This window comes from Gambusia affinis, linkage group LG16 (genome assembly GCF_019740435.1).
Source record: "Gambusia affinis linkage group LG16, SWU_Gaff_1.0, whole genome shotgun sequence".
NCBI lineage: Eukaryota > Metazoa > Chordata > Actinopteri > Cyprinodontiformes > Poeciliidae > Gambusia > Gambusia affinis.
Genome location: NC_057883.1, coordinates 24,089,689 through 24,370,250, shown reverse-complemented (window position 1 = coordinate 24,370,250; position 280,562 = coordinate 24,089,689). Strand labels below are relative to the sequence as shown.

At 40.7% G+C, this 280,562-nt stretch overlaps 16 protein-coding genes and 1 long non-coding RNA gene across 42 annotated transcripts; 9 read left to right on the top strand and 8 right to left on the bottom strand.

The window, feature by feature from the left end:
* Window positions 1-5,912: 5,912 nt before the first annotated feature.
* asap2a (ArfGAP with SH3 domain, ankyrin repeat and PH domain 2a) lies at window positions 5,913-44,794 on the top strand. 2 transcript variants are annotated; one of them, XM_044141882.1, is made up of 28 exons: window positions 5,913-6,432; window positions 16,429-16,501; window positions 20,725-20,870; window positions 21,074-21,148; window positions 24,936-24,985; window positions 26,586-26,715; window positions 27,925-28,010; window positions 28,076-28,151; window positions 29,083-29,169; window positions 31,040-31,143; window positions 31,684-31,753; window positions 31,949-32,036; window positions 32,923-32,971; window positions 33,105-33,271; window positions 33,841-33,974; window positions 34,290-34,384; window positions 35,316-35,505; window positions 35,578-35,663; window positions 36,573-36,688; window positions 36,951-37,018; window positions 37,099-37,206; window positions 37,523-37,757; window positions 37,888-38,040; window positions 38,827-38,932; window positions 39,054-39,112; window positions 39,256-39,323; window positions 41,049-41,168; window positions 44,565-44,794. In XM_044141882.1, exons 1-28 carry the CDS (start codon window positions 6,307-6,309, stop codon window positions 44,637-44,639), a joined length of 2,940 nt encoding a protein of 979 aa, XP_043997817.1. In that variant the 5' UTR covers window positions 5,913-6,306; the 3' UTR covers window positions 44,640-44,794. The 2 variants fall into 2 exon arrangements, with proteins under 2 accessions (XP_043997817.1, XP_043997816.1); XM_044141881.1 differs by having other exon boundaries at window positions 41,043-41,168.
* A 2,363-nt stretch (window positions 44,795-47,157) lies between these two features.
* On the bottom strand, window positions 47,158-55,079 carry itgb1bp1 (integrin beta 1 binding protein 1). Of its 2 annotated transcripts, none has more exons than XM_044141880.1 (7): window positions 54,945-55,079; window positions 49,757-49,871; window positions 49,596-49,674; window positions 49,382-49,512; window positions 48,756-48,848; window positions 47,919-48,068; window positions 47,158-47,842 (listed from the first exon to the last, which is right to left on the bottom strand). In XM_044141880.1, the coding sequence occupies exons 2-7, from the start codon at window positions 49,826-49,828 to the stop codon at window positions 47,771-47,773; spliced, it is 597 nt and encodes a 198-aa protein (XP_043997815.1). In that variant the 5' UTR covers window positions 49,829-49,871; window positions 54,945-55,079; the 3' UTR covers window positions 47,158-47,770. The 2 variants fall into 2 exon arrangements, with proteins under 2 accessions (XP_043997815.1, XP_043997814.1); XM_044141879.1 differs by lacking the exon at window positions 54,945-55,079 and adding an exon at window positions 50,985-51,093.
* On the top strand, window positions 51,264-60,660 carry LOC122845602 (cleavage and polyadenylation specificity factor subunit 3). 3 transcript variants are annotated; one of them, XR_006373086.1, is made up of 19 exons: window positions 51,264-51,477; window positions 51,609-51,672; window positions 52,491-52,588; window positions 52,724-52,852; window positions 53,831-54,008; window positions 54,092-54,181; window positions 54,924-55,074; window positions 55,544-55,719; window positions 56,092-56,250; window positions 57,185-57,331; window positions 57,397-57,549; window positions 57,624-57,732; window positions 58,453-58,551; window positions 58,624-58,718; window positions 58,789-58,876; window positions 59,617-59,683; window positions 59,772-59,868; window positions 59,944-60,135; window positions 60,406-60,660. XR_006373086.1 is itself a non-coding variant. In XM_044141874.1 (18 exons), exons 1-18 carry the CDS (start codon window positions 51,407-51,409, stop codon window positions 60,043-60,045), a joined length of 2,073 nt encoding a protein of 690 aa, XP_043997809.1. In that variant the 5' UTR covers window positions 51,264-51,406; the 3' UTR covers window positions 60,046-60,660. The 3 variants fall into 3 exon arrangements, 2 of the variants coding, with proteins under 2 accessions (XP_043997809.1, XP_043997810.1); XM_044141874.1 differs by having other exon boundaries at window positions 59,944-60,660; XM_044141875.1 differs by lacking the exon at window positions 51,609-51,672 and having other exon boundaries at window positions 51,344-51,477; window positions 59,944-60,660.
* Window positions 60,661-60,796: 136 nt separating this feature from the next.
* LOC122845604 lies at window positions 60,797-63,667 on the bottom strand. Its single transcript, XM_044141878.1, has one exon. The coding sequence runs from the start codon at window positions 63,628-63,630 to the stop codon at window positions 62,614-62,616; it is 1,017 nt and encodes a 338-aa protein (XP_043997813.1). The 5' UTR covers window positions 63,631-63,667; the 3' UTR covers window positions 60,797-62,613.
* A 900-nt stretch (window positions 63,668-64,567) lies between these two features.
* si:dkey-13p1.4 (transmembrane protein 151B) lies at window positions 64,568-70,154 on the top strand. 2 transcript variants are annotated; one of them, XM_044141877.1, is made up of 2 exons: window positions 64,568-64,943; window positions 67,603-70,154. In XM_044141877.1, the coding sequence occupies exons 1-2, from the start codon at window positions 64,806-64,808 to the stop codon at window positions 69,070-69,072; spliced, it is 1,608 nt and encodes a 535-aa protein (XP_043997812.1). In that variant the 5' UTR covers window positions 64,568-64,805; the 3' UTR covers window positions 69,073-70,154. The 2 variants fall into 2 exon arrangements, with proteins under 2 accessions (XP_043997812.1, XP_043997811.1); XM_044141876.1 differs by having other exon boundaries at window positions 64,571-64,943; window positions 67,600-70,154.
* A 5,051-nt stretch (window positions 70,155-75,205) lies between these two features.
* On the top strand, window positions 75,206-120,298 carry luzp1 (leucine zipper protein 1). The gene is made up of 8 exons (XM_044141991.1): window positions 75,206-75,546; window positions 96,665-96,715; window positions 103,304-103,641; window positions 105,099-107,247; window positions 108,003-108,511; window positions 108,582-108,758; window positions 115,504-115,736; window positions 116,727-120,298. Exons 3-7 carry the CDS (start codon window positions 103,510-103,512, stop codon window positions 115,723-115,725), a joined length of 3,189 nt encoding a protein of 1,062 aa, XP_043997926.1. The 5' UTR covers window positions 75,206-75,546; window positions 96,665-96,715; window positions 103,304-103,509; the 3' UTR covers window positions 115,726-115,736; window positions 116,727-120,298.
* A 1,360-nt stretch (window positions 120,299-121,658) lies between these two features.
* On the bottom strand, window positions 121,659-137,518 carry kdm1a (lysine (K)-specific demethylase 1a). 4 transcript variants are annotated; one of them, XM_044141983.1, is made up of 22 exons: window positions 137,413-137,462; window positions 136,231-136,267; window positions 134,773-135,066; window positions 133,570-133,738; window positions 133,338-133,471; window positions 133,168-133,246; window positions 132,990-133,082; window positions 132,555-132,661; window positions 131,917-131,998; window positions 131,626-131,720; window positions 130,884-130,901; window positions 129,792-129,934; window positions 128,744-128,834; window positions 128,541-128,675; window positions 127,074-127,147; window positions 126,796-126,907; window positions 126,580-126,712; window positions 126,306-126,493; window positions 124,813-124,927; window positions 124,608-124,735; window positions 123,461-123,607; window positions 121,659-122,847 (listed from the first exon to the last, which is right to left on the bottom strand). In XM_044141983.1, exons 2-22 carry the CDS (start codon window positions 136,258-136,260, stop codon window positions 122,647-122,649), a joined length of 2,568 nt encoding a protein of 855 aa, XP_043997918.1. In that variant the 5' UTR covers window positions 136,261-136,267; window positions 137,413-137,462; the 3' UTR covers window positions 121,659-122,646. The 4 variants fall into 4 exon arrangements, with proteins under 4 accessions (XP_043997918.1, XP_043997919.1, XP_043997920.1 ...); XM_044141984.1 differs by having other exon boundaries at window positions 133,570-133,735; XM_044141985.1 differs by lacking the exon at window positions 136,231-136,267 and having other exon boundaries at window positions 137,413-137,518.
* Window positions 137,519-138,946: 1,428 nt separating this feature from the next.
* Window positions 138,947-143,559, top strand: tmem30b (transmembrane protein 30B). 3 transcript variants are annotated; one of them, XM_044141989.1, is made up of 8 exons: window positions 138,947-139,078; window positions 139,490-139,691; window positions 139,896-140,000; window positions 140,101-140,208; window positions 140,849-140,939; window positions 141,024-141,161; window positions 141,226-141,432; window positions 142,811-143,559. In XM_044141989.1, exons 2-8 carry the CDS (start codon window positions 139,500-139,502, stop codon window positions 142,987-142,989), a joined length of 1,020 nt encoding a protein of 339 aa, XP_043997924.1. In that variant the 5' UTR covers window positions 138,947-139,078; window positions 139,490-139,499; the 3' UTR covers window positions 142,990-143,559. The 3 variants fall into 3 exon arrangements, with proteins under 3 accessions (XP_043997924.1, XP_043997923.1, XP_043997925.1); XM_044141988.1 differs by having other exon boundaries at window positions 138,959-139,078; window positions 139,487-139,691; XM_044141990.1 differs by having other exon boundaries at window positions 138,964-138,991.
* A 1,023-nt stretch (window positions 143,560-144,582) lies between these two features.
* dync1h1 (dynein, cytoplasmic 1, heavy chain 1) lies at window positions 144,583-182,385 on the top strand. 2 transcript variants are annotated; one of them, XM_044143463.1, is made up of 78 exons: window positions 144,583-144,948; window positions 146,289-146,376; window positions 146,463-146,636; window positions 146,718-146,973; window positions 147,049-147,235; window positions 147,896-148,167; window positions 148,241-148,468; window positions 148,618-149,271; window positions 150,047-150,469; window positions 150,570-150,749; window positions 151,464-151,613; window positions 151,694-151,840; window positions 151,916-152,056; window positions 153,396-153,572; window positions 153,658-153,768; window positions 154,416-154,535; window positions 154,606-154,845; window positions 154,923-155,078; window positions 155,156-155,269; window positions 155,342-155,452; window positions 155,524-155,733; window positions 156,096-156,242; window positions 156,363-156,529; window positions 156,611-156,784; window positions 157,330-157,684; window positions 158,269-158,463; window positions 158,537-158,819; window positions 158,900-159,000; window positions 159,088-159,247; window positions 159,695-159,935; window positions 160,012-160,195; window positions 160,276-160,488; window positions 161,505-161,743; window positions 161,828-161,984; window positions 162,105-162,329; window positions 162,716-162,946; window positions 163,023-163,163; window positions 163,240-163,473; window positions 164,487-164,693; window positions 164,767-164,888; window positions 165,643-165,808; window positions 165,887-166,050; window positions 166,297-166,426; window positions 166,505-166,638; window positions 167,154-167,268; window positions 167,350-167,511; window positions 167,616-167,830; window positions 167,908-168,112; window positions 168,203-168,376; window positions 168,472-168,591; window positions 168,741-168,861; window positions 169,741-169,936; window positions 170,973-171,090; window positions 171,174-171,389; window positions 171,480-171,692; window positions 172,036-172,163; window positions 172,244-172,397; window positions 172,905-173,051; window positions 173,118-173,268; window positions 174,175-174,428; window positions 175,377-175,511; window positions 175,597-175,691; window positions 176,007-176,181; window positions 176,277-176,352; window positions 177,044-177,204; window positions 177,283-177,394; window positions 177,475-177,535; window positions 177,628-177,751; window positions 178,250-178,363; window positions 178,435-178,605; window positions 178,692-178,909; window positions 178,992-179,095; window positions 180,023-180,231; window positions 180,419-180,572; window positions 180,647-180,789; window positions 181,122-181,290; window positions 181,779-181,903; window positions 181,981-182,385. In XM_044143463.1, the coding sequence occupies exons 1-78, from the start codon at window positions 144,699-144,701 to the stop codon at window positions 182,107-182,109; spliced, it is 13,923 nt and encodes a 4,640-aa protein (XP_043999398.1). In that variant the 5' UTR covers window positions 144,583-144,698; the 3' UTR covers window positions 182,110-182,385. The 2 variants fall into 2 exon arrangements, with proteins under 2 accessions (XP_043999398.1, XP_043999397.1); XM_044143462.1 differs by lacking the exon at window positions 169,741-169,936 and adding an exon at window positions 169,465-169,660.
* Window positions 182,386-183,048: 663 nt separating this feature from the next.
* Window positions 183,049-187,206, bottom strand: LOC122846469. Of its 7 annotated transcripts, none has more exons than XM_044143474.1 (6): window positions 187,042-187,206; window positions 186,156-186,211; window positions 185,985-186,056; window positions 185,092-185,205; window positions 184,935-185,010; window positions 183,049-183,858 (listed from the first exon to the last, which is right to left on the bottom strand). In XM_044143474.1, exons 2-6 carry the CDS (start codon window positions 186,180-186,182, stop codon window positions 183,854-183,856), a joined length of 294 nt encoding a protein of 97 aa, XP_043999409.1. In that variant the 5' UTR covers window positions 186,183-186,211; window positions 187,042-187,206; the 3' UTR covers window positions 183,049-183,853. The 7 variants fall into 7 exon arrangements, with proteins under 7 accessions (XP_043999409.1, XP_043999406.1, XP_043999405.1 ...); XM_044143471.1 differs by having other exon boundaries at window positions 183,049-183,796; window positions 185,985-186,047; window positions 186,945-187,205; XM_044143470.1 differs by having other exon boundaries at window positions 183,049-183,796; window positions 185,985-186,047; window positions 187,042-187,205.
* A 1,045-nt stretch (window positions 187,207-188,251) lies between these two features.
* wdr20a (WD repeat domain 20a) lies at window positions 188,252-194,953 on the top strand. Of its 2 annotated transcripts, none has more exons than XM_044143466.1 (4): window positions 188,252-188,540; window positions 190,579-190,761; window positions 191,388-192,603; window positions 194,107-194,953. In XM_044143466.1, exons 1-4 carry the CDS (start codon window positions 188,277-188,279, stop codon window positions 194,190-194,192), a joined length of 1,749 nt encoding a protein of 582 aa, XP_043999401.1. In that variant the 5' UTR covers window positions 188,252-188,276; the 3' UTR covers window positions 194,193-194,953. The 2 variants fall into 2 exon arrangements, with proteins under 2 accessions (XP_043999401.1, XP_043999400.1); XM_044143465.1 differs by having other exon boundaries at window positions 191,388-192,713.
* Window positions 194,954-196,997: 2,044 nt separating this feature from the next.
* Window positions 196,998-204,749, bottom strand: LOC122846466 (MAPK/MAK/MRK overlapping kinase-like). 2 transcript variants are annotated; one of them, XM_044143460.1, is made up of 12 exons: window positions 204,314-204,749; window positions 202,886-203,000; window positions 201,494-201,583; window positions 201,356-201,426; window positions 201,203-201,281; window positions 201,047-201,095; window positions 200,316-200,494; window positions 200,024-200,125; window positions 199,053-199,226; window positions 198,388-198,538; window positions 198,129-198,314; window positions 196,998-197,270 (listed from the first exon to the last, which is right to left on the bottom strand). In XM_044143460.1, the coding sequence occupies exons 1-12, from the start codon at window positions 204,564-204,566 to the stop codon at window positions 197,193-197,195; spliced, it is 1,527 nt and encodes a 508-aa protein (XP_043999395.1). In that variant the 5' UTR covers window positions 204,567-204,749; the 3' UTR covers window positions 196,998-197,192. The 2 variants fall into 2 exon arrangements, with proteins under 2 accessions (XP_043999395.1, XP_043999396.1); XM_044143461.1 differs by lacking the exon at window positions 204,314-204,749 and adding an exon at window positions 203,929-204,269.
* Window positions 204,750-205,540: 791 nt separating this feature from the next.
* LOC122846464 (nuclear export mediator factor NEMF-like) lies at window positions 205,541-217,798 on the top strand. The gene is made up of 32 exons (XM_044143456.1): window positions 205,541-205,717; window positions 205,837-205,905; window positions 206,619-206,721; window positions 207,593-207,718; window positions 207,793-207,941; window positions 208,015-208,082; window positions 208,584-208,673; window positions 208,774-208,847; window positions 209,343-209,413; window positions 209,477-209,556; window positions 209,626-209,762; window positions 210,892-211,100; window positions 211,174-211,341; window positions 211,435-211,498; window positions 211,578-211,666; window positions 212,411-212,514; window positions 212,669-212,731; window positions 212,824-212,936; window positions 213,564-213,621; window positions 213,738-213,796; window positions 213,935-214,055; window positions 214,286-214,505; window positions 214,591-214,633; window positions 214,714-214,763; window positions 215,202-215,331; window positions 215,414-215,491; window positions 215,566-215,775; window positions 216,407-216,442; window positions 216,520-216,626; window positions 216,697-216,740; window positions 216,810-216,889; window positions 217,615-217,798. The coding sequence occupies exons 1-32, from the start codon at window positions 205,659-205,661 to the stop codon at window positions 217,690-217,692; spliced, it is 3,150 nt and encodes a 1,049-aa protein (XP_043999391.1). The 5' UTR covers window positions 205,541-205,658; the 3' UTR covers window positions 217,693-217,798.
* A 9-nt stretch (window positions 217,799-217,807) lies between these two features.
* klhdc2 (kelch domain containing 2) lies at window positions 217,808-224,875 on the bottom strand. Of its 2 annotated transcripts, none has more exons than XM_044143457.1 (14): window positions 224,587-224,875; window positions 223,061-223,408; window positions 222,898-222,977; window positions 222,693-222,810; window positions 222,183-222,295; window positions 222,017-222,101; window positions 221,834-221,917; window positions 221,450-221,530; window positions 221,150-221,208; window positions 220,558-220,664; window positions 220,404-220,476; window positions 220,238-220,325; window positions 220,109-220,161; window positions 217,808-219,308 (listed from the first exon to the last, which is right to left on the bottom strand). In XM_044143457.1, exons 2-14 carry the CDS (start codon window positions 223,394-223,396, stop codon window positions 219,185-219,187), a joined length of 1,401 nt encoding a protein of 466 aa, XP_043999392.1. In that variant the 5' UTR covers window positions 223,397-223,408; window positions 224,587-224,875; the 3' UTR covers window positions 217,808-219,184. The 2 variants fall into 2 exon arrangements, with proteins under 2 accessions (XP_043999392.1, XP_043999393.1); XM_044143458.1 differs by lacking the exon at window positions 224,587-224,875 and adding an exon at window positions 224,380-224,469.
* Window positions 224,876-224,890: 15 nt separating this feature from the next.
* Window positions 224,891-232,068, bottom strand: pole2 (polymerase (DNA directed), epsilon 2). Of its 2 annotated transcripts, none has more exons than XM_044143455.1 (19): window positions 231,924-232,068; window positions 230,624-230,724; window positions 230,475-230,550; window positions 229,625-229,702; window positions 229,454-229,547; window positions 229,298-229,372; window positions 229,135-229,218; window positions 228,967-229,023; window positions 228,833-228,881; window positions 228,137-228,209; window positions 227,893-228,065; window positions 227,731-227,820; window positions 227,118-227,172; window positions 226,973-227,032; window positions 226,824-226,901; window positions 226,634-226,742; window positions 225,603-225,779; window positions 225,455-225,522; window positions 224,891-225,379 (listed from the first exon to the last, which is right to left on the bottom strand). In XM_044143455.1, exons 1-19 carry the CDS (start codon window positions 231,992-231,994, stop codon window positions 225,361-225,363), a joined length of 1,587 nt encoding a protein of 528 aa, XP_043999390.1. In that variant the 5' UTR covers window positions 231,995-232,068; the 3' UTR covers window positions 224,891-225,360. The 2 variants fall into 2 exon arrangements, with proteins under 2 accessions (XP_043999390.1, XP_043999389.1); XM_044143454.1 differs by having other exon boundaries at window positions 224,915-225,379; window positions 225,652-225,779.
* Window positions 232,069-232,808: 740 nt separating this feature from the next.
* LOC122846462 (kelch domain-containing protein 1-like) lies at window positions 232,809-239,946 on the top strand. 5 transcript variants are annotated; one of them, XM_044143449.1, is made up of 14 exons: window positions 232,809-232,924; window positions 233,017-233,144; window positions 233,999-234,069; window positions 234,213-234,330; window positions 235,246-235,358; window positions 236,463-236,550; window positions 236,623-236,706; window positions 236,782-236,865; window positions 237,709-237,767; window positions 237,878-237,987; window positions 238,065-238,137; window positions 239,078-239,162; window positions 239,294-239,346; window positions 239,603-239,946. In XM_044143449.1, exons 2-14 carry the CDS (start codon window positions 233,037-233,039, stop codon window positions 239,745-239,747), a joined length of 1,191 nt encoding a protein of 396 aa, XP_043999384.1. In that variant the 5' UTR covers window positions 232,809-232,924; window positions 233,017-233,036; the 3' UTR covers window positions 239,748-239,946. The 5 variants fall into 5 exon arrangements, with proteins under 5 accessions (XP_043999384.1, XP_043999385.1, XP_043999387.1 ...); XM_044143450.1 differs by having other exon boundaries at window positions 232,815-232,924; window positions 233,025-233,144; XM_044143452.1 differs by having other exon boundaries at window positions 232,815-232,924; window positions 236,785-236,865.
* A 20,204-nt stretch (window positions 239,947-260,150) lies between these two features.
* On the bottom strand, window positions 260,151-279,068 carry LOC122846461. Its single transcript, XR_006373243.1, has 4 exons — window positions 278,787-279,068; window positions 274,936-275,062; window positions 273,882-273,971; window positions 260,151-260,918 (listed from the first exon to the last, which is right to left on the bottom strand). It is a non-coding gene; the product is annotated as an uncharacterized LOC122846461 (long non-coding RNA).
* Between the last annotated feature and the right edge of the window lie 1,494 nt (window positions 279,069-280,562).

Below are 280,562 nucleotides of genomic sequence, written 5' to 3'. Positions count from 1 at the left end.
TGAGTGTTGTATTTTTGCAACTTGAAATGAAGCTAATGCTAAATGGCGCCACAGGCATTACTGCTCGTTATGTTCCGACAAGAAAATAAAAGAAACATAAAACCAATCGGGGAAACATGTAACATTAGAATGATTTTCACTGTATTATATTTTTGTTATGTATAAACTTAAAAAAAAGGGGTTTGCATACAATGATATATTTTTTTTGTATACTTGCTATTAGTTAAATGTTATTTTTGTTATAAATGGGATCTATTACTCCTGTATACTTTTGAGACTTTAATAGTAAATTAAGTTCTATATATATGCAGGTTGGTTTTTTTTCCCCCTCCGAACCACATTCAACTTGGAATACTCCAGCTGCATACCACCACAGGCCTGGATTGGGATGTGCTGAGCTCCAGGTTTCAACCAAAGACCTGGAACTGCTGGAGTCGCTGCCTGCTTTCACACTGGATTAAGATAAGATTTTGGATCCAAAGAAATACATGGCCATTGAATTGACAAAGACTTGACTGACTGACTTAAATTTCAAATACTGAACTAAAGAAAGGAACTGAACAATAAGGAATCTGGACTAAAAGAAAACACACTACCTGATAAGGGTGGACACTTTATGTTTAAAGACAAATGTTACAACAATGTACTGTTTAATTTTGTATTAAATAGTCTGTTAAATTTCTTTGACATTAAGGTTGTTTGTGCTTATTATCCTCTTTTTTTGAACTTAGCAAGAAGACTAATTGTGAAATCTAAATTTCTCAACTTACCCGTTAGTAAGTTACACAAATTGGTTACAGACTGATCTGCAAAATTGCACAGAGGGAGTCTGTGAAGTTAAATTTTAAAATTTTATCACAAACTTTTAGTTATAGACTTTAACTAGGCCATTCTAATTTGTGAATTTAGATTTTTTTGCAGCTCCCGACGGACTTTCTTCAAGGATTTTTCTGAGTTGAGCTTCATTAACCCGTCTGTGACCACAGCATGATGCTGCCAACATCCCAGTTCAATACAATCACAGCACAATAAAACCAAGAATGTAGAAAATAAAGGAGGCATGAAGGGAAAATTATCAACACGGCGGAGTGAGAGGGATCTGAACAGAGGAGTTCAGATCCCTCTCAGGTGTATTTACACTTGGGGAGAGTGATTACTGGAAGCACAATCAATAAAATAATGGCCTTTGAAATTATTTTATTGACCAAATCATTTGCTGATCAGATTAAATAAAATTGAATTGTTTTAATGCCAAACTGTTACAGATGGAAGCGGTCTAAGATCGGATTCTGTGTTAGTCTGCGTTGGAAATGTTTCTGCAGCGGCCGAGTTTGATGGCCCCTCCTTTAACGTTCCCAGAGGGATCCAGAGACCCTGAACATGCAGCTCTCTTCTTTACGTTGGGATTCTGGATCGTTATTCCGGCCCAGTTCATCCTCACTGAGCCGTTAGGAACAGGTCCAGCCTGGGGATTTGCACCATGACAGCAGCGCCTCACCTTGGGAACCAAACAGGCTGCTTTGGATTCATGGAGAGGCAGAGCTGCTGATTCATCCTCCACCATGAACGGGCTGATCATAATAATAATGTTTTATTTTTTTGGTGCAAAATTAACCCAAACAATTTTGAACGAACCCAGAGACTTAAAGAAAACAAAAAGCAGATTAAACACAGTCCAGTTTTTCACTTTATGTCATATTGCAACTGCAAATCTTCATAATTGAATATATTTTAAATAAGAAAATCCAGTCAGGAGCTTCAAAAGACCTGCGGTGGGTGGAGGTTCATAACTGCTGTTTACATTTTGAAAACCACCTAACATTTTTTTTTCCTCTTCACAACCCTGTTCGATTTTGTGTTGGTAATTTCATAAAATCCCAATTAAATACACAGAAAATTTTGAAAAGTTTAAGGTTATGAACACTTTCGTAGAAATATTTGTAAAAGACAAAAAAGAAACTGAAGAAAGGATTCTCTTAATTATGGGTCCGTTTGAAGTATCTATATGAACGTACAGCGCAGGGCATTCTGGGTAAATGCAATCAAAACAACATGCTAGGCTAGCGGGAGAATTGGCTCGTGGTTTTTAGCCAAAGACGAAAGAGAAATCTTCCAACTGCTAAAATTTGACTTTAATCCTTTTCTGTTTACGTTTAGTGAAGAAGGAAGTTGCGCTCAGTGTCTTTTTCAGAGGTTTTTATGTCGTTCCCTTCAGTGGTTCTTGGTGTAGCGCCCCCACAGGCCAGGAGGGGAACAGGTTGCTACTTTTGGGCTAAAATCGAACAGTTTATTGAACCACTAGGTTGTAGACAGAACATAAACACTAAGTTAAGGAACCTTAATCTAAATGTACAAACAAAAAAACAACATAAATGATCTCATTCAGGATATGAAAGAATTATTTCTCTCCCTCAGAGCAGAGAGGAGTTTATTCTCTCTGGTGGGGATGTGAATGTTAAATTTAGCATGTTGGGTGAAAGCAGCCATGAAGGAGAGTCAGGTTGGGGCAAAGTGACGAGCAGCCTGTCAGGATTTAATGAGGAACAGCGGATAAATCCAGAACCAATCCTGTGATGGCTCATAATTACTCTAAAAGCCACTCATTCCCAGCGATGGTGGGGAAGCAGCAGCTTTTCACCAAAAATAAAAAATGTGATGCTTTTATATTACAGACCAATTTTTATTGGATGTCGTTCATCTGTCACTCAAAGTTTTCTACATATTTGTAATAGAAACACAGCTAATAAATGGACGCTATCACTGACGCAAACCACAAAGAAGACGACGACAGGAAGTAGTTGAAGGATGTTTTCATATAAACAAAGTTATTCACGTCTGATTTTAATTGTGTTTCTTTTTAAATAGAAACATGGCAATTGTGAAATTGTGTGTTTTTGATTTTATGACAAAGTTTTTCATACATTCTTAATGAAAATGCAGGTAGAGTGGAGGTGGAAAGGTGTGATGGGTTGTCATCTGCACAACACTGATCATTACTGCTGAATTTATGAAATATCTGATCAAGAAGCAGGAGATAATATCTATACTCTGGAGGACTGCAGAGAGATTTGAAGATTTAATGGAAAAAAATAGAACAAAGAACACCAGAAACAAGCAAAAAATACAAGGATCATGACTGGGGGAACAGGATCCGACAAGATTTAACAAGAGGAACCAGTGAGGAGGGATGAGATTGAATCCAATAAATCACCTCTATCTCTAATCAATAAATCAGGCAAATTTTCTATCACATTTTAGGTGTGAGGGGAGAAACAGAAAGGAGTTCTGTTCACGCCTCATTAAAACGTCTTCCTAAACATTTGTCACGTTTCTTTAGTTGAATATTCTCAGCTCCTGCCAGCTTCCTGTCTGCAACCAGCTATTGTTTAAACTTGTCTTACAGCCTTTAATATACAAGATGAGTTTCCAGCATCACACCGTCTAATTAGGACCCAGTTGGGCTAAAAATATGTCTTTCGACAAACTGCAAATTATTTCAAACAAAGAAATAATTTGTTCTGAATTACACAAGATGTTATGAGCGGAAAGCCAAAGTTTTCCCACCTGTTGCACAACTATGATGTCATCCTGTGCATTTAGGGAAAAAGTGACTCCCACTCAGACATCTGTGCTGTTAGTTGCTTTGACATGTTCCTGCAGACTCCAAAATGGCAACCCAGAGAAACCGTGTTGGACATTTGAGGCTCACACCCTGCAGCCCTGAGCCATCGTATCTGTTTGCAGCTTTTGTTCTGTGTTGTTTAGCAAATTAGCTCTGATTTAGCAGGAAACAGATTCCCAAGCGGAGCGTTGATTAACATGGAGGTTTTCGGTTTCACTAAATCATCTGGAGATGTTAAAAAACACGGCAGCCGTGACCAAAGCGCCTCCAAACAACTGCATGCCTGTGCTGCTGCATGAGGCCGCATGCAGCCTGCATGCAAACAAAGTGTACATTGAGCCGCTGAATGAGGCTTCTGTTCTGTTCAGCCAGGCAGCTGACATCTTGTGCTTTTTTTCAAGCAGCTTGCAACAAAATTTGAGTTGTAAAACACTAATAAATGAAGGGTTTGCTTTCTGCATATCTTGTAATTTAGTTTGCAGTGATTTTCACCTCCTGCAGCAGAATTAGTTGGAGTTTGTTGCTGCTCTGTCTGGATGGCAGATGTCCACACACAGCCTGTTTATTCCTTTTCATGAGTTAGCTGAAGTCGCCTACAAGCCTGTTGGGGTCAGCCTGGGTCTTTGGCTCCTCATTTAGCAGCTTGCCAGGAGACGCTGCAGAGCTGAAAGAATGTGTGAGCGCTGCCCAGTTCCTGATCTGAGGGTTTAGCTTCGCCTGCTGCTGCTGATGAGGATCCACCGTTTGGTTCCTGTTGCTGTCCAGATCAGACATTAATAAGCCTCAAAACATCAGGTTTTAAATTGCAGGGATCTTAAAGCATTTTTAAAATGTGAAAGTTTTCTTTTTTTGGAAAAAAATTAACTTCTAAATATATTTATTCACAGTTAAATCAATGATTCGGCCACAATAGACTAATTACTGATGTGTTTCTGTAATGAATCTTACTTTGGTAATTTCATTTTAATTATAAAATACAAACAATATGAATTGAGCCCTGGATCATCTTAAATCTGCCTGATTCACCCATTTCCACCTTAACAAAGACGAGGCCATAGACTGCGCAGTCTCAGTGCTGCCTTTAAGGGCTGTTGGAAATGTCAAAATCAGTGAAAATACTTAGCAAATTTGTTTTTGTTTTAATTAACAGAGATTTTTTTTATATGCAACCCCGTTAGATTAGAGCTGTTTTTTATAGCATGAAGTTAATAAGAAACAAACGGCCTCTTTATATTTATTATAACTTCAGCAACTGCTACATCAAGGGTGTTCAAAGTGGGGCTCAGGGGCCATTTATGGTCCTTGATTGGATTTTTTTGCAGATCCCAGTCACAATTCAAGAATAAATTAGGACAAAGTTATGACTTTTAATTCAAACTCGTGGACTGTTTTAAGCTGTTTTATTAGAACCTGGCTGAGTGCAACAAGCGTTTTAAAAAGAGTTACAACATCATTCCCTTTCCTTTTGGGGTCAATAAAGTATTTTTGAATTGAATTGAAGATCTTGTTTTTAATGTTGCATATGAAAAAACTGTTTTCCTTCTGCAGAAAACTTGTGAACTAGATTAAACTGCATTTCTGTCACAAAACCAACCAGTTCATGTATATAAATCCAAATATCAGTTCAAATACGTCTCTGTAAGCTAAATAAAATCTGAGTCTGATGAGGCTCGTTTGACTCAGATTTAAAATACATTGTAAGGATAACTTTTAAGCAGTTGTTGAATATTCTTCTTGTAACCCCACATTTCAGTATAAAATGTATTTTTATTAGTTTGATGTAATATTCTAATAGTAACTGTTATATTTTCATTCAATGTTATCAGTAAATCATGATTAACACAAATAAGGTCTTGAAAACACTAGTCTGAGTGGAATTACTCTATATGATGCATTTCACTGTGTTATATAATAGCTTTTTCTTAAATAATACATTAATTTATTGAACATTACTATACTTTTGAGTATGAGTAGATTTATAACGTGCATCCAGTTGTTTTGAAAATCCATTATATTGCATGGTGAGGCTGAATTACGTCATTACAATTTATACAGATGTTAGTTATTTTCTTATAATTTGTAAAAAAAAAAAAACCCAACTGTATTATACTTTGATTTATTGCAATTAAGTTTTACAAAGTACAGAAAACGTTCAATTTTAGTATTTTTGAGTCAAGTCTGATAATTTCCGAACAGTACTGGAAAGCATCATTTTTCCTGAATTCTGATTGGCTCTCCGTTTTCAGTTGCTGCTTCCCATTGGCTGGTGTGGCTTCATTGAGCGACCTCCTCTACCTTTGTCACTTTGCGCTCCCGTTGAATCGCCAGCTTGTTGTTCCTCGGAGTCCGGCGGAGGACAGAAGAAGTTAGCTCACCCAGTCCGGATATCTGCCCCCGTTTTGGTCGCTTTTCTTTCCCCTCCGAGCTCCAAGGATGAGCCGGTGAACTGGATGGGGAAAGAGTAGCCTGCTGGTCGGCTGACCTATCACCCTGCGGCGCGGCGCGGAGCTTCAGTGTCGGGAACAAACAGCGGGGAAAGGACGTAAATAAGCCCGGAGATGGTTCATTTTCCGCGGGGACCTTCGGTGACTTTACTGCTGCTGACGGCGGTTTAAAATTAGATTTTTTTTAAAAAACTGAACTGACAGGAAGGAGGTTAGATTAAATCGCTTTGTGGATTAACAATGCCGGACCAAATTACAGTTTCAGAGTTTGTCGCGGAGACAAATGAAGATTATAAATCTCCTACCGCCTCTATTTTCACCACCAGGATGTCCCACTGCAGGAACACCGTGGCTGCTCTGGAGGAGGTGGGTGATCATGCTGCGGTTTTTATTTTTATAGCTAAAACAAAATACAGGATTTCAGTATTTTTTTTACTCCCATTTACTCGGCTACCGCCTAAATATCAGTGACTTAATTAGTAAATATAGTCCACCTGAGCAGGTAAGATGCTCATACTGACTTTGGAGGAGCAGCATAGATCCACTGCTAAGGTGTAAGAATCTGTTTTAGTAGTCTATAAAGCAAATAAGTTAGCATTTCCCCAAAATGCTATGTGGTAGAAGTTTCTCTAAAATGCTGAATGTTTAGGCTACATGCTTCAGTCACCAGAAGGTCAAAACGTGCAGAAAACACGGATGAAGAAAGCTACAAACTGAACAGAAACATGCTGCAATCACAGAAAAAAATGCTGACAATAGCAAAAGCAGGAAACGTAAAACGCTGCAGAGTCCTCCAGACCTTTAGGGGGAGTCTGGAATTGGTAATATTCCCTACCTACGTAAATGTGCTGCTGTTTTTTTATTTTAATAGTAATTAATTATAACTCACCTTTTCTTTCTTTCTCAAACTCTTTGTAAAATCCCGACTTCTGGTCTTGTCCTATACGGTTTGGTTCTCGACTCCCCCTAGTGGTCTGGATGACTTTTGTTTAGTTTGCATCACATTTGGTCCATTTTGTTCTTTTGCGTCCAGCTCTGGTTGTTGCATTTGTTTTATTGGTTGCGTCATTTTTTTGTTTTCTGTTGCGTTTTGTCTTTGTGTGTATTGAAGTTTGAATACTTTATGTGTTTGTAGTGTATTTTCTGCACCTGTAACAGCCAACGCTGCCGCATGGTATGTGAATAACCCCACATACCATGCGACAGCATTATGTTGCCACATGGTATATGGCATCGTAGTGGCAGCATAATGCTGTGGGGATCCTTACAGATAGTGCTGGAATAAACCAGTTAGAGGATGCAGTAAACTGCACTGGGCTGGAGGATAACCGACAGAAACTTGCAGCCAGAAATAAAAAGGATAGTTTAGATCAGAGGTCTTCAACATGGGGGTTGCAAACCCTAGAAGGGTCGTGGATGTACGCTGGAGGGGTCATGAGATTTTTGAATATACTTTTTTTTAAATTTAAAGTTATACTTTAACATGAATCCAACATGTAATAAAATGTATTTCACTCAAAAATTCACATTCAGCAAGCAAAAAATCTGTTATGTTAAAATTCTACATTCACGTTAGTACGTGTGCTTGTTTTAGAAAATAGAAAACATTAAAGAATATATGTATTATTTATGTTTAATGCTGCCTCTTGCTGCTCTGTCATAAGCCTCCTTTGAGGTTTTTGGTTGTTTGGAGCCAAATTGTGACAAAGTTTCTCATCTGACTCGCATTATATTCGTTATTATTCAGAGACGGAGGCTCATCTTCAGCTCCCCTTCAGAGCCACACTCTTTAGCTTCTGGTCTTAGAGGAGCGTTTTGTGTTGAAACTGGCGGTTCATCAGGAGGAAGGACACTTCCGCTTCGGCCCCCTCCCTGCAGTTTCCCTACTTTGTGTACGGTGCGGCGCAGCCTCGCCCTGCTGCTCGGTAAAAATAGATTTTCCCACATGAGCGTCTCCCTGTGTTAGTGTGTCCCTGCTGCGCTGATTAGGGAGGATGCTGGAGCAGGAATGATGCAGGAAAAGAACAGTTTTTTCATTTCAACCTGATCCGCCGCACCTTTCAGAGGTTGTGGTTTTATTTTGACGCCTTTGTTTGATGATGCAGGCAGATTTACACCTGCTCACCGCGGCAGGTGTCTGTGTAAAACCGGCAGGAGGAATGTGTGTTTTTCCACTTATGAGTGAGGACATGACGCCCTTTGAGCAGCAGGCCAGCAGTAATTGGCGGCTGCGCGGCTGAATTGTTGGGTGGTGAATCTAATTCAGCAGCTTTGTTTTGGCGCTGCAGAGCTGCTGCTGTTCCTCAGCCTCAGGCAGCACAAGGCTCCATTGTTGGCACTGCAAACTTTGCTCTCTGACTAATTAACCAGCGCAGCCGACGGGAACACTTCCGCTTATTGTTAACGTCGTCAATACTCGGTTAATCCCAAACAAAGTGCATAACGTTGCTGTTTTTACTCGCAGATTCAGAGTTTCATGGATTCTGCTGTCTGGCAGCGTGAGGCGTTCAGGAACCGTCTGTTTAAATCTGACAACAAAGACTCCACACACGGCTGGACAATAAATCAATAACAGTATCTATTGGATAATACAATACATCTGATAGAATATTAAATAATGTCTCTGAAATCTGATCCAGAACCGCACTGCATTCTGGGAGATGTAGGCAGAGGAAAGGCGTTAGCCTCATGGCTAGCTAGCATTTTTCAAATCGTTTATCATTTATTGTGAATTTTTTTTATCATAATGAGAGTTTTGATTTGTTATAACAATTATAGTTTCTGTATCATTTCGCAGCATGAGTTGCATTTTAACCCGTTGAGATGTTTATATTTGTGAAGGAAGTCGTTTTCGATCGCCGGTGGTCTCAGTTTAAAAATGTTTAATCAGATTCAACGAGGTGCGAATCTGATAATCTGTCCTTCCAGATGGTGAGTTTGGGACAAATCTGCTACTTAATCCCGGTACCAAAGAGAACGGAGCCAGAACCAGAGAGGAGCGCTGCTTCTGGCTCAAGTCCCAATAAAACGGGATGATTATTGATTTATCCGCCAATAGGAAGAGTGTGACAAAACGATAAGACGTATGTTTGGAAGAGTCGAAGTGAGGCTGTGAATCCTGGCCTTGTACTTTATTAATTTTTTTTTTTTTTTTATGTGTCCTGGCCCTTAAAGAGACTTTGTTGCTGATTGTCTGAGTCTCAACTGCTTTGTTTTGGCGCTGCAGAGCTTTCACAAGTGGAGCGTTACGACTGCGGAGAGCATTAAATAAAGCTTTTATTAACTTGTCATTAGTATTATATACACTGTTACTACATTTAGCAACGTTTCAGACAAATCAGGCTTTTTGAAGACCAGTAATCCGCCAGAAAACAGCAATCGGTTCACTGCCAGTCCAGAGGTTTCTCTAGGAAAGGAGACTTTGTTTATTGTTCAACTTGTTGGTTTGGTTCTTGTTTCCAAAGTTCATTAATATAAATCACTAAAATGATTGTAATCTTCTCTCCTGGTGTTGGTTTTCCGTGTTAATGGGTTTTCCAGACAGCCTTTGAATGCATCGCCTCCAGGCCTTAATGGCTGTGCAGCCATTCTGCTCGAAACTTAAATGCATCGCTTAATTAGGCTGGTAGTTTTAAAGGGGCTGCTATCGCTCAGGCACTGTTTGTGCCAGAACCACAGCCATAAAAACCAGTTTATCCAGTAAGAGGATATGGAGCTTTGTGTCAGGACGCCCCCGCCCCTTTGTGCCGACTTTCTTCTGCTCGCGCTCAGAAATAAGAGCTTCTGGATCTCGTTTCTGGCTTCAGACCTTTTCAAAGCTGGAGCTTGTGGTGATAAACTTGTTGCAACCTGTAAGGTCACCAGACACACTTTATGATTTCTTCTCAGAAACACAGAATTAGTCTTCATATTTGGAAAAATAACATGTTTACGTCTTTATTTCAGTCTCTAATCAGTGCAATTCAAAGATTTTGTGCTGTACTTTCAAAATAACAACAAATTTTCAGATGACTCGGCTAATTTCCCTCCATCTAACGGAGAAAGTTTTCCACGGTATAAAGATTTGCCTCCTGCATGACAAAAATAGGAAAACCAATCAATGATCAATCAGATAAAATCTCATTGGCTTGTTTGGTTGAGTTCAGAACCAGTTTGGGGCCCAAAAACCACCGATTAATGTGAAATGCAGACTTTAAAAAAATAAACGTGTGTCATCGGCGTAAAGATGGAGTGATGCATCATCAATGCACTGAAAAAACACTGGAGCATTTTTTCAAAAAAAAAAAAAGCTATTTTAACAGTGAAGTTTTGTATTTATTGAACATTTAAAACTAAAATGGAGAACATAGAGCCATCGCCTGCATGACAAATATAATATTTAATATTGTTATATTTAGAAATGAAAACTCCAGTTATCATAGGATGTGAACTAAGACTGAGCTGGAAATCAGGAGAAATCATGATGTAGAAGTTTGAGAGTTGATTTCTGGACGGGATGTTTAAGCCTGAGCTGAAGGTGAACATGAAGCCGAATTGGTGTGTGTGTGTGAAGCGGGAGGCGGTGAACGACTCCGACCGACGACTCTGCTGCTGCAGAGTATTCCTGGTTATTCCTGGTTATTCCTGGTTGCTGGTTTGATGGCTGCAGCTTCAGTCAGGTTCCTCCTCCATCCTCTGGTCTCAGACCAGCAGAGGTTTTATCACCATGCTCCAACTGGAAACTTACCATCTGTTGAAACAAGATGAAATCTGATTTAATGTCCATCCAACCAGTGACTGCCACTGAACCGGTTCTTCTGGCAGGACGTTTGCTCTCCTCTCATAATGTTTGTCGTATTTGAAGTGCAGTGATTCATAGTCCGATGTGTTGAGGGCCTGAGGAGGCCTCCCAGGTGTGGTTGTGTTGGTTCAGTCTGGTTCTCTGAAGGCTGTGGCCGGGTCAGGAAGAGCAGCGGCTCGGTGTGGAGCAAAGGCCCTGAGGAAAGTTTTAACAAGCATTCAGACAGCAGGATTATCGGTGCAGAGACCATCCTCCTCCAACAGCCTCACAGAGGGATCAATGACCACATGGCCACATTGGCCCAAACCACCGACTGAGCGGCTTAATGCCTCTGATAATTGAAGTCGGATTAATGACAGGATCTTCTCTCCTGTCACTGTTTGCTGTAGGAGAAGTTTCTGTTTACATCAATATTGTGTATTAATTCAACAGGAGTTTCTTTAAAGGACTGCTAGTGATAAACAAGACCAATGGATCCACCTCCTAAAAAGTTTGGACCCCAATACAGAGCTTAGAGGAACACCTTTTAGGAATTTAGGAACCTGTTTAGGATTGTTTACATTCCTACCAGAAAATCTGTTGCTTTAATCCATTTCCAGTCCATTTGCCTTTAAAGTCCAGTTCGGTTGGTGATCTGTGAATGCCAATCGAACTCTGGTCCAATTTAAAACCTCGGTTTGGTTGAAGTGAACTCTGGTTCAGCATATGTGAATGCCCAGCTGCTCCAAAAGCAGGAAGTGGACTACAGCACAAGGCATTCTGGGTAAACACAAACACATTAGCCTAGCATTAGCAGCAGAAATGTCTCCTGGTCTTCAGCCAAAGACTAAAGAGAAATCCTCCAACACTAAAATCTGACGCCTCCATCTTGTTTCCATCTGGTGAAGAAGGAAGTTGCTCTCAGTGTCTTCAGAGGTTTTTGTGTGGTTTCCTTCAGTGGTTGTTGGTGCAGCGCCCCCACAGGCCAGGAGGGGAACAGGCTGGTTTGACTCAGAACCACAGCAGCTGGAGGTGGAGCAGATGGTGGAGTTCTGGGTCCAATAGAACCGGGTCGACCGGATCATCAGGAGGGAAAACGGCTCACAGGGGAACTCTCCTTCAGTTTGATCAAATCTTTTCCTGGCCTGAACTGATTTCCGTTTGTGGTCAGTGTCGTCTTCAGAGGTTTTTGTGTCGTTTCCTTCAGTGGTGTCGTCACACCTGCCTTTCTATTACCAGGCATTCCTGTGGATCTGTCGGGGTTAAAGGTCATGGTAGCATCTTAATCCATTTGCACCATCAGGACGTTTTTATATTGTTGACGCCAGTTGATAACCTTACGCTGATTCTGTTGTACGTTGGAGTATTGTCGTCTACGACAGTCCAGCCGAGAGGACAAACCCCTCAGAGGTCAAAGGTTGAACAGTGGAGTCATTGGGGGAAGATGAACACATAAAGCTCATCCGTCACTGTCCCTCCGGTCCAGATGATCAGAGACGACTCGTGTTGAGGTCTTTTGTTGCCCGGCGGGCCGGCCCTCTTCGTTAACGATCTCCTGCTCTGATTTGTAGTCTGCGTCGCTCCGTTTGGGTTTTCAGCTGTGCTGTCCAGCTGTCACTCTCACTCAGAGGAGACACTCAGCCCACATGTCAGAAACTGCTGAGAGGCTCTCAGGGGATTCGGATCTGCTGGCTTCTGAGTCCAAAAGGTCAGGTTCATCATACTTCAATTTAGAGGTGCAACAACGAGGCACATGAGAAGGTTCTGGCCATAAATGACAAAAAAAAATCTTACAGCCACTGTTCAAAGCTCACAGTTCAATCTAAAGAAAAAAAGTCCAAGTTATCACTTTCATATGAGGCTGTATTAGTGCCATTATAGATATTTTTTTAATAAGTTGTAAATTTCCACCAAAGTACTCAAAAAGTTTGGAGAGAAAAACTTGGAAATTTCTGAGCTTGAAATTGTTTGGAAAAAAAATCAGGATTAAAAAAAATTGAATACTTCTGAGCTTGAAAAGTCAAAAATCTGCTAGAAAAAAAAAGTGAAATTTTGAGACAAATGCCACAAAATTTCAAAGGTAAAAATTTTGACAAAAATTGATAATAAATAATCTTAAACAGCTAAAAAAATATAGCCAGTTTCAAATACACATAATGTGTTTTACATAAAAAAGGAATTAAAAAAATCCAAAGCTCAGTTTGACATCAACACTCTTTAGTGTGGACGTCGTTACTGCAGGAAGACACTTTCTATGTTTCAGTGCTTCGCTCGTCACTCTGGGAGGAAAATGTGAATGGAACGGGTCACATTTAGCAGAGATGAAAATAAAACGCAGCACTGCTTCCATTAATGAGCTGCATGCATGGTGACGCTATCAGATTCCTTCAGCCAGAACAAACACAATGCAGCGTTTTGCTTCAGTATTGGGTATAAAGTCTGTTCCTGTAACACTGAATCAGTCTCTCTAGTGCAGATTCTTCCAAATTTAGGCCTTTAGTTGTTTCCATAGCAGGAAGCCTTCATCAAAAGAAAACGTTTCCACTCCAGGCACGTCAGGTTTGATCTTCAGAGACCCTTTGAGAGCCTTCATGTTGCCTCAGTTCTGTGAAGCGACTTGATTCATGTCAGTTGAAGCTTTTTGAGCTGCTCAGTGGAGATCAGAGAGGCTTTTATGAAATGCAGACCCGTTTTAGTGCCTCTAAAGTTTAGCCTCAATCACATCGACGTGTGCATCTTTCATCGGGGGATTTCTACACAGTTGGCTGCAGAAACGCCATGCTGAATTTTTAGCGTCATTTTGTTGGTTTTCTTCTCCAAAAGCTGCAACCCTCATTTTAAAACTAGATTTTTTTTCAGCCTCTAGTTGGTTTGTAAGTTTTATTAAAAGCGTCAAAACGTAGGCAGACTTTAACAGGTTTTACATCAGGGCCCTGCGGTCTCCTTTACTTCTTGTTCTTCTGCAGAGCCGTGTTAAATGTTCTTCATAGAAACATCTTTCCAGGAACTTTGGAGGACAGAATCCTGCTGATCGACGGCGGTTTTACCAGCCTGTAAACTTTTAACAGGGCTCAGCAGTAAACATGGAGGTGGCTTCCTCTGACAGTTGATGTTGTCGCCTTATGCGACTCCTGGCAGCTGCTAGCCAACACTTTGGTCTGGATGCCGTGTAGCAGTGGCAGGAACATATCTGTTTATAGCAGAGCTAATTGTTAGCTTAGTGTGTAGCATATTTCCTAACTTTCAAAGCGTTTAGCACTATTGCCGACCTCTAAATTAAATTTTCCAGATAAATTCTAAGCGCTAATTAATTGGCTGTTTAATAAACTTTCAGTTGAATAAAGTTTTGCATCTGTGTTGAAGCTTCAGTTAAGATTTCATGTAGTTAAACGTTTACATTAATGCTCTTATTTTGAAGTGGATGAAGAACAGCAGTTCTGTTTCCTCTCCCCACATCCTCACTTATTTTTTTCCCCAATTACTTTTTTTCAAACAAAGAAAAATTCAGGAGCAAAATAAAACATGAACAGCAAAGAACAGGATATAAACAGAAATACATTTTCTAATCTATGACATTTCAATCATGTTAAATTTATACATGAGTTTGAATTAAATACTTTGAATTGAAGTTAGCAATTTTTGCATTAGCTTCCACTAAATACTGTGTTGGTGTGGCTCATTAGCGTTAGCATAACAAATGTATTTTATTAGCAGTTAGTACAAATAACTTTATAGTTAAAACTGCCCAGCACAGATTTTTCTTTGAAAACACAAACTGAAACCTGAACTGAATTGATTCAGAAGAAAAGGCCGAAGTTTCTAGACCTTCTTTACTTTTGGACTCCTGTCTTCTGTCTTCTGTCAGCCTGATGTGTTTCCATCCAGGCTGCTGGAGGAAAAACTGCAAACTCGGCCTCTGCTGGCCACCTTCTGTCCAAATATTGACTTTTCACACTCGGCACAGAGAAAAGTTGTGAATGAACGTCTTGAGAGCGCCGACCCAGATGCATTGGTCAGCACTCCAGGCATCAAAGCCTAAAATAAATGAATTTTAATGGCTGCTGCATAAAAATGGCCGCTTTTAATTTATACAAATATCAGGAAAAACAGCAAAGTTAAATGAGTTTCCATTACAACAGTCAGTCTGTCTTCATGCTGATTGACTGTTAGGGAAACATAAAGAAAAATCATTTTCTGGTCACAAACGAACATCTAGAGACGATGCTTTTGTTCCAGTCTGTTATTAAGACGTGTTTTCTATCTGCTTAATGTTAAATATTTGACATATTTTCAGTGAGTCAGACTCAAGGTTCACCTCCCTATGACGGAGAATTGGACCCAGACTGAAAAGATTACAGTACAAGAATAAAGTCGTAATATTACCCAAAGAAATCGGTGAATTATTGTTGTATCATTATGACTTGCTGTACGATTTTACTCTGGTATTTCTACATCAAAAGGCATGAAGCCTTTCTGTTCAAAGCTTTTAAATATTTAATGCTCTGTGTTTATCATCCAGTCTAAAAAATACATTTATTTATTACGCAGCATCTGGTCTCCTAGTACAACATATGGCCCAACATCCCACATGAGTCTGACTGTAAGTAAATCTGACGAGTTCACGCCGACTGTCTGCTGCCGCCACAGCAATCTGTCGCAGGGGAGCTTACAAGGTGAGCCAAGGTCGCTGCAGATGAAGGGACCAGACAGAACCGGCCCGTCTGCAGTGACGCCGCAGACAGAACCGGGCCTGGTTCTGCTTGGGTATTGGAAACGGCCGTGTGTGTGCTGGCCGGCGATGAGTCTCCTCCGGCGCAGACCTGCTGTCGTCAGCAGATAGTTAGCCGGTGAGAACAATGGAGCGGCTTCAGTGCCCCAGGAATGTGTTTCTTCCTCAGCGTCTGCAGAAAGAGGCTGTGAAGACAAACAGGCCTGGTGGCTCAGTGTCAACATTACTCTGCAAATTAGTTCCTGCTTTACTTAAGTTGTTTTAAGAGTACTATTAAAATCAGCCTGGCTCAGTATTGTTCTGTTATTTCAAGTTTTGTTTTAAGGTTTTATAGTTGGTGTTTAGATATTGTTAATGATCCACTGATCAATTTGAGTGATGTTTAGTATTTAGACGATGGTTCATATCCTGTCTGGAAACAAGTTTTAAATAAATTTTCTCCAACTATTATTTTAGTTTATTGACATTTATAAGTTAAAAAGTGAAAATAAAAACTGAAATCCAGAGAAAAACTCCTGAATGTTCAAATGTATAATAAACATAAAGACTGTAGAGAAGGATGGGCAGAGAGTGACTGACATTTCAGGATATGTGTGGCTGTCTGTGGTTGGTTCATCCATCCATCATCCAACTAACCCTACAAATCCATCCAACATCCCATAAAAACAGTGAAACATGGTGCTGGCAGCATCATGCTGTGGGGAAGTTGATAGGAGCTAAAAACAAAACTCGCTCTCCTTCCAGTCTGACTGAGGTGATGTGCAGCTCAAATAATGTTTATTTTGGTTGTAATGTGACATCATAGCAGGAAAAACCCAGCAGCTGATGACCTTTGACCCCCACTGAGTTCCTGTCTGTGCCTGTGTGTGTTCAGGCTCTGGATGTGGACCGCAGCGTTCTCTACAAAATGAAGAAGTCGGTGAAGGCCATCTACTCGTCCGGCCTGGGTGAGTCATCATGGCGATTCTCACTTCCTCCAGACGCAGACCGACCCGCTTCAGGGATTCAAACCCGAAACCTCAAAGACGGGTCGCTGCAGCGTCAGAACTTTCCTTCCGAGAGAGAGAGAGTGTGTGTGTGTGTGTGTGTGTGGGTGTGGGAGGGTGTGTGTTTGTTCTGGTCTCTCCCTCTGCAGGGTTCTGTTAGAAAACCCAAACAATTTGCTGAGCGGGTTTGTTTTTTCTGAACAGAGCGCGCTCAGTTCAGGCCACCGGGCCGGCAGTTTGATTCAGAGTCTGAATGAACAGTTGAGGGTTGGGGGGGCGTCATGGCAACCATGTTTGAAGGCGGCCATGTTCTCTCTTCACTGTACCTTTCAGGTTGAGTTGATGATCGCCGGGGAATCAGTGCTATCAGTGTTGATGGTCGAAAATGTGAAAAGTTTTCACTCCAACTGAGATCGTCTGGTAGAAACTGTCATGGCTGACAAAGCTGCTACTGGCCTGTTTCCAGTAGCATCAGAATATCCCAGTTCATCCTCTAAACTAACAGTAGAGAGATGTGTTGCCATGGCTGAAAAACGCATCACAATATCAGCATTTTATAGAATTATTATTTGTTTTTTGTCCCAAATATCTGAAATATTGGCAGACTGGTGGCCTGACCTTTCCTGTTTTATCCACAGATTTTACTGTTTTTAATTTTAAGCAGCTATGAGCCACAGCTGCAAAACCTGAAACTGCTGCTGCGCAACTTACTGACCAGTTTGTTGCTAGGTAACCAAAGAGTGAGTGAGTGAGTTGCTAGGCAACAACTTGCATTATCATGTCATTATCAAAATATTAGTTGAAAATGGTATTAAAGCAACAGTATTATCGTTTATTGCCCAGTATGATTTGATATTGAATAAAGTAATTAGGAATCATGTTCAGATCTTTGTATTGTAAAGATGGTTCATGTTTTCATGCGGTGCGGCTGAAACGCCGAGACGAGATGAAACCAGCCGATAAAATCGAAGTTCCTCCAAACAGAAACTGTCGTTTGGTTCTTTCAGTTTGACTTGCTGACGTGGATAATGACTGAGATTAATGCTGGAATGCAGCTGCTTGTGTCAGAGTGAAATTATTTCAGGAACGGAGAAGCTTTTCTGTTTAAGTAGTCATAAATCTCAACACAGGTCAATTTGGTTACACGTTGGCCTGCAATGATTTCATAAAATAATGTTTCTGTACGTTTTGCTGATGAAATTAAACTCAGTTGATGTTCGTAGCCCTTCTCAGATTTATGGGCAGCAACAGTTGCGTCTTTAAAGTCGTCGCTGACGTATTTCTGTGTTGAACTGCTTTTAAAAAGATTCAGAAAGATTTAATTATTGGATGTTTTTCCACCTCAAGCTGGGCGATATGGACTTAAAGTTTAGTACAATATTTTGTAGTACCGCTGTAATATGCAAAAAGTGAAAGTAAGAATAATTTATTACATGTTTTTTGGTGATGAGGTGACTGTTGCTCTGTGTCACAGCAATTATAGTCCCACAAACACAAACACTGCTCCTGAAAAACATTCCCATTTGTAACGCGCTTTTTTGGGGACACCAGTCACAGAAAGAAGTTTGATTTGTTTCTTTAAACTGCACCTGGTAACTTTATTTTTAAATGTATTACCTACTGATGCTGTTGAACAAACAGTGGAGAAATAGTAAAAGTATCAATAATGACAATAAGGACATCTTTGGAGGGTTTTAAATATCGTTGATTGGAATTTATCGTGACAGTGATGAATCAAATTTCTTATTATAATAACAAATTTATCACATTAAGTGATAAATAATACGACACAACATTTCCACCAATGGACTCTTTGGGCTTCCGTAGTTCAGAGATTTCAGTCCATCTTATTTTGCCACTTGTATTTAATTGAACTTCAAAGTCAGGTGATTGAAATAAAAGTACGTTTCTTAAATAAAAACATTTGTAATTTCCTTTTTAGAAAAGAGAGGGAGGAAAAACATAAAATTCACTCGGCTGTATTTCCAAAACCTAAAGATGAATAAAACACTGAAAGTGAACTTAATCTTTGCAGGATTTGACAGATAGAAACTTTATTCATGTTGTTTCTAAACTCAATCTCTGGAAACAAAAAGAAAAACTCTCTGTTGCACAGAGGATACAAATAAAGACACTGGTGGGAGCCTGACTGTAAATCTGAAACCCAGCAGGAATATTTGACCTTTTCATGAGGAATAATTATACTAAGAATATTTCAGGTTGTAAAAATAACAATTCAAGAGTCTGCAGGAGCTGAGTCAGTGATGAAAGCTTCTTCTCAAGAGGAAGAGCAGCAGAACAAAAAGATAAAGATGCTTAAATACTCCTGAAAGATTGTTGATACTTTTCTGCAACAAAAAGTCAGAACTGTGTTTGAATTCACTTCTGGATAGCAAACAATGTAAACTTACCAACTCACAGAAATCAGAGTTTCCCTTTAAAAGCTTCTGGTGAAAATTAATTTTGCGTTTGCAGCTTTTCTAAGCTGCACACAAATAGCTGCAGACATTTAAGTCTTTTCTTGTTTCGCTCATCTCTGCAGAGAAACAGCGTTAATCTGAGCTCACACATTGTTCTGTATGCGTCAGGGAGGAAGCAGGAGCCGGCCTGTTGTCCCACGATTAACGCAGTTAAGAAGCTGCAAAACAAACGCTTGGGACGTTGGATAATCCTTTGCAGACGCCTCAAAAGCTCTGTTTTGTTTTTCTTTCTCCTTTGCTGCTATGCAAACTGATAAAATATAAGTTGTGTGTGCAGTAGAAACAGGATTGTTGTTTAGCAGAAGTTAGAGACAGAACATGGGAGCTCTGGGTAAAATTTCTGCAACAAACTTTACTGTCTATGATGACTCAAAAACCTCTTGATACCAAAAACCCTTTAATCCAAAGCACGAATCTCAGATTCAGGCTTACATTTTTAGGATATTTATCTATTTATCTAAACAAATGAAGAGAAAATACAACTGATTTTAGTAACAAACTTTCCTCCGAGCTTCCAGAATAAAACAGGAGTCTATTTGAATAAAATTATGGTTCATGACTCTGAAATTGATCAAGGCCTTTGGTCAATGTGTGGTTATTGGCTGGAGAGCAACGTTTGGACCCTTCCTGTCCGCCCACAAACCGCAAACGACCCCGGTGGGCAGCAGTTTGAACACGTCTGATTTAATGAGAAGTTTAAATTTAACTGAAGCTCCAGAAGAGTGAAAGGAAAAGACTCCAGGTTTCAGAAACCAGCTGTGCTTCTGCTGAACTCGGCCAGAACCTCGGGGACTGAACGGTGCGGGCAGCGGAGGCGCCGCTAGCGGAAACGTTGCTTAGCTAATCCAAAACTAGCGATGAAGATTAGTTCCTCCAAATTCAATTCAGAAATGCTACACGTTGTTTAGCAAAAGCTAAACCAACATGATATCTAGTGAAAGCTAACTCTAATACGCTATATCAACACAGTATTTAGCAGAAGCTAAAGCTAAAGTACCACACCAACACGGCATTTATCTGGAGCTAATGCTAGATGCTCCACTAGCATGGTAATTAAAGGAGGCTAACGCTAAAACATTACACCAACATGGTCTTAATTCGGAGCATTAGCTCCAGGTTGCTATTTAGCGGACAGTAACATTAAAGCGCCGCAGCAATACAGTGTTTGGTGGAAACATATAAACATTGACTTCAATTCAGATGAAATCTGCTGTTGAAGACTACAACCCTTCAGCAATAATTTAATTTTGACATAAATAAATTATTTTTAATGAATTAAATATTATATTCTGCTCTTAGGTATTGTATTTTTATCAATATCTTGTTCTCTGTTCCTATGTGCTGCTTGTTTGAAATAGTTATTGGAATAAAAAGAACTTCAGGAAAGGAAATTGAACTGCTTCATTTTCAACCATTTCAAAATAAGAGCATAAATGTAAACGTCTAATAAAAAAAAAAAATTCCTGTCTATAACCAAAACTTAACCGATGTCAAACATTATTCAACTAAAAGTTTACAAAACAGAAAAGCAATTTATTGCTTTAATTTAAGGGAAGCTAAGTCCGCTAAATGTTTTCAAAGTTTGCAAAAATGTAGCTCCACTGCTAGCGGATTAGCCGTAGTTTGTCCACTGTACCTGTGGTGGATTATTGTGCAGTTTGATGACTGACCTTTGACCTGTTCCTGCATGCGTTTGTCTTCCAGCCCATGTGGAGAACGAGGAGCAGTACACTCAGGCGCTGGAGAAGTTTGGGGAAAACTGTGTGTGCCACGACGATCCCGACCTGGGCTCGGCCTTCCTCAAGTTCTCCGTCTTCACCAAGGAGCTGACGGCTCTCTTCAAAAACCTGGTGTGTGTGTGTGTGTGTGTGTGCTGACTAAAACATCTCAGGTCCAGCTGGATCCCAACACGTAAACCGTTCTCTCACAGAAATCCAGCCAAAGATTTGATCAGATTCTCATCTCTTCCTGAATTAAAACGAAAGTTTTACTGTTTTCAGTGGTTTGATTCCAGCAGTTGCTGTGTTTTAAAATTTCCTCCGTCTTCCTGCAGTTCCAGAACATGAACAACATCATCACCTTCCCCCTGGACAGCCTGCTGAAAGGAGACCTGAAGGGCGTCAAAGGGGTAAAGCTGCTGGTTACTGAAGGTCTTTATGAAACGTAGAACTTTATTCTAGAACCGCCCAGGTTCTGAAGAAACCAGAACGGGTTTGGAAATGAACCAGGAAGTGATGTCACACTTCTTCCTGTTGCTCCTTCAGGCTTTTGTTGTTGTTTTTCTGTTGTATCTTTTTCAAATAAATTATGAAATGAGGTTTTATCCTCGGCGTTCATGAAGTCTGAAACTCTGAACATTAAAAGTTTGGAGGTCAAGACGAGACAGGAAACTGGAAAACAATACGTAGGTTTCCTTTAGTTCAAAACAGCCGTCCAACCGTCTGTCCGTATTTAAAGTTCGGTTTCCATGGAAATATTGGTTGTTTTTTGCTCAGGAATCCTAATCTGTCCCATCAGGAACAAAAAGCCCAAATATGAATAATGATGCATTAGAAACTTTTAAGAAATGTGGGATTATGTTAAGTCATACATGAAAGTATTTACTTACGAAGAAAATAAACGTAACTTGGTAACTTGTGGATAACTCAACAGCTAAAACAATAGAAGTAAAAAGGAACCAAACGGTTTGAGAACTGGCGGCGCAGCTGAAGGATGTGAGGTTTATAACTGGATAAAATAACGTTAAAATAATCCAGACCTGTACAGAACTTGTCGGACCCGTCTGACAGTTTGGGGTGCCTGAGACGGAGATTAAGGTCCAGTAAGGAGCGATAATCTGAGCCAGACAGCCGAGTGTCCGGCAGTAATCCAATCACAGCTCGTTACCGTCTCTGACGGTCTGTGACCTTTCACCCCAGAGACACATGATTGGCTTTGGTTTCCACGAAGTTTGATGTGATTAAAGAAAGCGGTCTAACGAGCCGGTTGCCATGGATACACGTGTTGCCCTCATGACCTCGGCTGCTTTCCTCTCGCCCCGTGACTTTTTCCCGTCTGTCATTTCCTGTCTTTGTCTTCTTGTCTGTGTTTTAACTCCGCAGCTCTTTCCTTTCCCTGGAGTACGGCTCAGTTTCTGTAATTCTTCCCACTTATGTCTCATTACGCCTCAGATGATTCTTATTACCCGATCAGCACCCAATGAGCTGCTGGCTGCTTTATATTTGGAGACGCATCTCAAGAAATGAGCCAGGGGAAAAGAAGAAAACTCTGCCAGCCAGTAGTCGGTCAGTTATCCGGCCTCCTTTGGTCTGAGAAAGTGTCCAGACCTGCAGGACAGCATGATTAAGTGACTGTTAAAGTGGATGTTGTAAAACACTGAGGAAGTCTGCAGAGACAAATTAACTCAAGAACGAGACAAGGCAGCGCATTATGCAACCGTTACTCTTTTTGCTTCAGATTAAATTGATCTGTAATAAATATTAAAACCTTGCTGCCGAAGTTTGGACACTGGATATAAAGAAATATCCTTTTTATGGTGAAACCTTCAGATATGCTTTAGTTAATGTGGCTCAGATAAGAAAAAAATTAATTTGTCATTCTGCATTCACTGGACCTTGGAAATGGGAAGTTGCAGCCATTTACCATCAGCTATTAGGTACTAGTGGCTCTGAGATGCACAGAAGAACCTGCTAAGGGCAGATTTCTCATGAAGTCACTAAAAAATAAAACCCTTCTCCATCTTCTGCTTTCTGCTGGAAATCAGAAGGTTTTGGTGAAAAAAATGCTGAAAAGTAACCAGAACACGATGGTGGAAAGCTACAAACTTCGACTGCGTAGCAGGTGCACCGAAATCAAAACCAAGAGCAGCACCTCATGCTAATATTAGGTGACGTTAGCTTGCGCCATGAAACCACCAATTTACACTGAACACAGGTTGCTAACTTAATATTTAAAGCCAATATTGACCAAATCTTTGTGTAAGGGCTGGCTAAAGAATTTTGCTACAGAGGCAGATTGCTAACATTAGCTAGCTAGCTTTGCTAACGTTTCTTTATGCTTCTTTTCTAAGTGATGATCAAATTTTGACGCAGTCCACTGTTTTTGTCATGCATGTCGTTTTTGTAAATATACTCTTTCTGAATTTTTTTTGGTTAAATTGTGTTAAATTTAGTAGACATATTGTCCCACTCCTGAACCATCACTGCTCACTTTCTTGGAGCGCGAGCAACGGAGGGGCAGGGATGGGTGACTATCGGTAACAAAAACACGCAGGTAGCAGTGAGTTGCATTTTTTCTCTGTTTAGAATCAGTGCGTTTTACTCCCATTGAAAGCAGGGATGTTAAATAAATTGGACTTTATCCTGGTTACTTACAGAAGCTAATGCGAGGACAGGAAATGGAACTGCTGTGTAAATGGTCTTCCCCATTTCAAAATAAGAGCATGAATATGAACAAGTAAATTAGCCTCTTAGAATTTATCAAGACAAAATAATTAGCGGAAGTTACATCCGCTAAACATTTTCAGTATTAGCAAAATGCTAAACGGAAAGTTAGCTTAGCTATTTGCAGATTAGCTTAAGTGAAAATGAACATGTAGATGCTTCTCCAGACCCAAAATCACCCGTTTCTCAAACCTTACATTCAAATCCTGTAGAAAACCTGCAGACTGTGAGGACTGATGTTGATTTAATAGCTCTGAGGCGGCCAAGTTGACCCGTCCCACAGCGCTAACACACACATACACACACACACAGCTGTGTAGAAACATCTGGAAGGTTTACTGTGGATCGCTGTTCCTTCTCCATCCTGCAGTCACTGTCAGGAGGAAAGCCCTGGATGTCCTCTGCCCTGTTGGGAAGTTCTTTGCCCGGCACTCTCTGCCCTTTCCAGAAATATCTGTGTGGTATTTTTAGCCATTGTTGCCATTTTCCCCCTCTCTCTGGCTCTGACACTTCCTTCCGCTAAACCTTTCTCCTCTCTCAATCCCTCGCCGCCTCCCTTTCTTTCACCGTTTCCTTCTCAGCCCCGCTCTTTCACTGGGGGATCAGCTTTTGTCGTGTCTCTTTGTGCTCCTCTTGTTGAGTGGATGGGTGGGAGTGACACAGGAAGAGCCTGGATGCTAACAGGTTGAGGTCACCGGTCGCTCCACAGTTACAAACTCTCTCCTTAGAAAGCAGATCAAACATGAAAGATGAAAGTGGAGGCAGATAGTTTGCTGAATGAGGATTACTCTCCGATAAATCTTCATCAGCACTGAGGATGACTCAGAAAATACAGTTACAATTTTTTGTTTTCAGGATATTTTATTGTGAAGTGGTGAAGCCATCGTTACTGCAGAGTACCTCCAGCTGGATGCTGAAATCTTGCTCCAGATTCTCTGTTGGATTTAGATCTGGACTTTGACTAAGCCATTCTGACACATGACTGGGTGTTAATAAGTAATTAATTACATCATTTTAACTCGTTAAAAATGTAACCCAGTTGTTTGATTCTAATTAAAGTGTCCAAATTGTTTTAGCTATTCAAGCCTAAAATAGCATCTCAATGCTAAACACGTAGCCAATGCTAATGTTAGCATCCACAGTTCACCATCAATGATCAGGACTTCCTGAAATTTGAAAGATAAACTTTTCTCCAATTTGATGATTAAATAACTTAAATAAGATTAAAACTGAGCTCATTTGTTTCTGACTTCAATAATTTAGCAGCCAAAATTATTTTGATAATGTAAATTATTTTGTGGACTAAAATACGATGCAGTTAATTTGACTAAAATGTCTGATTGAATCCCAGCACTAATTTGCATATAAAACAATTAAACAGCTTCTACTTTTATCTCCTACTTCAGTATTTTGTGCTGTTTGGTGTTATTTACATCCGTTGAATTGTCTTTTATTTCCTGTTTCGTTTTGCAGGATCTGAAAAAGCCTTTCGACAAAGCCTGGAAGGACTACGAAACCAAAGTGTAAGAAAATCCATTTTTATGCGTCTAAGTAAGGGGCATCTTAATTTCCTTATTAATAAACTAACTATAGCTGTAACAATGTAAGTACATTTATGTAGTTTATATAAATATGTTTTGCCATTCTGAATGTCTGTCTCAACACGTCGTTGTTGCCGCGTGGAGAAACCAGGAGTATTTATGGCACTTTTATGTGTTTTGCAAGCAGCAAAGGACATTCTTTACTGAGAGGGTAACCCGTCTTCCTGTGATGCAGCTCGGCTTTGTGCTGACACAGAGGACATGGTGGTGTGAATGTTCCCGGCTGTCTCAGCTTATTATTTCACTCTACTCATGGGAAAACCGTCAGTAGAGGCCGGTTTCCTGCTTGTTTTTCTCCTCCGTCCGGGATCCTCGCCTCATTTTGTGTCTGCTTTAATAAGAACAGTTTTCTTATTCTGAGCCTTTTGCATCAGCTTGTTGTTTCAGTTGTTCCCGGTCACCAGCAGACATTAAATACACCGACCAGAAACCTGCTTTAAAATCCTGCTGCAGGACTTTTAAGGCTGTGAGGAAGTATTCACCATCCTTATAGATTTCAGATTATCCAAGAAATGTTTCTGAAATTTGAAAAAAAATTATGATTTCCTTCATAAAAGGAAATTCAAATGTGAATTTCTTTCAGAACCGTTTTTAAAATTTCTTGGATTTTCTCCAGTTGACGATCAGGAAACTGAGTTTATTGTTTTAAATAAAAATGTTGAGCCGTTGCATGGGACCGTCTCTTTTTCTGTTTGTTAAAAATCAGCCCTAAATGCTGTCTGATGAGCAACTCGGTGCTTAATTTAACTAATAAGTGAAATATTTTCTCTTAATTTGTCGAGGAAACGCTTTGAATTAGACCTTTCAAAATAAGATTTGTCCTTTTATTTTGTATTATTTGGAGTTAATTGGTTGGTTAACGACCCCGGGTTGTTCCTGAAACTGAAACCGGTTTTATTGATGCGTCTAATAATCCAGAGGTGTCCAAAGTGCGGCGCGGGGGCCGTTTGTGGCACTTGAAATGATTTTTTGTGGCCCCCAATTACAGTTCAAGAATGATGCATATTAGTTTATAAATTTTTAATCAGAGTACAATTTTCATTGCCATAATTTTCTTACAATGGAAAATGTTAATTACGACATGAATAACTTTTATAATTAGTGGAACCATATTTATCCAAATATTTTCTGTGAAAATCCGACTTTGCTGCACCAAATTACCTTTAATTTAATTCATCAAGCACGGAGAAATTTATCAAGTTTCTGAAAGAGTTTGACCCAAATTTTCTAAAAGAATTTATTAGTAAAACTAAAATAATTTGAAAACTAGATGCCTTTTATTTTAATGCAGTAAATGTGGCTGTAGATCAAACTTCTTAATTTTTTAAATAGTTTTTTAGTTTTTATTTTCTTGGCCTGTGATTATTTTTGACTCTGTAAACTGAGGGACAGATTGAGACTCGCCTCCAGCTGACGGCTTGAAGGGCTGATTTATTTTTTTTTTTTATTTACATTTTTTCCGCCATATTTTTCCGTTTCTGTTTGCGGTGCTTTGACCTGCGGCGGCGTTTCTTCCTGCCAGGACCAAAATCGAGAAGGAGAAGAAGGAGCACGCCCGGCAGCACGGGATGATCCGGACGGAGATCAGCGGGGCGGAAATAGCCGAGGAGATGGAGAAGGAGAGGCGCTTCTTCCAGCTGCAGATGTGCGAGGTCAGAATCCGCTTCAGCCTCCAAGATCACAAATATTTAAATATTTTTACATCATGTCACGGTACAGATGATTATCGTTTCCATCCCAACATCTTCTGAAAATATTTTAATATTCTCATCTGAACATGCAGCCAGAGATTAATTTTAATGGGAAAAACTAACCGACGTTTATGTTTGTTGTTCTGTTCAGAATGTTTCTGAAACGTTGAGCGTGAAGCCCAAACTATATTAACCAACTTCAGTAGAATCATTCAAATGCAACATATTTAAAAGCTGCACTGTGCAGCTTTTAAATTTATTTAATTTTCCTTTTGGAACAATAAAAGAGTTTTGAACTCTTATTTATTTGTTTTTTACAGCTTTGTTGAAACTGCCATTATGTGGCAACAGTTTGGTAAGAGAAGAAAAATCTAGAAACAACCAATCAGAGTCAGGAGGCAGATCTTAGCGCTGCCAATCACAATCTTGTGTGGCGCTGCCAGTTTTTTCCCGTCAGCAAAGCACGTTCTGAATGCTAAGGCTAGTTAGCAAAGCCACCAATGGCGACAGATGAGCGGTTTTCCTTTAACTGTAAGTTGCTTTTCTGCCATTAACACATTTAGCAACAAGTACATGAGGATGATTGACAGCACTAAAACCTGCCTCCTGGGTCTCACCGGCTGTTTTTGGTGCATGTCTCTGGACATCAGTAGCAGCTCAGAGGAGGTGAAGGTGGCCAGTCTTTTCACAGATTATCTGTCTCATAATGTTTTGACATGGGAGAGTTTTAACAAATATGTAAAAAAACATATTTTTTTATAAAAGTTACATTCTTTAACATTAATTTTGTTTTCACAAACTTGAACTAAAAATACATTCAGTTTAACTTTCCTTTGGTTTCTCTCTTTCTCCTTTTCCCGTCATCTCTGGTTTTACTGTATAGCCACACAGGCAGCCATTTTTGGTTTTTCAAAATAAAGTAATTTGTAATTGTACTTAAATCAAATTAAAAATCTGATTATGGTTGACATAAGTGCACAAATGTAGGCTGTATAAATGTATATATCATAAGGTTTCTATTGTTTTAACATTTACTTTGGTCCATGTAGAGGAAACTGTAGCGCTGCTTCACTTTGAGGGTTTTTCTTTGAAGCGTCTCTGGAAGATGAAAGTGACGAGTCTGAACTCCGCCTGACCCTCCACTCTGATCTGCATTCGATCTGTTTACAGTACCTCCTCAAAGTCAACGAGATCAAGATCAAGAAGGGGGTGGACCTGCTGCAGAACCTCATCAAGTACTTCCACGCACAGTGCAAGTAAGGTTCTGCAAACGGACCGTCCTGTGCAGCTCCGTCCCGGCGTTAACCCTTCTGCTGTGCAGTTTCTTTCAGGACGGCCTGAAAGCCGTGGAGAACCTGAAACCGTCGATAGAGAAACTGGCTACAGATCTGCACACGGTAAGAACCATTTTATCTGCACCACTTCTTTTGATTTAACTGTTCATTATGTTGGAAATCAAAATAAAGGTGATTGACAGCGCTAAGACCCGCCTCCTGGCTCTGATTGGTTGTTTCTAGCTAGCAGTGGGAGACGGCAGAGCAGCTTGATATTTTTCTGTCTTATATCAAACTGTCAAGATGTGACAACAGTTTCAATAAATATGTGAACATTTTTCAAAAAACATTTACATACTTCAACAGGTGAAACTCCAAATTACACAAATTTAAAAACAAAACAAATGTAAAATGCTGTAACCACAGAAAATAGGAGCAGAGGGGGAAACGCTGCAATTAGTAAAAACAGCAAGTATGAAACTCTGCAAACTCGCTGCACTAAACGGACGTCCTCCAGACCACCAGGGGGAGTCGACCAAAAAAAAAAAAACCACAAAATGGAGTAAAAGAAAAGGTTTGTTATACTTCCTTCCTTTGGTGGTCTGGAGGACTTCTGTTTGGTGGAGCGAGTTTGCAGCTTTTCATATTAGTGGTTGTTTTTCCCCTTTCTCGCAGAATTTTCTGTTGCATTTGTGTTTTGGAGTTTGTATCGTTTGCAGCTGTTTACTGTGAGTTTCCTCCCGTTTTCCTATTTAATCCCGTCCAAAATCTAGAGGAAAACAATCAGACAGACTGGACACAAACATTTCTATCTTTAACAGACTTTAATGGCTCCATTTTTGCTTTGATTACTTGACTCAGGAATGCAGTAGAAGTATAGAGGTGCAGTGTACTGCCACCTGCTGGTGGGAGTTGGCATCACTTGAACCCAATGTCTGTTTTTGAGGAAAATTTACAATGAACTCACATGAAAGCCACAACATGGATTGGGTTGTTTATGACTCCTGCGTTTTCTGTTCTGTGTTTGACGTCAGTTTTTCTTTTTGCGGGTCAGATCAAGCAGGCGCAGGATGAGGAGAGGAAGCAGCTGACTCAGCTGAGAGACGTCCTGAAAACGGCTCTGCAGGTGGAGCAGAAGGAGGTGAGACGCATAACAAGTAGTCAGGCTACAGCCACAAACCTTAACGTGTTTTACTCTGATTTCATGTCCAGCTGAACGTAGTGCAGTCCATCCAGTCTGACTGAGTTTGAGCTGATTTACAAAGAAAAACCAGGAAAACTGTCAGCCTGTATTTCTTCACACCTGGTGGAGAAAAAAGGACCTGCAGTTGTAATCTTGGTTTATAAAAAATAATTTATGCTCTACTGTATGTTGTTTTTTACATTTACTCCCAAGAAACACATTGATGTTTGTGGTAATCATTAAAAAGTGGAAATCTTCAACATCTTTAGTCAATTTTTTGACATTCATTGTTGTTTAATAACCTTTATATGTATATATGCAGAAATCTGACATATTTTAAAGTGAAAGAATGTAAAGTTTGTCCTTTTTCCTAAAAATGTTTCCTCTCTCCTGCTGCTGCCGTCACGGTTCATAAAACAAGGCGAGGAGAGTAAGTGGATTTGTTCCCATCTCTGTTTGTTACTTTAAGGCTCCAGTGGTGGGGAAAAAAAAAAACCTGCCTTTACTTTTTATTCTGTTGGTTTTGTGCTTTTTTTAACACTTTAAAAACTTTATTTAGTTTCTGTCGGTTAATTCTTTTCATGACAAAGTTAGACTGTTGTTTTTCTTGCAGGAACTTTATGTGTCTGCAGATAGTCAGACTTCAGTTCTTTCTCCGTCGTAAAGGAAATGACCTCATTCTTACAGAAATATTTTTTTTTCATCCCATTTTAGTGGTTTTTGTTTTGTTGTGCTATTATTAAATAGGAATAATCTAATTTGTGTCCATCTGTTGATGCAGATTATCTCATCTTTTTTTATTTCTTTTGTCTGGAAACTTGAACTTTAAACATGAATAGATTTTAGATTAGATCAGGTTTAGACCGATACCTTTTTGAGAACAACTGGCCTCCAGCTGCTGAATCTGTCATATTTGCTCCATCTGTTGCAGCCGCTGGCATGGAGAAAATTCCCCTTTTACAGGAACAAATGGCCTTAATTAGATACTGATTAATTTGGGAGCATCTGTCTAAAAGCTGGAGGAGGAAAGGAAATCCAGAAGAGGCCGTTGTGTCTGTTAACTTCACACCCAGATGCATCTGTGGAGCACAGTGAGAAGGTTGTCGGTTTGAATCCCCACCAAGAACCTTCTGGCCTCGATTCTTAATTCAAATTTAAAAAATGACCCAAAAAGGAAATTAAATGTTGTTGTAACTCATGTCCTCCAAAATAAATTAGTGTTTTTTTAAGTGAAAGTATTTGTTACTTCTACCAAACTGTTCAGTCAATTTACTGTTGTCACAAATTCTGCTGTTTAAGTTAAGAGTAAAAATGTTTTTCCCAAAAAATGGTTAAAAAACACAAAAGTATGATGCTTAAGTGAAGGTGATGCTGTGAGCAGGAAAGATTTCCAGTAGCAGTCAGTGTTGCAGTAGATTTGAAAAGGCCTCTGATTCAAGATATGCTGTAACTTTCTGACATTCAAACAGAAAAAGAGACGACATTTAACAATAATCAGTTATTTACCAGCACTGCTAATCCACTGTCTTTGCTTTTTCAACTCCTCTGGGATTTACGGTCGGTAGTTCAGGTGTTATCAGCTGCTCCCGGGTGTAAATACAACACCTCGTCACCATGGTTACGCATATTAATTATGAAAGTAAAAAAAAAAAGAGCAAAACTTATTCCTTAATCTGATAGAAAATATGATTTACACAAACTTTGAGGGTTTTTTTTTTTACCCAAAGTTCATCTAGAAAAATCGGCTGATTTAATTTGATTTAATTTATGCGTTTTTAGATTTCTCCTCCCCCCTGACGCGTCGTTTGTGCTGGCTGTGTTTTCCCAGGATTCCCAGGTGCGGCAGAGCGCGACGTACAGCCTGCACCAGCCGCAGGGCAACAAGGAGCACGGCACCGAGCGCAGCGGCTTCCTGTTCAAGAAGAGCGACGGGTGAGAGCCGACCTCCACGTCGCACCGCGTTTCTTCTGTTCATGTTAATAATTAATTCATCCATATGGGACCAAATATAAATTATTTGTAACCCAGAAAAGGTTTTTTCCATAGAATATGGCAGCTCAGATGGTGAGATTCAAGTATAGTCATGGAAAGTTAAGTGGAAGAAAGAAGTTGTAGTGATACAGGTTTAATTTTGCTTTAATGACCCTTTTAGCGCTGGGTTTGGTTTCTTATATGTTTATTTACAGTATTTATTATTATGAAGAGGAAAATGATAAGCAGAACCAACAGCAGAACCACAGGCTGATCAAGTTCCCGACACGCTGCACTGACAGCAGTTCAGGCTAAAGGAAAAATAGTTTTCTTCCTTTTTTGTTGTTGATGTTTTGAAACATAATTCTGTTGATTATAAGGATTGAAATACTGAACTGTTCTAATTTATTAAGATATAACTGCATATTTAAATGAACTTTTTAGCCTCTTTTTGGTTAATAATGAATCTGTTTGGCTTATGACTGAATCCTCTGTGTTCAGGTTGAGAAAAGTCTGGCAGAAGAGAAAATGCACGGCTAAAAACGGATACCTCACCATCTCACACGGCACAGTAAGTTCTGTCCTGACCTCTGACCCCGTCACCTGCAGGCCTGTAACGTATCCCAGCAACCCAGGGAGATCTCAGGCTTGTCCCCATGTTTGGACGCATCACAGGCGTCCGACTCGCAGCAGCTTATCAGATGTTTCCTTTGGCTGCGGCTGCATTCCATTAAACAGTCCCGCTCACTCGGCTCGTCTCTGCTAGGCTAACAGGCCGCCGGCGAAACTCAACCTGCTGACCTGCCAGGTGAAGCACAACCCTGAGGAGAAGAGGAGCTTCGACCTCATTTCACGTAGGTTTCATATCTTTGGCTTTTCTTTGTCAGCTGTGGCTTTTTGTTTTGTTTTTGACTTGAGTTCAGCTCTTATCAGCGTTTTTCCCACAGACTTTGGCCACTACTGTCACTGTGAAGAGTTGAGTTTTAGTTCAGCAGTAGCAGAAGTTCACACTTAGGATTTCTGATCCACGTGACGGAAAGCTAAGACATTGATGATAATGAGCTCAATAATTTTTACATTTTCATTCGTTGGGTTGGAAAACACGGAGATCCTGGTTTATTCACCCACAAGGTTCATTTATTTTACTGGATTTTATGTGAAAAATCAAAACCAATGATCCATAATGTGATGTAGAAAAAACATGACACATTTTTATTAAAACTCCATAAATGTGATAGTCATTTGTATTGATTATATGAAGATGTAAATTTCTTTATTTTTTAATTTTGATGACCAATGGCAAAGTGCTAAACATAAATATTAGTTTTGCTAACACTACATTCCTATACAAACATGGTACTTAGCAGAAGTTAATGCTAACCGCTATGCCAACATGGTATTTAGCAAAAGCTAATGCTAACGTGCTGTGCCAACACGGTACTTAGCAAAAGTTAATGCTAACGCTCTAATTTCTTTAATTAATTTAAATAAGGTAGATGTCTTCAAACTTAGCTGAAGCACTAATTGTAAAAATTAATCTGCGCTATTAGCACCTTAGTGGAAATGTGTCCACCACTGTTTAGTTGTAATGTGACAAAATGTAAAACAAATGAAGGAATGTGGCGTCTTCTGCATATTAGTGCAAGGTTTTGTTTAAAAAGGAATGGGTGTAGATAGCTTGACATCTAAACCAGAAATATTTGACTAAATTATATACGTTTCCTTTTGTTTTCGTTCTAGATGACCGAACGTATCATTTTCAAGCTGAGGACGAACAGGACTGTCAGATGTACGTACCTGTTCCCTCATTTCATCCTTTTTACCATCTTTCCCATCTTTCTATCTCAAAGCCAAACTCCTCGCCTTCTTCTTTTTCCCACTGAACTCTAAATCTTCTTTATTGTTTTGTCTCCTCGCTCCAGCTGGATCTCAGTTCTGCAGAACAGTAAGGAGGAGGCGTTAAATCAGGCGTTTAAAGGCGACCACCATGTTGGCGAGAACAACATCGTTCAGGAGCTGACGAAGGCGATCCTGGGGGAAGTGAAGAGGATGACGGGGAACGACGTTTGCTGCGACTGCGGAGCGCCCAGTGAGTCGCTAAGATCTACACAGAAACCCTCCCATCACTGAGGCTCTGCCGCTCAGCAGCATAATTATGCAAAAAATTAACAGCTTTGGACAAATCCACATTTATTGTTCATTTATAACAATACTCGTTTATACATCTGCTGCTCCTGGCAGTCTTGAGGAGAAACCAGTGTCAAAATAAACGAGTTAAAGTCCCGTGTCTAGAAAACTAAAGTGTCATCAGCAAATAATGAATGTGTAGGTTGTTTACACTGCATATGCAGAGAGAAACATAATGGGCCTAGCAGCTAACTGAAATAATTAGCTCCACTACAGATTAGCGGAAGTGCGGCCACCATTTTGTAGTTGATACGTGAATAAATGTAAACAAATGAAGGTGTGGGACTACTTTTACATTGTCATGTAAATGTCATGTAAAGGCTGTACAAACAGAAAGAAGATGCTGCTTGACATCAGGAGCTTTTATCACCATCCCAAGCTTCCAGCTTTTTCTGAGAAAACCTCAAAGTTTTCTCAGACGTTGCAGAAATCATGTCTCTGTTTAGATAATCTTTTGTTTTTGCTCCTCAGATCCGACGTGGCTGTCCACCAACCTGGGCGTCCTCACCTGCATTGAATGTTCAGGGATCCACAGGGAACTCGGAGTCCACTACTCTCGGATCCAGTCCCTCACTCTGGATGTCCTCAGCACCTCTGAGCTCTTGGTACAAATATTCTCCTTTGTTCTGTATCATTGATTTTTTTCTGTCTGTGTGGAAACAATGAGGTCAATAAGAGGCTTCAGCATCCTCAGCCTCACTCTTCCTCCCAAAATGAGGATAGCTGAGATTGTGTTGTTAAATCACGGTTTGGTGCAGAGATTTACAGCCTGAGGGACATCTGGGATTAAACGCTTCCAGCCAGGATGGCTTTAAGACGCCACAGTCAGACGCGGCTGGCTCCTCTGTCAGCGCTCAGGACAGGGGCGTGTCAGAAAAATGACTCGGTTGAATTTATCTGTGTGTGTTTTTGCTCCACAGCTGGCCAAGAACGTGGGGAATGCAGGCTTTAATGAAATCATGGAAGCTTGTTTAAATGCTGAAAATGTGGTGAAACCAAACCCAGCGAGTGACATGTAAGTCTACTCCACTAGCTCGGAGGAAGATACAGATTAAACGATAAATTTCACTTAATATTTAGAGTTGGGTATTAACTAGTTATATTTACTCAATTACATTTAGTAGAGTAACGTTTTTGAAAAAATTTACTTTTAGAAGTGTTTTTACTTGAGTAAAAGTAATGATATTTTGAAGTATTTTTACTCTTGAGTGAAATTTCTAGATTTTCTACCCACCGAATGAAAAACAAACATGTTTTAACCAAAATCTCACCAGACACGGAGCAAAGCTTGTGAAAAATAAAACCAAACAAAAAACCTGGCACCTGTTGGATTTTTCACATTTTGTTACATTTCACGGTAACAATGTGAAGAACCAGATTCAGGCGGGACAATCTGTCCCCAGAACAAATATCAGTTTTTCTCTTCACCAGTTTGTCCTTTGTGGAAGAAGAAAGACATACTGTGAAATATTAAAAATAATAAAATAAAAGCTGGTCAAAGATGAGAACACGTTTGTCCCAGGCCGACTGTCCTCAACCTCTGGTTCCAGAAGGAAGATTCCTCATCCCAATTAGCTGCTTTGCTCTCCTGGCAGAGGGAGAAATCACACATCAGAGTTTATGTAAAACGTTTAACTTTACGGGTGGAGAGAGAAACAAAAAAAAAATGTATGGAAAATCCAAAATGTTCTTATTTATTCGTAGGAATGACAACACATATAAACTGGTACAAACAATTATCTTTTTCAGATTGGTAACAAATAAACAAACCAAACAAAGCAGGTGTGAACAAATGTATAGTAATGAAAACCAGGTTTTTAAGATACTGATCTGTTATCATACCCAACTTTATATTCGTCTCTCGCAGTTTGTGACAAAATGTGAGTTGTTGGGGGCTGTGAACCTCGTTTTTGATGAGTAATTATGTCACTGCGTCTCTTCACCAGGCAGACGAGGAAAGACTTCATCACGTCCAAATACATCGAGAAGCGTTTTGCCAGGAAGAAGGGCGCCGACGCGGCGGCTCGGCTCCACACGCTGTGCGAGGCGGTGAAGGCACGAGACATCTTCTCCCTCATCCAGGTCTACGCCGAGGGGCTGGACCTCATGGAGCCGATACCGCTCGCCAACGGACATGTAACAGAACAAAGCTTCTCAGGTTTTCCTCCGCTTGTCCTCCATATTTCTAAAATGTTGGTTTCTCTTCAGGAACAGGGAGAGACGGCGCTTCATTTGGCCGTCAGGCTGGTAGACAGAACGTCTCTTCACATTGTCGACTTTCTCACTCAGAACAGGTAAACGGAGCGAAGACGACTCAGGAAAACAGAAAATGACGGATGTAACTTTTATAAAAAATGTTTTTTTATATATTTGACAGTTTGTGAGGCAGATAATCTGTGAAACGATCGATCTCCTTCACCTCCTCTCCGAGCTGCTATCACCATCTGAAAAAATGCACCAAAAACAACCAATCAGAATCAGGAGGCGGGACTTGGTGCTGTCAGTCATCCTCGTGTATATGCTGCTAAATGTGCTAATGGTGGAGAAATGACTCACTGTTGCACAAAAACTGTTTATCCAGCGCCATCGGTGGCTACGCTAACAAGCATTAGAATTTGACAGGCTTTGCTAGCTGCAGAGTGGCTGATTGTGATTGACAGCGCTAAAACCCGCCTCCTGTCTCTGATTGGTTGTTTCTAGTTAGCACTGAGAGAAGACAGAGGAGATAAATGTTTTTACAGATTATCTGTCTCAGTTTAGTTTACTTCAGACACACAATCTTCTCCAGTTTATGGGTGTAAAGTATGGGATTCGGGGGTCGTTTGCAGCCCTTGAAATTATTTTTGATTGGATGCCCCGTTAAAATTTTGCTAACAAAATGGAAATTAACTGATAACTAGCACATTTTCACTTTTTTTAAAATAAGGCTACAGTCCAAAGTCTTTTCTATGTTTTAGATGTGTTAGGATTTATAGATTTCATAAAAAAATTGTGCTTATTGAGCAGGTAAAACAAAATAGAAAAATTACATTAAACTCATGTTTTCATTTTAAATTCAAGAAATTTTGTGGCCCACAAGTAGTTTCAGTTTGCCAGATTTGACCCCAAAATGTTGCGGCTCCACTGTTTTAATGCAATAAGAAGATATTTTTCTAGGTTCTTAAATCATCCAGAGAGTAAAGTGTTTATTTTTTCCTATATAGTTTGAATTTGGACAAGCAGACGGCCAAAGGCAGCACAGCGCTGCACTACTGCTGCCTGACCGACAACAGCGAATGTCTGAAGCTGCTGCTGAGAGGAAAAGCCTCCATAGATATTGGTAAGTTCAGCATGTTGAATTTATTCAGAAAAGTCATTTCCTCATAATCAGGTTCCCATACAGAGAGCAAACCATGCCAGCCTTTTCCCTCACAACACTCATGTTTGTGCTCTGAAATCAACAAAACAGCCAGATAACAGATCCAGAGAAGCTGCTCGGTGTGGGAAACGGCTTAATTACACAGGAGAGAAAATGGGCAGCATGTTTGTCCTCGTCTGCAGCGGGAATAACACTCTACTACTGTTTTTATTTCCACTTTAAGCGAACGAAGCTGGCGAGACGCCGCTGGATATCGCCCGGAGGCTCAGACATGCTCAGTGTGAGGAGCTGGTGAGTATTGAAAACTGCCAGAGTCTCCATGATGCCTCAGACCTGCAGGAGCTATCAGCAAGCCATGTGTGTGTTTACAGCTCAACCAAGCTCTGGCAGGAAAATTCAACGCTCACGTCCACGTTGAGTACGAGTGGCGCCTGAAGCACGAGGACCTGGATGAGAGCGATGAGGATCTGGACGAGAAGGTGAGACAAACAGTGCGTTCCCTCATCCTGTCCACACCTGTTCACACTTAGCCACACCCCCAGTAATTTGGCTCCACCCACTGATGACATTTTTCAACATTTGTTGGGGGCGGGGCTAAGCTTTCACAAAGGGGTTAGTTACACTTTATAATAATTTTATATTTCAAAATTACAATCTAATCCTACAATTAAGATTTTTTCAAGTTCTAAAATTTTGAGATGCTGTGGAAATGAGTTTCCTGCTGGAACATCTGAGAATAAATTGCTGGTGTCACAATATTACGGATGCATAATCCTCCCTTCTAACCTCTTCCAGCCGAGCCCCCATCGGAGAGACGACCGTCCCGTCAGCTGTTACGCCCCCAGCAGTAACTCCCACCTGCAGTCCGGTCTGGGGCCCGCCGGCCGGGACGGAGCGGGCCTCAGCAAGGACAAGCACCGCCTCTTTATGCCCAGCCTGGTGAACAACGAGACTTACGGAACCATCCTGAACACCGGCTCCCCTCAGTCGGCCTCCACCTCTGCTCCGCCCCTGCCCCCAAGGAACCTGGGTAAGACCTTGTGTTGACAGAAACACGGGGCCGGGACGAGCCAGAAATATCTAGATTTCATTTGTGAGAATAAATGTGATCAAATAAAGTCCAAATAAGCATGAATTTCCTCCATGCCCATCTCTTTCAGCCCAGTTGTCCTCTGTGGGGGGAATCGGTCAATCTGCCACCTCTAGCACCTGGAAACCCGGTTCTTTAGACCTGGTCAGCCGGCAGCGGTCATCCTCAGACCCTCCCAACATGCACCCTCCTGTTCCCCCAGTGAGGCTCACTTCTACTGGAGGTATGAACCCAAGAGATGATGAGACCAAATTGTCATTATTTATTGTCCAATTTGTAACACAACAGACTCAACTCACCTCCAACAGTCCACACAATACAAAAACATTATAGGACAACAAAACATTATTTAAAAGAAATTACATCACATGTACTTGTCCTGTTGTTTTACAGACTACTTTTACCAAACAAAATATAAAGAATCCTTGTTGGTGATATGTTCAAGCGAGGCAATGATTGGAGATGTTAAAAATGACAATAAGACTATTGACATATAAAAAAACTTCCTGAGAAACTACATTTCATTACATCTGTTTAATTTTTTTATATTATCCCACATTTCAGTTTTGGAAAGTTTTAAACTCTGATGACATGCTAATGTTGGCATAACTATTATTGCATTTTAGAAAAATACAGTCATATTCAAGTACCTTTTGAAAAAAATAACCTTTAAAAAGGTGTTATTTTTCATTAAAAAAACTGATTTTTGTACCGGTACTAAAATCTTTTTTGTTTGTTTGATGTAATGTTCTAATCTGAAATGTCTTGTCACTAGCTGTGGATGGGAAACCAACACAATTAACCAGAGGTGAATAGAGTAGCCAAAAATTCGACTCAACTAAGATTATCACTACATCAACATGCTTTACTCAAGTGAAAGTAAAAAGTAGCCATCTAAGAAATTAAGAATAAGAAAGTATTTGGTAAAAGGGTACTTAAATTCTACTGTGTAATGTTATCTTCAAAAAGAGTCCATTATTCTAAAATCTTGTTCTGATGTGTGTTGCAGGTCTGGGTCCCGCCCCAGTAGCCAAGATGGAAGCCATGAGCATCCAGTCCAAGTCAGGTCAGGGTCCGCTGGGGACCCGGTCAGTGCCACCCAAATCCCCTGCTGGGTAAGAACAATAAGAAACGGTGGAGTCATGTAAACATCACGGCTCTAACATTAATGTAATAAATGTGCAGCAGTGCTGCTGGAATCCTCAATGGTAAACTGAACATTTATTTTACTTTCAGCAACGATAAAAGCTTTAGCCGAGGATTTCTGAATCAAAGTGAATCTGTAGAACGAGCAGGTGAGTAAATAAACAGGAAGGCATCCAGATAACAGAATGTAGCATGTCATACTGTCCATCTGCTGAAGGTTTTTCCACCTTCCCTTTGAAAGTATGGAAAGTTTTGCTGTTTGTGTGATGTAGTTTCCTGTTTCCTGTTCCAGCTAAGGAAGTGCCAGGATGCCCCCAGAACTCGGTTCCTCCGGCCCACGTATCAAGAAAAGCATATCCAGTAAGTCTTTCATTTGTCTTCATATTCATCCAGGTTGAATTTTGGTTAATTGTTTATTTTGTTCCACAGTGGGATTATATTTTCATTTCTTTTCTTTATTTGTGTTTTGTAATCTCTCTTCTTGTTGTTCCAGAGTTTATATTGACATCCTGTCCATTAAATCTGCTTCCTGTAGTCCACATGTGGCTTTTGACTAAGACTCTCCTCTCTCACTTTGGATAAAGAAGCTGTTTAAGCCCAGTTTCTAGAACATGCAAACATGGAATATCTGTTCCTCTTATTTTAGACAAAACAACCAAACTGATTAAAATGTCCCTAAATATCCCATCAGCAACAATTAGCTTGGATAATTAACACATTTACAGAGTTTGTTGTTCTAGCCACTTATTCTCAGGATTTGCAGCTGTTATTGTACAGGTTGAACAAAGTCATAGATTATCTTAACCTGTAAAAACAAATATTAAGAAATGTTTTTTTTCTTAGCTGCAAAGATAGGAAAGTTAATAAGCAAAGATTTTTTCTACTGATTACTTAGGAAGGTAGTCAGTTTTTTAATAATACTTTTACATACTCACCAGCTTCATTTCCTTTTTTAAACAAATAAAATGTTTCTTTTATTATTCATAAAATGAGGTGAATTATTTGTTTGCATTTTTTAATGTATTTATAGTATTGTATAAAAAGCCATAAGTAATTAACAATCTAGAGAATGTGACAATATTTTTTTTCCAATTGTCAGCAATTGATAACTAAAGTAATTGTTAGTTGCATCCCCAGTTTGAAGGTTTTCCTCTTGTTACTTTTATTTTAAACGGTAAGATGTGCACCTTTTGATGTATTGCACATGAATAATACGCTGCAGGATTAGTAACTGTTTACCTGACGATGGTTCAATATTTTAACCCAGGGGTGTCAAAGTCAAATGGACGGAGGGCCAAATAAAAGCTTTAGCTACAAGCCGAGGGCCGGACTGATCGAATGTTCATTGAAATTTTTTTAAATGACTATAGTCTAGTGAACCTAATTGAACCTACTGAAAACCTAACAAATATATTCCAATATGATCAGATAAATAAAGCAATATTTTCTTATGGCTCTGTCAGTAATCTTTAATTTTCAACAGACACAACTGAAATATTTTTAAAATATAATTGGATTGAAATACAATAAAATAAAGTGCAAAAATCTATCTAAATTTGCAGTACCGTAATTCCGCCACACGTAGCGCTAAGTGGGAAAATTCCAAGGGTTTCTGAAAGGGGAGACGTTGCACTTTCCAGCAAGTATCGGGTTAATACGGTAACTTCGCAGCTGCAGCTGCACAGAGTGTAATTAATCCGGGGGGCACTCGTTTAATAGACGGTATATTTCGGCAATAACTTGGTGGATATTGAAAGTTCCGGTTGTTATGGATACATGGGTAAGTACATCATCTCACAGAACATTTAAAGAACTACTTACAGTTCAAATAAGGAAGATATTTTTTTTCAGACGGGGTGCCGGCTTGCTGCGGTCTGCGGGCCGGTTCTAATAATAAATCAAGATCATCCCAGGGGCCGTAAAAAATCTTCTCGCGGGCCGGATGTGGCCCGCGGGCCTTGACTCTGACATATGTGTTTTAACCCCTACCTGAATTAAATCGCCAAGAGAAACGTCTGGGTAACCCTAGGAAATGGGCCTGAGGCTCAAATCAAACTTTGTCTGTTTTTGTTCTTGTTGTCTCAGAAGCAGAGACCAAAGCGGGTGAAGGCCATATACAACTGCATAGCTGACAACCCAGACGAGCTGACGTTTTCTGAGGGCGAGGTGATCGTGGTGGATGGAGAGGAGGACCAGGAGTGGTGGGTTAGTATCGTTCAAAACTGTTCCCATGAAATCTCAAAGCGTGGCCAGTCCATCTAACTCTCTCGGACCTCTTTAGAGCTGAAATCAGAAAGCTGACCTCATCCTAGCCAACACCACCCACACACTTTCCCAACCTCGTCCTGTTTTTCTGCCCGCTGATGCTGATTCCTCTGTTAGCGGGGTCCAGCTGCAGTCTGTTTTCATCTAAGCCATGGAAATGTGGCCAAATAGAAGTCTGTTTTCATCTAAGCCATGCAGATGTGACTGAATAGAAGCCCGTTTTCATCTGAGTCATGTATGGAGATGTGATTGCATTTAATCAATCTCCCTTTCTGTAAAACTTACAAAATTTGTGTCAAACGTTTGTGCTGATATTTCAAAGATATTAATAAATGTTTCCAGAGGTCATCATCAATATCTTCGAAGCAAAAGCAGCACAAATTGTTGCTGCATAAACCAGCATAAATATAGCTGAGTTGGCTGACACGAAATTTGTTTGATTTTATGGATTTAAGTGGGGGGTACTTGACCTCTGGTGACCTTTGGAAACTTTTTTTGTTAATATCTTTAAATGATACCAGCACAAACAAAAGATTTTGCTGCACTAAGGGAGTTGAGTTGATTAATGCTAAGGTTGTCTGAGTGAAGTTTCCCTCACCCACCTTCTTCAAATCAAATAAAATTATGGTATTGTCAATCAACTCCACTATGTTTGTGCAGCAATTTTGTGTGCTGCTTTTGCTTTGAAGGTATTGATGGTGATATTGAGGTAGACATTGCATTGCTCGGTAATCTGATTTGTTTCCTGACCTGTTTCTTTTATTTGTGAACGTTACCGGAGCAGAACATGTCCCAGCTTTTTATTTTCAGGTCTAGACAACTTTTAAAATGACTTACTTTCTTCTTTACCACCCCAGGTAATATGAAAGATGGAATCTCAGTAGTTGGACGTTTGATGTGATCTTGACCTGTGTGTTGTTTAGATGTTCACTTCGATTCAGTTCTGCTGCAGAAAATCCTGGTTTTAGTTGATTAGGATGTGGTTAATTAAAGGAAATGATCTGCTGTGCCTTACAAAAGTATTCACACTCATGCAACACATTTAGTCTTTTCAGAAATTGTTTTTTTTAGCAATTGGCATTGAAGACCTCTGATCTAAACTATTAATTGTAACTCTGGATACAGTTTTTTGCAGCATTAAACAGGTTTTCTTCCAGGTTTGTTGTGTATTTAGCTCCATCCATCTTCCCTTCCACTCTCACCAATCTGAAGGAAACCATTTCCCTCTCCATGTTGCAGCCATTTGACCTAATATTTGACCTTCTGGAAGCATGGCCACCAGGAAGTTTTTTTTCCCCTCAAGTTAAAATGTTACTGTCGTACTTAGTTTGTTAAAATGCTTTACATGCAATGCATCAGTCACTGAAAACCATTGATCTGTTCCTTCCGCGTCACTAATTTGTGTTTCTCTTGCACAGTAAAATGTGGTTGTGATGTAACCTGATGTGAATACGTTTGGAAAGGTTGAATTTAAAAGCTGCTTTGGTAGTCATGAAGAAAACTGTTACTTGTAGTTGGAAGTAGAAAATGATCTGATTTCCAAAAGGTTTATAGAAGTAAAACAACAAAAACTAAAGCAAACCCATTTTAAAGCAGGTAGAGTTGATGGTTGCTTTTTTTTCTGTCCAAAAGTCTCACAGAAATTAATTTAAAAAACAAAAACACTTTTAAAAAAAATGTAGCAATAAATTTGATGCAAAAAGAACAAATTATTTTCTTTTTATTATATACTTTTGGATTTCAGCTCGTCTTTTTTCCTTATGTATGTGTAGCCATTTATCACAACTTAGTCAGATGATTTTGTTTTAAATTAATTAGTTTTGGATCATCTGAGTGAAAATGGTTATTCATTAAAACCAACCAGTTGTGTCTGTGTGTGTGTTCAGCAGGGATCTAACATCCAGCCACATTTCTTGGCTGGTCTGGGAAAGATCTGTGAAAAGGCTTAAAATGAATGTATCTTTTATTGCAACACCATAACACTACACTGAGAAATATTAGCTATATCAATTAATCAATCAATCAATCAAATTTTATTAGTATAGCACATTTCAGCAGCAAGGCATTTCAAAGTGCTTTACATCATCTCAGACACAAAAACACAATGCAACATAGCATCAACAATCAAAATAGAACATTAAGTCAGATTCCATCAATAAATTTGCAATTGATTACGTTTCTAATAAAACTCTAAACAAGTGGGTTTTTAGTTGAGATTTAAAGGAAGTCAGTGTTTCAGCTGTTTTACAGTTTTATGGAAGTTTGTTCCAGATTTGTGGTGCATAGATGCTGAATGCTGCTTCTCCTCATTTGGTTCTGGTTCTGGGGATGCAGAGCAGAACCAGAACCAAAAGACCTGAGAGTTCTGGAAGGTTGATACAACAGCAGTAGATCTTTAATGTATTGTGGTGCTAAACCATTCAGTGATTTATAAACTAACAACAGTATTTTAAAGTCTGTTCTTTGAGCTACAGGGAGCCAGTGGAGGGACTTTAAAACTGGTGAGCATCACGAGTGAGCACCAAGAGCATCACGTCCAAACAGACTTCTCTCCAGAAACTGCAGTCAGTGTTGCACCAAAGGCCATTGTAAGCTGGAAAAACTTTGACCTTTCATGGTCCCCAACCAAATGGCTTCCATTAGCGTCTGGTTCTGATCTGGAAACCATGCTGTCACCCTGAACAACTTTATAACCCATCCATGGTCAGCAGCGGCCATCTTTACTGCCGTAAACAGAGCGCTGCTGTAAACTGTTGACACAGAAGTCTAATTGCGATTGGATTTAATTAATAGAAAGAACGACCATGCAGATAAAAAATAGGATATGAGCAAAAATTGTAATTAAGCATCAAGACCTGCTGTGTGAACACGGACCGTTAAAGTCCCAGTAGAGGTGAACAAACTCTGCTTACTTTGGTGACTGTGGGATTGAAAAACTTTGACCTTTCATGCTTCCCAACCAAATGGCTTCCATTTGCGTCTCAAGGTTTCTATGGACACCACAAGATGTCACACTTTGCTGCTGTTGATCTTTGAAGATCATCTTTCTCTGCTGGCTAGTGGCACATGGACTGTGTGCCACTAGAAAGTCAGGGATTGTTAGGGGACCAATCATTTATTGGCAATTATTCCTCAAAATTTAGATTTTTTTTCTAAATTTTCTGTGTGAGATAATGGTGCTGCAATAAAGAGGAAAACACTACTAGTGCTTTGTACATCTTCATAAATAATTGTGTGTTTTGTTTTAGATGGTCTAATTCAGTAAAAGCTGTTTATTTTTCCTCCATTTGATCTTCAGTTCTTTTCTAACCTTCTTTCTGTCTTTCTTCTGCACAGCTGGGCCACATTGAAGGAGATCCAATGAGAAGAGGCGCCTTCCCCGTCACATTTGTCCTCTTCATCACCGACTGACGGACCGCTCTGGTCCTCTGGAGGCGTCACAAGATGCTGCGTTAGTCGCCAGCCATCCGTCTGAGGACCCATGAGGTTCAGCTCCTCACTCAGAATCTAAAGAAAATGATGTTTTCTCTGAACAATCTTTGGCAATAAACAAAGTCTTTCTGCTACAAACCATGTTTTAACAAAATGAAGGTCCAATGAACAGTGTTTATTTTGTCTCTAGAGCCGCAGTGCCCAGAGAAATCAACTTTAACACCTCTAAATGTGAACTTAGACAACATGCTTACATTCCATACCTGTTCATGTAGATGCAGTGTTTGTAGATCTTTAGTGATGCTCCTGTGTGGAGGATTTTCCTAATACTGCTAAATTAACCTCAGAGTATTCTCCAAGCTGCAGCCAGCCGAGCTCCTCCTCCTCCATCCCAGTGCAGCTGGAAGAAAAAACACTTCCTGATTTTTGTGATGAATTTATGCTGATGCATCTCTCACACACACACACACACTTGTTTAATACCAAGTCCATCGGCTTGGGCTGGTATGAGATTCATAGTCAAATAGAAATGTATCGGAATGGTTAAACAGCTTTTATTTAAACAAAGTAATTATTACAGTTATAACAACATCTGTTCAGTAAAAGTGTGAAACAGAACCTTTCAGTTATCACATAGCTGGCAGTGTTGGGGGCGGTGAAGGGCTTGTTTTTCCCCTGCTTGTTTTTGCACAAGCAGGGGAAGCAATAGAAAACTCATTCTGGTTTCAGTTGACAAACTTTTTGTTTGTTTGTTTATGTTACCCACTGGTGGAATGGCACCCTGGGAGGAAAGTTGTATTGCCTATATTGCCTACAGCCACTGTTAGGTTATTCTACTGATGGGCTATGAACTCAGGTAGTAACCGCCCCAAACCAGATCTCTACGTTTAACCGCCCCAAGCCAGGTCTCTGCCAATAACCGCCCCATTCTTTTAGATCAGACAGCAACTCCTAGACAAACTGGTTGTTGCATTCTTGATAAATGATGAAGGTCTTTGGTTCTCATCTCATATGAAAAGAATGAGACGTTTGTGTTGGAGGTGATGAGTCGTTTGTGCAGAATGAACTGCAAGTTACAAGAAGAGATTTCAAACTGTTGGAATGTGAAATAAAGTGGGAGAACTGTTGCCTTTAGGACACTGTAACAGGCTGCTAACTTTAGTCTGCATCAAACCTGAGACCCTCGACACAACCAGCCAGGAAGGTCCTCACTGTTTGGGCTCATGAGATGTAGATGCTTTTAAAAATAGTGTAATTAACTTCATCGTAGTTGCAGAGCAACTTATTGTTCATATTGTCAATATTTAAGCATTTAACCTGAAATCGGAGCCTTCCATGGATTTGTGAATGACAAGAAGAGAATGTGTCTCTTCATTCAATGTAAGAACTCACTGGAGACGAGATGTAATCACCTATTAATGTAAATAGATTTGGGTTTTGTTTGAGTATTTAAGAGGTCAGCGCGGTTAATGTCTTCCAGTGAACTGCAGCCACAAGACAAACTGTCTGATCACCACTAACCTGACTCCCAACGTGCAAGGGAATGGGAAAAGTTCAACTGGAAAAATAAATTATGGAATAATGTCATAAAGCTTTGTGTCATTGTTTGGAGTTTTTAATTAACTCATTTACTCTGTAACTGCAACCAGTTTTTTCCCACCAAGCAGGCAAAAAGAAAAACACGTTTTCAAAGCTTTTAAATAATGCACCAATGGCTCCCTCTACTGGTGAGAATTTAAAAATGCACACATCACCTTCTCCCAAAATATGAACAGACAAATCCAGGCGGAGAGGGTTGAAAACATATGAAACCAATCAAAACCCCAATAAATACATCTGGAGTTATTTTTGTATTTTGAATTTACAATCCTAGAATAATAACTTTTTATTTGGGTTATACTGTACCAACACATAGTGGTGAGTAATTATGGAAAAGATAAATATTACATAGTTTTAAATATCTGAAAAGTGTTATTCCTTCACTCTGATAACCCTGAATAAAATCTGATGCAACTAATTGCCTTCAAATGTTACCCAGTTAGAAATTTACCTCTGTGTAAATACAATTATTCTAATTTGGCTTCAGATGTCGTGATGGATACTGTGCTAATTTGTTTTAGCATTTTTGCTAACGTTTAGCACAGTTAGCTTCCCATAAATTGCTTTTCTGGTTTTAGTTTAGCATTAGCGTTGTTTGATTAGTGCTTTAAGTTTAACACAGCTGACACACCCACTCCACAGGAAAACATGGTAGTAGCAGCATCATTCTGTGGGGTTGCTTTTGGTTAATTTGTATAGAGAATCTGAACAGTACAAATAAAGAAAACCGGTTTTACAAAGTGAATAACTTAGGATTGAGGTATGGTTCACCTTCCTGCAGTGTATGCTTGGCCTAGTCAAAGAAAGAACCTAAATCTAACTGAAGCTGGATGCTTCCCGTCCAATTTGAATGAACTTAAGATGATTTTAAAAATTAAAAATCACTCAGAATCCCACATAAGCACCACATCAAGTCATTTATTTTTTCTCACATTTTGAACAAAGTGAAACAAAACTTATCGTACAACATGAAGTCCAGAACTGTAAACATGCAAATAAAACCATCTGCAGACATAATCACTGCAATAAATGAAATAAAAACAAGGATTTGGTACCAAAAGTTTTTACCAGTTAAACAAAAAATCTAAAAAACAGGTTTTAAAAAGTGACTGACTACCAATACTGTCATGAGTAAAACACATGATCATCGTTTCCTCAGGCAGGAGCAACCTTTGGACTTGTACCCTGTTGTTTTGGTGCCGATTAATGTTTCCCATCTACTGCAGATGGCCTGGAGCATTTTGTACCATTTAAATTTATATTAAATCACTTTTTAGAAATGCTCCACTTTCTGGTGTTTAGTTTGAAAATATAAAAATAAACAGAAATACATTCAATGAGGGGGTAAATAAAACACTCACAGTAAATCCGCCGACCACGGGTTGGTTAAATATTTAAAACACTGAAAGGTGATCAGACGCAGCAGCCTGGATGCCTTCTGCTACAAAGCAGATGCATCCTGGGTAAGCTAATGTTACGCCGGCAGCTGATGGGTTAAAAGCGGAGCAGCGTCAGGGTTTGTTTGACGACAGGGCGCAGTCGAAAGAGGCCGACAGCACCTTGCAGATGTTCTGAGCTTGCTCCTGGTCAGACACAGACGGATCAGTTGACGATGAAAACAAACCCCCAGCAGGTGCGTTAATATTTAAAACCACTTACCGAGCTGCTGCACTGGTACACCCAGATGCTGCACTGCTGCTGCTTCGTGTCGGTGGTCTTCAGAGCCAGCAGGTTCTTCCCGGCGCCCAGGCCGTCGTCGTAGCACAGCATGCGAACGATCAGGTAGAGAGGATGTCGATGCAACACGTCCTGCCCAGAGGACACGACAAACACTGAATACATGGAGGGCTGAGGATTCGCTGATTTAGTTACTGATGATCATGATTAATCAATTAAGCATCTAACCATCGGCTAATTCACTTATTAATTAGTCGTGATTAAATAATTTATCAACTAATCGTCAGCTAACATTTGATTAGTCATTAATTGGTTAATTATCAGCTGAATTAGTTATTGATTAGTTGTGATTAATTGTTCAATTAATTCTCAGCTCTTTAATGATCAATTAATCAATTGATTTATCATCAAGTCTTTTAGTATTCGATTAATCGTCAAGTGATTACAGACTGAAAAACATGCCAATTCCTGAAACACTCAGCAGTAATTAAGTCAAAAATGTACAATACACACACACACACACACATATATATATATATATATATATATATATATATATATATATATATATATATATAATTGTGCATTTGAGTGGAAAACCTTCTGTGTCTGTAAATGTATTTACACCGAGCATTTTAGCTTCACCTGGTTCTCTGAAGAAAATCTCCCATTAAGCACCTTTTATTATCCAATTATTAATTGATTAATCCAATAATAGTAGAAAAAATAAAAAATATATTTGAAAATATGTTTTACCTTTGCATGTGAGAAAACGACACTGTTTTGTTTTTAAAACCAAATGGTTGCTGTGCTACTCACATACTGGTCTACTGACGCCACTTTGACCCCGTGCTTGGACACTCCCAGGACCATCTCCTCGTCTCCAGGAACAAACGGCAGTTTTCCATCTTGCTGTGAAGAAATGCAGAATATTTAGTTCTGACACCAAATATAACATGTTTGTTTTGCCCCATGTGGTTTCAACTTAATGATTTTTTCTAGCGGTGCACCGATCTATCAGCCAGCCGATTTATCTGTGCCGATTTCCTTGAGTTTGGGAGATCAGTGACTGACAGATACTAGTGAAGCTGATCTTATCTGCAGATCTTATCTACCTTGAAAAAGGTTTAAAAGCCAACCACTGTCATCTTCTCCTCTGCAGTGAGAGGTTTGACTGTAAGCTCCGCCCCCCACATCATGTCTGCATGTTTACAGGTAACAATAATCGCCCCACTGTTGCCAACTCAGCAACTTTCTTGCGACATTTAAGACGATAAAATGGTTTTGGCCAAAGTTGGAAAGGGCAGGTCAGGCTTTTTAAAGATCGGTAATCGGCCAGAAAATTGCAGTCGGTGCACCACTAATTTTGGCCCTGATGGTTAAACGTTTGCACGCCTCTGTTGTAACCCGTCGTCACTGAATTAAATGAAGTCTTGGTTTATTACCTGTGCAGCATCGATGTAACTGATGAGGTCCAGAGGCTCCTGGAGGGTTTTGCTCATCTCAAACTGCAGGTTCTCGATGGATCCGACGTATTTCACCCGGAACTCGGTGCATGTTTCCGACGCGTTGTTTCCTGCAGGGAATCAGCTCCAGTTAGCAGACAGAGAACAAAACCTGCGCCAGGTTTTAGCTCATCTTCATGGCGTTCCCTCTGACCTGAGCTCTTGTTCGAATCGGTGTCGAGGCTGGCGACGGTGCTGGACCTGGACAGTCCTCCTAAACTGGAGTCGACGGACTGTGGAGGGACAAAAAGCTGGGTTAAAATGGCACCGGGAGGTTCTGGTTCTGGCGTAATGGAGCGTGTCGTCTCTTCGTGCCTTGCTCTTGGTGCTGATCTCACTGCTCTGAGAGCTGCTGCTGCTGTGCCGCTTCTTCACTTTCCGAAACATCCTTCACCATGACGACCACATCGGAAGCCTCAGGCCCGCTGACCTGCATCGCCACAAAACAAACGGATCAACAGCAGAAATGTTGCGGTGTTCTACACCTTGGCCGTCAACAGGGGGCACTGTGAAAGGTTGTATTAGAAAAGGTGCAAAAATAAAAAAATGTCATCATAATCTTTTTTTAGTCTTGCATTTTTCTTCTAGGCCTGTCACAATAAATCAATTAATCGCACAATAAATTAAACCTGGATGCTAAAAATCTTCAGTGTGGTGCAACTAGCTTTTTCTTGAAGGATAATTTTATTTGTTGTTTTATTTATTTGTTTTGGATAATTAAAATGTCTTCCAGTTCCAGTGTTATAGTTTATTGATCTCTGAGAAAGTATTCTTCCATTATTGTGCCATTAAAATCAACAATACTATCGCAATACACTCTCGAACAATTTATCAGCAAAATTTGTGACAAGTTTTAAATAAATTGATGTATAAAGTAGTGCAAAATTAAAAATTATATATGTTTACAAGACAAAGAAATTAGAAACCTCAAACACCAAACTCAACTTTCTAAATACAAATTATTATTTGTGTAGGAAAACATCTAACTGCATCCTCCTGAATCTGCTGTGTAACACGGTGGAGGGAGAGTCATGATATGGGAATGTTTTTTCTTAAGACATGAAAACTGATTTCCACAGACATTTTCTGTTTAAGTTATTTTACTCTAAAGAACAGGTAGAGCTTTCAGTTTCTAGCTGTGCATCTTATTTAGAGGTTAAGTACAAAAGCACGCCACACTTTTTAGATTTTTCGGGGGTAAAATATATGAAAATTATGTATTACTTTCATTCTGCTTCCAAAGTCTGCACTACTTACTACACTGATGTCTGTGGCAGGACCAAACTACACGTTCGTATCACCTGATTTAGCGTCTGGAACCAGACAGAATGGACCGGTGGTGGATCAGAACCAGAACCAGAGCCAGAGCGGGTTTAAAACCAGCTCTAGGCTGCAGCTTCCTGCTGAAACCCGTTAAATTTCAGCAACATGTTTCTAAATGAAACTCCTCCCGGAGCAACACGTTTATTTACAGCTGGAGTTTTAACAGAACCGCAGAACCGAACCGGACCCTCTGCTCAGAACCGGGACAGTCATGGCTTACCTGTCCGAACCGCCAAACTTCAGATGTTTTTTTGGATATTTTTCTTCTTTCAACTAGTTTCCAGTTTTGACTCTTCGGTTCCTCTTTGAGCCGACACCCAAGCTGCCTTAAAGGGGACGCAACCAAACTAAAAATAATAATAACAAAAAAAACTAACAAAACATTTAATTGAATTGGTAAACTTTAAAATTACTGAATTTATATTAATGCGATGTTTTTACGCTAAGAAAATATTTCTAACAAGCTTAACTTCATTTTATACATGTAAACATGATGCCGACATTTTACGGAACTGTTTTCAAGAAAATGTTGTTTCCAGACGGACCCTGAGCCACACTGTTCATTTATTATTGCCCCAGTATTCCGATTTTATTTGTATTTTTATGTAATTTCACGTATTTAAGCCGTATAATTGAAGTGTAATGGCGTCGAAGCGAAAAGCAGACATGGTGGTCCCTGCTGAGGAAAGCGACCAGCTCCTCATCCGCCCTCTGTGAGTTAAAATTATTTCATTTGTATATTTCTGACGACCTGATTCAGTTTTCTTATCCTTTCCTAAATAAAATCGTTTTAAAATGTTATATTATGATGTTACATATTATTTGTTTTTTCGTCATGTTACAGTGGCGCTGGCCAGGAAGTTGGGAGATCTTGTATAATCCTGGAGTTCAAAGGCAGGAAAATTATGGTAATTAGGAGAAGCTGCTGGTTTTCTTTTTATTTATAATAACAAGCAAAGGAGATGCTAAGGAAAATTAAAAAGGTTATATGTACAGGTTAATTTAAAGTCGAGAAAATGACGCTTTATTTTAATTGTAATGTGATCTTATTCTATTTTCAGAACCATTTATAATCTGGAGCTTGATAGAAACATGTGTCTAGAAAATAATGTTTCATCAAAATCACGTTATTTCCCCGAGTCTTCCTCTAAGATCTGCTATTTATGAAGCATAACGTACATTTTTCTGTTTTCACATTCAGTGCTGCCCTCTACTGGTCAAAGATCCTCACTGTCCTGCATGTTTTTACTTTAATTCAGTTCAGATTTTTAAATATTTTATTAAAAAAGAAAATTAAATGTTGTAATAATTCAGATCATCCAGATATCTTCAGAGTCTTTGTTGAACCCCATTTAAGACGGTTTTATATAATCAAAACTGTAAAGCGCTATTTTGGTTGTCCTGTAAAAGTATTTAAAGGGACAGTATCATGTAAAATTCACTTTTGAGCTTTACATCATGTTGGAACATGTAATATTTAAATGTAATACATTATATATAATGTTATTCCCTCATTTAAACTTATGTCAAGTGTTGCCTTGATTGTTAATGTTTGAGAAATCATTTAATCTCCATGGCAACCATTCAGCAGAGCAAAACACCTGGTTGGACCTAGCTCCGCCTTCAAGGCATTAAATCTGAAGATGTGAAGATAATCTTCCTCCAGGCCTCATTGAGCACATGGCTGTGTTTAGATTACAAATAGAGGATTGTTTGTGTTTATCAGCTGGACTGCGGCATCCATCCGGGTTTAGAGGGAATGGACGCTCTTCCCTATATCGACCTGATCGACCCCGCAGAGATCGACCTCCTCCTCATCAGCCAGTGAGTCTTCCCTTCGCTTTTTTTACTTTCTCCACTATTTAACAGTAATAAACTCTTGACATTTCCCTCCACGTTTCACGCTGGTTGTAACCTCTAGGTTATAATCTCAAGTTCACACTCATGTCCTGTCATCAGTTTTCACTTGGATCACTGCGGCGCTCTGCCCTGGTTCCTCCAGAAAACCAGCTTCAAGGGGCGGACATTCATGACGCACGCCACCAAGGCCATCTACCGCTGGCTGCTGTCAGACTACGTCAAAGTCAGGTGGGAACAGCCACCCTATGGTAACATGTTACATTTCCGTGCAAAGGCATTCACCATGTTTGTACGTCTGCAGAGTTAAATTTTACCCGTTCTGGATTGGATGGAGACCATCTGTGAACATTTATTTTTCACGTCTTGCCACTGATTATCAGTTATATTCTGGTCCTCACTGGATTTTATGTGCTAGATTAACATAAACCAGTGGATAAAAGATGCACGGTGTTTATTTTTATAGAGAAAAATATGAACAGCTCATCCCAGTCTCAGATTTTCTGCAGCTGGTAGCAGATTTGGTTCCAGGATTGTCCTGGATTTAGTTCTGTTCATCTTCCCATCATCTCTGAAACTCCAGTGCTTTGTGTTGGATGTGTCCCAGTTGCTACCACAAATTTTCTGGTTAGCATTTAACATTTTTGCTAGTTTTGAAAACATTTAGCACAGTTAGCTTCCTTGAGATTAGTTTTTCCAGATAAATTCCAAAGCACTAATTCACGTTACTGTTTTGTAAACTTTCTGTTGAATAAAGTTTAACATCTATGTTGAAGTTTTGTTATCGAGTAGTAGACGGTTATGTTCATGCTCTTATTTTGAAATGCGTTCATCTCCTCACCGTCTCTCTTCTCTGCTCCTCCACCATAACTTTATTTAAAACAAGAAGCATACAGGAATACAGTAAAAAAACAAAAAAAACATAGACAATAAAGAACAAGATATAAACATAAATACAGTATATATGGACGTTATACAATATGTAAATTATGTCAAAATTAAATTGGTGTTTGAGGACTGCTGCCTTCTAGGGCAGAAATCATTTTAATTTAAGTTTGCATTTCAGCATTAGCATCTCCTAAATATTTTGTCGGTGTAACACTTAGGGTTAGTTTTTATGATTAATTCACAGCCAGTTGGACTCTGATTACCAGTATAATAGGACTTCTAAAGGCAACTACAAACTTTTTTAAATTGTTTTATTTGCAGTAACATCTCTGCAGATGACATGCTGTACACTGAGACCGACTTGGAGGACAGCATGGATAAAATAGAGACCATCAACTTCCATGAGGTGAAGGAAGTGGCTGGGATCAAGTTCTGGTGCTACCATGCTGGTCATGTGCTGGGAGCGGCCATGTTCATGATCGAAATAGCTGGAGTTAAAGTAAATGATCTACAGTCTGTGTGGAAATGCTGCTGTGAAACATTAGATATTTAAATTACAAGTTGCATTTTATCTCCTCAAAGCTGCTGTACACAGGAGACTTCTCCAGACAGGAAGACAGACATCTGATGGCAGCGGAGATCCCGAGTGTCAAACCTGACATCTTAATTATAGTATGACATCATCCCTGTTACATCATAATAATACTCCCAAGTTTGTTACAAATCAATCATTTGTATAGATTTGGTCTGTTTTTGCTTTTTTGTCACCCATTTTTCAGATTTCATATTAGATTAAATACAAACAACAAGTTTCAAATGGTGATTTAATTTATTAAAGTTGCAGTGTTTTACGAATTAATGTTTTTTACATATTTATTAAAACTGTCACTACATTGTGACAGATTGCTGCAATGGTTACTATAGCAATGCACCTCTAGGTCAAAAACAATCAGTCAGGAGGCGGGTCTCGGTGTTTTCAATCAGAGAACGGTTTACCGTTCCAGAAAAACTGTTTGTCCACCGTCATTGGTGGCCATGCTAACCAGCATGGTAGCTGTTGGCTACCAAAAATCATGGTAGCCAACAGCATACACAAGGTGATTGACAGCGCTAGAAAAAACAAAGTGGAGTTTTTGGAGAGGGCTAGTCAAAGTGTGGACTTCAATTTGATTTAGATGCAGTGACAGGAACAATTCTGCACAGCAGAAAGGATCAAAGTTAATCTGGACAACCTTTAAAATCTGTAATTAACGTTAACAATAAGTTCTTATGTTTACTTTTCCAGAGAGCAGCAGGTTAGTTTGGATAGATTTTTTGTTGTATTTACTTTTCTTTGAAATTAAAGTTGTTTGATGATCTGAAATATTGAAACGTCTCAAAAGCAGAAGCAGAGCGGTTTTGTCTCTACCTGCAGGAGTCGACCTACGGGACTCACATCCATGAGAAGAGGGAGGAGCGCGAGGCTCGCTTCTGCAACACGGTGCACGACATCGTCAACCGGGAGGGCCGCTGCTTGATTCCCGTGTTCGCCCTGGGACGGGCCCAGGAGCTGCTGCTCATCCTGGGTTAGGAATCCCCCCTGGCTGTTGCCTCGGCCCACTTTGCTTCATTCTGCAGAGTCAATCAGTTACACTGTAAAACATTTGAAGAAAATGAAGGTTCACCAACTAGAAAATTGTTTTAGTTTTAAAACAGAAATTGAAGGTCATTAAGTTAATATTGTCTAAACTTTGTTTTTTAAGGTCTGATAGTTTATTAATCTTGCAACATGAGTTGTTTAAAATTAATACTGTAATTTAAACCAAATACACACGTCTGTATTATTTTTGCTCACATTATCAGGTTAAAGCAACGACTCATTATAAGATAGAATAACTTAAGTTCTAGATTAAACTTGCATGAACAAAATGTCTGATGTAATAACTGAATTCTGCTGTGAAACATTTATTTTGAACAATTAATCTGAGTAAACATTGTCCTGAACTATTGATTACTATTGATTATGTTTGCATGTGTGTTTGTTTTGTTTCCTAGACGAATACTGGCAGAATCACCCAGAACTCCATGACATTCCCATCTATTACGCCTCATCTCTGGCCAAGAAGTGCATGGCTGTCTACCAGACCTACGTCAACGCAATGAACGACAAAATCCGCAAAGCAATCAACATCAACAACCCCTTTGTGTTCAAACACATCAGCAATCTGAAGGTAGGCGGTTCTTAGAAAGTCTTAAAATGTCTGCATGTATTCAATGTATTTTTTTGTTAGGCAAAAGTTTGAGTCGCAAATAGACATCTTCATTTTGTTTGGTGACTTGAGACAGTTGAGGCTACCACTAATTAGCTGCTAACATATCTGTGATAGCTAGCTAGCTTTTTTGTGCCTGTCATGGGTAAGTGCTATTTTATCGCCAGTTGGTTTGATGACGTTGGTACATTTCTGTAATGAAACAGAAACCATAAATTCCAACCATAATGTTTTTAAAAAGTTTTACATGTTAGTTGGTGGAGCCTGCAGACACTGTAGAGAAGGATTTGCTACTTCAGTGCTGTTTGTGATCCAGTTTCTGTCCGGTCCCAGAGCATGGACCACTTTGATGACATCGGCCCCAGCGTGGTGATGGCGTCGCCGGGTATGATGCAGAGCGGCCTCTCCAGGGAGCTGTTCGAGAGCTGGTGCACCGATAAGAGGAACGGCGTCATCATCGCTGGATACTGTGTAGAGGGAACGCTAGCTAAGGTAGGAAGCTAACTTCATTTATCACCTCTTCGAAAAGAGCTTTATTTAGGACTATGAGAGAGGGAAGGGAGCTAAATGTAAATGCACGTTGCACTTTTCAGATTCTCATTAATTATTTTTTCTTCCTCTTCTGTTCTTCTTTGTGATGGTTTGTCTCAAAAATCTGAATAAAATATAGTAAAGTTTGTGTTTATGTTTTTTTTTAATTCATAGTTCTGCACAGTGGTGCAGTTGTTACAGATACCTACCAAGATGGCTGCCATCTACAAAGTTCCCAGAAGTGTGATGTCACATGAGAACCACAAATACATAGTTCCTGGAACTTTGTGCCTGACAGCCATCTTGGTAGGCTGTTGCTATGTAGTTGCTGTAACAACAGTAAACAAGCCACAGGCTGAGAACTAGCTCTCACCTCGTTTCTATCCAACTTGTAAACAATACAAGTACATTCCAACTATTACTGGATTACAATTGTTGAGTTCTCTACCAATCTCTGTGTAATGCTATGATAAATAGCAGTGATATTTACTGTAGTACTTACTGCTGAACTGGTAAAGTTAGCTTAGCTAATGTAGCTTTTAGCTGGTAGCTAAGACTGCTCTACCCAGTCTTTGTGTTCACCAAGTGGTGAACTTTGTCATTGCAGGAGATCCACATCGTCTGACATGTTTCCATTCAAATGGGTCGATCCTGACAGCAGCCATTTTGTTCATATATATTTCTCTCGCACATTAGTCAAGAATGTTCACATATTTTCTTTTTGTTGAGCTTGATGCCATGGGTTCGCTATGCTTTGCGCTACGCTTGCCTACCAAGATGGCGGCCTATCGCCTCCAGTGGGATCTATGTGTCGAATCTATTCAATAATTCTATTCTGTGACATAAACTCAGTTTATTAACATTTAACAGACCTGTTTGCGTGTTTCCTCTGCAGCACATCATGTCAGAACCAGAGGAGATCACCACCATGTCTGGACAGAAGCTCCCACTCAAGATGTCAGTGGACTACATCTCCTTCTCCGCCCACACCGACTACCAGCAGACCAGCGAGTTCATCCGGGCCCTCAAGCCGCCTCATGTGGTGGGTTGGCAGGTAGAAACCACCTGCGCTCGTCCTTTTCTGACTCTGTGTGTGTTTGCTCTCAGATCCTGGTTCACGGGGAGCAGAACGAGATGGCCCGCCTGAAGGCAGCGCTGATCCGGGAGTACGAGGATAACGACCAGGTCCACATCGAAGTGCACAACCCTCGCAACACGGAGGCCGTCACTCTCAACTTCAGGGGAGAGAAGCTGGCCAAGGTTCTGGGTTTTCTTTGACCTGCTGCTTACTGATGTTTTTGCAGAACCTGTCAGACTGAAAGTTGTCCTCACAGGTGATGGGATCCCTGGCTGATAAGAAATGTGCTCAGGGTCAGAGGGTGTCTGGCATTCTCGTCAAGAAGAACTTCAATTACCACATCCTGAATCCATCCGACCTCTCAAGTAAGTTACTCACACTTATATGTTGTTGTATGAATGCATCATAAGTCTAAAATACAGTCAAAGTCCTTCTGCACCATTTTTAAATCAGTTTTTCCTTCCACTCAACTTTCCAACAATATGCCTGCATACAACACTCTGAGAACAACCCTTGTGCACCGTGTGCTTGTCATCACAATTAGATCCAGGATAAGAAATCTTTTAAAAATTCAAATAATGTTATGACATAAAAAGAATAAAGTTACAGTAGCATAAAATTATGAGGGGAAAAAATCAACTAAGCAAGTCTGTGATCGTTTCTTTGTTTTATTCTTATATTTTATTTTTGAATTATTATGACTTAATTTTTATTATTACTTTGTTTTCATATTATTACAACTTTATTTTTGTAATTCAGATTGTGATCACAGCCTGACCCCAATACTTTGTTTCAGAGAACTGGAGGAACAATATTCTTTTTGAAAAAATTTGCCTAAATCGAAATAATTCAGAGGTTTGGCATAAACCAAGTACAGCATTCCAGAAAACCATTTCTGATCCCAGCTGTGAAGCACGGTGGTGGCGGAGTCATGGTCGGCCTGGTCAACTCCTTAAATGTGTTAAAATTAAATGACAGCTGAAGCAGAACTGAACCCGGCCAGCCTAAAGACTAGCATTAAATCCATGACGGATGTGGAGACATTTCAGAAATGGAGAGTTGTTTCTATGGCAACGTGTCCACAGCGTACACAGAGCTGGCCATGAGCACGGTGAAGCAGAACCAGGCCATCCCGTTCACCGGGCCGTACTCGCTGCTCGTCTGCCACCTGAGGAACCTGACAGGTGAGCCTTTACCGTTCGGCCGGCGCTCCGCTGAGACGCTGCAGCTTCACCCGCCTTCGCCGTCTGTCTCAGGGGACGTGGAGGAGCTGGACGGCACCGAGAAGAAAACGCTGAAGATCTTCAAAAGCATCACTCTGGTCCACGAGGTCGGCATGGTGGTGCTGGAGGTGAGAGCGTCAGATCAGGTCAGATAAACAGAAGTTCTTTATTAATGACTGTTATTTTATTTTCTCTTAGTGGGTAGCCAATCCGCTGAACGACATGTATGCTGATGCCGTCACCACCGTGGTGCTGGAGGTTCAGTCCAACCCGAAGGCTCAGAAAGGTGAGTCAAACCGTCACTGTTCTGGTGGTGGCTCCTATTTATCTGTTTTAATGATTGAAAACAGATTAGATTTTACTTTAAAAATATAATTAAAATTGGGCCGTGCTCCGGTGGCGTAGAGGTTAGCGCGCCCCACGTTTGGAGGCCATCAGTCCTCGACGCGGGTTCGATTCCCGGACTCGACGACATTTGCCGCATGTCTTCCCCCCTCTCCTGTCAGCCTACTATGAAAAAAGGGACACTAGAGCCCACAAAAAGGACCCCCTGGTGGGAACGAATGAATGAATGAATGAATAAATAAAATTAAAATTTGGGATTTTAAAGCGATTATTAGAATCAATTTTTTTCATCTTCCCTCCCTGCCAGCCCCAGAGGGCATGAGCCGCTTCAGGTTGATTTAGACCTGAAAGCGATATGCCAACACAGTATTTAGTGTAAGCTAACAATAAAGTGATATGACACAGTATTTAGTTGAAGCTAGCAGTAATGGTCTTTACTAACACAGTATTTAGTGAAAGCTAATGCTAAAGCGCTACACTGATACAGTATTTAGTGAAAGCTAACTAAAGATTTGTTCCAACGTGGTATTTAGTGGAAGCTTCAGCTAAAATGTTATATCAACACAGTTCTTAAGGCGTAAACATGTTAAGAATTGTTGTTGCATTGCTGGTTATGAATGGTGGAAACATTAAATAACTGATGCTCTGAAATCATGGGTCCGTTTTGTGTTTCATGACCAGTCATGGAGACCCAGAGTACCACTATGGACATGGATGTCTTCCAAACCCGGTTAGAGGTCATGCTGCAGTGAGTGACACGTTAACTTTTGAATAGAAGACATTTTTAGGAAAAGCTGTTAGTCTTGAAGAGTGCATTGTCCCATCTCTGATTTCAGGGACATGTTTGGAGAGGACTGTGTGGACTTCAGCGATGGGAAAGTCATTTCTGTGACGGTGGACGGCCAGACGGTCCACATCAGCTTGGAGACGCGGGTGAGACGGCTGGTTGTTGGAAACAGAATGCTGCTTTTGCTGCAGGTTTAGCTAGCATCTGCTTTCACTCTGCAGTCGGTTTACTGCGAGGACGACGCGTCCGAGGACGACTCCCTCAGAGAGATGGTGGAGCTGGCCGTGCAGCGGCTCTACGACGCCCTGAACCCGGCCCTCTGAGAACCCGGCCCTCTGAGAACCCGGCCCTCTGAGAGGACGGGTCTCTGAGGACCCGGCCCTCTGAGAACCCGGCCCTCTGAGAACCCGGCCCTCTGAGGACCCGGCCCTCTGAGAACCCGGCCCTCTGAGAACCCGGCCCTCTGAGGACCCGGCCCTCTGAGAGGACGGGTCTCTGAGGACCCGGCCCCCTGAGGACCCGGCCCTCTGAGAGGACGGGTCTCTGAGAGGACGGGTCTCTGAGGACCCGGCCCCCTGAGGACCCGGCCCTCTGAGGACCCGGCCCTCTGAGAGGACGGGTCTCTGAGGACCCGGCCCCCTGAGGACCCGGCCCTCTGAGGACCCGGCCCTCTGAGAACGGGTCTCCAACCAGAAACTGGATCTTTTAACAGAACTACTCTAGAACAGGAGAATAAGCTTAATTTTTACGTTTTAGTTGATGTACAAGCACTTTAAGTTAACTGTATTTGTGTAGATCTGCTGTAGTTTTTGTTTCATCCTTACAAATATGCACTGATTTGACCTTCCTGTGTAAACATATTAATGGTACTAATGGTTGGTGTTTGTTGCATGTTAAAACATTTTTATTTAAAAGTTGATTAAAAAAATTTTGTGTTAGCCAGATTTGTATGTTTTCTGTCAAAAATTAACAACAGTAATTTGGGTTACTTACCCTGCAATAAAATTAAAAGATTAAAAGATTTTTACTATGTCAGCAAATGTCACTGTTTTAAACTGTTGAGGTTGGAAACTAAATATTTAGTCAACAAGCTAAAAAATGAGCTTCAAATTAAAGATATGGAATAATGCAAGATGGACAAAAAATGCATTTGTGTTCTTGTACTGAGAAATTGAAGGATTTCTAACTGTTTTGTATTTGCAAAAAAAAAAAAAAAAAAAAAACACAATTACAAAACTCTTATAGGTTTCTAAGGCACAAATACTTTTACACAGAATCCACCGTCGTAGAGCCGCCTGGATCCGTCGCCCAGCTGCTTAATGGAGTAAGTTGGTTAGGAGAGGCAAAGTCAAAGGCTCCAGAGCCGTTTGTGGATTATTTTATAATCTCTGGAACAATATAACGTTCAACATCTACAGTAAACATCAAAGGCACTTCCTTTAGAATAACAACCTGATCTTAGATCACTGGAGTTGTTTAAAAGTGCTTACAATGCTTTATCCGTTTCATAAATACTTAATAAAATTTACAAGCTTAAAGGATACATAACTTTATGAAAGTCAAAAACAGTTGAAATAAAATATCCAGTGGCTGTGAGTCGAATTATAAACTTCATGAGCAGAGAGAGAAATCAGGAATCCCAGCCACCAAACCTCCCAGAGTTAAACAGATTTAAATATCCATTAGGTGAAAAACATGATGTTCCTGAATCCAACATTTTTTCCACCAATGTGCAAAATAATAACAGATCATCTTACAATGATAAACGTTTTATGCACTAAAGAAATGAGGAGATAAATTAATATGTTCTTACATTACCGTTGTTTTAAAATTCCATCAACTAATATCTTTGTTGTTTTGTATTTGTGAAAGACAAACTTGAATCTTTCCTCCACAAAACTTTCTGTACCCTGACGATTTATAATCATTTATCAAGTCTAATGCAAGGATGTGTCTAAAATGTGTCTAAAATTGTTTTGGTTTGATCAGGTTTCACTTTCTGTCACATTTTATATAGTTCAAATGGACCAAATTAAACAAAAATGGGAGGAAATGCAGAAGTTTTCTGAAATATACACAAGATTACTGCATTTTGTGGAGATATATAAATTATATATCAGACATTCCAAACTAGCAAGTGAAAAATTTAGTAAATGATGAAACAGATACATTATGAACTCTTATCAAACCAAAATAATCAAAGCCTGGGTTTTGTAAGACTAAGAGTAGAATCATCCAGCTGTGGATGTGTCTGTCTGTCATTCTGTCATTCTGTTTGCAGTTTGTAACTTTTATATTTGTTTTATTTTTTGACTCATTTGTCGAAACTGTTTGTCATTACAGAATGGAATGAAGCAGATAATCTGTGGTTGTTTCTAGAAAGCAGAGGAACTCGATTGTTTTTTCCCAATCAGAGGAAGAAGGAGGGTCTTAATGCTGTCAATCATCCTCCATGTGGTGCTGCTCATTCCCTCTCCCCTTTCTCGCTATGATGGTGTCGTTTTTTCCTGATAGCAGAGCCTGCAGTGAATGCTAAAGCTGGAAAGTTAGCATGGCCACTGATGACGGCGGATAGTCGGTTTTCCTGTAACAGTAAGTCGTTTCTCCTCCATTGGCACATTGAGCAGCGAGTACATGAGATTAATGAGCAGCACTAAGACCCTCCTCCTGGCTCTGATTGGTTGTTTTTGGTTGGAGTGGTGCATTTTAGTAGATGGCAATATCAGTAGATCAATCTTTTCACAGATTATCTGTCTCATAACACACTGTCACAACATAGTAAAAGTTTTGACAAATATGATTAAATAATTATTTAAAAGTTACATATTGCAGCTTTTAAAGCACAAAACGAGCAGCAGCCTATTCGAGCTTATCCATCCACCAAACTTTCCTCACTTCCCTAAGCTAAATACAATCCCCACAGCCAACAGCAGCATCACACCAATTCCGAACTCCATCATGTTGTCAAATTTCGTGTCTTGGTAGCTGTCCTCCCTCTTCAGCCTCTCCTCCCTCCGGAGCCGGATGTCTCTCTGCCTCTGCAGCTGCTCTCCGTAGTGGGCCTTATAGAACTCATCGAAGTCATACAGCCTGTCTCTCAACTCTGCGCCCGTCACAGACCGCCTGCTCCCGGGCTGCTGCTCGGCTGAGCCCCCCGTGAAGACCCCGGCGGAGGGTTTGGTTCTGCCGCTGAGGTCCGACAGGCTCAGGAGCCCCAGATCGTACTTCTTCCGGAGGGCCTTGTTGCCCAGCACCGTGTAGGCCTCGCTGATCTCTGAAAAGCGGTCGGTGGCCTCCGCGCTGCCCGGGTTCCGGTCCGGATGGTAGGCGAAGGACTGCTTGTAGTAGGCGGTTTTGATCTGGGCTTTGGTGGCAGTGGGCGGGACTTCTAGGACATCGTAGTAGCCGGTTTTGGTTTTGTACAGCGGATCAGATCTGGATCCGTTTCCGCTGTAGCTTCTATTGAAAACAAACGGAAGAGATCCAGGAACCAGATGCAGACTTCGGCTCGGGGGAAAGAGGGACAAAGTCCTCCACAACTGCTCACATCTCCGATACGGAGGAACATTCCGCTTAGTGAATTCTGTCAGAGACCCATTTGAACATAAATCATTCTTATGTCCCAGAAAACAGCGTTTTTTAGGCGTGTCTCGCTTCTCCGGACCGGTTTCTGCTCCACCCGGCAGCGGGCTCAACTTTGTATAACCGTCCCGAGCAGCAGCTGCCCGCTCCGCTGCTCTTCCAGCTCCGTTCCGCTCACGGTTTTCATTGTCATCAAACGGAAACCCAGAGCCAGGGTGTACCGCCTTTGTTCCGAGTCGGATTCGGTTCTGCAGAAGGTAGAGTTTAGACATTTCAAGTCCAAATTCACACGCTCCCCTTCCCGCACAGTGCCTGACCTCCGCCATGTTTTCTGGAGGAGACCGGCTGAAAGAAGGGAGGAATTTCAACCACAGCGCCCCCGAGCGGTCAGGTGGAGAAACGTCAAACAAATTAATTACACCGAGCAAAACATTATGACCACTGACAGGTCATCTTTTTGATTATATGAATTTTAATTACATTGAAAGCAGTCAAAATTAATTTAATTCTTGATTAAGTATTACTACCACTTTCTTGCTCATTTTTAATGCATCCTATAGCATTATTAGAGTTAGGGATCGGGTCGTTGGGTAATTTAGGACAGTGGTTTTGAGCAAATTCACACATTTTAAAAAATTTGTAAAAAATTTCTAGCTGTATACGGTGTGCCATCAGCTGCAAGTACTGGACAATTTTTACAATCCAAAAATTTAGAGCCACAAATGAAAAATAAAGGACTATTCACTAGTAAAAGTGATGTTATTCTTTTAAAGAACAGTCATGTCATTTCTGTTTTTCTTTTTGATTATTTTAAAATAACAATAAACATACATTTGCAAAAAGATGATGGATATTTTTTTATGACTTGTTTTTATATCTATATTTATAATTATTCCTGGTCATTATGTTTATCAGTAAAAGTTATTAAAAGCCACTGTTGAAGTTCAGTGTCATCAGTAAAAGACAGAGCCCTACTTTTATAAAATTTCAAACACACTGAACTTCTTCACTTAAAGTGAGTTTTTTATTTTATTTTAATTTTTATTTTTAATTGACTGTTTGAAGTTATTCACACTTTTTAAAATCTTAATACGGTGGATGAAGATGACCAGTAAGAAAAGTGAGCTTTTATTGTGAAGTAGCAGCAGTATTACATTTTCTCAACCGGAAGTTTGTTTTGTTTTTCTTTGTTTTTTCTCAGAGCAGTGTTTCATATTTCTAACACCAGTTCTGGGTTTTATTGCGCTAATTTATGCGTCTTTTTATCGGACCGCGCCCTGCATCACCATGGTGAACCTCTGCTGTCTCTGCTGCGGTCAACTCCCGGCTGAACCCCGCCCCCCTCCGCCCCGCCAGCCAGGAGCACCGCGGGACTCCCGCACCGCACCGCACCGCAGCAGCAGCAGCAGCAGCAGCCGTCTGCTGGACCAGAATCTGATGCGGGACTCAGCGGGACCCGGAAGGAGGATGCAAACGGAGGGAAGAAGGTAAAACAGGATGCATGAGAGGACATGCAAAGCGCTGCAGCATGCTCTCCTCTGACCAGGACTCCGCGGAAGAGGCGCCCAGTGTTCTCAGTGCTGCTGAGGAAGAAGAGCAGGAGGAAGACTCACCTGCAGACAGCGATCTTCCAGAAGTGGTAGGCAGATGATTCCTGCTCTCCAGAAAAGTCTAGAATAACTATTTGCATGTCCAAATTAAAGTTCTTCGTTCCTCTCTGTGTTTTAAACATAGTTAAAAATCAACAATAAAGTTTAGATTTTGTAAAGTTAATCCAAACCCATCCATCCCTTATCTGTTATCTAGATTTAAAGCAATACTTTAACTGTACTATATTACTTTAACTGGACCGAATATTGACTTTAATCTGATTTACAATCTGTGGAAGGAGCTGAAGATTAGGGTGATGATAAAGCAGAGGTGTCAAACTCCAGTCCTCCAGTCGCTGTCCTGCAGTGTTTAGATGTGCTACAGGTACAAACTCTGGAATGAAACGGTTTAATGACCTCCTCCTGGTGTAGATCAGTTCTCCAGAGCCTTAATGACCTAATTATTGTATTCAGGTGGTGCAGCAGAGGCTCATCTAATTGCTGCAGGACAGATCTGTGGTCCTACAGGACTGGAGTTAGACACCTGTGTCAGAGACTGGAAGCTCATCTAAAGATAAATACTGAGAATACCAGAGGAAATATATTTTTAAAGTTGCTTAGCAATTAGAAGAAATTATCAAATGATTTCAAAAGATTTACCAACTAAATATGGAGAAGGGAGTAAATAATTGTCCACAAGCTGTATTTAGTTTTATTGTCTTTTTTAGTGACATTTCTTGCCAGAAATACATTTATTGGTTGAATAAAAATTATTAAATGCACCTTTAAAGACATTAACTTTTGAACATACAAAATAATGCAATTTGTGTAAAAAGTGCAGGAATTTTGAGGTTTTAAACTTGATGGTTACTGTGGTAACCAAACAATCAAACTAGTAGGATCATTGTTTGCACTTTTACTAAGTAAACTTATATATTCATATTAAACTTAAAATAATTTAATGTATTTTTGCTGAAGTAAACTTTGAGTAAACTTTAGCTTAGTTTAGCTTATGTTTTAAATAATTTAATGTGTCTCTGCTGAAATTTTAGAATGAAATTTATTTGTATTCTCTTTCTCAGTAAACAAATATAAAACCTTCCTGGTCTTCAGGCCTTACGCAGCAGGCTTAGTGCACTTATGACTTGGGCCGGCTCTGCACTCCATCACATATCGATGATTTACATTTTCCTCTCTTCTGAGTAATGACATCACTTTCTTGTGTATTTTAGGAGTTTCATTTTGAAGGTTTGTTTTTAATGTTTCACATTGTAGGAAAAATAAAAATTTTCACTCAAACATATTTCATCTTCTTCAACTTTTACACCAAAAACATCCAAATAAAGCTCATCCCTGTGTGTGAAGGTAAACGAGTTCTGGATGAACTTCAGTCGTTCCTTGAATGACTGACGCAGGAGCTGCAGGGTGTGACATCCCAGTGCAGCAGTGGATGGCTGCTTGTCACCATAAATCCTCTCACTGTGTCTCACCAGAGGCAGTCATGTGGACGAACGTCTCCAGAGAGGATAGTAGCTGCACAGAGGCAGCAGGAAACTCTGCTAACTTTAGTTTGGCTGCTGCATCTTCAGCTCTCACTGTTACTGATTAAACAGCCTGATGCCAAAGTCTCTGCTGAATGGGAAAGTCTCTACATTATTGCAAATGTGGCGCTTTGTGTTTCTGCTGGTTGAATTAAAAAGCAGATAAAGCAGAAAGATGTGAAACGGAGAGGGCATCCAGTTTAAACACACTAACAGCGCAGTGCCCTCAACCTTCATCACGTATGTTTTATGTAGCACTGCAACCAATAATTAGTTTAGTAATCAGTTATTATGACGATTAATCGATTTTAAAAAAATTCCTCTCTGCACGTTTTTTATTTAACCACTTAAGCTGATTTTACACAATATTAGAAAAACATCAAAAGATGCAAATAATTCAGTTACTTTTTCAAAAATGAGGTTCATCTTCTGACAGGACAACCACAATTTTCTTTTTTCTGTCAATTTTTAATTTTTCTTTAAATTCAGGATGTTATGAAAGATTTATGTTATGGAAAAGTGGTCGGCCATTTTAATAGAAGAGAAAATGCAGGTTTTTAAGAAAATGCCCACTTATTAATGAATCGATGAGATCAATCAACATTATATTAACTCATTAATCAAGAATAATTTGCATCCATATAATCAATTAAATGAAATTAACACATTAAAGTAGTTCAAATGGTCTAGTCAAAGTCCAGACCTAAAATGCAATGAAACATTTGTCAACTCTGGCTAAGTTTGAGTTTATTTTTACAATAAAATACAAACAAATAAACGCCACTGACCTTACAAAGCATCACTTAGTTCAGTTTCCTTCTGAAATCTGGACGTTGCAGCATTTATTTGAACAGATTTAACATCTATCTGCTTAAACCTTTTCAGATTCATCCCTGTTGGTTCCTGAGGTGCTCAATGCAGTAAAACTGTAAATCACCTTTGGGTTTTGTGTGTGAGAACAATTCACTAATGTTCTCCTTTGATTAGATTCTGCTGAACTTTCTTCGGTCTGATTTACTTTGAGCTGCACTGTAATTTACTGCTAGCTGGAGTCGTTTGCATTTCTGCTGCATGCCACGGATTCCTTGGCATGTTTACAGGCTTCATCGCTTTAAGTGCTTTTTCCTAATCCTGGCTCCCGTTTGTCTTCTCCCTGCCTCTGCAGCAGCGGCCAGTCCAGCAGTCCCTGGGCGCCTGCGTCTGCCGGGAGTCCCACTGGCGCTGCCTGCTGCTCTCCGTCCTCATGATCAGTTGCCTGGCTGCGCTGGCTTGGTGTCAGCTGACACGGGTCACCAAGATCAGCTTCACCTCCAACTTCCCCTCCACCCTGCGGGGCGGCGGACACTCCATGATCTACCACGACAGCCCGTGCTCGGACGGGTACGTCTACATCCCGCTGGCCTTCCTGTTGCTGCTCTACGGGTTGTATATGGTGGAGTGCTGGCACTGCTTGGCCCGGAACCAGCTGCAGTCCAAAGCGGACGTGGACAGCGTGTACGAGCGCGTGCTACGCATGCGACAGGCAAGGCCTAGCATATGGTGGAAGGCCATCAGCTACCACTTCGTCAGACGGACGAGGCAGGTGACAAGGTACCGCAATGGGGATGCCTATACCACCACGCAGGTGTACCACGAGCGGGTCAACACCCACGTGGCAGAAGGGGAGTTTGACTACACCCACTGTGGGATGAAAGACGTGTCGCGGGAACTTACGGGCCTGGAGGGTCACCCCACGACCCGCCTGCGCTTCACCAAGTGCTTCAGCTTCACGGAGGCCGGTCCAGAGAACGACTACCTCAACCAGAGGTCCCGGTTCTTCTCCGAAACAGAAGGTCTGGACGACTACATGGAAGCTCGGGAGGGAATGCAGCTGAGGAACGTGGACTTCCGGGACAACATGATTGCCTGCGTTGACCCGGACCGGATGCCGTGGTACACGTCTCGGGGGGCCTTCTGGTTGGCGGCACTGCTCATGCTCTCCTGGCCTCACAGAGTCTTCATTGAGTATCGAACGGCGTACGTCCATTACAGGGTGGAGAAGTTGTTTGGGTTGGAGTACATCTGCAGCAGTCCGTCCCCGCTAAACGAAGTTAGCTGCGGTATTCCCAGAGTGGACACCCTGGATAGCACGGAGATGGAGTGGCACATTCGCTGCAACCGCCAGCTCATCCCCAGCTACTCGGAGGCCATGCTCATCAGCGCCAACACCGCGACCTCCGCCTTCTCCACCCGCTTCTTGTTGGACCCCGGAGCGCCCCAGAACCGGGACGATGGTTCAGGAGGTAGGAGGAGGACGGTCGCCAGCTCCAGCTGCTCCTCAGGGTTCTCCTGCCACGGAGCGCTGCTGCTGTCCCGCCTCTCCTCCGACACGTCCCACGTGTCGCTGTGCCGCATGTACGGCTCCCGTCGCACCGTGGCTCCGTGGAGGAGCCGCAGCAGCAGCTTGTCGGACCCCTGCTGCCTGGACGAGCAGTGCTGCAGGTCCGACTCCAGCCAGCTGGCGCTCAGCGAAAGTCCGCCGACCTACAGGGACGCCCGATTCTTCCCAGCTCTCATCGTCCACTGGTCTGATTCCGGGGAGGACAGAAGGCGGTATTACATCAGGAGAGGGTCATCATGTGTGGAGACGGCGTTGTAGACAAACTGGAACCAAAAGTTAAAGTGTAACTAACTCCTTTGTGAAAGTTTAGCTTCGAAGCCATGAAGCCTCCCTTCATTTGGCGAGTCCAAATGAAGGGAGGAGCTGAGGGGGGATCTAAACGAGGGAAAGAATTGTTGACGACTTACTGACTTTGCCACTATATCTTATGTTTTAGAAACTTTAATGGTGACAACAAACTAGCTAAGTTTATACTAAACACTTGTCAACGTTCAAAAAACAAAGAAATCATCGCCGTCTACAGTCAAAGCAGAGAGGAGACCTATTTCAGTCTGAATCCACATTGGAAATGAATCAGACATGCGTGTTATTAGAAACACCACCGATCAATGGTCGCCGCAACCCCAGCCCCTGACTCGCCACCAGGGGGCGTATGTCTGACTGTGATAGTTTTATGGGTTTGTGCGACAATTGTTGGTTACAACAATTTTCCGATTGTTGTAACCAATAGGAAAATAGACTGCAGTAGCTGCTGTTGAACCCACGAGGGCAGCACTGAGACAGTTTTAAGGAAAAATATTGCAAAATTAAATACATTTTCACAAAAATGTCAGAAAAATTGCATAGAAACGTACAGATAGCACCCTTAAGGAGCAATCTGTACAGTTTATCAGCAACAAATAGCTGACTGGGGGGTTAGTTACTCTTTAAGGTGCTGGTTGTTGGATTTGCATCACTTTTACTGAGAAAAACCTGAAAACTAAGGCAAGAATTTCTATGCACACCAAATGCAACAAATTCTCTCCTCGTGCACAGAGAAATCCTCAGCATTGATAAAATCAGAACAATCCTGCAGAAAAACTTGTTGGAGGGTGTGAATACTTCTGTCAGCGATGGATCCTTGAAATGTTGCTACATTAACAGAGGAACAGCACTGAGCTGCATCCAACTGTGTTTGTTCTCCATGAAAATGTCTGCAGGCGCAGGAACCTCTCTTGTCCCGCTAATGTGTCACTCTGCATGATCCTCCTTTATCAGCATGACTCAGTTCAGTTCAACAGTTTGTAACTTTCTCTGTTCTGCAGACAAACTTAAGAAAATATTAAAAACACTCAAACAACTTTTATGCGTGTTGTTTTGACTTGTAAGGTTTCAGAGTGATTAATTTGATTTCTTATTAATTGTTGATCCTAAACTTAAAGGACACAGAAAAAAGACAATCTTAAGATGAGGAAGCTAAAGGTTTTATAACTGCTGACCTAAACGTCAGTGGAGATTTGCTAACAGGACTCAGAAGAAGACGAGTTCATGCAAGACGGATAAAGAACAGAAACCTAGTTAGTTTTTTTTTTTTAGTTTATCAGGAATAAAATCCCAAACAAAAGTTGTTGTTGTTTTTTTTTCAAAAGTTACTCAAGTAAATGAGTAAATCTGACTACTATAGTATCCACCTCTGCAGATGACATGTTAAAGACAGCCACACAATTCTTTTTCTGATGAAACGGAAATAATCAGTGTCAAAGGAAATGTATTTTAACTTTGTTTAGCTTTCATGTTTTGTTGATTTGAAGGACTGAAATGCAGGCAGGTGGCAGGTAAGAGAGCAGATTTCTAAAGCTCAGAACCACGTGAGCAGCAGAAGAGTCCGAGAGCAGCTAACAACAAAAAACAAGAAAAGACAAAGATCCATTTTAAGTTAAAGCACATTAAAATTATTTCATTAGTTTGACTCCAAATGTCAGATATAATGTTGAATCTTCAAACACAGTCGGGAATTTTTGTTTCGATTCTGAATTACAGGTGATAAAAAAGCAAAACGAAGTTTCTCAGAATTATTCCAACGAAAAGTATCTTAACTAGCTAAATATTTAGGCTAAAGCAAAAAATATTAAATCACTAAATATTTAGATACAAACTTTAGTTAACAAATATTTTGTGAGCAAGCAAACTATTTAGCTTCAAGTTAAAAATATTAGCTAAGCTAGCTAAATATTTACTTAGCTCTATTTAGCTTTTTCCAAATATTTAGCTAGCTCTGACCTAAATATCTGGCTAACATGCGATTTCACTTGTTGCTCAGCGGAAATCACAAAAGTTATATTAGCTAAATATGATTTAAAGTTTAACTTTAATATGATTGAGAACTAAATATTTCGTTTAAAACTGACATTTATAAATTAATGGATAACATGGTGAAAAGATAACTGAAAAAATTAACCCCCATTTTTTTTCGCAATATTGTACTAAATAACCCAAATTATTTTTGTTAATTTTTGAATGTGTAACTTCAATAGTATGAATGCGAATGCATGTCACATGTGCTTCAATATAGAGAGAGCTAGTCTCAAAATGACATTACAGCTGGCAGTAATATAAATCCTAATCCTTTCTGATTGTAATATTTCAGGAGATTATTTTACCTTCTGCCATGTTTTACCAGCAGAAGGGAAGTAACGCACCATGGCCACCAGGGGGAGGCAGAGACTCTGTTTTAATTTGCTCGTTGAGCACGCGGATAGTTTGATCCAAGCTGTTTGAATGCAGACATTTTCAACGTGAACTGCATGAACCACCTCTCTCCCTGCCTCCCCCTCCTGTGGTGAACGTTTAATTTCAGCTTCTATGTTCAAGTTCACGAAACAGCACATCCTCCACTCCCTGGTGCCTCAGTATAATTCCTGGATTAAGGTTAACGAGCCTCCCCAACCTTATTGCTGTTATTATGGCTTGGCAGTGGGACATGACAGCAGAGCCTTTTGGTGGTTGTGTGCCCTGCACAGCTGCCAGAAACGCTGCAGCCTTCCTGGGTATACAGGCTTCGGCACTGAAACGTTTTTTTCACAGGCGACTCATGGTTTGGGTGTGGATTGGAGGCATTCCTGTGTAAGTCGCAGAGATTTGTCTTGGTCATGAAATGGAGAGTAGCAAATGTGAGATGTGGTTTGGTGGAAAGCTCTGCGTAGGGTATGTGTTGCTTCTGAACATACTGCGCTCATCAGCCAGCATGGGCCGGGTTCTGGGTCCATGCTGCTGCTCTAGAGGTTCTGGGTCCATGCTGCTGCTCTAGAGGTTCTGGGTCCATGCTGCTGTTCCAGAGGTTCTGGATCCATGCTGCTGTTCCAGAGGTTCTGGATCCATGCTGCTGTTCCAGAGGTTCTGGGTCCATGCTGCTGTTCCAGAGGTTCTGGGTCCATGCTGCTGCTCCAGAGGTTCTGGATCCATGCTGCTGTTCCAGAGGTTCTGGGTCCATGCTGCTGTTCCAGAGGTTCTGGATCCATGCTGCTGTTCCAGAGGTTCTGGGTCCATGCTGCTGTTCCAGAGGTTCTGGATCCATGCTGCTGTTCCAGAGGTTCTGGATCCATGCTGCTGTTCCAGAGGTTCTGGGTCCATGGTGGATTTTATGTGATAGACCAAGGTGAAGCAGCGGATGGATGATGGATGATGGATGATGGATGATGGATGATGGATGATGGATGATGGATGATGGATGAATGCTATCCTACAGCATGATGCTGCCACCACCAGTTTGAGCTTTGCACATAGACCAATCGGGTCCAGCTGCTCAGCCTCATGGCCAGTAATTACTGTTTTATATTCAGAGAGGAATTATTTGAGATTATGGAAAACCGGTTATTTATTCTAAAGAATGAAACCAAATCCTCAAACTCTGCAGTAAAACCTCAGAGCAGCTTCCAGGAACTGAATGAGCCTGATGATGGTGTGCAGGTCCATGCAGGCGCTTGCTGAGGTTCTGCGTTCCTGTGAAGGGTTCAGGAATCCTCCAGGTGTGTGAAGCCGAGAGTTCAGCTTGTCTCATTAACACTTTTTTACAGCACACCTTCACCTCAGCTCAGCCCCGGGGCTGAGGCGCAGGCCGCTGGTATGGAGCTACATTAGGGCCAGAAAGCTTCTTCAAAAGAAAACAAAAAATCCATCCATCCATTTTCTGTTCACCCTAATGGGGTTGGGAGGGTTGCTGGTTCCTCTCCAGCTACGTTCTGGGCGAGAAGCGGGGTCACCCTGGACAGGTGGCCAGTCTGTCGCAGGGCAACACAGAGACACACAGGACACACAACCATACACACTCACACCTAGGGAGAATTTGGAGAGACCAAAACAAACAAACAAACAAAAACAACTTAAACTTAACAATGAAACTGAAAAATTTTCAAAACTACTTTTAACATTGAAGATTTTTTCAGTCTAAAGTTTTTTTCACTTTCAAATATTTCTTTTTAGTTTCAATGTTTTTGAATTTTTAAACCTTTTTTCAGCTTCACCTTTTTTTTTTTAGTTAAATTTTTTTTTGAGCTTCAAATCTTTCTTGTGTCAGTTTCTGATTTTTTCTTCTTCTTAACAAACTTTATGCTCCTAATGTAGCTCCAACGCTGCAGAACGGTGGGGAGAAAATGGGCGGCTGGGGAAACGTCTCTGCAGGCTGCAGGTCTGTCTCAGGGCAGATTTACGCAGGAATGCCCCCCTGCTGTGAGAACCAGAGAAGAAGACAGGCCGATGGTACAGGAGCTGACAGTCAGTCTCTGGGGACATTTGGTGTATTTTCAGATTAAAACATAACAATATGAAATATAAGAAGTCAGTTCTCTGAGATTTCTCAGTGATTTTAAGCTCGCTCCCTTCAAAGATGGCCGTTGGATAATCACATGTTTCCTGCCCCACATTTTGACCCAGCAGAGTTACATCTGTTTAAATACTGGCTGCAACCCACTGAGAGAGGAAGGCCAGGCTAATCCTCTTCTTCACTGAGGGACGGAAAGCAGGAAAGTTCCAAAAGGAGCCAGGGAGGCTCAAAACTCTGACTTTATCAGGACAGTAAGGAAAATGACAACAGTGATTTACAAGGAATAATGGATGGATGGATGGATGGATGGATGGATGGACGGACGGACGGACGGACGGATGGATGGATGGAAAATAGCTTCAATTTCTTATTCAAACCTGGAAAACATTCAATTAAATCCCAGCCTCTTTTCCAGGTTTTTCCAGGCTTTTCCAGGCTCTCTGGCTGCCCCTGAGCCTCGTGTTCCTGGCAGGTGGAGGATGTTTGGGTTTGGGAAGGATGTCGGACAGAAAGCGTCTCTTCCTGAACCAGCAGCTCTGGCGGTAAACACTGACCTTCACTTCCTGGTTCCTCCGGCTCTCTGCCAATCAGAGGATTCCCTTCGGTCAGCTCAGGGAATCAAACCGTCAACCCTCACCAGCCTCCCTTGCAGCTGTGCTGGCGTTGCTGAGTGGCATCAGTGTGTCTGAGCATGCCCGGTTTCGCCTTGGCCTCCTCTGTGATGTTCTGCTATCTCAGGAATGTTTTCTACCTGCAGAAGGTGATTTACGCCATGCAGTAACCACGGCAACCACATCAGAGGCTCATCTGCATAACAGATGATCTAATAATTTTAATCAGCTGATGATCTTTAGTACAACCAATAAATAGTTCGATGTTTTAGCATCACGTGTCATGATTATGAACATAAAACAGGGCAGAACCGAACCAGGAAACAGGATTTAAATCTGGGCAACTTTCAGCAACCTGGGGCAACTTTCAGCAACCTGGGGGAAACTTCAGCAACCTGGGGGAAACTTCAGCAACCTGGGGCAACTTTCAGCAACCTGGGGCAACTTTCAGCAACCTGGGGGAAACTTCAACTACCTGGGGCAACCTTCAGCAACCTGGGGCAACTTTCAGCAACCTGGGGGAAACTTCAGCAACCTGGGGGAAACTTCAACTACCTGGGGCAACCTTCAGCAACCTGGGGCAACTTTCAGCAACCTGGGGCAACTTTCAGCTTTAGCAATATGGGCCTCCGTTGGTGGTAAAAATATGTTCACGTGTCAAAATTTGGTGGAAAAAGTCCACTTTATGGAAGTGGAACATCCATCCATCCATCCATCCATCCATCCATCCATCCATCCATCCATCCATCCATCCATCCATCCATCCATCCATCCATCCATCCCTTCTTGTTTTCTTTCTCTAGTTGTTTTTCTAGGTTCCATATTTAAAATCTTCTCTAGACTTTCATTCCTTCATCGTTCTCCGTATGTGTGACGTCATATCCGTCCAGTGAAGTGCGCTAACTGTGTAAATGTGGATGTTTGTTGGACTGAGGCAGAGTAAAACCTGTAGGAACCCTGGCGGCCGCTCAGAGGCAGAGAGGGGCGGGCCGTCTGAGCCGGGGAAGGGCGTTCTCTCTGCGGTCAGGCCGGGCAGAGTCATCCCGAGGGGTGGATCCTCCGGCGGCAGAAAAGGAAAGCCCACCTTTTTTCATTGTTAAGGACGCGGTGGAATGTGATGGTTTGATCTCAAACGGACCAGGGAGGGGAAGAACCAGCGCGAAGGAGCGGGACTGAGGCAGAATAAACAGCCCCCTCCTCTTCCTTCGGTCCAGCCTGGGAAATATGTGGAGCAACTTGTCCCGGTTCGTGTCGGCTGCCGTCCGCCTGAACTTTGTGGATTAATCCGAGGTTCTTTTGTGACCCGGCGGGGGAGCCGTTCAGGTAAATCTGGGCCCGGAATGAAGCGTGTTTGTGAAGGGGAATGTGTGTTCGGGGTCCCGAGTTGGACCCAGTCAGTTGGGACTGCAGGGTCTGAACTGCGGCAAGTTTTCTAGCCTTCCTCCGCGTCTCCGACCTTCTCCTCCTCCTCCTCCTCCTTCTTCTTCTCCGCTCTGAAGGGAACCCATCCAGGTTTACAGAGGAAAGCCCAGGTGGCTGCGACATTTTATATCCCTACTACTTGCGACTACTTGCGGGATTCTGGTGTTTTTCTCCCGGTTTGATGCTTTTATTTCATGTTGACTTTAGTTAAACGTCAGCGCGACGTCACCGCGGGCCGCTGCATTTGATGTTGCTGGAAAGAAGCCCGTAATGAAGCGCAGCCTGCTGCTCGCTGCTGTTCTGCTGGCTGATGTTTGGCTTTTTCTGAGCCCAGTCAGAATGCTGTTGGACTGTTTCTGGGTTTCCCCGTCATCTGGGTCACCGGGGTGTTTTTGGAGATTCCTTTCAGTTCCTGAACTCCTGCTGAAATTAAGATTACAGTTACTTCCTTATCCAAAATGTCCCCATTTATTGTGTTTGTCATTTATCGAGATAGTCATGATGATCATTTTGATTTATTGTTTTCATGATAAATTTCAGTTAAAGTTTAAAAAACTGACTAAAATGTTCTTTTTACTATTGCTTTTGCCCAGGGTTTTCAGTCAATCAAAAATATGATTAAACAGAGTCTCTGTATACAGTTTACTGATTTAAATCACTCTTCTTTAAGTATGCACCATCCTGAAGAAGCTTAATTTGAATAGAAATTATTTTCAGGAGCAGCATTTGTTTGTTTCTGCCAGGCAGTTTACTTTAAAAAAGAAGCAATATTTGTTTTTTACCATATTTTTTTTTATCATTATCACAATAGTACTTCAAAATACTGTAATACTATTCCAAGTCTACTTAAAGGTACATGCCAGTTTTTTCTGTAAAGTCAACCAAACTTACATTAACTATGGACACGTGTGGAGCAAGATTCCAGTTTTTATTTTAATTTAGCTATTTTCTTATTTGTCAATGTAAATAAATCTGGTGACATCACACAAGGAATAAGTCAGCTGATTGGTTTATTCCAGTATGACCTTGTGTATTTTTCATAGTTTTCCTCCTTTATTTGTATGTTTTAATTAAGTTCCTCCAAAGTTGTTCACTTATACTGCAGAACAATGCATAGATTTCTGGTGAAACTTGCAGCTTTAGATGATTTTAGGTGTTTTTCCACCTGATAGTTGGGTAGACTGTTTCCTTCTTCAGGAAGCATAAACAAAAGTGGAGTGACATCAGATTTTAGCACTTGTAGGATTTTTCTTTTGTCTTTAGTAAAAGTAATTTCTCCTGCTACCACTTGATTAGCACGTTTGTTTTGGTTGTTTTTACCCAGAATGCCCGGTGCTGTAGTCTGCTTCCTGCTGTTGGAGCGGCCTCTGGTCCGCTTGGCGTTCACATATACCAGAGTTCACTTCAACCCAACCAATACTGAGGTTTGTAGGCGGTCCAGAGTTTGACTCTGCGTTCATACCTCTCTAACCGCACTAAAGTTGGATTAAACTAAAGTTAGCGCTATGCTAACCGCTTGGTCAGCATAGCAACCATTTGGTGTTGCTTTTAGATGTTCCTGGTGCTACTTGTTAGCTTCACCATGCATGCACCTGTAGTCTGCGACTCCAATCAACACAAAAATCAGGAAAAATAAATCCCCCAAATCTTCTTGTCAGAAGAGAAGATGATGATGATGATGATGAAGGAAAAGTGGTATGACAGCATGTCACCTGTAGGCGTGAAGGTGATGAGTTAATTTGTTTTGACTGGTGGGAATGAAAGAAACAACAATAAGATGGAAAAGTTTAAATTGAAATGTAGACAGATTTACCTGGTCATGATGATGATAATTACTGGACTTTCTGTTGCTTGATTCATCTTGGCTCACTGGTCAAACTGGTAACACACTAAAGATCCTTCAACTCAAATGTTTCAGATGAAATCTGTCAAAAGTTTCCCATCTGGCACAATATTTCAAATTTACAGGAATATTTGGTTTTATATTCATGTAACTGTCACACAGTAAATCCAGACAGATTTTTATGTCACGATAAACTAAAGCAAAAATATCTTATTTTCTCACCATCATAATGTTCAAGCCAAAATGTTTGTAATATTTATAATTTATGCTAAGCTGTATTATAAAACAAAATTTTTTTATTTTTTTCCCTTCCCTATTGTAAAATTTTTATCAGAAATTGAAAGGAGCTAATAATAATCAAAAATAATTAAAAGAAAAAACTCAAAGACCTGGTAATTACTGTCATCAAGAATTTATGTACAACTCTAATAGTTTAATTAAACTATTCATGTTAGATTTAAGCATTAATATATTTAATATTCACAAAATAAATATATTAAATTTTATGAATAAAAAATGAATAATATGAAGAAACTTGGAGAAACATTTCTTGTGGGTTAAAGGCTGGATATGGCAAGTAGGGCTGAAACTACCGATTATTTTAATAATTGATTATTTTGATGATTAATCTGTTTGGATGAAAAAATATCATATTGTACGGATTTTTCATTTTACTGCTTAAGATTTTTTGTACAAGATTAGAACTACATTAAAAGAGCCAAATGAATAAAATAAGAAAATAAAGATTAATTGCATAAAATAGAATAATTTCCTTTAGTGAATTTGAACCAGATGCATATTTATACACTTTTTGTCCAGTTTTGGTTTTAATACAGCCTTGCATGCTGCTTTTTGAGTCCAGATGTTCCAGTTGATGATTAATCAGTTATTGAATCAGTTGACGATTATTGTGCGCTAGTTGCTTTTCTTTAAATCAGGGAGGCGACGTGTCAGTTGTTGCCTTTTTGCAGTCAGTCACTTTTGCTTGCTGGTTAATCATTTAACCTGGGAGGATTAGACCTGACTCATCAGGTTAGAAGTTGATATTCAGAGTAAACACTGCGGAGCGTTTTCTGTTTGACTATCTGTTTGCGTTTTGCTCATATGAGATTGAAAGTGTCGTGATGCGTGGCCTGCAGAAACAAGGTGTCAGAGTCTGAACAGTACATGCCCTGGGCTGGAAGGCGGGCGCATGAAGGCGGGCGCATGCTGCAGCAGCTGCTGCAGCAGGAAGGCTGGTTGTAGTGGTTGGTGGAGGACTAATGTACCAGGTGGGGCTCGTAAAGAGCAGCACGAGGGAGGGACTGAGACGGAGGGGACCTGCCTTGACCTGTTTCAGACATGAAGGGAGACAAAAAATGGGGGAAAAAAATCCCTGATGACTTTTCAGTAAGGCTCGCCTCCCAGCCTGCTGCAGATTATGCCAGCCGCTTTCCTCTGGGCACGGGCCGCTGCATGGCAGCTAGTCGCGAGGGTGGATGTGGGAAAAGGCTTTTCTTTATTACAGCATTTGTGGGGGGAAATGGCAGCAGCTTTTTGGGAAAATCAAGAGTGAGATGCCTAATTTTCCCCGTGGTTACTCCAGGTTGGGTTTGGTTAAACTGACTGTAAGGAGGAATGATTTCCAGCACATGCTCTCCGGTATTACACAGCAGTATGATAACTGCAGCCACCACCTGTCTATGAAGAGACTTTAATGCCAATAAATTAAGAGATTTTAATCCAGGAGTTGCTACGTTCGTCCCATCTTCTCTTTTGATTGGTGTTGCCCTCCGCAGAGCGCCCTGTGGAACCGCCCACGCTGCTCTGGGTGAAACCAAAAACTAATCATTACGGGTGTCCAATAAGGGTCATTATCAGCCTAAGCTCTGGACCTGGGGATTACCGAGTGGCTGAATAACCGCTCTGGGGATTAAATTTAAAGATTGAGGCTTTCTGCCTGGGAGAATCAGACCGCTGGGAATGTCGGTGGTAAAGTTCCTGCCACTCTGCATGACGCTGCTGTCAGTGTGGCAGATGCATGTGAAATTTCAGAACATGGCTACCGGTTCCCCAGGGTTGGTAATAAGTGGGCAGGAAAAGTAATTTTGTTTAAAATCATTTAGAGCAGAAAGAACTTAAAGAACTTAAAGAGTTTCCTGCAGTGGAAATGAATAAAATGTGTTTTTTATGTCAAGGTCATTTTTTCTTAACTGCAACTCAACCTGCAGCCTTAAGAGCTCAGATTTGTAGATGTTTATTTCAGGAAGTTTGCTGTTACTAATTACTTTAGTAATCGATTATTGTCAATTAATTGGATAAAAAAATTGACGCATTCTGCAGATTTTTCATTTAACCACCTAAGCTTATTTAGCGCAATATTGGAAATGCAAATAGCCTATTTCCTTTTTTATATAAGAAAATAAACATTTTATTGTGTAAAATATAACAAAATTGCACTCCTTGAGTGATCAATTGATTATTTATAGATAATCTGTAGCTAAGACATCAACATGTGAAAAGACGAGCCAGCATATCGCAGGAACTTTTTGTTTTCATTAACTGATAAATAATTGAATAGAAAAAGATTTTTAATTACAGAGTTGGAACCAGGTGGATTTAAAATGGCCACTTCAGAAGTTCTGGGTGGAAAACATTTATATTTACAGGTTTTTCATCTTAAATGCAAAATGTTTTGCTTTTTTTGCACATTTTGACTCAATTACTTCATTTTTTCAGCAAATCTTCCTTTATATTCTGCAGCTACGGTTACTGCAGCTAGTTACGTCGTTTCTAATGGGATCTCAGTTAACACACTTTGCAGTCAATTTCAGTTTATTATTCAAGTGAAATAGTTTCTGTCTGAGGAACCTGAGCAGATTGCACCAAATCCTGGACCTGCAGCAATTCCTCACAGTGAGCGTCTGGTGATAAAGATTAAACCTTCAGAACCAGAACACGACCCAACCGCCACCAACTCTCCAATAAATTACAATATTAGTGTCTCCTCATAAAAGCTGACTGTTTCCAAGCCTTTATTTTTGTAAATTATGATTATTTTTCAGCATTTATCAGAGTTTTACATCAGACTAATTAAAACATTTTAACACAGAACTGTCAGCTTACAGGACCAGTTACCCGGTCCCGCTGTTACTGGAAAATAAGGGCAAAATAAACAAAACCTTTAAATTCATCCCTTGGATTAGGCCACGCCCACTTCCAGGTAGAAAAATGTCTGCCACACAGCGAAATACGCAACACTAGTTTTCCCATATTTCCCCAAAGGATCAACCTTGACTGCTTGTTACGTTTACTGATCATGTTAAAAAGAAATTGTTGTCAAAATTAACAAATTTGAAAGTTTTAATGGTGCCTGGTGGAGAAATTAATTGGACACAGTAAATCTTCTTAGTCAAATTATTAACCCTAAATACTGAGAGAGTTTAACCAGTTTCTAAAACATCCAACAGCTGGAAGTGTTACAGTATGGAGAAGTTTAAATATCACAAATATAAAGAAAACGTTTAATAAATGGCTTTATAAAGCAACAGAAAACTTCCAGAAACTTTCTAAAACACACAGTTGTTCCTCTTCCTCCATCAGACTGAGGGAGCCGAGCCATTTTATCAGGAGCTTCAAACTATAACTACTTAAAAAAACTTTTTACAGTCACTAAAATGCTAATTTATTGCTATTTTCACATTTTCATTTTGAAAGTGTAAAGTAAACTCACCCAGAGGACAGAGGACCCAAAATTGACTTGAAGTAAGAGACGTGATGCTTCAACATATTTTTATTGTAAAAGTAAAAAGGATCCGTCTGTTAAGTTACTCAAGAAAGAGCAAAAAAGTATTTGGTAGAAAGTCTGGTCAAGAACTGAATAACTTATCAAATTATCAATCATTTAATATTTCAAAATTACAGTGATTAATATAAGTAACAAAAAATAAAGAAAATGTTTCCAAATCAGTTTCTTTCAATAAAAAACTTTAAAAAAACTTGAACAATAACTGCAGGTGATCGTCAGTCTGGTGAATTTTTGGTTTGTTTTTCATTCAGTGGGTAGAAAATCTGGAAATTTAACTCAAGTAGGAATTAAAATAGCCTACTTCATAATAATTACTAAAGTAAATGTAATGAGTAAATGTAATTAATGTAACTCTACGTATCCCTGAATACTCCTGCTGTGTAAGCTGCAGTGAACATCCTGATTGGCTGCAATCGATACGTTGGCTGGATTTAGGACCGGATGGTGTCGGTGTTGGGGTTTATTAGCGGTCCAGTTTTTAGCCTCGGACCAAGAATAGCGCAGCGGAGGATGCAGAGCGATGTTACAAACTCGGACCTGCTTGAAATAGCAGCGATGAATCATGATGTTTCCCATGTAGCGTTGTGTAAAAGCCCACTCACGTCCTTTTATGAGTGCGTGTGTGTGTGTGTGTGTGTGTGTAGGCGTGTGTGTGTGCGTGTGTGTGTGTGTGTGTGTGCGTGTGTGTGTGTGTGTGTGTTTGTGCGTGTGTGGTGATAACGCAGTAAAGTGCGGAGCTGCATCCTGGACAGTTTGTGTTGACAGAGCGAAGGTGGCTGGACGCCAGAAAGATTCTGCTTGAGCAAAACGTTTCTCTGCAGGGAACCTGGAAAATAATTCATTACATTTCATTTGTCTGAGCATAAATTTTATTTTCTCATTGTCTTTCTGTAGCACGTTTTTGAATACTTTGCGTCAACATCCAGCTAAACGTTAGCCTAGCTACTATTAGCTGCTAGGTGGCGATAGCGGTTGCTGCATGTGAATTTTTGAGTTGTTTCTTCAAAACAGTTTTAAGTTCAAAGTCCAGCTTGAGGCGCCTCTGATAACATTGAGTCTTCTGGATTTGTTGGACAGTGAGATAAAAAGTAATCTCTCTTTCTCTCTAAACTAGAATCATGGATCCTTGTCTCTTAACACGGTTCTATTTGTAGTTGAAGAAAATGTTTTAATAACAATGGTATCCAAGAAAACCAGATCAGTCATGTACACTTTACTGTATAGCAGCGTCGCGTTACTATGGGCGCGTTAGCAGTGTCGTGTTAGCAGTGTCGCGTTAGCATGGACGCGTTAGCAGTGTCGTGTTAGCAGGGTCGCGTTAGCAGTGTCGTGTTAGCAGGGTCTCGTTAGCAGTGTCGTGTTAGCAGGGTCGCGTTAGCAGTGTCGTGTTAGCAGGGTCGCGTTAGCAGGGTCTCGTTAGCAGTGTCGTGTTAGCAGGGTCTCGTTAGCAGTGTCGTGTTAGCAGGGTCTCGTTAGCAGTGTCGTGTTAGCAGGGTCGCGTTAGCAGTGTCGTGTTAGCAGGGTCGTGTTAGCAGCGTCGCGTTACCATGGACGCGTTAGCAGTGTCGTGTTAGCAGGGTCGTGTTAGCAGTATCGTGTTAGCAGGGTCTCGTTAGCAGTGTCGTGTTAGCAGGGTCTCGTTAGCAGTGTTAGCAGGGTCGCGTTAGCAGTGTCGTGTTAGCAGGGTCTCGTTAGCAGTGTCGTGTTAGCAGGGTCTCGTTAGCAGTGTCGTGTTAGCAGGGTCGCGTTAGCATGGATGCGTTAGCAGTGTCGTGTTAGCAGGGTCGCGTTAGCATGGATGCGTTAGCAGTGTCGTGTTAGCAGCGTCGCGTTACCATGGGCGCGTTAGCAGTGTCGTGTTAGCAGGGTCGCGTTAGCATGGATGCGTTAGCAGTGTCGTGTTAGCAGGGTCTCGTTAGCAGTGTCGTGTTAGCAGGATCTCGTTAGCAGTGTCGTGTTAGCAGTGTCGTGTTAGCAGTGTCGTGTTAGCAGGGTCGTGTTAGCAGGGTCGTGTTAGCAGGGTCGTGTTAGCAGGGTCGTGTTAGCAGGGTCGTGTTAGCAGGGTCTCGTTAGCAGGGTCTCGTTAGCAGGGTCTCGTTAGCAGGGTCTCGTTAGCAGGGTCTCGTTAGCAGGGTCTCGTTAGCAGTGTCGTGTTAGCAGGGTCGCGTTAGCAGGGTCTCGTTAGCAGTGTCGTGTTAGCAGGGTCTCGTTAGCAGTGTCGTTTTAGCAGGGTCGCGTTAGCAGTGTCGTGTTAGCAGTGTCGCGTTAGCAGTGATGTTTGGGGTGAAATGCCATCAAACGTACAGAGGATTTCTGGAACCCCAAACGTTGAGGCCGCAGTTTTCACGGCGGCCGGTGATTGGCTGGTCGATGTTGATGAAAAGTTTGAACAAAGATGTTTTTTTAATCTTTTTTTTTATGTTTTTCCTCTAATTTGTCCCTTTTTGGCATTTCAGATCAGTTTTAGTAACTGATTATTTATGGAATAATAAGTCATCAGTTTTTTGTTAACTTTGCTGGAGTCGAGGGAAGAGTAATATTTTAATCACCATTCCTACTTACAACCAAATCGGTTGAAACGTTTTCTAATTATTTTACTTTGCATGGACGACATCTGAATATGAAAAAAACAATAATGACAAATTTTCAGCAAATTTTGAATAATTTTTTGTCCCTTTGCAACATCAGCTTTTAACAGCAATCAAGTATTTTTTCATGGCAATTTAATTTTAGCAGTCAGAAATGATTGTGGTAATCATGCAAACATTATTTCATCCATTGTCCAACCTTAACTGTAAAAGTTTTACTTTTCCCTCATTTCTTCCTTCTGTTTATCTTTATTTCAGTGCAGCAGCAGCAGCAAAGTGACAGATTTACACATGGAGTAACTCACAGTAATAAAAACAGATATAAAGGAGACAGAATGTGTTGTCTGTGCAGGTATTTCTACGTCTCGGGGCACTTTTGCTTGTTTTTGTTCCCGTCCAGGTAGATCTGTCATCAGATACCAGAGACTGGGCGTCCTTCTCTCACTGAGCTGTAACTAAAAGAACTTTCACATGACAGAGTGACGTTCACTCTCTCTCCGGTCATGTCAAAGCACGAACCTCTCTGCTTTTATACAAATGTTTGACTGATTTTAGTCTGTTGAAAGTTTTATGGAGTTCTTTGTTTTGTAACTGGATTTCTAAAACCACAATGCAGAACCTGTTTTATCTGATTTTTTTTATTTGTTATTTAAGAGCTGCATTAAATATTACCCATACTGCCTTCTGTTGTTTCTGCAGCAACACTAAAGACGTTGCATGCAGGGATTCTTTGGATTTATTATGTCTGACTGCATTTTGTCTCCTGTCTTCTGTAATAGTTTCTGCTCTGAAACGTTGCATAACTGTTTTCCAAATAAGCCAGCTTCCAAACCGACATATCTCCTCTTTACTGACCTGTGGAGGATTTGATTGGGCCACTGGGTAGTTATCAAACACGTTACATGAGCAGATGAATCAGGAATTGTTTTCACCAAATAATCTGTTCACTAACACAACAACTCTGAAGTTCAGTGCACTGCAGCATCCAGTGTATTTGATTTGAGTTCAGTGTGAAAGAAGGATGTAAATTAGAATACAGGTGAATAGTGGAAAGAAAATGTTTGGCAGGTGAAGCAAGTGTTAATATTTTCTCCTAAATAAAACATTTATAAGTTAGCTGATTAATTGACATTTTTGACTGTTCCATCATATTTGCACAGCTACAAAACATAGAATAGAAATCTCTTTTATTATCCCAAAGAATTTGTATTTAACCACAGCAAAGCTGCAAACATGAATGATGCAAACTCCAAAACAGACAAATACAAAAACCCGAATGAAACAGAGAAACTCTGCAAACAAAATCCTGCAACGACAGGAAATTAGAACAAAGGGTAAAAATCCACAAATACTAAAAACACCAAGTATGAAACGCTGCAAACTTGATAAAACATAAGTTTAAGTCCTCCAGGCCACCAGGGGGAGTTGACCAACAAATTGTCTGGGGCCAGACTCTCAGTAAAGATGGGATGTTGTGACTTAATAGGATGTCAAGAAGAAAGTTGGAGGAAAGAAGGAATAGCTGAATTATACTTCATGTCTTTTTGAAATGTGCCAAAAGCATCAGGATATTTATGTGGGTCATTCTACCGACTCTGTGACAGACTGGTGACCTGCCCAGGTGACCCCGCCTCTAGCTGGACTGGCACCAGCACCTCCTGACACCACTAGGGACAAGGGGGTTAGAAAATGGATGGATGGATAATACTACCGACTCCAGACTCCCCCTACTGGTCTGGAGGACTTCTGCTTCAGAGTTTGCAGCTTTTCTTATTTGCAGTGTTTTCCCTTTTTGCTTCTACTTTCTGTGGTTTTTCTGTTTTTGTGTTTTGGAGTTCCATTCATGTGTTCGCATTGCGTTTCACTGTTTGCTGCGTGTTTGCACCTGTCAGCCACCATAGGATTCAGATTATTTACGAGAAGCTGTAAAAACAGATGAGCGCTCACTGCAAGACTTATCTCCATGTTATGTAACACTCAGCTGTAGCATCCATCCAAACGTACTCCTCCTATCAGGATTTATTTGCACGCTTCCTGAAACCAGATGACCATCCTGCTGCTTGGCTTCCCAGAGTGTCTGGTGTCGGATTATAAGAACATGACAAAGACGTCGCAGCATCAGGTCCAGATATTGGTGGGTCATCTTCACTTTGCTTTGTTTAGTTGTTGAGCTTTAGAGGAAGCGGTTCCTGAGTGGAGTCACCTTCTGATCTGTGAAGCGTTTTAGTAAACCAAATGCGTCTAGATTTACCTCCTCCTTTCCCCCACAGTTTGCTGCAGACTGCTGAGAAGAATGTGCTAGTGACTGATAGTTGTTGTGATAATGTTTAATCAGGCCTCACATGGTTGGAGTTTGGACTGTATTGACCAACAATGTGGGTCACTCTGCTACAGTAGCCTTGTTGTTTGCACTGTCAGGTTCAACTGAATGAAAAGGGTTTAGTTCTGATCATTCAAAGGGCGTGCATCATCATGTTTGCAACCTTTCCGCTCTGCTCAGACTTGAAGTGCACCACAGTTATGTTCTTTTCCAGTTCGATGTTTGAAAACAGCAGCAGAAGGTTTGCGGTGGAGTGGTGATGTTATCTGGACAGCGGCTATCAGAGACGCAGTGATGGCAAAGTCTGCAGCCTGAGTGTGAGTTCATAGCGTGAGGATTTTTATGGTGAATTGTTCAGAGAGGAGGAGAAAGTCTGGAGAACTTTTATCTGAGAGCCTGGATACTTAACAAACCGGCACCAGGGAGCCGGAGAGGGCGATTATTTTTACCATGGTTCAGGATCCCATCGGCCGACGCACCAAAACTCCTCACGTGTGTTTTGGGATTTTTCACACGCAGAATTTAACAGTGATAACTTGGTTTATTTAGCATAAGAGGGAAAAAAGGGGATTAATTTTTTTTTTATTCAGATTTTCACCATGTTGTTCATTCATTCATTCATAAATGTCAGTTTCAAACTAAATATTTACTTAGTAAGCAAAAAGTTTAATTTGCAAATGTTTAGCTCCAAGCTAAGTATTTAGTTCAGAAACTAAATAAGCAAGTTAATATTTAGTTAGCAAACAAATTAATATTTATAAGTGTAAATAAATATTTAGCTTAGTTTGGAACCAAATATGTAGATAATTGATCCCAAGCTGTGTTTTTAATCTTATTTCCTGATGTTCAGCACTTTGTTTCAGCTGTTCCTGGTTTTTATAAATAAAGTTGATGATGAAGCTAATCATTTAGCTTTCTAATTAAATATGTAGTTTGAAACTGACATTCATAAATGAATGAATACCATGATGAAAATGTGACTTTTTTTTTCACTGTAATAAATTATTGCTGTAAATCTTTGACTGTGTATTTTTGCGAACTGCAGCCCATGAATTTGTCTGCTTCGCTCTCGTTGGCCTGTCAAAAATGGCTGCCAAGTTGACCCTGTGAAAAAAACAAAACAAAACATGGAAGAGGTGCAAAGGAAGCAGACTTCAAACGCCTGTGGGAGGAAGTGGAGGAAGGGAGCAACGTTTTAACGTTGCTTGTGAATTCCTGGGACACTTCATTTTCTCAAAGTGCTTTTTCTTCATTAACCGGCCCTGTGATTGTTATCTGGTCGTCCTGTCTCCTGGTCCTTCACCTCACTTAACAGAAGAACCCCCCCCACTCCGCCACTCCGCCCCGCCGCTCCTCCGCTCCAGGAGTATTTTTGGAACGTAATGAAAAGAGAAATCTGAACTGCTTAGCCTTAAAAGGCCTGTCTGGGTCAGCTGGGTGGAAACTTGCGGTATTAATGCCTGCACATTTTCTGTGTGAGTGGGTCATCTGTGATTTTCAGTGTGTGTGTTGATGCTGTGAGGAATTCCTCGGGTTGGGGGGAGATGGGTGGGCTCCATCTCCAGGAAGGGAGGGAAGGGGCATATTTGGCATATTTCAGGAGCCTTTTCCGTCTGGTTCACGGTGCGTTCTCGAAGCGTGGGCACAAGAAAGCCGAACATCTTCTGAAGGTGGTGCAGGCGGGACTCACCTCCATGGAGTCCTGACCCAAAAATCAACCCACCAGCCTGGTGAACAGTTATAAAAACGCTGCCTCACACCAGGGCAGAAACACACAGCTGTGACGCCCCCCCACCAAGTCAACCTCAGTAACGTCCATAAACGGCTACATGTTGACCCAAACTCCCTCATCCAGCACCGGGTTTGGACTGGACCTCTACTAGCCTGGCCTCTGTGGCTTTCCGGTCACTTCTACTTCGGTTTGAAGTATTAGACTCTGTTATTTGCTGTTGGTTGGCCTCAGGATGATGTGTTGGCAGTTCAGGGCCTGGCGGTTTGCTGAGGTCACTGCGAGGTTGTAGAGGAACGTTAAGACTTTGTGACTCTGAGAAATATCCTGCTAATAAGAGTTCAATGTGTTCATGAAGGGATGGAGATGTTCAGCAACAAAACTCAGAGATGCTGTGTTGAGTAAAGTTGACCCGGTTCTACTGGAACCAGAACTCCATCATCTGCTCCACCTCCAGCTGCTGTGGTTCTGAACCTGTTCCCCTCCTGGCCTGTGGGGGCGCTGCACCAAGAACCACTGAAGGAAACGACACAAAAACCTCTGAAGACACTGAGAGCAACTTCCTTCTTCACCAGATGGAAACAAGATGGAGGCGTCAGATTTTAGCGTTGGAGGATTTCTCTTTAGTCTTTCTGTTACTGGCGCTAAACTAGCATGTCTGTTTTGGTTGTTTTTACCCAGGATGCACTGCGCTGTAGTTCGCTTCCTGCTTTTGGAGGACCAGAGTTCACCCCAGCCTGGTTGAGTTCACTTTAACCTGCCTCCAGTTTGTTTGCCCGGAAGGTCTGGTTCATTTGGTGAGGTATGAACACTAACTGACCTCTGACCTCTGGTCCTTAAAACCTCGACCTGGATTTAAGTGAATTCTAGTTCAGTTTGAATTCATATGTGAACTCCAAGCAGACCAGAGACCGCTCCAAATGCAGGAAGTGGACTACAGCGCAGGGCATTCTGGGTAAATACAATCATAACAAACGTGCTAGCCTAGCGCTAGCAGGAGAAATGGCTCATGGTCTTTAGCCAAAGACAAAACAGAAATCGTCCAGCCGCTAAAATCTGAAGCCTCCATTTTTCTTTATGTTTCATGAAGAAGGAAGTTTCTCTGTGTCTTCAGAAGTTTCTGTGTCGTTTCTTTCAGTGGTTCTTGGTGGTCTGATGAACTGGAATAACCAGAGAACGACTGAAGACCGTCAGAGTTTGATTCTGAGTCTCTGTTCTTTGCTCGTGTTCAGATCTTCTCTGTGAACAGTTGGAGGAATTTACACAATGATTTTCACACGTTTTAGTTTCTTGTCCGCGGCTCGTTGAATAAAATTCCTCCTGCAGATTTTGTTCCCTGTGATCATAAAAACATTCATGTTCTCACAGAGAGGAATGCTGGTTCTCTCTCCTGTCCATGAGTTTCTCTCCCCTGTTTCTGTATTTTAGCGGGTTGGTCTGGACTCTGAAGCCATTCATATGTTAGGATAAGTTTTCAAGCCAAGAAAATATTTTCTCTTCCATATTTTTCTGCTCTTTCTTTCGTTTGCCTCCTGTTATCTCTCTGTGCTCCTAAAGGGCATCTGCAGACCGGGTTTCCAGGTTTCCTCTCGGTGCCAGGGTTACTTTTGGCGCTTCCTTTCCTGCTGATTATCTGACTGAACCAGCACAATGCTCCTGCGAGGTCATAAAAATAGACTCTGTGAAGCTGCTTTTACTTGCTGTCATGAAACATCTTGTCAGATTTTAAAGAAACTGCGTTTTTCTCGCGCGTTTTATGATTTTGCACAACATTAAAGTTATGGTTGTGTTGTGGAAAGATGTGGAGAAGTTTGGGAATCTGTTTCCTGAGTTTTGTGACGTTTAAAGTGCAACTAACCCCTATTTGAAAACATAGTCTCCCCTCAGACGTATTTTCAGAAATGTATCAAAAGTGGGTGGAGCCAAGAGCCACAGGGGGCGTGGCCACACGTGAGAATAAAGGGAAGGGGTTAATTGTTGCCAACTAAGCAACTTTTTTTGTTATTAAAGACTTTAATAGCGACGTGCAGCATCAGTCGCACTGAAATAAGCGAACAGCGAGCTATCAATAAGTTGCTAGAAATAAACTGAAATGATGCAAAAAAAGTATTTTTACTGCAGTTTTGCATAAAACACCAATTTTGATACAACTTTTAATTGAAAAGCTCAAGTTTTTTATTTCAAAAGGGTGTGATTCCATTAAGTAAACGTATGTTTGTATTTCCGATTTGTTCAGTTTCAGCCAATGAAAACACAGCTAGCAGTTGTTCGCCTGCAGTCAGAGCAGAAAGGAAACACACTCCACTCTGTGTTCACATTTTAAATAAACGCTACCGATCAATGCTAACGCTTGCAATTCCAAATCCTGACTCTCCACCAGGGGGCGTCTCTGAGTGAGATGGTTTTATCCCAAACATGGGGGCTAAACATGTTGGACCAATAGGAAAATCCAACTGCAGTAGCCACAGTTCAGCCCACAGAGGGCAGCACTGAGGAGCTTTTATGCTTATTTACATGGAAAAGCTACAATTGGCTCAGAAACAGAGCTAGTGCTGTTAAGACCCGATTTATTTGTCTTATCTAAGGGGTTAGCTACTCTACATAATAACGTTTTTTAATGTATTATTTAAATGATTAATCACTAAATGGCTGATTTTAGGCGTGAAGTCTGCATGTTTTTGTCTCTCTACCCTCCCTCCAGCGTCTCTTCGCCTCCGTCTGCAGAGCCACAAAAGGTAACCTTGGGACAGTTGCTGCAAGGAGGCGAGCGCTGAGAAAATCATAACCTGTGGACTCATGCAGACACTGAAGCCTCCACAGGAATCCCTTAAACACTCCTAAGTCACAGAGTGGCTCATTCATGCACAAACACAGCTGAATACCAGGCATATTTCATTATCTGGGCTGCAGACGCCTCTGTCTCTTTCTCTGCGTTTGTTTTCTCTGGATTTACCAAAACTTCATGTCGTCAGGTGGATTCAGTTTCATTTAGCTCTAAAGAGGGTTTTTAATTTATGCCCCTTCTCTGAGTTTTGCACCGTCTGACCCTTCAGGTAATTTGTTGGGAGTCTCTAAATGTTTGTCAGTTGTGAATAATCATTCTCACTTTAGAATAAGGTAGAACAATTTGGAAATGTTCCTTTAACGCCTTAGATTAATGGACAGCAACATTTGTTTCCACACCTGCATTGGCATTATTTTCTCCAACGCAGAAAATAACCAAAACTCCTGCTTTCATACAATCCACCATCTTTATTGATTGTTTGTCAATTAAATGTGTTTTATTAGCAGCACGAGAGTCATATTTTGTTTCTTATGACTGTTTTCGTTGGTTTAGTTGAGGCCAGACTGAAAACTTTATCATCCGGTTTTTGTAGAAAGAGAAAAACAATAAATTCATGCAAATTAAAATTATTCAGTTGTTTTAATTTATCATGTGATTAATTGATTTATTGCTTATTGCAACTGGTGTTGCTTTCTTTACCATCTGAATAAGGAAGAAAAGGTTTTAAGTTTTCTTGCTGTTTTTGTGGCGTCTTCCTCCTGACCAGTAAAGAACTATAATATCGAGTAGCAGAGCCGTCCCACACTCTGAAAACTTTCTCATCCCTGCATGACTCGGCGGTTCTCTCCCGTTTCCTCTGTAGGTGTGGATCTCAGAAGAATGTGGTTGAATTGCCATGCCGAGCATTGAGACATGGCTGCCTTAAAAGGAAACGGCAGCAGCCAATCGCTTCTGCTCTGCCAGCCAGGGAATGACTCCGTGCTGCATGGGCAGAGTCCGGCATGCTCACACAAAACAAGGAAGTGTGTGGGAACTGACGGCACAATGCACTGGTTATTAATTCTTTAATTAATTCCTAACCAGATTAATGTGGCTGCCGCGTCGCTGCTGTTTCTAATGTTTGAGCTTAGAAACAAAACAGGAAGCAGTTGCATCAGTTTCATCTTAAATGCTCAGGGTGAAAGTTGTATTATGTAAAAAGTGAGCAAAGAAACTGTTCTTGTCTTAAAAAAAAAACAACAAACACATTTCTTCTTCTCAAGCTGCTGGAAATGCAAAGATCTGAACTTTGTGGCCAATTTCTACAGTTTATGTAAAACTTAACCAACTAACTCTCATTCTAGACAGCTGGGATTTCCTCAACCTATTACTAAATCCCCCAAATAAACTGAAGATAAACTGTCTGAATTTGTAAATTTGTTTAATTCTGCTAAATTTTGTTTAAAAAGCGTCTCAGTGCTGCCCTCTGTGGGTTGAATGGTGGAACATGTTAGCTTTTTAAGTGCAGCTGCTGTGCTTTCTTTGACCTTGAAATACCTCACTGATGGTGAAAATGGCTGACAGTAGGTGTCCTTCCTCCAGGAACAACTTCCACACTGAAGAGTGTTGTTGTTGCTACAGCCTGTTAGCTCTGATAGGGTAAATCTCGGGGTGCACTGATCGATTGGGCCACTAGGGGCATGTGTGAGGTCAACAAACATAAACTTAGTGTTTCACAGGTATAAATGTTTCTCAGTAAAATTAGGAGTTTATTAGGGCTGCAAATATCGATTATCTCAGTAATTGATTAAGCTATTGATTTTTTTAATGATTAATTGGATAAAAGGCACGTTGTGTTCATCTTTTATGTAACTTAAACCTTTTTTATAAAATATCAGGAATACATAAAATAATTCAAATAAAGAGATAATTGAACAAATTTTTTTAAATTAAGAAAATAAACATTTTACTGTCTAAAATGCAGGATAGCACCATTCCTTTAGGAGTTTTGGCTGAAACATATTTACAGACAAAAATGTTTTCATCTTAAATTCCTGGTTTTGCTTAATAACAGCTCTTCATATGTTGTTTTTTTTGGTAAATTACCTTCTTTGAGCCTGAATACTTCAGTTAGCGGTTAATCAGTTACTAAATTGGTTGACGAGTAATTCGGTTATCGATTAATTGTGATTAATTGTTTCAGCTCCAGTCACAATCCCTCATAAATAGCATTGGCTGGTCAGGTTTGTTTTTAAAGATGGCCGTTTTCTGGTCGACCAGCAATCTGTGCACACTTTGGAGAGAACAATATGTTTAATTTTAAAATGTGTTTTTTGAGTTTCTGACCTCCAGGTCAGCAGTGAAAATCAAAGATCAGGCCATGTTTTCATTGGTTGACTCAGGTTTGCATAAGTTTCTCTCCTGTTCTAGTTTTTCTCGTGAAAATCCCTCATGCGACGTTTAGAGGGAGAGCCGACACGTGTTGCATCCCCAGGTTCTGCTGAGTCGTCCGCTGGGCCGTTGCTGCGCCGCGTGACGCAGCCGCTGAAGCCGTTCTGTGACATTGTTAGCTGTCAGTGGGGCTGAATAATGAGGAGCTGCTGGGAAACGGCCGGTAGCGTGTGAACGTCTCAGCGGCGCTTTGAAAAGCTGGGAGTCATTAAACATTAGGGCTGGTTCTGCAGGTTCACGGTGAAGTTCAGGAGCTGAATGGTTTTCCATCTGACGAGCTCAGAGGTGAAGGTTTGACCCCACCTTGCTGCGCTGCAGGAATGCAGCAGGAATGCAGATGAAGATTCAGACTCTGTTCCACTTTTCATCGCTCCTGCATCTTTTTATCCCTGAAATCCAAATGAAAAATTTTATTTCAGTCTTTTTTGTCTCTTGCTTTTCCTTGGTCTTCCTTTGTATTCTGTTCACTGTGTTTGATTTGGGCATTCCTTTCCCCCTGAGCAGACAAAACAACCACAGACCCCACTGAACACACACACACACGCACACACACACACACACACACACACACACACACACACACACGCACACGCGCTCTCTCTCCCCCTAATCACACACAGGAAATGGGCTCCCATGCAGGCTCGGCCCGCCTGCCTGCCTGCTGAAAGCCAGGATGGGCCTTAAGGCCATGAAATGTTCTCCAGAAAACAAACGTTCCCTCGCTGCTGCTTCTCCCTTCCAGTTCTCCTTCATCTGTCTGAAAACGTTCCTTCCTGCACGTTAAGGTTCGTTTTGTTGCAAAGATTTTCAGATTCCCTGTTGGTTCTTGTTCTGAAGAACTTTAAAATCGATGCAGAGTCCATCATCACTATCATAAACTGTTCACTAAATGCTACGTTGGGAATCGCTGCATCTTAACCCTCCTATCAAACCCGGTGATGGCAGCATCATGCTGTGAGGATGCTCTTCAGGAGGATGGAGCTAAATCCAGGAAATCCGTTTTGAGAAAACTTTTTACAGGCTGCAGATTGTAAGAATAGAATGACCTAGTCAAAGTAACAATCAGTCGGTGAGCATCGGTTCAATTTAAGAAAAAAGCATGGAACACATTTCAGATTGAATCTTTTTTTCCTCTAATTCACAGTTATTCTCTGCTTTTTGCGGTTTATGAATCCCAGTAAAAGGTGTTAAAGTTTGACTGGATCTGCTGCTGGGATGAAACGACTGGCGCCGAAATAAACAAAAACAATAACAACTGGAGGAAAAACTGTACCTGGAACTACGCTGTGCGTTTCTTCAACTAGAACATTATGAAATCATAGATTTACAATGATTTTCGTCTTTATGAATCTATTAATTAGCCTTTCAATCTAATATAAAATTGATTTAAAAATTTTTTTTCCCACACAAGCAGTTTACATCAGCGGTCGGAAAAAGTTTGTGACAAAACACTCAGTTGATTTTTTTGGAAATGTTATCTGTTGAGTCTCATCACATCACAATATTTTATTCTTTGTGAATTCTGCACCTAAAAATGAACCAAAATATGAAAAACTAAAACTACTAATAAAAACTAAATGAGAACGAGACTAAAGTTAATTAATAGAAACAAGCAAATGCACTCTAAAGACAAATTAAACCAAGTAAGACAAACAAAATGAAAACCTTGATTGCACCTAATCACTCTCACACACACACACACACACACACACTCGCATGTTTTGGTGCTCAGCAGAGTCTGGCGCTCGGCTGACGTTGGGATTGGCGTTGAGCGTGAGAAAGTGAAATGATTCAGCAAATCCTGATGTTGTGGGTCTGACTGAGCGCCGCCGCCGCCCTGCAGGAGCAGAAGAAGAAGAGAGGAAACGAGGCGCTGAGTGGCGGGAGGAGCTGCAAACCTGGAGCTTCACGTCTGTAACCGGATCGTCCCTCTGAGCGCGTCACCGACTGCAGCTGCAAACTTCACTGTTGTTGGTTAAAACTGGAGGTTTGCTCTTCCTCACGACTTACTGATGGATTATCTTAGATGAAGTACTGTAGACATTTATGTGCTTTGCTACAGATTTCGTCTGTTTTTGCCGTTTTTAAATAACTATCTTATTATTTATGAAACTGATCAATTCATCGTGTGATTAACGGATTTGCCTTTTAGCAATAAGTTATGGCAGCACTAATTTATCCAGATTAATTGAGATCCTGAACGTCCTTAAGCTGCCGGCTGTTGGTCCCATAACAAATTCTGCTTCAATTGTCTGAAGTTACTGAGAGAAACAATAATATTGTGGTTTTCAGACCAATTTAATGGCATAATAATAATAGAACACATTCTCACATATCAATAAAATTTTAATTCTTATAAACATTTTAACACTGGAACAGGATGACATTTTAAATATCCAAATTAAATAAACAAAACAACAGAAACAAGAAAAACAAAATGAGTTATGCAGACAAATTATCCAGACCGAAGACTTTATCACCCAGCTTTTGGTAGAAAAAGAGAAAAAAGACAAAAGTGACTTGATATTAATTTATTATGTGATTAATGGATTTGCCTTTTAGCAATAAGTTTGGCAATAATAATTTATCATCCAACAAAAACCTAGTTATCTATTTATGTCTATATTTGGTTGTTTATGTTGAATTTGTCGACCTCACAAATAAATAAAAAGAAAGAAAGTTGGTTCTTTATGACTTTTTGGCAGTGTTATAGTGAGACTCCTGGCCTAGTCAAATCCAGAATTTAACAGGTTTGTTGCTCAGGTTGGTTTGAGTAACTTTACCGTAATAAATCCTGGTTTGGAAGCTACGTTTCATTTTTCTTTCTGTTTTGACTGAAACATGGAGGAGCGTCAGGCTAAAGCTAACATCAGGCTAAAGCTAACATCAGGCTAAAGCTAACATCAGGCTAAAGCTAACATCAGGCTAAAACTAACATCAGGCTTAAGCTAACATCAGGCTAAAGCTAACGGTGGAAACACTGAATCGGTTCCTCCTCCCTCAGCCTTTAAATTCAGTCCAGACCTCCTGGATCTGGACTCGGCTTAACCAAACATATGGAACGCTACTGTCATGGAATGCTGCGAGTCGGCAGCGTTTCCTCCTCCTGTGTGTGTGTGTGTGTGTGTGTGTGTGTGTGTGTGTGTGTGTGTGTGTGTGTGTTTGTGTGTGTGTGTGTTGGAAGCAGACGAGAGCTTCTAGGATGTTGATGATGATTAAGATAATGTGTGTGTGTGTAAAAGTGCCTCTGCAGACGGCTGAATGGGGCCTTCTGTTGTGCTGGCCAAACATTGCCTGTCTGCTCACACATGAGTCCCATATCTGAGCCGTTAGCTCATCTTTAGCCAGTTAGCTTGACTGTGAACAATCTCCCCTACAGTGGCTGCATTGTCAGCCCTGCTGCAGCCTCGGCTCCTGCCAACTGCACCAGATGACATTGGTGAAAGATGGCATGAGTGTGTGTGTGTGTGTGTGTGTATCATGATGACCACTGCTCCTGTTTTACTAACCCCATGCCCTCTGTGTGTGTTCCTGCAGGATGGAGAGGTTCTGGACGGGAGTGTAGCGTCTTGAAGATGAATCGTTAAAGTAAGTCTGATTTCCTCTTTTCATCTCTTTTCAGAAAAAAAACAAAACATTCACACTCCTCAAAAATCTTTCACAATTTGTCACATTTCCACCACAAACGTGTCCAGATGTGGCATTTTAGACCAACGCAAACATGAGAGAACAATCTGCACCGTGAAGAGTCCAGCAGTTGCATTGGGGACAGGCTGGATTAGCAGCGCTAACTTTTCTCTTAGCGCTCTAAAGTTTTTGCTAACTTTGAAAAAGTTTTGCACACATCGTTTCCCCTGAGGTAATTTTTCTTGATTAATTGGCTGTTTTGTAAAATTTCAGTTGATTTAAAGTTTGAAATCAATGTTGACGTTTGTACATCAACTGTTAATCATTTGTAAAGTCGTTAGATGTTTATATTCTTGCTTTTATTTTGGAGGATAGGTAGGTGGTAAATGTCATGCTGTTGATGCTATGGGCGACGTACCGAATGTTACTGACACATGGTTGAATTTAGCACCTCAGCATTAGCAAACACAAAGTTTATATAAAGATTTAACGTTAGTTTTGACTAAATATAATCACCTTCCATTAAAAACTATTTTGGTATTTAGCTACGGTAGCCCAGATGGGATAAACTGACCTCTGAGCATCAGACCAGGGAGAGATGGAGAGTCGTATCGAGTCGCTTTACTCCTTTTTAACAAGTCGTAATCTGTCGGAGGAGAGGACTTTATGTCGCTACAACAAGGCATAAAAAAGTTTTACATCTTGGTTTCTGATGGTATTTTTTATTTTATCTTTCAAGTGAAATACAGGTAAACATTTGTACATTATAAAAAGGAGTACGGAACATGAATTCATATACTTGTCCATATGTTTATACATAACCACATGAGAATAAATTAATAAAACGGCAACAAAAAACAGAATCTCAGCTTTAAATGAGATCCGCCGCTACAGGAAAGTTTTACGTCTCATTAAAACAAAACTCGGCTCCTGAATTTATTTCCAAGCTGTTAAACGTTTCCATATAAGGCAAACACAAAATTCCCGAATGTTACAGGAAAGGGGGAGGGAAAGACATGCGGCAAATGTCGGTCGGGTCCGGGAATCGAACCCCCGACGGCCACATCGAGGATTCAAGGCCTCCAAACGTGGGTTGCGCTGTCCCCTACGCCACCAAAGAATCGTGGGGAATGAACAACTGGACAAAATAAATAATAATCAAAAATCAGACCTGAGCATAAAGACTTGCTGTGTTTTACCTTTTAAGATGAGATAAAACTTTATCGCCCTCTGAGGTGGAAATGTTCCTTCTGCTCTTCAAACATAAAATAAAACACATTTATACAGCCAGCCGTTTGCACATAAAACACTAGTTAGATTTTATTTATTGTCATTTATTTATGACTTTATGAATGCTGGGGAGTATTTTCAGTTTAAATTTTTTTATCTGGATTCATTATTTTGTGGCCACCAGATAAATGTAGATAAATCCAGATGTTTTATTATTTGTGGAACATCCTGCTAACCAACAGCAGGTTCGATCGGCTCTTTGAAGTGGAATGTGAGGCGTTTTGTCGTTTTCCTCCAGATCTTGGTGTATTCATGCAGGACTGTGAGAACTCGCCTGCATTTCCCCGTTTCACCTCCTGCTGGCTGCAGCAGCTCCTGTTTGCTGGTTTCACTCCCAGCTCCTCGGTGCTGCTGACTCTTACGAGTGTCGCCGTGTTTTCTCTTATCAGTGTGACGCGGTGACGCTCTCGCATTCCTCCAGGAGCAGCTCACTGTGTGACGCAGCCTCCTGGGTCGGGTCGGGTCGGGTCGGGTCGGGGTTTGGTGTCTGCTGGAGTGTTTGAGCAGCTGCCGGGAGTTTTAAATAGGTACGGAGGGCAGCGCGGCCCAGCCGCTCACGCCCTTTCACCGGGGTCACAGAGTTTGTGCTGTCAGCATTTCATGATCCCAAATTAAAGATTTACTTTAGTTTCATGAAGGCGCTTTGGGTTTTTATGAATCGAATCCAGACAGCTCTAAATTCAGTCAATAATCAAAACATCCACTGATGATTCGATTATTGATCATGTTTCCAGACAAAATTCTGTTTCATCATTCAGCAACCAAACTATTTATCAAAAATATCTGATGTGTGTCAGACAATGAGCAGTATATTATTTTATCCTTTATCTCCTTTCTTTTTTCTCCCCATTTGTTTCTTTTTTTTTTTAGTTTTTTAAAATATTTTTCATTTTTTCCTCTTACCAATTCCTTGCTGGATTTTGTTCCTTTTTCAGTTCCTAATTTTTCCTTTTTTATTTATTTCATTTTAAATAAAAAAAAATTAAATTTTCTTGTTTCTTTTTTTTTCCTTCTGATTCTTTACTTTCTTTCCTTCATTGCTTTTGTTTCATCCTTTTTTTCGGATCTTCCCATTTGTTCCTTTTGACCTACTGATTTTGATCGCAAGCTAAACAATTTAGCGTCAAACTAAATATTACTTTGTAAAGTAAATATTTTGCTTACTATTCAGACATTTAGTTTGAAACCTTGATATGAATAAAATGAACATGATGAAAATATGAAAATACTATTATTATCGATAATATCAATAACTTCTCCAAACTTTTTACCGTTGATGAACATCGGCCTCCCAGCTTCTGCTCAGTCGTCGCGGTGATGCGGTTCTCTTCCACGTTTTCCCCTGTAAAACAAAACTCTTCTTCTCCTGCAGACAATATTCAGCTCAACCTCCATTTCCCGTCATGTCGGCACCTTTTCAGTCAGAATCTGTGGGGAAAAGAATCACAGCTCTCCGTTCTTTATTGATCCTTTTTTGTACATTCAGTCGTATTTTTGCAGAAATGAAATCGTACCTTCCATGTTGACATTTTTCTAGACTGACAGAGTGCTAGAAACGGGAAAAAATCCAACATGACAGCACAGGAAACGGCAAACCGACCATTATAGGACTCCGGCTTTCTTTATCTTGGAAAACGGGTCGGTGCGGTCCAAACTTCAGGTCTCCCTCATCTTGTGGTTCCAGTGCTGCGCCAGCATCCATTCACACACATCAATACGTTTGCATAAATATTGTTCCTGTGGTCCGTTTCCTGTAAGGAGACCTGCTTTCTGATTGGACTGTTTATTATCGTGTTTATGAAGCAGAAGAGCCTCAAAACCAAGTTAACGTCAAGTGCATGAAGAGAGAGGGTCTTCTCCCCTGCTGCCCCTCATGAACAGAACAAAATGTACTAAAGGGGAACAGTCGGGCCCGAAGCCTTAATTATATGCTTTCTGCTGTATCCTTGGTTTGTGTGTGTGTGTGTGTGGGTTTGTTTCTAATACCTTGTGGGGACCATTCTCCTGACATATACCACGTTGTGGGGACCCAGTGGTCTTGTGGGGACCAAAGCCTGGGCCCCACAAGGGGAAACGCTGTTTTTGGGTCAGGGGTCAGATTTAGGACTAAGGTGTGAATTGAGTATTGGTTAGGGTTAGCGTTAGGTGTGTAAGGGTTAGGCTGTAGAAATGAATAAAGTACCCACAAAGATAGCCGCGCAAATGGGTGTGTGTGTGTGTTTGGGTTTTTGGGTTTTTAAGAAATTCTGTTGTGGTTGACAGAACCTTTCTGCTGAACTTCAGCCACATCTTGTAGATGTTTGACTTTTATTCTCAAATTAAAGGAAAACAGCAGAGACTCATAAACGGCATTAGATTCATCGACTTTATTCCCAGTGGAGGAAAGTGCTGCAGTCAAGTGGGATGAAAATTTAAATTTATGGCCCACATAAAAAGAAAAGCAGAACTTTACATCAAGCTCACAGTGATACACGGTGGTGGCAGCATGAGGCTGTAAGTGATTTGAGACTGCAGAGGAGGTTGATCTTCCATCACAACGACAATAAACGTACAGTAAGAGATGACAGAATGGCCTAGTTAAAGCCTTTTGAGAATATGTGTGAAGACGTGAAGTTTGGTGCTCATGCAAGCAGAAGTTTATTTAGTTCATTAAGTATTAAATATTTAGTTTTCCAGCTAAACATTTAGCTTGCTAGCTAAATGTTTATCCTCATACTAAATTAAAGCCAAGTTAAATCTTTAGCTAGTAAGCTATATATTTAGCTCTACACTAAATATTTAGTAAATATTTACCTTGCGCTGAATTTTATTTAGAAGGACCTCTGGAAAAAATTTTTATACCAATATAAATTCTTCAGATGATTTATGACTTCCTTCCCAATAAACCCTCCATAGCTGTTGGTCATAATATTATTTTTACTGAGTACTAACTCAGGTACACCGTTTTCCTCCTTTTAGTTTTCAGTGGCAGCGTTTTTACCCCAGCTTCATTCTGCAGCCCTGATCCGCTACGAAGAGCTGAAATATTTTCCACCACTGACCAAAATCTCTCTTTGATGGATTTATGAGAATCTCATGCTGTATTTTTAGTCTGCTGGACCGGGATCAGTCGTAGGGACGATCATGGATCCCAGCAACCGGTTGAGGAAAGTACGGAGCATTCCTCCGAAGCGAAGGTGTTTCTGGCTGCTTCCCTCCGTTCCTCCAGGACTTTATCTGCTGCATGTCAGCGTTACTGAACCAGCACAACCCGATGACATGTGTACGTTCAAAGCATATTTACTTCTAATAAGACTTTTAATGAGCTGCGGGGAGACAGCTTTGGGTTTCATCGCACCAAATAAAAGTATAGAAAGTGTATTATTCCATCTTAAAGGAGCTGTAATGACATGTCAAAGAGTTCTGCACACATGGTTCATATAGACGCAGATTTACGGCGAGACGTCAAAGGAAGCTGCGCAGATCCTCCTGTGTTGTGGTTTCAGGCTTCAGGATGGTGAAGCTGTAAAGCAGGAGGAAGAGGAGCCGTGGAGCCGGCCGTCGGGTTGGGAGGGGGGGAGACGAGCGATGATGAGCCCAGATGTGGCGTCCTCCAATCGGGTCGATACGGACCTTCTTTCTTCCTCTCTGGTCAACGTGAGAAGCTGATGGGGGGGAAGGGATGATGCTGCTACCTGAATCATTCATGAGACCCATGGTGACCCGTAGCAACCACTAACCCCGCCCCCTGACCGACAGGGCGGCCATATTGGTGGCAGTCATGACTTTCCTGGTGATCTGCTGGTTCTTAATGACGTCCTGAGGGAGCAGCAGCTGGGCGGTGGGTCGAGATGTGCTGCTGTCAGCAGGAAGAAGGGATCGATGTGGGACAACAGAGCTGCATCCGCACACACACACACACACACACGCACACACACACACACACGCACACACACACACACACACACACACACACACACACACACACGCACACACGCACACACACACACACACATGCACCCACACACACACACACACACACGCACCCACACACACACACACGCACACACACACACACACACATGCACACACACACACACACGCACCCACACACACACACACACCCACCCACACACACAACCTACTACAATGGATGAGCAAGGTGAAAGACAGGTTGGAGAAATTTCCTTGGTCTGTTTGGATGATTCCAACAGGTGAACGGTTTTATTTTCACGTTTCTTTACACCCGTAAATCTGACGCACAAGTGACATCAAACCCGCTGGAGGTTAATTTCTGCTTCTGCACTGATGTGATTGGATCTGAAAATACTTCTGTTGTGTTCAAGTTGTGCTAAAAGGAGTTAGCCAATGAAAGAAGCTTTTCAAGCCTAAATTAGCATCTCAGTGCTAAGCATGTAGCCGCTAATGCTAATGTCAGAGTTCACAGTCCATATTTCTAAAAAAAAACTTTGGAAAGATAAACTTTGCTTTAATCTGATGGTTGAAGAACCTAAATAAGATTAAAAACTATATAATTTTTTTCATATTTAATTATTTATTCAATAATTTAGTAGCAAAAAGGGTTTCTGATTTGAAAATTTTGCTAATGTTCAGTGTAAAAAGTAACTCTTGATATGAATTTAAGTAACTGACGCATTTGATTTTGATGGTAAAAATGTATGAAGCTGCATATTTTCCTACATATTTTTGCATTTCAAGGTGAAAACAACTGATTGTTTTCTAGTTTTTATAACAACTTCATAATAATATGAAATTATCAGACCGACTGTTCTATGAGAACATCCATGGAAAATGGGACATTTTACAACATTTTTAGGACTATTTTATGTGGCTTGGTGGGAAGAAATTGAAGGAAAAATACCCATAAAAGGACCATCTGTGATTTACTCGCTCAATGTAATGAAGTCCTGAACCACTGATGGCTTTAACTGCAGCGTTCTCTAAGGCAGCATTAATAATTCACAAACACATAAAGTTCACACTGAAATGAATAATAATAACAGTTGAATTTTTTATCCTCAGCTGTTTTATCTCTGCTCAGATGAACGAGCTGCTTGGCTAACTTGAAGGATGAAACAAACTTTTCCAGTTGAAAAATAAATCAAAATTATTTTGTTTTTAGTCTGTGTAAAATGGGGTGTAATCAGATACTCTTGACTCATTTCTTGCCGTCTTTCTTGCTACTTTTGGGAACAGCAACTGACATTGACAAATCATGGATGACTAATTAGTGTCATTTCCTGTCTTTCTCTCCTACAGATGACAAATTTGTCTGCTGAACACCATTTAAAGGCAATTTTGGAGACCTAAACAACCGCAACAAGTCAGGCTGACAAGAGGACCAGGAGAGCGCTTTGAGGTCCTGCTATCACTGCCACACAGATGTGGAAGTCCCAAAACGCTGCTATCAAATAACCCAGACGTCGAAAACAGAGATAAAAGAATTGGTTCTGAAGTTAGCAGCCATGTCGGATCATAAAGACATGACGCACCGCCACTTACGGCACAAGCTGCAGAGTCTGGGCAGGAGGCTGGACGAGCTGGAAGAAGCGACCAACAAGCTGCAGAAGTCGGAGGATGAGCTGCTTGACCTGCAGGTTGGTGGCGCTTCACGTCATGACTTTAAGAGTTTGGGTCGGGTTTTACAGCAATCAGAACCAGATTATTACAATAATTTCCTTTAATGTCAAGATGAATTTGTTTATGATAATTATTAGACCCTGAAATGGATCAGTTGCCTTCAGGATTAATTTTGGTGGATTATTAGTTTTTCTACTGTGTCAAATTAAAAACATTTTTTTTAAAAACTCCCAATCAAGACCCTAAGGATAAAAATGGTCTGTTTCCTCAAAACTGGCGTGAAAATATTATTCAAATATTGTTTTAACAAACTGTCAGCAAGACAGTTTGTCTTATATTCATAATACTACTAATAATAATTTTTGGGGATTTTATTTCTTCAAAAGTGAATTTTTTTCAGTTTGTCCGCGGTTTTATTTTTTTACACAAGAATAAATACTATTATTATCAATAATATCATTAATAATTCAATATTAATACTAACTCTAATATAACTATCATTATAGCCAATATTAATAGTCATATAATTCTTACATGTAATATTGCTGATGACAAAATATTGTAGAATATATCATAATTTAAATATTGCTAAAAGTATTAACATATAAATTATCATTTTTACTAAAATGTTAGTAATTAAATTATTATTAAAATATTGCTAAAACGTATTTATAATTTTATTACAAATATTGCTGATAAAATAATGCATATTATACATATTATTTAAATATTTATATTTAAATAATACATATTTAAATATTGCTGAAAATTGGCAATAACAATAATGTTATTTAAATATTATGAAAATATTGATGAATAAGTAAATATCATTAGTAAAAATATCACTGACAAATGATGCGATTATAAACAGTAATAATAGGAGTTTATTATTCCAATAATAAATTATTTGATTAAAACGATTATCATTAACTGTATTATTATTATGTTTGCGTTCGCATTTTATTATTATTTTTATCTCCCAAAGTCACTTAAGAAAATATTTAATTTCCATAAAATTGTGACGATGTGTGACATGTGACACACATATACACAACTTTTATCTCTACTATGCCAAAAAAAGTTCAATTTTGCTGAATTGGCAATAGTGGAGCCATCTAGTGGACAACCAAAAATATGAAACTTGTTCGCTAGTTGCCCAAAATGAAATCTGAGCTTAAAGGAATGCATTAGCTTTCAAGGTCAACGTGGGGCCAGAAATACTTTACAGTAAAACTTTTTGTCACTTGAATTAATAAATGTGCAATTTTTTATGTAGCTTACCTGTTGTAAGCTAACTTAACAACAAAATGAATATCCACTTACGAATTTGATCTCTAGTCTCCAAACCCAACCTGAAAATAACTCTTTTGCTAGTTCAATGTGTCTGAAATGGTTGATAAATGGTTGATGAAGACAGGGACAAATTGGAGATTTGTTTTAGGACAGAAATGATTAATGATTCCCTCCTCTGCAGGACAAGATCATCCAAGCCGAAGGCAGCAACTCATCCCTGCTGGGTGACGTGGAGGCGCTACGGAAACGTCTGCTGAAGATCCAGGGCAAGGATGAGGAGGTACGCAAAGCCGAGGACCTCTGCCGCACAGTCCGCGAGAAACTGGAAGAGGAGGAAAACCTCACCAAGGAGCTAAAGGGCGAGATCGAGCGTCTTCAGCGGAGGATGGCTGAACTGGAGAAACTAGAGGAAGCTTTTGGTAAAAGCAAGTCTGACTGCAGCCAACTGTGCCTGAGTCTCAACGAGGAGAAGAACCTGACCAAGAAGCTCTCCTCGGAGTTGGAGACGCTCAGAGCACGCTTGAAGGAAGTCGAAAGTTCCGAGACAAAGCTGGACAAGGCGGAGCAGGCGCTGGCGAAAGAGCTGGAGAAGCTCAAGGCCTTCACTCAGGCGTTTGTCAGCGAGCGGAAGAAGCTGCTGGATAAGCAAAGAGAGGATGAGAAGATCATTCAGAAGCTTTCAGAGGAAAGAAAAAGTCCGGATCGTTCAGACTTCATGAGCTCAAGAATTGAGGACGAACTTTCTTCCACCGCGCTCTTCACAAGTAAACTGGGAGGCAAGAAGAACCTTGACTACCTGAAGCTAGCAGATGAGAAGCTAGGCATCGTCAACAAGTCTGAGATTAAGAAGGGCTCGCAAGAGGAAGACAACAAAGTAAAGGAGCTGACTCAGGAAGTGGAGAAGCTGAAGAACCGCCTCAAGCAGATGGAGGTAGTTGAGGAGGATCTCAAGAACTCCCAGTTCAAGAACGGAGAGCTTCACGAGAAGTTTCAGGTGGAGCAAAGACGATCTCGCCAACTGAGCGAACAGGTGGAGCAGCTCCAGATGCAGCTGTGTGCAAAAGCTGGGATTGGGGGAAAAGGAATCGGGAATGTCGAAAAACACGGCAATGGAAACCCCGCGAAGATCCTGGAGAATGGCAAAGCTGAGAACGAGGAGGTGGCATCGATGAGCTTCAGGCAAGAGAAGCCCAAATTTAAAAGTTCTGCAGCGTTTCCAGAGCCAGCCTCTCCAAAGCACCGGATCCGGGAGCTTTCTCCTCAGCACAGGAGAGAAACCATGCTGAGGAGCAAAGGCGAGAGTTCCCCAAAGATGACGAGGCGACCTCTGAGTCCTGCTCTGAGGAACAGACGGACTCCCAAAACCACCACTGCTACCGTTTCTTCAGACAACGGAGTCACGTCTCGATTCCCTGAGGAACGCCCTAAAGGAGCCTCGCATACCTCTGAAGTTAAGAAGGCGTCCGTCCTGAGCCGCTACCCTCCAGCTGCTAATGAACCGAAGCCTCAGAGGACGCCGTTCAAGCAGACGGATGCGGAGGCGAAGAACAGAGAGAGGTTCTCTAAAGTGTACGGAGGCAGTGACACGGAGTCGAACAACTCCGACGCTGTGCCAGAGAGCGTTAGTGTGAACGTGTCTGCAGCGGAGAAGGAGGCGGTTTCCTCCTGTGATCAGGAACCAACAGACACCATTCAAGAGTCTTTGGTGTCCACAGCCAACGGGCCGTACACGGCCTACAGATCTCACGTCAGTCCGCTGCTGCCCAACGACCTCGGCTCAGACAGCCATTCATCTGCATCTGAGACTGAATCCACCGGCTCAAAACCCTCAGAAGTGGAACCTGTAGCTGAGACGATTAGCGCGTCGGTGAGCAGCAGGACGGCCAGCTCCGGGTACAACAGATACCCTCACGTCCACGACTCGCACTCGGAGGGCTCTTCCTCCAGGAGCTCCTTCGACGAGGAGTTGCTCAGCAGGGCGCAGCCAGCCGACGGAGGAGGCCGCCACACTCCCGTCCAGACGCCGTCTTCCATCGAGATCCAGAGAGTGTGCAGCCCCCGGGAGGCGCTGAGGTCAAAGGCCGTCATCAAGCCCGCGATTGTTGAGATCGACAGGAAGGAAGTCATGATTTCAGAGTCCTTGTCAACAAATGGCAAACCCAAGATCTCCACCAAGCCGATTGTGACCAGCAGCAGCAAAATGACCAGCAGCATCACCATCTACCCCAGTGACCCCAGTTCCTCCAGAACCAGCAGCCGCAGCAGCAGCTTATCCAGCGAGCCGACGCTGGTGAAGGAGCGCCACACGTCGACCAGCAACTTCGTCATAGGTAGGTGCAGAAAGTATGAGTGACATAATAACGATCATTTTTAATAACTGACTTTAATTCTTATTACAAAGTATTTTTATTTGTTTCATTAGCATAATTATTCCAAAAATGTAGTGTTATAATAATGTTATAAGTGGTTATTTATAGGCTTATTAGTCATTTTTATGATTAAATAATATCAATAAAAGTATTGTGTTTTATTCTTTCTTGTAATATATGTTGTTTATCAATATTATTATCCTTATTATTACTACTACTACTGCTAATAATAATAATAATAATAATAACAATAATAATAATAATAATAATGTATTGCAAATTTTTTATCTTATGCTAATTAACATTATATTAAGGTGATTCATTTATTACAATTCATTATTATGTTAAATAGTTTTTTTTCTTGATAATAGCATATTGATGTATTGATAACTTATTTGTCTTGAAGAATCTATTTTTGGTGTTGATAATCTTTTTGTATTTTAAAACTATTGGTCAATGTTAGTAAATGAGATTATTATTACTACTACTTATTGTACTTGTATATTAAATAGTATTTATTATGAAAAATAATATTAGTATTTTTTTATGTATCAAAGTATTAAGGATACACATTCATTTAAATATGTGTGATATAAAGTTTGTCGGTGTTCATTAGTTGAATCTGTTGTATGTCTTTGACAACAGAAATAAATGAGATCACAGATAATTTATTGTTAGTTATGGTTATTGTGTTGCGTGTCTCTGGTTCTTGCCAGGACCCAGCAGCGACCACCGCGGCAGCATTTCCGTCCCGTATGAGATTTCCATCCCTAAGAGTGAAATCGCTCTGCGGCCGTGCCAAGACCAGGACTGTGGCGACGACGAGCGGAGCGATGTGCCAACGAGGTCCAAACTCCACAGCGCCTCCAGGCTGGAGACCTCCAGCAGCTACGTGAGCCAGCAGCGCAGCGGCGGCGGCCGGCGCCGGTCCTCAGACTTCAACGACACCGAGTCGGGCTTCGAGAGCGGCAGTAGCACGGCGACGGTGACCAGCTGGAGAAGCCAGAATCAAACCGAGCTCTCCGCAGACGACGCATCATCAGACACGAAGAACGTGACCATGAGGAGCACCTGGAGAAACAAGGCGAGCAAGGCGCTGATGGACGTTGGGTCCAAAGACGAAGCAGAGACGGCGACAACATGGAGGGCATACCGGGCGACCACCTTTGACTCGGACGAAGCTGTGAACAACGCAGCGCCACTGAAAGGAATTAAACCAGCAGAGGTGAGAACGAGCCAGTCCGTCTGTACCCAGAATGCACAGCAACTGAGTAACCTCCTGCTGCCCGTCCCAGGTGTACATGCGGCGGTACAACAGCGTGACGAGCGCTAAGGAAGTGGAGGAACCGACGCTGCGCCGAGACCGGAGGTCCGAGTCTCCGGTTACGGAAGCAGGAATTCTGGGAAGGACCATTCCCCACGCACCAGTGACCTCCCAGTCCTGGAGCCGGTCGTATTCCCAGGCACCACTGGTAGGACAACAAGCATTCATATTAATTTGAAAATTATTGTTAAATTTCAACAAATTCTGCCTTCAAAGTAACATCCTCTATAGACTGAACTAATGAAGCAAATACCATTACCGTTCTGATCCCGTCTTACTTTTAGCCGATTTGAACTTGCATTCACACCAGCTTTGTCACATTAAAGTGGATTAGTTTGTCTAGAGTCCGGTTCGTTTGCGGAGGTGTGAATGCATAATTGAGCTCTGACACAGACCAAAACAACAAACTCTGGTCCACCTGCAGACCTCGGTCTGGGTTCTGTTGAAATGAACTCTGGTTCGGTTTGAATGTATACGTGAACGCCAAGCGGACCAGAGACCGCTCCAAAAGCGGGAAATGGACTATAGCACAGGGCATTCTGGGTAAATGCAACCAAAACAAACACTAGGTAGCCTAGCTCTAGCGGAAAAAATGGCTCATAGTCTTTAGCCAAAGACAAATAAAAATCCTCCAACCACTAAATTCTGACACCTCTCTATTTTTTCCCATTAGGTGAAGCTTATCATATAGATTAGCATTAATTTACTTTATGTATGATGCTAACAGAAGTATATATATATATATAAACCAAAATTAGCTAAAAAGCTAATGCTAGCTTAAATGCTAATAGTATCATATGGGCTAACATTAGCATACTCCATGTGATATTGAAGCCACGTCCTGTTAGCTAAAATTTGCTAACGTGCTAGTTAAAATGTTAGCAGTAACATATTGGCTGACATTAAACACAGAGAATTACATTTACTACATGTAGAATGCCAGCAGCAGTGCATTAACTAAAATTAGCTTGAAAGCTAATGCTAGCTAAAATATATTGTTACATTTTCAGCTGCTGCGGTTCTCTTGTCAAATGTTAGCCAATGGACTCAATTCAAAAATAGTTTATTAATCCAGAAGGAAAAGTGAATCCTGTAAATCATATCATCCCCGTTGTTTTAGATGCTTTGCAGAGTAACGATCTTTTCCAAGCACCTCAAGATGATTTTTAAATCGGCAATTATTTCCAAGAGCTGTTTCTCTCTAACATGTGACTGAAGTTCATCTCCAATCCGACGTGATTTTTTTTTTTTCTGGATCCGTCCAGGAGAAGCGGTTTGTGTTTTTCTTCCTCCATGTCAGAACCAGAACCCTGCGACTCCAGAAAGTTTCTGCAGGCTTCCCTCCTGCTGCCTCAGTGCACAAAGAGAGAAGGGTGGGGCTCAAAAGAAAGGAAGGAAGTAAAAAAAAACAGACACCAACTGTGGGAAAAGAAGGTTCAAAACCCTCAAGGAGAAGAAAAAATGGACCTTTGCAGTTTAAAAGTGCTATAAATTGACGGTGCCGTGCTGTTTTACACAAACATACCTCTGGATGTTTACAGGACTCCTGCAAAGGTTTGAGTTTGTGTTAAAACCCGCTGCTCATAGGTCAACAAGGTTAATTTGTCCTGATTTTCAAGGTTCTGCTTTGTTTTGCTGTTTATTGGAATCTAAAAACCAAGCAGAAGTGTCCAGAATCTCAGTTATGACACATGGAACCTGGAACCTCGTTTTAGGTTATAGTAAAATAATACAAGCTTTTACACTTTAAGATAAATGTAAATCTGGAAAGTGTGGTGTGCATTTGTTTTGTTGAAAGATGCTCAATTTGTTTATTTACAGAGACAATGCACATTATTAATAGTTTAAAAGGAGAAATGCATGGCACCAACAATGATAATATTAATAATAATTATTCCATTTTGATAATTCAGACGTCACTAAAATCAAGCAAACAAATTTATTTGCCTTTATTAAAAATGAGTGCAAACCTGCTTATTTAACAGCCTTATTTTTTGTCAAATGTGTAAAGATTTTAAAACTAGAACATGCTGTAATCTGATCCAGGTCTGGTTGTATTCGACCTGCAGTCTCCCCTCTGATTGGCTGACAGGAACGCTGTCAGCCAATCAGTTTGTATTTCTGTGGTGATTTGCTGAAACCCGCTGACCGCCTGCGCGGTGCAGCAGCCTGATGCCGGTCACTCCGTTTGGGCAGCAGCTTTGAGCAGAAGCACAGCGGTGGCGGGTGCTGAGGCGAAGCTTGGAGCGGATCTGGTTGGAGCGGATCTGGTTGTGGGGTTTGGACTTCAGCAACATGTCGGCGGTCTGAAGGAAATTCATTTGTTGTGTGAATAATGCCGTGACATGCAGCTGAGCTAACGTCCAGCTCATTGCTTCCTTCTTCTACGTTTGGTCTTAAGCTCTAAAAACGGCCGTCTGGAAGTCATACTCAGAGTTGGGTAGAAACTAGTTACATTTACTTGTGTAACTTCTTTAAGAAGTATCTCTACTCTTTCTTGGGTAAAATTTCTGGATTTTCTCCCGACTGAATGAAAAACAAAAAATATGTTGAAGTATTGCTACTCTTGAGTATAAATTTTGGGTTCTTTATAAATCTCTGCTCTTGCAGTTTCTCATTTATTATACAATAATCAAACTTTGTCACTAGGGCTGAAACGATTAATTGTGACTAATCAAAATAAAAAAAAATAAAAAAATCATAAACTGATTTAGTAATCAAATAATCATTGACAGAAAACAGACTTAAAACATGCAATTTGCTAAAACGACACAGTTACAGGAATGATTAAGTCAAAACTGAACATAAAATACAAACATTTTGCATTTAAGATGAAAATCTTTGTTTTAAAATCTGTTTTACCCAGAAATCTTCAAGTGGCAGTTTTAGCTTGACCTAGTTCAAATTCTGAAAAATAAGTTGTTTTAATATTACATCAAGCAGAAAGATTTGAGCTTTTCATGTTATTTAAAGTAACATTTTTACTTTAAAAACATGTTAAACTGCAGAATTGATCCGTCATGTGAGCTGCTGAGCCCAGAACACGATCAGCTGATCGTGGATCAATAATGTGTGATCAGTCAATCAGTCGGTCTGTAGGAGGCAGCGCAGGAGGACTGATCGCAGCTCAGCAGGGAATCTTACATCTGGATTAATATTGATTAATCTCCATCTTGGTGAAGAATTTTCCAGATTATTCAAAATGTTTAAATTTAATCTGATTATCAAAACAGACAGAAAAAGATTTATTCAGGATTTATTTCCTTATTTTATTTCCCAAATCTTTCTTGGATTTTTTTCTTCAGTTTTCTGTTGGCTTTCTGCCCTGAAAGACAAACCTTATCATTCATGGTGGATATTTGTTTCCATAAATAACTTGATAGTTTAGACATTTATTAAAGTTGCATCTGAAAGAAACTGTGGCATATTTGTGAAGTTAAGATTATTGTTCTAATGCAGTTTAAAAAATAATATTTACTGCTGATACCAGATATTATCCTGAATGAGTGTAGCCTCACTCTTCTGATGCACTTCTTCCTTCCACTCAACCTTCCCAACTCTGATGCCTGAACAGAACAGTCCACCTCAGTCAGGACTTGAATGTTTGGCCGACCTCAGATCCCAAAAACATCCTGATCCTCTGAACTGAAAGGCAGCAAAGCGGCGTGTGAGGTCTGACCGCCGGGACGCAGGTCAGAGCCGCCATGTTGGATGATCGGGGCAGGAAGACGGAGCAGAAGTCGCCTCAGTGTGACGTTTCACCCGCCGCGCGCTGAGGCTGATTTAAGAGTTTGGTTTGGCAGCGACGCACCATTCCTGAACACCGGTGTAGAGGAGGAGAACGGGCCGGTTAGAGCAGGGAGGAGGTTTATTTAACAGGAGCTCGCCTCCATTCAGGCTGAAGGAAACAAATTCAGCTCTGATAATGACGAGAGTTTCTGAGTCGGATTTGGTCAGAAAGTGAATGATTCTGCTAACAGCCTCAGATTTAACTGTGTTGCTGCTTTATTCACTTCTTTAATTTAATATTTATCTCCTTTAACTGCATCTGGTTTTATTTTCAACCAGCAGACAGAAGAGCCGATTCCCTAAAATATCAATGAAAGTGAATCTCTTAATGTTGACCTTAATAGACTTTTGGATCCGTCTGAACCTTTATCTCTGTGTTTCACTGGCAATATTTTCCCCTAACGTATAATTACAGTAATATTTTCACATTTCCTGTCAACATCTTCTAAATCAAAATAGGGCGGGCCAGCGCTGGACCGGAAACCCTGCTAATAGCATGTTGGCTAGTAGCAGGTTGGCTGATAGTATGTTGGCTAGTAGCATGTTGGCTGATAGTATGTTGGCTAGTAGCAGGTTGGCTGATAGTATGTTGACTAGTAGCATGTTGGCTGATAGTATGTTGGCTAGTAGCAGGTTGGCTGATAGTATGTTGGCTAGTAGCAGGTTGGCTGATAGTATGTTGGCTAGTAGCAGGTTGGCTGATAGTATGTTGGCTAGTAGCAGGTTGGCTGATAGTATGTTGGCTAGTAGCAGGTTGGCTGATAGTATGTTGGCTAGTAGCAGGTTGGCTGATAGTATGTTGGCTAGTAGCATGTTGGCTGATAGTATGTTGGCTAGTAGCATGTTGGCTGATACTATGTTGGCTAGTAGCAGGTTGGCTGATAGTATGTTGGCTAGTAGCAGGTTGGCTGATAGTATGTTGACTAGTAGCATGTTGGCTGATAGTATGTTGGCTAGTAGCATGTTGGCTGATACTATGTTGGCTAGTAGCAGGTTGGCTGATAGTATGTTGGCTAGTAGCATGTTGGCTGATAGTATGTTGGCTAGTAGCAGGTTGGCTGATAGTATGTTGACTAGTAGCATGTTGGCTGATAGTATGTTGGCTAGTAGCATGTTGGCTGATACTATGTTGGCTAGTAGCATGTTGGCTGATAGTATGTTGGCTAGTAGCATGTTGGCTGATACTATGTTGGCTAGTAGCAGGTTGGCTGATAGTATGTTGGCTAGTAGCAGGTTGGCTGATAGTATGTTGACTAGTAGCATGTTGGCTGATAGTATGTTGGCTAGTAGCATGTTGGCTGATACTATGTTGGCTAGTAGCAGGTTGGCTGATAGTATGTTGGCTAGTAGCATGTTGGCTGATAGTATGTTGGCTAGTAGCAGGTTGGCTGATAGTATGTTGACTAGTAGCATGTTGGCTGATAGTATGTTGGCTAGTAGCATGTTGGCTGATACTATGTTGGCTAGTAGCAGGTTGGCTGATAGTATGTTGGCTAGTAGCATGTTGGCTAACAGCGTTTTTTCTAAAATCAATTTAATTCAATTAGAAAATATTCAAGTCTTAGTTTTTATGTCATGATTGTTTTGGATTCCTGCCCCTGCTGAAGAAAAGCATCCCCACAGCATTATGCTGCCATCGCCATGTTAAACTGTATGGGTGTTGAAAAATGCTAGTTTTCCAACAGATAAGATCTGATTTCTGACAGCAGTTAGTTGCACTGGATTTTATTTAGAGGCTGAGTACGTGTGGATGCCACTTTTTATTTGTGAAAATGTTCCTTGAGCTCATTTTTCTTCTTCACAAATATAGAGAGAAAAAGGTAAAAAAATCTGCTAGAAAACAACTTGTAAACTTCTGAGTCTGACATAAACGGACTGAAGTTTGTGATGAAATGGTTGTAGAAACTTTTCCGGAGCACAGCTCGCCTGCAGGTTGTCAGATCAGCAGTTTTCTAAGAAGTTTTAGCAACTTTTGGTTACCAAAGAAGGAGAAAATACCCGTTTCCTCCCTCACCGTCTGGAGCAGGAAGTGACCACGCTGAGCACGCCGCTTCCAGCCGGTGACTTGCTTCCTGTCTGTTGCCATGGAGACCGGAAATGACCGGCCAGCGAGGCTCCGTTAGAGCCAATAGTTCAGAACTCGCTCCAAAACGGCGGCGGCAGCTTCAGCCCAACAAGTTTCACTAATTATGGTGCTTTTTTTAAAAGTTGAAATTACAGGAGCGAACTGCTGCAACTGCACCGTCATCTTCCTGCAGCGGGGTTACCGGGGTTACCGGGGTTACCGAGGTTACCGGGGCGACGAGCGGGAACGTGCTGAGGCTGCAGCCGCAAGCTAGTAACTTGGGCTTTATTTTCTAGTCAGCCCACCAAAATTATAAATCTCTCAGCTTGGGGTATGTTTGGGGTTTTTGGTTGGGAATTTTTCCCCTGGCAGACTTTCTGTGTCGCACACCAAGCAGCTTGTGTTTAATAACCACATATGAGAAACATCCCGACTGGAGGAGAAAATACGGATCTGTTTATGTTCCAATCCGCTTAAACAAAACCACACATTAAACTCGGATCTCTCCATGTTCTATACAGGCCATTTATGTTCCATAAACACGGAACGTCAGGGCCATTCATAGAAAACAGGAGAAAACTTTCTACAGAAACTCAGAAATTTCTGAGGCCCAAAAATATTTTAGAAAAGCTTTTTGAGATTAGTCCAAAAAAATCTAGAAAAAGAAAATTTCAGGATTTGAAGTGAAAAATTTCATAGAAAAAAAATATAAAACTTTTCTTTTTTAATCTCAGAAAAAAACAAAAAAAAAGCTAAAAATTTTTATTAGTTGCAGAAAAAAAATTCTAGAAAAAAAGTTTGAAATTTCTGACTTTCTAAGAGTAAAATTTTTGACTTTTGAAAGTCAGAAATCACTTTTTTCTAGAAATTTCTGAGTTTTATCTTGCAGATTTCTGACTTTAAAAGAAAATTTTTTGGTGGAGATTTCCTCCTCTTAATTCTGTTTCATTGCCCGTAAAACGCCGTCGTACCATTCTGCTTTAATGAACCCGGACCTTAAGTCTGGCTGCGTTTTGACCTCTGACCTCCTTCCTTCCAGGCTAAAGACGCCCCGGACCCGGCTCCGAACCCGTGCTGCAGCCCGGCCTCTTGGAGGCGCCACCCGCCACCCGGCGCCTCCTACGACCGGCTGGCCAAGGCGGGTGGCGCCTCGACCCGAGGAGGGGAACCGTGGCCCAGTCGAGGCCCGGCGACCCGGACGGATGGGAGAACCGGAGCAGGAAGCAGAACCTGGAGCCACTGTCAGTCGGAGGATCGCTAGGCTGGAAGCAGGTCAGACGGGATTTGCTTTAGATGGTTCAGAAATGTTGAATTTTTAAAAATGTTGCAGATAAAAGTTTGAAAAACTTTTTCACATTTCATCACTTTGAAGCTACAAACTGGATGAATGTTGTTTTATTGGTCAGATTTGATGGAGAAAATATATATTTATGAAACCGATCTGAACTTTGACTAGGCCATTCTGACACATCTCCTTTGAGGGGTCTTCAATGTTTTTACACTTTTAACAATCTGAACAGAAAATATATTTCTGACTGAAATACGTCATTTTATGCCTATTATTTTGTTATATGTTGGATTAATGTTAATTTGTATTTAAAGTCATAACTTGAAGTTTGAAAATAATTTAGAAAAAAAATCCAATCAGAAATTTCCTGACCCTACTGCAGTTCCTCTGCGTCCCCCTAGGGGCCACAACCCCCATGTTGGAGACCTCTGATGTAAATCATGATTGTTGGTCGTTTTTCTTCCTGGATTTAACTCCGTCCATCTTCCCATCAGCTCTGACCAATCAGATTGCTGAAGAAAAGTTTTTTTTCCCCCGCAGCATCAGTAGAGGGTCTGGATATAAATGCATGCCACACTTTTCAGATTTTATTCATGAATAGTTTAAAAACCATAAATTATTTTTATCTCCTCCTCTTTTAATTGTGCACCACATGATGTTTGTGGTTTTAAGGTGAATAAAAAGTGAAATATCTCAATGTGAGGCAGCTTCAGGTGAAGCTACAGAGAAAAACTCAGACTATTTAATTTCTGCATCATTAGATTTATATTTTTCTGTCATAATTTCCTCCAAACTACCGTTAAATTAATATCATTATCTTTATTTCAGGAGATTATTTTCTGGAAATTTACTCAAAATAAAACATTTTTTCCCATAATTGGCACCAAATGAGTTGAATTTTCTGCAAATACTTTCAGATAATTTTTAATCTAAAGCATTTTTAATCTGACGTTGCTGTATTTATTCCTCTGCAGCTCTCCGTTCAGCTCTGAGCCAGTTTTCCAGCAGCGATGCGATCCAGTCACCTGCGCCAAGTGAACTAAAGAAAACATCTGTTAGAGCAGCTGAGGCTCTGCTCCCCCCACCCCCCTCTGGATCAGCCTCTGCTTCCTCTTCTACTTCCTGTTGGATGTGTTATGATGTCATAATGTTTCCCCCTCTTCCTCCCACACTCTGCGCCGGATTGTCCTGCAGAACCAAACCATCTCCCTCCCCTGTGACCAAAAGCAGGAAATGAATTAATCCTGTTACTCCATCAGCCCCAACTCCTCTTCTTCTTCTTCTTCTTCTCATGCATAAAAACAACCTGGAGAGCGGCGAAGATTCCAGCAGCGCCGCATAATGGCTGCTGGCTGCATGGCTGTAAGCAGAAAAAGAAAAGCACTTGAAGGCTGCAACTCGGCATGCGACTCGGCATGTGCGCTGCTTAAAGGAACAGTCGGTAAAATTGGGATCATTTTATTGTTTTTTTTGGTTTATTTTTGTGTGATGCGCTTCCTGTTCCTTCTCGGGGTCAGGTGGGGAAAAACTCGCTGAAACGCGGTGAACATGTGGAGGGATGTTCTGCATGTTCCAACCGAACACCGGTTCTGGATTCAGACGGAAATAATCCGATTTATTAAACGAAGCGACACGTGTTCTCCATGAAATGAAACGCTGCAGCCCGATTGGTCCAGTTGAGAGGCCAGCCCGTTTCCACGACGACACTTTACGCTTTCTGTACCGATCATCCCGACTCAAACGTACCTGAATCAAACTGTCAGGATTCACATTTCCACACTGAAACATCTTAGTGCCATTAAAATAAGACAAAATTAACTGACAAGTAACTTCTGAGCATGAAATCTGTTTTTATTTGAATTAAATAATTCCTTAATATTTATGAAAATGTTCTAGTTCCACTGGCAGATTGTTTTATAAATAAGAAGACATTAAGTGAAATAATCTGCCTGTGAAACTGGATGGTCGCATGAATATTAATATTATTTAATTAAAATAAAAACATTTTTGTTGAGGAGAAGTTACTTGTAAGTTAATTTTATCTTATTTTAAGTGTACTAAGGTATTTGCACTAGGAAGTAGAAAAAATACTTGGTAAGATTTTGTTTGTTTTTTTTTTAGTGTAACTCTGTTGAAAGAAGGTCCTGCACTGCAAAAAGGCAAAATCACACAAACTATTTTAGTCGACTTTTTAGTGTAAATATTTTTGCTGCACTTGAAATAAGATGAAACTAACTTACAAGCAATGTTTCAGCAAGATGGTAAAGGCCTCTTTAAAGCAAGTAATTCCTTAATATTGATGAAAAAGTTCTGGATTTATTAGCAGATCATAAATATTTTCCTTGTTATGAGTTCATTTATTTACCAATGGAACTAGAACTTTTTCATTTATATTCAGGAATTATTTACTTAAAATAAGACAATATTTCTTTCTGAAAAGTTACTCTTAAGTTAATGTTGTCTTATTTCAAGTGTACTAAAATATTTGCAGTAGAAATTAGACAAAAATACCTGGTAAGATTTTGTGTTTTTGCAGTGTAACTTGTGTTGCCATGTTTTATTTGTGGCCGAGATGCTGACTTCACAGTCGAGCCATTCTAACGTTACATTTTTTTCCTGACATCCAGTCTTTTTCTGGTCCCTCTGTGTAAAGCAGCTCCTGGCGTGGCTGAAAGGTCAGAGGTCAGGGTCTAATCCTGTCTCTGTGTCTTGACTCAGGGCTTCTAAAAGCGAGAGGGAGACGTCGCCTCGGGTCGATTTAAACAGGCGAGCAGATCGAGTGTCTGGTGATCGTGCAAAGTTCCTCATCGTCTGTTTTGTCATTTTCATCTGAATTTATTTTAAAGGCTGTATGTAAATGTTTGAGCTTATAGGTGCATTTTGAACCTAAACTCAAACTTTTTCTATTCTTAAAATAACTTATTACAATTATTTCATTGAGCATTTTGTTTTTCACTGCAAAAATCCAAAATCAAAAGTATTTTTTTGTTTCTAGTGCAAATTGAACTAAGACAAAACTAAAAAGTAACTTTTCAGGAAAATATAGGAGATTTTAAATAAATAATTCCTTAATATTTATTTAAAAGTACTTATTTCACACTTTTCAAGACATTTTATGTGAAATATTACTGTTTTAAATCAAGATTAAAGAATTATTTTCTTGCTGAAAGGTTTTTTGTAAGTTAGTTTTCTCTTAATTCAAGTTTACTAAAATATTTGCATCAGAAATTAAAAATAGGTGGTAATATTTTAGTGTTTTTAAGGCCCAGTCGGATAATTTCAAACCCAAAATGAATCATTGTTTTCCTGCGGCTGGATGTGAACTTCTGTTCCTTTGGATCAGAACCCGGTTCTGGTCTCATGGTGACATTTTGCTGGGATGTTTTGAAGCTCCAGTTTGGGATTAAATCCTCTGAAGCTGCTGTTGTTTCGTGCCGGTTGTCAGGAAAGCGAGTCGGAGGTTTTTGTGCGCTGTCGTCAGGACATTTCGCTCCACTTTTCCGGAAGGAATCCGACAGAAACTCAACGTAACGGTCAGAAAAACTTCCTGCTTTTCCAGATGTGCTGTTTTTTTCTTTTACCATTGCTAAAAAACAAACAAACAAACAAAAACAGGGAAAACTGCTGCAGAATTACAGGAATCCTTATCATTTGTTTCTTTTTTGTTTTATTAAACTTTGTGCCAAAATCATTCCACAGTTTTTACGGTTTACATTTACCAACCCTCCATGCTGACGAATAATCTGTCTCCAAGATGCTGGATTAAAGGGGAGATGCTCACTCCGAGGGGTTTTCTATATCCGGTTTTGTTTCTTTGTTAAACAAAATGTTATTTTTGAGTCTATATTGGATAAATTTTATTTAAGGTGAAATGTGTAATTTTGTAAAGTGGGCCTTATTGTTGAACTATATTAAGTATTTGTCCATCTTGATTTTTTTTTTTTTAATCTTCGTCGTTGCTCTTACACTCCTGGAGAGTCCGTTTTGTGTTCTGGTTGTTAAACATGAGCGTTTTTCTCACAGGTTAGAGGAGAGAGGCTTTCTCTGTTTTTTGTTTTTTTATTATTAAAAATGAAAGTTGTTGCGTTTTTAACCAGATTAGAGCAGGTTGTTGATGTTAAAGTCGGACCGTTTGGTTCTCCAGCCTCAGATCTACTCTGCTTTCCCTCAGAAATTCAGGGTTTTTACATCTGACGAAAGCATTCAGATCCCTCCTCTCCTCACACATATATATGTATATAAATGTAAATTGCGAAATAATCTAACAAGAAATGAGAATTAAAGGATGATATTTTTAACTGGATCCCTCCTCTCTTCCTCTCAGTTTTAAACAAGACAAACTCTCTGAGTTATTACTGGATCTGAGTGGAGCCAGGTGGGCTGAATGAGGATGCTTTTTTATTTTTTACGCCTCTCAGCTTTAGATTTAAACAATGTGCATGTTTTAACCATACCGCACTCTGCATGTAGGCCTATTTAAAGCTGCCAACTGTACAGCAGACCATATGTATTCCAATAAAAATAAAAAACCGACCTGTTTCCAACACATCTGTGTTATGTTCACTTCTGTTTTTCTGCTTACTGTCGGGATCGGAGCGTTTATGCGTGTGTGTGTGTGTGTGTGTGATAGAGAGAGAGATAGGGAGGGAGGGAGAACAACAGCTGACGGCGTGCAGAATAAGCAAGCAGGCAAATTGTTCGGGTTCAAAGGGGGAAAGCCACAAGCTGCTGAGGAATGCCGAGTCAGCACATAACGCCGCTCTTAAAAGCAGCTACACCTCAATCTGCTGATCATCTCCTGCTCCCAGGGAACCCAGCCCAACCTGTTTCTGAACATCATGTTCCCAGGCTGTGCAGAAGTATTCACACCGACCGGAAACCAGACTTATTTACTGGGGTTTTATTCCAAAGCGGAAGGAAAATGATTCTCTGCAGAACCAGAACCAAACATGGAGAAGAAGCATCCAGCTTCTGTGATCCACTAATCCAGGGAAAAACTCCCAGAAAACTGCAAACCAGCAGAAACAGTTCCTTTAAATCAAAGCTAAAACCCCTCCTGTTTATCACTGCCTTCGGTTCATAACTGGAACATCTATCAATAGATTTGATTTTGATTATTTTATTTCATAATTTACTATATTGTTTTTATGATGTAAAACACTTTGAACTGCATTGCTGCTGAAATAAACTTGACCAAAATATTTAGCGTAAAGCTAAATATGTAACTCAGCACTAGCGACATATTTAACTTGTAAACAAAATATTTGGCAAACTCGGAGCTAAATAATAACCCCCATAAAAAACTTAATGAGCAAGCTAACTATTTAGCTAACATTTAACTATGACAGAGCTAAATACTTACACTTAATATTTAGCTCCAAAAATATTTAATGAGCAAGCCAACTTGAGTTCCAACCTATTTAGCTCTGGGCTAGCTAAATATTAACATGTGAACAATATTTCGTTAGTTCAAAGCTAAACTTAATTTAGCTCCACAAATATTTAACAAGCGAACCAAACTACTAGCTTGTGAACTAAATATTTAGTAAGATATTCAAAACTATTTAGCTTTATAAATATTTAATAAGCAAGCTAATTAGCTAAATATTTAGCTAGCGCAGAGCTATTTAATTAGCAAGCCAAATTTTTACGTTGCAAGCTTGCACCCAAAATTTTGGCTTGTTAATTAAATATTTTTGTTTGAAACTGACATCTACAAATGAATAACATAAAAATATGGCAAAAAATGAACACCCACTTTTTCTTTTGACAGGCTAGTAACCCAAATTTCTGCTTCATTTTCACCCAAAATGAAGCTTTACCTGATCATCAGAAAAATAAACTTAAAGCTGCGGCTCAGAAGAGACCACCAGTGTTTTTAGAAATTCTACAATACAACGCTTTAATGTTGGTCCTTTTTATTAAAAAAAACATTTAATATTTAAAGAAAAAAGTCTCAACAACAAATACGAAACTTAAACATGTAAAAGTTAGCAAAAATCTGATTTCTTTAAACAAAAGCACATTTCTTTTTAGCTCAGAGCCAAACTGACCCAAGATCCAGGTTGAAGGCAAACGGCTCCAACATGTTCTAGTGTAACAGAAGGAAAAGTCTTCAGTTTCAGTGCAGCTGGAAATTCCCTCACATTTTAGGTTCAGAGTTCAACTTGGAGACAAAAAACACTACATAGGGTCAAAAATGAATCATATTTACCTCAAGTAAACCCATTTCTCTGCTTTATTTATGATGAATTTTCTATAAATTGGGTTTCTTCAGGGTTCCTACAACACTTCTGAGCTTTTCCAGACTCCAAATATTGTATGATTTCCATTATTTTTATGAGATCTTATTGGGTTTTAATCAGTTTTCCATAAACACATTAAAAACATCACTGAAGTTGGCTTCTAGGTGTGTTATAAAGCACTATTCCACAGTTTAAAACCTGGAGTGAATTATCTTAACAGCAGGTCCTTTCCTTTAATTCAGTTTGTGATCAGTAACTTCTTTGCTTCCCAGAAGTTTGTTCTGGTTCTAAACTAAAGCTAGATCTTGGCTCTGGTGTAAAAATAAACTGAAATGTCCCTTCTTTTGGTTTTACAGTGAATGTGTTTCTGTCAGTAACTCAAAGCAAAAACTCAAAGTTTAAGTACTTTACACCATCTGAATGTGATGAATGAAAATGATCTTTTTTAGATAATGAGTCTTTTCCATTCTCATCCCGACTTGGAAAACCTATCAAATCAAATTTCAGACGGGTCCAAACTGCAGGAACCAAACAGAATCCCAGAATCCTGAATGAAATGAACCTCTGGAGCGATTTCACAGTCTTCATGTTCAGCCCAGCTGGGTTTTGTCGTAATGCTTGAGCTACGCTGCGCAGCGGCGGCGATGCCTCAGACGGCGGCGGCGGGCTGCGCCTGCTGAGGGTTGCTGGTGGCGGTGGGCGTGGCCTGTCGGGGCAGTGTGTACATGGCGCCCAGAAACTGGTCGGCGATGCGGCCGGCCTCGCGCAGGCCGCTCAGCAGGGCGCCGTGAACGGTGGCCGGGTAGTTTCTGATGGTGTGCTCACCGGCGAAGAAGAGCCGAGGGACGGGCTGAGGAGGGAAACGTTTACCAATTAAATCAATGAAGAATCAATGAATCAATAATACTTAATGTGACGATGTGCTGAGTTGGCAGTAGTGAGGTTATTAATCGAGCTCTTTGACAAAACCTGCTGGTTTATTAACATTTTTTATTAAACACCTGAGCCTTTATTTACAAACTAATAGAAAAATGCAAGTAAAAGATTTTATTCCTTTTTTAAAAGAAAAAAATATTTTATTGTTTCTAAAATGCAACATCATTCCTTTTCATCTAAAAGTGTATGAGAATATTTGTAGTTTTGGCTTAATTGTTTCTCTGAGTTAGTTTTTTTGAGTCTGTCTTGCTCCAGTTAATGATTAATCGATTACTGAAGATTATTTAAAAAAATCATTTAATCACAATTAATCGATTCAGTTCTGATAAAAATCCTAATAAATGTGACATTTTGTGGTTTTTACTTCGGAAAACGTGAGAACATAACATTGTTGAACATTGTTCACAGTAATTGGCATGGCAACCTCCCAACAGCTGGCAAACATCTGCTGGTTATTAACTGCTGGGATGCCACCCCTCCCTCTCCCAGTTCTCCCAGTACTCCCAGTAAGCCCCGCCCCCTCTCACCTGTGAGGCTCCTGGGATGGCCGGGCCGGGCGTGATGGGCTGAGCCATCAGGTCGTAGTCGTTACCCGAGGAACCGGCCGCCACGTACGAGTACGAGCCCCTGGCCCAGGGGTCGGCCCGCCACCGCGTCACCACCGTTTCCTTCGGCTGCCATGGCAACAGACAACAACAACAACAGTTTAAAGACTTTCCATGATGCAGGCAGCGGTGAACAGCTGGACGGGGAGCAGCTCCAGCCCTGGCCTTCATGCGCATTCCTTCCTCCCACTTGAAACCAGAAGCAAATGAGTCGTAATGACGGCGGTTTGGACCCAGCTCGGTCTGAGAGGCACGACCGCGGTTCTGGTTCTGAGGGTCCGTTCAGGAGCAAATTCCTCAGGAAATAAAGTCACAAATGAAAAGGAAGGAGAGAAAACTGAATGTTCTGCCTATGGAGGCATATAATATAGATTAAAAATAGAAAAAAGATGAAGATTTTTGGCATAAATTTACCAAAAAAAAGAAAAAGAAAAAAGTGGAAATTTTTGAGCTCCCAAAGTCCAAAAGTTAATGGAAAAAAAAAATATTTTTAGATTAATTACAAAAATTCTCCAGACAAAAAAACTTGGAATTTTTTTAGTTTTAAAAGTAAAACTCAACTAAAAGTTAAAAACATTTTAATAAAAAAAACTTAGTTTTCATATTAATATCAATATTCTAGAATTTGACATTTCTGACACTTCTGAGGTTGGAAAGTAGGAAATAAACTCAGAAATTTTGACATTAATTTGATAATTGTTTTCAAAAATAATCTGGAAATTTGTAAATTTCAAAGTCAAAGATTTCTTAGAAAAAACTAAAATTGTGAGAATAATCTCAGAAAATTTCTAGAAAAAAAAACTTGTAAAATTTGGAGTTTCAAAAGTTGAAACTAAATAAAATTTCAGAGGTTAATGTTTTTTTTGTTTAATTTCTTACACCTTTTTTGACTCAGAAATTGTCACATTTTTGTCTGGAAAAGTTTTGCGATTCATCTGAATCTTCTTGCAAATTTTCACTTTTCGAGCAAAAGGTTTTTTAGATTTCCTCAAACTCCTGAGTTTTTTGTCAGGAACGTAGCGCTTTTTTCCCCTCCGTGTAAAAGGCTCTAGACTGGCGGCGTATCTACCTGAGGCACGGCGCTGCTCCCAAATATCCCTTTGAGAATGGCGAGGCAGCGCCCCACGATGACGTCGTCACTGATGTTCTCCATGATGCCGGCCGCCTCTCCGGCCATCAGGGCCAGCAGGATGGGCGCTGCAGGAGGAGCGGTCGGTTTCAGGTGAACACAGAACGTCAGCAGCCTGCAGAGCGAGAACAAGATCTCATCTCACCTTTGTAGAGGTTCCAGAAGAGGAAGAGTTCGCCCCGGCTGGCGGTGGTGGAGCCGACGTGACCAAACAGGTTGACGCTCGGATCCCAGAAGACCCGGTCGAAGCACAGCACCACCTTCCAGCACAAACAAGCCACAAAACAACAAAAACTTCAATTAAAAAAAGGTTTATTTCTGCAGCACAGCGGAGAACAGCTCCCTCTGCTGGGGAAACCAGGAGCAAGCAGCTCAGATTGCATAATAATGCAGCATTCTCTGCTGCAGCAGCGATTGGTGCCGGAGCGGGAAAGACAGCAGTGATGCAGAACGAGCAGCAGAGTACGGATCTGCCTCAGAGCAGAACCAGAACCGGTCCTGCTCTACACTGGGCCCAGACTACGGAGGAAAACTGGGTTACTAGTTATTATTGCAGGATAAAGTTTCACTGAAAAAAAAGAACTCAAAAAACTTCACAACAATAACTCAGTCCTTTATTAATTTATCATACTTGATCGTATGTTAAAAACAACTTTATCAAGTTAAACTGGTGAATATCGGCTCCATCTTTTCTATTCTCATCCCTACTGGGGTCAAACTACTACAGAGCTTCAAAAAGAGCATTTTCCCTCAAATCGTTTATAAAAAGACACAGAGGGAAGTAGTTACATTGCTCATTAAATATTTAGAGAGCTAAATATTGCACATACAGTTTAACTTGCTGTTTCACATTCGATCTGTCCACCGTCTGGATACTTTAAATCAGTGGGCCCCAAACCTTTTAGTAGAGCGGACCAGTCATCCCCACAACATCCAGTTTAGTATTTTCAAAATAAAACCTCCTCATAGAGCGGACATATTTAATTATTTCTTGTGCGACCCGGTACCAATTGGTCCACGGCCCGGTGGTTGGGGACCACTGCTTTAAATCACTTCTTATAACTCATTTTTATTCTTTAGTTTTTCCATAAGGCCTGACTTTGTGATTTATTTGGCCTGTCTGTTTTAATTTGTGTTTTATTCTTACGTGTTTTATGAATACTGTGCAGCACTTTGGTGCAGCTAATAGCTGTTTTTAAAGTGCTTCAGAAATAAAATTGACATTGACAAATATTTAATTTCTAAACTATTTACTTTGAAGCTACATATTTTGTCAGCAATACAAAATATTGAGTTTCAAGCTAAACTCCTCAGCTCAGAGCTAGCTAACCATTTAGTTTGAAAAGCAAATATTAGTGAAATATTTATGGAGCTAAATGTTTTTTTAACTGAATATTTGGTTACGGTTTGTGTCACCTTTTAGAAATATTTACACAGAATTTGCAATATTTTCTCCAAATAGAAGTGAAGAAAATTAGCAGACAGATTGGGTGCCCCCTGCAGGTGGGAGTTGGCATCACATACGCCTGATGATTTTCACCATTTTTGCAGAAGATTAGCAATAAACTCACATTAATGCATCAGTGCAGATAAACCATGTGATTTTATGTGATTACATGGGCTGCTGAGACGTCTGACCTTGTTGAGGTTTCCAAAGCCCATCCTCTGAATGGCTGAGGTCTTCCACTCCGGCAGCGGCGGGACAAACTGGACGGCGGGCGGCTGCTGCTTCAGCACGCCCAGCGGCAGCGTGCACAGGACGGCGTCGCACTTGTATATGAAGGTCTGTGTGGTGGAGCGCGTGTTGACGGCGATGACCTCACATCCTGCAGCGAGACAAGATGGAAACCTCTGAATGCACATCTGGATGAAGTCTACTTCCTGCTTCGGTTTGTCGTGCGGCGGAACGTACCGGAGGCCGTGTATCGGACCTGCCGCACCGCCGTGTTCAGCTTGATGTCCAAACCTTCGGCCAGCGCCACGGGGACACACGAGTAGCCGTTCCGCACCGTCAGGTGGCTGCCGGTGAACTCGAAGTCGTCGTCCTGAGGAGGCGACACAGAGCAGAGTCACACACCGATCAAGTCCTGGGAACGCCAGAGAGCTGGCGGGTTGGACGTGTCGCTACCTGATCCCAGTGCTTCAGAGACAGGGTGGAGAGGGGAGTGGCGTTGGCAAACTCCAGGTTGGCAAAGTGCCAGTCTAGGATTTGCCGATCCCGGGATGAAAGGTAAACATCGCTGTGGGAAAGAAGGAGAAACACGATGTGGAGATGACTGCATTCCAGACCAACAACGCTGCTGCTAACATTACACAACTGATAAACTACAAAGTAAAAACATGAAGTTACAGGACTGACAAATGAAAAAGCTGAACCAGAGTGAGCAGAAGTGACAGGTGCTTCACCTGGGGGGGTTGGCCTCCAGCTCCTGAAGCTTCTCCTCCAGCTTCACCTGCATCTCTGCCAACTCATCGTACTCCTACACGACACAAACTCATTATTACTATTTAACACCAACAATATGAGGCTGATGCATCAAAACAGAAACTTTCCTGGTAGATATAAATACTAACACGCAGTATAAAAGCTGATAAACCAGTAGAGACATTCTGGCACACAGAGACAGTAAAGTCGTCTGTCAGGAAAGTATAAAAATCAACAATTTGCTCCTGCAGCTTTCGCCACGTTTCACCAATATTACATCTGAAACGTCTCCATTCATCTCTGGAAAATATCTGAAGCTTAAAGACCGGATGGACAACAACAAAACAACAATAAAAAGAGATTTTATAAAACACTACCAACTCATCATTGTTGATTTGAGACCATTTTTTTAGTAATATAATGGTAATAAAGGCATAATAATAATAATGCAAGAACATATTCTCAAAGATCAATAAACCTTACATTTGAATGAACTGCAACTGGAAGACATTTTAAATATTAAAAATAAATTAATAGAAACAACAAATAAAATTAATTCTGAAGTCTCTCTAAACAAAACTGACTGAAGACTTTTGTCTGAGAGACAAGAGGAAACAAATCAAAAGGAAATTATTACACTCTTTTTAATTCATCATACCATCCACTGATTTATTGCTATTGTGAGAAGCTTCCCACAGCATGATGCTGCCACCGCCATGCTTCACCTTGGGGATGGTGTGTACATGTTCTTTCACAGATACATATAAATGTTTCTTTGTTTTCATTCATAAAATAATCTTTTTCTCTCCTTCTGTCACTTTAAACATGTTTGAGTCGAGCTGCAGTTTGCAGAGCCGTGCCTGAAACTAGGTGAGGGTGTGTGGTGAGTCCACGCCTCAGAGCTTCACGTCATGCACAAACGGCTGACTCAACTCGTTTGTCCCTCCAGCGCCAACTGGCAGAACCGTCCAGAGGTCAGGACAAGCTGCAGCGGAGACGCGGACTGTGGGAGGAATCCCAGGAAAGAGCCGCGGTCTCATGGAGGGGTAATAAATCCACTCAGCTACACAGAGACTCCATCCGCCTCGCTCAGAAAGTGTAAACAGATCTGCAGACATGAGGGCCGGCGGAGTGCGATGCGAAGCCTTGAAGTGGTTTCAGTCTCTGGTTCAGATAGCAGCTGTGTTTAAACCACACAGAGAGCCGTGGTGGAGGTGATTTATCCGCACCAGAAATAAAACACCAACATTCCCTAATAATACATCCAAGCAGGAGCCTAAACCACTTAAAACGGCTCGTCTGGGTTCTTAGACAGCATGGCATTAACGTCCTCTGAGCCGTACATCCTGATCTGCTGGTTTCTGCTCCGATTCAGATACAAACTACCAACACAACCAGCTTTCCTCCTGCAGCGTCGGGGCATCTATCCACTGATCTCCTGGCGTTACCTTGCAGAGCGCCGTCAGGTCGCGGTGTTTGCTCTTCACCAGGAACTCGGCGGTGATGTCTCTGGGCGGCTTCACTTCGCTCGCCTCCTTATACTGTTGGTGGAGCTCCTTGACGCGCTCCTTAGTGGAAACCATCTGGGAGGAGAAACCAGGCGGTTAGATCAGACTGCAGAGCCGACGGATGCTAGCCGACGGATGCTAACCTTATTGAGGAGATCTCTCAGCTCTTCCTGAGTCTTAACGATCTTCTTCCAGTGTTCAATCTGCTCGTCTTTAACGTGTTTCTCCTGCAGCCTGCGCACACACACACACACACACACACACACACACACACACACACACACACACAGGGAGAGATATTTCACATACTTCTAAAAGTTCTTCATGTTTTTTGATTTTTTATCCACAAACTTTTGTATTTTTAATACATTTTTAGACTATATACAATTATTTCTACAAAAATATCTGAAAAGTGTGGAGTGCATTTATATTCTTTGTAGAACCAGGTTTTACTGCAATGCCAGGTGTTTTAGGATTCATCGTTGCCAACTCTGCACATCAGTGAACATCAGTGTTCAAGTCTTTCCACAGAATCAGCTAAACTTTGACTAGGCCATTCTAGACCATTCATATCCTTTGATCTAAACCAGTAGCGTCCAAATGTTTTTATCACATGGGTCAAAATTGTAAAGTCATAAATACTTTCAGGCTGAAGCAAAATGATTTAAAAAACAATTGAAAAATCACAAAGAATTTATAGAAATCAATTTTTTTGCGTCGGTAAAGAAGTAAGCACGCCGTAACTGAAATAGTTGATAATTTTTTGTAAGAATAGGATGAGAATCAAAAATGTAAAAGGATTCAGCAAATTTGACCAATAAAAAAAGAATGGCACCTAATTTGCAAATCTTTTTTGGCTCGTTTGGTGAGAAAAAGAAAAAAGAGGATTTGGATCCCTTTTTATATTTGGCAACATTTAATAAATCACTTAAAAGCAGATTTGGATGCACCACAGTCTGCTTTTGGAGGTAAAGTTACTAAAAGTGTGGTTATTAAAAGATGTATCCTTTGAACTACGTCAAACGTTTTCCACTATAAGATTTTAATCAGTTTGTAATTTGTAATCTCTTATTAAAAACAAATAAAGTCTCTGTGAGTGAGCTGCTCGTCCTTATTTCACTGTTTCAGCAGTAATGCACTAACACACGCTGCTCCATCCCAGTGCTCCCAGTATGTCTGTGTGGTCCTTACTGGATGACCACCTCCAGCGCCTGGCCCAGTGACACCGGCTTGTTGTTGAGGAAGTTGAAGTCCAGCTGGTGGCTGAGGTAGGAGGTCGCCTCCAGCAGCCGGTTGAACTCCTGCTCCACCATCTCGTCTTTTTCCTTTGGAACCTGAAAGAAAACACGAAGCAACACGACTCAGGATGCGAGCATCATTAAATCTGAAATATTTACACCTCAATCCTTTAAATCTGTTAGTGAAAGGTTTTCCACACTGACAGACGTCAGTTATTTTATTTCTTATCTGTTCTTCAGATCTCTTTGCCTACTTCCTGCTGTCAGACGGGCTCTAAGTGATTCTGCAGGTCAGGCAGTAATCAGCCCTGTTATGATAATAAATGTTTCTGGGTGATAAATTGTCCCAGAAATTATTTCAATAAATGATCGTTTTGTTGTTTTGAAACCATTTTTTAAGTAAACAGTAATCCAGGTTTGACCTCTCAAAGATCAACACACTTTAATTTGATAACACTGAAAACGGGAAGATGTTTTAAATGTCTAAAATAAATAAAATTACCAAAACCAATAAATAAAAACAGAAAAATGTTAAATTATCAAACTCAATTGAATTTATCATGCAATTAATTGAAGATGTGGATTAATTTAACAGCAAATTCTGTTTTTCCACACAGATGAGGTTCGTTTGTGTCGCTTCATTTAGGATTTACTCTTTATTTTTAATCTGAAATTAAAATATGTTTGACAAAACAGTAAACATCTGTTTTTCCAGAAAGCATCTGTAAACATCAATTATTCCCTTATCAGCATGCAGCGAGTCTCACTCCATGCTAGCAGAAAACAAGTTAAACACACAACGCTTCAGGTCGTTAAGCAGCTGGACCACTGAACTTCCCTAATGTCAGAGTTATCTGAGAGATGCCTCTTTATTTAAAGTCTTTATTTATACAAAAACATTTTGTCTGCAGAATCCTCAAATTAAAGCTGCTGCTCGTTTCTGGTCCTGCATGTTTGTGAAATGGCTGCATGACCAGCAGTTCAAATCTTCATAATTTAACAATTCAACATTATGATTAGATCATGTAAATAGAGATATACATACACTGGTGCACCGTTCACCCTTCAGCAGGACAAGAGGGAGGGAGAGAAAACAAAAACATGTTGAATTAAAAACATGAAACGTTCAGCTCAGACAAAGCAACAGGATCAGTTACACACGTTCAAACAAGTCCTGTTAAACGGAAAAATCACTGAAAAGTTCATTCCACCAAAAAGAGATGAAAACTACAATGATACTTAGCAGCTGATACATCTAAGCATTGCACTGGGAAGTTAAGTGGAAGGAAGAACTCCCATTTAACAACCTATATGGAGATATGATTTAATTTTGCAAAAGGAATTGGTGCCAATATCTGATTTAATCACCAGCTGGACTGGACAGGAAGCAGATAATCTATGGGACGGGGAAGAAGAGACGCCAGACGAGACGAAGGCCGCCGCTCCCTCAGCAGAGCGACAGGCGGGTCCAGCTGATGAAGTTCCTGGTGCCAAAGGAGCCCAGAACAAGTACTGAGTGCAGATCCTCCACTCTGCTCAGCAGGACCGCATTTCTCCATCAAAAATCATTTTTACTGGTTTAATATTCAAAGTTTGAGTTTTTACAACATTTAGGCCAGAATCATCATGAAAGCAATCAATACATTTGTATAAAACATCATTTTCACTTTTTAACTGAATTTCTAAATCGAAAAATTAACTTTTCACAGATTTTCTGTCTGGAAGAGTTGGGATTTTGGGGTAACATGCGTGCGGGGGGCAGCTTGTGACTGTGATGTCATACTCACAGCCTGGCCGTTGGCTTCATACAGAGGACACTTCTGCTTGATCTTAGCCAGCTCCATGTTAACCTGCTTACTGACCACCGCCATGGGATTTCCTCCTGATTAACACAACAAACTGTTACAAACAGTTCCCCCTGCTGGAGGATCCTGTAACTGCAGGGACGAGATGCAGTTACAGTAAAACAGAGATGTTAAAAAACTAATCGTTGGCATCGTTAAGGTTCTTAAGATCGACTCAGTGGAATCAAAAGGTTGAGAGAAGCAGGAAGTTTTCTGCTGTTCAGAGATTCTTACCCAGTCCGGTTACCACCATGGCTCCCAGGTCGGCTACATAGTTTCCCTTCCTGAATGTGGCGACTCTTCCTCCTACGCGGTCCTGCAAGCAAACAGTGTGAGAAAAAGATTAAACTGAAAGTCTGTTAAAATAATGTGGCTGCACAGCAATTTTCACAAAGGGCTTTGGATTCAAAACAGATGGAGATGACATTAATAGTTAATCTAATAAAGAAATTCAGAAAAATAAATCAAATAAAACAACTTGAAAAGGAAGCATATTTATTGAATGTGACTTTTTGTTACACAGTTTCGTTTATGGACTGTAACTTGACATGACGCAAGTCTGAGGCAGCAGTGTAGTAAGAAATACTGCCACCTGCAGGTGAGTGTTAACATTACATAAACCCAACGTTTGAACATTTTTGTCTGAAAAATTAGCCAAAAGAAAACTTACAATTATGCAGAAATGTGTTGATTTTGCATAACTTTATGCAAAAAACAGAAGTGCACACAACCGGACAGAAAACTATTTTACATTTCTAAAACTTGGACTTTATAGGTAGAATCTAAAACTGACAGTGTAAAATAAATAAAAATAATATCGTACAACAATAAATTTAAAAATAAGTGACTGGTTTAACTAATAAATGACCCACCCTGGCTTCCAGAACTGTAACATCCATCCCAAAACTCTGCAGCTGTCTGGCTGCAGCCAGGCCGGAAACGCCGCCGCCGATGATGATGACCTTCCCCGTCTTCTTCGCTGCATCGGAACCAGAGGTATGTTAAACTCTGAATCAGTTTGGATCTTCAGTGAGGTCAGTGTAGTGCATGATTATTGTCCAAGGAAAAAATAAATCAACCTTTTAAAGCAGCAACTGAATCTAAAACATAGACGTAGTTAGAAGTTAATAATTCTGATCAACTAGACAGATGAAGTGAAAATAAAAGGTGAATTTGTTCAGAGGGAGATTTTGCGACTACAGTAAAAACATGAGATTATTCCAAAGCTCTGTACTCAATAACAGCACTCATCATGTTGTTGGTAAATACATGTCGGATTTTAAAGTATCCGGGGGAAATGGACTCACTGGGTAAAGGCTTGACTCTCTTGTAAATGCCGAAGTTAATGAGGCCGTGCCTCTCTAAGTAGCTGTGAACTCTGTGAACCAAAACCGTATCGCCTGGGAAAAAGGAAACATCAAATATGAGATTTTCTTCTTGGATAAAAGAAAGAGAAATAAAAAATGTGTATTTCTGACGGCTTACTGTTGTACGGAGCTTCAAGCTGCTGAACAGTCGCCTCAAAGGTGAGCTGAATCTTCGGGTTGTCCAGCCACAGCTGGATCTGAGAGGGATCAACATGAGACAGGGATGCATGAAAGCTGCTGCTGCGTTTCTGACTGGAAGCAAAAGGACACGGGCTGGAGGCGACGTACGGTGCGGTTGCGGATGTACAGGAAGACCTTCTGCGTCTGCTGAGGGCCGCTGATGATGTCGGGGAAGCAGGCTGCTTCCTGGGACGTCATTCTGTCGTGAGGAAGGCGGCTCTGGAAAGCAGCTCCTTCCAGACCTAAAGACGACGCTGCGGTTCACTTTAATGCTGAAAACATTCCCACTAAATGTCTTCTGAGCTCAAACAGGACAGGCGAGTGTTTCCCTCAGACTCACCTGATGGTTCTTCAGGTTCGCTGTCGTTCTCCTCCTCAGGAGGCGGCGCTGGAGGAGGGATGACCTGCTTCCTCTCCTTCTCCGCCTTGGCGTTCCTCTCCTCCTCAGAGTAATACTCATCCTCGGACAAGTTGGCCAGGCTTTCGTCCATCTCGCGGTACTCCACCTGCAACAGTAGGCACAATAAAAGCATCATTAAAACCGGCATTCCAGATGGCCACCCCGGCCTTTACTCACTCTCCTGAAAAGAGCTGAGAGACAAAAAGAAAGGAAAGGAAAAATATAAAAAAATGATTTGAATCAGAAAGAAATATTTTTTAAACTGAAAATTATTTGAATTAAAAAAAATTATTTAAAACCTGAAACAAAATATTGAAACTGAAAAAAAAAAAAATTAAAACCTGAAAATTACTGGTTGAGCCGGAAAAAGCAAAACAAAACAGAGATTTGAACCAAAAAAAGATTTTTTGGAATAATAATAATAAAAAATTTTAAACTTTAAAAATGTTGAATCCAAATAAAACTATTGGAAGCAAAGATCCTTTTTAAACTAAAAATATCTGAACCTAAAAACTTATTTGAAATTTAAAACTGGAAAAAAATAAAATAAAATTGAAAAACAATCTTTTAAGCTTTCCGTGGAACAGACCGGCGACCGGTCCATGGAGAACCCGCCTCTCGCCCGAAACGTTGGCTGGAGATCGGCACCTCCTGACACCATTAGGGAAGAGGGTGCATAGAAAATGGATGGATCTTTTAAGCTGAAGAAATATTTGAAATTAAAGAAAATAATTTTTCAAAACAACAAAAATAGTGTTTGAAACTCAAAACCACAAGGATTTTTTGTCAGTTTTACAGATAAAAACTTTGCGCAGAAGCAGAAAACATTTTGATTAAAAAATAAAACATCGATGCGGTCAGGCCTTCTTCCCTCAGCCAGGGCGACAGGTCAAAGGTCAGATCTCATGATGTCAGGCTTGCCCAAAATACAGAAACAAAGGTTAAACTTTGAGTTGCCAAGGCGACGACAATGAAACCTAAAATGCTTAAAGCAGGGGCCTGAAGCTGCAGCCAACAGGGGTGGCGGGTCTGCTTCAACACACCTGGATAAAGAATCGGGTCATTAGCAGGAGTCATGACTGCATGTTCACAAGAAGATTTAATCTATCCATCTTTAGAACTTCAGAACCCTAAAATGTTTACTTTTGCTCGCTTCCGCCGACTCGTTCTGCGGACTTCAGCCGAGTCAGCGTCGGCGCCTGCAGGCCCTGACTGGTGGGGGTACGGGGGCCCTCCGGGCTCCCCGCTCGGGGACGACCTCTCCTTCTTCTTCGGGTCCAGCGGCCCAGCGGCCGAGGCGGACGGCCCGCTCTGGACATCGGCTCCCAGCGGCCGTTCGCCCCCCGCTGCTCCCACAAAAGATGAAGAGGAGGAGGACGAAGAGCCTGCTTCTGATTTCTTGCTAGACAGCATAATGGAAGACGATGGAGGCCTCTCCTGAACAACAGACGGATATGATTATATGGACACCCAGCAGCAACAATGACAAGGTAACTGTGAAAAAGACAATTAGAGTGAAATGAAAGAAATTTAAAAGTTTTAAAACGGCTTATATGAAAAATATTTCAAAAATATTTGATGAGAATGACAAAGTGTGAGTTGCAGGCAGAGAACAACAAAATAAGTACTTTTTCAGGGCATCTAAACATCGTAAATGTGCAGAAAATGATAATTTGCTACATTAAACAAAAATCTAATCTAATTCCAACCAACATCTCCCGCTATATTCAGACCCTGAGAATGAAAACATCAAATTTTCAGATGTCATCAAATCAGATTTTGACTTGATTTTAGACCAACGTTGTTCAGTGAAAAGAAAATAATTTATGGATTAAAATTTCTTATGAATAAAAACCTGGAAACAGTGGCCTGTGTTAGTATTCAGCATTACAGAAAGTATTTTTTATCACATTCTTCTGAATCTCACTCATGTTGGATGGAATGAGGCTGCTCAACGTTAGAAAATTATTTCATGCCGATAATATTGGTAAATATTCTACGATGATATCTGCCTGTTTTTTTCCTTCCTCTCCTTCTCATCTGTGTTTTTGTCACTCTGCACATCAGCTCCTCTGCTAAATATTGCTAAATATTACATTAGCAAAGAAAAATGCAAACTGGAATTTACTAGTCAACAATTACTGAACTCAAAACTGCTCTTCATTATATGTTATTGCAGAAAATTGATCTTGCAATGGCAACTTATTGTGCATTACTTTATTCCAACTCATATTTCTGCACTATTTTGGAAATGTTAAAGTCACACACAACAGTACAATTATGAATAGAGTTTAGGGGAAGTATGAATAAAGTCAAGTTTTAATTCAAATATGGGTCAGCACAGATATATTTGTTTATAGTTTTCAACAAGCAGCAGTAAAATCAAATATGAAACAGAATAATGTCAAATTAAAGGTAATGAGACAACCGCTCTACTGTTTGAAAGTATAAATACACAAAATACAATGCAAGTTTGAGTAATACATCGCCAAATAATAACGCTTCTCTTCACTGGATGACAGAAACGATGTACAGTGCGTATGGGAGTGATGATTTTATGAAATGAAAGCTCCAAGGTACAGTAACCTTGTCTTGTTTTACCCATTTCTCCGTACACCTGGTAATATCCATTCAAACACTAAGGGACGAAGACAGAACCAGAAATATGGTTACACACACAAACTGAACGACACTGTCGGCCTTTAATAAGACACTCTGCTCAAGACAAGCTAACAAAGTCAGAAAAAAAACACCAGAAAGGTCACTGACAAAACGGCAAAATGTTTGAGACAGTTTAGTCAGGAAAACTAAAAAAAAAATAATAATAAATCCTGTGTAATCAGCTTTGTACGGAAGAGGATCAGAACCAGTGAAAAATAAAAAAAATTGAATTCTGACTTTCCACTCCAACATCCCTCTGCCTGAGTTTCTAACCATTAGGCCACACAAAGAATGAAAGGAGCAGCAAAAACAAGAAAGATGGATTAGCACCAACAATTGTTGGTGTCACCAATGACATGTTAGTGTGGAATATCGTCTCTGCTGCTAGCAGCTGTTAGCATGTCATAACAATCAATTGTCATACAGCTACATGTTCAGTCAGAGGCCTCTTCAGATTCGTAGAGAGACCAACTGCTACTGGAGACCCTTCCTGCCCAAAGTATCATCATCCACGACCTCTTTCATACTTGGATGATGAGTTATAACAAAAATTGTTCCCCTTTTAAATAAATGAAATAATTTTGAATTTAATTTCAGACATTTCACCATTTTGCAACATAGTTATGAGAATAAAGTTAATATTATTCTATTTCCTAGTTTACCTGATCCTCTTCCGTAGCTTTGGCATTAATCATCACTAAAATAGCCTTTCCTAGCTCCCTATTTTTATTATTCAATGAACTAACGTCAGCTAGCAATGGAAGCTAGCACCGAAAGATGGACCCTGCTAGCGCACACAATAGCTTTATTACTAATAACGAGCAAAATTTACAACATATTGGTTAGATTTCGCAATCTAATAACCAAATTAAACTATACAATAAATTTCCAATAAATCTAGTCTCTTGTTGTAAATGCATCCCATTAAAATTACCAAAGAAGACCATGCTTCGTTAGCTCAGGCTAACAATGAGACGCAGCTATCAGGTGCGCAGGGTTTGCATAATAACAGTTTTGTCCAAAATACGTCCCATTAGAGAGCATTAAAATGCTAATTTATTATCAACACATCAAAGTGAATACCAAATATTAATAATGGCAAAATAAAATTAAAGACATTACCTGTCGTTCCTCCAAAAATATCAACACAAAGACGGTACAGATACAGGTTTTTCCAAGAACTCTTCCGTGATTGGTGGATGACGAAACGTTATGCAATGCCACTTAGACACGATTGGCTACCGAAACCGTCGATGAAAAGAAAGGCGGGGTTTACCAGATAGGCTCTTCTCCGTTTTTGTTAAAGCCAGTCTGCCTGGGCCATAAAACCCAACGATTAAAAAAACATTTTTTTTACTCTTTTCTAACAGTTGGTCTAAATCTAGTATTTTAGGTTGATTTTCATCAATCTGAGAAAACGGATTCAAGCACCACTGGAACTGACGTCGATGTGGAAGAAAAGAGATATAAGATTTGACGCCACAGTTGTACCGCAACGTCGCCGCCATATTGTGAGGGGCATGTCTCAAGAAACTGGTACAAAGCTATACAAGACAGTTCCGTTCCAATGGGATGAGTACCCAGAAACTGTCCTGAAATAAGAGTAGCACAACTTCAGCATATTGTTGCTCTAGTAAACCATATTTGGTAAAACAGCTACCTATCAAAACATCTGATTTAATATTTTAAAATTATGTCATCATACTGACAAAACTATTGTCAAAAACTAAACTAAAAATAAATAAATGCAAATAAGATAATTACAAAATAAGCTCAGGCAAAAGAGACACTTTTCCAAGTATATAGTTTTTTTCAATATAATGTGAAATTAATACGCACAATAAGTATGTTCAAACAGAGTAAAATACTTCCAATGAATACATGGTGTTAACTGTTTCTTCTTGATCCCATAAATAGGGCTCTGCAGACAGAAAATAACACTACAATAGCAAAGAGGTCTTACTTTAACATAAACTGTAGATGTGTCTTTGTCTGGTGTAACTTTGGTTAAAACAATTTGCTCACATTGGTTTGATGACCTAGATACTTTACTCAAGAAATAGTGTTACTTTATAATAAAATTACTACTTGTAAAAATAAAAAGTACAATACGGTACATTTATTGCTCTTTTCCCCCCAAAAAAGTGCATCCTAGCTGCTCAAAGCAGCTATAGGCTCTATCACTGATCCCAACAAACTCAAAAAGTGTTTACATCCATGTTGTTGCTTGGACAACATTTTGTGCATTCATTTTAAATATTTCAAATAGTCTGTTGCTGCTTTCTATGCATAAATATGCACATTTCATACATTTATTTAAATCATATTCAGATGCAAAATTCCTTTGGATCTAAGGATGTTATTTTTAATAACTGCACATATTATTTAATTTTTGGTATTGTCATCTCTTATTTTTCTGTTTTAAATGTTATTTCTAATTTATTATTTTACTTTAGTGTGAGTCTATATGCTTCCACTTACCTTTGACTTCCTGCTGGTACACGTGGATCTTCTCACTGTGATACAAGAAAGAATATTTCTATTCTTCTATTCATTTATATGGAAAATACACTTTTTCACATAATCCTACTGGGCCACTCACAATATGGCGGGCGCATTAATGTTTGGTTTCTATGTCTTTTATGTCTACGTGAAAGAAAGGCGGGGCAGGAAGAAGAAGGGAGTAGAGGGACAGGTAAAGGTGAGCGGATTTATCGTTCCTTCAACCCAGGAAAAGGTCCCAGCGTATTTTGACTTGTTAGTTTCTTCATTTTGTAGCCGACTGCTGGTAAGAATCCCTAGTTAATTGATATATATTCCAACTCAAGGGTACATTTTATTTTAAAAAGTGAATTATTGGGACTGAGGAATGTATTAAGTGGCGTTTTTAATGCTCATAAATAACCAATGTGTTGCTCAGCCGTGAATTACTGGTGTGTAACAGTCAATATGTGGGATTTTAGCGTGTTAGTTGGGTTAGTCATTGATTAAAATTTAACAGAACGCAAATAGTAAATTGAGCGTAAACAGGAAGTCGAGTGCTCAACAGTTTATCCATCTAAATTACATAAACTCGGTGTTTCTTATATTTTTTCTGATAAAAAAAATTCTATAACTGCTTAAATAAAAGTACAACTTAAACTATAAGTCAGCAGCATATTTTTTGAGATATGAAACAATCCATATCTCAATCCAGCAGAATCAAGACAATGGTGAAGGAGGAGCAGGAAGAGACGTCCAACCGGCCTGACAACACTGCCTTCACCCAGCAGCGGCTTCCAGCATGGCAGCCCATTCTCTCCGCAAGCATTGTTATTCCAATGTTTGTCCTCATTGGGGCCGCTTTCATTGGTGTTGGAGTAGCTCTCTTCATCGCTTCAAGGGACATCCAGTTGCTGGAGGTAAGACGGGAATGTTTAATGCAACGATTACTTTTACCAGACTGAGAATGAAGAGTCAAATGTCAGAAGAAACAAACAAGACAGAGTTTTTAGTTTTCAGTGCTACAATGACGACCCACTTGACTTTCTGACACTATAGATTAGCAAGAATTTGTGTTGTAACCACAAAAACAATTTGTTGAGCACCTTTTCCCCTCTTAACAGTTGGACTACACTGGTGATGACTCTAATCATCCCTGCTTTAAGTGCAGAACAAGTACAGATCAATGTACATGCAGCATGGCGTTCTCTATCCCCAATCAGTTCAAGGTTAGACACACACTGCGCTTTACAATCAGATATTTTAAGCTTTCTACTTTTGTCATCTGAGACTGTTTGTTTTGTTTTTGCATGTTCCTTTGCCACACAGGGGACTGTCTACTTTTATTATGGCTTGACCAACTACTTCCAGAACCAAAGAAAGTACGGGGCATCCAAAGACGATAATCAGCTGTATGGAGACCTAACTTACTTTAAAGTGAGACGATACACCTTTTTAAAGAAGAATTCACAAAGGGCTAAACAGATTACCTGTTCAAAATGTCACATTTTCATTGCAGCTCTGGCAGTATGTTTAGGTCGGTTGTCCTGCTGGAAGGCCTTCTGCAGCCTCTAACAGGGTTTCTTCCAGGATTGTCCTGGATTTAGCTCCATCTATCTTCTCATAAACTGCAGCCAATCATAGTTCATCCTAAAGAAGCAGAGTATGACCCCCCAACCATATTTCACCATTCAGATGTTCAGTGTTTGATCTCTCTGCTACTTGGCTTGTGGTAAATTGTAAACAGGATGTCGTATATCTTTCTCACGCCTTGTTTCCACTGAGCAGTAATTGTGTTGTGTGATGTCAGTGGTTCTGTCCTGACCGCATCACCATACTGAAGGTATGGGACAGTATGGGCCACTTTCACAAAATAATGTACCGACCCGAACCAATCTACTCGGTGGAAGAGCAGCATTAGAACAATATTTGTGTTCTTATCTCTCTCATAAAGGCCATATTTGAGGAGTTTATAACCAATAGTTCCAGTTAATCTTGTAAAAGTGTGCTTAACATAAACCAAGTAATACATTGCAGGCATCAAACTGATCAGTTATTTATTTGTGTCTTCTGAAAGAATCCTTCCAGTGACTGTGACCCGTATGCCCGTGATAGCCGCAACATACCAATCGTGCCTTGTGGAGCGCTGGCAAACAGCATGTTTAATGGTATGCATGATGTAGCAGTTATTCCCTACGATAAATACTGTCTCGTTTTCTGACTGCCTCAATTCTTTCTGCCTTTTTCGAAAGACACCTTTTCGCTCAGTCATACGGTCAACGGGACTCAAAAGACTGTGCCTCTGGATGGAAAAGGGATTGCTTGGTGGACTGACTACAACGTCAAATACAGAAATCCCAGCGTGACGCCGCTGATCAACGCCTTCAATGGTACCACTAATCATAATGAACTCTGTTTCTTTTTGAGGCTACCCTTAAACTGTGTTTTTCTCAGGAACACAGAAGCCCACAAACTGGCCTAAACCCGCTTATGAGCTGGACACCACAGATTTGTACAACAACGGCTTCATCAATCAAGACTTTCTGGTCTGGATGAGAAGGGCTGCTCTTCCAGATTTCAGGAAACTGTATCGACGAATCACAGATGATGACTATTTAAATGGTCTACCAGCTGGAAACTACACTCTGACAATTGCCTACAGTATCCTTTAATACGCATTATGAATTCTGGGAGGGGTGTCTAAAGCTCAGATTCATTAGAAACAGAATGAATTATTGGGTTTTATCTTTTTATCCTGCTGTTAATGTTTAGGGTTAAGCATAAACTTCATAATACCAACATGCTTAACTGGTTAGATGAACTTTACCTTAACTGACTCAGGTGTTTACTGAGGTGAAGTAGGATCAGGCAAATATTTTGAATCAAGCAAACAAGCCAGGCAAATAACTACAGCCATGCAAAGCACCTTCTCACTGCTTTGAGGAGCTGAACCACTTCATCTTGATGAAAGGTTTGGACTCAAGCAACACTTATTGATAGATTTTGTTTGTTTTTCTTAAGCTCTGGAAGTCATGCAGTGCTGATATGCATGTCTGGGTCACTGAGTGGCTTTAAAATCACAACACCATGCATTTTAAAGGATTTTTTTTTTAAAGTTTCTTGTTTTTATTGGGACTTGGAGTTCATTGTTGGTCATACTCATTTAAAATTCAAGAAATATGTGGAAACAAAAGTGAAGGAAGGACGGAAAGCACAAGGCAGCTGAAAGTTGCCACAGAGTGGGAATGTCACATCCAGACCAGTGAACTCTGGGATGAACGCACAAAGTTTTACTGACACACAAGATCTAAGATCTGATGGTAAAATGTTTGGCTCCAGGTTGGTTCTTAAAATAAAGATGAAGTTTAAGATTTGCCCTGTAAAGAGGAGGAATAATATCTAAGAGAGTTTGCTTAGAGACCTAACCAACTGGCACCTTACCCAGTATTTTAAAAGCAATCTGTGGTGTGGCTGGTTTCTCTGTTATTCATATATTTATTTATTTAATAAAAAAATAAAACTGTAACTAGAATATTTTATATTGGTGAGCCAGTGGTTGTGTAAGGTGAAGCAGGTGAAAGTCTAATTTTTCTGCACTTCATCTGTGCTGCTGAGGGTTTCTCTCCATTACCTGTCAAAAGGTTCTTTTCACTCAAACTCAATGCTTTGTCTCCTGTTTGTTTCCTCACATTATGTCATTGACTCTAAAAAGTAAGTTTCATGTAACAGATTGAGAGGTAAAAATACTGAAACATTTGAGGTGCAGCTCAGTCGGTTACAATTAGCAACATTGGGGGATTATTTTATTTAATTAACTCAGTTCATAAGTGAAACTCATAAATGTGTATATTTCTGTTAATTTTAATGATTATACCTGATGAAAACTCTTCCAATAAAACAATGAAAGTTTTTTACATGGCCTTCACAAATGTAGTGTTACTGCCAGAGCGATTTGTCTATACTAGTTTTCTCATTAAGATCCCTGAAGACTAGCTGTGAAGTCTAAACTTGGTGCATATCCTTAACATATTTCCCTCAGACTACCCCGTTAATTCGTTCAACGGCAGGAAGAAGGTGGTGCTCAGCACCGTGACTTGGATGGGAGGAAAGAATGACTTCCTGGGCATCGCCTACATCGTGGTTGGCTCCATGTGTGTCGTCATGTCCGTCGTTATGCTCATTGTGTATGCTAGATTCAAGTTTCCTGAAGATGACTGAGCACCTGAAAATGCCAAAGGAAACCTTTTCATGTAGTTGATCAACCTCAGCTGGAAACAGTTTCTCTGGCTTTAAACAAAGGGTTATAGTGACCTCTGAACTGATGAAATTAGGATTTGGAGTTTAAATGTATTGCTAGTGCTTTATTTTTCTTACATTTTCTATCTGTATTTCTTAAATGGCTTTTATCTGCAGGGCTAAAGCTGCCTCCTACCAATAGGTCAATAATCTTAAAGCCATATTTGTCATAAAAAGCCATTTTAAACTAATCAGGCAGTTTGAGAAAGAAGCTTGATAAAAAAAGTTGAAAAACTTGTGCATATTTATTTCTGACTCAGGGAAATGGTTTACAGGCTTTTCTTCTTGATGTTTTTTGTTGGGTGGCTTCAAAGCCTTTGTAACTTTTAGTGTTCCTTGAAATGATTATCATCTTGATATTTATTGAATGAAACAACAAAATCTTACTTTGTTCCTCCGTGTCTTGTTTATACTCCTATGCTTCACTTAAAGGATTCTGTTTATTAAAAAAATAGATCTCATCGATGAACTAAATTATTTTTACTTTTTAAAGAACTTTGGTTGTGACATTGTCTTCATTTCAAAGTTTAACATACATTTGACAGAACTTTAGTGTTTACATACACCTTTAACTTTCTAATTTTTTCACATTTCAACCATGAAGTTAATAGCATTTTATTGGGAAATTTCTCTGATAGAAACCTGATTTAAACTTCCCAGTAACTTCCTCTCTAACTTGTCTGCTGTGGTCTTCGTGATCCCATTTGTCCTTTAATCTTCTCCAGCAAAGCTTCACAGAACAGCTCCGTTTTGACTGAAATTGTTTTCACACACAAAATGTGTAAAAATTCATGGAGTGACATATTTTTGCAAGACAATGTGTATCTAAATGTTGGAGAATCTGCAGCTTTTGAAAAGATGATACAAAAAGAACCAATAATAGCTCTGAATAATAGTTCAAATTTATTTTTCTTAAGTTTTAAGCTATGTGATTTTTAAAAAATGTAGAATATCAACATCTTATTGAAGAAACAAAATGTAACCATCTTCTTTAATGTTTAGTTTAATGTTTTTCTTAAACATTTCTTTCATAGATATTTATAAAAATATATATATAAGTTGTTCCTTTTTAAATTATCATGTGACACTCGTGTAGTTTTAAAATAACTGTTAAGGTTGCAGACCCCCTAGCTGGAGATAGGCTATTGACTTTTGTAGTATTTACTCATTAGTGATTTTATTGATGAGAAATGTAAAAGAAAAAAATTGCATTTTCTTTATTAAAACAGATTAGAAAAATGTGCGGTAATGTCTGGTACTGATTAAATATCAGCAAAAGGCAATAATGCCACTAAAAATATGGACAGAAAAACATTGATTTGACGTGATCATAGAAAATGCTGTATCACTGGAGACTACTCCCTTCTTCCCCCTAGCGGCTATTTGGAGAGGAAAAAAAGATTGAAACACAATTATGGGTAATGTAGTATTCTAACCGCACACCGCGGTGATTCTCCCGCCCGTAGAACGACAAGTACCAGCATCCTTTGCGCCCATAAAAGAAGCTAGTCCTAACTGCGGTGATTTGACAGCGGGTTGTCAGCCTCTATCACACCCGGTTGCACAGACGTTATCCTTGGTTCTTTGTTCACCTTCATACACCTTCTAGTCACCGTCCAACTCCCCACGGAATGTCCGACGGCGGGGGGACGGAGGAGGGCAGCGGCACCATGGAGGTGTCGGCCGTTCAAACGGTGGCGGACACCTCGGTGCTGCAGAAACACATTCGGAAGCTGGTGCCGTTGCTGCTGGAAGATGGCGGCGAGGCCCCGGCCTCTCTGGAAACCGCCCTGGAGGAGAAGAGCTCCGTGGAGCAGATGAAAAAATTTCTATCCGACCCCCAGATTCACACCGTACTGGTGGAGAGAAGTGCTCTGAAAGGTACTTTTTAACCGAATATTCTTACAAAGAAACGTTAGTAAATTAGCTGTTGGATTAATTGGGGCTTTAATAGACCTCTTGAATTTTCAGTTATTCAGCCTCCATCAGAGCCGGTTGCTCTTTCTGACGGTGTAAAAACCGAAGTGTTCCTTCTCCACCTGTGTAAACGGGGTGTGGTGGATAAAGTGGAGTTGCTCTCGAAGCTTCATCTGATTATGATGTCCATGAACTGATGTCGACAGTGTTGAACCTGCATTTGAATAAATTAGAGTATCATCAGAAGATTTCTGTATCCATTGGTTCAATTCAAGAATTTAACTTATTTCTATAGATTTTGGACACAGTGAGAGATGTATTAAGTGTTTCATTTTTCTCAGATTTTATCATTTTTGCTTATTCATCTAATTAAACCAAAGTTCAAATTCTCAGAAAATTCAAATGACATTTAAAACTAACAAAAAGAATAATTTTAATTCTGATTTGTTAGGTTATGAGCATGTTATAAGCCACACAATCATTAGACTGCTGACTTGACAGTTTTCCAGTCACAAATGCTGATTTCTAAACAAGCTGGCTCTTCAGAATTCTGAATTCATACATATTGATGGAAAGTTGAGTGGAAGGAAGAAATGTGGTTGAACAAACCCTGGTGGATCTAGTTTCAAACTAACTTTTCAATGATATTCAAAGTTATTGAGATGCTCCTGCAGGTTTCAGGTTGATCACTTAGAGTTGAGCTTTCTTCAAAAATGAACACAAGATCTAAGATTATACAACTTAATGAATAAATCATTTGTTCCAACTGAATGTTGTATGTTTGGGCTTCTGTCATGTGAACCTGTTTTGTCAATGGAAACATTATTTTCAGTCAGCTGCAGGCGAGACGATCATCTTCTCAGCTGGATGTTGTTGTTTTTTTATTACAGCTGTGTTTTTATTCCTTAAGATCGCACATGACCTGCCACACTGTGAACAAGAGGTTCACAGTGTGATTTATGTTCTCTTTTGACTTATTTCATATTATGGTGTTTTTAAATGGGACAACCATTTTCCTGGTTGTCCCATTTTAAAGTGAGTAGGACAGCATAAATAATTAAGTATTCATACCATTTAAACTCGTGTTATAGATTACATCCAAAGTTGTTTATGTATTAAAAAAGTCTATGCAATTAATTAATTGAAATGAACTTATTAAAGTCCCAACCGTAATTTTTAGACTTTTCTTTTTTTAAACATCTCTTTTAATTATTATTGCAGTAAATATAAAACAAACACCATATCAACACTAGTCTCCACTCGTTCAGTTTGTTGGATTTTTTTTTTTTGTGTTCTTCCCACAGAGGATGTTGGAGATGAAGGCGAAGAGGAGAAAGAGTGCATCAGCTACAACATCAGCATCGACATCCACTATGGCATCAAGTCTAACAGGTGATTACATTTTCCTGGATGTTACACAGCTTTGGTTCACCTCAGGTTCGGTTGGACACAAACAGATCTCATCCTGTCTTTTCCAGCTTGGCTCTGATCAAGAGGACGGGTGTCATTGACGCAGACAAACCCATATCCACCCAGGTTCGGGTGCTGACCCTGAGCGAGGATTCCCCCTACGAGACTCTTCACTCTTTCATCAGCAATGCTGTTGCTCCTTTCTTCAAGTCCTACATCCGGGAGTCTGGCAAAGCCGACAGGTGACGAAACAATAATTTACTTTTGTTCTTGAGAAGAGGTGGTGAACGTAAGCTTACAATGTTCTCTGCGGTGGCCTGTAGAGACGGGGATAAGATGGCTCCCTCTGTGGAGAAAAAGATTGCGGAGCTGGAGATGGGTCTTCTCCACCTGCAGCAGAACATTGAGATTCCTGAGATCAGCCTGCTCATCCACCCCATCATCGTGAACATTGCCAAGCAGAGCTACGAGCGTGGGGAGAAGCCAAAGGTCACCGACTTTGGAGACAAAGTGGAAGATCCCACCTTCCTGAATCAGCTGCAGTCCGGAGTGAACCGTTGGATCAGAGAAATCCAGAAGGTGAGAAAAGCTTCCAAAAATTCTGACTTATTTTGAAGACATTTTGTCTGATTCTTCTTTAATTCCACCTGCCAGGTTACGAAGCTGGACCGAGATCCAGCCTCAGGCACGGCCCTACAGGAGATCAGCTTCTGGCTGAACCTGGAGAGAGCTCTGAACCGGATCCAGGAGAAGAGGGAGAGCCCCGAGGTTCTGCTGACTCTGGACATCCTCAAACACGGCAAACGTTTCCATGCCACCGTCAGCTTTGATACAGACACTGGTGAGGAAAAACCGCTTCCACAGCAACACTGTTGTTTCATTTTCTATCTACGGTTTATTAAAACTGAAACAATCTGACTAATTGATTATTGGAATAATCCTTAACTGATTTAGTAATGGATTAATCGTTAACCGAAGTATACAGACTCAAAATAATGCAATCAGAGCAGTAGTAGAGTCAAAACTATAAAACAAATAAACATTTTGCATTTAACAGTAGAAAAACTCTTTTTCTGTAAATATTTTCTACCCAGAACTCCTCAAGCAGAATAGTTTTAGATTCACTTGGTTCAAATTCAGTAAAAAAACAAATAAATAAAAAAACCTTAAGTACTTTTTGTTGTCTAATTATAAATCAGTTAGTCTAAAATAACAGATCAGTCAGAGATTGTATTGATCATTTAGATGTACATCCATTCTTTGTTGGCAATCATTAAAAAATGCTGTTGCGTTTTAGATGATAAAATGTTTTCCTTTGAAAAAATGAACTGGGATGTGTTGTGGTGGCGCAGGGGTTAAGCACAACCCACATGAAAAAGTCTTGCACAGTTAAATGAAAAATCTACACAATGCGACTACCTTTTTTCCTCAGATTGTCAGAATATTGAGTTTTTAAAATAATCGTCACCTGCAGCCCTAAAAATCTGTTTTTGTCCTGCAGGCCTGAAGCAGGCAGTGGAAACTGTGAACGACTACAATCCTCTGATGAAAGACTTCCCTCTCAACGACCTGCTCTCCGCCTCCGAGCTGGATAAGATCCGCCAGGCTCTCATCGCCATCTTCACTCACCTGAAAAAGATCAGGAACACCAAGTACCCCATCCAGAGAGCGCTGCGTCTGGTGGAGGCCATCTCCAGGGACCTGAGCTCCCAGCTCCTCAAAGTTTTGGGAACCAGAAAACTCATGCATGTTGCTTACGAGGAGTTTGAGAAGGTTGGGAGTGTTGCATCTCCATTCAGCCTCTTTTCTGTTGAACTAGTTGTGAGCTTCTGCTTTCCTTGCACAGGTGATGGTGGCTTGCTTTGAGGTGTTCCAGACCTGGGAGGATGAGTACGAGAAGTTGCAGGTGCTTCTGAGGGACATTGTGAAAAGGAAGCGGGAGGAGAACCTGAAGATGGTGTGGCGCCTGAGCCCCGCCCACAGGAAGCTCCAGTCTAGACTGGACCACATGAGACGCTTCAGGAGGCAGCATGAGCAGCTGAGGGCCGTCATCGTCCGGGTGCTGCGTCCACAGGTGAACTGACCTGCCCGGTTTAATGATTACTATTTTAATGATTGATTTCACATTATCCTTCAGTTATTAAGGTGAACAGATGTTTACTCTTCAGTTATTAGTATATTAGTAATCTGATTTAAATCCTCGTGACGTTTTGTTGTTTGCAGGTTTCAGCCGTGCAGCAGCACGCTCCTGGAGAAACGGTTGAGCCTGAAGACATGAAAGTAGCTGGAGTCCTCTTTGATGCAGCTGATGCCAACGCCATCGAAGAGGTCAACCTGGCGTATGAGAATGTCAAAGAGGTTGACGGCCTGGACGTGTCCAAGGAAGGGATGGAGGCCTGGGAGGCGGCCATGAAGCGCTACGACGAGCGCATCGACCGCGTGGAGACCCGCATCACCGCCCGCCTGCGCGACCAGCTGGGAACCGCCAAGAACGCCAACGAGATGTTCCGCATCTTCTCCCGCTTCAACGCGCTCTTCGTGCGCCCCCACATTCGCGGCGCCATCCGGGAGTACCAGACGCAGCTCATCCAGCGCGTGAAGGACGACATCGAGTCACTGCACGACAAGTTCAAAGTCCAGTACCCCCAGAGTCAGGCCTGCAAGATGAGCCACGTCCGCGACCTGCCGCCCGTGTCCGGCTCCATCATTTGGGCCAAGCAGATTGACCGGCAGCTGACGGCGTACATGAAGAGGGTGGAGGACGTTCTGGGAAAAGGCTGGGAGAACCACGTGGAGGGGCTGAAGCTGAAGCAGGATGGCGATAGCTTCAGGGCCAAGCTCAACACCCAGGAGATATTTGATGACTGGGCTCGCAAGGTAGGGAATATTTTAACAACTTTTAAAAACTATTTGAGGTTTTTTTTTAAAGCAGAACTGAAAAAAGACACGGAGGGCCAAGTGTGGGAATAATCGGAGAGAGTTAAGTGGAGCTGAGGTCAGAAACAGGGAAAACAATGTTACCAACATGGTGTCAAAACACAAAATTTATTGCAAGAATTTCTGGGAAATTTTATTGTCAAGTAGAATTTGTTATTGTGACGGGCCTCGTTCTGCCATATTTTGCCTAAAACTGCCTCAGTGTTTGTAGATTTGTCACTGGTGTGTTTTTTTTATTAAAAGTCACTAGAGAGATTGAAAATTCTCTACATTTTCAACTAATATCATTACAAAATTGGCATAATAATGCAAGTCCATTCTGTTAAAAACCAATAAAACCTTAATTTCAGAAGAACTGGAAGACATTTTAAATATCCAAACTAAATAAATTTAAATAAAAACATCCACATAAATGAGATATAAATAAGACTCATTTATATAAAGTCTCTGTAAATATTATCCTTCAAAAAATATCCATCATTGGTCTGAGAGGGAAAATGAGCAAAAGTTTAGTACTTTAGTACTAAACTTAGTACATAGTTTAGTACTTTGGTGAACAAAAACGGTCGATTTGAATGAATTGATTTATTTCTTACTGTGGCAGGCTTATTCAGAACTAAACAAAACAGTCAAAACATACAGATGCTACCTTTAAGGACCAGTATATACAGTCTATCTATAAATGGATCTGATATGTGATTCCTTTGTGTTTCAGGTGCAGCAGCGTAACCTGGGCGTGTCTGGACGGATCTTCACCATTGAGAGCACTCGAGCTCGTGGAAGGACCGGAAACATGCTGAAGCTTAAAGTCAACTTCCTCCCAGAGATCATCACCTTATCCAAGGAGGTCCGCAACCTGAAGTGGCTCAGCTTCCGGGTTCCTCTGGCCATCGTCAACAAGGCCCACCAGGCCAACCAGCTCTACCCCTTCGCCATCTCTTTGATCGAGAGCGTGCGCACCTACGAGCGCACCTGTGAGAAGGTGGAGGAGCGGTCCACCATCTCGCTGCTGGTGGCCGGCCTGAAGAAGGAGGTGCAGGCCCTCATCACTGAGGGCATCACGCTGGTCTGGGAGTCCTACAAGCTGGATCCATACGTCCAGAGACTGGCTGAGACCGTCTTCAACTTCCAGGAGAAGGTCGGGATGCCACAATGTCAACCATCTGGGACATAAATTCTGACTTTAAAATGATTTCATTTATTATGCTGAACTGTTGAACTGTTGCTCTTGCTTCCAGGTTGATGACCTCCTGCTGATTGAAGAGAAGATCGATCTGGAGGTCCGCTCTCTGGAGACCTGCATGTTCGACCACAGGACGTTCTCAGACATCCTGAACCGGGTTCAGAAAGCTGTGGATGACCTCAACCTGCACTCCTACTCCAACCTGCCCATCTGGGTCAACAAGCTGGACATTGAGGTGTGCAAGTCAGAATGAACCAAATGGGTTCCAAAAGTATTCAGTCTCCCTTCAGACTGCAAACAAAAAGTTCAACAATGCTTTTAAATAAAACCACTGCAACCAGTTACCTTCAGAAGACATCTGATCAATCTCAGTGTAACTGCAGGTGTTCTCTGAAGGCCTGAGGTTTGTTAGAGAACCTTGGAGAACAAACGGCAGCAAGAAGACCAAAGGGAGGAAGTTATAGAGAAATTTAAAGCAGCGTTTGGTTCTAAAACAACATCCAAGTCAAAATGTAAAGATTGTGACATAATTGTGAATTTATTTAGACATGCTGATCTACATAAACTGTTGTAGAAGATCTGCAGAAACTGCAGCTCAACTATTGCTTAATGCCACACATCTGTCCTTTATGCAAGATAAACTGAATTCAGATGTTGTCCATCCAATCTGAGAGGATTTATAAAGCAGGTGCAGGAATATTCCCCAAAACCCACATAACATTAAAAACAAGTTGATTTTATGAATTTTTGGCTCAGGGAAGCACCGATCATTTCATAATGTTATAACCTTTTCTTCAGTTTCATGACTATGACCAACCTTTTGTCATCGGTCAGCTAAAATCCCAGCATAACCTGCTGAACTTTCTGGTTGTAGTTTAGTAAAATGTAAATAAGTATTTCTGCTTGTTGTTTTACTCTAAGTGTGCTCATAAACGCTGATTTCTCTCAGATTGAGCGCATCCTTGGCGTGCGACTCCAGGCCGGTCTGAAGGCCTGGACCCAGGTGCTCCGTGGACAGGTGGAGGACAAAGCTGACGTGGACATGGACACAGAGGCGCCTCAGGCCGGACATAAACCCGGAGGAGATCCCAAAATAAAGGTAACTCCGTCACCTCACCTCTGGGTTTAAAAAGTTAATACCTGAATGCACCTGAACACCGCACCTTTTTTAATTTCTAGAATATTGTCCATGAGCTGAGGATCACCAACCAGGTGATCTATCTGAATCCACCGATCGAAGACTGCCGCTACAAGCTCTACCAGGAGATGTTTGCCTGGAAGACCATCATCCTCTCCCTGCCCAGGATCCAGAGCCAAAGATACCAGGCAGGGATCGTCTACTGAAACATCTACTGGTTCTGTTGCTGCTGTTACCTGAACCAGTCTGTTCTCCTGCATCAGGTGGGGGTCCACTACGAGCTCTCAGAGGAGGAGAAGTTCTACCGTAACGCCCTCACCAGGATGCCAGATGGTCCTGCAGCCCTGGAGGAAGCCTACAACGCGGTGGAGGACATAGTTGGAGAAGTGGAGCAGTACGTAAAGGTAGGAGTCACTTTAAATGAACAGCCGGGATGCATTTTCTTTTTTTTTAACTTTATTTTTATTTATTTTTTTAATAACAACATACAAACATGAATACAAACTTCCGACTCATATTGACATTTACCAGTTACATTAAACGTGGCATCGGAAGGTGAGGTAATAAGTATTCTTATCAGGTGTGAGAATGAATACAAAACATCTAAACAAAAACAACACACAAAAATCGCAAATAAAAATAATGCAAGCTTACAGTTAGATCCTCCTAGAGATAAAGCGGTCCACATAGTCTTAGGTGCCACGGCATGTTAGGTTGGTCCAGCAGAACAAACAAGTGCAGGAGGGTGATTCACCAATTACATCATTGGATTAGTAGCGGTGTAACAGACTTCCATCTCGTATTAACAATAGCTTCTTGGAGCCTTAAGGAATATGTGATTTTTTCCATCAAATAAATGTCCCAAACTTTCTGAATCCATATGTTGTATGTTGGAGGTGATGCTTTCAGCCATCTGATAGTTATACACTTCAATGCTGCAGTCAGCAAAATTCTTAGGAGATATCTATCAGCCATTCTGTCTATTCCATCGGGTATTACTCCTAGAATTGCAACCAAGGGGGTTTTTGGAATATTTTTCCTGAAAATTATCTTGAGGGCATCAAAGATATCCTTCCAAAATTCACTTAATTTAGGGCAACACCACAGAATATGAGTATGGTTGGCGTTCCATGTCCCGCAGTTTCTCCAGCATAGATTGGGTTGTGTGGGGTACATTTTACTGGTTATCGCTGGTGTTCTGAAAAACCGGATTATTATTTTCCACTTGAATTCTCTCCATGTATTAGAGTTTGTTGTCAAATGTGCTTCTGTACAGATTTCGTCCCAAGCGTCCCCAGTTATTGAGGCCTGTAATTCACTCTCCCATTTATGTTTTATGTTTGTAGAGTCGTGTATAGTCATGGAGAGAAACAGGTCATATATTTTACTAATTACTTTATTGTTCCCCTTTCCCCTTTGTATATCCATTAGGAAATTTTCTATAGGTGTGGGTTCAAGAAGTTTAGTCCAATTGTCATGTGCCATCAGAAAGTTTCTAAGTTGTAAATATCTATAGAAATCCGATTTAGGGAGCCCAAATTCATTTTTCAACTGTTCGAAGGTTTTGAGATTTCCTTTATCAATTAGTTGGTGAATATGAGATAGTTCATAGTAAGACCAGTTTTTAAATCCAGAGTCTAAGTTGTTCGGTATAAATGTTTTCATATGTCCTATATTTGATAAAAGCGGGATGCATTTTCAACTGACTAACTGAGTTATCCTCCTGCTGTGTTTCCTGCCCAGGTGTGGCTGCAGTACCAGTGCCTGTGGGACATGCAGGCTGAAAACATCTACAACCGTCTGGGTGAAGACCTAACCAAGTGGCAGGCCCTCCTGGTCCAGATCCGTAAAGCGCGTGGAACCTTCGACAACGCAGAGACCCGAAAGGATTTTGGACCAGTGATCATTGACTATGGCAAGGTAACGACGACGGCAGCGTCTCTGGGTTTATTCCCTTCCTGTTGTGCCGTTTTTAAGCATTTTATTTTCTGACCCCCACCAACAGGTTCAGTCTAAGGTCAACTTAAAATACGACTCCTGGCATAAAGAAGTCCTCAGCAAGTTCGGTCAGATGCTCGGCCAGAACATGCAGGATTTCCATTCCCAGATCTCCAAGGTGAGCTATGATCTGAAATTTGAATATTTTATTACAAACAGAAGAGATATCAGTCTCAGAAAGGTTTCATAATTTCTAGAAGGCATTTTGTTCTAGGGATTAGCATTTAATGTTTTCCCTAGAAAATGTATCTCCTTAAACGAACTCTGATGTTTTCCAGAAAGCTGCTGCAAAGTCAGGATGTTCAGTGACTGAGGGTGAAATTTAATGGTGCTGTTTGTTCATTCAGAATAAAATTGATTTGAAGAAAGTGCAGACATTTTTCACAAAACGATATTAAATATTTATTACTACAAAAATAAATCAGTTAAAGAAAAATGAATTAAATAAACAAGTAAGAAATATTAAAAATGCTTACTTAAAAAAAAAAAATAAGTTAAATATGTAAAACAAATGTATAAAGTGAGAATGCAAACTTTTTCAATAAGAATCTAATAAAAATGCACAGATATAAAAAAGCATTGATTTTAAACGCCTAACATTGGTAACAGATTGGTGGTGAGTAAGCATGACGTTCATTATTTGGAGAAATAAATCTGACAAACTAAAACCTTCCAGATTTGGTTAATTGGATCATTTCTTTGTGCATCTCTTAATATATTAAATCGTCATCATTACTTAACAGAAATGTTGGTTTCCTTTCCCAGTCTCGTCAAGATCTTGAGCAGCATTCTGTGGACACGGCAAGCACCTCGGATGCAGTCAACTTCATCACGTATGTCCAGACCCTGAAACGTAAGATCAAGCAGTTTGAGAAGAACGTGGAGGTAAGCCTTTAGATTCGCCGTCCTCTGGCTCTGGTGTCTGCGTCTCTCTTACCAACTTTTATTCATGCAGCTGTTCCGAAACGGACAGCGACTGCTGGAGAAGCAGCGTTTCCAGTTCCCTCCATCTTGGCTCTACATCGACAACATCGAAGGTGAATGGGGTGCGTTCAGTGACATCATGAAGCGCAAAGACACAGCTATCCAGCAGCAGGTGGCCAACCTTCAGATGAAGATAGTCCAGGAGGACAAAGCCGTGGAGAACCGCACCACGGACCTCCTGACCGACTGGGAGAAGACCAAACCTGTCGCAGTAAGACCAACGTCTCCCACATCAAAACCACCAAAATCTTTCAGATACTTTAGTGTCTGACGTTCTTTTTCTTGCAGGGGAACCTGCGTCCTGAAGAAGCCCTTCAGTCTCTGACCATCTATGAAGGCAACTTCGGCCGCCTGAAGGTGGAGAGGGAGAAGTGCGCTCGTGCCAAAGAGGCCCTGGAGCTCACCGATACCGGACTGCTCAGCGGCAGCGAGGAGAGAGTGCAGGTGACGCTTTGAGTGTTGATTGATTAAAAAATAATGGTCAGGAGCTTATTTTAACAATGTCTACCTCTCATTTTAAGGTGGCACTGGAGGAGCTGCATGACCTGAAGGAGGTGTGGTCTGAGCTGTCGAAGGTGTGGGAGCAGATCGACCAGATGAAGGAGCAGCCGTGGGTTTCTGTGCAGCCTCGCAAGGTAAACGGATAAAACCTCTGTGGTGTTTACTGTTGGGTTCTGTAGAGACTAAAGTTATTGTTGCTACTGCAGCTTCGCCAGAGTCTGGATGCTCTCCTGAACCAGCTGAAGAACTTCCAGGCCCGGCTGAGACAGTATGCGTCTTACGAGTTTGTCCAGAGGCTACTGAAGGGATACCTGAAGGTCAGGAAACGGTCTTTCAGCTGTTATATTTAAAGGAAGCAGAGCTCACTTCCTGTTCTGCCCTTTTCCAGGTCAACATGTTGGTGATCGAGCTGAAGTCAGAGGCGCTGAAGGATCGCCACTGGAAGCAGCTGATGAAGCGGCTGCATGTGAACTGGGTGCTTTCGGAGCTGACTCTGGGGCAGATCTGGGACGTGGATCTGCAGAAGAACGAGATGGTGGTGAAGGACGTCCTGCTGGTGGCTCAGGGAGAAATGGCGCTGGAGGAGTTCCTGAAGCAGGTGAGACGTCTGGACAAGACGCAGATTTAACGACCAATTAGTACTTCTGATGATCTGTCCTCCATCAACTAATCTGTCCTCCTGTTAGTCCATCCATCCGTTTATCCACCCACCTATTCATCTGTCCATTCGTTGGTCTGTTTATCCTTTCATTCGTCTGTTTGTCCATCATCACGTCCCTCCATCCATCCAACAGTTCACTTGTCTAACCGTCCATCAGATGACCATCCATCTGTCCGTTTTGTTGTTTTTACATATGTAATACATTCATCAACCCCTCCCTCCATCCTTCCATCTGTCCTTCTTCCTGGACTCTCTCGGTTCTCTCACCGGGTCTCTAACTGGGCCTCTGGTCCCATCAGATTCGTGAGGTGTGGAACTCGTATGAACTGGACCTGGTGAACTACCAGAACAAGTGCCGCCTAATCCGAGGCTGGGATGATCTGTTCAACAAAGTCAAGGAGCACATCAACAGCGTGTCGGCCATGAAGCTGTCTCCTTACTACAAGGTAACGACGGCTAACATCTCTTCATCTCAACCTCAGATGCTTCAGATGTTGGATGATATTTTAACTCTTCTTCTTCTTCTTCTTCTTCTTCTTCTTCTTCTTCTTCTTCTTCTTCTTCAGGTGTTTGAGGAAGACGCTCTGAGCTGGGAGGACAAGCTGAACCGCATCATGGCTCTGTTTGATGTTTGGATCGACGTCCAGAGGCGCTGGGTTTATCTGGAAGGCATCTTCACCGGCAGCGCTGACATCAAGCATCTGCTGCCTGTAGAAACGCAGAGATTCCAGAGGTGAAGCAGAATCTGATTAAAAATGATGCAAACGGAGCTGAAGGCAGTGAAAACTGAAGCAGAACCGTCTCTGTCCTGCAGCATCAGCACAGAGTTCCTGGCCCTCATGAAGAAGGTGACCAAGTCTCCGCTGGTGATGGACGTCCTGAACATCCAGGGAGTCCAGAGGTCCCTGGAGCGACTGGCCGACCTGCTGGGAAAGATCCAGAAAGCTCTGGGAGAATACCTGGAGAGGGAGAGATCTTCCTTCCCAAGGTAGGGGGCGCTGCGGAGGAAGCAGAGTACGCTGCGGTGCTGATGATGGGAACAAATCAGGAAGTCTACGTAAACATTTACAGACTTTTTATTCCATATTCTACCAAAGCTAAAAATCAACCACCATCCTTCATCCCATTTATTCCTTCATTCTAGCACTATTCTTCCTTTCATCTCCCATTTCATTCCATCCATTTTTCCTTGCTTATTTTCTGACTTCCTACCTTCCTTACTTCCTAAATTACTTCCTCGCTTTCTTCCTCTCTTCTTTACTTCCTTCCTTCTTTCCATCCATCTTTTCTTCACTCTTCCTTTGCTCTCCACTCTTCCGTCTGTTATCCCGTCTCTTATTTTCCAGATATAAATCCTGATCACTTCAGTGAAATTTAAAAATGAGCTGAATAAATATTTATGAACTGAACTAAATATAATTTTAGCTGTAAAACAGTGTGGGAGCTGAAGTCAGTGATGCCTCGTGTTGTTGGAGCGATAATTCACGTTTAACCGTTCGGTGTCTGACATTTGTCCTCCATCTTTGCTGACAGGTTCTACTTCGTGGGAGACGAGGACCTGCTGGAGATCATCGGCAACAGCAAGAACGTGGCCAAGCTCCAGAAACACTTCAAGAAGATGTTTGCCGGCGTGTCGAGCATCCTGCTGAACGAAGACAACACCGAGGTTCTGGGGATCTCGTCCCGGGAGGGAGAGGAGATTCTGTACAAGACGCCCGTCTCCATCACGGATCACCCCAAGATCAACGAGTGGCTGACGCTGGTGGAGAAGGAGATGAGGGTGACGCTGGCCAAGCTGCTCGCCGAGTCCGTCACCGAGGTCACGGCCTTCAACAAGGGCACCGCCATCGACCTCACGCAGTACATCAACTGGATCGATCGCTACCAGGTCAGGACTGGGAAGACTGGGAGAGTTCACAGTTTATAGAGCAGTTTTCATCCAGTCAGGGTTAACTGGGAAGAACCGGGAGTCCAAACGACAAACCTCAGCCAAGTAACATTAATTAATTATGACAATTAGATGGATAGTTGATGAGGAGGCCGGAATGTGACTCAAGTTTTCAGATGGCGGATTTGAATGAATGAATGAATCATTCATCCATGCTTGCAGAAAGTGATCATATATTAATGCAAAAAATTTATCAATTTACTGTATTCATTCATTCATTCATTCAGTAATTTTTGCATACATTCATTAACATGTATACCCACATGTATTTGTCTTCATTTGTGCATTTATGGATTCATAGCTGGTTTTGTCTTTAAATGGCCATAAAAAGAGGAAAATGAAAGGTGGATATAAAAACTAAATAATAATCAAACCTAAGCAGTACAAACTTCACTGTAAAGTTAAGATAAAAAATTGTTGCTACTAACAAAGTAAAGTATTGATTTAAGAATAAGAGAAAATTCCTCAAGATTTGCTGTGTTGCAGACAGAAACGTTGAGTTAAAATGCTGTGTGTGTCTTCAGGCCCAGCTGGTGGTCCTGTCCGCCCAGATCGCCTGGTCTGAGAACATCGAGTCGGCCTTGACGTCCATTTCTGGAGGCGGCGACATGTCGCCCATGCAGGGAGTGCTGTCGAACGTCGAGGCCACTCTGAACGTCCTGGCCGACACGGTGCTGATGGAGCAGCCTCCTCTCCGCAGGAGGAAGTTGGAGCATCTGGTAAAAGGAGATTCAGATCAACTCAAAGTTTGATTTTAGAAAAACTGTCTGAAAATCGTTTCACTCTCTTCAGATCACAGAGTTGGTGCACCAGCGCGACGTCACAAGGACGCTGATCAAGAACAAGATAGACAACCCCAAGTCCTTCGAGTGGCTCTGCCAGATGCGCTTCTACTTTGACCCCAAGCAGACGGACGTCCTGCAGCAGCTGTCCATCCAGATGGCCAACGCCAAGTTCAACTACGGCTTCGAGTATCTGGGTGTTCAGGACAAACTGGTCCAGACCCCGCTGACGGACCGCTGCTACCTCACCATGACCCAGGCTCTGGAGGCCCGTCTGGGTGGATCACCTTTCGGTATGGAAGTGGAGCAGCATTTTTTAAATTACCTTTCTCTAAACAGAACAGTTGATCTTGACTCTATGTTCGCCCTGCAGGACCTGCTGGAACCGGAAAGACGGAGTCTGTGAAAGCTCTGGGTCACCAGCTGGGACGCTTTGTCCTGGTCTTCAACTGCGATGAAACCTTCGACTTCCAGGTGCAGCATGGCCGGTCCAGGACTTTTTTACTTAAATATTAGAGATTATTTCTGGACATCATGCAGATATTTTCTTTTTCTCTTCAGGCCATGGGTCGAATCTTCGTGGGTCTGTGCCAGGTGGGCGCCTGGGGCTGCTTCGACGAGTTCAACCGTCTGGAGGAGAGAATGCTGTCGGCCGTCTCCCAGCAGGTCCAGTACATCCAGGTGGCGCTTAGGGAGCACATCAACCCCAACAGAGACAGGAGTACGTACGAAAAGGAACTTACTTTAGTCTTAACAATCTCATTTTATTGTTCAGCACAAATATTTATACGCCTTGTTGTAATTTTGACTTCTTATCATGTTACAACTGCAAACTTCAGTGGATTTTACTTGATAGACTAACACATTTTGTCACGTTTCAGCCACAAACTTCAAAGGCCTTTATAGCATTTTATATTTTATTTTATTTTATTTACAACTACTACTCGGTGGTAGTTGTTACTGTGTCTTGTCTCTATGCTGCAACTGCGAAGTAATTTCCCTGCTGGGATGAATAAAGTACTTCTATTCTAAAAATGAGCTGTGAAAACTTTTACAAACTCTCCACCGAGATGATGTAGAGTTCATAGATCAATATTTCTATTGGTCGTCTGCGTTCTGCTCGCCCTCAATGCGATGCGCTGAGTGGGATCTGTTCCCTCTGGCTCAGGTGTGCCCGTTACCACGGAGCTCCTGAACAAACAGGTGAAGGTGAGCCCCGACATGGCCATCTTCATCACCATGAACCCGGGCTACGCCGGCCGCTCCAACCTGCCCGACAACCTGAAGAAGCTGTTCCGCAGCCTGGCCATGACCAAGCCCGACCGACAGCTCATCGCTCAGGTCATGCTCTACTCCCAGGGCTTCCGGACCGCCGAGATCCTCGCCAAGAAGATCGTACCCTTCTTCAAGTGTGTGTCAGGTTTAACTCGGCTTAACTCGACTTAGAAGGCATCCCTCTGATTTACGCTCAGTTTTTATCTTCAGGCTGTGCGACGAGCAGCTGTCGTCTCAGAGCCATTATGACTTCGGTCTCCGCGCCCTGAAGAGCGTCCTGATCAGCGCCGGTAATGTCAAGCGCGAGCGGATCCAGAAAATCAAGCGGGAGAAGCTGGAGCGCGGGGAGGTCGTCGACGAGAACGAAATAGCCGAGAACCTTCCAGAACAAGAGGTAGAAAAACTGAGGTTGGATCAAACTACTGTAGTTAGGTTGTGTTGTCTCTCTCCCTGAGTTTGGGTTTGTCGCGTCAGATCCTGATCCAGAGCGTGTGTGAGACCATGGTGCCCAAACTGGTGGCGGAGGACATCCCTCTGCTCTTCAGCCTGCTGTCGGACGTCTTCCCTGGAGTTCAGTACCAGCGAGGAGAGATGACGGCGCTGAGGGAGGAGCTGAAGAAGGTCTGCAGTGAGATGTACCTGACCTACGGAGACGGCGATGATGTGGGCAGCATGTGGGTGGAGAAGGTAAGGCTGCCCCCTTATACACATGTTAGCAGTTTAACCTTCTCTAGATGAATGTTTTAGTTCTTCCCTTTGGTTTCTATCCATCCATCCATTTTCTGAACACCCTTCATCCCTAATGGGGTCGGGAGGGTTGCTGGTTCCTCTCCAGCTGCGTCCCGGGCGAGAGGCGGGGTCACCCTGGACAGGTCGCCAGTCTGTCACAGGGCAACACAGAGACACACAGAGACATAACCATTCACACACACACTCATACCTAGGGAGAATTTAGAGATCAATCAACCTGACAGTCATGTTTTTGGACTGTGGGAGGAAGCCGGAGAACCCGGAGAGAACCCACCATGCACAGGGAGAACATGCAAACTCCATGCAGAAAGACCCCGGGCCGGGAATCGAACCCAGGACCTTCTTGCTGCAAGGCAACAGCTCTACCAACTGCACCACTGTGCAGCCCCCTTTGGTTTCTACTGCTTCTAAAAGCAGCCAAAGCCTTTAAATAAACCAAACAGTTGGCTTTTGGCAATAAGGTAATGAGCCGTTTCAAAAACCTCCAGAATCACAAATCACAGATACTGCCCTGTTACCTAGCAACCTCAGCAGAGTTCCACCCGTTTCCTAGCAACCCAAGCTGAACGCCGGCATGTTTGGTCAGCTGGTTTTACCGCTGTATGGGCTGTTCAATGGCTGCTGGAAGAGACGAGTGTTTTATTGTTGTCTTACCATCCAGAAACCACTTGCTGCATTGTGCAGGAGGTTCTACTAATGCTTTTCAAAGATGTACATTTGTATAATTGAGCATCTGTTTTCAGGCACTTTCATGTGCAACATTGAGTTTGGGGGGCTTGGCCAGCAGCACCTTATTTTAATTTAAAGTGACGGAGGCCCTAAAACATCTGAAAAAAGGCAGAACGGAGCAGACTGAAATCTCTAAAAATGGTTCGGTGCCAAAAATGTGCTGAGCATGTCTTGAATAGGCCACAGATTTTTCCTAAGCTGGAGCACCTTTAACTGTTCTCCAGGTGCTCCAGCTGTACCAGATCACCCAGATCAACCACGGCCTGATGATGGTGGGTCCTTCTGGAAGTGGGAAGACCTTGGCGTGGCGAGTCCTCCTCAAAGCCCTGGAGCGGCTGGAGGGGGTGGAGGGCGTGGCCCACATCATCGACCCCAAGGCCATCAGCAAGGACCACCTGTACGGAACTCTGGACCCAAACACCCGCGAATGGACCGACGGCTTGTTCACACACATCCTCAGGAAGTGAGCTGCGACGCCATCAGAACCCCAAACACAAGCTGCCGTCTGCAGAAAAACACACATGAGATAATTTTCCTTTAATTTCAGGATCATCGACAACGTCCGAGGCGAGCTGCAGAAGCGCCAGTGGATCATCTTCGATGGTGACGTCGACCCAGAGTGGGTGGAGAACCTGAACTCTGTGCTGGATGACAACAAGCTGCTCACTCTGCCAAACGGAGAGCGTCTGAGTTTACCACCAAACGTAAGAGCCTTAATGGTTACCTGTCCGTAGTGGTCTGATGCCGGCCCACGCCTCCTCTTTATCCGGTCGCAGCGTGAGGCCTTGGGTTCGTTTTCACCTCGTTCTGCCGTCTCTGTCCAGGTGCGTGTGATGTTTGAGGTGCAGGACCTGAAGTACGCCACCCTGGCCACCGTGTCTCGCTGCGGCATGGTCTGGTTCAGCGAAGACGTGCTCAGCACCGACATGATCTTCAACAACTTCCTGGCTCGCATTCGCAGCATCCCGCTGGACGAGGGCGAGGACGAAGCTCAGCGCAAGAGGAAGGGCACTGAGGATGAGGATGAGGCTTCTTCCCCCATGCTGCAGGTGATTAAATGTGGATAAAAGTTTAGACGCCGTGTTTAAGTCCAGTTTATTTGTGTGACACATTTCAGCAGCAAGGTGTTATACATAATAAAACAAAAAATTACCAAATTATAAAGAAAACGGCATACAGTCAACAACTGAGTGACATCATCAAAATAATACACATCAAATGAGTTGGTCAATGTTTCATTTGTTATGGTTCAAAAGCAGCTCTAACCAGCTGGGATTCTGATCCTGATTTAAAAGAACTCTGTGTTTGGGCTCAGTTTTCTGGAAGTCTGCTCCAGATTTGTGGTGTGTAGAAGCTGAAAGCTGCTGCTGAGGTTCTGCTGGCTGAGGTTCTGCTGGCTGAGGTTCTGCTGGCTGAGGTTGTGTTTATTCTGCAGATCCAGAGGGACGCCGCAGCGATCCTGCAGCCGTACTTCACCTCTACCGGCCTGGTGATCAAAGCCTTGGAGCACGCCTCCAAGATGGAGCACATCATGGACTTCACGCGCCTGCGCTGCCTGGGCTCGCTGTTCTCCATGCTGCACCAAGCCTGCCGGAACGTGGCCCAGTACAACAACAACCACCCCGACTTCCCCATGCCCATCGACCAGCTGGAGAGATACATGCAGGTAGCGACGCCTTCTCCTCTCGCCTGCTTCGTTCGCTCAGGGAAACTTTCAAACTTTTCCTCTCCTCGTCTTGCAGAGGTATTTGATCTACGCCGTCCTCTGGTCCTTCTCTGGCGATGGCCGTCTGAAAATGAGGGCGGAGCTTGGAGAATACATCCGACGCATCACCACTGTGCCCCTCCCATCTGCTCCCAACGTTCCCATCATTGACTATGAGGTCCAGCTGGTTTCATTTGGCGCTGATGGAAGAAATGAACCCGACCCGATTTCATCTGGGCTGTTTCCTCCTTCAGGTTTGCATCTCAGGCGAGTGGCAGTCCTGGCAGGGCAAAGTGCCCCAGATCGAGGTGGAAACCCACAAGGTGGCGTCTCCGGACGTCGTGGTTCCGACGCTGGACACGGTCCGCCACGAAGCCTTGCTTTACACGTGGCTGGCAGAACACAAGCCGCTGGTTCTGTGTGGACCTCCAGGTTCTGGAAAGACCATGACGTTGTTCAGCGCCCTCAGGGCTCTGCCTGACATGGAGGTGAGACAACAAACCCGTTTCAAACTTTTACCGAGCTCCTTAACAACATCACTACAGTAGTTCCTATGTGTGGGGAAAATTGAAGTAAATATGGAAAAATAGGTTTTGTTTAGGAATAAACATTTTGAGAAAAATGGAGGAAACTATCCCAGTATACATGCATGTGTTCATGGTTCTCTGGTGTGATTAAGTGTCTCCATTAGGACAGTCAGGGGGAATCTGCACCTCTGTGCAACGTCCTGGTCACAATTTTAGTGTTGGAATGAATAAATTAATTAAAGACAGAGAGATATTGATATAATTTAATAGTCATAGAAACAAAACAAGATCAAAGTTTTCTTGATCTAATAAGATAGTGAAACTTATTGTGATACAATAAATGTAGAGTCAAGAGATAACTTGACTCTACATTAGCTTGAGGTCTCACCTCAGAGTTTAAATGAGTTAAAAGTCACAGGAATGTCAACAAGAGGTTGAGTTCTCACTAATCTGGAGATAAAGTATCGGTTTTCTGGATAATGAAGCGTCTTGTCTTCCTATTCAGAAAGAAATGTAGCCCTGATGATTGATCAACATTAAAGTTGTGATGTCAAGATAAAACTTCTAAGTCAGAAAAACTGGCTTGACCGGCTGTTTTTAGGAATGAGAAAATGTTTTTGGTAAAAAAAAAGCTTTATATTTCATCACAAAATAACTGAATTCTGCAATAAAGCAGCTTGACATGGTTTCTGTTGAGATGTCAAAATAATGAGATTGGCAGATAAAAGAAGATTGATGATGATGATATATAAGGAGCAGGTGAAGATGTGTTTTAAATACAAAAGGACACTGAAACAGTTTTGATGAATTAATGAATGAATATCTCTTTATCTCTAGCTAATGATGGTAGGCTCCCATGGCAAAACTAACAAGTTCATCGTCAAGTTCATCATTTTTTAGCAAATTAAATTCTCAAACCTGCGAGTCCGGGAAGGTTTCCTCGTTTGAACGAGACGGCTGGTTCTCTTTGGCAGGTTGTTGGTCTGAACTTCTCCAGCGCCACGACCCCGGAGCTGCTGCTGAAGACCTTCGACCATTACTGCGAGTACCGGCGGACGCCCAACGGCGTGGTGCTGGCCCCAGTGCAGCTGGGCAAGTGGCTGGTTCTGTTCTGCGACGAGATCAACCTGCCGGACATGGACAAGTACAGCACGCAGAGAGTCATCTCCTTCCTCAGACAGGTGCACTCCGTTTGCAGGTGGATGTAGATGCTCCTGCAGCGGGCCGGGCGTTTGACTTCCTGTGTTTTGGTAGATGGTGGAACATGGAGGCTTCTATCGCACTTCAGACCAGACCTGGGTGAAACTGGAGAGGATTCAGTTCGTCGGCGCCTGTAATCCTCCCACTGATCCCGGCCGAAAGCCGCTCACACACAGGTACAGCATACAGATTATATAATCTGATATTTGTTATCACAAGAATAAAGTCATAAAACTAGAAAAAAGTTTCAAATTATAGAAAAAAAAATGTTTTAATGAGGAAAATCTTTTGTTAGAGTTTTCAGTGTCTGATGTTACATCTGAGAAAATACCTGTATAATAAAATATCGTCCTGCTGCTGCAGATAATCTGATGCTGATGTGTGAAAAGATCAAGTATTTTATTTGTAAAACCGATACAGAAGTAAAATTTAACAAGATTCTTAACATTCCTCAATTAAATTAGTTTTTTATGTCGGAATTCTCCTAAAATTACAACTTTGTTTTCTAATATTACAATTTTATTATGGAAGTATTGACTTTTTTTGTTTTTTATTGTGACTTTATGCCAGTATTATTACAACTTATTTCTGGCAATATTATAAATTTTGTGAAATATAAAAAAAATTTGTTACCACATTTTTGTAATAATATAATATTTAAGAATTATGACTTTATTCTGTTAATATAACTTTATCATTAAGACTTTTTTTCTTGTGTTACGGCTTTAATATTATTATTATAAATTTATTCTGTTAATATTTCAACTTTGCTGTCTGACCTTTTTTTCTTCTATTGCAGCTTTATTTTCATATTATAATAACTATGAAAGTTAGTTATGAAACGTCATAACTAGCATTTGTTTCTCCTTAACCAGAGAAGTTTATTATCTTTGGAGAAGGAATAACGGCTGCGTGGCGTTTCCTGTCCAGGTTCCTGCGCCACGTTCCGGTGGTGTACGTGGATTACCCCGGACCCGCCTCCCTCACCCAGATCTACGGAACCTTCAACCGCGCCATGCTGCGCCTCATCCCGTCCCTGCGGACCTACGCAGAGCCGCTGACCGCTGCCATGGTGGAGTTCTACACCATGTCTCAGGTAGAGGAGTGGACCCGGCGTCAGCAGAACCGTTCCCATCGTAATGCCGCTTTTTAAACGTGATCCTCCGTCCTTTAGGAGCGATTCACCCAGGACATCCAGCCACACTACATCTACTCCCCCAGAGAGATGACCCGCTGGGTGCGGGGCATCTTTGAGGCGCTGCGCCCTCTGGAGACCCTGCCGGTGGAGGGGCTCATCCGGATCTGGGCTCACGAGGCGCTGCGTCTCTTCCAGGACAGGTGAGAGAAACGCAGGGGTTTGACTGTTAGCCCCGCCCACCAGGTCATGTCTGCAGGTTTATGGTTAGAAATAATCGCCTCACTGTTTCCAACTCAGCAACTTTCTCGTTATTCTTAGCAATATTTCATATTTCGTATTGTCCAAAATTGGAATCGGCAGGTCAGACGTTTTAAAGCTCAGAAATCGGCCTGAAAACTGTAATCGGTGCACTCCAGGCTGTAATGAAACTGTGTTTTTGTCTGCAGGCTTGTAGGTGACGATGAGAGAAGGTGGACGGATGAAAACATCGACATGGTGGCTCTCAAACATTTCCCTAACATCGATAAGGAGAAGGCTCTGAACAGGCCTATCCTCTACAGCAACTGGCTCTCCAAGGTGAATCGCCGTCCTCCATTTTGATCCTTTTGACCAGTTTTTGTTTTGCAGTTTCTAATTTTCTGTTTCTGTTTGCAGGACTACATCCCCGTTGAGCAGGAGGAACTCAGAGACTACGTGAAAGCCCGTCTGAAGGTTTTCTATGAGGAGGAGCTGGACGTCCCCCTGGTTCTGTTCAACGAGGTTCTGGACCACGTCCTTAGAATCGACCGGTGAGCGTTCTGGCTTTTATTTTGAAAAGTTCTTTATACAGTTCTGTACCGTCCCATCCAGCTCACATTTTATCACATTGTTGCTGGGTTTTTCCTTGATGAAAACAATTTAAAGTTTTGCCACATCCTTGGTTTAATTTAGGTCTGGACTTTGACTATTCTCTAATCAAACCAACGGCCAGAAACAAAACAGCTGCATTAAGATTGAGCTTAAATGAATCACCAGGACTTAATTTAGTTGATTTACGAAGCTAGTTGGAGACACTGGGCTGTGCATTTTAACACTACAGCCCAGAGTCTGTAGTCTGTACTGCGAGTATCATCTGTATCTTAATACAAATGATGTATTATATTCATCTGTACTATGATGAAAATACAGATGTGCTTCACTTTGTGTTTCTCCGTCACAAAAATCCTGAGAGAATTCACTCTTTGTGACATAATATGAATACCGTTGGTGGACAGTTTAAACCCAAACCCTTTGGATATTGAAATTTCCATGTTTTTCTGTGCAGAATCTTCCGGCAGCCTCAGGGTCACCTGCTGTTGATCGGAGTCAGTGGTGCCGGAAAGACGACGCTTTCCCGCTTCGTGGCTTGGATGAACGGACTGAGCGTCTACCAGATTAAGGTTGGTGCCATCAGTCCAGGGTTGTTTATTATTTCAATGCGTTGGAAATTTCTCTGTTAATTTTCTGTTTGGTGCCTTCAGGTGCACAGGAAGTACACCGGGGAGGACTTTGATGAAGACCTTCGCACAGTGCTGCGTCGCTCAGGGTGCAAGAATGAGAAGATCGCCTTCATCATGGATGAGTCCAACGTCCTGGACTCTGGGTTCCTGGAGAGAATGAACACGCTGCTGGCCAACGGAGAGGTGACCTCATGCTTTATGCTGCTGATTTTACTCCTTATCCTGTGAAACGCTAAAGAATGTTAGCTTTCCTCCTGTTTTTATAATATTTATGGCTGTTTTCGCAGGTTCCTGGTTTGTTTGAGGGAGATGAATATGCCACGCTGATGACTCAGTGCAAGGAAGGAGCCCAGAAGGAGGGGCTGATGCTGGACACTCATGAGGAGCTTTACAAGTGGTTCACCAGCCAGGTTATCAGAAACCTACACGTGGTTTTTACCATGAACCCGTCGTCAGAGGGCCTGAAGGACCGGGCCGCCACGTCTCCTGCGCTCTTCAACAGGTCCAATCATCAGAAATACCAGCTGGAGCTAAAATAAAAAGATTGAAACGGTTTTAATATTAAAACTCTGCTTTCAGGTGCGTGTTGAACTGGTTTGGAGACTGGTCAACAGAGGCTCTTTACCAGGTGGGTAAGGAGTTCACCAGCAAGATGGACCTGGAGAAGCCCAACTACAAGGTTCCAGACTACATGCCCATCGTCTACGACAAACTGCCGCAGCCGCCGTCCCACCGCGAGGCCATCGTCAACGGCTGCGTGTTCGTTCATCAAACTCTTCACCAGGTGAGAATCAAACCAACCAGGAGTTAATGACGTAAACAGGAAGTCTCTGTTTTGGTCGCTGAAGCTAACGCTCGTCACCAAATCCTCCAGGCTAACAATCGCCTGGCGAAGCGCGGCGGTCACACCATGGCCATCACTCCTCGCCACTACCTGGACTTCATCAACCAGTACGCTAACCTGTTCAACGAGAAGCGCAGCGAGTTGGAGGAGCAGCAGATGCATCTCAACGTCGGCCTTCGCAAGATCAAGGAGACGGTGGATCAGGTAGAACCGGCTTTCCTGCCATAAAACATGAAGAAAGGTCGGAAATGTTCCTGGTGTTGGTTCCTCTCATCGATGGCGCCCGTTTCCTCATCAAGGTGGAGGAGCTTCGCCGTGATTTGAGAATCAAGAGCCAGGAGCTGGAGGCAAAGAACGCAGCTGCTAACGACAAGCTGAAGAAGATGGTCAAAGACCAGCAGGAAGCTGAGAAGAAAAAGGTAAACCGGAGGAAGAAGATACCAAAATGTCCCTTAAATCAAGTCATGACAGTGTAGCTGCTGTAGCGTGTGAATTTATGTATAAAGATTTGGGATAGGATATTTAACTTCATGTAACATTTTTTCATGCTGTTCCTCTTCGGTTGCAGGTGATGAGCCAGGAGATCCAGGAAGCAGTTTACAAGCAACAGGAAGTGATCAAAGACAAGCAGCTGAGCGTGAAGCAGGACCTGGACCAGGTGGAGCCCGCCGTCATCGAGGCCCAGAACGGTAAGGTTGGCTTTAAATGGCTGCTCTGGAGAGCAGATTATTTATTAATTAGACTGCATCAAATTAATACAGTTTATACATGAAATGAACAAAAAAACCTCTCCTTTAAATAAATGTTTTTAAATTCTTAATCATATATTTATTTTAGATATTATTTATATATTTAAGTATTTCATTTGTTTCAGTTTGTATTTAATTATTTATTCTTTCTGGTTAATTCAATGTTTATATATGTGTATATACATATATATATATATATATATATATATTTTTTTTTTACTTTGTCACAGTATAATTTTGAATAATTGTGTATTTAATATTTTTATATTTTTGACTGTTTTTATTTAATATTTTTGTATCCAAATGTGAGGTTAGCATTAACAAAAGCTGTAAAATATCAAAGAATATATTTTGTATTAATTGTTTGTATGTAATGTGGACATTTATCTATCTGATGGACTATTTATCAATATTTTTTAAGTGGAGTGTCTTTTATTACCCGCCTATCTGTGTAAACATGGCTAACGGCTAACAGCTAGCTTTCTGTCCACATCCGTCCTCCATCTTGGCCCGTTTGCGTCTCGTTGCCCTCCTGCTCTGTAGCTGTAAAGTCTATAAAGAAGCAGCACCTGGTGGAGGTGCGGTCCATGGCCAACCCCCCCGCCGCCGTGAAGCTGGCTCTGGAGTCCATCTGCCTGCTGCTGGGGGAGAGCACCACGGACTGGAAGCAGATCCGCTCCATCATCATGAGGGAGAACTTCATCCCCACCATCGTTAACTTTGAAGCTGAAGAAATCAGGTGAAATGAGACAAACGGGTTTTTTCTCGTCCACTAAAAGCTCTCTCTCTGTCTGGGTTTGTCTCCTCGTCCTTAATTAGCTGTGAGCTCCATTAAGCGGCAGCACCTGGTAGAAGTTCGGGCCATGACCAACCCCCCCGCTGCCGTTAAACTGGCCCTGGAGTCTATCTGCCTCATGCTGGGGGAGGAGACCGGAGACTGGAAAAAAATCAGACAAGTTATAATCAGGGATAATTTCATCAGCAGCATAGTCAACTTCTCCTCTGAGGAAATGAGGTCAGGAAGGAGGTTTTGTCTTAACCAGACGATGAGAACTAATCACTGCCACCAGAAAACCAGCAGGGTTCCTACGCACTTCTTTAACACGTTTCACAGTTTTCCAGCTATGAAAAAGATGATGGGAGTGTAAGGTAAACATTTATCTCCAAACATTTTTCCTTCTAAATAAACATCTGATCTTTCAAAAACAATTCGGTCCAAATAGACTCAAGTTTACTTTGATCCTGGAACAATGAATTAAAACGTCATCGAAACGTTTTGAAACCTTTTGCTTACAATAATAGTCTAATTATGAGAATAAAGTTCTGTGACAGTAAAGTCATAAAGTCAAACCACATGGCTTTATTTTTTAGTTTAACTTTGTCATATGATTTGTTTTCTCATAATATTTTAATTTATGGCCAAACGACTTGATTCTCATAATTGACTTTTTTTTCTTGTGTAGTTACAACTATTCTGGTAATATTGTCATATTATTATTTTTGTAATATTATGACTGTATTGTCGTATTATTTCAACTTATTTCTTAAATTATAAATATTATGGTAATATTTTATCTATAGTGTCGTACGACTTTATTTTCATGACTTTTCTTCTCATAATGTTTTTTTATTTCTTAGCCTGTTTTTTTGTTTCTAAAATAACGGGCTAAGAAAACAACCTGAAGTTCCAGAACCGGAGATTTGCACTTACTGTTCACAAATTTAAGTTTACTGAAGAAACATGATAGAAATTTTAAACAGTTTTTTTTTAAATATATTATTTGAAGCCACCAACAAATGTTTTATTTAAGTTATAAAATAAAGAGTGTGCAGGAGCCCTGATGTTTTAATTTCTTTCCTGAACTGATTTTCATTTAATCTGAGGTGGAGGTAGATTAATCAGTGGAGGTTTTATTTCCATTACTTCTTCCCGACAAATCAGAACAATCCTGTGCAACGTCTCTTTAAATTTCCTTCCCGATTCTCTGTGATTTATTATCATTTCTCCACATAAAGCCGACGCTCTGACCTGTTGCTCGCTTTTCACTCAGTGACTCCATCCGTGAGAAGATGAAGAAGAACTACCTGTCCAACCCGAGCTACAACTACGACCAGGTCAACAGAGCATCTCTGGCCTGTGGGCCCATGGTGAAATGGGCCATTGCTCAGGTCGGGAATCCTGAACGCTCTGAACATGGATCTGGTGACCAGATAAAAGTCCAGCTAAAAAACGACATGCTTCACTCCTGCAGCTTAACTACGCGGACATGCTGAAACGAGTGGAGCCTCTGCGTAACGAGCTGCAGAAGCTGGAAGACGACGCAAAGGACAACAAGACGAAGGCGGAGGAGGTGGAGCAGATGATCAGGGACCTGGAGGCGAGCATCGCCCGCTACAAGGAGGAGTACGCCGTGCTCATCTCAGAGGCCCAGGCCATCAAAGCCGACCTGGCCGCCGTCGAAGCAAAGGTCTGCGTTTCCTGTCAGCCTCATTCAGAAGCTCTAAACTGATCCGAAGCTGCTGGAAGAGGTTCTCCTGATGTTTCTCTGTCCCTGCAGGTGAACCGCAGCACAGCGCTGCTGAAGAGCCTTTCTGCTGAGAGGGAGCGCTGGGAGAAAACCAGTGAGACGTTCAAGAACCAGATGTCCACCATCGCCGGAGACTGCCTGCTGTCTGCGGCCTTCATCACGTACGCCGGCTACTTTGAGCAGCAGATGAGGCAGAACTTGTTCACCACTTGGTCTCATCACCTGCAGCAGGCCAACATCCAGGTACCTCATTCTGTCAAAACATCTGGAAATAAAGGTACATTTATGAAATGATAATGATAAGAAGGCATAATAATACAAAAGTTGTAATACAAGAAGAAAGTGGAACAAGTTTACCAGAGTGCAGATGCCAGTCAAAATAAGGAAATAGTTGTAATAAACAAGAAAGAAGTCTTATAACTCTCCACCAAATGATGCAAGACTGGTTGCCATGGAGATGGCTTCAAATTATACCTATGCAGAGTTTTAAGCCATTTCTCCAGAGTTTTTTGTGAAATTTGTCTCTTTTATTATATTTAAACCTGGTTGTGCATGATTGGAGCTCTGAGTTTAATTTCTGACTCAGTTCCGCACCGACATCGCGAGGACAGAGTATCTGTCCAACGCAGACGAGCGTCTACGCTGGCAGGCCAACTCGCTGCCTGCTGACGACCTCTGCACAGAGAACGCCATCATGCTCAAACGCTTCAACAGGTCGGCGCCGACAGACCCGAAACGTCACATAAATGTTCCTGCAGCTGAACCTGCAGTTTAATCCTGATGTCGTGCTTCAGGTACCCTCTGATTATCGACCCGTCGGGCCAAGCCACAGAGTTCATCATGAACGAGTACAAGGACCGCAAGATCACCAGAACCAGCTTCCTGGACGACGCCTTCAGAAAGAACCTGGAGAGCGCTTTGCGTTTCGGAAACCCGCTGCTGGTCCAGGTGAGAGCAGTGATTCTGATTCCTCCCGATTTAAAATATGGATTCACTGATCCATGTTTTTCACTTCTCATACCGATCCGATTCAGAAAAACAACTGAATTGACTTAAAATGTTTCCTTTTTTAAACACAGAGATGAATTATAAATTCATCTGATAACTCTGCACCAGTACAGTTCACTTTAGATCAAACATGTAAAAATAACTTTAATTTGTTCAGGACTGTAAAATAAACTGAAACTGATAAAAATTGGTTGATTATGTTGGTCAAACAGAACAAACCTTCTTTCAAATGGTTCAGAAAGAGAAGTTAAGAACTGTAAATACAAAGTAAAATAAATATTAAAGCTCAGAGCACCAAGCATAGAATTAGCCTGGATAGAGCTGCACATTGTCTAAATATCTTTTTATATTAGGACCAAAACAAATATTGATATCTGATCGGTTCATCTCTAATTAAACTCCATCGTCTCTTAAACTCATCAGCTCTAACTTACTGTGGTGTTTCAGGACGTGGAGAGCTACGACCCGATCCTGAACCCGGTGCTGAACAGAGAGGTGCGCCGGACCGGAGGGCGTGTCCTCATCACCCTGGGAGACCAGGACATCGATCTGTCCCCGTCGTTTGTAATCTTCCTGTCCACACGAGACCCAACGGTGAGGAGTCGGTCAGTAAACCCTCTGAACTCCCAGTGTGGTGGTTGATAATCTGCGTCTCTGCAGGTGGAGTTTCCTCCAGACTTGTGCTCTCGGGTTACGTTTGTGAACTTCACGGTGACGCGCAGCAGCCTGCAGAGCCAGTGTCTGAACGAGGTGCTGAAGGCCGAGCGGCCAGACGTCGACGAGAAACGCTCGGATCTCCTGAAACTGCAGGGTGAGCTGGACAGAAACGCTGCCACAATCACAAAGTTCAGCGTGTTTTATTAGAACAACCCGGTCGGAATCATAAAACCCAGCAGCAGAACAGGGAGAACGTTCTGGAGAAGGTTAAAGCACAGTTAGCTTCTCAAACAACATCCCAAGCTTTAAAGCTCTCATGACTGCTACAACCTTAAAACATGGCCTACTGGAGGAGCTGCAGAGATCCACAGCTCAGGTGGGAGAGTCTGACAGGAAAACACATATATGGAGTTTATGGAAGAGAAGGACCAGCAATTGTTGACATAAAGCCATAAAAAATGAGAGAAATCAAAGTTTAGATAAAAAAATATCTGCTTCTGAGAAACCTTAAACGTTCTAGTTGAGAAGTTTGTATTCCAACATGGTGACGGCCGTAAACATTTAGCAGAAGTTCTTACAAACATCATTTAATCTTTAGACAACATTTAGCAGGTGCTACAGGTAGCATTGAGTTCAGCATGTCAGCCTCGTTAAACAGACATGTTTCCACCACAGCTCACTGCTGTTGATGTGAGGAGCGGCCATATTGAAACAGGAAATCCGTCTTGTGAGTCAGAACTGGGCGTAGCTGGACTTAGGTTTATTATACATTACATATTAATTTTATTTATTTTCCCCTCATTTATTTACAGCCTGCACATAACTTGAAGTTAGTAATTTTGCAGAAGGCCTCAACAAATATTTACATGTTTTGCAGAAGATTTTATGTAGAACATTCAAAATAAAGAGGTTTTGTTCTAAACGGTGGCCCTGGTTAGCAAGTATGAATTGAAAAAGGATTTTTATTTATTCATTTATTTATTGTTGTTAAGAGTGTTTTTTTGGGGGGGGCATATCTCCCTCTCCTAATCCAAGGTACCAATTTGAAATCTTTCCTCAGGTGAGTTCCAGCTGCGTCTCCGTCAGCTGGAGAAATCCCTCCTCCAGGCTCTCAACGAGGTCAAAGGTCGCATCCTGGACGACGACACCATCATCACCACCCTGGAGAACCTGAAGAAGGAGGCGGCCGAGGTGACCAGGAAGGTGGAGGAGACGGACATCGTGATGGCGGAGGTGGAGGCGGTGTCCCAGCAGTACCTGTCGCTGTCCTCCGCCTGCAGCAGCATCTACTTCACCATGGAGGCTCTGAACCAGGTCCGACCTCACAGGAAAAACCAGCAACCAAACCTTTACTCAGTTACATTTACTTCAGTAACCTTTGGGAAAAAAATTACTTTTAAGAGTATTTTTACTCTTACTTGAGTAAAAGTGCACTCAGGAGGAGCACTACTTCAACATACTCTAGTAAAAAGTATCCATCCAAGAAATTACTCGAGTAAAAAAGTTTATTCAAGTACTGAATAACTGATCAAATTACAGACCAAAATATAAAGTTAAGTGGAAATTTTGGTATTTTAAGTACCAAAATGAAAATAACACAAAAGAAAGAGTCAGATTTAGAAAAATCTTTTTTTTGTAGAGATTTTTCCAATTTAAAAACAATAAATAAATTGTTAAAGTTCACAACTTTAACATCTAACGTTATGAAACTTTAACTTGGGTAGAGAACCCAGAAGTTTTACTCAAATAAAAGCAGCAATACTTTACAATAAAATTTCTCAATTAAAAGTAAAAAGTAGAGCGTAGGAAAAATGGTTCGAAAAGTAAATTTTATTCAAAGTTACTTGTAATTGAGTGAATGTAACTAATTACTACCCAAACATGCTTTAGCCAAACATTCACCAGAATCAGAGACACACCCGCAGTTTTGGTTAAAATTTCATGAGTTTATTTTTTTTAAAGAAACTGATTAGGAAAAATTTCTTTTGCCTTAAAATACCAAAATTTCCACTTTATATTTTGGTTTGTCTGATGTAATTTTTAAGTATTAAGGGATTGATAATTTGATCAGTTTCTTGAGTAGACTTTTTCCAGACACTCTTTTGCTCTTATTTGATTAATTTCTTGGGCGGCTCTTTTTACTTGTCCTTGATGTTGAAGTATTGCTGCCGTTACCTGAGTGTAATTTTTGGGCTCTCTGCCCACCTGTGACCGCAGCGCTCGTTTGTTTACCGCTCACAAAGCGTTTCCGTCTGCCGCCAGATGCACTTCCTGTACCAGTACTCGCTCCACTTCTTCCTGGACACGTACCACACCGTGCTGTACGAGAACGCCAACCTGAAGAGCATCAGCGACCATTCCCAGAGGCTGGCGCTCATCACCAAGGATCTGTTCCAGGTTAGAGCGTCTCCTGAAACCGCCAGCCGCCGTTCCTCTGACACGACTTGGACGTAAACCTCTGGATTGGGTTTGTTTGGGTTAGGTGGTGTTCAACAGAGTGGCCAGAGGCATGCTGCACCAGGACCACATCACCTTCGCCATGCTGCTGGCCAAGATCAGCCTGAAGGCCATCACCAGGTGAACAATCCTCAAACTGTCCAATCAGGACTCAGCACACAGGTGCTGCAATTTTAATGAGGTGTTTTCAGAACAATCGGGTTTATAGGACGATTTATAGATGATTCAAAACAGAAAACTTCTTTATGATTTAGATGTAGAATACTGTCACAAGAGATTATTAACAGAAATAAATTATATCATATGAAAGTGAATTAAAACTGTCTTTTAGTTTTTGTATCTTTTTAATCTCCACTGCTGGAAAACTTGAACTTTACTGAGGGAACAAAGACCACATCAAAAGTTTTACATGTATGAGTTATTGTTTTGTTTCAGTGAGCCGTCGTACGACGTAGAGTTCCAGCACTTCCTGCGTGGAAAGGAGATCGTCCTGACAGGAACGCCGCTGCCCAAGGTCAAAGGTCTGACCTCTGATCAATGCGAGGCCATGGTCCGCCTCAGCCGCCTGCCGGCCTTCAAGGACCTGGTAGCCAAAGTCGAAGCTGATGAGGTGAGCTGCTGCCTGCCTGCTGCTTCCCTTATTCATTTCATTTTTAAATCTGCTCTTTTCATGATTATCTTCCTTTTTTCACTTTGTTTCCTCAGCAATTCTTCATGTGGATCCAGAGCAACACTCCAGAGCTGGCCGTTCCTTATCTGTGGTCGGAGGAGAAGCAGTCGAGTCAGTGAACTGATCGGCCCATCGATGTAAAATCACTGGATTGGACGGCGCCTGTTAGCTGCTGTAGCTAGAGACGCACACCTGAGGGCGCTATTGAGTCATGTTAACAAAACCAGATTGTTCCAACGTCACAAAAATGACAGGAGCATCATTATTCATTGGATTTCTACAAAATATGGATTAAATTAAAGCTAAGAAAATAAATAGTTTTCTCCCCTACACACACACACACAACGGTTGCCATGGCAACAAGCTGACAACGGGGTTTATTTTCAGTCGTATCATAAATTAACAGCAAAAACATGCGAAGGTTTCCCAGAAAGAACAGAACGTTCTGTCTGTTAGTTTTATGTTTATTTTGTGATTTTTCAGCTGTGGTATCGATGGCGGATCAACTAATTTAAACAATTTAAATTAGCAAACCTCACCTACTTCCCACTTTCTCACGATTTTTATTAAACCGTTTTACTACCTGATTCTGGCTGTTCAGGTGTTGAACATTAATTTTAAAAATGTCAGAATTTTTTCTGATTCTCTGCATGAATGCGTTTATTTCACCGATATTCCTGACTCGGTGCGTAGTGACGTCCAATCTAGTGACTATATATCTATGGATCTGCCATTTTCACCAGCAATCGAAGCCATCCATCAGTGTTATGACCTGATCGATCATTGATGTTTGTGCTCTCAGCTCCCATCGGTCAGGCCGTCCACATGCTGCTGCTGATCCACACCTTCAGGCCCGACCGCCTGCTGGCCATGTCCCACATCTTCGTCTCCAAAGTCCTGGGAGAAACCTTCATGAACATCATCGAGCAGCCGCTGGACCTGGGCAACATCGTGGACAGCGAGGTATTGATAACGTTAATATTATTATTATTGTTATTGTGATGGAAGCTCCCATGGCGACGGCTCTGATCTCGTCTGCAGGTGAAGCCCAGCACTCCGGTTCTGATGTGTTCTGTCCCGGGTTACGATGCCAGCGGATTGGTCAGAGATCTGGCTGCTGAGCAGAACAAGCAGATCACCTCCGTCTCCATCGGTAACGCTCGCGCTCCGCTTCCTGTGTGAGCAAAGCGCCGGTGAAGGTTTTAACGGTTAGCATGCGTTTCGTCTCCACAGGTTCAGCTGAAGGCTTCAACAAGGCCGACAGAGACATCAACACGGCCGTCAAGTCTGGCAGGTGACCAGCGACGCTCCTGATGTTCCCTTCGCTTTGTTCATGATTGTTTTTATTTGTGTTGAATGGTTTTACTGAGTGTTTTCCTCCTGCAGGTGGGTGATGCTGGAGAACGTTCACCTGGCCCCCGGCTGGCTGATGCAGCTGGAGAAGAAGCTTCACTCCATGCAGCCGCATGCCAGCTTCAGGCTCTTCCTCACCATGGAGATCAACCCCAAGGTGAAAACATCCGTCTCTATTGTTATTAGTAAACATTCCTATTTATGCATTTTTATTTGCTTTATTTTAAAATGTATGCTACTATTTAATAAATAATGCAAATATTTATTGCCATTTGTTTTATTATAAACAAAATTGTATTTAAATGCTGATAATAGTCATTAGTAATTATAGTATTAACAATATTTATTTTAATTTTGATTTGACTAGAAGTTAAAATTATGTTTTTATGTAAATAAATGGATCAAAATAATAATTTTGTTTTAACCAAACAATTCTATTTTTTAATACCACTGATCAGTAATAGATATTTTAATCCATTTTCGTTTGTTTTTTTGTTAAAAATAAAATCATTTTTAAGTGTTAATATAAATAATGTTTTCCAGAATAATTTTTACTTTCTATAATTTAGTAAAATGTATGTGAATTAGTATTGATTATTGATTTTAATGTATTGGGATCTGCAGTCTCTGATCAGTGAAGTTTCCCCTCTGCCAGGTTCCGGTCAATCTGCTCCGCGCCGGCCGTATCTTTGTGTTTGAGCCGCCGCCCGGCGTCAAGGCCAACATGCTGCGGACCTTCAGCAGCATCCCGGTGGCGCGCATGTGCAAGGTGATGGAAACGATCAGAACCGGGTCAGAAATCTGTTTCCACCATGTTCTGACCCTCCGTTTCCTCTGAAGGCTCCCAACGAGCGCGCGCGCCTCTACTTCCTCCTGGCCTGGTTCCACGCCGTCATCCAGGAGCGGCTGCGCTACGCGCCACTCGGCTGGTCCAAGAAGTACGAGTTTGGCGAGTCGGATCTCCGCTCCGCTTGTGACACCATCGACACCTGGCTGGACGACACCGCCAAGGTTGAAACGGACCCACATCTCTGTTTGCAGCTGAAACTCAGGCACAGGAAGCTGAGGGTTTTCTTCCTGTTGTCTGTGTCGCTCAGGGTCGTCAGAACATCGCTCCAGATAAAATCCCCTGGGCGGCGCTGAAGACCCTCATGGCCCAGTCCATCTACGGCGGCCGCATCGACAACGAGTTCGACCAGCGGCTGCTCATCACCTTCCTGGAGCGAATCTTCACCAAGGGAAGCTTCGACAGCGAGTTCAAGCTGGCGCTGAAGGTCGACGGGCAGAAGGACATCAAAATGCCCGACGGCATCAGGTCGGTGGCGCTTGGCGCGATTTCTACCCTCAGAACGATTTCTAAGATGGCCGCCGCCTCATCTGAGCCGCTCTGGTTTCAGGCGTGAAGAGTTTATGCACTGGGTGGAGATGCTGCCCGACACGCAGACGCCATCTTGGCTGGGACTGCCCAGTAACGCAGAGAAGGTGCTGCTCACCACTCAGGGTAGGCCTCTGACCTCTGACCTCCAATTGTAGACGGTAGCAGCAGAGATGAGCTGGAGCCACAAACTTTAAGTTTTGAAATTGATAAAAAAAGATAAATAGAATTTTGAAAACTACACTAAAAAAGATTGTAAACTAACAATTTTCAAACAGAAAAAGGTTGAAACTTTACAAAATAAATTTAAAACTGAAAAAATCTGAAACTACAGGAAAAAAAAGGTTGGAAACTGAAAAATTTTGTGGAAACAAATTTTGAAACAAAAAAAAACGAATAATTTTTTTGAGTTTGAAAAAAAAAAAAATAACTTTAACTCCATATAACGTCTCTTAAAAAACCTGAGAGAACTTCCTAAAACGACGTGATGCTGCTGAAGATGTTGAAGTGTGGATTCTGAGCAGCCAGAGTTTTAGCAAGTTGTCTCCATGTTTTCTTCTGGATTCCTGCAGCAGATTCCTTCAGAAAGGTTTCTCTAATAATCTGTCCTCTTCCTGTCAGCCGCGGTTTAATCTGTAATCCAGCTGCAGCCTCCTGTAGTCTAGCTGCCACCGGGTGCGGCTCCTCACCCTCCAGCAGCTGTATTTCACACACATCCTGCTGCTTTGCTGCGTTCATATCCGACTCCCTCCCGTTGCCCCAGAAACTCCCCCAACCCTTTTTGCAGAACGGTTCCTCTGCATCCTTCCAGGTTCTCCCTCTTCCTGTTGCATGCCGTCGTTTTACTTCCTGTCAGCTGAGGAATCGGCCTCAGCGTTGCCTGAATCTGTTTGTTTGTCTTGTTTGATCTCCTTATTTTGTATTGTCACAACTCCCGCACCCTGAGGGGAAGCCATTTTGGTTTTCTGTTCCAAAATATAATGTCTTGTCCCTCCTCCTCCACCCACCATGGTCTTGTCCTCTACCTCCCCCTCCCTCTGCTGGGCTGCACAGGCATTGACATGATGGGTAAGATGCTGAAAATGCAGATGTTGGAGGATGAGGATGACCTGGCCTATGAGACGGAGAAGAAGGAGCGAACGTCGTCCACGTCCGACACCCAGCCGACCTGGATGCGGACGCTCCACAGCACCTCCTGCAACTGGCTGCAGCTCATGCCGCAGACGGTCAATCCGCTCAAACGCACCGTGGAAAACATCAAGGTGAGCAAACGGGTCAACGCAGCAGCTTCATGTTCCACCAAGCTGTTTTTCTGTATCGGATCCGAATCGACCGATACTAAAGCTCAGATATTGGTACTGGAAGTGAAAAGTGGATCGGTTCATCCCTGGTTCTGGAGAATCTGCAGCGTTTCCTCTAACTCTCTCTCGGTCTGATCGGTGGAACCAGGACCCGCTGTTCCGTTTCTTCGAGCGCGAGGTGAAGATGGGTGGAAAGATGCTGCAGGAGGTCCGTCAGGATCTGACCGACGTCGTCGGCGTCTGTGAGGGGAAGAAGAAGCAGACCAACTACCTGCGCACGCTCATCAGCGACCTCGTTAAAGGTGCTTGATTCGTTCTCAGCTGAATAAACCGGATCGGCTTCGTCTGGATTAAATCTGATCCCGTGTCGCTGCAGGAATCCTCCCCCGCAGCTGGTGCCGCTACACCGTCCCGACCTCCATGACCGTCATCCAGTGGGTGTCGGACTTCAGTGAGCGGATCAAGCAGCTGCAGCAGATCTCCCAGGCAGCGGCCAGCGGGGGCGCCAAAGAGCTGAAGGTACCCCGAGTCAACAAATTTTAAAAAACAAGCAAATTTCCAACTTTTCAAACTCTGAACATTCCAAGTTTTTTATTTCTAGAAAAAAAAAATTTTTTTTCTTTTATTTTCTGGCAAAATTTTCACTTTTGAAGTTCAGAAATTTCTATTTTTATTCTGTAAAGGAAAGTCAATGTTTGATTTTTTATTTTTTTTTTTCTAGCAAATATTTGACTTTTCAAATTTCTAAGATTTTTCTGTGGGATTTTTAAAAATTTTCTATTTACAGTGGCTCTGACACGTTTTGGTAGAAAACGTTTGTTTGAGGTTATTTTCTGTTTTCCCTCCTCCAGAACATCCATGTGTGCCTGGGCAGCCTGTTTGTGCCAGAGGCGTACATTACCGCCACTCGCCAGTATGTGGCGCAAGCCAACAGCTGGTCTCTGGAGGAGCTGTTCCTGGAGGTCAACGTCACGACGGCTCAGGGCGCTTCGCTCGACGCCTGCAGCTTCGGCATCAAAGGTCTGACTAAATCTGTGTCTCCCGTTGCCATGGAGAAACATTAGACTTTACGTGGATCCTCATTAGCCGTTTCCATAGCAATGGCTACTCCTCTTTAGGTCAACATCATAAAAACATTACAAAAACAGCTACACACTCTCAACATAATAGAAACATAGCACATTAAATGATAAAATAATTATTTTTATATTTATTTTTAACCGATGCTCTGTGCATCCTGATAGTATTTGTGTTTTTGGAACAAGCTGCTGTATTTTGGGTGAATTGTAGTTTAAATGTTTTTCACGTTCAGGTCGGAGTTCTGTGATCTGGGAATATTCTGGAGCGGGCTCTTATCTCTTCTCAGTCTCATGTTTTAATGATTTTTGATTTGTACAGATAATAAACTGTCTGCTGCACGTTCAACATGATTTTGTTCAAGTGAAATGTGCAGTATTTGAGAAGCGGGTCAGATTGGATCTTGATTGGTTCTGGTTTGTCCCGTCCAGGTCTGAAGCTGCAGGGCGCCACCTGCGGCAACAACAAGCTGTCTCTGTCCAACTCCATCTCCACCGAGCTGCCGCTCACGCAGCTGCGCTGGATGAAGCAGAGCAGCGCCGAGAGCAGACACATGGTACCAGCAGCACCAGAACAGAACCACTGGATCCACTGGTTCAGAGCTCCTAACTGAGCCGTTTCCTCTGCCTGCAGGTGACGCTTCCTGTGTATCTGAACTTCACCAGAACCGACCTGATCTTCACCGTGGACTTCGACATCGCCACTAAGGAGGATCCGCACAGCTTCTACGAGAGAGGCGTCGCCATTCTCTGCACCGAATAATTTCTCCCTAAAAGTCCTGATCACATAATTATTACGCTCTAGTTAATCACTTTAATTACTCATTTAGTCGCTGTAGTTGTGTTGTTGCGTTAGAAATGCTTGTGGAGCCGCTGTGCTTCGTTCGTACGGTTTTCTGGAAAGTGACTGAAGGTGAAGGAGGATGTCGTCAGATGGTAAATCTGGGAAGGAAATGAAATTTGGGGAAAGAAAGTTGGAAACATTTTAGAGAGGATGTTTTTAGACTGAATAAAGCTTTGTTGCATTGGAATGAAAAAACTGCTTGTCTTGTTTGAAGATCTTCACCTTGCTAAAACAGTCGCCTAAAGAATTGTGGAAAATTATTCCTGCAAAAAAATAATTAAAGGCTCGTTTAGGCTCCAACATCTTTATAGTAAAACTTTAATCTGTTACTGTAGCAACATAATCGTTCTTTAGAAAATGTAAACAAATGAAACCTTTAATCTGATCACATTTGAGAGAAAAATATCCCATGTTAAAAAAAAAAACAAAAAAAACTTAACCGAAGCCTTTTTTCTTTTAATTTATACTGATCAGCGATTAATGAACATCCCTGCTTCCTAAACTCCATAATCTGGGCTTTGACTAGGCTCAGATATCAGCCAGTCCTGGGTGGATTCGTGGATCGGTTTTGATGCAGCCGCCAGTTCTGGTCCAGTTTAATTTCTGATTTTTATATTTATTAAATAAAAGAGGCCAAGGTGGAACCCTGGAGTACTCCGAATGCAACTTTTTTTTTTTGTCCGCTCTAATTGAAAGTTACTTATTGACATGAAGAAAAACTTTTACTGTGAAGTAATTTGCAACCTGCTATATAAATAAAATAGTTGATCAACAGCAACAGACTGAAGGTAATCTGCTCCTTATCCAAGTTTCTACCAGGCCCTGCCCACCTGTTACATAATAAACACACCACACAGATTAAAACGTGATAATCTTTCATTTATCCGTTTTGCGCCAAACACTCAAATTGTAAAAGCTTTGGTTTCACAGCAACATAAAGGTCCAAGTTAATAGCAATTCCTGGAGAATTTTAATCATTTGCTCACATTCGATCAGTGTAAATGAAATAAATTTCAACTTATTTGACCAAATTATGGCTAAAATTAGTGGAATTTTAAAAAATCAGGAGGAATCTAATCTCTATAATGAATCCATTAGATGAAACTTAATATAAATATTCCTGAGAAATCAAAACAAGTTGAATTAAACATTAATATCAGCAAAAACAAACAACCCGCATTTCTGGACACAATATGAGACTTAACAGCGTTTATGACCAGAAGCCTCAATCATTGTTCATCAGGTTCGTCCTCCATGTTTCCAACACATTGCCTCTTCCTTGGCTCCGCCTCCACCTGTCCAGGTGGGAGCTCCTTCCTCTTGCAGAGCGGCCTGAGCGATGAGCAGCTGCCGATCTGACAGGAGCTCCTCTCCTCTGGGGGGAGAAGTCCAGGGCTGCAACCTGCAGCCAACCCGGAGCCATCAAGCTGCACCTCTACATCCATAGCATGGATCCCCTTTGTTGAATAGCTTACACTTTGATGAACTAAAGACTGATAATGTGTTAAAGAATCTCTGCTGCCGTTTGTCACCATTTCACTGACTGTTAAAGAGGCGGAGTGGTGACGCAACAATCGCCTTCTCTGGCCAGAGACGCTGCATCCTCCTATGTGAGCCATTTGGAAAGTCAGACCAAAGTTAACAGCAATTATTTGGGGTTTTTTTAGTCTGTCAGAGCAAAAAGAATAATGAGAGCTCATGTTATCACCATATAATTGATTCATTTATAAATTTCACCGTTCGAACTAAATATTTAGTTAAGCTAAATATTTCCCTTGAGGCTGTTTACTTACCAAGCCAAATATTTAGTTTAAAGCAAAAATTTTTAGCTCAAATATAAGCCTAACTTAAATATTTAGGTATCAACTTACATTTAGCTGGAAGCTAACCATTTAGTTACAAAAGTAAATATTTACGTAAAAGCTAAATATCTAGTTAGCAAGCTAAATATTTAGCTCCAAGCCAAATATCTATTTACTAAGTTAAATATTTTGTTTTATGCTATATTTTTAGCTCAGATATATCTAACAAAACATTTAGATTACCTATATTTGGATGAAGTTATATATTTAGTTTGCAATCTAAATACTTAGTTAAAGCAACATTTTAGCGTGAATATAAATATTTAGCTAGTATGCAAAGTCACTTGCCCATAACCGGAAGCGGACAACCAAAATAAAAGCTGGACCTTCCCAACCTCGTTTTCTTTTCCTGAATATTTCAGTTTAAAACAAACTATTAGCCATTTTACAGGCAATACAGACGTTTACCAATGGATCTAAAGTAACTGTGATGTATCAGCTTTGAAGCAATACAGTCTCACCTGCAAAAATTTCAGTTTGAGAAATTCTCAAGACCCAGCTTTTATTTTGATATTCCACTTACCAGCAAGCCAATTAGCATATTAGTTAATAGTTAATCTAGGAGCTGCTAAACATTTAGTTATTAACCAATATTTAGCTAAATAAAATATTTAGCTTGAACCTAATTAGTTAGCTTTCTCAAGAAATATTTATGAAACTAAATATTTATCTTGGTAACAAATATCTAGGTTGGAGCTAAATGGTTAGTTTATAAACAAAAATATTTAGCTCGCTAATTAAATAGTTTGCTTAAAACTGAGATTTTTTAAATGAATGAATAAAAATAGGACTTTGAAAATTAACCCATTTTATGGTGACTAAAAAGCTTAAATTATTGCTGTTCATTTTTGACAAACGTCACCCCAAATCCTCCTCCTTTACCTTGCTGCCTCTTCTCCCTGCTGGCACCGTTTGACTCCTCAGAATCCTCTGAGCTCCCATCATACGGGTCCAAACACTGCACAGCCGAGACAACAGCCACACCATGAGTCAGCAGGATGCTTTAGTGTTGGAGGTGACGGGATCTGAGGATGCTCACCAGCGAATAGCAGCCATGTCTTCCTGCAGACTTGTATGTTAAAGCCACGGTCGGGCGGGAGGTTCTGCTTTCAGGTGCGCTGCTCACAGCAAGCAGAGACTCAGGCGCTTTGACCTTCACAGGTTAGGAGACACAAACTGAACAGCAGCAGCCAAAACTTTACATACTTTCATCATCAGCCTGAATATGAACCGATTGTTATTTTTTTCTTGGTGGGATGATTACACCACTTCAAACAGTTAAATTGTTCCAAGAGCATTGTCCATCCTGTAAAGTCTGTCAGTCTGTAAAGTATTAGAAAACCATTTCTATGGAAATGAACAGTGGAGAATCTTCTCAGGAGAAACCAACCTACCAAAATTACTTCAAGAGCTCAACAACTCTGATCTACCACTCACAGAAAGACAATCATAAACACGGTGGAGGTAGCGTGATGATCTGCTTTTGCTGCTGCAGCATCTGGATGACTTGTAGTAATTAATGGAACCAGGATTTCTGCTCTAATGCAGAAAAACCTCAAGAAGAATCTTCAACCATCGGTTTCTGTGGCCGAAACCCAACAAATCTCTGAAGAGCCAAGAAGGACACAATGAAGGTTTCAGAATGGCCTAGTCAAAGTAGAGTTTCAGTGCATGCCCTTTCCAAGTTGGAAATGATCCCAAATCTAACTTTTACATCAGATTTGATATATATAGAGTTTTTATAACAACTGAAGGGAACAGTTACTTGCTAATGGCATTAAATGTCACCATGTGCCTGGACACAAATGATACTGTCTCTTTAAGAGTCAGTACAGCTGGATAATCCTTCCACCCTCAAACAAAACTGTTCAGATACATCGAGGCTGAGTAAAAGGTTTGTGTAAAGGTCTGATGTTATGAATTGATGAGTACCAGAGTGCTGGTGTCCGACCACCTGGGGCTGATCTCAGAGTCTGAATCCGTGCTGGAGTCCATCTTACACATCTCCCATCAGCGTCACAGCGGGAGAAAAAACATGTTTCATGCAACCAAATTAGTAAAACGTCAACAGATGAGGAGCAGATGAGGCTTCACTCCTCTCACCATGCAGCTCAGAGTCAGCTGGTCCATTGGGTTTGGGGCGTCAGTGTTTCTGGGGGCTGGACAGCAAACAGGAATAAAGTCACCAGAAAATCACATCTGGCTTTTTAAATGCAAACATTGCCGACTCAGTAAATTAGGATATCACTATAAAGTGCATTAGTTTGGGTAAATTAATTCAAACTTTGTCTGTCAGAAAATGGACTTTCCACAATGACTAAACTTTGGCTAAAAATGACAGAACTAATGAACACTTTTAGTTAAATATGTTATACGGGTCTCGGATATATTTATTATAAGTGGCTATATAAGAAGTATTTATTTTCATTACTTTTTACATAAAATGTAGCCTTTAAAAACATTTTAGAACAGGCATCTTCAGGACACCAAAAACATGGAAACTGATTCTAATCACTAAAATGCACACAGAAGCTGCACATCATCATATTTAATGATACTCCAATGGAATCAACAGATGAGTTTTTCCGTTTTCAGGGAATAATTATATAAATTTTCCTCAACAGAATGACAGTAAAAATCACAGTAATATATATTTTAATTAAGTTTCTTTGTCTAATCAGGTTGGTAAATGTTTATTTTACATCATTTTATAGAAGAAAATGTATCCATCCTTTTAGAATTCAAATATAAACCAAATGGTTTATATTTTGGTGGTTCTTTAAAAATTGCAACAAGAAAACTGAATTGGACTTTCCCCTCCAAATTTTAATCAGCAATTTAAATTTAATTATGAAAATAAATACTAAATGATATTCTAACTCTGAGACTCACCCTTAGGACATCGTGTTGGTCACTTCTCCGTTTGCATATTTAACAAGAACATTTCCTAATATTTAAGTTTTATCTGGAGTGATGTTCATGTGTGTACCTGGAAGTGAAAGCTGCTGTCATCTCCTGCAGGGCATCAGTACTACTGGTGGATTTGGTTCATGAATACTAGGCTGAAATAATGGAAGCACGCTGCAGAAAAACTCGTTTAAATCAGCGCGGTAGCAGGTGTTTCTGATTTTTAAGCAACAAAATGTGGAAACAGCTGAGAACGAAAAGATTTGCTCAGATTTAAACGTCCGGTTAAACGCGTTTTCAAAATAAAACAATTATGCAACTCTAGAAAAGATTCAGTGAAGGTTTAGTGATTCATTTTCATTTTCTGACCTTAATTTTAAAATATGTTTACTCAGAATAGTTCAGGTTTAGAAACTACTTTATATAAACAATTATATTTCGGTATTTAATTAGAAAATTGAGTCCAATCTAAAAATGGACACAAACTGTTATCGCTACACTTTAAACATGTAAACTATAACCTTTTGGTTTTATAAAGCTGTGGAGGTAAATGTTAAAATTTCAGTTGACTTTTTCCGGGTACGAAATAGAAATAAAACATTCTGGCCACCAGAGGGAGTTTCGTGCTGACTTTGTGACATAAAACCAGTTTTTATCTCCTCATAATTTACTGGAAACAAATTAAACTTATGATATAAGAGTCAACAGGAGTAAAGCTTTGGTATACAGAAAAAAAACAAAACTTGCAACAGTTAAATCTTATCAAAATTAAAGTTAAAATTTGCCCAAATCTGCTCATACGTCATAGTTTTTACTAATGCCAACTGATCAACTCTGTTACCTCCTGTGATGTCATCAATCTAAATACAAAACAGAAACAACAGCTGTCATAAACATCATGTCCAGTAAAATTCTGCAGTGGAAATGATAATGCTTTTCATAATCCAGTTATATTTTTCATAACAGTGAAAAATATTACTGCATATTATATTTTGACAGTGCTTTCAACATGAAAACACTGTCACATGCTTTCATATTGAAAACATTGAAGCATGTTTTCAAAACAGTGAAAACAATATACTTGATAGAATCTTGTGAACTTTACTAATATGACCATAGTATTTTTAATTTTATTTTATTGAAGATACAGGTGTAGTAAATAGGTATACAAATATGTGAAAAATAACATTTAAAAGTTGCAGCTTTTTTTTTTACTTCTCCTTCTTGCAGTTCCGTAGTACCCCGCTAGTGGGAGTGGTGGAGTTGGAATGCCCTCTGCCGTCCATGCGTAAGATCCGGCCTGGGGGAAAGGGATGAATGTTAATTTCAAAGATGGCGGCGGAGGGAGGAGGGAAGGAGATGAACGAAATTAAAACTCAGTTCACCACTCGGGAAGGCGTCTACAAACTCCTCACTCACTCCGAATACAGCCGTCCCAACAGGGTGCCTTTCAACTCGCAAGGTTCTAACCCCGTCAAGGTCTCCTTCGTGAACGTCAACGACCAGTCGGGTAACGGCGACAGGATCTGTTTCAATGTGGGCCGTGAGCTCTACTTCTACATCTACAAAGGCGTTAGAAAGGTACTGTACTGACTAGACTGGTGTCAACGAGGATTCAGGCTCTGGTTTCTCAGCTCTTGCTGAAGTTTTGGCTGATCTTTGCGCTGTTGAAGAACTCTGACAGGTGCTTGACTTTCAACTCAGTTAGCATGAGCTAAATAGCTTAGCCTAGGCTATTAGTTAGCCGGCTAACGACTTGCTAAGGCTGCATCTCCACCGAGTTCAGAGGCTAAACTTCTTCTTCAGACTAACTCTATAAGGTTAAATGAATATTTTAGGAATAAACTCGGCCTTTGTTCCAGACAGAGCGACCTGGTACGTAAATACATTTGGGTTCAGGTCTAGTTTGTGAAGAAGCTGTCAACAGTTAAGCTGTCGACTGGTTTTGACTGACAGATATCGATAACTCCAGGTTTACCAATGTTTGATTGCGGTTTGGAGCGATAAAAGCATCAGGGTGTTGATACTAATAATATTAATCATAATTGTATAATGAGGTTAATTAGTTAAAGACAGAACGACTTCGTGTGTAACACAAAAGACAAGAAAAAACACAAGAATGATCACAGTAACATTTATGATGGCAGGGTGCAAGCATGTTAAAATGCCAAAACATTCAATTTAATCTAAAAGAGCAATAAAACGTCTGTTAATTAATACTGATATTGTGTTTGTAAGATTCAATTAAGTTTTTCACAATACATCTCTCAATGCGCTTTACAAAAAAAGCCTTTTTAGTTCAATCACACATACTTTCCAGTTGAACCCAGTTCTAAACATTTGGTTCAGTTCATTATTTAAATTAGTTCAGTTTTCATCAACTAACAGACTATTTGGCTAAAACAGTAAATACAAAGCTATATTTCAGGGACTTTCACAGCTTCAGTCAGGTGATTCAAGTATAAATGGCTTAGCAGACTTGCTGATAATAACATATCTAATGAATATGTTGTTTCTGGACAACGTAATGCCAGTAAATACGAGGTTGTGATTTTACGTTGAGCTTTTGGGTGTCGCACAAAACCGAAAGATGCAGCTAGTGGGAGATTATAGTCATTTGTTAGTGTTTTAAATAAATGTTGTATCCTGAGTCAACATTATGTTGCTGACTTATTAACACTAAGCATAAAACACATGTATACAGTGTCTCTGACTTATAATATATGTAGTAATAAAACAATGCAAAACATTTATTTTGTGCTAAATGTTTTAGCCACTAGTGGCTGAAACATTCTAAGTGAGGAAAACATAATTAATGTTGCATCGTTCTCTTTTCTGGTGCAACACTTCAAGGCTTCCTTTTAAATCAGATTAATTGTAAATTATATCCTGCATTTGTTTTCTGTTTTCTGTCTCTTGGTGTTTTCCAGCTGCTTGGTGTGAGGCAGATCTCAGACCAGCTGACATTTCTTTAGGAAACTCATTTTAAAACTTGATTACATTTGTTAAAAGAGCAGAGTCATCATTTTTGCTCTCTAAGAAGTTTCTGTTCTATCGGGTGTTAACCGTAAATCATTAACAAATTAGGCAGTTATTGCTGCGGTTATCTACAGTTACTTGTTCACAGCCCCCAGTGATCTTTGTAACGTCTCACGTGTGTCGGCTGCCGGATTATTGGTCCGAACTTGTTGCTCTTTTACAGTTTTTCTTATTGATCTTCATCCCTGAGACTTTCAGTCTGGATTTTAAGCAATAATTTTCATCAGTTGTTGTTATAGAGTGTAACCTTTACATACTGTTTCTACTTTTATAGCAGCAGTTATTATTATTCTCATTGCCTGGTCAGTTTATTTAACGGATGTCGTGTTCAGCAGTGGAAAAGTTTACAGTTCATTGTTATCATTTTTTAAGTATAAAAAAATGAAACAGGATGGAAACTGTTGACGTTTCCAGACTATTTGCATTATAAAATATATTTATGTAAAATGAAATGGACTAAAAGTAGTTTAGTCCATTTTACAAAGTCTGAATGTCACTGTGTTCTGTATTCTTCAGGCCTAATTGAGAGATTTTTTAAAATACTACTTCATTCATTTCTTGTACTTCTGTCTCTCCTCAGGCGGCCGACTTGAGCAAACCGATAGACAAGCGCATTTACAAAGGAACGCAGCCCACATGCCATGACTTCAACCACCTCACGGCCACGGCAGAGAGCGTCTCCCTGCTGGTGGGCTTCTCTGCTGGGCAGGTGCAGCTCATCGACCCCATCAAGAAGGAGACGAGCAAACTGTTCAACGAGGAGGTAGGCAGCCGACCAGATGGTTCCCACTGCTGCTGCTGGCATCTCCAGTTGGATAAACACAACAACGTTTAGCTGCACACTGGTCTTTACTTCTGCTAGATCGATTACTGAAACAATCACCTGATTTAGTAATCAATTAATCATTAAATGGAGTCTAAAAAAGACAATTTGCTTAATAGAAACAAAATCTTTGTACATATATTGAATTAATTGTATAAAAATTTAAAATGAGCGCAATAGTTTTCATTTTTAGGATTTATTGTTTTTCGCTTTTCTTTCTCTTGTTGGATGATAAAAATCTTCAGTCTGGTGTTTTGGTGTCAACTGGATCTTTTTTCGAAGGACAGTTTTGTTTACAGAAACTTCACAGTTTACTTTATTGGTTATTTTGAATATTTGAAATGTCTTCCAGGTTCAAAGTTCTCTGTAATTTAAAGTTTATCGATCTGTTAGATTGTGTTCTTTCATTAAAACAGATTCCTTGAAAATGGTGTGAACACAATATTATTGCTTATTGCGATAACTTCAGTGACATATCCAGATGTCGTCATCATGCATGTTGCTTTGTCTTGGCTCTGTTTCTCTAACCCAATCTTCCTCTCCCTCCCTCGGTTCTGCGCCGCCAGAGGTTGATCGATAAATCCCGGGTGACGTGTGTGAAGTGGGTTCCGGGCTCAGAGAGCCTGTTCCTGGTGTCACACGCCAGCGGCAGCTTGTACCTGTACAACGTGGAGCACACCTGTGGCACGGCGCCGCCGCACTACCAGCTGCTGAAGCAGGGCGACAGCTACTCCGTCCACACCTGCAAGAGCAAATCCACACGCAACCCACTGCTGAAGTGGAGTGTCGGCGACGGCGCGCTCAACGAGTTCGCCTTCTCGCCCGACGGGAAGTTCCTGGCCTGCGTGAGCCAGGACGGCTTCCTGCGCGTCTTCAACTTCGACGCGGTGGAGCTGCACGGCACCATGAAGAGCTACTTCGGCGGCCTGCTGTGCGTGTGCTGGAGCCCCGACGGGAAGTACATCGTGGCGGGCGGCGAGGACGACCTGGTCACCGTCTGGTCCTTCCTGGACTGCCGCGTCATCGCCCGCGGACACGGCCACAAGTCGTGGGTGAGCGTGGTGGCGTTCGACCACTACACCACCAGCGTGGAGGAGAGCGACCCCATGGAGTTCAGCGGCAGCGACGAGGACTTCCAGGACCAGATGGTCCAGTTTGGGCGGGACCGCGCCAACAGCACGCAGTCCCGCCTCTCCAAGCGCAACTCCACGGACAGCCGACCTGTCAGCGTGACGTACCGCTTCGGCTCGGTGGGCCAGGACACGCAGCTGTGCCTCTGGGACCTCACCGAGGACATCCTGTTCCCCCACCTGCCCCTGTCTAGGACTCGGACGCACACCAACGTGATGAACGCCACGGGGCCACCCGCCGGCGCCGCCATCATCTCCTCCAGCAACACTACGAACGGAAACAACGGCAGTGCCAACACACCGGGCGTCACCACGCTGCCGCGCTCCAACAGCCTGCCGCACTCGGCCGGCACCGCCAACAGCACCGCCAAGACCTCTGGCACCGGCGGCGGCACCGGCGTCACAGGCGGCGGCATCATGGACAGCGCCATCGCCACTGGTGTCAGCAAGTTTGCCACGCTTTCCCTGCACGACCGCAAGGAGCGGCACCACGACAAGGACCACAAACGCAACCACAGCATGGGTCACATCAGCAGCAAGAGCAGCGACAAGCTCAACCTGCTGAGCAAGAGCAAAACGGACCCGGCCAAGACGCTGGGCACGCTGCTGTGCCCGCGCATGGAGGACGTGCCGCTCCTCGAGCCCCTCATCTGTAAGAAAATAGCACACGAGAGGCTGACTGTACTCATATTTTTAGAGGACTGTTTAGTGACTGCTTGTCAGGAGGGATTTATTTGCACATGGGCGAGGCCAGGCAAAGTGGTAAGTTCTTTCTAACAGGAAGTGTGGGGAGGTTGGAGTGCTGACTTCCTATCTGTCCTTCTCAAACTGCTTCTGTTGGATTCTCCGGTTTTTTTACAGCAACGTTTTTATTAGGCAGGCAGCCAGATCGTCTGGTGAAACTTAAATGTACAACTGCTTTCATAGGAAGTCTATAAAACGTTTTGATAGAAACGTCTCAAAAATTATTAAACGGGATGAAATTTGTCGAGTTGCCTGAAAATCTCCATGTTCAGAACGTGGCTCCTTTTTATTTTATTTTTTCAAATGAAATCTATTCCAAAACATTGAATCTTTACTGTTTCTAGAAGAAAAAACAGAAGATGATTTTTTTCCCCACATTTTCATCTTTTTGTTTTTACTCCCCGTCAGTTTGGACACAAAAATAAATTGATATTTAAAGATTGATAGAAATATTACAGGTTGATCAGGTTGCTACTCTTCTAAAGACGGCCACAAAAATGTGATGCATAAACAAAATATGCCAAAATTAACTTCAGTTTTACATTTCAAATTTACAGACTAGTTTTAATTTCAGGAAATGTTATTTATTTTTGTCCAATATGTGCAGATTGGTGGATATTCAGTTAATGGAGGTGAAATGGAAATTGCCTCAGATTTGAATAAACAGGAGAAACAAAATCCAAGTTCAACCAAAAATCTAGTCGGATTTTATACCAAAACAGCCAAAGTTTTACCAAAATAACATTCAGAAATGTTCAGGGATTCAGAAGAAGACGAGTAAAAATTCCTCTGCTTTTGTCACGTTGTTGAGTTTTAGATAAAAACTGAGTTCAGAAAGTTTGGGCATGTTGGCTAAACGTTGAGGCCGATATTTATCAGAAATCTCACTGTCATTTAAAGCTGTTTGTATTTATTAACTGACAGCAGAGAAAATCTGAATTAATATCCTGATCTGCATAAGGAATATTTAATCTCCGCTCAAAGGAGGAAAAATAAATTCGGCACGTCTGACCTGATTGGTTTGCTTTAAAACAGCTGAAATGCCATCAATGAAAACTTTTATTTTGATTCTGGAGTGAAGTAACTTTCAGAAAACGTCCCGTTCCGATTTGTTTTTAGAAAAATTCCCATGATGCTTCAGCTCATATTTCAGCAGAAACAATGAGTTAAACCCCTGAAATGACAAACTGAACTGCAATAACTCTGATTACCAGTGCAGTTAGCATCTTTTTGTTAACTGTTTGCATATAAAATCCAGACCTGAGAAGCATTGAGGGAGCAGGAAGAGTCAGGAAGTGCCTTGGTGATGAAAAACTCCCGTTATTCCCACACGTTTGATGGAAAGTTGGGCTGTTTTGTTGCTTGATTTCTGACTTTCCCAATGCAAATCTCCTTGTTTTCCTTTTTCCAGGGTTTATTGTCATCCCAAAACCAAGCCAGCTCTCCCAGTGGAACAGTAGTATAGCCAGAATATTTCTGCTGCAACCCAGAGTCTGATGCTGCTCTTCACCTGCAAGCATTGCAAGTTTTCCTGTTTTCTTTTATTCCCGGTTCTGCTGTTTGTCACTGGAGTTAGAGGAGCACCGCGACCTTTCTGCCGTCGCACCGCTCCTCTTTTCTACTCACTTTTAACACGTTTTAGATTTTTTTTTTCTTTTTATTAATTGTCAGATTTGTCAGATCTCAGACTGTTATCCCAGACGGTTTATTTCCTTAAGAACCACCGACTGAAATACACATTTTGGAACAACTTTATTAAAAAAACATTACGTCCATCTTTATCCTCCCACCATTTCTGTCTCCTGTGACTAGAAATCTCCCCATTAATGACTTTGCACTGATTTTCTTTAGTTTTTTATACTCTGATGGAGACACGGAGGGTTGGCTGCCTTGTTGCACTCGGCTGAAGGCGGAACGCTGCAATCAGTCTTTTTAAAGGAAAAATGGTTTGCACTTAAATTAGCTTATTAGAAGAAAATAATGGCTTTACATTGTTGGGTGTGCTAAGAACTTACAAATGGCTAATACGGTAGGTGAAGAAAATGCTAAAAAATATTAAAACCTTTATCTATTGAGCATTTATTTTAATATTATTTCAGATTCAAATCTGCTCTGTATCATAATGTGTATATTGTAATTAACTGATTTGATGGGGGCCTAAGCAAACTACCATTACTCCAGTGGAAGTTTTGTCATTGATAGTTATATTTCTAAAGCCTAAAGTATACATATTAATAATATTAAAATAATCTTGAATACATTGTGTTCTGGTGGCTTATTTCTCTGCACTGACATCATTTTGTTTAAAAATATTTCAAGTTTACACACCAACACTGTTTTTTTTTATATATATATATATACATTTTACACAACAGCAGCTTTTTTTTTCATGTTTTGCTTGAATTGTCTTTATTTTCAAATTATTAAAATGAAACTTTCACACTGTTTGCTGATGAAATCAAAGTTTTATTGGGTTCATCTCTCATCAGAGTGTCACTGTTTGCCGTTTTGAGGCTCAGTAGATTAATGTCGGTTTAATTCTCGCATTGCCTTGCAAAAGTTTTCAAACCCGTCAAACTTTTCCACCTTTTGTTGCACAACAGCCAAAAACTGGAAAAGAAAAGCTTTTTACTTTATTACTAATGAATTCAATTCAAAATACTTTTTTGACCCCAAAGGAAAATAAAAAAATTTAACTGAAGCCACCTAATTAATATTCTGTCATTTAATCATCAGTGTAAATAATCCATAAAATCTGAAAAGTGCGGCATGCACGTCTGTCTCCAATATTTTCCCTCCAGCATTATCCTGGATTTAGCTCCGCCCATTTTCCCATCCACTGTGGCGTTTTCCTGTCTGCACATCCCCTCAGTATCATGCTGCCACTACCGTGTTTCACTGTTACCAGTTGAAAGTGATGCATCATATTCTTCCCACTTTGTTTTTCATCAAAATCAAAAACTCATGGAAGTTTGATGTAACATGACAAATGTGGTGAAGCTTAAGGGTGTGAATACTTCCTGAAGGCACTGCAAGTAATTTTACTAAAACAATTAATGTGAAAAAATGATTTGTATCGCTGCTTTTCTCATCACACCACACAGGAAGTCACATTTATTATCCAAACTCCCTCCAGTTTGGAGTTTTTATTATTCAGCCATGAATAATCCCAGCAGGCGCCTGACACAGTTTAAACCTAAAATGTTCATTAAGTAAAAAATGTAAATTTGTGAAATATTACTGAGATGTAAACATGTATCACCTGAAAATAAGGACCACGTTTCATAAGACAATACAGGGGGTTATATGGTAATATGTTCAGGTTCAGGGGCCAAAAGTGCCACAATACAACAATTACAAATACTGATCTGTTTAAAATGATAAATAAGTAAAAATAATTACATACAATTAAAGTTAATAAGTTAATTATTGTTAGGCTGCGTTCACACAGCAGGTACCGATCAATTCCGATTTTCTTTTTCCATGCTACAAATTAAATGCGACCGCAGACTTCTGCGTGAACGGTTTTGCGACCCGCACGCGCAAAAGAACATTGACGTCACACAGCAGCGCATTGTTTACGGAAGTAATAATGGACGCCGCCGTCTATCGATCGTTCTAAAAATGTTCAGCAATTGGAGCCGATAACGTCACAAGAGGAAAGTAAGGGGGTGCTGCTTTGTGAACGGAGCCTGACGTCTATATACGTCATCTAATACTGAGATTTGATTGGTTGAGCGCCACAGCAGATTCCCAGCAGACCAATCAGCTCCTCTCTTACAGTCTTTCGCTCGTTGACTATTAAATTACTTTATTCACTATTAACGTGTAATTAATTCAAATATTAGAACAATTAAATATAAATTGAGTATTTTATGATCGTAAAAGTGTAAAGTCAGACGAGGATCAACAGGAAAGTTTTAAAATGATTATTTTATTCATTAAAGGGAGAAAATTTCTCCAAACCAACCCGGCATAATGTGAGAAAGTAATAAACCGTGAATCAACAGAGATCAACCACATTTCACGATTTTATTGGAGTGGCCTAGTTAAAGTCTGCACTCTGATGTGTCAGATCTAAAACAATGCAGCAAAGATTGGATTGACATCCCTCGTCTGTCATGTAAAATACTGATTTTTATCAAGAACACTTAATAGCTGCTAGATTTAAGGGGTTGATCACTTTTTCACACAGAACCACGTATATTTATACTTTAATGGATGAAATAATCATTAAACACTACTCCGGTTTCTTCTTGTAGCAAAAAAGCAAAAACAAAAGAAATCTGTAGGGGGAGGGAATTCTTTTTCACAGCACTGTAATAACTGAATAATTTATTTGTTGAATTGCGGCACATTTGGCCGTCCATCCCAGCAGTAACCAGGAAGACAGCAGCTTGTTGTGTAGCAGGTTCCTCCGGGTTTTGGCTCCGTTTTGCGGGTCGGTCCAGTTCAAGCAGGCGGATTTTAATCTGAAACTCGGCTGGATTTTGGCTCTCAGGTTCCTCCTTCGTTCCGCTCCAAAGGTGGCATGCAGAATGTCTTCACGGTTATGCAAGTCATCTCATCTTCGGGCTGTGGAGAGAAGAAGGTGACAGGATGTTTTTATGCTTACAGCTGCAGCAGCTTTCCTGATATGAAAAGATTCAACTGCGGCCTGAACACACAGAGACGAACACGGTGAAAACATAAACGACATGCAGCGGCAATGAAAATGGTGTAGTAAGTATGCCGGGCCAATCGGTGGCGCTGTGACTTTGTCAGAGAACAATACAAACAACGCACAACGGTAGTGTTGCCAGTTTGGGCAGGTTTCTGTACAATTTTATAAATGCCTGGAATTCTGTTAAAATTAGTAAAGAAAGTGTCACTATGTGGTGGAAAACCGAAATCCTGGTGCAACTTCAAGATCTGGAATGTGCAACTGTGTGTTATCACCATTGTAGATTAAAAAAGAGTATAATTTCCTGCCAAAATTTTCACCTTTATCTCAGAAATTTTGAGTTTCAAAATTTCAACATTTTCAATTTTTAAAACTCAAAAATTTCCAAGATTTTCTAGAAAATCTCTGAGATGGATCTAAGGATTTTTCAGTTTCTTTTGACCAAATTTTTTACTTCTCAAACTCAGCAGTGATTTAGTTTCTTTTTTCTCCCTACAATGGCCCTCGTAACTATCAGACAATTGACTTGGCACCACAAAAAAAGATAAAATAAATTTAAAAAATTAACATTTGTTGAGTCATCGTTTAAAAAAGACAGGCTTGCATGTCCACATGGAAACATGAAACCAGCGTTCTGGAATGTATTTGGTTTTTAAACTGATTGTTTCTGGTCTCAAGAAGCCCAATCCGTGCGGATGCTCAGCCTAAACTACTGAAAACCTTTACGGTTTCACCTTAAAGTCGTCTCTGTGTGGCGGGGCCTTGAGCACCTGTGTCTGGCATTTTTTTGGCGAGATGGGTGGCAGTGCTGGCTTGTGGTTGAGGGAAAAAGCAGGAATAGCAGAGAAAGGGAACGGAAACTGATGTCCGTGAGCGGCCATGTTGAGTCTGGGCAGCTGCCCCGGGTGGGGGGCGTTCCTCCGGCTCTGGGTGTCTGCCGCTCGCTTCGGGTTGTGCTGAGGAGAGACGCAGCTTTTCACTGATCCATCCGTTTCTCAGGCCGACCTGCCGGGTTTGTTAAAGGCTTACGTTTACTAGAGGCGTCTGTCTGGGGTGTCTTCCTCTCACATGTTTGCCCAGTTTGGTTGGTCGCCAGGTGTGCGCCGACTTCACGATGTTTCCCATCCCGTCCACGTTCTCAGAAATCCTCTGAAGCGTCTCTGATTTCTTCTCTCCCATCCTGAAACACAAAACCAACAGTTTTCTTCTTAAAGGTGGCTTCTATGCGTCCTTGAACAGGTTCGGTCTGTGAGTTGTTCTTAGATAATGAGATTTCAGTCTGCTCAGTTCTTCCTATTTTTAGCTGTTTTAGGGTGTCTTGTCACTTTAAATCCAAATAAGCTGCTGATGGCCACGCCCCCATGATCGACATTTACACACCTGAAAATGACTGAAACAGATGCTAAATTTTACAGACATCCATCTTTGAAAAGCATTAGCAGAGCTTCCTGCACAACCAACAAGAATGCAGGAAATATTTTCTGGATGGTAAGTCCACAACAAAACACTTATCTCTTCCAGCAGCCATTGTACAGTGCTGGTAAAACCAGCTGACCAAATGTGATAAAGCTCTGCTTGGGTTGCTAAGTAATGGGCTGAGCCTCTGCAGAATGTGCCAATTTTATTTTTAGCAATTTAATAGTCAAAATAATCGATAAATTAATTGATATATAAAGTAATGGTTAGATTTGCACCTGATTTCCCTGAAGTAGGTGTGCTTCAGGGCAGTGTCTGCGGAGATTCGCTCGTCTGGGTCGTAGGCCAACATCTGATAAAGCAGAGAGATGGCCGGCGCCGGGCAGCTGGGCAGCAGCCGCGAGATGCCCGATCCTTTCTTCGGAGGGAAGTTGAATTGCATTGCTCTCGACCTGACAGCAGGAAAAAAGTGAGTTAGATCTATTGACTCTATGTCTATACATGCTACCTATATCACGCTTTGACTGATTACAACCAAAACCAGAGAATTATTCGTGGCAATATTAGGGCATCACTTTTATATTTATACTTGTGTACAGAATAAAAGTGTTAAATATGTATGGTGTGTATAATTTACAGTGGTGGGCAGACTTCCACTAATACACTTGATTCTCATTTAGTGCTTTAACATTTTGCTAACTTTGAAAACAATTAGAAAATTTTGCTTCCCCTAAATTAATTATGTTTTTTTATTCTAAAGCACTCATTTACTTTGCTCTTTTGTAAACTGTCAGCTGAATAAAGTTCAGAATCTGTTTTATTTTAATTCTTCATGTTAGATGTTCATATTCAGTTCCATTTCCTCTCCTTATGTTTCCTTTTTATTTTTAAATAAACTTTATTGAGCATCTTGCAAGAATACAACAAACAAATAAAGTACACAGAAAAATATGTAACATGCTGCTGACATATGGTGTGTGTGAACATGACTGGAATTAGCACTTTAGCATTAGCAGAACTAACGTCTCTGATTAGCGCTCTAGGATTAGCATTACTAGCTTTCCAGTCAGCGATGGCCACCACTGACTGAACGCACAGAAATAACAAATGTTTTATGGATTACAAAGTTTACTGAAATCTGTGATAGAACTGGACAAAAATTTCAGTCCCATTATTTAGGATGTGAAAAAAGCGTAAAAAGTCAAAACGGTGTGAATACTTTTGCACAGTTGGGCGTCTTTGGACTCACTGTTTGAACTTCTGAAGCAGACTTTGATCCGGCGTCCCCAACACGTTGTGGATCTTGGCCACCTGGTCCAACTCGTTGGCTCCAGGGAAGAGAGGGTTCAGGCTGGAACACACACACTGGGTCACGCCCGTCCCGCCGGGGGACACACCGGGGGACACACCGGGGGACACACCGGGGGACACACCGGGGACACACCGGGGGACACACCGGGGGACACACCGGGGACACACCGGGGGACACACCGGGGACACACTGGGGGACACACCGGGGACAGGCGGACACGTCTCCTCACCTCAGGATCTCAAAGAAGACGCAGCCGGCGCTCCACACGTCCATCTTCTGGGTGTAGTAGCCGTCGGTCAGGAGGCACTCCGGCGCCCGGTACCAACGTGTGGAGATGTACTCAGTGTGCGGCGGCTTGGAGTACATACTGCGGCACGAGCCGAAGTCGCCCAGCTTCAAAACATTTTGCTGCAACTCAGAAGGAAATCAGTGACATGTTTCCTGAAATTTGACTCTTTGGTTTTGACACACCTGTGTTGAAATGTTGGGGTCATTTAAGGAGTTTTTACAGATGTGCTGAAAAACAAAACGCTGCAATAAGTCGGTCCAAAGGTTTATGTGGGAGGAGGGACAGATTATGACCAGGTAATATCTGTCTTGCTGAAGTTCTCCAGATCCCACACACTGGGAACACATCTCTTCATCTTTGACTAGGCCTTTCCCCAAACTAATGGACTTTTGTTGATTTAGACGTAGCTTAGACTTGTGAGATGGAGAAAAATAAAATCCCTCCCCATCTTCAGAATGGACGGTTGGTTGGATGGATGGATGGATGGTTGGATGGTTGGATGGATGGAGGGATGGATGGTTGGATGGATGGATGGATGGTTGGATGGATGGATGGATGGAAGTTGCAGCTGTTTTGTTTACGTTTCATGACAGTTAAATTGTTTTTAAATTGTTTTACTCCATAAGGTTTTTAACTTTTCAGAGCCACTGTAAACACCTCAGTGTTTTTACCTTGATGAGAATATTTTCAGGTTTTACATCTCGATGAAAGATCCCACACCTGTTAAAAATGAAAAACAAAATCTCAGGTGTAAGTTTAGATGATTCTTTTAATCTAATCAGACTTTGATTATTTTAATCTAATCAGAGGTGTGTTTTGTGCTGCACCTGTGCATGTGCTCCAGGGACCTGCACAGCTGGTACATGTAGCTCTTCACTGTCTGGTCAGGCAGAGGCGTCCTCCTTCCTGCAGAGCCACAAACCTCCTCTAAGCACATCCAGCTCCAGTGAGGACAGAAACGTCTTCCTGATCCGTCCTACCTTGAATGAGCTCATAGATGTTCATCTCCATCAGTTCGCATATCAGAGAGACCCTTCCTGTTCCTTTGTCACTGAAACATTGGGTTAAATTAATACGACCCACATGGCAGGGGACTATGTGACTGTGACTGGACTCACTATATCAGCTCATGCAGCTGGACGATGTTGGCGTGAGGGCTGAGCCGCTTCATTGCCTGGACTTCCCGCAGATTGTTGGCCTTTTCCATACTTCAAATCAAAAGATGCTTGTATTAGTGGAGCAGATAACTGAATATTTCAATTATATTGAACATAGAATTTCATATGAGGATACAAGAACATGTATTACCGTAAATATTTTGCTGGCTTGTTTAAAAAAAAAAAACACTGAAAAATTCAAGATGGCGTCCATTTTTCAAGATGGTCGTCAAGGAAAATTTATTCTTGCACTAAATTTGACAATATTTATAGAGTAATATTTTTGGTGTCAAATCACAATTGTCATCAAAATAATATTTAAACAAATGAATTGTTTAAATATTGTCACGTTTTTTATTTTCAAGATCTCCACCATGGTTGTAATCTTTTTTTTTATTACTAAAATGACCAATTAGATGAATTTGTTTGGTGTCAAATCACAGCCTACATATTTTGAACCACAGAAATCCTACATACTTCCTAGATCTAGTGTTTCCTTTTCCTGGTGGACATTTTTAATAAATGGCCACCATTGTTGTAATGGAAAATATGTGTTTACGCAGCTAACCAGAAGGTTAGGTTTACTAACCACTAGCTTGCTGAACAAGAATCTTGGCTGCGCTAATGCTAAACTGCTAACCGGCAGATGCATACAAAATAAGCGACAGGTATTTCTAAACGCAGTAAAAAAAAATAGCAAAAGCCAATTCCAAATAGCTAAATTATTATTATTAACAATTAGAGGAAGCTAACACTAACCTGCTACCTACATTAAAAGCTAGCAGAAGCCATTGCTAAACATATTTTTAAAAATTAGCGGAAGATAACGGTGACCCTTAAAATGACTGCCACAAAGTTTGCCATAAACTATCATCTTGGCAATAAGTTACTTTAATAACACTTTAATTTCACCATTTGCTTATTTTATGTTATTATGTTTATTTCCTTCAATTGTCTGCCTGGGAGTAAATGAAGTTTTTAAAATCGGATTGAATTAAAGTTTTATGAATAAATTCACCACAGTGGAAAACACAAGATGTGACATAAAGTTAATCAAAATCATGAAAATGCACAACATTTTATGGCAATAATTGAAGGCTTGGAAATGGCAGCCATCTTGAAAAATGGCTGCCATCCTGAAATTCAGGAGGCTAATAAGAAAGATGAAAAACATGCGACCTAAGGGGTGAACAAACAAACGTTTATGCTTATGTCCACACTTAAAATATATTTACAGTAATATTCTGCACTTTATTAAATTATATAAAATCTTCTTCTACTAATGTACAACTTCAAAGTGCAAAGTTCAAATAACAAAATCCATATTAATCAGAATTTAAAGTGAAGACATACCTGTTAATTGTCTGCTTCATGGTTTTACACGCATAAAACTTCCCATCTTTAAGGTTCTGAGTTTTCAGCACCTCAGAAAAGGTGCCCTCTCCAATTTTCTTGATTATTTTATAACCTGCAGTCAATATATAATAATCATGTTAATCCATAACAGTACAAACACATCATGTACACAGTCACCTTCTGTCATTATTATGAAACAGCACAGACTCAGTTGATAATGTTATTTGGTAAAAACCCCTCATCCTGAGCAAGCATGTGGCGACAGTAGAAAGAAACAACGTCCCTTAGTTGAAAGGGTTTAGAAAGCAGACACAATCAAAGTGTAACCCCTCAATCGATTGATAAGTTTTCAGGTCATCAGCTCTGATCAGCAGGTCAAATCCTGAAAAATCTCATTTTGATGTGTTCATTAAATTAACTAAAAACGGTTTTGGGTTTTTTTTGTGTGTGTTTTTTTTGTTTTAGATTTTGGTGAGAAAGATATTGTGGCTCTGGTCAATTTGTTGTTGGTTCTCCAAAGTATTGACAGCAGAGGTGCCAAAAATTTGCCACAGTTTTTTAGGTTTGTCACGTTTTGGTACTAGAGAGTCATTCATTCGTAATTATTTTGAGGATTTTTACACATCTTTACCAGGTAAAACAATAAATTTCCCCATCTACATCAAATAATTAATTAAATCCCCGAACTTATGACAAATTTGTTCTGAATGACATGCTCATTTGGTCATTTTGAGGCAGATTTATTAGTTGAAATCTAAATGACTCTTACTGCATTTTATTTATTTTGTTATTGTTATTATTTTTAAAGCGATCTTTCCCATTCAGTTTTACTGCCCCAGTGGAAGGAGGGCGAACACTCACCAAAAATACATATTCAATTTTGAAAAAAAACAAACTCAAAACTAGTTTTTGTCGCTTTATCCATTTATTTCTCTTTATCTGCTTCCAACATAGAAACGTGCATTATTTGACGTAAAAACGAGAAATTTCAAGCAGTTAAATTATGAAAAATAAACCGGTCAGCCTTTTTTTGTACTTACAGTGCATTCCTTTGATTCTGTCCTTACGCATGTCAGTCGGGTATCAATAGCCGGCGTATCTAGACAGTACATGTCATTAAAGCTAATCTAAATGTATTTAAATAAATAAGACGCGGAAATTGTCTGATTGGAGCTAGCTTAGCCCCGCTGCTGCGCCCTGTTAGCTGACCGTTGCCTTGGTAACGGAGCACGCCTTCGCCCTCCGCGCTGACCTGAGGAGGAGACGGGAACTCTGACAGGAGCTCTAACCGCCGCAGCAGTCCGGACCCTGGGCTGGAAATATTACACTTTAAAGGCACAAAAACCGCCCTCATGCGGGATAAGCTTTGTTAATCACTGCAGGCCCAGATATCAGACCGAACCGAACCTTTATTCGCAGTCTTACCTTTTCTCCAGAGGTGGCTCGTGACCAGCGCCTCTGATGTTTTCTCATTGGGTTGCAGGTTGTTCAGCGTTTCCACGCCGTAGTTCCGCACACTGTTAATCCAGTCCGTGTCGGGGGTTGCTCTGCACGCATTTCTCAGGCTTGCCCTGTTCTTCACGTCAATGAGCCAGTTGGAGTAGTGCATCATTGGTGCACACAGACAGGTGAAGAGCAGAACATGAGCCCGCTGATTTACAGGAATGAAGCGGCTCATTCACTGGATGAATAAAAGCAGCATTACGCTCCCAGACGCCTGTTCATGTCAGATACAAAGCTTTCTATTCACCGATGCTGACTGATGCGAGTAAAAGGCGTGGACCGTGTCATTTTTGCACCCAATGGGCTCCCGTAAAAATCTCTTCAAGTGTTGGAAGCCGTAAGCGCGTTTGCCATATTGTGAATGGCAAGTTCTCCTTGGAAACTCCAGAGTTGGGTTTTCAGAATAAAATAAACACAATTTCTGATTCATATTTAACCCTCCTGTTATGTTACGGGTCAAATTGACCCGTTTTAAAGTTGTTATTTTTTGTTTTTTAAATAAAGGGCAAAATAATTTTTAAAAATGTCCAATTCTATATGTGTTTGACAAGCAAGGTTGTCAAATTCATTTTCATTTCGAGTCGCATCAAGATCATGAATGTCCTCAAAGGGCCGGTTGGGGTATTAATAAAACGATTTGTTAACAAATTGTTGAAACATTATAGTTTCTCTGTGATCGATTAGTATTTCTTAAAATGTAACAAGTTTTATCTTTTCACATTGATGTAATATGGTCCTAAATAAATAAAAACAGATTTGATTTGACTGATAAAATTATATTTAAGCACACAAAGTTTATCATAAAGTTTAATTTATTTGACGCTCAAGAGCCTTCAGAGTCACATAAATAGTTATGGCCTTGAGTTTAGACACTTGTGGCATCAGCCTATTATTATTATTATTATTATTATTATTATTATTATTATTATTATTATTATTATTATTATTATTATTATTATTATTATTATTATTATTATTATTATTATTATTATTATTATTATTATTATTATTATTATTATCATTATTATCATTATTATTATTATTATAGAACCAGCATAACACCTGCTCTATGTTTTTGAATGTTTCCGCAAATATACCCCTCACCTCACAATATGGCGTTGACGTTGACGCACTGTGCGGTGGCTCGCACCTGTGTGACTGCGCATGTGCAGAACTCCCCTGCATGATTTTCTTGTTGCTGCTTCGGATATGTAACGTTCTCAATCATTACATGACAAACATAACTTCAACGTGGATCTAACTCACCATGAAAACCAGGTTTACCACCGTGGACATCCGGGCAGTTATTGCCGAGATCAATGCCAAGTAGGTGACAGTTATTAGCCGGAGCTAATGCTAACATAGCCATCTGCTAACAAGGCTAATGTTGATATGTTTACACATGTTGATCACTCATTCATTTATTTGTCGCCTTTCCTTTCCAGCTACATCGGCATGAGAGTGAATAACGTTTATGACATCGACAATAAGACTTATCTGATCCGTCTACAGAAGTAAGGCCAGCTTGAGAACTCAAGTTTTATGAACCTTTGCTATAAAGAATATGACGCTATTACAGACATGGCTTCTTTTCTGGAAGTATTATGACATTTTAAGGGTTTCTGCTAGATAATTTATCGTCACTACATCAATACAATTAAAAAGCAACATTTTGTTTATAAATGCTATTTATAAGGGTAAATATTTGACTAAAAATGATCTAATTTTGTCTCATTTCTTTCTCAAGACCAGAACATATAAAAGCTTCTTAATTCAAGAGAATTGATGCATCAAAGCACGCATTTCAAATCTTTAATTGATTTTAAGTAAGCTCAAAAAGTACATTGTAGTACATTATGTAGACCACATATGTCAAAGTTAAGGCCTGGGGTTTTTATGTGTCCACATTAATAGACTTTCACAATACAAGTTGTGTCTAAATATTATTTTATCAATCAAATCAAAGCATTTTTTGTTTGAAATGAAAACAGTGTGAAAAGATATTAAATATTTAATTTCAAGTAGTACGCATTGATTGCAGAGACAGCTATTTGTTAATATTTTTAACAGTTTAAAGGGAATTTTTATCATTATGTTCAACCACAGCCAGCCATTTGAGTTACAGTAATGAATAATAATGCTAAGTAACAGTTGGAGTTTTGTTTAATGTCCGGCATTAAGCCACCATGTTGAGCAGGGTTGACCCCATGCTGTGCTGCTGTTTCAGGCCCGACAGCAAAGCCGTTCTGCTGATAGAGTCCGGGACCCGCTTTCACTCTACGGACTTCGAATGGCCCAAGAACATGATGCCTTCAGGCTTCGCTATGAAAGTAAGAACCTTAACAACCAATTTATGGTTATTAAAATCCCTAAAAGTTTTTTATGTTACAACCACAAACATCAATGTTTTTTTATTAACATAAAGTAAAGCATATTTATACATCTCAAACATGATTTATAAGTTTGTAATTTACCCATTTTTAACTTTAATTAGTATTTTGGGTAAAAATTGCACAAAATCTAAAGAATTAAATTAGCCATTTGTACTTTCAGGCCAGCCAAATATTAGTTTAGAGCTAAAATGTTGTAAATTTTTTTGAAAAGACAAATTATAGTTTTAGATAAATATCTACTATAGAAAATGTATCTGATTTTTCAAATTTTTTTCTATGTTTAGGATTTAAAACAAACATTAAATTTAGCAAAGCAGATGTATCTATTTTCTCTCCAATGGGATAAAAAATATGTCAAAAATAAAAAATCACATGCATTCCAACCTGATGACAAGGAAAACAGATTTTAAAGTATATTAGTATGTGAGTGTACCGCACTTCTTTGTGGGAATTCAATGCAAACTTTTCAGAAATAAACAAAAAATTGCTAAAGAAAAAAAAAAAAAATGTTTGTTTTTATATCCCAATTTAAAAGGATGAGATGTTTTTTTTTTATTATTTTTAGTGAAAGACAGCTGTTTGAGACACCTCCAGCTGTTGACTCGGGTTGAAACTATTGTCTTTTCATTATTAATCATTAACTCATGTTCAGTAAAATAAGTTTGTAACATCAGAGCTTTAACTCAATGCAGCTACATTTGTGTTTTTATTTTTCCATCTTTGAGTGAATTTGGATGTTTAATGTCGTCACATTTTTTCCTTCATTGAGTTGAATCTGAAAACAGAAGCAGCTGTTTTTGCTCTGTAGTGTCGGAAGCATCTGAAGGGCCGGCGGCTGACTCAGGTCAAGCAGCTGGGAATCGACAGGATCGTCGACGTCCAGTTCGGTTCCGACGAAGCTGCCTACCACCTGATCGTCGAACTCTACGACAGGGTCAGAACAGTCTCGGAACCACGACACGTGTGGTGCTGGTACCAAACACGCTGACCCGGCTGTTTGTCCCTCAGGGTAACATCATCCTGGCGGATCACGAGTACACCATCCTGAACCTGCTGAGGTTTCGCACCGCCGAGGCCGAAGACGTTAAGATAGCGGTGAGGGAGCGGTACCCGGTGGAGAGCGCCCGGCCGCCAGAACCGCTCATCACTCTGGACAGGTAGCGCCAATCATAAACATCCCATAATCCTCTGAGCCGTAACCAATGGAAACCGCGTGTAAATACTCTGCAGGCTGTCAGAAATCCTGAGCAAAGCTCAACATGGAGAGCAGGTGAAGAAAGTCCTGAACCCTCATCTGCGTGAGTATTCGTCCAAATCAATAATGTTGTTTTGAGACTTTTTTTTCCAAGTAATATAATGGTAAGGATGTAATAAATAACACATTAGAAATTAAAGGTTAGTGAACTTTAATTTCTAATGTACATTTAACAGTAGAAATCACCAGGCTGAAGAATTTTGTTTTCCAAGTTTGGTTACAAAAAGAGAAAAACAAACTATTATGTAAATGAAAATAATCAAACTCGCTTTAACTTTTAATGAGATTAACTGATTTATTACTTATTAATTAACTTTGAAAACAATCAATCAATTGTTAACTGGAAAATACAAAAAAGTACATACAGTACATTTTGCATCTTTTAAAGTATTTCTGATATTGTACAAGAAAAGGCTTAAAAATCTGCAGAATGTGTCAACTTTAAAATCCAATTAATCAAAAAATAATCAAGGAAAAAGAGTTTTATTCCGCTGTAAATCTGTTAATTATGTAAACAAACATCTATTTTAAATATTCTCTCCAGCCTACGGAGCCACTCTGATTGAACACAGTTTGATGGCAGCCGGCCTGCCAGGCGCGTTAAAAGTCGACAGTCAGGCCGACGTTGCTGAAGGTACGCTGGGCCAGTAGGAACTTCTGCTTTTTTCCTTCCATCAAGTTTTCCTTCCATCACATCAGTCAACAAGCTGCGTTTTATTTCATTTGTTTCTCAGTTGCTCCTAAAATCCTGGAGGCTCTGCAGCTCGCTGAGACGTACCTGGACAAAACCGAGAAATTCAGTGGAAAAGTGAGTAAAAAAATAACATCCTGTGAGAGTCCGACTGTTTTTAGAATAATCAACAGATTTTTGCTCACTGACTGTTTATTTCTGACTGACATACATTTTTTATTGCTCCTTTTATCAGTTTTATACATGTTCCGATTCATGTCAGTGTATATCTAAAGATATAACTTTGAACTTTTAAAAAATAAACACAAATATCTAATTAATCAGGAATCTTCTGACCGCCTTGCAGAACTGCTGCGACCCTGTAATGGGTTGCGACCCCCATGTTGAAGACCTTTGATTTAAAGCATTTTATTGTAGCTCACTCTGCCTTTACATTTTGATTTGTTAAATAAAATTTATGTCCAACTTTGTTGGTCTGTGTTATGAAACCCAAATTAAATACCATAAATATTGTTGTAGCCCCTTGAAATGTAAAACGTTTCGGTGTTTTCTGAGACCTTGTACTTCTTAGTTTCATATTGTCCATTCATACAGTTTTTCTGCTGTAATTAGGGTTACATCATTCAGAAGAGTGAGAGGAAACCCAGCTTGGCTCCAGGGAAACCCGGTGAAGAACTCCTGACGTAGGTTTTCACCCTGCTGGTCGGTTTCCTTCAGTTTGCTCCGGTAACGTTTTCCTCTCTCAGGTACGACGAGTTCCACCCGTTCCTCTTCGCCCAGCACGCCAACAGCCCCCATCTGGAGTTTGAGACGTTCGACAAGGCCGGTACCACCTGATCGATAACTTCCTGCCGTGAGGAGAGAACGCTGACAGAAGTCGTTTGTCTGCAGGCAGTGGATGAGTTTTTTTCCAAGATGGAGAGCCAGAAGATCGACATGAAGGCCCTGCAGCAGGAGAAGCAGGCTCTGAAGAAGCTGGAGAACGTGAGGAAGGACCATGAGCAGCGGCTGGAGGCGCTGCACCAAGCGCAGGTAAACGCTGGCTCCTCTCAGGCCCAGGGTGCACAAACTTTATGCAACAGCAGCCACAGCTGTAGAGCTAAGAGAAGTCAACTATTCTAAAAACCAACTGAAAGCTGAACATTTTAATGAAGCAAATATCTTGACTTCTGTATAAAAAGCATTTATATGTCAATGTAGATGATTTTTATGTCAGGGGTGTCCAAACTTAACCCAAAGACAACTCTGCGAAATATGTAAAAATCATCCAACTTATTCCATGTTTTTATTCACTATTCACTAATTATTACATTCATTTAGCATAACTTCTGCCTCAAACTGATTTCAGATGGCCAAAATGTTATTATTAGATATTATATTATGACTTTACCAGATAATAAAAATATGTAACATTTTATATTAATCACATAAAATTTTATTTTAGTCCCACACTTTCATGGTTTTTATGGTTCCTTTAGTCTTTTTCTTGTCAGAAACTTTTTCATTTTTTGCTCTGATTAATTTAATTGTCAGCCAATCAGAAAAGCATTAAAATAAATCATTTCAACTAATATTTTATTTTAAAAAAGATTGAATAACAGTAAAGAAAAATTATGAAGAATGTAAGAATTTAAGAATTTCTTTTTTTGCTTATTTTTCTCATTTTCCTCCAATCTTTTGAGGCCTCCACAGCGCCCTCTAGCGGCCCCACTTAGAAAAACACAGTTCTTTTAAACAAATCTGTTTAAAAACCAAAAACTCTTATCTAGCGTTGTTTAATAAATGGATGTTTGTGGTAGTATATGTACTATTAAATTAAAATGAAATCAGAAAATGCAATGAATAGTTTGAAACAAATTCTAATTTGTAAATTTATAATTTCCCAAAAAGGCAAAATGCTGAAGTAATAAAAGATGAAAAGTTTTATGTTGTTAATTAAGTTTTCCATTTTAAGATTATTTAAAAATTAGTTTTGATTAGTGGAAGTTTCCCTTTAATTTGTTTTAGGCGTCTCTGGTGAAATAAATCTGTTCTGTTTTTGAGCTGTGGATAAGGGCCATATGGAACCATTTCAAGGGCCTCAAACGGCCCCCGGGCCTCACTTTGGACACCCCTGTTTTAGTCTGTAAGGCGGACGGATTCAGCTGAATGTGTGTAACAGGAAGTGGACAGAGTGAAGGGCGAGCTGGTGGAGATGAACCTGGCGGTGGTGGAGCGGGCGCTGCAGGTGGTGCGCAGCGCGCTGGCCAATCAGGTGGACTGGACGGAAATCGGCGCCATCGTGAAGGAAGCGCAGGCGTCCGGCGACCCGGTGGCCTGCGCCATCAAGGAGCTGAAGCTGCAAAGCAACCACATCACCATGCTGCTGAAGTACGCTGCCGCCGATCTGCAGACCAACCCCTGGTTTACAGGAACGCGCTCACCTCCGCCGTCGTTTCCACAGAAATCCCTACGTTTCTGATGAAGAGCAGGAGGAAGAGGAAGGGAAGATCAGAGTGGAGGAGAAAGGAAAGAAAAACAAGAATAAAGGCCAGAACAGGAAGCTGCAGAGGAACAAGCCGATGCTGGTGGATGTGGATCTGGGCCTGTCGGCGTACGCCAACGCCAAGAGGTTGATCTGCAGCAAACGGCTCAGAAAACTCAGGATTTATGATTGAAATCCTTAAAATCCTTCAGGTGTATAAAGTTTTATTGTGACTTTCAGGTACTACGACCACAAACGCAGCGCTGAGAAAAAGGAGCAGAAAACCATCGAAGCTGCAGGCAAGGTGGGGAAGCTGCTAATAAAACTATAATTTAATCTGTAATCTTATTTATTCTGACCTTCCTTCCTTTTGAATTGTTCAGGCCATGAAATCTGCAGAGAAGAAAACGCAGCAAACCCTGAAGGAAGTCCAGACGGTCACCACCATCCAGAAAGCCCGCAAGGTGTACTGGTGGGTCGACGAGTCCAACCTGAAAACGTTTCAAATGACGACGACACGGAGCACAGAATTATGATCATCAATACCGTTTAAAAGTTTTAGCAATAAAAACAGAGAGGAGACGTTTTCATTTATTTAATATTTAGAACTATTAAAGAGAGGCTAAAAATTATTATTATTGTTCTGAACCTGGCTGAATAATATGAGATTAATACAATCAATCAATCAATCAATCAATCAATCAATCAATCAATCAATCAATCAATCAATCAATCAATCAATCAATCAATCAATCAATCAATCAATCAATCAATCAATCAATCAGTAGAATAAATTAATACAATAAAAATATGAGATATTGTACAGTAGTCACAATGATACTAGAATAAAGTCGTATTATTATGAATAGTCATACGACAATAAAGATGTAATAATACAAAATAATGTCAAAATATTACCAGAATTAATTTTTAATATATAAATGAAGTCGTAATAGTACGATATTAAAGTATAAACAATACACGAATAAAGTTATTACCAGCATAAAATTGTAAAAATATGAAGATAAAGTCATAATATTAGAATAAAGTCGTAATAATAAAAGGATAAAAGATGTTTCTTTCCTTCCCCTTCAGTTTTGCGCCACGTTGTGTTGGTCGATCACATTAGATCACAGAAAACCCTGCAGGTTTCTGGATGTGAAACATTAAAGTCTGAATATTCTGGATGAACCGGCAGCTTTCCTCCGTTTCTCAGGTTTGAGAAGTTCCTGTGGTTCATCAGCTCTGAGAATTACCTGGTGATCGCAGGGAGAGACCAGCAGCAGAACGAGATCATCGTCAAGCGATACCTTCGCTCAGGTGAGACCGCCTGCTGGGTCATCTGCCTGACCTCTGACCTGTAGAGGTCTGGCCTCTGACCCGTAGCTCTGACCTCTGGCTTGTAGCTCTGACCTCTGACCTGTAGCTCTGACCTCTGGCTTGTAGCTCTGACCTCTGACCTCCTCTCCTGCAGGTGACATCTACGTCCACGCTGATCTGCACGGAGCGACCAGCTGCGTCATCAAGAACCCGTTAGGTTCCGTCTGCCGGCCCGTATCCTCACGGCTCACTTTTCTTCTTCTTGTTTTTAGCTGAAGCATCTTCATCTCCTCTCCTCCTCTTCCTCAGGCGATGCCGTTCCTCCCAGGACTCTGACCGAAGCCGCCACCATGGCCGTGTGCTACAGCGCTGCCTGGGATGCCAAGATTATCACCAGCGCCTGGTGGGTCCACCACCATCAGGTCAGTCGATTCCCACCGAGAAAATATCGACTCTATGCTTCAGAATCCTTTAAAAGCTGCAGTTACTGAAGGTTTTCCTTCCACTCAACTATCCACTAACACAGTTTGTAAACCTTGCTAGCAGGTTGCTAACAAGGTTTACACCTGCAAAGTAAAGAGTGTGTATATATAACTCAAATTCTGATTGATTGTTGTACTGAACAGTTTTAATATTATTGAAATCAAGAAAGTAACTTTAAATAAAAATACATTTGGTGTTTATTGTTTATGGTAGAAAGTAAAAAAGAATAAATGTTGAATAAAATTTTGACTGTAAAAATAAATTCAACAAAATGTTGATAAATATGCTAATTTATTTATTTATTGGTGTTATACTTCTGGAATAACTGGTTTAAATCTGTTTGATTGTTTCACAATGCATCAATTCAGAATGTAAAAAATGTGTTTCTGTTTCCTTTGAGGTTTTTCAGCTTTGTGGCTGAATCACTGTTGTGACCATCATACAAAAATAAAAATGGATCAGATGAATTGAAGGCTGAAACTAAAAGTTTCATCATGGAGATTTTTCTCTTTCAAGTGGAAAATGTGAAGCAAACCTGACAAAACCTAACTGTGTGTGTTTTTCAGGTGTCTAAGACGGCTCCCACTGGGGAGTATCTGACCACTGGAAGCTTCATGATCAGAGGTACGAGCCTTCATCACTTCCTGTCATAATACCATCACTTCCTGTTTGTTACAATGAGCAGCAAATAAATTTACCTGCAAATATTTATTTCTTTTTTTCCCATTTTTGCTCTTCAGGGAAGAAAAACTTCCTTCCTCCGTCCTACCTGATCATGGGGTTTGGCTTCCTGTTTAAGGTAAGCGAGCACTGCTGGGTCACCTGGGGTCACCTGAGGTCACCTGGGGTCGCCTGAGGTCGCCTGAGGTCACCTGAGGTCACCTGAGGTCATGCCAAATCTTTCCGGTTTCCACCTGCTCCTCTGATTGGCTGACAGGTGGATGAGCAGAGCGTGTTTCGGCACCGCGGCGAGCGAAAGGTGAAAACGGTGGAGGAAGATCTGGAGGAAGTGACATCGAGAGCCGCTGAGCTGCTGGAGGAAGGGGAGGAGCTTATCGGTACCAAGATGAATGTTTCAGATCAAAACTAATTTTATTGTCAGAAACAGATAAACTGGTGATACAACAATCAGTTTTTAAGTGACGATTTCATTTATAAGGGCAGAATAGGAGGAAGTTACGTTTTCATAGAGCTTTTTAAACCTGGTTATGATCCAAATTTAAAACGTTTTTAATGATTTGTGTCGCGTGTGAAAAGCTGCTGGACTCGTTTCCTCCTCGTTTCCTAGGAGACGACAGCAGTAATGAAGACCAGGGCAGAGAAGCAGACGAGGCGGAGAACCGTGAAGAAGCAGAAATGGCTGCCGCAGCGCAGCCGGGCGACATGGAGGACGACGGGAACGACGAAGACGGGAACGACGAAGACAGCGGCGTGGAAGACGAGACGAACAGCGACCAGTTCAGCTTTCCAGACACCACCATCTCCCTCTCCCACTTACAGCCAATCAGGTAGCGTCTCCGTCCAAACAGGAAGTTCTCCTTTGTTCCTGCATGAACGTGAAGGAAACAACAAATCGTTCTTCCTGGTTTCTAGGATGGCTCAGAATCCCAGCTTCAAGAACGAAACAGCAACTCAGGCAGATATCGGCACCTTTTCCTTTTCTCCAGGAGTTTTATCAGGTTATTTTATTTCATTTCTGATGTTTTGTTCCTTCAGGCTGAGGCGGATTCACAAGGGAAGAAACACATGAGTGCCAAGCAGAGGAGGTGAGCTCAATTTGTATTTAAGATCGAATTAAATCTTAAATCTGTTCTACCCAGAATTCCTCAGGTCGCAGTTTCAGCTCACCAGATCAGCCGTGTTAATTAATGTTCAGTAAATTAGTTTTAAATGGATAAATCCTTAAAACTGATCATAACAAAATGTCATCAATAAAAAAAATACTCATTTTTTCACAATTGTAAGGAATTATTTACTTAAATCAAGCTTCTATATTTTACTGAAAAGTTACTTGTAAATTATTTTTGTCTTATTTCAAGTGAACTACAAACTAGACGGTTGATTTTGTATTTTTGGAGCCTAAAATCCCAATAAAACTTTTGTTTTCTTTTGTGATGGGAAACGTGTGGAAAAGCTCAACGAAGGAATTGATTTATTATTAACGATGATTAATTCAACGATTCTCTTTCTGCCTCTTTTTTTAGAGAAGAGAAGAAGAAGAAGCAGAAACAGGAAGATTGTGACGGCGAGGAGAAGTCGGAGGTTTCCTCCGTGGATCTGGGGTCAAAAGGTGGAGGAGGTTCTTCTCAGCAGCCGCTGAAGAGAGGCCAGAAGGTGAGATAAACGCCTCAGCAGAACCAGAACCAGAACCAGAACCACTCAGGTGGAAAATGAAATACTCCTGCTGCCCGGACAGAACAAGCTGAAGAAAATCAAGGAGAAGTACAAGGACCAGGACGAAGAGGACCGGGAGCTGATGATGCAGCTGCTGGGGGTGAGGAAGATCGTCGACGGCCGGCGCTCCAACGCGGCCCGGATTCTAACGCCCGACCCGTTTCTGCCCTGCAGTCTGCCGGGGCAGCCAAGGAGGAGAAGGACAGAGGGAAGAAAGGGAGGAAGGGGAAAGGGAAGGAGGAGCTGGGCAGGAAACCACAGCAGAAACCACAGCAGAAACCTCGAAACATGGCCGCCGACGAGAAGAAACCGCAGCAGGAAGGAGGAGGAGAGGAAGAGGAGGAAGAGGAGAAACCAGCCGGAGGGCAGCAGCAGGAGGAGAAGGTAGAAAACACAAATTACAGAAAAAAACTCTAACTTTAACTTCTGTGACCAGTACAACAGCATGAAGGATAATTCAGATCATTTTTGTTTAATTACAAGAAAAAGTCACAATATTAAAATAAAGATGCAATTTTACCGAAACGGCTTAAATTAACGAGAAAAATATGTTCTAAAGTGAAAAAGTTCCTCCATGAACAGTGTTTCGTTTCAGAGTTCTGCTATTTATAATAATTTGATGGAAATCGATTTAAATCTTAAATCTGATCTGGTAAAAAAATATTGATAAAATGAAATCATAATATTATGACTTCATTCTTGTAATAAGATAATTTGTTTTTAATATTGTGACTTTATTCTCATAATTAAATAACTAGTTTATCCTGGTTAAAGGTCATTTTATTTATACAAGGCAACACAAAGTGCTCTAATATTTTGTTGATCTGAATTCAAAGTCCAAATAAACACAAACAAACACAAACAAGATGGCCGCCTCTCTAAACTATGGAATCACCAAAAATCCAGATTGTCCTAAAGTTAAATCTTTGAAAACCAAACATTTGACTAATTGATCAATTTAACAGAATGTGGCTTTAGTTACTTCCTGACTCAGCAGTGATGTCATTTCCTGTAGGAAGAAGAGGCGGACCAGGACAACGCCGGAGCGGAGGTGAGCTTCCTGCCTCAGGTGAGAAAACGCCGCTAGTCGGAGCTTCATCCTCTCGGCTTCCTGTTTCCTGGCGACAGGAAGCAGAAAACCTGCTGACGTCTCTGAGCGGCCAGCCGCACCCCGACGACGTGCTGCTGTTCGCCGTCCCCGTCTGCGCCCCCTACACCGCCCTGTCCAGCTATAAGTAGGTGTCCAAACTGTCTCTGTCCTCAGAGACCAAAGCCTCGGTGTGACGGTGCTTCTGTTGTCCGCAGACACAAAGTGAAACTGACTCCAGGCTCTCAGAAGAAAGGAAAAGGTAGAAAAGATCCCGGATGATTCCTGCAGGTCGAGGCTCAATGCTGACGTGACGTTTTCTGTTTTCAAGCGGCTCGGACGGCGGTGCTCAGCTTCATAAAGGCTAAAGACGCTTCGACCCGGGAGAAGGACCTGTTCCGCAGCGTCAAGGTAGAAAATATTCACACCAACAGGAAGGAAAACCTCACATTATTAAGACATGCATATTATTTAACAAATATTTACATCTTTTAAACTTATTTTAAAACTTTTTATCACAGAAAAATTGGTTTAGATAAATATTTCTGCATGTTTTTTGCAAGACATTTTTCTAATTTTTTCAACAAATATATATTTAACTTGCTGTTTTATATTTATTGAGTAAATTGGAAAAATGTATTGTAGGTATATAAATATGTACCAAACATTTTATGTTTATATATTTTTGTTAAATCATGTCACACATTTATAATTAACAAATATTTTATATTTAACACACACACACATTTATATGTGTATGTATCAGATATATTTTCAGATACATGTTTTTATATATATATTTTTTTCATCATATTTTTCTAATTTATTCAACACTTTTATTAGAAAAAGAATTGTTTTAAAATGTAATCAACACTGAGAAGGAAAGTCAGGAAGAAAAAAGACTGAAGTTACTCTGAATATTGGACCTGAACCAGAACCTGGTTCTGTTCTGAAGGTCCAACCCGTTACTGCTGAGCTGGTTGGTGGTTAAAATCCACACCTTCACTTTATGCATCAATAGTTTAACTTTAAACACACCGAGCCTGAATCTGTCCGGTTCCGTCGGTCCGGGTCTCGGCCCCTGTCCGGTTCCGGGCTCCGGCCCGGCCCTCACCCGCTGTCCGGTTCTGTTCCAGGACGCGGACCTTTCCAGAAACATGCCGGGGAAGGTGAAGGTGTCGGCACCGAACCTGCTGGCTGCCAAGAAGAAATGACCCGTTTGGATCCTGTCGGCTCCGCTGAGGGATTGGGAGCTGTGATTGTAAAGATCGGACCGATTCCATTTACAAAAATATTAGAAATAAAATAAAAACTGTGAAACCGACTCAGTTTGTTTGTAATTTTCATTTTATTTGGATACAATCTTGGTTCACCTAAAGTTACAGGAGGTCATTTTGTGCAGACGAAGCCGAACCGACACAGAACCGTTTCAGTGCAACGAGATCAGAGCTACAGGAGCCATTTTATTTACAGCTGTACAGATGGAGCAGAACCAGCAGGCGACCGGGTCGGCTCTCCAAGCAGAAGTCTGCCAAGAACTGAAGCGAAATTACCTGAAACCAGGTAACCTGCTGCTAAACAATCCCAGCCTTTCTGCTCAGATTGGACCTTTTTAGTGTTCAAACAAATTTAAAAACGGACCTCCAGATTTCACTATTTTACATTTGCATGAAGTTAATTTAAAGATTTACACACATCTCAGAGGTTTTCTCAGAGGTTCTGTTCAGGTTGAGAAGGAAGCAGAGGACTTTCTGGTTTCCTCTTCTGGACATCAACAGAATCTACCGAGTCAGCAGAACCCAAAAAGCTCCCAGGTTTGGATTTAAAGGGTTCTGGAAGCTTCTCCTCTGGATTTTTATGTATGAAAGCAAAATATCCATTTGTACTTTCTGAGATTCAATAACCCAGAAGAAATTAGAGGAGTACAAGAAAGTATTGGTACCGCGATGAGAAAAATAAGTTACGAGCAAAAAATTGTGACATGAGAAAAAAATATGGAAATTCATACAATGAGAATAAAGTCATAATGTTACAAGATTTAAGTGGAGAGAAAAAAGTCAAAGAGTTGGAATAATGAGAATAAAATTGTAATTTTATAACTTCAACACAAAAAAATAACTTAAAATGAAGATTAAATTAAATTGAGCATCTTGTGAAGTTGTACTTCAGTTTCAGTAGCAGAACTTTGAGGCGATTGTGAAAACTAGAATCACAAACTGATCTGGACAACAAGCTTTTTTCAACCTTTTTCTAGTAATTTTACGACTTTCTTTTGGTAATCTTACAACTTTACCCTCATACTTAATAAAATAAATAAATCTCTTGGTCTGGCCCTAACAGTCAGCTGTGTTTGGACTTACTGAATGAACAGCTGGCCTCAGAACCAGAACCATATCTGAACTTTAAACCACGGTTTGTTTTTTCCTGTCCTCACCTTTAAACATCTGTTTTTCCAGCTGCAGTCGTCTCTGAGCTGTTGCCGGGCAGAAAAGCGGGTTGATTCTGAGGGCCGTCCTGATTGGTTGGCCTTGTGTTCAGCCCGTTTCCAAATGTTCTGGAGAGATTCCAGATGTTCTCCTGGCTGTGCAGGGAAATAACTGGGCGTGTCATCAGAAATAGAAAACCGTTTCTTTCTTCTTGTCATTTTAATTCCTGTTTTCACACGTTAGCGCTCCAGCAGAGCTAGCTGGTGGGTCCTGCCCGGTTCTAGGAGCCCAGCGTGTTGACCCGGGACATCCTCTGCTTCAGGCTGTGCAGCAGGTGTTTGGGCAGGCAGTCCCAGTGAGAGGACAGTCGCTCCCGGTGCTGCAGAACCGCCTCCATACAGAACCTGAGGAGCACAGGTCCGTTAGCGGCTAAAAGAAGCCCCACTTCCTGTTGCTTTAAAGCTGCAACTTTTATAAAAACCATTTTTACATATTAGTTGAAACTGTTAAAGTATAGAAGGAAACAGAAAAGCTGTATCTCCTCTGCCGTCTCCCGGTGTTAACTAGAAACAACCAATCAGAGCCAGGAGGCGGGTCTTAGCGCTGTCAATCATAAAGCCTGTTTTGAAAGCTAATGCTAATTAGCATGGCCACCAATAGTAGTTTTCCTGTAAGGATGAGTTGACTCTCTGCCATTAACACATTTCGCAGCGTGTTTATGAGGTTGATTGACAGCACTAGACCCGCCTGCTGGCTCTGATTGGTTGTTTGCAAAAAAAATTTATTTCATAATTTAATGCCTGGAAATTGGGCTGCTGTCTTTTTAAAAACTCTTGGTCTTTCAGGAAGTCACCATCTAAACGTTTTTACCAGTGTTGCTCTGAGAAGTGGCTCCTATAAGGAGCTCAGCTGTTCCACCAGGTGTTTGCTAATTGCTACTGGCTAGTCTGAAGGAGCAGAGCAGGTGCTGCTCTGACAGGCGGAAGCAGCAGCTCATAGGAGGAGCTCTGTCTTGAAGGCGGGGCTAGGATAGTTACCATGGTGATTAAATGGTTTCTCAAACATGCATGAAAGAATCAAGGCAAAAGTCCTGGATTGTTTCTGATGAGTTCAAATAAGTTGATTTTACTTCATACCACCCTTTAACAAAAATGTGAAAACCATATTTTAATAAAAGTTACTTCCTGAAACTTTAACCACTCACCCGACTAACGATTTGGGCTGGACGTTAAAAATCAGCAGCTCGTTGCTGTGAGCCTGTCGGAGGAGGAGAACAGGATGAGAGACAGTCTGAAACAGGAAGTGGTCATAACCTGGAGGTTTTCCAGCTTACAGCTCTCTGATGAGACAGCAGGTTGTTGGCGCAGCCTCCAAACACAAACACCTCGCCGTCCGGCCCGGAGCACGCCGTGTGCCACAGCCTGCAATGCAGAGAGAGAGAGGAGTTCTGCAGAGAGAGGAGTTCTGCAGAGAGACATTCTCCAGGACAGGATGCTTACCTGGGGCTCAGCGTGTAGCTGTGCTTGAACGGCTTCCAGTCGTTCCTGCTGACGCAGTACAGCCACGCGTCACCTGGAGGATCGGTACAGCGTTTCAGAATCACTTCCTGTTCAAACGATCACTCAGCCTGGGGATCCAAATACAAAAACTCACTGAGTGTTTCTCTCTCGGTGGTGAAACCTCCAAACAGGAAGATGTGATCTGGTGAAACTGGAGTGAAGGAATGCCAGGACCGGCCCACAGGATGCTGAGGAACGCTCCTGCAGAAATAGCAACAAAACGGGTCAGAATGAGTCAAAACGGGTCGGGACGAGTCAGTTTTTCCTTTTACTGCCAAGAAAACAAATCAAGAGAAGGTGATTAATTTCATTTCATTTCTGCTTCAACCAGATGTCTCTAATCTGCATGATTTTTACAGAAATTAAACATTTAAAATCTGAACCAGAATGAGTCCCAGCGCCTCCTTTTCAAGCTAATAACATAAAATACAAAAGTTAATGTTTTTTTTTTTCTTGAAGATGTTTTCTTTTCAACAAATAATCAAGCTGGTGTTATTGCATTTTAGGACATAAAACAATAAATTGAATCATTTATTTGCATCTTTTATTGCATTTCTAATATTACATATAAAAGGTGTACATGAATAATCAATGAAATGAGGCAGTTTTTTTATCCTATTAATAGTCAGATTAATCAATAACTAAAATAATCACTAGTTTTGATCACAGTCCAGGTTCAAACTTACATTTCATGCCACTCCCACGTCTCCAGGTTGATGTAGTACAAATCATTCAGTCTGTAATTCTGGAGAAAAACAATAAGAGTGTTTGGGAGGATCGGAGCAAAAATATATCGAATGTTTGCATTTCTGTAACTCAATTTGACTATTTTTACATAATTAAAACCAAACATCCCCAGTAAACCTTCAACTCAGACAGTTTAAATGGCTCATCTGAAGGATTTATGATCTTAACGTTTTATTGATGTTGTGGATAAAGAAAGTCAGAAAACATTCAGACTCTGGACGGAGCAGAGCAGAGCTCACCTTGAATCGCCCTCCAAATATGTAACCTCGGTTTCCCACCGTGGCACACGCGTGAGCTGCTCTGGGGGACGGCGTGTTCCCCTGAAACACGCCGACAGGAACACTCAGAACCACCAGAACCACCCAGAACCACCAGAACCACCCAGAACCACTCAATCACTGTAATGGCTCTTTAATGGGGATGAAACTCTCTGACAAACCGGGTCGACTTCGATTCTCTGGTCTATAGAAATAAATGTCATCATTTTTTCTCTTTCTTTCTTGCTTTTTTACTCTTTCTTGATTCTTTTTCTTTATTCTACCTCTACAAGAGTCACTGCAGGTGCATCGTTCATCCCCAGTTTGCATTAATGCCCATAAGGTGGCGCTGCTGCGCATCTTCACCTGAGTGATGGGTTGACTCCATGCTGACGTGTCCAGGTCCAGGACATGGATGTGGTTGTTCCAGCCTCGTTCAGGACTGTCCCACTGATGCACAAAATACAAATAAATATAAATACATTCAAAGAACCTCTGGAAAAGGAGGAGCTTATCTTCTACATCTGATGCTGTTATCAGTCCACAGACCATAAGAGAAGACGTTTCATCTGTCTCGAACGTCCCTCGATGAGATCCCTGGGGAGTGTAGCCGTAGCCACCGAAGAAAATCAGTCTGCAAATGTAAACGATAAAGAAATCACATCATCCAGGAGAAACAAACCCGGTAACACGGCCAGGGGAAGGAAGACGTCACCTGTTCTTGTGGACCCAGCATCCCAGCTTGTCCTTGGAGGACGGAGGAAGTCCTTTCAGGTCCCTCATTTCCTCCCACACCAGGCTGGGCGCCCTGAGAGGCAGACGGTAGATCTGGGAGGAAAACAGGACCGGTGCTGCTTTTAAACACTCAACAAGGCCTTTCATGACACATTTTGGCCCAGGAGTTACTGCGATACATCATAATATTATTTTCAGACCATTTTGAGAAATATTATAGTACTGGCATAATAATGTAGGTGCATCTTCTTAAAGATTAATAACCTTTCATTTTTAACAATGGCACTGGAAGACATTTTAAACATAAACAACAAATAAAATGGAGACTGAAATCTCTGTGAGTAAAACGATCCTCCAAAAAGCGTAAGGTAAACAGAGACCAAAGACTGTCATCATCCAGTTTTAGGTAGAAAGAAACGAGAAAAACAATCAAATTATTGAGCTCGTTTTAACTTATCATGGGATGAATTGATTAGTTGTTCTCTCATACCCTGTTTGTGTTTCCTCTGGCATGATGGCCCCCGAACAGGTAGAGGACCCCATCCAGACACGTCCCACAGCTGCCGGACATGGACGTGTGCAGGTTCCCTCCGGCGACATGCTTCATCCTGCAGACACGTGCAACCGTTTTTAGGATGTTTTAACTGCAGCAGCCATGGAAACGACGACAGGAAGTCCACCGTTTATTTCCTCACCAAACTCCTGACTCCATGTTGTAGGTCCACACCTCATTTCTGGGCAGGTATAAATCAAAGGATCCATGATTTTGGCCATTCTTGTTTTAAAAAAACAAAACAGAATGTGATTCACAAAACTAAAATAATGACTGAAAGTGTGATTATGGCGTTCAGCTCCTACCTTGTATCCACCCCACACATACATAATATTTCTATCAACGACAGCTATGTGGCCGCTGCGCTCTGCCGGAGTGTCCAGCTCAAAAGACTCTGGCGCCTCCTCGTCGTCCTCGTCCCCCGGCTGATGGTCCTCGTCCCCCGGCTGATGGTCCTCGTCCCCCGGCTGTTGGTCCTCGTCCCCCGGCTGTTGGTCCTCGTCCCCCGGCTGATGGGCCCCTGGCTGTTCGTCCTCGTCCCCCCTGGTCCCCCCCCAGAAAGCCTCGTCCTCCCCGTCATCGCCATCTCTGGCCGGCAGATTTCCGGCGTCGTCCTCCATGCCTGCCTCCCTCTCTGCCATGACAGCGTCTCCCTATAACCACTTACAATTACTTGAGTTGTTTTTTTGGGAAAAATATACTTTTTGTGCACTGTATGTTTTAATATAATGAAGTATCGCTCATTTTACTTGAGCAGAAGTTTTGGATTTCAACCCACAGAGTAACTTCACTGAATGAAAACATGCAGGAGACATCTTGTTTTTATACAAGCTTTGTTGTTATTTTCTACCTGCTGAATAACTTCAGGATAAAAACAAATATATAGTAAATATTATATTTTGTCACTGGAAGCACTTTACCCTGTTCTAACATACAGCAAATATTGGCTTAATGAGATTTATGGTAAAATACCAGAATTTGCACATAACTATATTTTTGTCTGTCTGATGACTGAATTTTTAAATATTAAATTAGACATTCTAATCATGCACTCATATTTTTTTTACTCTTGAGTAATTTCTTAGCTACTTCTTACTTTTACTAGAGTAAAAACATGTCATGCCGGTGTACAATTATGGGAATGCTGCCCAAAAATGTCTAAAAACAAAAATAATCAGGATGTGTGAATTTGTGGGCTTTTGTTTGGTTCCTAGGATCCAGAGAACCTTTTTACAGAGTATTAGAAATCCTACAACATTAGAAAATATGGTACCTTCTCCTAGAAAACAGAAAATGAGTCCTGATTGGGTCAGAATTAAAACATAAAGCCAAATCAATTCCAAAATTGTTAAACTTTATAGAAAAAACCCCAACCTCATCGAGACTACAGTAACACACTCATGTTAAAGTTTGTAATGTTCATATATTTTCTTTGCGTTTGATTGATTGATTCAACAAAAGATGCATTCATTTTGCGGCTTTTTCAACTAATTAACCTGACGTTGTTAGGTGCTAGCTAACAGCAGCTAAACCAACAGCTGACCCTCTTTAAAAGCTTAAATATTCAGAGTGTAAAGCCCGTTTAGCTGCTGGTAAACCTAACAAAATAAGCGTAAAATCTGACCTTAGTAGTTTGCACTTTTATTCTTAACGACTTTAAAAGACAGAGCAATAAATCAAGCGGCAGCCGTTTGTCATTTTCGGTCCAAGTTCCAAAACATTTCGATAAATTAGCACCGAGCTAAGCTATTATTAGCCGTGTCTGTTTTGATTTTTGACCCAATATGTGACAGGCCTGCTCCAGCTATAAACACATTAGCCACAAACTTACCTTAAAGGTTGTATCTTATCTGAAATACTCAAAACAATCCTCAATTTCTGAGCTTATATTCAGACCGGACATAACCCACTTTTCAAGCGGAAACGAGGCTGCAGATCGTCTCAAATTGTCAGAGTTACAGACATTCAGAACATCTATAAAAATCGCAATATTTTGGTGCTTTTAAAAGTCTTTTTTTCTTTGTGAGTTGTCGTATAACATCCAAAAATAAGAGTTAGTGGGAAAGGCATGTAAAAATAAGCATCAAGGTGATTACAAGAGCAATACTTTCAAAATAAAAGTCGAGTCAAAGGAGTTCTTTTTTATTTTTAATTTATAGTTCTTAAACAATAAAAAAGGCAGACGAGAAGCATCTATACAGGAGAGGTTAAAGACCCAAATGACCACATATGACATGAGAATACATAAACAGCAGGAATAAAAAGACGTTAAACAATTACATATCTAACAGAAATAACCAAAATCACAAAAACTCCTGACTCTCTTTAAGTTCGCAATTGAAATTTATCACAAGTGAGAAAAGAATTAATTAGATTAAATATGATTTGCTCAAACCTTGTTGTTGCTTGAACAATATGCAGTAAAATTCTCATGTTAGAATAAAAAGGATTCTGATCATTTTAAGTTCAGTGAATAAAAATTTTATTTAGACACAACAAACGTAAAAATAAAGTATTTGATTACTAGCCAAATTCAAAATGGATTACTACTATTTCACAAATGGAATATACAAAGGCTGGGAAACAGGCAGGTTCAGGATTTTCCTTAAAGCCCCTGAAGTTTGCTGTGAAGACAAAAATATAAAGTTATGAACATGAGTCTGAAGGAGAAAGTCAAAAACTACAACAACGTGTCCCACCTGTCTTCAACAGTTCTGTTGGATGGGTAGTACACCTTGAACGTGAAACCGCTTCTAGGAAACGAGCCCTGGTGGAAAGAAGAAGCAGCTAAAATTAAAACATCTTTTAAAGAAAAGAGGCAAACTTCTCGTTTTGGTCTTTTGGTACCGGGTTGAGACACAGGCAGTCGGTGCTGGAGATGGAGAACGGGTCGTACTTGTCTGCGAACACGATGACGTCGGGCACAGGGTAGACCCGCAGGGAGTAGTCGTAGGCCCAGAAAACCGGACTGACGTAGAGAGGAAGAGGAGTCAGGTGGCCCTGGGACAGGACGGTCTTCACAAACTGGAGAGGAAGAGGAAGAGAAAGAGGAGGAAGAGAAAGAGGAGGAAGAGGAGGATGAAGAGAAGGAGGAGGAAGATGTTTCAGTGGAAATGGAACCAACATGGAGGAGCTTCAACAGCAACACCTCTACTTTTCATTTATAAAGTTGAGTGTATTTTATTGTGATTTTAAGAGACAGAACAACATAAAGTAGTAGAAGTTAAATTATTCATGGTGTTAATGGATAAAATCTGAAAAGTGTGGTGTATATTTGTATTCAGCCCCCCTGACTCAGCAGTTTGCAGAAATCCCCCCAGCAGAAGTTACAGCTCTCTTCCAGCTCCCGTCCACCCGGAGACGACTTCAGGTTCATACACAGAGGCTTCCTGTCGTACAGGCCGTCATCCACACAGAGGACATCGCTCTTTTTTTGAGTCTGTTTGCTCCAGTTAACGATTAATCAATTACTATTTGATTAATCATTTCAGCACCAAGTTCTTAAAATGGGTCTCAGAGTGGAAAATCTTCAAAACAAACATTTCTATACACGTCACTCTCACAATTAACAAACATGGCGCCCCATAGTGTTTTTTTCATGCTTTGGCAATGTTACAGCGCCACCTACTGGCCTGGCATACTTACTACATTACTTATGAAAATCTACCATTAGCGTCTTTGTGGACGGAGTCTGAATTTTTATTCTTTTCTAATTAGGTTACTTCTTTAAAACAGTTTGATTGAGTTTTTATTTGTAAAAATGCAACATTTGTGATTTATGCGCCACTTTGAGTTGGTTTTCATGTGACAAAATGTGAAAAGCTTTGAGTGATGTGAATATTTTGGTTCTGTATTTGCCTCTGACAAAATAAACTCACATGATTTGGGATGTCGAGGTTACTGTTGGGCAGCCGGATGCAGTTCCTGCACATCTTGTTGACCAGATCTTCCCTCATGATGACGATCTCTTGGCTGCAGTATTGAATCCTGACCAGATCACATTTTTACAGTCACTTCATGCAAAACAACCAGAGACCCTCCAGGTGAGGTCTTGTCCTGTTTGTTCACCTGCATGGGTTGGTTGTAAACACGGAGCCAGGCACCCTCTGCTGGAAGTCCTGTGTGATCTGATCTGCCAGCGGCGGCCTGAGGGAAACACGGTTCAGTTCAGCAGCGTCCAGCTCAGAGGAGCACAGGCGATCAGACTGGAGGCGTACCTGGGCAGGATGGTGCCGGGGCCGGGGTCCTCCGGGCCAGGAACAAACACAAAGCGACTGCTACACGTTCAGAAAAACATTTAACATTAACGACCCGATTCAGACGCAAAACCCAGGCTGATCTGTGGGAGCAGGAAGACCCTACCTGCTATGAATGCTGGGATACGAACAGATGATATCAGCCAGGGTCTTTAATGATTCTACAAAAACACATAGCAGGTAAAGAAATGCTCAAAAATCAGTCAAAACCAAATAATACATGGTTCAATATATTAACTGAACAAATAATAGATTACATTTTTTCCATAAACTTAATTCTTGGTCAAATTTTACGACAGAGTTTAAAGGTCAAAACTAAGATTTTTATTATTTTTTTAATCTCAAGTATAGTCTTATTATTACAACTTTATTCTGGTAATTTTACAACATTATTATCCTAAAATTACAATTTATGAATATTACGACTTTCTCAATATTAAAACTTTACTCTAGTAATATTACGACTATGCTGATTTTATTACAACTTTGTCATTAAATTTCGACTTTATACTCAAAATATTACAACTATTCTGGTTTAATTATAACTATTGTCATTATGTTAAGACTTTTTTGTCGTAATGTTACGTCTTTATGCTTATAATTTTCTAAATTCATTCTTGAAATGAATTTTTTCTTAATCTATCCGTTTCTTAAAAATCCGTTATCATACTACAGAAATATATTTTTGCTGCTATGCTCCTCAAACTACCAGCTCTTACCTCTGAGGGATTTAATCTGAGTTTTTCCATACGGAGCAGAGGAAAAGTTTCCACAAAAGATGAAGCAGGTTGGCGCAAGAGCAGCATATCCTGTTAGAGAAAGAGCAAGACGATAACGCGGCTGTGATGCTGTGGTGACTGTGAGAAGCTGCAGAATCAGACCTGAGAACATGACGTTGAGTTTCTCCATCACTTCCACGCTGTCCAGCCAGACGTCAGAGACGATCACAAACATGGCGTCTTCGTTCTCCTCCTCCAGCTGCTTCAGCTTGGACGAAGCTTTAACCGAGGTGGAGGACGGACCGCCGAAGAAGTTTATGTTGCCGTAGTAGGCCCTGAATTTAGAGCAAACTTCAGCAAAGAGTCTAGGAGGTGGAAGAAAACTTTAACGTCCAGCTGCACCGACCTTGTAGCAGACGAAGGTTCTGTTGGTGGGAATCCAAAGCCGTTAACGTGGAACACCGAGTCTTCGTACCAACCTGAAACAGAGACGAGACAATTCCTCACTGCTGCACAGCAACACTGAATAACTGACCGTTTGTCTGCTTGATTTTCTAACACTTTTCTTTCCTTTCCAGAGAATAAACATGAAATATATTCATAGTGCCTGAAGAAATTCCAGTAGAGGTTACAAATACTTCCACTATTTACCATGTTGGTACAGATAGCGCTTTAGCATTACCTTCAGCTGTGTTACTGCGTTAACTAAAGCTGAGGATTTCCACTTTAGGGTTAGTGCCGTTAACCTCTAGCTAGCTGTGCTCACAATAACATGTCAGGGATAATCCTGGCTGAGTGTTTGACGTCTCATTCATGGTTTTCATATAGAATCCATAGATCATCCCACAAACTTCATGTTAGCCGGTTTCATCCATTCCAGAACCGGGTCGGGACCGAGCTCTGTCCTGTTGGAACACCAGATGGACCCAAAAAACGTCTTCCTTGTTATTCCACCCAAACATCTGTAACCCGTTACATATCCATCTCCTCAGCATGATGCTGCCACCACCACGCTTATGAAGCATCTTTCAACACATTTCCTTCAATATCCAGGCTTATTTTGGGGACTACAGGAGTAGAAATAATGTAAAATGAATCTTACCTTCTGCCAGCACAAAGCAGGACTCTGTGTACAGACCACTATGAAACTGGTGAAACAGCAGCTAAGGAAAAAATCCACCTGATGCCGTTTAAAATATTAAATCTGTAGGCAAACTGAAATCGATCAAAGGATATTGCTTTGGACATGTCCAGCTGTACTGTCCCACTCGGGTCCTCCAGGTAAAATTTACCCTTTAAAAAAGAACAGATGATTTTAAATGCTCCTCAATGTTTTTAAAGCAACTTTTAATCCCATGCAGAAGGAGGAAGATGTCAGAAAGTTTAGACTCTCCTGCGGCTCACCTCTTTCAGCTGTGTGATCATTCCCAGTACGATCACCTCTCCCAGTTTAGCTGTGCTGCCGAGCAACGCTTCAATCGTCCTCAGCTGCAGAAATCAACTAATGCGTTATGAATTGAGGCCATGAATCATTTTTATCTTATCCAGATTTATGAAGATTCTGCACCTGAAACTTGTTTTGACCTTCCACCACAGCAGCTCCGATGGCCGGCGGCGTGAACAGCTCATGGCGATGCGTACGCTTAAAAACAAAAAATAAAAATCACATTTAGGTTAAAACACCAAACAGCAGCGTTACGGTTATGACTGGGATGTGACCGACCTGCTGTAAGACGGTGTAGCGCTCCCTGAAGAGCTCAGCTTTATCTCTGGCCAAACCGCACAGGCCGGGCGCCGGGTGGCCCGTCATGCTGATCCTGCACAAAAGAAACACAGAGGAAGAACTTTTCCTCTGGCAGCAGCAACACAAAACAAGCCGAGGTGAAAAACTCACGGCACAAATTTCTTCCTCTCCACACTGTAAATGTATCTGGGAACGTCAAAAGCTCCGATGATGTTGAACACGTTGTCTCTAGGAGGAAAAGGTCGATCAGATGAGCAACAGAGCTGAGCCACATTACGAGCACAAGATATCAAAACTAAAAATTATAAAAGGTTTTCTTCATCTACGCTTTTATCACAGTAACTCTGGGCTTGTGTTGATTCATTGAAATGATTTTACAACAAACTACTGTTTTGATTTTAATAAACAAGCTAAAGTTTCTCATTTGTACAAAGTGGAGTATTTATATCATCTTCCTCCTCCAGTGGTTCCTGGATAAAATGTCCCTGGTAGCTCCTGACATCACGCTAATGATCAGAAATGTTGGTTTTTAAGCATAATTAAAACACTTTAACTGGTGCTTGGACTCGATTAAAATTTCTAATTGAATTAGTTTTAGGGTCTGTAATTAATTTTAATCAAAAGCTTTATATAAACAACATAAATAACATTTTCAATTCCCTATTTATGCTAAACTATTGGATAAGTAAACATATGAGCCATAACTTGTTATATCACTTGATATAACAAATTTAGCATTTAAACTTAACTGAAGTAGCATTAGCTTATGTTAAGTGCCATGTTGGCACTTAATGGAAAGAATGTTTACGATTGAAGCGTTAGTGTTAGCATTGCTAACTTTGTAGTTACCAGTGTTGATAATAAATCTGATCACATCAGGCCAAGGATGAGCATATAAAACCTTCTGATCAACACTGAACTACCAATAAAAAATATCTATATAATTATGAGAGTATGAGCTGAAATGAACCGAAACATTGACCTGACTGAGGAAACTCACATGGTGTCATCCCCGGCCTGAGTGCAGTCCTGAACGGCGCTTTCCACCACAGAGAGCTCGATCATGTTAGAGGACACTGCATGAAGACACAGCAAGGTCAGGATCACGAAGGACGATCATCTTCATCGTCATCATCAGATTAAACTTACATGGCTGCTTCTCCACGGCGTCCAGAACCTTTTCAACAACATCATCCAGTTCAGAGGAATCCACCGACTCCAGAACCTCCACCAGGTACCGGCTGGCTTCACTGAAACACAAACAGCAGAAACATTAATAATGACATAAAACGGAACAGATACATACATAATATATAATAACGAATATATATTCATAAGTTTTCTTTTCATCTTTGTTTGATGTTTTGGTACTTTTGATGAATTTTGTGTTATTTTGATATATCCATCCATCCATCCATTTTCTTTACACCCTTCTTCCCTGAATGGGGTCGGGAGGGTTGCTGGTTCCTCTCCAGCTGCGTCCCGGGCGAGAGGCGGGGTCACCCTGGACAGGTCGCCAGTCTGTCGCAGGGCAACACAAAGACATACAAGACAAACAACCATGCACACACACACACACTCACACCTAGGGAGAATTTAGAGAGAGAACCCGGAGAGAACCCACCATGCACAGGGAGAACATGCAAACTTCATGCAGAAAGACCCCGGGCCGGGAATCGAACCCAGGACCTTCTTGCTGCAAGGCAGCAGCTCTACCAACTGCGCCACTGTGCAGCCCATTTTGAGGATTATTTTGATATAATCCTCTTAAAATGTTTTTTTCCCAACTCTATGTACAGTTTATGTGTATATATATGTATATTCCATACATATGGAAATTAGCTTTTTTTCTAAATTTGATTTATTTATGACAATATTGTATGCTCGTTAATATCCAGTGTAAATGAACCCAATCAATCAATGAGTACAGTAAAATATTTCAAAGTAAAACTCAAAATTAAAACTGAAAATTTACTTTATTTTCTAAAAAAAATAAAAATGCTTTTGAATAAATTATAACACGATCCAAATGTTAATTTGTGTTCAAAAAGTCTAGAGATATATTTCAAACACCTGTTTCTGTTCATTTTTCTCCTCAGCGCAGAAAATGAGCTTTTGATGCCTCTTAGGTTCTGGATTGACTCAAGAAATGTGAAGCTTGAGCAACTTTTTCTTCCAGTTTTTCCTTCCACTAAGCTTCCCACTGATAAGCTATGACGTCCAGTCAACAATCCTCCAGCTGACTATCAGCCATAACTTCATGTTTCGGTATAAAAATAATTTCTAAACTGTCTGATATAAGATTACAATTTTTTAGAGAAAATGTATTAATGAATCTGCAGCCTTTAAAGTGACGGAAACACTAAGAGCTTCTAAACATCCAGGCTCCTAAGTGATTCTATTTATTTTCAGATAAAAATAAAATCTTCAATAAGTGATGAATACATACGGTCGAAGAATAAGGCCTCTCATCTTGAAGCCGGTGGAAACCTTCGTCTTTATTTTGCGAGAAACATCCATTATTCCTCCTCTCACAGCTCAACTTTGGCGCTAAATGACAACTTCCGCAGACATTCCGTCACTTCCGTACAAGGTCCGCTACTTCCTCTACAGCAGTCGATGCCAAAATAAAAGCGAGGAAACAGAGCTCTAAAGATAAAATACTCCAGCCTGTGATCCATTATAAATCATTTTCTGTATTCAGTGAACAAACCAAACAACACAGAACATGTTCCAGAACAGTAGAAACAGGCGGAGCAAAGTATAGAAAAAAATAAATAAAATTCCTTACCTTACTTGAAATATAATAAATACTTATATTTATCTAAATGCTAAATCAATGCTGCAAACAAACAGCCTTTCTGCTTACACACAACTAATCAACTGTAAGGCACTCAGAGGGGTCAAGGTTTACTGGGAATGTTAAGGAACAAAATGTTTTGCTTTCAAAAGAGTTATTATATTGACACGGCAGACTTTAAATAAATAAAATGAGCACACGCTGTTTTTTGCTTGCTGTCCGCCTGGGTTGAGGGAAATAAATAAGTTTCCACTTTGATCCTCAAACTGTAACCTCCATCCCTCCTTTGATCATGGTTAACTATTTGCAGAGCTAACTGTAAAAGTTGCATTTTTATCCATATATGACTGTATTTTATTACACATGAATAACAATTATATTGAGAATAAATTAAGAATGTTGTATTTATTGTGGAGTTTTAAAGTATACATATATCGCTGTAAACAAACTGAATTAAAGGAATTAACAGGCTTTGGGGAGATTTTATTATGCTGAAAGTAGAGGATCGGAAGTTGTCTTTTATTTTGTAGTGGTGTTTACACAGCTGATGGTGGAGACATGAACTTGTTTTTGTTGCGTCTCGGGAGCAAAATGCTGAAATTAACAGCATGAGAAGAAGTAACCCTGCAGCTGGACGCGAACTGTAACCTGTGAGTATCTTTAAAATGCGTTTCTTCTCTTTCGTGAGAGTGTAAATATGTTTATAGCCTAATTTAAAACACAGGTTTCTTCCCTTTCTCAGCTGACCAGACAGGACGGAGGATGGACCCCGCCTTTGAGCGGCACTGCTCGGAGCTGGTGGCCCGGGAAAGGAGCGGACACACGGCGGTGGTGCTGGACAGCCTGCTGTATGTGTGGGGGGGCTACATGGTGAGCGAAATACACAAATACGTCACCAGATCCAAGGAAATCAGCATGAAAAGCATTACTCCAGTACTGCGCTTAGCTGCAGCTGTCATTTCGTGTCTTAGTTTTGGGTCGTTTCGTACCCGACCTGCTGCAGGAGATTTTATTCCTACCACCGATTACAATCCCCTCTGCGCCCCTTTTGCCCACTTCTTGCCATGTCATTTCGTACCAATTCATTTGAACAACTGCATCTCCGTTTATCTTTTAGTGAAGTATTTTCATTAATTACTTTTTTATATATAGTTTATCGTTTTATTTCAAGTCAAAGAAGAAACAAATGCACGTTAAACCCCTTAGTGGATAAAATATGAATATGTGTATATACATACACATAAATACAAATATATAATTACAAACAAGACATTGTCTAAGTTATCCAGTTATTTTTATATAATAATACTCTATTTGTACATAAAGAAATGCATTTAGCTCCAAAAGGAGTGGAGTAAACAATACATTACATGTTGCAAAATAAATGAAATATTATACTATAAATATGTGCTAAAATATATTGTGATACTTATACATTTACAGTGCAATAGGGGGATATATGTCACTTACAGTAATACCCCAGGTGGGCTCAAAAGGGACTTCATACCCAAAACATCAGGCACAAAACAACCTGAAGTGCAAAGAGATGAAATGACCGACAATTTCTTAATTCTGGTGCCAAACAGCCGTTTCTTGGAACGAAATGTTGGTGCTTATTCATTTCCTTCTTCCATTTTGTATCTGTAAGCAAAGAGTTTAATGAAATCATAACTAACTTTGTGTGCATTGATGCTAGTTATTAATAATCCTGTTTTATTTTGCAGTCGATTGCAGATGAAGAGGTTTTTATTCCCAGTGATGAAATCTGGGTCTATGACTTGGAAGGAGGGATATGGTAAGAGTTAATTAGGTTCAGCTGACCTCCTGCTGACCTCCTGCTGACCTCCTGTTGACCTCCTGCTGACCTTTAATGTTTAATGTTTTGTGACAGCAGTGGCTGCGGTTCATCCGCTGGTTGTTTTGTCCTGTTTTTTGAAGGCAGGTGTTTCACATGGCCGGTGACGTTCCTCCCTCCATGTCTGGGACCTGTGGCTCCTCCCTCGGTGGAAACATGTACATATTTGGAGGATGTGATGACGGCGGACAGACCAATCAGGTTAGAGCGCCTCACCTTGCTCTTCTGTTCTATAATTAAGATTATATGATTATTTTTAACCACAACAGGCAGAAGTAGGTGTGAGTTTATCCAGCCCCTTCATTCCCATGAAATTATTAACCTTTTGCTCCAACCATAACTTTCAGTATTTTATTGGGTTTGAATTAACTGACACAATTAAGAACACAATTTTAACATGGAAGAAATATTTTACATATTTTTCAGATTTATCACAACATTTTGTGTTAACTTTGTGATGACAATAAAACTATTTATTACATCTTTTTTAGGTAACTTTAGGGTAGCAAGTAAAACCCCACAGACAAGTTTCTGTTTTTGAAAATCCTCCTTCCCATTTTAAATGATTTTCCTCAGCACATTGTTTTATTAAAGGAGTGTCATTTTTATCACTAAACTGCACACAGTAACTTAATTAAATCATATTTTCAATTTTCTGATATATATTGATGCTCTTAACAAACGGAGAAAATAGTACAAAGTTTACTGTTTTGTATTTTTTAAACATAGCTAATTATTATATATATATGATATTATTGAGATGATAAATTAAACATCTTATTATTAATATCTCGTGTTGGTTTTTGTGAATTTGCTCGTTTTGTTTAATCTCATTATTTTCTGTTAGTTTTCATATTTTTGCCTTTTTTGCATTTAGTATTTTAACTTTAATACATTTTAATATTATTACTCTATCTTTCTTTGCATGCTTCCATGTTGCCTCTCATTTATCACTTCTATTGATAGAATAGAAATAAATCCAGCTGCTATTGGTAGAAATGCAGGACCCTCCATGTAAATGTATAATAATTTGATGTGTTTAAATGTTTGATAAAGTCATAATGAGCTTTAATTAGCCTAATAAATGTAATTGAAGGTCTGCCTGTGTTTGTCCAGATGTTCTGTGTGGACCTGACAGACGGTCAGTACGTGTGGAAGAAGATCATCCCGGACTCTGGTTCTGCTCCCTCACATCGAGACAAACTGTCCTGCTGGGTTTATAACGGAAAGTGAGGAACTCAAAACGACAAATTCCTTCTTTTAATCGTGTATTTCAGTCAGAAGTTGATACCGGGGAGTTTTAGAGAAACAAAGTGACACCAACCCAGAACCGACCAGCTGGAGTTGGTAAAAATGTTAGTTTGGGAAACTACAGTTTAACAAATGCTAAATATGAGTGTCTTGTTTATGTTATTGTTATAATTATTATTTTTTTACATCCACATAGCAGCCATATAGAACAAACACCTGCTAAATGTGGTAGTTTTCATTCACTTGTTGCACAGAAAGATAAACTTTTTTCTCATTTTCCTCCCAAATCATATATTATAGAAAAACACCAAACTAACAGTCAGACAGTATCTGATTAATCAGGTTAATATAAGTAGTCATGGCAATCCGTCCAGTTTTTTCATGTAAATTGGTTGAATTACTGGATGACTCTAGTTACTAAAACACACCACTTGTGATGTTAACTCCCACCTGCAGGTGGCAGTATTTCTCACTTCTACGACTTATTTTTTAACTTTAGTGGAAGCGATTTAAAAGCTTGCAAAAGAAATTATAAGTAACACTGAGCAGATTGATTTAATGATGATCAAGAAAATGTGATGAATAAATTGTACAAAAAAGACATAATATTAAAGTTGTATTGAATCAGTAAACAAAGTGCAATGAATGACCAGCCTCAGGTTTACAGCTTTATTGTCTGTGATTGATAAAGTGAGTAACAAAAAGTCACATTTATCCAAAAGCAAACCAAAGCAAACCCTCAGTTCTTCATGAGAGGAAAAATAAATGTACACACCTTGTAATACAATATGTTTGGAGAGGATTTCATTACAAAATAATTTTGCAAATATTTCTAAAGTAGCACCAACGTGTTACTTTAAGTTTCATGTATAGTGATTAAAGTTCGACAGGCCAAGTCCAGTTTAGTCCAAATCACAGCTAAGATGTTCTGGGATGTTCAGAGAGCTTTGAAAGATTTCAGTGTAAAGATGCAACAACATAAAGAACCACAGGTCAACATTTATCAACGCATTAAGAAATATTTTGTGTATGACTTTGTTGTAAATATAAATGTTTATTTTCATGCTGTTTTGTTCTTCCAGGCTCGTCTACTTTGGAGGATACGGCCATAAAGTTCTGGCTGATATCACCAGCAGGAACCGAAACTTCATCCTGGATGAAACATCCTGGGTACCGTATCCAAACCAGCTGGAACCAACTCAGAACCTTTTAACATCTTTAAGATGATGGTTCTGTTTGCAGGTGGACGATTTGTTCTGGGGATGGAACAATGAAGTTCATGTATTTGACCCAGTTAAAGGCAGCTGGGCTGAACCCCAGACTCATGTAAGCGCATCATGAACAACTCTCCACCCTGCGGTCCGAGACGGTTTCAGACCAGAACCGTTCTGTTTCCTCCAGCAGGGCCGGCCTCCCGCTCCCAGAGCCGCCCACGCCGGCGCCACGCTGGGGCGCCGAGGATACGTCTGTGGAGGCCGAGTCATGGTGAGGGAACCGCTAATCTACGGCTGGCACCAGATATTCATAAACACTGTAAAAAACCTACAACTTTTCATTCTTAGTGTCTGAATCGTATTAAACTTTTCATGTTTTACACCAGAAAGGATCATCAAAATGATTTCTTTTTGCGTTTTGATGCTGCTGTAAACTTCCTACAAAATCAGAACCTTACGTTCATTTCTTTACTATTTGGCAGATTTGCTTCTCACAACAGATTGATGAATGTTTTCCTTCTGACAGAACCGGACTAACTGGGTCAGGGTTCTAATGTTTAATCATAAATGCTAGTTCAGCTAATGCTAATGCTCTACACAAACACATCATTCAGCGGAAGCTAATGCTAAAATGCTTAGCTCATTTTCTTCCTGTATGTTTCTGTTTGTCAAAAACTTATTGGGAAAGAAAAAAGACAAGAGAGGAAATAGAACTGATGTGTCAACAGACTTTACTCGTCAAAATAAGAGCATGAATGTAAATGTCTGACTACTTGAAGAATTTGTTAAGAGTTGATAACCAAAACTTGAACTTTATCCAGCTGGAAGTTTTCAAAACACCTAATTAAATTAGCACTTTAACATTTGTCAGGAAACATTAATGTACTGGAAGCTAAATGTGGTAAACATTTTCAAAGTTAGCAAAATAGGACGAGTGCTAAGAGAAAAATTAGCTCTGCTATCAGTGGATTAGCGGAAGCGTTCCCACCACTGCTGACCTGATGTCAGACAGTAAAATAAAGTTTATCTTTTCATACAGTGCATGTAAATATCTGTGCATTAACAGCTTGATGTACAGCTGGATGCTAGCTGCTTTGCTAATTTTTCCTCACAGGAAACCAGGACGAATGACCTTCACTGCCTCGACCTTGAATCCTGGACGTGGACTGAAATGTCAGTAAACAAACACAGAATGCTACAATCATATCCAGTCAACATGTCTGACCAGATGTTGTCTGAAAACGTCCAGTATCATGCAGACGGTCTCTGTGATTCATTTGCAGAGTTCCTTCCTCCGCGGCTCCGGTGGGCAGATCCTGGCATACGGTCACGGCCGTGTCAGAGTCCAGCATGTTCCTGTTCGGAGGCCTCAGTGTCGACTGCAAACCGATGAGTGAGCAAATATACCTGCATATTCATCCGATTAGCATCCAGCTCATGTTTTTACTTCACATCTCTTCATCACTTCAGGTGACGGCTGGCTGTTTGACGTAGAAACTAAGAAGTGGAGGGAGTTTGAGCATCCCTACCAGGATAAACCCAGGTACCAGACTGACCCTGAAGGTCAGGAGAGTAGAAAACGAACCGTCGGGATAAAGTCCTGAAAGCTTTTTACAGAAAACATTTTGATTTTCTCTGTGGGTCGCAGCAAATTTCAGCTCAGCTTGAAGGGGTTTGTTTCTATGGAGAGCAGTTTCATTCAAAATGTAATTAAAAGATAAATAAAAACTGTATTAATAAAACATAAAAATTATTAATTTTGTGAAGTGCCTTGAGATATTTGCTGTGAATTGGTGGGCTATACAAATAAAATAGAATTTAATCCATCCATCCATCCATTATCTGAACACCCTTCATCCCTAATGGGGTCGGGAGGGTTGCTGGTTCCTCTCCAGCTGCGTCCCGGGCGAGAGGCGGGGTCACCCTGGACAGGACGCCAGTCTGTCGCAGAATAGAATTTAATAAAATTCGTAAATGATTAATCAAATGTATAATTGTAAAAAATATTTTTAATAGGGAGATTATTTTTTCAGTCACACTTTTACTATTTATTAAGTTATTTCAGGATCCCTACTGCTCATGAAATAGTACTTATATTAATAAGTCAGTGAAATACACAAAGCAGCTCTATAAAATGAAACACCATTATGAAATAAGTGATGATATGAATACATAGATGAAATATAAATAAATAAATCTAAAGAAAAACCTGATTAACAAAATTAAAAAAATTAATTTACTTTTTTGATGGGGGACATTTATTTACTTGTTGGCGTATTTAATAATGAACTATTTAATGTATTTTTTATTTAATTGTAATTAATTGCTCAGTGAGGATAAATATGCAGCCAGACGGTTTTTCTCATAAACATCCAACCACTGAGGGTGGATTTATATATTTGACCCTGTCTGCATGAGAGAAGCTCCAGTTCAAGTTAAATTCACTCAGTTTTATTTTAGACCTGATTTTTTTCCTGTCTCAGGTTGTGGCACTCGGCCTGCGGCGGCAGAGACTCAGACGTGGTTGTGTTTGGTGGAAGCTGCGACTACATCCTGCTTGTTGACACTGTGAGCCTGAGCAGCATGCTGCCATCTGTTTAAGTTATCAAAGCAGGAAGCACTGACTGCAAAGTGGAAAAACTGCTTCATTTAGTCTAGATGAAATAATTGTAATAATCTCGTATGACTGTATTTTTCAGGGACATTGCAACGACGCTCTTGTTTTCCAGATGCAGCCACATCCTTTGTTCAGGTAACAAACTTTGTCTCATGAAGCTGAAGAAGAAAACAGGAAAACTTCATGTAGTGATTTAGACATGAATGAAACGTAACAGACAATATTAACCGTTCATCTGTCTGCGTGACGTTTTCTTCCCTCTAAATAACGACGGTTTTAATGCTGGAAACTTCAGTTTGGAATTAGAAAACTTTGGTCATGTTACTTTAAATAGGACATTCTCTCTCGATATAGAAAAGTAATTTTTTTACGTTTTCTTTGTCCCTGACAGGATTTGTGAGGATTACATTGCTAAGAATGTGAGGACCTTGGAGAGGCTGAGAAAGCAGCTTCCTCTTCTCCCTCCCAAGCTGCTGACGGCTCTGCAGAGGAGGATTTCTTTCTACCGGCCCTCAAAGAAGCAGAGCAGCAGCTAAACCTTCACAATAATGCCAAAACAGCACAATATCATATCCAGTGACTGGTTTAAATTTAAAAACACTGTGCAGAGATATTTTATGGGGTTTTATTTGATTATTTTACAGATATACATTTTATTTTGTACACTGTTTGTGTCCAAACAGTTCTGTTCTGTTTATGTGATGGCTGTTTATTAAATAAGATATTTGAAAATCATTTCATAGAGATTATTCACACACAGCCTGGTGTTTCCTTAGGTTTATTTTATTTTGCATAAAAAAAGAAAAACTACATTTTTTGTTTGACTTGTGCAGCTCCATGTTGAACCACCAAGTGGCAGCAGATTCTCTCATGTTTGGCTGAAATGTGGAGCAGAAGTGCAGCTGTGAAGGCAGCAAATCGTTCTGGTGCCACAATCCGTCTGGAAAAGTGCAGGAACGGGTCGGGGAAACACTGGAAGCTAACATTTCATTTCCTAGAGTAGCCAGGACGGTTTAAAGTCCAGCATTTCACCAAAAACTGTTTATTTGACTAAATAAAGTCTTAAGAGGGGCCTGTTCTCTGCGGCCGCTCGTTTCCTGATTTAAAAGGAGGTTTACGAACCATAGGAAACAAACACGCAGGTTCTCAGGGAGCCTGCTGGGAGTAATGGGACGACATGACAAACCAAAGAGGTCTGCGTCTCACACGGCGCCTCCTGGCATCAGGTCAAGTCTCTGCTGCAATTACAGGCTTCAAGCTGTTAAATAAAGCTGCCAGAGCCAGAGGGTCAGGTTACATGGACTCCAAATACCTTTATGTAAAACTGTAGATAGTTGTCTTTACTTCTGCTGACCAGTCAGCTGAACTCCCGTTCAATAGTGTCCATCAGCTCTTCTTCTGCGCCGTCGTACAGGATGACGGGCATGGCGGCGGAGGCGCTGTGGCCGCTGCCAGACGTCCTGCAGGAAGTGGATTAAAAGGTGATTAAAAGCGAAACATTACTGTGAAACAGGACCGGTTGTCAGGTTAATGGCCTCCCGCTGATCCCTTTACGGTGAATTTGATCTGGTCACCGCTGGCTTCATCCTCCGCTGAGCTCAGATATGAATAATTAATGAGAGCCGTCCACTTACTGCTGTTTATCAAACAACGGCGCGCTTTCCAAGAACGTTCCTCCCGCTGAGAACTTCTGGGTCGCAGGCTTAGAGGACAAACGAGACAAAACAGCGATTGAAGCAGATTGATGTAAAACTTGAATCACACCCTGAATACTTAAAGACAATATTCAAGTTATTTAACAGGGATTGGATGACAAACCAACAGAGTAGCTCATAAATTTATCTTAAAGTGTAACTAAACTTAAATGTCACAATTTGCACAGGAACGTGAAGCCAGCAGCTTAAAGACCAATTTGGGGGTTTAGTTTATTTAGTTTAGAGATTTATTCAAGATTTTAAAATTAAAAATGCTTTTGTATTGATCCAAATTTACACTAATTTACACTAATACCCCAAAACAAAACTAACCAGTTGTCTTCAGATGTCACTAGTTGGTTACTTTCAGTTTGAAGCTAAACATAGCTTGTTAATTAAATATTTAGTTTTTTCTTGAGCAAGCAAAAATATTTAGTTTGGAGTAAATCAAGGAGTATGCTAACTAAATAGTTAGCCTATTAATTAAATATTTGGCTAACAAAATACATATTTAACATGGAACTAAATATTTAGTACTTGCTAGCTAAATATTTGTTTCCCTTTACTTAATAAATATTTTTGTTTGAAGTTCAACATTTAGTTTGCTCACTGAATATGTTGCTTACTGACTAAATATTTGGCTTGTTAATTAAACTAACTAAATAAATATTTAATTTGGATCTAAATATTAGTGTGTAAACTAAGTATTGCGCTTTCTAACTAAATATTTCTTCCCTTTAGAAAACAAAGATATTTAGTTTGGAGCTAAATATTTGGCTACTATTTAGAGATTTAAATTGCTAATCAAATGTTGTGCTTCCCTTTAATGGACATGCAAAATATTTTTCAATATAGTCAAATATTTCGTTCCAAACTGAAAAATTAGCTCATTAAATATTTAGTTTTGAATTGTGACATTAATAAATTAAATAACATTGAAAAGTAACATTGTTGTCGCTCTGTTAATTGAGGCGTGTTAATAATTCTGACTTTAATTGACCTGAATAATAATAATTAATCTGTTTAACTTTATAAAACTGTTGACTGACTGTGACTGTCAGAGAATTCAGTCTTACATGGCGCTGAATGAAGCCTGCAGGTTTCAGTTGCTTCCTGTGCGTAAACACGCAGTCGCTCCTCTTGTTTACATCCACGCTCCGTGGGACACGTGGCTCCTCCAGCTGTGGCGGGCAGCTCGGCTCGTCCTCCGTGTCCCCCCCGCTGAAGGGACACAGTCCAAATGTCCTGGACCTGGTGAACGTTCTCCTTGGAGGGGTTTTCCTGACAGGAGCCCCCCGTCTGTCCGTGTCATCGTCAGAGTGGGGCCCCTCGCCGCGGCTCTCCGGCTGCGCGCAGTGAACCTTGTGTTGGCTGAACGGCCGTCCGGCCTGCGTGGAAGGATGGACAGCAGTTCCTCCTGCCTTGGACACCCTCACCTCGCTGACACACGCAGGTGCAACTTTCTTCCCTCTGCTGCTTCCGCTTCCCATCGCTTCTAAAAACCAACTCCTGTTTCCGAGTTTCCCTTCAGGCGGCGCATTTCCCACCCAGGCCGCGCTGGAAGCTTCCTAGCGGGTTAAAGACGGAGATCCGCCGGAGCAGATGTGGCTGAGGACATTCTTGCAGACGCACAGCTGGAAGCGTCCCCGCATGTCCACAGGTCCAGCTCAGAGCCGCAGTCTGAACTTTCTAACAGCCATCCGGATGGGAAGCAGTGGATCTGTTACATAACGCGGCTGGGCCAGAACCCCCGGGAGAAAACCCCGCCTTCTGCCGGGGAACACACACCCTCTGCGAGTCAACAAAGAAAGAAACACTTTCCACTTTAGAACCAGCATTTCTCACTCAAAAGAGAAAATAATCTGATTTCAGTCGCTTTTAAAAGGATTTATTAAACATTTCCTGAAAAATATTTTTATTGGGATTTTATGTGGAAAGTGGAAGAAAAACAATTTTTTCTACATTCTGAAAATGTTTGAATTGGTATTAATCCCACCTGAGTCCAGGTCTGTCAAACATCTACAGATGTTTTCTCCATTCTTTGTATCAGAGTTCAGGCAGGCTGGATGGAGAACATCAGTTAGTCGTTCAACTGGATTTAGGTCTGGACTTTGACTAGGCCATTCTAATAACTGATCTGATCTAAGCCATCTATAATATCTCCAGCTGGATGTTTAGAGTTGTTGCCTTGTTGGAAAGAGCAGCAGCATGATGCTGCCACCACCGTCGGTTCAGGGTGATGTTGAGGGTTATTTTTCCACCAAATCATTTTGTTTTCCCCTTTAAAACCAGGTTTTGTCTCATCTTCACTGTCGGCTACAAACTGGACTTCTTATGGATTCTCTCTTGTTGTCTTGACAATCACTCCCAACATTTGATCTACTTTTGCTTCTTATTGAAGATTTAAAGACAAATCTGTCTAAAAGAACAAAGAGTAAGAAAATAAAAGCAGTTTGCAATGTTTCAGTAAGCGTCTGAGCGCGGTTATACGCGGTGGGGCAGCCAGCTGGACAGCCGGTTCTCTCTGGAGGATGACCAACTCAGTGGCACCTGTTGTTTAAGCTGTGAATGTGGATCTGTGTGTCCCAGATGTTTCACTGTGGAGTTTCCAATCATTACGTCTGGATTTAAAGGAAAAATGGAGAAAACTGAAGACCAGAAAACATTTAAAGCTGCTGCATTTCAACACTGTCCAGCTTCCTTTGCAGCTCCGTCACAAAGACTGGCTCAGCGCTCCCAGCATGCACCTGGGTGTCATTAAGGAAACCAGACTCCCACATCTGGTAGAAAACTCCAACAGCTTCCAGACAAGGGGAGGATCCATGTGCTGCAGCCACGGCCGGCCGGCACATAGCTGTGGTTTCTCTGACTCAGGAACTCTCCTCCAGCAGGAACCGATCCTGGAAGTCTGGCCGGATTTAAAGACTCCACCCAGGAGTCAGCCTGAAAAACATCTTTAATAATCCTGCTCTGGATTAAACACACAGCCTTATTCTTCTTAATAAATCTGTATTGTTATAAAGCCAATAATGTAAAAATAATAAATTAAATAAAAAATTAGGTTATGAGGCAGTTTTTGCACATTTTGTGATGTTAGCGCCAAACTTCAGAAGGTTTTACTGGGATTTTGTGAACTAGATCAACACAAAGAGCAGAAAAACTATTTTTAATACAATAAAATCCATAAAGTGCTGCCTGTCTTAACTCTGATACCCCCAAATACAAATCTACAACTAAAAGGAGCACAGGGTGCCCAAAGTGTGGCTTGGAGGCCATTTGTGGACGTTGGCCTGGTTTTGTGTGGCCCACAACTGCTACAAGAATGATACAAATTCAGAGATTAATATCAGAGATAATCTGGACAAATAAAGTAATTCCACAGAGGTTACCAAGGCAACCGTCTGCACAGCCAAAGCAGCTGACTTGCAGTAAAAGAAAGATGGCCGCCTCAATCCGTCTTTGAGTCGTTCTTCTGGATCCGCTACGTTACAGAACTGTCTGCGTTAACAAGATGGCGGTTCGGCCGCAGGAGGAAGTCGCCCTCCTTCCTCTCTCGCCCGGCGTCCGTTCTTCCTCACACACTGTGAACACAAAACAAACATGGCGGAGGACAAAATCATGACTGGTGAAAGTTCAAACTTCTAATTAATAATCATGACTTCCTGTTTCAAACATCCACATCACACAATACTTATTATTTGGATTATTCCAACCAGAATGAATAAATTAAAGGTTGGATTTTTTACTGAATTATGCTTCTGTAATAAATAGAAACATTTAAGGGTTTTTTCAGCTGAGTTGATGTTTTTCTGACAGCATGAAGGAGGAGAGATTCATTTTGCTCCTGATTCTGATTGTAAAATCCAAGTAATTATTACAACCAGCAGATGGCGCTAGAACTCAAGACAATTCCTACATTTCTTCTACAGATTTCTGGTAATACAGAAAGTTGTTTTGGAGGACAGTGAACAGCACCCATGAAAATGACTTTATTTTTGTTAGATAAATACACCAGAAAAACTCTGATAATCTGATAACAAGAGTGAAAAATGAAACAAAAACTGTCTGTCCAGTTCACAGAAGTAAAAAAATCCAAGCATAGATGTCAGTAAATTATATAGGTAATAAAATATCAGAGGGAAATTTGAAGGCGCTTCTTCTATGCTGAAAATAATCCAATTCTGCTGCGATTTCTTTCAGCACATTGTTCCACACTAACATCTTTAGATCCTAAACGTTCCCTGGATTCCTTCTAAATTAATAAAACTGTAATAATGTGAAAATAATCTCGTAATTTTACAATTCTCTTATGGTAATATTGTGTCTTTATTCTCATAGTTTAAAAACAATCTCATGGTCTTGCTAGCTGGTCTGCAGTCAACAGGCCACAGAATCAACAGAAAACCATTACAGCCTCTCTAAGTTGCTCCGACGCTCGATACCAGGATCCACTCTCTTCCTAATTATCCTCCAGGTAAAGAGGCTTCATGTGGAGAGAAACCCTCAGTAATCAATCCTTCCATTTCTCTGGGTTTGTTTGTTAGCGACACACTGAAGAGTTGGAGCTGCTCAGCTAAATTTCCTGCAATAAATCTGTTTATCAATCTAGACTTTTCAGATTGTTGGGACTGAAAATGTTACAGGAAACCTGAATTGTTTCTCTTTAAAAAGTCCAGATAATTCTGTTTTTCTGGGGCTATAATTTAAAATTCCACCTTAAAACAATTTTTCAGTTTAATAAATACCTGCTCCGCAACTGCAAGGCCAAACTGAGAAGTTATGGAAGATCTACCAAACAATAAATCACCAGCAGCAATAAACAGGCCAGGCAGAGATTTTAAATATTCTCACATAAATTTAACTTTAATCAAATGTGAGTTCTACAAAACATATGAAAACAAATGACTGCAGATTGATTTAGCTGATACTGAAAATGCTCATAAAACTAAAAAAAAAAAAAAAATGATAAAAGTGAACATTAGGCTTTCCTTACATTTCTACTCAATAAATTAATGAGTTTAACTTCTTCAAAACACGACTTAACTTTAAAAACAGTATTTTGAATCTGTCAGGCTCTCAGTTGAATTTATGTTTTTGGTAGTTATAAACTTATGTAATGAAAAGCACAAGTTTTTATTCGCCTAGAGGTTTTGCTAACTTTGAAAACATTTAGCACAATTAGCTTCCCTAGAATGACTTTTTCCAGATACATTTTAAACGCTAACTGCTGTTTTGTAAACTTTCAGTTGAAAAGAGAATAAACTTCTGTGATGAAGTTTTTGTTATCGTCTCTTTAAGGATTTTTTTTAGGTAGTTAGTGTTGTGCTCTTATTTTGAAGTGCCGCAGTTACATTTCCTCTTCAAACGTTCTCTCTAATTTTTCCGATAACTTTATATAAAACAAACAAACAAACAAACAAACAAAAAAGCAAATTAGGGAACAAAATAAAAACATAAATACCATGTCTAAGGGCATTACACGCTCACAAAATTATATTGCCCCTGATGTCAGGGGTTATAGTTTGAAGTTAGCACATTAGCATTAGCTTCTGCTAAGTTCCGTGTTAGTGTCGTTAGCAGAACTAAAGTTTCGTTTATTACTTTAAAGTTAGTGCAGCTAACTTTTGAGTTGGCCACCGTTGACTTCATCCATATTTTACATATATGATTGTTATTGCACAGTGAAATGTAACATTTTATTTTCTTACAGATTTCCTTCTATTAAAATGATAAATCACAGCAGAAGTGTTTTTTTATGGAAGATTGCAGCAGGGTGGTCATTATGCAGCTTCATTAATAGTGTTGGTGTCTACAGTGGGGACAGCCACGCCTTTATAACTATTAATTTCTGTCAACAGGATAAATCACAATGAACTGTATTTGAGAAACTTACTTTTATTTATTCATTTTTGCCTTTTAATCACAGAAAGGCAGCTAAACTCCATAAAATGGTCAGTAAGGTCAATCAATTATTTCAGGCAATCATGTATTTCCTTAAAAAAATAAGACGTAAACAACTTATTTTAATGATAAATAACTGAACAGTAAGATGCTGCTAACACAAAACACAAACAGTAAGAGTAGTTTTGTCTCCATGGATGAAATAAGATTTAACCTCTCTAGAGATAGATGTGATTATAGAAAGTATTCAGAGCGCTTCACTTTTTCATATTTTTGAATTTTAAAATATCACACAAGGATAAAAGAAGCTGCAATGTGACCCGTCAAGGAAGAAAAACACAAAGAAAATACAAACAGAGGAAAGTGCAGTTTTGACTAGATTGAAGATCGGATTGTTTGTGAGTCTTGATGTCTTAAAAAATTATAATAATGGAAAAAATAAGACTACATAATCCAACAGAAAGCTAAATAAATAAGCCAGGCAGACAGCGGTGCACCAGAGAGGTGAGATCCAAAACCACCTAAATAACTGGTGGAAATGCTCCCTGTGGGGGAAGTGGTCATGCTGCTGAGACTGGCTGAAGATCCTCCTGACGTTTTATTTGCTCCTTGAAGAAAAAGCAGCTCCTAAAACTCAAAGCGTGTCTGTCAGGTGTTTCCTGCCTCGCCTCTTTCGCTCCCTGTCAGAAGCAACAAAGAGAATCAGAGAGCAGATCTGATTCCTTCCCTCAGTGTTTCTGCAGAAACACTGTGAAGGTGAAGGAAAACCACAGCTGGTCCTCCAGAGGAATCAGCAGCAGTTTCATGCTGTCCGCGGCCATGACAGGCCGCAGAACAGATCACTGCATGAAACCCTCGCTCTATAATTGATGATACCTCCAGGCCCAACAGCAATGTCGTAGCTTCAGAGCCTTCAGACAAACGGACAGATTATCTCACATCTCAAGGTCTTCTGACATTTTTAGAGAGTACAGTAACTTTGTGTGTTTGAAAATTAAAATTTTCCCCAACAAGTCTGTAGAGAATCACATTTTGTTCCTCAGGTTAAAGATAAGGGAGTAACATGCAGACCTACAGCAGTAGTGGTTCAGGATGCTGGTCTGCCTCTGCAGTGATGAAGTGTAACAAACAGGAGAGCAAGGAAACAGCAGAAAGTGGGAATAAAATGTTCACCACAAGCTGCGTTGGATTGGAAACATGGAGGAAATGATCCGGTTTGTCAAAATAATAATTCCTGAAATCTTTAAAAACTTTATAGGAAGATGCTCTGGTTCAGACGAGAACAGAGTTTAAAGTCTAACTAATTCCTCCATTAGAGCAAAACAAAGCAGAGTCCAGCGAAGTGGGCGGGGCCAGCGGACGCCGAGGGGCGTGGCCAACCATGAGGTTGAGTGGAGGGGGCGTGGCCAGGATGAAAGCAGAACATCAAATTTAGTCACTTTGTTATTTAACAACTTTTCAGATCCTCCAGTGACTTTTTCAAGCAACTTGTAGCAACAAATTCAGACATTTTTTTTGTTAAAAAACAAACTGACTCTTTCTTATGTTCTTCTCCTACTACTCTCCAATATGCATCATTTTGTTATTTCAGCTGTTAGGCTTATGTTTTCAGTTTTGTTGCACTGAATCTGAATTGAATTATAAGATGTATCAAATGACCCATTCTAGTATTTACCAAATTGAAATGATTTTGATGATCTAATATAGAATCTACTCTATCAGGGGAAATATAATCTGTCCTAATTTTCATCAGAGCACCAGCTAACTCATTCTGGATCATCTCTGGACTTTTTTACTGCACCCAAACGCTCCCTAATAATAATAACCTCATTATTGCTGTGGGTTATTAGAAAACTCATTTAAACTCGACACATTCCACACAAATCTGAGTGTTTTCATCTGTTGAGGATTGTCTTGCTGCCAGCAGCAGCTCCAGCCTTTCTGCTCATTATTTAACTCACTTTTAACCTGCAGAGCCGCCATGAATCAGGCTTTGCTGTTACTTTGAAGCTAACGCTGGCTAGGCAGGAAGTGGAGAACTTCAGATCACGGAGGTCCGAATCTCATCGTCAACCCTGGAGTTTATTTTTAATAACTTCACCAAACAAACTTCTAAATGATAGAAAACAAAAGCAGACAGTTGATCCCATAACAGACACTTTTTCTCAGCTGTTTTCCACCTTTTTAGGTTACTGGATATTTTTGTTTTGTTGCTGTGGCTTTAAAAAATTATGTCAACATTGTTTTCTGTTATTTCAAGCTACTTATTGTTTTCACTTGATTCCTCAAATCTGATGGAAGCTTTTACATGGAAAAAAAATAATGAAATTGGACAATTTGGATCCCAAGATTTCACTGTTGAAAAAAAAAAAAAAAAAAAAAAAAGTCAGAAAATTGTGCCATGCTTGAATAACGAATACTTTATAAAATCAGATTTTATCTTCAATGTTCAGCGACTCACACTGGAGACGAGAGAGCAAACATGTTGGAAAGAATCACCATGGATCGTGTGGTCAGTTACTTTGAGTAGACCATTCTATCTCTAATTATACACCTATCATATAAAATCCAGGGAAGAAACTTATAATTATTGTAGTAATCGATTATTAGTTTTACCCCTAATAAAATTCCTACAAAAAACATAAAAATTTGAGGTCAAAACGTAAAAGTGTAACAACAAGTTGCTTTTAAACAATAAAGAGACACATTTAATAATTAAAACTTTCATCCAGCTCACAGACGCTGTCGGAGGACTCTCCTCCTGTCCACCTGGTCTCAGGTGAGCAAAACTTAAAGGTCAATTTGTGCTTTTTGCTGCGTTGTTAACGCCACACATAAAGGTTTAGTGCCAGTTAGCCTGCGGTTGCATCCAGTTGATCTTTATTTAACGGTGATGCTGCGTCTTCCCTCCGCTGGCTTTGTGCTCACAGATCGACTCCAGGGAGGAAATCTGCTCCAGTGTGATTAGAGCAGCATTATTAGCCACTAATTAAAACGCTGTTAAAGTCAGCAGCAACACTTCCAGTGTCACACGGAGCATCCAGAAGCTCAAATTTGTTTTTCACAACCCCAACAACCACGACACCCCAGAAGAAACTCAAACACAGCCAGATGTCTGGGTTGACTCAAAAAGTCCTTACTCCTCCCTCATCTCATATTTTCTTTTTTGTGAATTTTTTTTAATTTAAGTGTTTCATACCAATTTAAATATTAATCTAAGGTGACAGAAATAAACACAAGATGCAGATTTTAAATGAACGATTATCCTTGATTTCTGGGTCAGACTGCTGACGTAGCAGAACATTTCTGTATTTAAAATATTTTTTGTTTGACTTTAAATGGTTTCATTTCTTGAGACTGAAGATTTGATCTTTTTATTAACCTTCAGGATGAGTGTTTTCCAAATCCGGTCATTTTACTGGGTGCCAGCAGACGGCATGGCGGGATGACGGTGTTGGATGCTGCAGAGGCGTCACCATGGCAACACGCGCCCCCTGGCGTCTCCGTGGCGACCCAGGCCAACGCATTGTTTCAGCAGTGATTAATTACTGATGGTGAAACACGAAGATGTCAGCGGATGTCATGACGACGTCTGGAAGGTTTTTAAAACTCCTTCAGTTGTTTTTAAAATAAATCACAGTAAACAAACATTAACCTCCAACTCAAAAGCAAACGGCTGTTCGTCACTTTAATGATCGTAGATCTGCTAAATATGCACCAAGCCGTTCCCCGCCATCGTTTAACCAAAACGTCACCAAACGTTGAGCAGGTCCACGGTGTCTGCATGACGCTGGGAAATGGTTTGATGAAAAACACAAATGACAAACTAAATTTCCCTGATGAATCGGTCCATTTACTGAAATAAATTGAATTGATGCAAAGGATCCCAGAGGAGCAGAAAATTGTTCAGCTATGGATGAAAACACCAGCAGAGCTTCAGCAGCGATGAGCTGACAGATTCTTCAGTCCTGGTGGAAACACCACAAAGTCACTTTTATTGGAGCTTAAAGGTTTCATTTTAGACACAAATTAGCAAATGTTATCTTTGAGATGATTTCATCTGATTTCCCTTTCTATTTTATGAGAGATGAAAGTGATCGCTTCAGATCTGAACTACAGCAATATCAAGAAATACAAACCAATAATGGTGAAAAAATTGGACAATCTATGGAAAGAAAACAATATTTTATTGTTCTTTTAGAATATAGGTATTTGTTTAGTAAAATATACAAAAAGTGTGAAATTTGCTACAGAATCAGAAACTGAACAAGTTTACAGTTCATGTGAGGAAGAAGAAATTCTAAGAAAATCACGAATGTCTGGCTGAATCAATGACGATGATTGTTGATTAATCTAAAACTTAATGATATGGACACCAAAATGTTCAGCATTTCAGGAAAAAACATGACGCATGATGCATGATGCACCTTCCATGGAGGCGGAAGTGTCAAGGTTTATGGATCTCATTCTCTCTGAATCAGGACGATTTTTATTTTTTAGAGTTTAATGAGAAAATAATGAGACAAAGTGTCAAGAGGAAGGAAAATGGTTTTGGTTTTGACATTTAAAAAACAAAAGAAAATATTTTTTTATCAGAATGGACACATTTTCTTCTACTGGATGTTGATATTTGTGGAAAAGTTTGTAAAAACACCCCCCCAAAAAAACAAAACACAACCTGAACCTAATGACAGAAACTGAGATCTAAAATATAATACAGCTACTTTCTGTTGTGGAAATTCAATAAAATGATCAAACCTGCATCTGTAATTATATTACTATTTAAAATAACCAGTTATCAATTTTAGGCTAAGACAGTGGTGGAAGGTCCAAAGAGCCACTTGCAGCAGATTTAGATTAAATGTTTGAGAAGGCCTAGTCAAAGGCCAGAGCTAAACCTGGATGTAAGTCTGTCATAAAAAGTGAAGAACATAAATATAACGACATCCAACCATGAAGGTTTCTAGTTAGTTTCTGTTCTTCAAAGTCACTTTCAGCAATTATTGTTCTGGAATAAATTAAATTCTGACATCAAACGTGTCGATTTTTTCTTTCCGCTTGTTTTCTGCAGCAGAACGAAGCTTCTCCATCTTCATCAGGGCGAGGCTGTAAACATTTGGGCTCCGTGTGAACAGATGTTATCGGCTAATTGAGACGCAGCTGATCTCGAATGATCCGCGTCCAGCCGAGCGTTGCTGCGGCCGCAGCGTCTTTCCTCTTCCTGGTTTTATGGGAAGCTAATCCACACACGGCTGCCGGTTACCGGATCAACGGCGTCACAACTGCAGGTCAATTTCTGAGTTTCATCAGCTCATCTGGACGCATCATGAACTCAGGCTAACATCAGGACGAAGACGGCTTCAAACAACTGATCATTTAAAGGTTTGCAAAGATTTATCACACTTTAATGTTGCCTGGACAGAAGCTTGGAGAATAAGAACCAATTAAATTAAAGTTAGTTTTGATCAAAGAGGCTTTTTGGATGTTTATTGTAGCAAAAGAATGAATGGCTGAATATCTTCCATCTATTTTCTGCTGATTATCAGGAATAAGAGGATAGAGTCAAACATCTGAAGCTTTCACAGTGAAACAATTTAAAATAAAATAGATTAAATGTCTTCAGATTGTGTGTTGGGACCGTCAAAAGGAAAAAGTGACCACAAACGAGTAAACTGCTGCCAAACAGCACAGAAAAAACAAAGAAAACCTGGGATTTGTCTGAAAAGTTGTGAATTTGCAATTATCCACGATTAAATGACAGGTGGGAAGACACAGCAACACGCGGCTGAGCAGAAAAATACAGAAACTTTAAAAAACAGTATTTTATATTGATCATGGTTCATCTAGCTGCTGTGTGGGCTGATCATGTGTGATGTGGGGGAAGAAAAAGTGATTTTTGCAATTAGAGAAACGTTCAATCATTTGTACGGCCTCTCTGCTGGTTCAGAGCCACAAACGGATCATTATATAACAGCTCATTTCCATCAAACCTTATTAGGTTGTTAATGTTTTAGTGAGCAGAATAAAACGTCTCTGTTACGTTTGACTCAGTCTCACTTCAACATTTCAATATCAAACACAGTTTGGGGCAAAAGTCGAAGCGTTCCAGGGATGATATTCCTCCTTCATTATCTCTGCTGCAGCAGCAGCATTCCGGTGCTGCTGGGAAGAGTTCAGCCCGGTTCTGGAGAAGAACGCAAACACGGGTCAGTAGTTCTGAAAACAGAAGCAGGAGGAAAAGGCGCCAAAGCTGCAGAATTTTCTGATTTAAATCAGATGCTTCAAAACTGCTATAAACAAAACAAACAAAAGAAGGATTTTATAATCCACAGAAACGGCTCCACTGTGCAAACATGAGAGTCTGCTGACCAACAGAATCAGAGCCAGCAGCAGCCGCTGTCCTTGGGCTCGTTTGGGCCGGCCAGAGGTGGAACCTGAAGACTCAGAAAGTGTGTAATGACAATTTTACTGCTCATGCCGACTGGAGGAAAACAGCGCTCTGCTGCCGGGGATCAATGGTCATTAATCTTTCTAAAGAGACTCTGGTTGCACTTTTTAGGGGTGGAGGGATTGCTGATCCAAGAAAAGGACGTCTTTCTGGGTTCCTGTGTTTGGGCGGCGCAGCACTTCTTGTCTGTTTGACCCAGCGTGGAGCGCCGCCGGGTCGGACTCGGACTCCAGGTTTAACCTGGAGGCTTCTTCAGAGATACAGAGGAAAAAGTCTTAAATTTATCAATTTAAACAGTTTAATGTTCAATTTATCACATTAATTCAGTTTATTACTCTTACATGAGGACGTAGATATTATAATAATGTTATATTATAATAATAATGTGGCTGACCTGATGACACGTTATAAACGTGTGCAAACTTGGAAATTATCTTTGAAAAACATGAATATTGAACAAAACTCCAAACTTTTCCTGATTCTGCAGGAAATGTTGCTGCAGCCAAAACGACTTTTGGTCTGAAAAATGATCAATTTGTCTCAAATGTTCAAAGATGTAAAGTTTCTGTGAAATGGGTCAAAAAAATCAATCAAGTTCTGAGTTTTCCTTCACTGCTGCTTTAACGTCACACAGGAAAATGATCCTCATCAGGACATTTATGTAAAAAGAAAAACCTATTTATAAACAAATAGACTATCTGTTGTTTTATACATTAAAACAAATAATTAATTCGAAAACTGTATTTATTTACAACATTAGCAGAGAAGGTGAACAAATAACAGAAGGAAAAGGAAAGAATAAAACTTTCTCTTTAAAATAATGTATTTTATACATTTTTAGCCAAACCAGAAGCTTTTTTTTTAATTTCATGTCTGTTTATTTTTAGGGAAGCAGAAGTTAGATGTTAATAATAAACTTTACTGCAGTGTCAGGTTTGTGATAAACAATAACAATCTGGATGGATGACGATGTTTTTACACCACCTGAAATATCTCAACACATCATCTGATGCTGGAAGTTATTTACGTCAAAAAGTGGACAATATGATAAAAATAAATAAAAACAAATCTGACTTGACTTCACATAAACTGAAAAACTTTGCAACATAATTAGAAAAAGGCTGAAACGTGAATATCTGCAGTAATGAGTGATAAACCCGGCGGGGGGCCGAGCGCCGGCCTCCCATCGTTTCTGGGAGAAAACATTTTCTTCCAGGTGAAACTGAATATTGTAAAATAACGGCTGAATAGTTTAATGAGCTCACTGTGGATAATCCCTGAGCTGTTCGGCCGCCCACATCACGCTTTTACTCTGCAGCTAATGTAGCATTAAAAAGACGCTACACAACTTATCCTGCCTTAATAATGATGTTCTCATTTCTTCTTCTTCTGTCTATAAAATACTGAATCTGACTGGGAATGTGACCTGTTGCCTTTGAACATCCTCGTTTGGCATCTCCTGGCCTTTTCCAGCCAGTCCTTTACGCTCTCTGAAAGGTCAGCCCAGTCTGAGCGGCTAACGCAGGCAGCTGGTGATGAAAGCTGCTGGTTTCATCCACTCAGCATTGTGCAAAGCGTATTTAAGGCTGCAGACATTAGAAACACGTGCAGCGCAGCTCGACCCCCGTCAAGGACACCTTGGTGATATGACACTAACAGGAGGCGCCACTCAGACATAAAAACACAAACATTAAGGTAAAAGAGTCTGAAGGATCTCAAAGGGAAAAACTACAGGAAAACTGTCTGATTCTCTACACATTAAAATAGCTGCTTGTATTTACTCAGATAAACTTTAAGTTTTCCTGATAATCTGAAATGTTTGTGTCAAAAAAGTAACATAAGAAGAAAATTCTTGTGTTTCAGAGAAACTCCACTAATGCAGCTTCTGCACTCATTTTTTCTCTTTTCTGCATAAAGTTTTTTTTTTTCTTTCTCCCAGGTAGATAGATGGTATTTGAAGTTGTAGATCAAAGAATTATAATTTTTTTCTTTTCCCCCACCAGGGGGTCTTTTTGTGTCCCTTATACAACAGTAGGCTGACAGGAAGGGGGGAAGACATGCGGCAAATGTCGTCAGGTCTGGGAATCGAACCTGCGACGGCCGCGTTGAGGACTGAGGGCCTCCAAGCGTGGGGCGCGCTAACCTCTACGCCACCGGAGCACGCCCCAAGAAATTTAATTTTAAGAAAAACGTGAAACTATCTGTTTCTTTGAACCAAACGAAATGTGAAAACGATGTGGAAGAAAAAACAAAGATTTGACTGGGTCAGTATCAGAACGACAAGGAAATGTTTTAAACATTCAGCTCATTATTCACTCAGTCTAATTAAAACTACACTCAAAATAAATGCAATTAAGCATCTGCTGCCTGTCCCTGGAGGAAAATCCACTTCGATGAATTATGAAATCTCCTTTGATGTAGAAATCTATATTCATTGGTAATACAGCAGGAAAACCTGTTTTTAATGCAGCAACAGGAATGAGTTTTCTGCAGCCAGAGGCTGTTTATACTCCAGGTTTAGAGGTTTGTTCCTGTTCCAGAACTGGAACTGAATGTTTTTGTAGCAATCATTTTGTGCACCTTGTTTGCCTGGTTAAATGTGTGTTTGTGAGAGTTCATGTATCATTTTCTGTATATAAAAGACGGATTTAATTATCGTTCTGCTGCAGCTCTGACAGCTGCACACAAAGAGCCTCTGCTCGTCTCTGTAAACGTAAAGAGAACCGTTTGAATCTTCACGGCTGCTGATCCTTCTGGGATTCATTCAGAGTAAAGATGATCTGAAGCCTGAAACGTCAGTTTGGCAGCATGACTGGACGCCCGAAAACGCATTTTTATTTTCATTGTTTGAATTTATAGCTTCTGTTTTGTGGTCATTTGTGCAACCAGTTGAATAAGTAATTAGATGAGGCAACTTTAGTTGTTTTAAGTCGCTCCAGTTTGTTATATTTATTAATCTTAAATGAGACTTTAAACGTTTAATGGACTTTCATGCTTTTCGCTGTAAATATTTACTCATGTTAATTTTTCATTGCATTTTCTTCACCAGAAGCAGCGAAGATTGGATTGGCTGCTTATCTTTAATTTTATTTTATTCAGTCTCAGCTGTAAATGATGGGAAACATTATGAAACTAACTGCCAATATTTTACTGAAATAATAAAATAGTAAGTTTTATATCTAACGCAGTCTGAATTTTTTAATTACCATAAAAACAGTCTGATGAGTTTGGTTGGTTAAAAACATTATTTTACTTGAATAAATCATAAAAGCTGACAATAAAAAAATCATATCCTGCATCTTTGAAACTATCAAGTTAGCAAAGCAAATATTTAGATATTTAAATACTTGCTGGAGTTAAATTTAGTTGTTAAACAAATTTATTCTTGTAAAGTTAAGTTTTATTAATGAGCTGAGACCCAGGACTGGAAACCGACAGAGTTACAGAGGGCGATGATGTGAATCTACGTTTGAGGGTAACATCTGCTTTCCGGTCAGTTTGCTCACAGTTTGTCTGTTTTTATTCAGTTTCGGGCCAGTCGAAGTCCAGATGACCCAGATCGGAGCCAGTTCTGCTGATCCAGAACCAACATGGAACACATCTGCTCCTCAGCCTCCTGATGGACATCAGCTGGACCTGAATCCACCAAAACACGCAGAGCGAACTGCAGCCAAGTGACCCAATGGGTTACATAAGGAAGAAGTTTCTAAAATAAGATCATCATTTTCCTGATTGAAAGTGTTGCTGGGATTTTAACATGCAAATATTTATCATCAAACATATAAAATACTAAACTGACATCAAATTACAGACATAATAATTAAAGACACTGTGAAGGATGTGAGTCAAGATGAGTCATGTGAGTGGCTGCATGTCTCAGGCTTTTATCTCACCTATAAAACAGAAATGCAGTGGCTGTAAAGAAGATCTGCTGCGACTTCGATCTCCTAAAAAAGGTGAAAATCTAATTAAATCAGCTTCTGCCTCCTTCATGTTGTTTGTGCCGACTCTAACCTCCCGACAGGCAGTGCTCCCAGTAATTAGACTAATGCCAGCTCCGTGTAACGCTCTGCTGCCAGGTTTCCTGTGGCAGAAAGGCAGAGCGTCAGATAGGAATTATTTTTACAATAAAGTCAGCCAGCGGAGCGGACCGTGTTCCTGAGCGTGCCAGGAGTCCCAAAGTGCAACATGCATCATGCAGCCTGAGCAGGGCAGACGCCCGACTTTAACTCATGACTTTTACCCATTATGACTCAATATTCTCCTCTGGATCCCGACTCTGGTTCACTCTACATGTCCTGACATGAACACCTGTGCTAACTTACCCAAAAGCAGCTGGGATTCCTTCAACAAGTCAAGATACAAAACAAGCTCATCACATTTTTAATTTTTTACATAGAATCATTCTCAGATAATGAGATTTTATTCTGCTCACTTCTGCATACTTTCAGCTGATTTATGGTCGCTGTCGCTTTAAATCCAAATAAACTGCTGCTGGCCACGCCCTCAAACTCAACGTTTACACTCACACATGATGATGAAACAGATGCACAATTACACATCCACACAACTTGGAAAAGCAGAAGTTGCACCTCCTGCACAACCAACAAGAATATAGGAAGTGGTTTCCGGATGGTAAGTCGAGAGCAAAACACTTTGTCTCTTCCAGCAGCCATTGTACAACAGGAAACCAGCAGACCAAACTGGGTGGAGCTCTGTCTGGGTTGCTAGGAGATCAACAGTGCCTGCTGATTCGTGATTTTAGATTCTGGAGATTTTTGAAATGACTCATTTTCAGATGCCAAAACCCCCCAAAAAACAAAACACTGAAACACTGAGAGGCTAAAATAACGCTGATGGTTGAACCCGAATAAAAACTGTAAATATTTTTGTTGAGCTCATGTGTTTATTTTTTCAATAATTTAACAGCAAAAATGGTTTCTGGACTGAAAAAATGTATTGTTTTGTCAATCTACAGTTTTTGATTAAAATCTGATTAATTAATTAATTACAGACCCTCCAAATCTGATCTAGTCCCACCTCTGATTTCTTTATAAATATGCCAGAAAAACACAGAAGCTCTATGTAAACTTCTGGCTGGAAGTCTGTAAATTTTGACAGGGACATTTTCAGTTTGCTGGTACAAAAATAAAACGACTTTATGAATTTTTCCTTTATTCTTCTGTGTAATTAAGCTCTAAACTCTGATTCACATTTTCCAAACAAAGGCAGTGAGGAGGAACTTGTCAGTCAGGTTGTGTTTCTCAGTCGACTTGCTAAAAAAAGAAAATTCTCAGAAGTAGGTGTTGGTTTGGTAAACAACAGCGATCTTCTGCTTATCTTGCAGGGAAGATGAAAGTGTCCCTGTCAAAGTAAACCCGGAGACTCTGATGGTTTTCTTTTTAATGACAACTCCAGGAGGAAATGTGAAGATGCCGTTCTGCAGGAAGTGGAATGGCAGCCACTTCCTGTGCTCTGATTGGACCTTCTGGGTTTCACACAGAGAAAGGTCAAGCATGAAACGGTCCAGACAGTTTACGACCCTAAAAGGTCGCCATGACCTTCAGAGTTAGCCGTGTATGATGAAGGCGCCAAGATTAGTGGCGATCTCTATTCAACACTACATGGTGGAGGAAGGACGTAAAGCATCTCCAGCTTCACCACAAGCCAACACCAGTTTCCCTCTCTTCAGTTATTCACTGCTGTCCTTTGTGCTGCTCGATCAATAAAATCCATTGATGCTTGTGGTTGATTTCAGAAGGGCACTTTGTTTGTCCAGAGGAAAAAGGCCAGGCGCTCTAGCACCCCCTACTGTCCATCTGATCACCTAACAGCCAGTTTTGGACCGATAAGCAGTCAGATATGTCTTTGCTTCATTTCCATTAGAATCAGTGCAGAAACCAAAGATTTGAGGAGATGAAGAGCAACAGAGGGAGAAGCTGCTGCGTTGCTGCTGACATGGATGATAATTGTCCTGCTGCGCCGCTGAAACGTCACGGCTGCTCTGATCCCAGGTGGGTCGTTCCAGCCGCTAATAAATTCTGCCGATCCTTCCTGAACTCCACAGACCCAGAACGTAACGACACAGCTCCAGAAAACTCAGCAGCGACACACAGATGTAATCGTCAGCACTTATCCAGATCCAATCTGCCGCTCAGTAAATCCTGGATCTGAACATTTAAACCAGACGAAGCTTTGCTTTTATTTTTACAACAAATAATTTTTGTTCTTCATGTTTGTTCAGGTGAAGCATCAGCAGACCTGAGCCTTTCCTTCCCTGATGCGTCTCCAGCAGCACGTCAGTGGACATCGTCTCATTCAGACGGTATTAACAGGCATGACGGCCATCTGGGATGACCTTTGACCCCTATCCAAATCACACCTTGGCTTCTCTTACTGCAGATTTAATTCACTGTGAAGGATTGTTGGTAACACTCAGAGAGGCGACATGCTGTCCTCTGGGAGGAGACGCGTCCACCAGAGGACAGTTTGACCTTTAGCCGTGTTTGTTAGCGGTGGACGGCGTCATCAGCTGCTTGGAGCTTCAGTTTTTAAAACGGCGCCACCAAAACAAACATCAACACGAGAAAAAGAGAGAAACTTTTCAACTTTCCTTCTTTAGTTCCTTTAAAATGTGAATTGACCAGCAGCGGCAGGCGTCCGGACGGCTTCTCTTTGCTTCTCCATCTTCAAATTTGACCTTGACAACAATATGGTGCATTCCACTTCTGGGTCTATTTTAATACTTTGACTAGGCCATTGTAAGACAATGAAGCATGCTTTAATTCACAGAACCATTCAACTATATAAAAAAAAGGGGGTTCATTTATTGATTTCATATTAAACATTTAGTTTAGAAACTAAATGTTTAGGTTTGAATGAATTTGCATTTTAGCTATGTATTTAGCTCCTAGCTAACAAACAACATTTTTAGCTAGTTCAGAGCTAAATGCTATGTTTGGAGCTAATTAATTAGCATTAGCATCAAGCTAACTATTTAACATGTTGGCTAAATCGTTCAGTTTTTGCGGATCACCTTCTTCTACATGTCGTGTCTCAAACGTTAAGCAGGATTTATTGTTATTTTAACTATTGCTTCAATAGTTTTGTTTCCATTTTTCCATAAGGATGAGATCTATGGAGAGCGTTTCACATTATACAGAGCAGAACTGCAGTTACTGATTCAGCATTTTGTTGGACTGGATTTTATTTAGAGGTATGAGAGTAAAGAGGTTTGCTACCACGTTAGAATCTGTAAACATAAAACAATCTTTTATCTATTGGGTTATTTTACTTGATAATTGTTCCATGTTTTCAGAAGAAAGAGTTTTACTAAATCATTTCCTTAGTTTATGTATTAATAACCAGATGAACGGATTATAATTTAGTGTTTTCAGCAGAAGCTGCAAACAGGCAGCGCAGCAGCGAGGAAAACCTCCTGCAGGGATTTCCTTCACAAACTGAGGCCAACATGAGGTCAGACTCAGAGCTGCACCTGCATCATCATCTGGGTTTTATTTTCCTGAATGTTGGATAATCTGACCCGGTTTCCAGACAGACGAATCACAGCATCGATTCTTCAACTCACTTCTTCCTCTCTGTCGATTCTCTGAAGGAGAATTTCTTTAAATCCTTTTTCTTGTGCTCAGCATCTGTTGCTGACTCTGGGAAAAAAACAAAAACAAATATAACAGTTTAAGTCTACCCTTTTTCCAGAAGGAATGTTAGATTTATTTTAAATATTTGTATTTTTATTAGGATTTAATGCGAATATACTCTTTAGATTATTATCTGTAGAAAAACATGTATGAAAACTTTGAATCATTTCCTTTCTGCGTGATAACTACGCGCCTCTTTGCTTTGGTTCTGCACATGAAATCCAAATAAAATCCAAGTTCAAACTTGTTGTAAAGTCATGGAATCTGGAAAAGTTCAGTCTGAAAAACCTGAAAACTGGTCAGAGGTTAAACCATGCAGAGGTTGGGGGACATTAAAAATGAATGCAAACGTTTAGCGAGCTGTTAGCGATGGAGGGCGGCTTCAAGAATTTACCAAAATCCTGGTTCACTTTCCTCCTGCGCTCCATAAAAACCAGTGATTCCTGCAGGAGAAGCAGGCGGAGCAGAAAGTTTCTCCAGATTTGAACTCGGTGAAAAACTAGAACTGATCTGCTCTGAGCTCGACTTCTGCTGGAGCAGTTTAACACGTCCAGCTAATATAAAACACCAGAATTAAAGTTAATTTTTGTTTTAACTGGAATCTACCTGAATGTTCATCCTGGGAGTTTAAATCCAATTCTTTGCTCAACTTCAATCGTCTTTTTTTAAATTATTTTTACACCAACCATGTCCAAAGGGAACATAAAATCCACAGTCAGTACAAATCCGACCCATTGCAGCTGGTTTGATGTTTTATTCAACCTAAAGGCAGCCAGAGGCCGATGATGTAGACAGGAGGTTCTTCTGAACCGGGCCTGATGGCCAACAGGGCTGCACGTCTCCAACCCTCCCACCCAACCTGCAAACTTCTGATGGAAAGTAGGTCGGTGCGAAGAAAGAGAGATGCTGCTGGAAGCGTTGAATAATTCAGCTCAGTCCGCTGAGCTCCGATAAGACAAACAGAACAACAGCAGCAGGATCGGTTCTGGATCGCCCAAAGAACTGAATCAGCAGATCGACTGTTATCTCTGGTTTTATTTTGGGTTTCTGTTTTGATCATCCGAAAATATGATAAGGAAATGTATGAAACTTTTCACTAAGCCAGTTAAAAATGTTTCAAGTCCTGCATGACAACATGTTTCAGTGCAAACCTGCAACATTAAAAGCTCTTTGTCTCCTTGAGGGCAGAACATGTCAGTGTGAAGAAGAGTTTGCCCCTCATTTAACCCCCAGCCTGACGCTGTGATCAGTATGCTGCATGCAGCACTTCACTTTTACAACCTCCTCTGAACGAGAGCGGAAGTGCAAGCGTCTTCACAAAACCAGAGCAAAGTGTTGAGGAAACCTGCTTTTTCTCTGTAGCAGTGTTTTCCCAGTGAGTTAGCGGCGGCTGCAGAGGCGCTCATAAATCTGAAAACGCCGAGGCAACGGGTTTCAGACTCGCTCACAGGTGTAATCGGGCTGCAGAGGGTTTGCTCCTGGAACCCCGACGAGGCGTTTGGAGTGTATCTACAGATTTATTATTTATTCTACATCTGTAATTATTGCTTTTAAAAATGGACAATGTATGGTGTATTAGAGTCCACTGTAGACAGAAAAAAGGAGCGCAGTTCCACCAAAAAACTCCAACATTTTGTGACTAATCACAGAAAATTTCTAATAAAAACTCATCCATACGTTCATCTTCAGTCATATTGATTATTGTAACGGCGTCTTCACAGGTCTGTCCAACAAATCAATCAAACAGCTGCAGCTGATCCAGAATGCTGCTGCTGGAGTTCTGACTAAAACCAGGAAGATAGAGCACATAACACCAGTTTTAAAGTCTCTCCACTGGCTCCCTGTCGCTCAAAGAATAGACTTTAAAATACTGTTAGTTTATAAATCACTGAATGGTTTAGCACCACAATACATTAAGGATTTGCTGCTGTTGTATCAACCTTCCAGAACCTCTCAGGTTCTGGTTCTAGTTCTGCTCTGCATCCCCAGAACCAGAACCAAACGAGGAGAAGCAGCATTCAGCATCTATGCACCACAAATCTGGAACAAACTTCCAGAAAACTGTAAAACAGCTGAAACACTGACTTCCTTTAAATCTGGACTAAAAACCCACTTGTTTAGAGTTTTATTTGAAACGTAATCAATTATAAATTTATTGATGGAACTTAACTTAATGTCGTGTTTTGATTGTTGATTCTATGTTTCATTGTGTTTCTGTGTTTGATTTGATGTAAAGCACTTTGAAATGCCTTGCTGCTGAAATGTGCTATACTAATAAAATTTGATTGATTGATTGGTCAAACTTTACTTTCCATCATCACCACATCTGATGCCCATCTCTTTAATAATCTCCTGCTCTTCCCAACATTCCCCTTATATTACTTCAGCACAGCAAAACTTCTCCATTATGCCGTTTAAAACCGTTCTTAGGAGCTCAGCAGACGCTCAGTTCCACCAGGGGTTTGGTAATTGCTGCTGCTGCTGCTAGTCTGGAGGAGCTAGCAGCAGACGGAGCTTTGTATTAGAAACCCAAAATGGCTGCCATGGAAAGATGCAAAAAAGGTAATAACATTATAACATGATGTAAAGATATAAGAGTGGATTTGGTTTAATACTTCCCCAAATAGAAATTAGAACAAATTTCCTGATCTGGACCAAACATACAAACATGTTGAGTAGTTTGGAGTGAAAAGTTTAAGGAAAAAGTGCTGCCCTGGTGTCCTGTCAGGACGGTGAAGCCGAGCGCAGGGGAAGGAGGCCTGATGAGGAAAACGGCGCCTCCAGGAGGGAGCGGCGGCACAAACAGAGCCAGATGTGCCCCGGACCTTCAGAGTGGATTAATGCAGGAGAAAACATAACCTACTTCAGGTCTGTCAGCCGCGCTCTGAAACGCCGCAGCAGATAGATCAGCTGCAGCTCCGTTCAGCTCCTACTACTGCTGCTATGATGCATTAAAGCTTCTTCAGTTTATACAAACTAAGCCGTGTTTGACTTTTGCCAAAGTTCACGGTTATCACCAGCGCCTCACCGTGTCACTGCGACCTTTCAGCTGGAGGAACTGAGCTGGATGCCGGCCTTTAATTGATGAGCAACACGATGAGAATGAATAAAAGAACGATGCTGCAGGCGACGTTGTTGTCACAAAATCCCTTTTGTGAAATAAAGCAGAGCTCTGGCTGCAGAATGAAAACTCCCTCCCACCTCAGCGGTGCTCACCCAGCATGCAGAATGAAAATCATAGCTCCCCAAGTCAACCAAACAGGTGAGGTCAGATTATTATCAAAGCTGCTGATCCAGAAAGTTGATACAGAGTGCTGTGTGCGCTCCAGGGAGAAGACACTGACAGTTCAAGGCCTTCGAGTCTGCAAGAAAACAGAGAGCTCGCTAAAAATGCATCTGCAAGCAGCCGAATTATTAACATTTAGGTATGCTTACAAGACAGTATTAAACCGAAGTAAGCAGAAAAAAGGGCTGGAGCAGTGCTGTGTCGATGGACGCTCAGATCCACAGTATTCACTCATTTACAATTCATGTCAAACTGCTTTTTATAGTCGCCCCGGGCGGACCAAACGGTCTTTCACTTCTGAAAAATGTCACTGACCTCTCACACAAAGGTGAGTGAAGACCAAACCCCACAACCTGGTTTATTACACACCCAATGAACAAAACAAGCCATATAAGGATTACAGTGTAAGAAACGTAGAATAAATTATTGTTTCTTAAAGGTTTTTGTCCAGTGGCCAGTGGACAGGAAGTGCCGGGCCGGGAATCGAACCAGGGACTCCTGGATTCTGTTCGGGACGCTTCTAATCAACCGCTGAGGAACTTTAACTTTTATTCCGCATAATTCTTGTTTTTACAAAATCAAACGTTGCATTTTGTCTCACCGGTGGACTGACTTCAGATAAATAGGTAAAAAGTTCTAATCAAAAATCGTTTCTGCTGAAGTTCATGTGAAAATGATTACCAAGGATTTCAAACAGTTAGATTTACATCTACTCCTTTTCTTAAAGCTGTGGAGCCGTCTAGACTCCGCTCTGTAATCTGCTGCCAGGTGTCCAGCCAGGTGGTGGCGCTAGACTCAGGTCTGACGCTCAGCTGGAACTGGAATCGTCTGTTTTCATTTCTTCCTCATTTGATTTTCTTTGTGTTTGTTGTTTTCTCCTCCGGTTAAATAAAATGATTTCCTATTGTTTGGATCTGTGTTTATTCGGGCTGTGAAGTTTGGATGGTTTGGAGCAGAGCAGGAATTTATCACCATTACTCTGCAGGATATTCACCACCATTGTTCTGGAGCCTCATTAGCATGTTCAATAAATATCTACATATTTGAGATGAAAAACTTTGTAAATATATTTTATCCAGAATTCCTGACAGTTTTTGCTTCACCCAGTTAAAATTATGATTAAAATATCCTATTAAGGACTTTTTGCATCCAGTTATTGATTACAAATAATTGATAATTAACCACTACACGCTATTTATGTTCAGTCAAGCAGAAAGGGCTGAGTTTTTCACATGTTGATGATTTATCTATTTGCATCTTTTAATGTAATATTGTATAAAAAGGCTTAAACTCCAAATCATAAAAATGTTCTGTTTTTATCCAATTAATCATCAGAATAATTGATAGATTAGATTAATTGATAACTAATATAATTGTTAGCTGCAGCCCTATTTCAGATGCGCTGCATTCAGAAACAGTTTGGGTTTTGTCCAATTCTTTGTGAGCTGAATAATTAGAACAGATGAAAACAACTCCCATTGAGTTTTTAACTATGAAGTGGAATAGTCAAAGGGTGGGAACGAGGTTCCAGTTTCACAGCTTCAGCTCAGAAACCATCCTGAGCCGACGGCTTTAGATGAAGCAGTCTGAGGTTTTTCTACAAGTCCGTCCTTTGTACAAATTATCCCACATGATGTTTTAAACTTTAAAATAGATTTTTGATTCTAGTTGATAAATTCAGAGCTGTGAACTAAAACTGTAAATAATAAATAGTAACACCAGATTTGTAGATGTTTGTCATATTTCTACGTTGATAGCTGCATTGTTCAGCTGTGGAGGATAAAACCTTCGATGCAGCTGCAGTTTGTTGAAGTGACTTTTTGTTCTAGATGCTGACAGTGTGAGGAGACACAGCAGGGGTCCGAGGTTCTGACTGCAGATCGGCTCTTGAAGTTTGTTTGATTCAGTTTTCAAAGAAAAAAGCTTCAGAAGTGAGAGAGAAGCAGCAGCAGGAGGAGATGTGATGATGTGGACAGCAGTTCCTCTTTAGGCTCATCTTTAAATGACAAAACTTTAAGTTTTTAATCCTTTAATCTGGAGAATTTTTTCTGTAAAAAAAACACGAATTTGGAGACAGATATTTACAAAAACTGTATAAAAATAAAACAAATTTTTTAAAGTCTCATGCATAAATAAACTGTCGTAATTATAAAAATATTTTCTGGCAAATTCCAGAATATTGGGGTATTTTTTTAGCTTTTTGTTTGTTTTATAGAATCGTCTTTGAATAAAAATATTTTGGGTTTTTATTCAACAGAGCTCTCATCTGTCTGTGACGGTTTGAGGATTTCCCCTCAAACGTCTCCTAAAAGTTTCATGCAGTAATGAAATAAGACATGAACTTTAACCTTTCATGTGTTCACACTGAGCCTGTGGAAATGGCGGCGTGATGAACTCTGCACCTCGGAGCCGTCATGTCGTCTGAATGAAACGTTTTAATTATGAAAATCTTTCACTCAATGATCCGTCAACGAACCCAAAAACATAAATCCAACGTATCCAAAAAACAACTCCAGTTCATTAACATGGCTACATTAAAAGTATGCAAAATACAAAGTATGAATAAAAGAGAAAGTAAATTCTCCTGAATCACCAGAAGAAAACAGCAGCCATGTTTATCTGGTTCTGGTTTTACTGCCGTCGGATCAGCTGAGTTTGTTCAAATGTTAACGTCCGTCTCTAAATGCACAGAATAAAATAGAAATAACATTTATTGTCTCACAGAGGGAAAATTCAGGAGTCACAGCTGCAAGTTCAAGTTAGTGAGGATGCGTATATTTATTCAGAAGTAAAAAAAAAAGTAGATCAAGGCAGAACATTCATTGGTTCTTAAACTAAAACAGATAAAACTGAAATAGTTTAATCATTTTCCCTCCATCCTGCAGGATGTTACTGAGTTCTACATGTTTTATCCAATTAAATTATGATTTACTGCAAAATAAATCGTAAAACAGACGGTGCCATTTTGCTTTATAGTGGGAGAGAGAGATGCATTCTGCTTGATGTTGATGAACTTTTCCTTCCTGCGTCCCACAGGAGCCAAAATAAAAAGAAGCTTTTGTGTGTTTGAATTGCCAGAATCAGTTCAACACTCTTTTCCCCACCAGATAATGATCTGCTTCCCTCTCCCAGTGCCCTACTTACTGATCCAAGCTGGATCATCTGAATGTGGGGGTTCAGAGCCGCGCTAACGCTGCTCTGGCCTTGATTATCATCCTTATTATCTATTAGCTGGAGGAAGGTTTTCTTAAAGCCTTTGTAGTCCGGTCTGTACGTTCAGTGGCTGGATTAAAGGTGTTCAGGGAGGAATCTACTTAATGAATCTGTTTTTTATACAGACTAACTTGAATAAACATCGGATCATCTCAGCATCAACTTGCCCACGAGCTGTTATGATGCTTTTCTTTGAAACAAACGATTTATTGCTGCTCTCTCTGCGTTACGTCTGATCCCAGAACAGCGAGAAGCTGCTGGAGGAACCGTTCTCAGCAAACATCTGCACAGGTTTCTAATGTAACTGGGAATATTTCCTGCATGCATGCATGTGCCTGAAGAAATCTCCAAATATGCCAGATAAAATATTACTTGTCTCTGTTACAATCAGGCGCGTGGAGATGACCTCCTCTGAAACGTCCTACCGCTGAAGACGAAAGCTGCTTTTAGTGCCAACACTTGCTCAGGAGGAGGTTTTGCTTTTGCAGAAACTCCCAGTAAAATAATTTATAGCCATAGCTGAAGGGGTAGTTATGTGAATTTTAACAGTTTTTCTGTATTTCTGTTGTAATTAGACACAGATATATGCACACGTTGGCCGTCTTGGGAACGAGGTTCCAGTTTCACAGAGAAAAAGCTGCTGCGGTGCTGAACAGCTCAGAAATCATCATGAGCCGACAGTCTGAGGTTTTTCTACAAGGTCGTCCTTTACCCAAACAAAGACGTCAACAAAGACGGATGAGTGAAGAGTTTGGAGGCGTCTGCTGGTTCATCAATGTTTACTGAACAACAGCAAGTCTCTTCTAAAGAAGCGTTTTCTTATTTAAAAAGGTAAAGATTCAACATTTGATCACCACCAGTTCCATAAAAGCAGCATTTTGTTGATGTATAAAAAAATAACAGAAATGTTGTAGTCATGTTCTGTCTGACAGAATCTGATCACAGCAGAAAGTCATCAACATCCGCCACAGGCAGGCGGACCCAAAATCCTATCGGGAAAGACTATGGCTGTTATTAGTGGAAAGTTTTGTGAAAGGAAAAAGTGTGGTAGATAAAGTTTCATGAGAAAAAGAAAAAACCACGACTTGAGCAAATTGTTTGCTTTTGTTACACCGTCATAAAAACAGAAGACAAATATTTAGCTCCAGACTGAATATTTAAAGAAAATGTGTTTAACTTGCTAATTAAATATCCAGTTTGGAGCTAAATATTTAGCTAGCTAACTAGATATTTAGTTAGCAAACTAAATATTTAGCTAAACATCTAGATTCACAGTAATTATTCAGTTTGGAGCTAACATTTTTAGCTGATTAACTAAGTACTTATTTACTGTGTAACTTTAGAAACTAAGTACTTAGTTAACAAGGACAACATTTAGTTTGTTAGCTAAATGCTCAGTTAGCTAGATATTTAGTTTGGAGCTAAATATTTAGTTTGAAACTGTAACATTTCTAAATGAATGTATAACATGGTGAAGATATGACTGAAAAATTAACCCCGTTTTTTCTTGTATGACTAAATAACTCAAATTATTGCTGCTGATTTTTGACTGTAACTTTACGAATGCTACTGTAAGAAAGATGACCTTCTAGTGAATATGTATCATTGCATTTCCAGTGGAATAACTGGACAGAAATGCCCAATACTTCCTAATAACCGTGTTTGAAGCGTTTCTGAATGTTTTAGTTTTTTTCCATCTGGTCCTCCTTTAAGCTACTTGGCCACCCAGCCAGAAGCAAACACACCTGAAAACTTTCAAATCAATCTTTAATAGCTTTTCTTTCTGCCTCAGCTGACACGCATCACCAGCTTTGAAGTTACCATGGTTCCCATTACGACAAGATCAACATTTCCAGCGTCCGGCCTGCGCTCGCCTCCCATCTGTCTCTCCCAGGCAGGAAAGGAAGAAAACGCAGTTAAAAGCTCAGGTTTTTATTCCTCTGCTTCAGCAACAGGAAAAGGTTGAGAGAGCAGCCTGGGCTGAGCGGAGGACTCCCATATGCTGCTGTCATGTTCCCTGCTAATTAGGATTAATGGCAGCCGTGGCACTGTTAGCATTGCAGGATCTCGCTTAACTTTCTGCCATTTCCTGCTGCTACTCAGGAGGGAAATAAAACACAAGGCTCTTGTGGAGACGGAGGACTTCCTCAGCTCACAGACGTCTTTCTTACAAAGATACAAAGCTTTAATACGACCAAAATGTTCCAGGTTCCTGGATTTGCATTGATATCGAAGTGTTTTGGACTAGAGGTCGTTTTTGTTTACGGGGCTGAACTTTGAGCCGGTTTGGTAGCTAATGAGCTGAACATTGAGCCACGTTCGCTGAAGGACAAATCAGGGCTTTAACATGCGAACACAAACCGAGACAAGAAAGAGAAACAGGTATTAATTACAGATTATGTCTCCATTAATCTGGATTGGGAGGACTCAGGTTTCATTAACTCTCCCCTTGAAACTAAAACAAAACATTAAGGGAAGTTCATGAGGGTGAAAGATTTTTCCACGCAGTTATGCATCAAGGTTTCTGTGTCCTTTACTTCATGAAATGAAAGATTAAAGAAGAAAAACTTAAATGAAGTTAAACTGGAGACTTTAATGGTTGATTTAAATCCTCTCCTCTGTCATTTCTAAGCTGCACCACTGAGGTACTGAGTACAAACACCTGGAAATGAAACATATTGTTGGGATTGATGGCAAAATACCTAAACATTTTGACTAATAAACAAAACATCCACAGTCTGTGGTCAATATTTCGTATGTAGAAAGTAAAACCAATAAAACATAAATTGACTTCCATCTGATTCCAAGATTCTGCTTTTTACGTGATGAACTTGAAGTAACCGCGGCTCACCTGGACATCGTTTAACTTCCTTCTATTTAAGGAAAATGTTAAATATTAACACTGTTGTTTCTTCTTACAGCTGCAACATCAACCTTTAAGGTGAGCGCTGAGTGGCTGATGTGTGTGTGTGTGTGTGTGTGTGTGTGTGTGTGAGCGAGCTGCAGAGGTAAAGTTTTTGTGCACACAGCCAGTTTTACAGTTGATGTGAGGTCCTAATTTATAATTGATGTCTCTCCATTCAGTTAAAACTTTGCTTTAAATGTAAAAATGTAAACTGCAGAAACACACTAACCATCAAAACTGACGGATTAAACTTTAATAGTTTCCACAGTGATTTTATTGTTTTTGGGCAGCTTATCACACTTTTCTCTCAGAGTATCGTACAAGTTGAACAACAACAAAAAAAACAAATAAATAAGTAAATTTTGGTCTCATCTGTACGGAAGAGTTTAAATGCCAAAACCTGAAAATAAGCAGCAGTGTCTCATTTTGACGAGAAAACGTTCATGTTGTAACGAGATACAGAACCTGTTGAAATGAGGAGCGTTTTTGTTTTGGCTGTTTTCTTATTACGACTTTTCTTATTTAGAGGAGATATTTTGATAAATCTCACAACTCCCTATTGCAGTAAAGTTTGTCATTATAACGAGACTCTGACGTGTTTCTAAACACGTGTGTTTGGTTAAACACCTTCCTTCACTCAGCTGGTTTGGCTATTAGTGAAATATTGATTGGGAAATTACTAATATTAATATTAAAGATTGTCAGAAAACACCTGCTTGTTTCCTCAGCCTGGTGTGAAAGACTGTAACTGACCAGAGGAGCCATGTGATCATCATGGAGTCGCAGGATAAGATATAATTTAGTGACTGGATGACAAGAACAAATTCGACGGCTCTCTGATTAATTGTTATAAATGCCCATCCAGGCAGCGGCAGTCGTTTGGTTTATGCTGAGGGATCGGGTGTTGGCCGTAAACATTATGCACACCACTGGTTTCGGTTAAAGGAGGATGTTTTGCTAACATTTCCATTTTTATTGCCGTCCATTCTGGGTTGATTCAAGCGTAAAGCAACGTCAAGTCTCAACTAATTTGTTGGCCGGCCGTTTCACATTCCCACCATTTCCTTTAGCAGCAAACTCATCTGCATAATGACAGACTGGTCAAAGGGACGTCTGCTTTATTTAATTTCACACTATCTGAGTCTGAATTTTTAGGCATTTTGCTGAAATAACAAATATTTTACTTTGCCTATAAATGACAGCTTCTTAGTTTAATGTCTGCAGTTCTGTAATCTGTGGGCAATAAATAACAAATCAAAATATCGTCTGGGAAAAGGAAAGCAAGTTTTGACACCAAAAGTTACAGTTTGACATTTTAAAAGCTGCATTTATTCAACCATCTTTACTTGAAAGATATATCTGTCTGCAGGAGCCAAAGGCTGAAATGTAAATGAATGAAAAACTATAAATATTCAAGTAGTAAAAGTGACTTTTTTAAATATATTACAACTGGGAGGTTTGGCCTCTGAGCCGTTTCTTCTCAGCGACAGCCGGTGAGTCTGTCAGCGCTAAAAGCTTTTGTCCTTCCCTCTGAAGACGAAACGAGGCGGGAGAGAGAGGACTTCCTGTCCTTAAGAAACATCCTGCAGGTTTTTCACATCCGATCCACACTGTAAAAACTAATTAGTTCAACTTACCTGAAAAAATCAACTCAAAACAACAACATGTTAACACGTGGAAGTTGAGCTTCTTACGTTTAAACGACTCGACTAACTTGATGATTTGAGTTAGAAAAGACTCAAAACAAGAAAGTCAAAGATTACAGTGATGAACTGAAATCACAAAGTAAAATGGATCCTACAGAACAGGGGTTTTCAAAGTATGATAGGGTGAGCCCCCCTTCAAGGAGCACAATGCCTCCTGCGCCCCCCCCCCGTGGAGGGGGGTGGATTTGTAAAAACTCCACCTTCAGCCCCCCTCTGGCCAAAACCAGTGATGGCATAGTTACTTTGAAAAAGTAACTTTAATCGGACTACTAATTACTCCTTGAAAAAGTAACTAAGTTACATTAAAAGTAACTTTTTAGTTATTTTCACCAGCTGCTAACAACAACGCTCTGCCTCCTGTGAAAATCACATTGAGCTTTGCCAAAAGTTAATTGTAAGTTATTTTATAATGGTAACATCAACAATGTGTCTCCACTGATAAGGTTGAACTGAAGAGGAGATTGTAGAAAAATAAAAAACGTGAGTAGTTTGTGTGGTCCACTGTTGTCTGGAAAACTCAAAGAAGGATTTAAAGCCCCCCTCCCCCCAGCCTCCAGATTCTGCGTTACGCCCCTGAGTTTGATGTCGCAGCGCACAGAGCTCCTCCTGCAGCTCCACAGCTCAGATGGCTGCGACACTTACCGTAATATTAATAATTATAACGGTGCTAACTTGCCATTATAACTATTGCCAACTACGGACACGTTTATTCGTGGCTGTTTTCACGTTTATTGCGCTGTTCATATTGGTCTCGATGTTTGCAGTTTTCTGGAGCGCAACGTGAAGTTCGATGTCATTGAGAGGTAATAAATTAAGTTGACATTAACAAAGACACAGCGGGACGGATCATCCGGGAAATGATGAACAGGGAGAGACTGAGTAAGACTCCCTTAATGACGGACAAATTCTGGGTCTCTGCTTATTTCCAAGCCCAAATGAGCAACTTCACGTTCAAAAACGAGCCCAAAAAGGCGCAACCCGCCGCTCATTAAATTTGCAAGCGACTTTTAAAAAATGAAGCCCAAAGCCGCTTATAATAATTGGACTTGGCGACAGAAACTGAAAATAGTTCCAGTTTTTCCACCAACAAAATGCGCATCTCCCTCCATTGTTTAGCCTATATTTCTGTCTCATAGAGACGTCGGTCACTCGACAAGACGAGTAGAGGAAATATAATTAAATAACAAAAGAAGATAGTAACGCAAAAATGATTTTGATAAGTAACTGTAGTCTGACTACTGGATTTGAAATAGCAACGCGTTAGATTACTCGTTACAGAAAAAAGTGGTCCGACGTCAGTAACGTTACTGACATCACTGGCCAAAACATCCTCGGGAAACATTTCCACTGATCCCCGCTCCACACGCGCACTCCACTACCAACTTTTTCCTAAATCCACAGAGTTGATCGTGTGCGTAAAAGACGTTTCTCTCACATCAGTAGACAGCAAGCAGGTTTACTTTTACTTTTGACCGCGCCTCCCCTAAAGTACTCAAAGATTACAGTGATGAACTGAAATCACACTTTGAAAACCGCCGCTACAGAAAAAGATAAAGCATTTAAAGATAATATTTAGCTCTCCATTAGGGAATGTTTCCATAAAAATGTCACCTTGCTGTTATTTTCGGTCCCATTTTTTTTAACATATTTCTCAGTTGAACAAGGTTAAAAAGTAAAAGTTGTTTGGATTATGATATTATTCCCTTTAGGATCATCATGATCCTTTTATTTACTTTTTGTCATTTTGTATTTTTGTGTTCTCTTGTTTGTTTCTGTCCGGTTGATTCTCTGATCTGGTTTTGTCTTTTTCACTTCATGCTCTCGCTCCTGCTGTTTCACATTCAGTTAACCAGACTCACCTTTTCCGTGTCCCAGTAGTCGCCTCCCTCTGCCCGTTCCCTCCGGTTCACTCAGATCCTCCTGTTATCCTGCAGCGCTCCCATTCAAACCTGTGGGGAAATAGAGGAAAAAGTGAAAATATTCAATATCTCATTTATATGCTTTTCAAAATTAATCAGATTTTTATCTATTCCTTTGACAGGACCGAGTTATTTAAAATTATTAAAACGTTTGACTTCTCCTGATGAAGTCAGAATAACAGATTAAATCATTTGTTTGGCAGCAAAGTGACAAACAAAACACAAACATTACAATGAAGGCATAAAGCATCGCTATGGCAACCGGTGGCTGCACAGCTAGACTATGTTGAGCTAGCTGTAACTAGGAAATGGCAGATGTACTGCATGGTTGGTCAAGCTGTTGGTGAAATCAATAAAAATGCAGAATAAATGCGATCTTTGAAGTTTCCTTTGAAGTCCTAATAAAATCTGATTTTCATTCTGGTGAGCTGTCAGAACCAAACGGTTCTGTCCGTCATTTCAGGACTTCAGATGCAGTAAAACAGTCACAGAGATCAGCAGAGTGGAGAAGTAACTGGTTGCATTTACTTGACTCATTTTGTTATAAAGTATTGCTACTCGATCCTCAACCCACTGAGTAAATTCACTGAATGGAAAATTCAATTGTTTTAACCAAAAAATCACCAGTTTTATTCTGAAAGAAACTGATTTGGAAAACAGTTTTACCAGTTACTCAGCTCTCGACTCGGCTTTTATCAAATACTTTTCCTTGAGTGATTTCTTGGACGGATACTTTTTACTTTTCCTGGAGTGAAAATACATTGAAGCTGTTTTTGGGTTTATTCTACAAACTCTGCAGGTCATTTTCATCAGAAGAGATCATACAGCTGCATTTCTTACACACATTCTAGTAGAAACCAAAATAAACGCGGGGGAAACTCTCGCCCTTCATCCCGGTCTCTGCCTGTCGTCAGGCGGCGTGAGGCTCCCCGGAGCCGTTGCTAGGCAACCGTGGCAGCATTAATATGTACGGTGGGAAGGGAGCAGGGGATACCTCTGGCCTGTGGACGGAAAGCAACCAGGACGGCGTCAGCGTGAGCCGACTGGTTCCTTCACCAGCCACCGCCGCCTCCTCTTTCTCCTCCTCCTTCTCTTCTTTAAAACCAGTCAGCGTTCATCTTCTGCGAACACAAGGACACACATCCAAGTGGAGAAAAAAAATCACTTTTTCTGTGTGAAACACTCAAAAGCCTCAAAATGAACCAAACATCTGGGAAAGTTTAGCTGAGAGGAAGCAGAGAAAACGCTGACAGCTTCTCCTGTTTGGAGACAAAAGGAGATGAAAACATTCACATGAAGCGGCTCGGCTCCTCTCCCACCCCCGTCTGCACATCAACTGACTATTCTTCAACTTGACATCATCCTTCCACAGACAAGAGGAGGAGAGCGGAGAGGCGGCGGCTCAGCGCTGAGGGGGGAAAGTGACAGCGGCTGAAACTTGGCGGCCAGTGAGATGAAATTTGCGGCGGAGACGCTGGAGCGCAGCAGGAGCCGCCGTGCAACCAGAGAGCCGAAGCGGGAGCAGACGAGCTGGACGTGGAGGATGAGAGGGGCAGAGCTTCCCCCTAGCTGCCAGCGATGCGCTGCAGGAAGGTGCCCCCCCCCAGCATGTCCACGCTCCTCCTGATGCTCTGGAAGGTAAACACTCTGAACAGCTTCATCTGGACTTCTGACACATTTTATGTTGAACGTGGAAAATTTGCATGAATCGTTGAATCTTCTCTTCAAATCAAACTTTGCTGTTTTCATTTTACTTTTGTGTTTCTGAATGAAAACAACTCAGCTCAGACTTTCCTAAAATATTGCATCATTTTATGGGACGAAGCATCAGATTTGACTTTTTGTTCAAATCAAGTTCAGAGCGTTCCAGTTTCATTTTGAGTGTCACTTTCCACTCAGAACAACGGGCAGAAAATGGGTCAAGCGGGCGATTAGTTGGAGTATTTCCCCTGCTTCTCCTCCATGAAGCAGAGGAGGAATGAGTGAGCGTCTGCTGGGTGTCATGCACGCTGGGGAGGGGCTGGGAGCTGTTTGCTTTATTTCCATTTTAAGACAATGCCAAAAGCACCTGAGCCTGTCAGAGCCGGTTAGCGTCTGCAGCTGTTCCACATGCTCAGGTTTATTCAAGTGGCAAAAGGTTTCATTCTCCGATGATCCAACTCGAGCCTCCAGAGGGGCAGAACAGGCGTCCAGGTACGGCTTCATGTGCCAACATTTCCAGGTTTGACTTCCTGTCAGTCTGCTGTTTTTATTTCAAGATCCAAATCTTTGATAGAGTATCTATATCAGTAATGGGACTTGCTTAAAATTTATTGAAAGCTCTCCAATTAATTAATCACATTTTAATCGAAAATGATATATAGTGACAAAATGAGCAACATTTTCAATTCAGAAATCAGTTCAGAAAGATGGATTATAGAAATAAACAGACATGAATTCAACAACAATCTTAATCTGTTCTTTTTCAGGAAGTCCTGATCATTCATGGAGCTTCTTTAGAAATGTGGACTGTGGAGCCTGACATTAGCGTTAGCTGCTACATGTTCAGAATTGAAATGCTATTTTAGATTTGAATAACTTTGCTGATAAGTCAACTCCTTTTAGCACAACAAGTCCAATCTGATCAGTTTTGAAACAGAAATGAAACCCTACTGAGCCGAGTGAAACGTCTTTATCATCCATCGTTGTTCTTAGCAGATGTCAGTTGTGCGTCAGATTTATGGGCGTAGCAGAAACACTGAATACAAAGGTTCCAGTCGGAACCAACTGCAGCCATGTGAGCAGCTTTTCACCTGATTCGATCTGTAACCGTTCTCCCTCTTCACTGTTTTTAGTTTTTGCTGAGTGCTTGTTTAGATCGTCTTCATGCATCAGAGCACATCCAGTGCAGCACAAAACAACGCGTTCAGGTTGGGGGCGTTGTTTAGTTTAGCGTCGTCCCAGGAGAGGCCTCTAGAGAGCATCGATACGGATCAGAGGAGGAAACTCAGAACTCAACGTGTTTCCTGTCAGGCAGGAGAAAAACGTGTCTGAATGTTTCGATGCAGATGCCATGCAGGAGCATCTTTGTGATAAATCACTTAAGGTCTCTATCAGGACATTATCCCCCCAGCAGCTCACATAAATGAGTGCAAACAATAAAATCAGTAATTAAAATACCGACTGCCACTAATGACTTTTCTTCCTGCTAATTTTCCTATTATCTGAATAATCTAAGGATTAATTTTCCTGAAGGAAACACATCTAAGACGTAGAATACCATAAGAGAATCAAACATGAGTGAAGATTTACAGTTTAAAGTACAAAATGTGTGTATAAACTGTTTATCCATTAAAACAATAAATAAAATGAAAATTTTATTAATTACTGAATTATAAATATAACAATGAGTTTCATGATGTCAAATATAATTAGAGTCAACTGTAAATAAACAAAAATATGCCCAATTTCAGTCATGAATGATTTTATTCATCAGTTTGTCTGGTTGAAGTCGGTGCATGTAGATATTTACTTTATTTGCAGAATTAAATGTGAATAAAATTCAATGAAGTGAAACAATTTTGGTCATCATGGATGGACAGATGGGAAAATGGATGGAGGATGTATTAACACCCACCCACCTACCCATCCATCCATCCATGAGGCAGAAGATGTTTCTGTTTGTGGTTCAGGTAACTTGATGGAAGTCAATTCTTCAATCCGAAGTGTTTTTCAGAGTCTGGGTCCGTGTTAGACAGTTTATTTTTGGTTCTCCTGATTCTGCTGCGAGTTGCCGCTGAAAAGCCGTTGACCCGCATGAGAAGCACTTTTCTCATGAGAGGCGTTTGGATGCCAACTCTCACAAGCTGCTGCGCCTGAAGGCCGACAGCATGCAGCTAGTTTCTAACAGGGCACCCCGGGCCACGTGTATCAATACACACTCACACACACACCTGTGAAATCACACAGATGAGTGCTGGCGCTCCATCACAACAGAGGCAGACAGGCTGTGGCTGAGGAGAGCAGAAATATTTCCTGTCTTTTCTCTGTCATGAAGCTTTAAAGAAACAAACGTCAAGGTCAAACTTTGATCTAATCACTGAAGATAATTAAAATTCACCCATTTATCCTGAAACTGCTTTACAAACACCAACTGAAAACTTAATGCAGCTGCTGGAGGCTAAAGATTGTAAATCATACAAATATTTAGCTCCAAACTATTTTGCTTGGATATAAATATTTAGTTGACAACATGTTGCAACTCACATTTCATTTTGTTAGGTAGCTACTAACTAAATTAGTTAACAAACCAAATACTTAGCTTGTTAGTGTTAAGCCAAGCAGCTTAACAAGTATAAAGTGAATACTTGTTAAGTAAATAAGTAATTAAAAATGTACGTATTTACTTAAAAAGTAAATAAATAAGTTAGCTAACACAAGCCGGTTACAAGCTAACCGGGTTAGCTAAACAGGTTAGCTTGGAACCAGGTTAACAAGCTTGTTAATTAAACAGGTTAACATTTCGTTAGCTAGCAAAATATTGTGTTGGTAAGCTAAATATTTAGCTCAAACTGTTTAGTAACTATATATAAATATATTTAGTTTGTAAACTAAATATGACCAAGTCAGGATGTGGGATGCTAACAGAATCATTCCAAAGGAAACTGAGTGCTGATGCTAATGCTAACGGGTGCAGACTCATACAACCGGGTTGAACAACGTTTTAAATACGCATTTACCCCAAATGAATGTATTTGTTCTTTATTAATTTATTCATATTTTTAAGTTTTTAAATTTTAATTATTTACTCGTCACCATTCAAACCTCAAAGTCAGTCTGCATTTAAAAAGAAACAGTTCCACTTACCTAAACATGATTTGTGTTTAATTTTTTTTATGCTTCTGCTCCAGATCGGTCCGAGTCAAAAACTGAAGACTTTTGCGGGGAAAATGGTAAACGCTGTCTACAGTGATGAGGAAAAGGGAATTCAAGACAAGGAAAGTAAGGAGGAGAGCATCTTGGCCATGCTGGGCATCATAGGAACTATTCTCAACCTGGTCGTCATCATCTTCGTCTACATTTACACAACGCTGTAGGCCGCAAACTGCTAACCAGCTTCACCACGTCACGCTGCGCAGACAGCCTGCAGCAGCTACAGAACAGCGGCAGGTGGGGAATAAAGATGGGAGGAGCCGGGTTCGAGGCTGGACGACGGCTTCATGCTGCACCATAAACCATCCAGATGATCGGATTGTTTCTGACTCCAAATAAAAAGTGCATGAAATGAACAAGAAACGTTCAAAGTCTGCGGCTGTTTCCAACTCCTGGACATAAAGACTGCGTCCAGGGAATGCGCTCTCATATTTTTGGGAAGAGCCAGAATTTCAGTAAAGCCATCATCCTGCTATAAATGCTTTCATGGGACAAATGAAACATTTCATATCAACTTCTATAAATTTTTTTAATTAATAATTAGTTTAATTTACACGGATTTGAGTCATTTATTGAACAGTTTATTGAGAAAACGAATTTTGAAGCGAGCTGGAGCTGAAATTCATCCGTGATGAATTCACCAGGCTTTGTGTTTGACAACAGCTGAAGAAAGATGAGACTGAGCTAGAGACATTTGTAGGAAACAGCATGATTATCATATATTATTCAAGGTTTTTATGCATCTCTTTGACCTGTAATGGTTATCAATATTCTAATAAAATCCATCCATATACATGAAAAAACCTTCTCAGGAGGACTTTTAGCAGCAGCTGTTTCACTTCATGGGTCAAATGCATATTTTACATGGAGTGAGGCCAGAAATGTTTTAGACACATGTAAAAGATATCATCTAAAAATACTAGTCATTTTCCAGTTCATACATCACTGACTTGTAATAACTGTTTGCCTTAAAACTCGAGGTAATGACAAGGCAAACAATGTAAAATTATCTGGATATTTAAATTTACAAGTATAATTTTATTTAAAATGTCATTTAAATCTTAATTTCAATCAACTTTCAAATGGAACATATTAAACTTTTATGCTGAGTTTGGAGATTTTCATTAATTTTGGGTCAAAATGTGTTTTTGAAGATTTTCAGTTTTTAGGTCCAGTCAAAAGTTTCAAAATCAACTTTTGGTGACACCTAGTGGTGGAGCTGCAGATTGCAAGCAATTCATAGATAAAGCTATTTTATTCAGGACCTTGAAAATAATTATGCATTTCTCATCTGCTTAAATATCCATCAAAATATTAAACACACACAAAAAAATGACACTTTGAGATTTTGCCTCTCTGTAAATAAATCAGTTTTGTTCAGAGATTATAATCCCTTCAGCCTCCAGAAACTTGATGAGGTTACATTTAGGAACTGGCACTTGGTTGAGGTCAGTAAAACATTTAAAGGGAGATTAAATGTTTTATTTTGATTTATTCCCAGTTACAGCTCTGCAAATATTAAATATGCAACAGTTTGAACATTAACATGGATCTTTGCCTGGTTTCCTAACAGAGAACGTTGTTTTCTTTACTTTCTGCTGATGATTGGATGATCATGTCAAAGTGGGAAACTTTCAGTTTTTAGATTGATTTTCTGTGAGGTTCTGCTTCCATTAATAGCACAAAGAGAGAAATGAAACCATGAAACCA

Coding starts and splice junctions, on each gene's coding strand:
- asap2a (XM_044141881.1), top strand. CDS start 6,307: ATGCCGGACCAAATTACAGTTTCAGAGTTTGTCGCGGAGACAAATGAA. Junction 26,716..27,924: donor TCCAGCTGCAGATGTGCGAG/GTCAGAATCCGC, acceptor ATCTGTTTACAG/TACCTCCTCAAAGTCAACGA. Junction 29,170..31,039: donor TGCAGGTGGAGCAGAAGGAG/GTGAGACGCATA, acceptor GTGTTTTCCCAG/GATTCCCAGGTGCGGCAGAG.
- itgb1bp1 (XM_044141880.1), bottom strand. CDS start 49,828: ATGTTTCGGAAAGTGAAGAAGCGGCACAGCAGCAGCAGCTCTCAGAGC. Junction 49,675..49,756: donor AGATCAGCACCAAGAGCAAG/GCACGAAGAGAC, acceptor GTCCCTCCACAG/TCCGTCGACTCCAGTTTAGG. Junction 48,069..48,755: donor TGGCGTCAGTAGACCAGTAT/GTGAGTAGCACA, acceptor TCCTCTGGGCAG/GACGTGTTGCATCGACATCC.
- LOC122845602 (XM_044141874.1), top strand. CDS start 51,407: ATGGCGTCGAAGCGAAAAGCAGACATGGTGGTCCCTGCTGAGGAAAGC. Junction 54,009..54,091: donor TCGAAATAGCTGGAGTTAAA/GTAAATGATCTA, acceptor ATCTCCTCAAAG/CTGCTGTACACAGGAGACTT. Junction 57,550..57,623: donor GGGGAGAGAAGCTGGCCAAG/GTTCTGGGTTTT, acceptor TTGTCCTCACAG/GTGATGGGATCCCTGGCTGA.
- LOC122845604 (XM_044141878.1), bottom strand. CDS start 63,630: ATGGCGGAGGTCAGGCACTGTGCGGGAAGGGGAGCGTGTGAATTTGGA.
- si:dkey-13p1.4 (XM_044141876.1), top strand. CDS start 64,806: ATGAGAGGACATGCAAAGCGCTGCAGCATGCTCTCCTCTGACCAGGAC. Junction 64,944..67,599: donor ACAGCGATCTTCCAGAAGTG/GTAGGCAGATGA, acceptor CTGCCTCTGCAG/CAGCGGCCAGTCCAGCAGTC.
- luzp1 (XM_044141991.1), top strand. CDS start 103,510: ATGTCGGATCATAAAGACATGACGCACCGCCACTTACGGCACAAGCTG. Junction 107,248..108,002: donor GACCAGCAACTTCGTCATAG/GTAGGTGCAGAA, acceptor GGTTCTTGCCAG/GACCCAGCAGCGACCACCGC. Junction 108,512..108,581: donor AAGGAATTAAACCAGCAGAG/GTGAGAACGAGC, acceptor TGCCCGTCCCAG/GTGTACATGCGGCGGTACAA.
- kdm1a (XM_044141983.1), bottom strand. CDS start 136,260: ATGGATATTACCAGGTGTACGGAGAAATGG. Junction 124,928..126,305: donor GCTTTGGAAACCTCAACAAG/GTCAGACGTCTC, acceptor TTGTGCTGGAAG/GTGGTGCTGTGCTTCGACCG. Junction 124,736..124,812: donor CTTCTGGAACCTCTACAAAG/GTGAGATGAGAT, acceptor CTCCTCCTGCAG/CGCCCATCCTGCTGGCCCTG.
- tmem30b (XM_044141989.1), top strand. CDS start 139,500: ATGGTGAAGGAGGAGCAGGAAGAGACGTCCAACCGGCCTGACAACACT. Junction 140,209..140,848: donor GAGACCTAACTTACTTTAAA/GTGAGACGATAC, acceptor GTCTTCTGAAAG/AATCCTTCCAGTGACTGTGA. Junction 141,162..141,225: donor GCTGATCAACGCCTTCAATG/GTACCACTAATC, acceptor TGTTTTTCTCAG/GAACACAGAAGCCCACAAAC.
- dync1h1 (XM_044143463.1), top strand. CDS start 144,699: ATGTCCGACGGCGGGGGGACGGAGGAGGGCAGCGGCACCATGGAGGTG. Junction 161,985..162,104: donor GTCTGAGTTTACCACCAAAC/GTAAGAGCCTTA, acceptor GTCTCTGTCCAG/GTGCGTGTGATGTTTGAGGT. Junction 177,395..177,474: donor GATCACCTCCGTCTCCATCG/GTAACGCTCGCG, acceptor TCGTCTCCACAG/GTTCAGCTGAAGGCTTCAAC.
- LOC122846469 (XM_044143468.1), bottom strand. CDS start 186,182: ATGGACCAGCTGACTCTGAGCTGCATG. Junction 185,206..185,984: donor GGTCGGACACCAGCACTCTG/GTACTCATCAAT, acceptor TAACCTGTGAAG/GTCAAAGCGCCTGAGTCTCT. Junction 185,011..185,091: donor GACATGGCTGCTATTCGCTG/GTGAGCATCCTC, acceptor TCGGCTGTGCAG/TGTTTGGACCCGTATGATGG.
- wdr20a (XM_044143465.1), top strand. CDS start 188,277: ATGTTAATTTCAAAGATGGCGGCGGAGGGAGGAGGGAAGGAGATGAAC. Junction 190,762..191,387: donor GCAAACTGTTCAACGAGGAG/GTAGGCAGCCGA, acceptor CTGCGCCGCCAG/AGGTTGATCGATAAATCCCG. Junction 192,714..194,106: donor GGGCGAGGCCAGGCAAAGTG/GTAAGTTCTTTC, acceptor TCCTTTTTCCAG/GGTTTATTGTCATCCCAAAA.
- LOC122846466 (XM_044143460.1), bottom strand. CDS start 204,566: ATGAGCCGCTTCATTCCTGTAAATCAGCGGGCTCATGTTCTGCTCTTC. Junction 201,427..201,493: donor CAGCTGCATGAGCTGATATA/GTGAGTCCAGTC, acceptor CCAATGTTTCAG/TGACAAAGGAACAGGAAGGG. Junction 198,315..198,387: donor GACAGACGCCTCTAGTAAAC/GTAAGCCTTTAA, acceptor GTCTCTCCTCAG/CACAACCCGAAGCGAGCGGC.
- LOC122846464 (XM_044143456.1), top strand. CDS start 205,659: ATGAAAACCAGGTTTACCACCGTGGACATCCGGGCAGTTATTGCCGAG. Junction 212,515..212,668: donor CAAGCGATACCTTCGCTCAG/GTGAGACCGCCT, acceptor CCTCTCCTGCAG/GTGACATCTACGTCCACGCT. Junction 214,764..215,201: donor ATGAGTGCCAAGCAGAGGAG/GTGAGCTCAATT, acceptor CTCTTTTTTTAG/AGAAGAGAAGAAGAAGAAGC.
- klhdc2 (XM_044143457.1), bottom strand. CDS start 223,396: ATGGCAGAGAGGGAGGCAGGCATGGAGGACGACGCCGGAAATCTGCCG. Junction 221,209..221,449: donor TATTTGGAGGGCGATTCAAG/GTGAGCTCTGCT, acceptor GTTTTTCTCCAG/AATTACAGACTGAATGATTT. Junction 219,309..220,108: donor CAGCCCAAATCGTTAGTCGG/GTGAGTGGTTAA, acceptor TGTGCTCCTCAG/GTTCTGTATGGAGGCGGTTC.
- pole2 (XM_044143454.1), bottom strand. CDS start 231,994: ATGGATGTTTCTCGCAAAATAAAGACGAAGGTTTCCACCGGCTTCAAG. Junction 230,725..231,923: donor AGAGGCCTTATTCTTCGACC/GTATGTATTCAT, acceptor TTTGTGTTTCAG/TGAAGCCAGCCGGTACCTGG. Junction 225,380..225,454: donor AACAGAACTGTTGAAGACAG/GTGGGACACGTT, acceptor TTGTCTTCACAG/CAAACTTCAGGGGCTTTAAG.
- LOC122846462 (XM_044143449.1), top strand. CDS start 233,037: ATGGACCCCGCCTTTGAGCGGCACTGCTCGGAGCTGGTGGCCCGGGAA. Junction 235,359..236,462: donor TGCTGGGTTTATAACGGAAA/GTGAGGAACTCA, acceptor TTGTTCTTCCAG/GCTCGTCTACTTTGGAGGAT. Junction 239,163..239,293: donor ACATCCTGCTTGTTGACACT/GTGAGCCTGAGC, acceptor TGTATTTTTCAG/GGACATTGCAACGACGCTCT.